Here is a 288358-nt window from a genome sequence, read left to right as displayed (position 1 = left end):
ATTTATGTGGAAATACAAGGAACTCATGATAGCCAAAACAACACTGGAAAATGGAAGCCTCAGAAACCCGACTTCAAACTTAGTATAAAGCTATGATAATCAAAACAATTTAGTACTGGCATAAGGATAAATAAATTGACCAATAGAAAGAACAGAGAATTCAGAAATAGACTCACATATAATGTTGATGGATTTTTAAATGCAGGCACCCAATAAATTCAATGGAGTCATAGCACATCATTTTCAACCAATTTATTTGAAACAGCTGAGTAAATGTATAGAAAATATAAACCCTAGTTCCATATAGTTATATAGGGTTAATTATATGTCGGATATTAACCTAAATATGAAGGCTAAAATTGTAGAATATTTAAAAGAAAACATAAGAAAATATCTTCCCAATTTTGGGAGTAGGCAAAGGTATCTTAGCAAGGATACAAAAAGCACTACATATAAAAGAAAATGAATGATATATTAGACTCCATCAAGACAAAAAAAACTCTTGCTTATTAAAATGCACCGTTAAGAAAATAAAATGGCAAACTTCAGACTAGAAAATAGATGCAATACATCTATCTGACAAAGGAAATGTATACAGAATACATAAAGAACTCATATCCAGCAATAATAAAAGGACAAATAACTCAATGATTTTAACAGATTCTAACCCAAAGAAGACATGCAAATGACCAAGTATATGAAAAGATGTTCAACATTTGTTATTTGAGAAATACAAATTAAAAGCCTAGTGAGATACTATCCCAAACTCAAATGTTGCAAGTGATGTGTAGCTCTCATGCATTGCTGGGAGGAGAGTAGAATGGTATAACCACTTTGAAAAACTGTTGGGCAGTTTCCTATAAACTTAGATACCCTCTTACTTTGTGACACAGCAATTCCATTCTGAGGTTTTATACCCCAGAGAAATGAAAATACATATTCACAAACTGATTTGTCCAAGAATGTGAACAGCAACCTAAAAAAGAATAGTCTCAAACTTGAAAAAACACAAATATTCATAAAGAGGAGAAAGAATTAAAAATTTGTGGTATATTCATACAGTGGAATTACTATTCAGCAATTGAAAAGATGAGCTATGAGATGGACATCAACATGGCTAACTCTCACAAACACTGTGTTAAATGAAAGAAGACAGAAAAGAATAAAGAGTATTTTATTAAAAAGAACTATCAGAAACAGGCAAAAACCAAAGGGTAATAAAATTGAGAATTATGATTGCTCCTGGGATATGAAGATTGACTGGAAGGGAACATGAAGCGCCCTTCTAGGGAAAAAAAAAAAAGTTCTATATCTTTACTGTTGGAATGGCTACACGTCCTAGACATTTCTCAAAATTCACTAAAGTTTTGTGCATTTTACCACACATAAATTTTACCCCTAAAATCCATTGTAATCAAACAAGAAAGTAAACAAAAATAAATAAATAATGTAAAAATTAAAGAAGTAACAAAGGTATATATTCTCATTGTAAAGATAGAATAAAAGTAAAATCCTAGGGTTATTTTCCTTTCCTAACTCTAAATTTAATTTTCCTCTTCTGTGATAAACACAGTTACCAATTTGTTTTTCCTATGTGCTCTTTAAGCTCAGCCAAATAGCTCTAAAGAGGCATACCTGGGTCAAATTGGAAGTGAAGATCTGGGCAGAAAAAAGTTCCTCTGGGTAAGTGTGCGTATATGAAAGAATTCTTTCCATTAACCAGATGTAATTTTGTTTAAATCCTAAGGAGTGTGTTCTAGGAAGGCCTTTTACTACCTACAACCCACAATGTGTGTTGGTTTTCCTTGGTGAACTGGATGTGTGTACACTCTTCTCTAAATGTGCTCAAATGAGTCCTTTCGAGAACGGCTCCTGGACTCAGCAGAAAAAGAGAAGCATGTTTGTCTAGCTTCGGGTGAGCTGGCCAGGAGGTTAAACACAGGGGAGAGTGCCCCAGCTTCAGGTACAGAATCTTTCACCTTTGGTTTATTGTGGTCTGAGTGACTGGTTAAGCTCCTACGGTCATGAAAACTAGAGATTGGTGAAGAAATGTTAAGTTAGTTAACTGGCAAAATATATTGATTACTTTGGGGACATTCCTTAAAACTGTTCTCCCAAATCGTTATTTTTGTTAACGGCTATCTTTTAGGGTATGCAATTGTTTAGGCTTTAAAGAGTATGCGTGTATGTGTGTGTGTTTCAAAGTTACTAGGGAGTTGTGTTCCTTGTTGGGGTAGATGGGCTTTCCCATTTGGAACAGGATAAAAATAAAAACTGAATTTTTGGGTAAGGTAGACAGATACCAGGGAATAAGCTTAGGACAAACATCAGGTGGAAAGATCTGAAGATGGCAATGTCACGATTTGATAAATAAATCTAGAAGGGGAGACTGGGAGCGGGGTCCCATTTCTGAATTTTAGGTAAACATGGGTTGTAGAGAAGCTAGGACAAAACTTTTAGTTCAATCCTTGAGTATAGAATATATTTGTAAGGAAAGTATGTGTGAAATATCCAATTACAGGCCCCAACCTGTAGCAAGTTTCTGGCACTGTTGGGAATTTAAGGGGGATCTAAAATGGTATTCTCAGCTCATTCCCATGTTTTTGAGAATGAAATTAATGAGCAATGGACAATCAAGGATGACTGTATGGCTGTCTTGTGAAACTGGGCATCCTTTTAAGGGCTCTGAACTCCAGGAGTTAATCTATTAAAGAACTCATACTTATATTTTCTGCTGAAAATATTTCTCAAGGCAGTCCCTTTCCAACTGAAATACCTGAATCCAATTGGAAAACCCAAATAGAGGAGGCTCTGGACAGATTACAATTACAATATGACAGGAAAAATCAAAAGACATGTTAAAGGGTAAGTGTGTTCAAGTGGGCAAGGAAGTGGTCAAATATGATGTGAATGAAAGTGAACAGAAAGGTCAACCTCAGCTTGGCCGAGAGAAACCAGGATGAACACTCAGCCCACCAGTCAAAAAGCCAAAGTCAAACCTCTGTGTGGGAGAGTGATTTGCCCATGAAAATGAGTGCATTGTTTGAATGAGTTGTTCGGCTATTTTAGTGCAATCCATTTCCAGCCTAGATTGTGGACAGTGAACAGGTTCCGGTTCTTTTGACATATTTTATTCCTGGAAAATGTGTTAGGGAAGTGAACAGAGGCAGACGGAGAACACAGTACACTACTCAAGTCCAAGAGCATGTTTATCTAAGGACTGCAGCAGGAAGCGCTGCAATGAATAGATGCAAGAAGCTCCCATAAATTAGCATAAACAGGAATTCAGGGCTTGTTTGGACTATGGACTGTGGAGAATTGTCTCAGTGTCTATGGAATGTAGGAAGCCTTCTATTACTACTGGTGGATCTTGATTTACTTTGCTCACTAGGACACTAAGTAAAAATTAGGTCATTCGGATACGAATTTGGAGATAGCCTCACATCAGAATTTCAAGTTAGAGTAGTGTCTCAAATCACCAGAGATAGTAACCCTTGGCAACAAGAGATGACTTATGGTGGAAGGAGAAGATAAAGTTCCCTGAGACCTTCAGTAAACTTTCAAATCAAAGACTCTTTTTCTTTGCCTTTTCTGTGAGACCTTGTGAAAAAAAATGCCAACTTGTTCCTGTCGATTTTTGGAAAATATACATTGAGAGGATCATCTGAAGTCAAATTGTGTCAAGATGGTAGAAGTTAGGTCAATATTCACAGAATTATAATTTAATGTTGCTTTCCCATTACTCGTTATTCACTGGCTATTTGGAATGATTTACATGATGAAACTATTTAACCATCACAACCTTCCTGTGAGGCAGGTTATCTCATTTTACAGGTGAGGAAACTGAGGCATAGATATATCACATAACTTTCTCTTGGTCAAAAAGCTAGTAAGCACTGGTATTGGGATTGGAAACAACGCAGTTTAACTCTCAGATGCAACTTGAAGACACTGGATTGTCTCATGTTGGGCAAACAGATTTTTGGTGAGGCATGTTGAAGGAGACGCAGGTTTTAAATTCTGACATGAAGTTGGGAGGGATGTGGGATCCCCAAGATCCAGAGTGTCATTTGACTGAGCCTCAGGATCTGAAAGTTGGACCATGAGAGTAGCTTTGCACGAGTGTTTTTGGTGAAGGACAAGCAGTTTCAGGAGGCTGTTGGGAATTCCTTAGATGTTAACATTTGTTAATTAGGCCACATATTCTTTCTTTTGCAGCTATTAAAAACAACACATGAAAAGAGAGACAGAGGATGCCTAAGCAACCATTAAAACCACCATCCCTCACCATATTTCAAATTCCAGATTGGTGGTGTTGACATCTGGGTCCTCAAAAGCACAGGTCAGTGAGTGCTGGGATCCATTCACTTCCAACTGGCTATAGCATGAGAATGAGTAGTCATCCAGTTCTGCATCTTCCAAGTCTCCTGGGGAGGAACAAACATGCAGCTGTTAATGAAACAAATAAATGCATCCTTTTGAAATATGGCATGACCTTAATAAAATAGCAGACTCCGTGGCAGACATGCAGTAGTAATGGATTATGTATTATCTAAGGAAGGAAAGCCCAAGGGTGAAGACAAGAAAAATGCTTCAAAACCAACCAACCAACAAAAAACAAAAAACAAAAATGCTCAATGCTAACAGAGTTTCCCAATAGAAAAAAAATCCATCATAATGAGTAAATAACCTCCAAATATTTCTGAGTTAAAGAACCAGAGGCACTGAACACATTTTTTTTCTGTATTTAAACTGGAGTTTCTTCTACTACATTTGTTACATTGATTGTCCCTATATTTCAAAGAAGAGACACTTTATTTCCATTATCCCCATGCTACCTAATCTCACTTTTGACTTTATTACAAATCATAATTTATTCCCTCCCTAGTATCTTTTTTTCTTAAATGAAGGACAATGATAGCTATCTTGCAGTCAGAATTTTGCTTTTTTAAGAGATCACTTTCCCTTGCCTAAAAAGGCATCCCAACTAAAAGTGGCACTGATTATCTCCATTGTCTTAAGCTACTGACTGAGACAAATATGGTTAGGAAAAAAATTAGATCTGGCAGGACTCAGATTTGGTGAAACTTCCTGTGAATATTGTACATACTGCTTCTCCTCTTATAGATTCTTCTATAGACACAGTATCTTATAGATTCTAGCAGGATTCTGGAAGAAAGTGGGGAACCAAAAATTTTCTTTTTTTTTTGCTATTACTTTTGGAAAGTGTAATCTGTCACACATAGTATTTGGTTTCTTAAGCTGAGTTGTAGACCCTATAATGAAATCTGCGTTTTGTATGTATGTTTTACATGATAGCAAAGTGAGGCTGGAATAAATATGTCAGAAAGTGTACAACCACTGGGACCTGAGAAAATCCAGAGCAAGCAAAGCCATTCTCAGAGTGCTCAAGTGTGAGCCTAGGACTGCGTCCATGTATTTTTGGTTCACTGGTACTAGAAATTAGATGCTTCCAAGGCTTTACACTGGAAACAGAATATACTAAAATCGAATCCCAGTTGAGTGTCCCAGAGACCAAGGGCTGTTGGAACAGCACTTTCTTTACTTAAATAACTCAGTAGGGAAAATGGGAAAGTTAGTAAAGCTGATTGTGAATGGACCAACCAGTTGAATGACAGATTGGCTCAGTCAAAGCAACAAATCTCAAACAGTCCTAGCTAGACCATAGGTGTGGGCGCTGCTCACAGCCACAGGCATTTATCTTTCTGGCCATTCCCAGAATCCATCCAGCTCACAGCTCTGCCACCAACGAAACTCTTTATGTAATTTCAGCAGGGTATGGCCCTCCTTCTGATGACAGCATGAAATAATGAGAGGCAGCCCGCTAATTTTGTAGACTTAGATTTCTTCCCTGTGCAGTGATAGCTTTCTAAACGCAGTGGTTCTGACTTTACATGGCACTCCTCACACTGTCCTGACATTTTCTCTTCCACCAATCCTATACACAGAACATAGATTATTATTTGGATTCAGACATCCTGTGGGCCATCTTTGTCTTCACGATTGTTCAATAGAGATGGCACGCTCTAGCAGATGCCGGCACCCACATCACAAAACAAAGGACTCCCACTTCCACTCAGTCTGGCAAAGCATACAATATACAAAGAGCCATTTATACCCTGTTTCCTGCACCTAAAATGGCTGTGTTTTAGGAAGCAGCTCACTGACTTTTCAGTAGATATTACTGGGCAGAGTTCCTTTGTAACCCAGAAAAATTCCCTTCAATGACTTATAAAATGTGATGGCATTTTACAAAGAGAATATTCTGCATGACATGAGCTGAAAAATTCTTGGCTAAGAGTAGTTAATGTACACAGTGGTTAAGACCTGTGGTGTCAGAGCTGGACAGATGTGCATTTAAATTCAGTCTGTGTAGTCTACCTGTGGTCCTCTGTCAGGTAGGCAACTTCTCTAAAACATGTGTTCTAATATATAAACTCATGCTATGAGCAATCACTGAATGGATATATACAAAAAGGCAGCTTAGAACACAGTAAGGATTTAATAGAGATTAGCTATGAGTATAATATTTTCTGAGAAATAAGTAATGAAAAGGTAAAATAAGAATTCTAATTCTGAAAATGTACATGAAACATTTGAGCTTCTCTTTAAAAAGTTTATGTCAATTGAAGGTGTTATAATCACTATGGTTTTGAAATTACATGGAGCTTTTGAATAATGAGTTAATCTATTATTCTTTAAATGCTCAATAATTAATATTATTCATATTTAAATAGGTATCTAGACATATTTATCCATAAAAATTTAAATTTTGTGGAATATGTATCATAGGCAAGCCAGTGTCATTTAGAAGTCTTCTTCCTACTGAAATGGAGTTAGTTGATTAATAGTGTAAATGATTTGGATTTTTAAAAAGTGTACCTTTCTTCTCTTGATCATCCTTGTGATGATCAGAAAATTGACAGCTTTCGACAAGCAGCAACTGAATGTGAATTCCTTATACCCCAAACTGGGAAGTATTTTGATGTAATCATGTGAATAGGGTAATTATACATCTTCTAAAAAATCTGAAACTTAAAAAGTTGAAGTGAAACTCAGCTTTCAACTAGAATTCTTATATATTTTAAAAATAGTATGATCACCATGGTGAAATAGTGAGTATAGATGACACCAAAGAGAGTAAGATTTATGTTTCCTGCCACACATCAGTCTTTGTGGAAATCCAAGGCAATGTTTAGCATAGAATAATGATCATCCCCCATAAAGTGAGTCATACACTGTAAAAAATGTCAAATTCTTTGACAATTCCCTTAATGAGAAAATTCTAGGGATTTCCATCCTTCGTAATAACATGACTCAAAATATATAAGCTGAGTCATTAGGCTGATGTGTTTGATATTGTCTACAGGCAAATACTCTTTAACTCTTGAAGTGAAAGGGCTTAATTTGCAGGAGCAAGTTGATTGTCTAAATTCCCACATGTCTCCTGCTGCTGTTAGACACTTCTGTCTAGTTTTGTTATAATTACAATGTGTTTATATATGGGCAGGGTTGGCTTCTCGGTACTAAGTTTTTTAGATCCCAAAGAGAATCATTACATATGGCCAATTTGTTGGTGTAGAGGCAATTCAGTGTATTGCAATGAGTAAACTTATGTAGATCTTTCTCTAGTCAGTTATTTACTTAAAATCTCACATAAATCTCTCAAAACTAAAGTACTTTGAAAACACTTTCAAAAGTTATTGGATGTCTACTATATTCTAGCCACTGATTTAGGTGTTGAGGATATAGCACTGGTCAATGCAGACAAAGCTATTGATTGCTTCTGGACATTATCTCATCCTGAAAGTTATGCTTTCAGGATTTCTTAAAAAGTCAAACAAAATGAATCCAATTTGATCTCCTGACAAAGTAAAATGACTTTGGACATTTTCCTATAAGCACAGTCATAGCATCTACATGAGTGTTCCTTTTGTAAGAGCAGAGGAATCATTCAACATTTAAGATCTACACTTGGGAGTGAAATGCATTCCTTCTTGAGAATTCTGAGGTCTTATAAACCACCCATAGTATTGACCCCCTGCCCCCTGTCATGGTGGTTAGAACATCTAAAAAAATGACTGAATATGTAGTCAATTCTCAAACTCCACTCCAACCCAGTGCCTGACTCAGGTCTGTTACGGAACTGAGTAGCCTGAAACCATGCTACAGATAATCCAAAATCCATAAGAAAAGTAAGAAATGACTCACCATTTTGCGCATAGCCACTTTCTCCAGAAACGACTTGAAGTAAAGAAAAAACCATGCCAAAAGTTGTACCTAGAATTGTCATTCTGAGAGAGAAAGAGAGAGAGAGATGTGTGAGCCAGTGTGTATGAAATGAATGAGAGGAAGAGGAAGGGAGGGAGGGAGGAAGACAGAGAAGCTTAGATCTAGGGCTTTATACTTATCTAACCACAGACAAGGGAAGTATAAACACAGCAAAAAAGAAGGCAAGTTCCAGAAACAGGAAGTCTGAGTAAAAATATTGCTGCTGTAAGCAGAGGTAAAGGACATGAAGAGAGAGAGCCTCTGAAATTATTGTTCCTCCTGGATATTCCCTGCAGCCTCCACACTTACTGCGCTTACTTTAAAGTAAGGCAGTAGATTCACACCTAGGCTCAAGCTATCTTAGGCTAGAGGCTACTTTATTTATTTTTTTAATTTTTATTTTTTTGAGACAGAGTCTTGCTCTGTTGCCCAGGCTGGGGTACAACTGCATGATCTTGGCTCACCGCAATCTCCACCTCCCAGGTTCAAGCAATTCTCCTGCCTCAGCCTCCTGAGTAGCTGGGACTACAGGCAAATGCCACCATGCTGGGCTAATTTTTGGATTTTCAATGGAGATCGGGTTTCGCCATGTTGGCCGGCTTGTCTCGAACTCCTGACCTCAAGTGATCTACCTGTCCCAGTCTCCCAAAGTGCTAGGATTACAGGCGTGAGCCACCGTGCCTAAGGGCCCACTTTAAAAGAATCTGAAGACAAAAACTCAAACTTACAAAGTGAATCAATTGGTTGTTTGGAGTGAGTTTTGCTTTAAAGAAACAGTCTGCACTATATGAAGTACTTTATCGTAGGTCTATTTTAAATAGCTTACCTCCAACTTCCAAGTTTCACAAGAATAGCAGTTTTTCTCTTTTGTTCTCTGTGTATCCCTGGTATTTACTCATATCTTATGCATCATAGTAGACATTCAAGAATTATTTGTTTAATGTAATGCAGAAGTTGGCAAACTATGACCTAGGGACCAATTTTTTAAAAATTATTTATTTATTTTTTTCTTTTTCAAAAGATCATTTTTCCCCAAGTAAGCCTTGGGACCAAATTTAGTCTACCACCTGTTTTTGCAAATAATGTTTCATTGGAATATAGCCTCACCCATCTGTGTATCATCTACAGCTGCTTTTATGCTACAATGGCAGAGCTGAGTAGATGGGTTAGAGATTGTATGGTACAAAAGGTATAAAATCTTTACTATCCCTTTGTAGAAAAAGTCTGCTGACCTCTTGTTTAAAGAATAAAGTAGGTCCTTTCTTAGTGTATGTAAAACAGGATTCTATTTGTGAAAATTTGATTGCCACACAACTTTTCAGGTACATATAGTACACATGAACTATATTACTGCCTAGGTATACAGGGCAGAAGTCTGAGACCATGGCACAGACAACTCAGACTCCCCCGAACCTGTATGCCAGTCAAAAACCTTCTTAATATGGCCTCATGGTTAAAGTGGTGGTATTTGTAAAGCCTGACTGCTTCTTGGTAACTGTTGGATTTTTGTTTTTTCTTTTTCTTGAAAAAAAATAATCTAACCTGGATTCAGGCCATAAACCTCTATGTTTGATTCACAGTGGCTCTCTTTTGGAAAGACACCATAAGACTGCAATCATAAGGTGAGGAGTGCAGAGAAACTAAGCGATCAGAGTTATGAACTTCTGTTGGATTCACTGTCATTAGGTAGAATTGCACCTATGGGCTTGTGAAATGGCTAAAATTAGCGGAGAAAAGCAACATCCCCCCAGGTGCAAAACAAATCGGAGAGACTTTAAAAGACGCGTAACTGGCCAGGCGCGGTGGCTCACGCCTGTAATCCTAGCACTGTGGGAGGCCGAGGCAGGCGGATCACAAGGTCAGGAGATCGAGGCCATCCTGGCGAACACGGTGAAACCCAGTCTCTACTGAAAATACAAAAAATTAGCCGGGCGTGGTGGCAGGCACCTGTAGTCCCAGCTACTCAGGAGGCTGAGGCAGGAGAATGGCGTGAACCTGGGAGGCGGAGCTTGCAGTGAGCCAAGATTGCGCCACTGCACTCCAACCTGGGCAACAGAGCGAGACTCAGTCTCAAAAAAAAAAAAAAAAGACACGTGATTTAGCTTGTCCCATCATTACAATTATCTGACAATAATGAAGTAAGAAAAAAAGGCGGTGGGACATTTGTACCAGTCTCTGGATTCTCCTTTTCAGTGTTAAGACACTCGGTCTGCACCAGTTATAATGCCACACTTTGGACTATAGGCTCAAGGAATACTTCGGAGCAAGAATCCAACTGAAGGGGACATATCCCATCTTCTCCATTTTTCAGGGCCTTCTCTGGGCATTTGAAAGCAGTTTCCAAGTCAAATAAAGAGTGAAAATTTTGTGCATTGATAATAATTTGTGTCCTCATTTCTAATCTTGTTTTGAAAGCTTGGTTAGAAAATTGTAAGCCTGATTCACAAAAATTGGTATGTTTTGTGCACTGAGCTCAATACCCGTTCAAGAAAGCTATAATTATAAATTCCCATGAATTAAGCAAGTGTTCAAGGAAAAATCCCAAATTATATCTATCTACCAACACAGATCTCCTAAACGGCTAACAGATTGTCACTTCATGGGTGAGTAACTGGGTCATGTCTCTTTAAATTCTCTTGTTTATCATTTAAGTGGACTATCATTTTGATTGTATCTCTTTCCTTTAGTTGTGAAGATGTAAAAGAACAAAGCCAAGACACAATATTTTGGTACAGCATGTGCTGGTTTGTTCTGGGGATTTCCACAGGGGTGCTTACTTTCTGGGTGGGGCAGGAGATGCTGAAAAGACCTCAGAGAGAAGCCTAAAGTGTGGGGAGCTCAAAGAAAAATGACATGCATCACCAGTCCTTCTAGAGATTGTTGGGGAACAACAGTGCCTTCTCTCTTTCCTCACTCAGGTCTTGCTAGTCCTTTGGAGACTTAGAAAAGCTGAGGAAGAACCACCTAGCTCACCCTATCCCCCAGGTAACACACATTTACTGTATTACTTTGTCATTACTTTCGTGAGACAAGCACAGAAAGAAGAGGATGAGAAAGACTATTTGGGGGCGCTCAAGCCTCCAAATGTGAAATCAGGATGCAAGCATTGGGCTGTGGTAAAGCAAGCAGTTTGGCGTGGCAACTGGCTTGGACGTATTTCTTTTCCTCCTCTTCATCCATCACTTCCTTTCATGGCTACATTTTCTCATCTCTGTTTTGTACATTGTCTTCCTTTCGTTTAATGAGTTTGTATGATGTAGTGAATCATTAAAAAGGAAAGCCAGCTGGGTTCAGTGGCTCATGCCTGTAATCCCAACACCTTGGGAAGCTGAGGTGGGCAGATCACTTGAGCTCAGGAGTTCAAGACCAGCCCTGGTAAACACAGTGAGACTCTGACTCTACAGAAAATAGAAAACTTAGCCAGGCATGGTGGGGCCCACCTGTAGTCCCAGCTACTTAGGGCTGCAGTAAGTAAACCGAGATTGCGCAGTGAACTGAGATTGCGCTACTGCACTCTATCCTGGGTGACAGAGCAGCACTCTGTCTCAAAAAAAAAAAGAAAAAAAAAAGCCATTTGATTCTTTCTCATGCACAAGCAGAATACATTAACCTTGTTAAGACTCCCGATACCAATTGGCCAAGTTTCCCTTTCTTCCTTTTTCGTGATTGTTCAGGCCATTTGCCCAACAGGCAAAACACAAAAAGACTTTCTTTTATCTTCAGATTGCAATAAGTTCTGTGGTATTCCTATACAACCGGTAGAGTCCTAGCAAGTTCAAAGAACCGATCTTTCAGTGAGATTGAGATCCTAAATTGTTAGAGGGGTGTATGCATTATTTGGTTGTTTGTTGTTTGTTAACTGGATAAAATTCTAGCCCAGGTCTTCCTTTTTTTTTTTTCTAATTAGTAAGGACAAAGATTTTCCTGGGAAAATTATTCAGGCTGAGCATCTTGTCTTATTGCTAATGTTTAGTATCTGGATCCATCTATAAGGAACAGAAATTTTGACTCTATTTATGGACAGATACCAGTGTATCATGAGAACCCCGGGAAACAAACTGTTTCAAGGACAGAAGCATTCCTCTGACTCAGTTTTTAGATGAAGCTTATAAAACAGTCCTTAAGCATTTAGTAAATTGTCCTAAATAAGGATGATTTAAAAGTCACTCACCTTGGGACTGTATATTGAAGGACAATAAAGTGAAAGAGCAATAATAACAGGCAGTAAATGTTGCAACAGGAATATCCTGGGCAAAATCTGATATTTGAAAAGTATTGAAAACACATTCTATGACACATTCTATAAAATCTGTATGAACTGCCCCCATCTACTGTCAACTTACCTTTCTTAACAGGTTTTATCCTTAAGGTGGAAAACAATCCTGGGGACCAGTTTTCTTATTTAAAAAAAATCCAGTCCTGCACAAGAGAGAGGCTGGGGACCCCAAGAGCTGTGGACAAAAAAAATAAAAATAAAAATAAAAACATCCAAGGGTGTCAAGAAGGTACAGATGGCTGTAGGGAAAGCTAATGCCACTCTAGTCCTAAAAGAATAGTCTCTAGCATTTGATCAACATATGCTGAGTCAGTCCCTAGGGTTCAGAGGGGGAGTCCCAGTATCTTGAAGTTTCATTTCCAGGAGCATGACATTTTCCTTGTTGTGGCTCTTCTTTCATTTCCCTTTCCTCCTTCCCCCACGTCTTCAGCCTCATGTCTTGCTGCCATTTGTGTTCTTTCTGGGCAGAGTTTAAAATGTCACACTTTTTTCACCTTTATGAGATTTTAGCCTCTGTCTCTGGGTGCAATAAAAATGGAAACTTTGAGCACCAACCTTTCACTCTTTGCTGATGACATTTCTGCCAGAAAGGGAGTGGTATTTCAAATTCAGGACATGTCCACATTTTGATAAAACCATGAACAAGAGGGCTGACCCTGGGAAGAGCAGGGAGAGTGGTATGCCTTCGGGCAAAGACTGAGTCAAGGCGCCCCTTTGGGCAGGGGAGCCAGTGTGGTGTCCCTGCAGCTCAGTGTCTCTCTCTCAGGCCTTCCCAGCAGACAGACAGTTCACGCAGCTCATGCTGCCCACTTCAGTGTCAGACACAGTGCCCCACTGTGTTTCTGAGAAAAGTCTGGATCAAGCAGATCCAGACTTTGCCCCTGCACACAGTACTTGCCTCAGGGTAAGCTCCTATCCTGCAGAGTGGTTCCTGAGGGACCACAGTTGGTGGCCACACCCTGCAGGTCATTTCCAAACCCAGACCACTGGGAAAGCTGGCAAGAGCCCTGAATTCTACTCTGAAGCTTCCTCTGCTCTATTAGAATGCAGTCCTCTGTGCAAATTGAGTCCCCAAGAACAACTCTGCTAGCCTATCATTTCCCAAACTTAATGTGCAAAGTCCAAGCCTGGGCAATATGGTGAAACCCTTTCTCTACCAAAAATACAAAAAATTAATCAAGTGTGGTGGCATGCACCTGTAAGCTACTCAGGAGGCTGAGGTGGGAGGATCACCTGAGTCTGGGAGGTTGAGGCTGCAGTGAGCCAAGATAGCACCACTGCACTCCAGCCTGTGTGACAGAGTGAGACCCTGTCTCAAGAAAAAAGAAAGTACAGTCAACCTTAAAAGTGACCCTGAGTGATACTGCTCATGGAATTGTCACAGAGAATTAGCAGGTGTTCCTAAAAAAGCAGGAACAAGGGCTCTGTCTTTGGTCACACTGCATACCCCTGGGCTAAGTGATTAAGATACAATCATTCTTTCCAGATACTTTCCAAGAAAATGGTAATGTACTGCCAACTTTTGCTTTCACTTTATCGTAGGTCTTAGGAAACTCTGGAATTCAATAAAGGATTTTTTTTTTTTTTTGTTATATGTGTTAGTTGAGCTATGCTGCCAAAACAGGGAGACCCAGAAACACAGTGGTTCTAGCAAGGCTGAAAATTTATTGCTCTCTCAATTAGTGGATTATCCACAGTAGGCAGGCAGCTCTGTGAACTCATACAATTAAGTACCCGGTCTATCTTTCATTTCCTAGGTGGCTGCCCATGTCTACCTATTGTATTTGATGTTAGCTTACCAGCACTATGATCCCATTTCATCTCTGGGAGAGTAGATAAAAAGGAGAAAGTGACGGGGTTCCTTTTTAAGGACATGATCTGAAAGTTACTTCTGCTGATAAAATTTTGGCCAGAAAGTAGTCACCGTGGGCACTTTAGCTGCAATGGACAAAAGGTAATGAGTCTGAAGAGGGGGTTGCTATATGCCCAACTAAAATTGGAGGTACTATTAGTTAAAGAAAGAAGGAGAGAATGGATGGTGAGAGAAGCAGCAGCCCCTGAAAGGGTTGTATATTTAGTGGTTATGCAGACGCATGCATCTCAAAGACCATGGGCAGGAATTTAAAGTCTGTATTCCAGTATGACAATTTTTGCTTGGAGCAATAGGTAACTGGTGGGAGAGGGTCAAAGGGTGAATTTAATGGGAGAAGGAGAAACATGGTTTAATATTTTCTAATATCACTTGCCATATTTGCTATCTTCTTGATTAAAGCAGACAGTGAAGAAAACTCACATGCACCCAATACCTGTGTGACAGGCACTGAACCATGTTCATTGGTCACAGAGTAACTCTCTGAAGTAAATGTTATTCTCCCATTTTGCAGATTAGGACAGTGTAGGTGAGACGCATTTGCAGGAATAGAATTGGAACCCAAGTACAATTCTAAGTTCATGCCCTATTTATTAGAATTCAGAGTTTTTTAAGCAGTAGAACTCATTTTCTTTCCAAACAAAATTCCATGCAGAGAACCACAACATAAAACAGATTTAAGCAGAGGGAGGTTGCCATTCCCCTCACTGAACACTCTCATGTTGATTCCCTCAGCCCCTCAGGTACAAATTTGTGGTGAGGATAAGAGAAAAGATTTTCTTCTTCTTTTTTTTTTTTTTTTTTTTTTTTTTTTTTTTTATTTCCAGCCCCATATGAATGGTCAAAGGCATATATTTCTTCTTCAGGACTTAGCAATTACCTGAAGCTCTGTTGCTGTAGAAGCCAGACCAGATCAGAGCGTTGTTCTTACTGGCATGTCCATCTGTGCTCTAACTTGGGTCCTAAACACAGATTGGGGCAGGAGGGGCAGGAAACCCCTCACAGTGGTGTGCAAAACTTGCTGTCCATTTTTCTAGAGAGATCTGTAGCTTTTCCTAATTCTCATGTGTCTGTGACCTCCAAGATGTTAAGAACAACTGCCTGGCTGTGTAGCTGATCCATCCCCTTCCATTGCCTTCTCACCAGCTGTACCCTCATTTGAGGCCTGGCGGGTGGCAGCCTTTGGCTTTCTTACTGAAAAATCTTATTGCTGGAGACCTGAAGCATACCAGCAGTCCCAAGGTTCTCCTAATGATTTCTCTAGAAAGAATCACATCATGTACAAATTACATAGAGCTGGGTTGGGTGCAGTGGCTCACGCCTATAATCCCAGCAGTTTGGGAGGCCAAGGCAGGTGGATCACTTGAGGTCAGGAGATAAAGACCAGCCTGGCCAACATGGTGAAACCCCATCTCTACTAAAAATACAAAAATTAGCCAGGCATAGTGGTGGGCGCCTGTAGTCCTAGCTACTCATGAGGCTGAGTCAGAAGAATCTCTTCAACCTGGGCGGTGGAGGTTGCAGTGAACGGAGATCATGCCACTGCACTCCAGCATGGGCTACAGAGTGATACTTCACCTCAAAAAAAAATTATATAGGAACTTAATTATTTTGGATATGTACATCCAGTTGATGGAAAAGCTACTTATTGAAGTTCTTTCTCCTTTCAGCTGTCTTGCCACTCTTGTCTGAAATCAATTAACCATATTATACAGATTTTTTTTTTTTTAGATTCGCAATTCTATTCCATTCATCTATATATCTATTCTTTTTGTGGCATTACGCTGTCCTCATTACTATAACTTTGTAGTAAGTTCTGAAATTGGGAAATTAAGATCTCCAATTTTATTTTTCCTTTTTTTCAAGGTTATTTTACATATTTTAGGTCTATTGCATTTTCATATAAATTTTAGGATTAATTTACTAATTTCCAAAAAAAGGCTGCTGGAATTTGACAGAACTCCATTAAATCTGAAGGTTAATTTAGAGAGCATTGCCATTATAATATCAAACCTCCTAATTCATTAGCACAGGATATTTTTCCATTCTTAAAGTTTTAAAACATTTCTTTCAATAGTGTTTCATAGTTCTCACTTCTTTTGTTAAATGTAATCCTAAGTATTTATTTTTCTTTTGAATGCTATTGCAAATGGATTTGTTTTCTGAATTTCCTTTTCATACTGTCAGTTGCTTGTTATAAAAATACAGTTGCTTTTAGTATATTTATCTTATATCCTACAATTTTTCTGAACAAATTTATTTGTTCTAATAGTGTTTTTTCTTGTAGATTTCTTTTCTTTTTTTTTTCCTTGTGGATTCTTGTGAATGTAGACAATTTTCTATATCTAGAATCGTGTTTATGTATATGGTGATAGTTTTACTTCTTTCTTCCAGTCTGGAGGCTTTTTACTTCTTTCACTTGGCTAATTGTCCTGGTTAGACTCTCAAGGACAATGTAGAATATAATTTGTCAGAGTCTTTTTCCTGATTTCAGTGACAAAGTATTTATTTATTTTTTTTGCCATTAAACATACCCTTAGCTATGGGGTTTTCTTAGACGTCCTTTATCAGGTTAAAGAATTTCCTTCCTATCCTTTTGTCGCATGCTTTAATTGAAACAGATCCAATAGTGCCATAGACCGGGGTCCCCATGCCCTGGGACACAGACTGGTACTGCTCTGTGACCTGTTAGGAGCCAGGACACACAGTAGGACGTGAGCAGTGGGCAAGTGATCTGACTCCTGTCAGATCAGCGGCAGCCTTAGATTCTTATAGGAGTGTGAACCCTATTGTGAACTGCACATGCGAGGGATCTAGGTTACGTGCTCCCTGTGAGAATCTAACTAATGTCTGATGATCTGAAGTGGAACAGTTTCATCCCAATATCATCCCCTGCTCCCACTTTGTGGAAAAATTGTAGTCCACGAAACTAGTCCCTGGTGCCAAAAAGTCTGGGACATCTGCCATAGTCAGTTATTATTTCTTTTTATAAACATAGAAATTGATGCTTTTCTTCTGAAGCAGAGCCAGACAGTGAGTTTAGGCCTCTCAAAAGGTATCAAAGACCTGAAACCCACCAGATAACGGTCCCTCATACATCATGATTGCTTCCTTAGCCCTCCTGGGCTCCTGTTTTCCCATACATAGTTACATTTCTTCCCTGCTGCATAGCCCCCTAATTTTAGTCAGTCAGGGAGATGGACTTGAGACTGATTTTCCATCTCCTCATTTGGCGCACCCGATTAAAGCCTTCTTCCTTGGCAATAATTGTTGTCTCAGTAATTGGCTTTCTGTGTAATGAGAACAGTACCTTAAGTGAACCCCTGGTGCTTTGGTAACAGATTTTAATTCCCTGACCATGACCGTGTTGCTCATGACTGGGCTGCTGTGTGTCAGCAGTCTCAGAAGGCTTTTTAAGCAGCTGTCTGCTCAATTTTGGCTGGTGATAACTTCCCATTTTTCTCTGGCTTCACTATTGCTGGCCCCAACCATGTTCCTGATTGCCTAGGAAAGACCACCCTCGAAATATGACATCTGCATCTGGATAGATGAATGTCCTCTGTGGACCCAGACAGCAGGATCTGCTCCACTCAATTAGGGACATTTTTAAAGGAATTTCCATTTGTAGGCTGAACTAATCCAACTGACTAAGAGAGGGATGCACCCTGACTGTTTCAGTATAAAAACTCTTGGGGACTTGTTTGTAACTGCATGTTGTGTGTGTGTCCAGGCAAGTGAGTGTCTTTTGTGGGTCCCAGACAGTGGGACTGGCTCCTTTCAATTTGGGAAATTCCTAAGAAATTTTTGTTTGCAGGTTGATCAAGCCCAACTGATGGAGAAAGGAAGCACCTGGACTGTCTCAGTTTGGACACTTATATTCTTTGGCTGTGTCCCCACCCAAATCTCACCTTGAATGGTAGTTCCCATAATCCCCAAATGTCATGGGAGGGACCCAGTGAGAGGTAATTTAATCACAGGGATGCTGACCTCCATGCTGTTCGCTTGATAATGAGTTCTCACAAGATCTGATGGTTTTATAAGGGACTTTTCCCCTTTTGCTCAGCAATTCTCCTTGCTGCTGCCATATGAAGGACATGTTTGCTTCCCATTCCACCATGACTGTAAGTTTCCTCAGGCATCCCAGCCATGCTGAACTGTGAGTCTATTAAACCTATTTTCTTTATAAATCGCCCAGTTTTGGGTATTTCTGCATAGCAGTGTGAGAATGGACTAATACAGTAAATTGGTACTGCAGAGATTGGAATGCTGCTATAAGGATACCCCAAAATGTGGAAGCAACTTTAGAACTGGATAACAGGCAGAGATTGGAACAGTTTGGAGGGCTCAGAAGAAGACAGAAAAATGTGAGAAAATTTGGAACTTCCTGGAGACTTGGAGGGCTCAGAAGACAGGAAGATGTGGGAAAGTTTGGAACTTCCTAGAGACTTGTTGAATGGCTTTTACCAAAATGCTGATAGAGATATGAACAATAAAGTCCCGGTTGAGGTTGTCTCAGATGGAGATGAGGAATTTGTTGGAACCAGAACAAAGGTGATTCTTGCTATGCTTTAATAATAAGACTGGTGGCATTTTGCCCCTGCCCTAGAGATCTGTGGAACTACTTTGAAGTTGAGAGAGATTATTTAGGATATCTGGTGAAACAAATTTCTTTTTTTCCTTTTTTTTTTTTTTTTTGAGACAGAGTCTCACTCTATTGCCCAGGCTGGAGTGCAATCGCATGATCTTGGCTCACTGCAACCTCCACCTCTCGGGTTCAAGCGATTCTCCTGCCTTAGCCTCCCAAGTAGCTGAGATTACAGGTATATGCCACCATTTTGTATTTTTAGTAGAGATAGGATTTCACCATGTCGGTCAGGCTGGTATCAAACTCCTGACCTCACGTGATCCACCTACCTTGGCTTTCCAAAGTGTTGGGATTACAGGCATGAGCCACTGTGCCCAGCCTGGTGGAAGAAATTTCTAAGCAGCAAAGGGTTCAAGCAGAAGCAGAGCATAAATGTTTGGAAAATTTGTGGCATGATGATGCAGTAGAAAAGAAAAACCCCCTTCCTGAGGAGAAATTCAAGCCTATTCCAGAAATTTGCATAAGTAATGAGGAGCCAAATGTTAATTAGCAGAACAATGGGGAAAATGTCTTTAGGGCCCCTCTGCTATGTGCAGCCTTGGCATCTGGTGCCCTGTGTCCCAGCTGTTCCAACTATGACTAAATGGGGTAAAGGTACAGCTTAGGCTGTGGTTTCAGAGGGTGCAAGCCCCAAGCCTTGGCAGCTTCCATGTGGTGTTGAGCCTGCAGGTGCATAGAAATCAATAATTGAGGTTTGGGAACCTCTGTTTAGATTTCACAGGATGTATAGAAATGCCTGGATGTCCAGGCAGAAGTTTGCTGCAGGGGAGGAGCCCTCATTGAGAACCTCTGCTCGGGCAGTGCAGAAGGGAAATTTGGGGTTGGAGCCCCCACACAAAGTCCCCACTGGGGCACTGTCTAGTAGAATTGTGAGAAGAGGGCCACCGTCCTTCAGACCCAGAATGGTAGATCCACTGACAGCTTGCAACACATGAGTGGAAAAGCCACAAACACTCAGTGCCAGCCATGAAAGCAGCTGGGAGGGGGCTGTACCCTGCAAAGCCACAGGGGTGGAGCCACCCAAGGTTATGGGAGCTTACCTCTTGGATCAGCGTGACATGGATGTCAGACATAGAGTCAAATGAGATCATTTGGGAACTTTAAGGTTTAATCTCTGTCCTATTGGATTTTGGACTTGCATGGGGCCTGTAGCACCTTTGTTTTGGCCAATTTCTCCCATTTGGAATGGGTGTATTTATCTAATGCCTGTACCTCCATTGTATCTAGGAAGTAACTAACTTGCTTTTGATTTTGCAGGCTCATAGGCAAAAGGGACTTGTCTTGTCTCAGATGAGACTTTGGATTTGGACTTTTGGGTTAATGCTGGAATGAGCTAAGACTTTGGGGGACTGTTGGAAAAGCATGATTGTATTCTAAAATGTGAATACATGAGATTTGGGAGGGGCCAGGGATAGGGTAATATGGTTTGGCTGTGTCTCCATCCAAACCTAATCTTAAATTGTAGTTCCCATAATCCCCATATGTCATGGTAGGGACCCAGTGGGAAGAGATTGAATCATGGGGGCAGTTACCTCCATGCTGTTCTCATGATAGCGAGTTCTCATGAGATATGATGATTTGATAAGGAGTTTTCACCCTTTCCTAAGCACTTCTTCCTGCCACCATGTGAAGAAGGATATATTTGCTTCCCCTTCTGCCATGATTGTGAGTTTCCTGAGGCATCCCAGCCATGCTGAACTGTAAGTGAATTAAACCTATTTTCTATATAAATTACCCAGTCTCAGATATTTCTTCATAGCAGTGTGAGAATGGACTAATAGAGACACTCTTGGTGCTTGTTTGTTGCTGCAGCAGTTGAATTGTGTTTTGATGATTGTGTGTGTTTGATACAGTCATGGAAAATTAGAATTTGGTAAACGGACTTTCTTTTCATAATACTGTTTGGCTCATGTTTTCTTTGGAATCTGAAGTTTGTTGTTGAATGGGAAAATGCGATGGAGTTCCCATAAAAGAACAGGCTTTTATGTTGCTGTTCTAAACAGGGTTGGATCTCGTTAGTAGGTTTCAGGTGGTATTCTTCTGTGGTGCTATTTGGCCCCAGTGCTCTTTAGAGTTGGAGAGATTTGACCTTTAAAAATCAAACTACTATGGAAATTGCTTTACCCAAAATTTTAGTTTGCAGCCTTCACTGGATTACTTATCAGAACTAACAAAGTTCAGCCATGCGAACATGTTTATAGACTGGTGAGTTTGTATTGCTATCTCATGGGTAGAGTTCCAAGGTAAAAGTTACTGGCTCATTTGTTCATGTGCATGTATAGATGTCTAGATGTGTTTATGTGTATGTATATTTAGTTATATATTGTGTCTACCAAATTGGCTTATAAATAAAATAGTGCTCATAAATTAAGTAAATAAAGCAGTTTTCAAATTTATGTGTGTTACTAAACAAGCTGTCTTTAAAATTATTGGTAAATTAAAATAGAAATATCTTCAGAATTGTCAGCATACATCTTTGTCTGGGTTTTATGTTTGTCTTTGCTAGATATTTTGAGATATCAAGGTTTGCCACAGATGGTTATAAAACTGTAAACCCAGCCAAAGCAAAGTGATCTTTATGTGAATCTTTTGATAAGTTAGGCTAATTAATGTTGTTGGTTTAATGAAAACAGCTGAGTCTTCTAAGTTATTGGTGAAAATGCCCATGTAGCTAACTTTAAGGTTCTTATTTAGGTGAATACCTGATATTCACAGGTTATCAAATGGTTAACACAAATAAATGATGCATAAATAATCTAGAGAAACTGCTAAAATTGTAAATGAGTGAATGCTATAGGTGAACTTTTTGTGTAATTTTAAATCTTAAAATTATTTTTGATGCTCATTAGACACCTGAGTCTTTTCCAATTAAGAGAGGATTATGATATGGGGAAATGTGTTTCTAAAAATTGTCAAATTGCTCTTATCCATAAAATGCAAATATCTGATAGTTCAGGATTTCTTGCTTCCTAAGGATTCCCTGAAATTTAAGTTAGTAAGGATAAAAATTCTAGTTAATATACAATTCTGTATATAAAATGTGCCAAAGAAAATGTGTTCTCAGTGAGAAAAAGAATACTTTTGACTAACTCAGAAGTTATTGTAAGGTGAATTCAAATTATAGACTTGAAAAGGTTATTTAAAAAACAAGGTAGAAAGAAATCAGTAAGTAGAGGAGAGAGATGTGAAGAAAGTTATGGATATAAAGTTGTATTTTTAGTAAGAAAGGTTATAAAGAAAATAGAATAATTTTGTATGAAAAAGGATTTTGTATGGTGAATTTTTGTCTTAAAGTAAAATGACTGATTATTTAAAACAGAAAAGAAAATTTAGGACAAAATAGAAAGTCCAAGCATACCTTAGATGGTCTGTATAAGTCATACATAGTTTTCCCCATTTCTCTGTGTGTCTATCTTCATGCACATACAGAGAAAATAGAAAGTTGAAAAAATTTAGGTAGTAAAATATTCTTTAAAACCTGATAGAAAATTGGAGAAATTTGGCTAATTAACATTGCTCACAGTTAAAACTTTTAGTCTTGATGAAGGTAAGTTAAGCAATATTGTAAAGAAATATATTGGCAGTCAATTTTTTGTTAATTAAGGTAAAGCATGAAGCCAGATTTAACATGGAGCCAAATTTCACACACATGCTTGCATTACTTTATTTCACACTGTATTTACTCTTCTGCATAGATAGTGTTAGCACTGAGGTACTTACTGGTCATGTGCCTAAAGTGAATTTCTTAATTGCCCAAAATGTATAGTGGTATTGGTGGACTTAAAGACAGTAATTTGTGTATCAGGAGTGAAATATCTATCATGTCCTTTTTTTAGGCTCTGGGTTGCACTTGAGCTTCCAAGGTTAACTGAGTAGGAGAAAACTTTGGGGTGGTTTCCCATTTATTTGTTTTGCTTTTAATTTTCATTTATTTGCTGTTTGTTCTACTTTAGGTTTTACATATATATACATATACATATATACATACCCATATACATACAAATATATAAATATATATTTATATAATGTAAAACCCATATGTGTGTGTATATACATAGGTGTGTGTATATATGTGTCTATATAGGTGTATATATGTGTATATATGTACATATAGATGTGTATATATAGGTATATATACATATAATACACCTATATATACACACACATATGGGTTTTGCATATGTATAAATATATACATATATTTTACATATATTATATATGTAAAACTGAATTTTGCATATATATTACATATATAATTCTAGATATATAAATCTAGAATTTTAGATAGATATATCTATATATTCTAGCTATTCTCTATATATTTACATCTATATATACATATATTCTAGATATATATATCTAGAATTCCTAAGTTACCTTTGTCAAGCATGCAAAAACTGATGGAGCACACCAGTCACTTAAAATTTGGTTGGTTTTGCTTACCCTGATAATCTAGAGAACTACAAGAGCTTTAAGGTTCATGACAAAAAAATAAGACTTATTTTTGCAAGTTCTGAGCAGAGATGGTGCATTCTTTATTTTGTTATTTGAAAAAGTGAGAAGAAATTATGTTTAAATGGTGTTTATTTCCAAGGTAATTTAATTCAATCAATAATTTGAGCTTGTTTCGGACCTTTTCCTTTAGGTAATGAAGAAAAATTGTGATGTGTGTTCAAAGTTTTAATGTTCAGGAAAAATTGGCCTTGTTCTTAAGGAAATTATATTGATTGAGATTTTTCTCAAACTAATTTAGTTATGTTTGCCATTATTAAAATTAAGTGGCATTCACTTAATTGGTTGAACCCAGGAGGCAGAGGTTGCAGTGAGCCGAGATGGAGCCACTGCATTCCAGCATGGGTGACAGAGACACTCCATCTCAAAAAAAAAAAAAATGCTTGGTGATCTTTGATCCCAAGCTGTTTATCACAGATGGACATTCATGTGTGTATTTAAAGACAAAATATGTACAAGTGTTGCACTTGTTTGAAGATTTTAGTAATGAAAGTTATCTAATCAGTTGTCAGTATTATATCTAGAAACTAGTCTTATAAATATGTGATGATGGCTGAAATAGCTGAAAAGAAATTACTATGTGCTTGTTCTTATTTTGCCCTCTTTTTGTTGTGTGAAAGGAAAATAAATCTTGAGGCCCCCAAATCACTAAGCTAAAGGGAAAAGTCAAGCTGGGAAATGCTTAGGGCAAACCTGCTTCCCATTCTAATCAAAGTCATTCCTCTGCTCACTGAGATAGATGCATATCTGATTGCCTCCTTTGGAAAGGCTGATCAGTGATTCAAAAGAATGCAACCCTTTGTCTCTCACCTACCTGTGACCTGAAACCCCCTCCCTGCTTTGAGTTGTCCTGACTTTCTGGACAGAAATGTACATCTTACATATATTGATTGATGTCTCATGTCTTCCTAAAATGTATAAAACGAAGCTGTGCCCCAATCCCCTTGGGAACATGTCAGGACCTCCTGAAGTTGTGTCACAAGCCATGTCCTCAACCTTGGCAAAATAAGCTTTCTAAGTTAACTGAGACTTGTCTCAGATATTTGGGGTTCACAGTTGTATGATATTTAAATGAAAGGAGATTATTTATCCTTATATTGAATTTCTGAAACCCATATTTGCATTTACCATTTTTGAAATGATGGAGATAAAAGTTAGTTGCCTTACTTTGATAAGTTTGGCATAGAACTTATCACATTTTTGATGCTTTTAGTCACAGTTCTGCCACTAGAATGCTAGCAATTAGACATATGTAGAGAGTAACCTAACTACTTTAATACTGTGGTTTGAAGTGCTTCAGGCAGTAACTCTTAGACACAAAATCACAGTGTTTTAATATGTGACATGTTAGAATGATAGGACTTTCTGCAGTATAAATATTGTATTAATTAATCCAGTTAAAGGGCTTTGATTCCTGGGTCTGAAAAAGGCACTGAACCCTGCTAAATCTTGAGCATTGACACCAGTTGAAACCTCATCTTCACACCAGGGAGAGGATGACAATCAAAATGAACTGCTTTCATGAGACACAGGGCCAGAAATTAAAACCATGTAATCCCTCTAATTTCAGGGGCATCGAGGAAGAGATGGGCAGATGAGATTGTAAGGGCTGATTTTGAGGGATATGATTAGTTCAGAGTTTGTCTATAAATTAAACATTAATATGAAAAGCATGCTGGTGCAAGGCCAGCATTGGGGTCTGTGTGTCAGAGTAACAGGGTTTTCTTGGAGCCTTGATCTGCTTTTTAGGAGAAAATGGTAAAAGGTCATAAAAAGTTTATGGAAAATATTCCATCCTCTTTTATCTTTTGGAAGAATTTGTGAAGTATTGGCATTAATTCTTTAAATATTTGAGAGAATTCTTCAGTGAAGCAATCCAGGCCTGGGCTTTTCTTTGTGGGCATTTTTAAAATTACTATTTTGACCACTTTACTTGTGCAGGGTTATTTGAATTTTCAATTTCTTTCTTGAGTCAGTTTTGGTAGTTTGTATCTTTCTAGAAATTTGTCCATTATTTAGGTTATCTAATTTGTTGGCCTATAGTGGATTGTAGTATTCGCTTTTATTATTCTTAAATTATTTAATAATTCCTTTTATTACTGTAAAACCAGTAGTGATGTCTCCTCTTTCAGTCTTGATTTTAGTAATTTGAATCTTCTCTCTTTTTACATGGTGGTCTAGTTAATGGTTGCTGTCAATTTTGTTGATCGTTTCAATGGCATGTCTTTCTAACCTACTATATGTATGTGTGTGTCTCTCTCTATATATATTATATATTATCTATCTATCTATCTATCTATCTATCTATCTATCTATCTATCTATCTATAATCTCATGGAGAGGAGAGAATAGAGGAGGGCAATATCTTGTTGAGAGCATCTGTTCAAGTCAAGTCCCATTCTGATATCTGATTGGAGAAAGCATTACTAATAAAAAAAATCATACTTTAGTATTCTAGTATGAATAAGTAGAATCACAGAATAGACACAAGAAGAGTGTCAATCATAGAGCAGATGATGTGATTTGAAGAATTATATGTTGTTCATGGGACTTCAGTGAGACTGATTGAAAATCTCTTACTTCACACTGAAATACTCATAGATGTGCCCATGCAATAGAGATCTCACTTCTTTGAAACTGGACTCTATTTCATAGAAGCTACAAGTGTGGTGGAGAGCATATTTGACCTACCAGACACTGCATCATTCTCTTTGGGTGCAAGGTGTTCAACAAGATCATTGTGTGGTTGGATGAATGGGGGCTGGCTCTTCAAGGGTGTGGTTATAGGCAATGGGTCGACTTGTGGCTGAAAAACAAGTTTTAGTATTGATAGACAATTGGTGTGTTTTGTTTTATTTAAGAAAAGAAATGGCTGATGTGCACTTGTAAGGAAAATATGGGGATAGATGCCAAGAGCTTGAGTGACCGGAAAAAAAAAGATAGTGAGGGACTAAGGAGAGCCGGATGCAGCACAAGTTGGCAGTGCCATATGCCATAGATCTTTGTGCGAACTGAGAGTCCTGGGCTGTCTTACTGTGTGTATTGTACTACATAACAGCCTTGCTCCAAATTCTCAAAAAAATCTTCAGTAAAATCTATATTAGTACTACATGTTAAGAGAGAGAAGAGACAATAATAACAACCTTGTATAATAGAAACTATCTTAAATGCTCATCATCACTGGCCATCAGAGAAATGCAAATCAAAACCACAATGAAATACCATCTCACACCAGTTAGAATGGCAATCACTAAAAAGTCAGGAAACAACAGGTGCTGGAGAGGATGTGGAGAAATAGGAACACTTTTACACTGTTGGTGGGATTGTAAACTGGTTCAACCATTATGGAAAACAGTATGGCGATTCCTCAAGAATCTAGAACTAGAAGTACCATATGACCCAGCCATCCCATTACTGGGTATATACCCTAACGATTATAAATCATGCTGCTCTAAAGACACATGCACATGTATGTTTATTGTGGCACTATTCACAATAGCAAAGACTGGGAACCAACCCAAATGTCCATCAGTGACAGACTGGGTTAAGAAAATGTGGCACATATACACCATGGAATACAATGCAGCCATAAAAAAGGATGAGTTTGTGTCCTTTGTAGGGACATGGATGCAGCTGGAAACCATCATTCTCAGCAAACTATCGCAAGAACAGAAAACTAAACACCGCATGTTCTCACTCATCGGTGGGAATTGAACAATGAGATCACTTGGACTCGGGAAGGGGAACATCACACACCGGGGCCTATCATGGGGAGGGGGAGAGGGGAGGGATTGCATTGGGAGTTATACCTGATGTAAATGACGAGTTGATGGGTGCTGACAAGTTGATGGGTGCAGCACACCAACATGGCACAAGTATACATATGTAACAAACCTGCACGTTATGCACATGTACCCTAGAACTTGAAGTATAATAATAATAAAGAAACTATCTTATCTGACCTTCCCATAACTGACTCCTCAGGCCTGCTGACCACCAAGCCACATTGCTCTGACCAGTGGAGCTGTTTATTTACGAAAGACAAATTGTATGTGTCTGCAAACTTGTTTACACCAAATGTAATTGTTATTATAATTATACAGGTTAGTTAAGTACTAGATCAACTGGTGAACTATCAATATAAAATAAAAATTATCATTTCTATAAGACATGTTTGAATTATTTGAAAAGTAAAGTTGAGGCCGGGCATGATGGCTCACACCTTTCATCCCAGCACTTTGGGAGGCCAAGGAGGGTGGATCACCTGAGGTCAGGAGTTCGAGACCAGCCTGGTCAACATGGTGAAACCTCTTCTCTACTTAAAATACAAAAACTAGCTGGGCATGGTGGTGGGCACCTGAAATCCCAGATACTCTGGAGGCTGAGACAGAAGAATAGTTTGAACCTGGGAAGCAAAGGTTTTAGTGAGCCAAGAATCGTGCCACTGTACTCCAGCCTGAGAGACTCCATCTCAAAAAAGGGAAAGAAAAAAATTGCAGCAGATTAAGTGTGAGAGAATTTTTAATGATTAGTATAAAAACATAAACATGTAAATGGCTGTTCACTCAACTTCACAGCAGAATATTACTCCACTTAAGAGAAAGATAAACTAAAAATTATTAGATGAGGCCTTATGAAATATAGGGAAAACAATATTAATCTCCAGTAAAAGAAACTATACTAAAAGAAAAACTGTTTAGTCTTATACCAACATTTTAGAAATGAATGCATATTAAGTGAAAAATGTTCACGTTATGATGTTTAATGATTTTACTCTTTATACTGTTATCTTCAGTATACTGATCAATTTCCACTTTAATAGAAGCATTTCTGCAGCAGTAGTTTTTGTCATTGCTTACTTTGTGCAGGTATTTATTGTTTTATTTATGCATCACTACAACTCTTGTAAATTGTAGCACTATTCTCATTTTACAGGTGAAGTATCTAAAACTTAGGAAGTTTAAATAACCAGCTTAGGCATAGAGTTAGAATATACATAGCAAGAAATAAACAAATAAAAAGACTTTTAGAAATCTCTATTCTAGACAAAATTCTTAAACTGTAGTATTCAATTTTAAAAAAATACTGTAAAACAGGGACTAGATTTCAAGAATATACAAACATTTTAAAGATCTATCTGCTCTTGACACGAGAGGATGAAGCAATTAAAACAGATAACCACAATACAACATGGAAAAGGCTGATTAGCATTAGAGAGCTATCAATCACATCAGAGATCATTTACAGAGCGGTGGAAAGAACAGGGCTGTGCAAGCCACTCCACTCAGTGCAAGCCACTCCACTCAGTCTCAGTTTTCTCGTTTCAAAAATGCAGATAATAATGCCTTTGTAAAGGGCAGTTATGAGCCTTAAACCATTTAGCAGGAAGCTGGCATGTAACAGGTACTCAGCAAATGGTGGCTATTATTGCTGGTTGGTCCATGATATCTGCTTTCTTTGTTGTCCTCAGCATCAAAGGTTGATTTTTCTACTTTGCTCCCTTCATTTGCTTTCATGCAAACCTGGGCTTTTCTAGTCAATCACCAAAGTCAGTCACTTCAAAATACCAACTGTCAAACCAGTCTTTCTCTGGAGGTCAGACGCACAATGCACTGAACTTTTCCCTGGTCAACCACCCGTTCTGGTGTTATGTGGATAGAGCACCTGCACTGTGTCCCAAATTAACATGGTCCTAGGAGGCTGAAGGAGAGGGCGGCCAGGGTAGAGGAGCAAGGCTACTCACTCTCCAGACTCATTTCAAAAACACATCTTATTGACAGATGGAGTATGTAAAACAATCAGTCTTCACTGTGGTCTGACTTACATTGATCTTTCCTTTTTATATTTTGTGAGTTTTTAATTGCCTGTCATTTGGTCAAAAAAAAATAGATGTTTTTCATTGTCAGTTTCCCCGTACTTTGCTGTAGTGTTTTTCCCCCTCTTTGTGTTCACACCGATCTTGATTCACTGTTGCTCAGAACTTTTTCTCCTTTTTGGTAATCAAGATGATAACTCATTGCTATGTTTTGCACTCACAGACGAACTAGGATATGAGATCTAAGTGCATATTTTATGATATTTAAAGTTAAAATTATTCGGAAATTTTAAATTTCATCACTTGGCATTTTTAAATTTTAAAAATTTAGTCAAGATAATAAAAGAGAACGTCGGAAGTGTCTGCTTAACACTAACCACAGATTCCAGACAAAGACTTCAACAACTTGAATAGTCTCATTTCTTCAAAAGTTTAGTCATAAAACATCACTTTCAGTCTTTCTCTGATTAACACTGAAAAAAGAAACCGGTGCCACCACTCCTTTCCCTCAACTTTCTAGGTAGGTGTTTTGCAGTTACAAGAAATGTTTGTTTATGAGGCATTTGAAGGAACAACTATGATGCCAAGTAAGAATTTTAATTATGAGTGCCAGCAAATAATTTGGAATTGCTATGACTGGAATTGAGGAAGAATTGTGAGAATGTTTATCAAAAGAAAAATCTGAAAGTTCTAAATGGTAATGGAAAGGACCCCAGGCAGGAGAGAGAAGTAACAGCTCATGGCCGAAAAGCTATCAGTGAAAAAATAATTGCCAACGGGCTATGTTACAGTGAGAGAAAGGCGACTCTTAATAGGCTTAAAATTGGCAAAAACCCCTTAAAGAACTGAATGAATAAATGCATGGACACGGGGCTCACTATCACTGGCATCCTCGATCATTGTCATCATCATCATCATCATTGCTAACACATGCTGGGATCTTCATTCTATTTCATTTAATTATTATGACAACTTTATTTCCTAGGAAAGAAAACTGAGGCTTTGAGATTTAAGTAATATTCCTGGAGTCACACTGCCATTTTAAGAAAGATGTAAGTTCATATGATTTCAAACCCATGCTCTTCGTGACTACATGAATATGCCTCTGAGAATACAACTTCGAAATCATATATGTAGGAACGAGCCAAACCCTAAAAATTAGTCTGGGCCTTGAAAAGACTCTTCCAAAATCATCTCAGTAAAAGAAAACTCCCCAATCCTGTGTCCAAGGAAGAGACTCCATCGGCTCTCTGGCATTCTACTCTGATGCCACGCAGTCCCCTGTGGTGCACATTCTAGTTGCCCCTTTGCTGCTTCCCATAGCCTCTTGGGGACTCACTACAATGGGGATGGGTGGGCAATGACCTGTTCTAGTCTGTGTCCTTCAGTAAGTAGGGAGTTCACTGAAGAGAGGCTTGATGTCCAAAACTGCCTGGAGCTTCATTGAGGTCTTCTAGTTCAATCTCATAAAAGTTTACTGAATAAAGAAAGCTTGGGCCGGGTGCAGTGGCTCATGCCTGTAATTCCAGCACTTTGGGAGGCTGAGGTGGGTGGATCACTTGAAGTCAGGAGTTTGAGACCAGCCTGGCCAACACAGTGAAACCCCTTCTCTACTAAAAATACAAAAATTAGCCGGGAGTGGTGGTGCACAGCTGTAGTCCCAACTACTCAGGAGGCTGAGGGAGGGGAATCACTTGAACCCAGGAAGCGGAGGTTGCAGTGAGCCAAGATCGCACCACTGCACTCCAGCCTGGGTGACAGAGCGAGACTCCAACTCCAAAAAAAAAAAAAAAAAAGAAAAAAAGCAAGCAAGCTTGGAAGTGAAGCTAATTCCTTTATGCAGTAGTTTAAGTTCATTTTCTTTTGTTGAAGTCAGTAAAACATCAAAAAAAATGTTATTCATGGCTTTTCAGAGGCATCTTCACATACATGAAAAACATTACTAAATTACACACACACCTTTCTTTCAGGAAGAATAATCTCAAATCAAATCCTCTATTTTTTCATTACTGTGTCATCTCTCAGCCCTCTAGCTATCTGAATGGTTCTCCTCTAACATTTCTCCAAGTTGTTCTGCCCTGGCTTAGTTTAAGATCACGGATTTGGGATGCCAGCAAATGTCTTTCAGCACGACTCTCTTGAGAGCCCTACCATGTTTTCTATAATCTGAAAAAGATTCCTGTACCTTCTAGGACAGCAAATGCACATGTTGATGCTACTTCAGTGGAACAAATCAGAAAAGAGTAATCTTTCAGGTTTTCAGAAACAAGGTAGTTTCTGATTTAAAATTTTCAAATAATGAAAATGGGTTAACTTCAAGTTTTAAAAGATTCGCTTAATTAATAATCCTGGTTCAATTTACCCTCACATTATTATTTCAGTTCTCAATGTAAGGAATTCATAATCTTGAACATGTTTTTGCCCATCTTTCTTCTTCCTTGGTCCCTTCCCCCTTTTTGTTGCAGATAACACACAATTGGCTAAGTTCTGGTTGGCTACATCTATTCCTTTCTTGGTTATCTTGTGGTAAGTTACGTTGTCAAAGAATCAGTATTTTAACCATTGCAGGCAGCATCTTGATGTTTCCTGATAATATATCAACGTGCTTGTTTGAACAACAACAACAAAAATGTGTTCAGGTAGGAAACTTTAGAGAAATTAGGTTTTCCTGTTTACATAGTTTAGACAACAGTTCTGTCTTGACACATCAGCTTTTATTTTTGTGATGCACCAGAAGTTAACTTTGTTTTAGCCACTTTGAGGTAGTGGTGCTCTGTGAAACTGAATTTTCAGATAAGTTGAAATTAATCTTGTTTTCCAGGCAATAAAAACACAACAAAAGTCTTGAGCCAATTTTGCTTTGAAATAAAAATGATTTTCTAAACCCCTTTTCTGCTTGGTTTCTGAAGTCCAGTTCACCCTCAGCCTTTTATTTCTGTAGACCCACTACCTTCTGAGCTGTGAGTCCACATATGTTCTAAGTCAGCACTTCGGACCAGAATCATGCTGATAGCAACTTTTGCTTACGGATACAGTTGGTCTTGAACAAATAACGGGAACAAAGAGCTTAGTTTAATCTGACACTCTACTTGTGGTTTATAGGTGTTAAAAACATTTTTCCCAATAAGGGAACACCCAAAATACATGTAATCAACACATTGGCAATTATACAATAGAAATGAATGGATATATGGTTTATCTGGATAATTTCAGATACTGTAAATGATTAGATCCTTCAAAAGCTTAATCAAGTGTCATTTTGAGTTGCATTTCCATATGTCCTAAATAAAGATAATTTTATGTGCAGCAGTGTTCAGTATCAAAAACATAATATCCAGACAATGTTGCAACAATACTTCATAAAAACCCCAGATAATTTGATCCAATCCTACAAACAGCTTTTTAATTCAGAGATTTGTTTAAAAGTTCATTTAGGTATGAGTCATCATTGTAGTAAAAAGGATTCAATTGGTTATTTGAGAGGAGATGAGTTAACTAAAGTAACAACTTGATTCTTGATGATAATGAATCAACACTCAAGGAAGAAGAAAAGAGGATCATGGAAAAAGATGACACTATCTGAAAAACAGAGGATAGGATTTTGTAGTAGCATTTTCTGTCATTTTGCTCTTGTTTGATTGAAGAGGCAATTCCATAATGATTTAAATTCATGTTCTCTCTTGCTAAGTGTTTCAGAGAAACCTTATATGATTGAAAATAGGTCAGTCAGTGTTGGTGATTTGCAATTGTTCAACACATTCCCATCGAAGTAGGTCAGACTGGTATCCTGCTAGGCACAAGCATATTTGTTTAAAAAGGTGTTCAGCTCTAACAATAAAAATCTATGTAACATTTGAAAGAAAACAAGGAGAAAAAAGTTAGAACTACATAGTCCTCCCTTTATATTGATTAAATATAAGTTACAGCCCATTCAAATGGAATCAGGTACAATGAGAAGACCAGACAGCTGGGCTTCAAGCCAGGATAGAAACAGATAAGATGATTACAGTAACATTAGAAATTGCCTTTAAAGCAAAATATCATTACTGTGGCATCAAATAATTCAGAATTTTAGTAAATCAGTTAACTTGGAAATTTAATTAAGTACTAACAATAAAGAAAATGTTTCCAAGGTTAAACATAGTTAAACCAACCAATAAACAAAAAACCTGACAGAGCATGATTAACACACAGCTTGAAGCTCAGCTGTCTGGTCTTCTCATTGTACCCGATTCCATTTGAATGCACTGTAACTTATATTTGATCAATATAAAGGGAGGACTATGTAGTTCTAACTTTTTTCTCCTTGTTTTCATTCAAATGTAAGAAAAATTACTGCAGGTAACAAGAAAAATGAGACAAGGAAGACTGTCTTTGTGCTAATCCATGATTAGAACCTTCTTTTAGGAAGGAATATTCTTAGAAGAGAAGGAAGCACATAGTAGATGTTTGGGATATCTAGGTATCTTACTACTTTTCAATTTCTCATAAAAATAAACATTTTGGGTGACAGCACCTGATGTATCAGATCACGTATTTGTTTAGGTCGAATAGCTTTATCATTGAAGTGAACTAAGATCTGTTCTAGAGCTTCCAAGGAGAAAGAGTTGGAAACCTATACTCTTTTTCATTTCTGAAATGGTTAAAGCATTGCCCTGAACTGTAAAACTGGGACTGCGGCTTGGAAACAATCTTTGATATTATCTGAAAATCTTCAAAACAAAATGCAAGTATGGCCGTATATTTTTTCTAGCTGATCTGCCATATGTGTATTTTGGCTGTCTGTCTGATTGTGCTCAGATGTGGGTAGTGGTAGGGAGGAAAAAATAATGTTTCTTAACTCTGAGGATAAAAAGACTTCAAATTGTGTGCCTCTCACATCCTTTGGTAATCTGCCCCACATTCTGCACCGTGATGTGGGATATAGATACTGCTAATTTGGTGTTTATTTCTTCGGAGTGGGGGTTGGGGAGTAAAGTGGGGAGAACAAGCATTAAAGAGGAAGGTGTTGCAGATAGGTGTCAGTTTCTGAGCTCAATGAAGAGGAATCAGGCTCTAACTCTCAAAGAAGAACTCAAGGAGCTTTAATCACTATTATTACTTAAGTAATAATAGGGACTATAGGTGCCTGCTATTAAGAGTAACTGATATGGGGTGATCCCAGATCATCACCTTCCTTGTCATTATTAAAATATCAGTCTTCACTGTCATTTATTTTTTCTACTCAGAGCAATCAAACTGAGAGGTACCATGTAGGCAGCAATGATCTAAGCAGAAATTTTCAAACCTTCATCTCAAAGTCATTTGAAGTAAGTTAAGAAAGGAGGACATGTTCTGAGGACACTGAAGTCTTGTGTTTTACCTTAAAATGTATTTATATATGTATATTGCACTTGATGGCATATATAGGTTTTTAAAAATAAAGAAAATAAGGTGACTGGGCACAGTGGCTCACTCCTATAATCCCTGCACTTTGGAAGGCCAAGGCGGGTGGATCACCTGAGGTTAGGAGTTTGAGACCAGCCTGACCAATACGGTGAAACCCCATCTCTACTAAAAATACAAAAATTAGCCCGGCGAGGTGGCATGCGCCTGTAGTCCCAGCTACTTGGGAGGCTGAGACAGGAGAATTGCTTAAACCCAGGAGGTGGAGGTTACAGTGAGCTGAGGTCCCGCCACTGCACTCCAACCTGAGTGACAGAGCGAGACTCCATCTCATAAAAAGAAAACAAAAACAAAACAAAAAACCAAGGTTTTCCAATTAATTTCTCTTTTTTTTTTTTGAGATGGAGTCTCATTCTGTTGCCCAGGCCGGGGTACAGTGGCACGATCTCAGCTCACGATAGCCTCTGCCTCCCAGGCTCAAGAGGTTCTCTTGTCTCAGCCTCCTGAGTAGCAGGGATTACAGGTGTGAGCCACCACACCTAGCTAATTTAGGAGAGACAGGGTTTCACCATGTTGGATAGACTGGTCTTGAACTCCTGACTTCAAGTGATTGGTCCACCTTGGCCTCCCAAGGTGCTGGGATTACAGACGTGAACCACTGCACTGGGCCTCCAATTTCTTTATGTATAAAAATACACATACACCCATAATTTTGCATGAATATGATATTAAACATGCTATTCGAATGCAGTTTTCCTCTTATTTTTTTGTTTGCCCTTTCATGCACAATAATCTTTTATCCTCTAAATTCAGGCTAATAACTTAGAGTATATCTTACATATTTTTCTATATGTTCACAGAATCATATATAGCATATGCACATCTACGAGTATAGATGCTACACACATTCATATATGGAAACACAAACAAATGCATTTAATTTTTGTCTTTTATTTTGAAAAAAGAGAATTATATAATATATACTTGCCTGAGTCTAGCTTTGCACACACAACAATACATTGTGGAAATCTCTGAACAAACCAGTTATCTCTGAAATCTTACTCTCTTTAAATGATAGCACAGTGTCCCATGTTATAGTTATATTACAATTAATTGTTTCCTTGAAGTAGGGCTTTGTTTTCTACTTATTGGGAAACAAAACATTGATATATATACTATCTATCTATCTATCTATCTATCTATCTATCTATCTATCTATCTATCTATCTATCATCTATCTATTATTTTCCTATGGATTAGATCCTCAATAATGAGATTTTTGAGTTTAAGACTTCAAATATTTTTAATTTTAATGGGGTTTTCTAAACTTGCTTCCAAAAAGCCTGTATTAATTCACATTTCTACCAGCATGGATTAGAGTAAACATAATGTTTAAAGTACTTGTTATTCGAACTAGCGTTCACGGACCAGAAACAACGGCCTCAGCTGGGAGCTTGTTGGAGATGCAGGCCATTCCAGACCTACTGAATCAGAATCTGCATTTTAATAAGATCTTTGGGTGATCCATAGGCACTTTACCATTTAAAAATTACTGTTTTAAAATCTCTTGCAATCTGTTAAGTTGGGAATATATTTATTAACTGTCTTCTCTGGAAGGATAATTAAGAAATTACTAACAGTGGCTAACTTTTGGATGGAGGACGGGAACTGACAGACAGACTGGGATGGAAATTGTTTTTCACTAAATATTTGTATAATGTTGAACTTTTTCATGTGCATGTATTCCTATTTAGAAAAATATGGTTCACATGTACTCATCACACACTAATGCCCACATGGTCAGTTAGTGTGTTCCAGTTTAAGAAATGCGGTGGTAAAGGAAAATTCTTCAAGCAGCATGGCTTGCTTTTTGAGGATATGAAAATGTAATGATGTCAATGAGGGTTTTTCTGACAGGGAACATTTGACAAAACAGACAGTGAGTCAGTGTCACAGAATACTTTCAAACCTTCCTCTGCAACATTCCCATAGTTTGAGTTGTGACCACCATCCGACTGTTAAATTTTTAATAATCTAAGACTTCCCCAAATCAGAAAGTTGCACTAAAAACTCTGACTGATTTATCTTCTCGGGATATGGGGATTCTCAGGTTTGCTGTGAATCAAGGAACTGGCAAACAAGTATGGAACATCTCGGTTGCAGGGTCCACAATTAGATTTGTTGACACCAAAGTAGGGGTGAGGTTCAAAGGAGTAGGGTAAGTAGTCCTGCCTTTTTAAGTTAGCAATGGAGCGTCCTCATCACACGGTTGGTTCCTGTAAATCTACCTAGGACAAGAATTCCCCTTCTACCTCAATAATGCATTGTACATACACCTTATTCTTAGGAAATATTTTATACAGGCTAAATTGAAAATATATGCAACTTCTAAAAAGTCTCTGAAGGTTAAAATATATCAGTCTTTGAAATCTAATTTCTCCAGGAGCCACAACCTTTTGGGTCTCCATGGCTTTCCATTAAGAGCAACGATTCAAATTTGTTTGGCTCATGTACCCAAACCCACCCAGTCTCTCAGGACCACCAGCCTGGAAAATGTTGCCCAACTATTTGGGGGGCTTTTTTATGGGGGCGGAGTTGTACTCATTAATGCTCACAAACATCTGGTTGGCCACCAAATAATCTGCCATTTCTTACTTTTCACTGGCTTTGTCCCCTGCTTTCAGGTACCAACACTCCTGCCAGGGATTTTTTTTTCTTCTACAGAGCAGCTTCTTTCTCCCAGTGGGCATCTGTCTCCAGCTACAGCTGGGACACTGGAGTCCTAGCATGTGTGTAGGGTGGAGGGGACAAAGCTCGCATGACATTCTTCTGGATGAAAAGAAATAACTTAGTCTGTCTTCTTTAGGGGTATGAAGGTGCCAGGTCCAAGGATGTTAGTGAAACACCACTTTTGGCATTTACTTAACAGGTTCCTCTCTCCTGAGGCCATGAGTATCAGGGCTTTCCTAGAAGACAAATCCAAGTATCAGAAAACACACTGTGGCCATGGCCTTGTCATAAAATCTAGCTGCTGGGCTCTTGTTTCTTTGATGTTCAAGGTATATTTTGTCTCAGGATTATACCACCTGCATATGGGCGTCTGAGTCCCAAATTAAATTTACGCTGGGGTTCCTGCTACATTCACAGCAAAAAATCTACACTCAAAAGAAATAATCATTTATTGCTTGGACTTCTCTGAGCTCTAGTACCTGATTCAGAGGATTTCATGGCAAAGCAGATATGATCCACAAAACTCTTAAGGAGCTTCCAGGGGCAAGAGTCCAGCCAGCTGTTCAGTCACTGGCTCCACAGCAAGGTCAGTCCTATCTAAACCTTAGTCACCTCTTCTTGCCCTCTCTAGAGTGGAAATGGAAATCAGTTCCATTCTGCATGGGAGAGAGCAGCACCCAGCCCCTCACAGGATGAGGGAGTGAGGAGGAGGTTGCTGTCTGTTCTCAGTTCTGCGATGCTGCATGCTGCCTTGTGTAGCTCAGCTCTGGGGAATGTCTGGTGTGGGTGGTTGGGTCCTGGGACAGAAGGAAGGGAACAGAGGATGGGAGGAGAACAAAGGGGATGCTTTCCCTCAATGCTCCACTAGAATCAGTAATGTGGTTCTCAGAAGACACATTTCATTTTCAATAAAAATCTTACTTTATTCCCCAAAGAATAAAAAAAGATGTGTTGGTGGCCATGAAAGGAAACTGTGTGATGGGGTGGGTGTGGGGAATACATTTTCTTCCCATGCTCTCTTGTTCCTGAAAATTTCTGTGAAAGGAGAGGAGTGCCTTGTGAAGCGAGCCTGCAGCCAATTTGGAAATAGATCCCCCATCTGTGATTTCCAGTTCAACAGTGTGATTACAATTGATATGTGGGTAGATGGTAATCACCATCTCAGTGACCGTAGCCTGAAAATAGTGGTATTGGAGGGGTGGTTACAGGAAACTGTGCTGGCTTTTCCATTTCAGTTTAGTTTTGCAGATTAAATTGAAAGTTTCAGAAAGGTGCATTGCTAAACACTTTCTTTCTTTCTTTTTTCTATTTTCTTTTTTTTTTTTTTTTGAGACGGAGTCTCGCTCTGTTGCCAAGATGGAGTGCAGTGGCGCAATCTCGGCTTACTGCAACCTCTGCTTCCCAGGTTCAAGCGATTCTCCTGCCTCAGCCTCCCGAGTAGCAGGGATTATAGGCACACACCACCATGCCCAGCTAATTTTTGTACTTTTAGTAGAAACGGGGTTTCACCATGTTGGCCAGGATGGTCTTGATCTCTTGACCTTGTGATCCACCCTCCTTGGCCTCCCAAAGTGCTGGGTTTACAGGCATGAGCCACCGCGCCTGGCCTAAACATCCTCTTAATGCAGAGGAATGTGTGGGCAAATGGATCGACAGGTTGTGCAATGTGTTTGCAGGCTTGTTCTTGGGGCCTGTCCTACTCTACCACTTACAGGTTTCTTCAAGACTCAGCATCATCCCATGCATCTGTATAGTATCTCACTTCTAACCCTGTGTGTCTAACGTGGGCCAGAGATACAGGTGATGTGAAATCGGGCTGTCAAGAGGCTTGTAGCTCTGATTTTGAGCCAATTGTGCATCTCTAGACTCCCAGGAATCAAATGACTGGAAGCCTCAGAATTGAAGAGCAATAACTGGAGAACTTGGCTGCTGATCGTCTTCCTTCCTCAGATTTTTAAATTTTTTCACCCATATAGTTTGAGTGTCCAGGTTTGCTGGTTGGGGCCACCTAAAGCAGCCGCCTGTGGTTGGGTGGCTTATGCTCTGTAATAATGTAACCAGTTGAGAGGAGAATGGAGGCTAACCTCTGTTAGCCAGTCTTCGTTCCCTGCCATGTGCTACATCAGCCTGAAGGAAGGGATGTGTTTTTATCATTTATCCTCCCAGAGAGTGCCTTGTGAGGAGACCCAAGGGCCCTGAATGAGCTAGTGGTGGCCCTGGGCAGATAGTTTTAAACTGTGAAGCCTTGACTTGAAGCCTGTCCCCTCACTGCCAAGCCCAGACCTTCTCTGACTTGCTTGAATCTGACCTTGAAAAATTGATAACCACAGGCCATATATACAAGCTCCACGAACGTATTTATTTAGTTTACACAAAGCTAGACCACATAGTGTTGTGGAATATTTGAATTGGATGTCAATACTTAAAATTTAAGAGATTTTACATAAATATCTGAGTTTCTAGCTTCCCACAGCACTGCCAGGTAACATTTGGTAGCAACCAGTTAGTGTGTGACAGCCCTTGCCATGCCCTGTGGCCTCTCTAGCACTGAAGATGAAGGTCAATTGCTGTTTTTTGTTTGTTTGTTTGTTTGTTTGTTTGAGATGGAGTTTTGCTCTCATTCCCCAGGCTGGAGTACAATGGCACAATCTCAGCTCACTGCAACCTCCACTTCCCGGGTTCAAACAATTCTCCTGCCTCAGTCTCTCGAATAGCTAGGATTACAGGCATGCACCACTGTGCCTGCCTAATTTTGTATTTTTAGTAGAGACGGGGTTTCTCCATGTTGGTCAGGTTGGTCTCGAACTTCTGACCTCAGGTGATCTGCCCGCCTCGGCCTCCCAAGGTGCTGGGATGACAGATGTGAGCCACCACGCCCGGCAATTGCTATTTATCATAGTGCTTGTGCTCTGTTTTCTTCTAGAAGAGTTAAAAGGAAAGCAAAATCTATCTTGTGCTCACTTTTTAAAGTGGGAAGGTTTAAAAATAGATTGAGAAACCATTTGTGGAAAAGTCTGGCCTGCTACACATTTTCTAATTGCCTGCTAAGTCTTTATAATCTGTGTTTGCAGCCTATGTCCCCGTGTCTCATAATCATGCAGTTGAAGAAATTCATTTCTAGCACATGCTCCTCTATTGGGCGGAGGAACCTGAATTTATCATGACCCCTCTGCAGCAGAGGGGCTGATTTGGAGGAGCGTATTCTGTGGGCTCACCTGTTCCACTGTCACCAGTCTGTAGTGTTTATCATGACAAAGAGTTTAGACTCTTCTTGCTGAGCTGTGAGGCTAGTCAGTGAGTAGATGACCCAGGGCAAGGTCAGATGGTCAAGGAAAAGAATACTGTGACGAGAATCAGGGGGTGAGGATAGGGGCATTAGGAACCTAGATGACGCAAGCCAAGCAGCTGCAAAAGAGGTACATAACTCAAGGAAATCAGGTTTCATAAGCTAAGGCCCTGATGGCAAAGTTTTTTTTTTTTTTTTTTTTTTTTTTTTTTGAGACAGTGTCTCATTCTGTCACCCAGACTGGAGTGCAGTGGCTCGATCCTGGCTTACCACAACCTCTGTCTCCTGGGTTCAAGCGGTTCTCCTGCCTCAGCCTCCCAAGTAGCTGGGGTGTGCGCCACCACTGCCTGGGTATTTTTGAATTTTAAATAGAGACAGGGTTTCACCATGTTGGTCAGGCTGGTCTTGAGCTCCTGACCTCAGATGATCCACCTGTCTCAGCCTCCCAAAGTGCTGGGATTACAGGTGTGAGCCAGTGTGCCTGGCCATGCAAAATTTTGCAGTAGGGAGCAGATGCTCAAAATGCAGAGGGTTGGGAGGCTCAGTCCTTAGCTCAGAGAAGCTCTTGGGGACTTTACATGCTTGGTCATCCCTCAAGATGCCTCTACATGGCCCATAGGTGACAGAGAGGCAGTCTAGTCAGACGGTTAAGGGCAAAGGCTCTGGAGACAGATCCCTTCCTAGGTGAAAATCCTAGCCTCTTGCTGGCTATGAATCAGGTGAGTTCCTTAACCCCTTCATGCATTAGCTCCCTTTTCTGTATAATGAAGATAGTGATATACTCACCTTATAAGGTTGCCTATACATGAGGATTAAATGATCTAATTATTACAAAGTGCTTAGAATAGTAGCTGGCACATGCAAAACCTTCAAAAAGTGTTTATTATCACCTGCTTGCTAGTTTTCCCAGATTCCTTAGGAAAATGCAATCTTTAGAAACATGTTTATCAGCTTGGAGGAAATTGCCCTCTGGAAGAAATAACAGCAATATATGCATCTTAGTATTTTAAAGGAACTTGCCAAACATGCACCTGGCACAATGTGCAAACTTTATAAAGGGTAGTTAAATTCCGAAATAAATTGTAAAGGGCTCCTGTAGCATCAGAAAGCTAAGTGATATTTTCCAATCGAGGATGCTATTCTCTTGGACACTTTTGGAGGCAGCATGGTGCAAAGCTCTCTTTAATTTGAAAGGATGTTACCATGAAATGGGCTCACAGTGAAATCTGTTGGGAGAAGAGTGAGCCTCACTCTCTGGAGTGCATGGTGGAGTCTGCCATACACAAGAAGGATGTTGTGGTTTCAGCCAGGTTTGTGGGGGCACAGCAAGGTGAGGCTGTCGCTATTTTCTCCGTGTGGTTAGTGTGAAGTGAGCAAAGACACAACAGCGTGTGTTTGGAACTCGAGTGCTCAAGGCGCTGCTTTGAGCCCAGTGCGGCCCTTTGGGGCTTTGAACTTCAGCCACAAGACTTTGGTGGCATCTCTTTCCAGATTTGTTTTGAAAGAAGCTTGAAAACAAGATTTCACCCAGTCCTTATGCTAAGACCTGCGAGTGAATGTGCTTGTGCATTTGCTTGTCCCTGGCTCAATAGAATGTTCAGCGATGTATCTAGTAACTAACAGAGGATGCCCTGCTAAGTCTTATGTCTTTGCCAGAGAACTTGGCAGAAAAGCTACTGGAAACAGTAGGAGCCATGTCAATAGGTAATATGAATTTGTTATATGTCAAATTCAGTAAAGTATGAAAGGAGATAAATAAGTTGCAAAGGGTGTTGAGGCAGAGTTAGAACACCCTTTGTTTAGGTAAGAAATGGGTAGAGAGTGGGGGAGGGGTTAGATGCAGTCTGGATGTCAAGCTGCAGGGCTGACCTGTTTAGGATTAGACCAGGCTCCAGGTCCTAAAAGCAGCTGATTATAATAGACTTTGTGGTTCTCATTAGCTTTCATGTAGTAGACTAGAGCTTTTCAGCCTCTAGTAGATGCACCCTCATGGTGCCTAGTCTCATCTATCCTGAGCTACAAGGGGTCAGCTGGGGAGAAGAAAAGTGACATTCTTTCTACCTCCACACACTCATTTGCACACACACACACAATCCTGTAAACATTAATTCAATTCTCTCTATAGATCTAGCATAAGGTACATATAAGATTATAGAAACATCTCCACTCTAAAGAGTTCATCTCCACTTCTGTTAGTAGGTGACTTCCATCTTCATTAATTAATTCATTCCAAATTTATTAAGTATACAACAAGTGCCAGAAGCTATGCTGAGTGAAGCTGGGTTGGGTGTTGAGTGTGAGAAAAAGATGAGTAAGCACTGAAACATATATTAGAGTCAGGTTCTGAATAACATTCTACGAAATCTAAAATGCATTTAGTAGGGAGGGGTCAGAGGGAAGGGTTTTTTGTGTTTTTCCTGAGACAAGGTTTCACTCTGTTGCCCAGGTTGGAGTGGAGTGGTGCAATTATGGCTCACTATAGTCTCACCCCCCATACTCAAGCAATCCTCCCGCCTCAACCTCCTGAGTAGCTAGGACTACAGGCATGCACCACCACATCTAGCTAACTAAAAAATATATATATTTTTTTGTAGAGACAGGGTCTTGCTCTGTCACCAAAGCTGGAGTGCAGTGGTGTGATCATAACTCACTGCAGCCTTGATTTCCTGGGCTCAAGTGATCCTCCCACCTTAGCCTCCTTAGTAGCTGAGATTACAGGTGCATGCCACCACACTCAGCTAGCTTTTAATTTTTTTGTAGAGATGGCATCTCACTATGTTGAGCAGGATGGTCTCGAACACCTGGCCTCAGGCAATCCTCCCACCTTGGCTTCCCAAAGTGCTGGGATTACAGGTGTGAGCCACCATACTTGGCCTCAGAAGGAAGGTTTTTTAAGCAAAAATGTGACATGCTTAATCAGAGTTTTAGGAATATTATGTTAAGAGTAGAGTAGAGACTGTGCTGGGAAAGAAATATAGAGGATTGGGGAGAAGATACAGAGGGGGTCAATTGAAGAGTATTTCAAGTCTAGAAAAAATATTTTGAGAGCTTTTGAAATAGAGTAGTGACCGTAGGAACCCAAAGGAGAGGAAAATTGTGAGAAAAATTTACAAGGAGTAACCAGTAAGACTTGGGTATGATGGGAGAGAGAGAATGAGGAAGCAAGGACAGCACTGAAGTTTTGAGTATGGGAGACCAGAAGAACCACAGATGTTGCCATTAATATAGAATGGGAAGTTAGGAGGAGGAACTCTTCCTGTAGAGCCTCAGAAATGGAAGGGGCTACAAGGTCATCCAGTCAAAGGCTACATCTGATGTCGGTATCCCCTCGTCTCCCACTTTAATAATCTGTTAGGGAACCATAGACTGGCCCAGATGGGACAGCAACTAAGTGGCTGGGTATGGTATTGGGTTCTGAGGCCTGGAGTCCCATTGCAAGGAAATCTGGGATGCTCACAGTGCAATAAGCCTAGTCAGAGTGTTCTAGAGAATTGAGAGAACCACACATGATAAAGGATAAGCTGAAAGGGCCCTTTGGGGAGATAGAAGTTTGGGTAGTAGAGCTGAGCAACTGATTCAGTAGAGATGAAATTGCAGGAGGAGCAGGACAAAGAGGTAAAGGACTGGGCTCCTGCCATGGCTGTCAACTTCCCTGCTACAGTGAACCTGGCCTTTGTCAGAAAACTTCTGTGCTTTTGGTGAGAGGGAGCTCATAGCTTTCAATGGTCAGCTGAAATCTCTCATGCTTTATCATTCACCACTAGTGTTAGTTCATCGCTGGAGGCCTGGAAAGGATGCTTCATCTAAACAGCTTTTCAGATGGTTGGTGATAGCTCCCCTAAATCTGAAGTTTCTCTTCCTTGTCCCCCAAATCTGAAGCTTCTCTTCTCAAGGATGAAGTCTCCTCACTTCAGTCACACGTGTATGTGTATAGAACTGACATATATCCCAGTTCATCTGCATAGATAGAGTGCACATATATTAAATTGTGAGGCCATTAACTTTATCCAGAACTGCAGTTGAGGTCTGACCACCACAAATCAGAGGAAAGTCAGCACCTCCTCGAGCTATTTTATTACCACTAATTCTCTGAAGATAATGGGTTCTCCTGGGGCCACATAACACAGCCAATTAGATTCACTTGACATTGAACAAAGCCTTTTGTTTTTATTTTTAAACACTGCTAAGCCATGCTTCATCCTGTGTTTGTGTGGTGGGTTATTTGTACCTGAGCATAGACAACTGGGTAAGAGGATGGCTTTTGGGGTTAGTATTGGGTTCCTAGTCTGTGTCTGTTTTTTACCAGCTGTATGACTTTGGGCAAGTTACGTAACTTCTCTAAACCTCATTTCTTCATATGTAAATGGCAATCTTAAGGGTACCTACTTCACAGAATTGTCAGAACTAAACGAGATAAGGAGCATTTAGCACAGTTCCTAGCTCACAGTAAACCCTCAATAATACTAGCTATTATTATCTATTGTTACCTAATATTAATATCTCAATCTTGTTAGGTGGGACTCATCCTTCAGGAAATTATTGGGTCCTCTTTCTCTTAGTAAACATAATTTAATTCCAATCTCTTTCAACTTTGTGTCAACCACAATTCTAATTAACATGAATTCTATACCTCTCTTTGAATATCTTTGTTGATGGACTGTATCACAGAGGTGAATAAGATCGACATGGTCAATATCCCCTATAGTCATCAGTCCAGTGAGGAAGACAGTTAATGAATAACCCATGTATGAATCTTCTGTGTTTGCTAAAGTTATTTCACCAGTTGCAAATTCACTTGTCTTTGCATCTAGCCATATTTGTTTACCTTGTTCCCAAGGATATCATGGAGATATGAATAACTGTAAAATGCCCTATTGATGTCCAAATGCCCTGTATCTGGAAAGAGATGAGTAATGATGAAGACTCAAATTTGGAGATTATATCTAAGAAGCCTAGCAGGTTTTCAGGCTAGTAGGTAGATGTGTGTGAGCTTCTGGAGGTCACAGAAGTCAGAGATGAAGAAAAATATTTAAGTCCTTTACATACCGATGAGAATGGAAGATAAGTAGATGGTTGGAATAATCAAGAGAGAATGGAATGAGACATAGGAAGAGAAAATAAACTGCATAAGGAGAAGTAATTATAGAGATAAAAAGACAGTTAGCAGAGTTTGTAGTCTCTCTTGTAATCCAAGGGAGAATAAAATTTTGAAAATGAGGCAGTGATTAATAGGATACAAATATGGAGATAAATTGCTACTGCATTTGTTTATTGAAAGGCCATTTAGGACCTTTCTGAGGGGTAAGTTTCAGTGGATCAGCAAAGAGAAAGCAAGATATTTTACAGGTTAAAAAAAACTGGCTGCAAAGCAGAAAAATAATAGATAAAAATTTAATAAAATTTAAAAAGCTGGTTATTTGAAAAGATGAATAAAATTGATTAATCTCTAGACAGAGTGACCAAGAAAAAAGACAAAAAACATAGGAATAAAAAGAGGTCATCACTACAGAACCTACCAATGTTAAAATAATAATAAGGGAATATTACAAATTTTTGTCAATAAATTTAGGAACTTAGATGTAAAGGACAAATTCCTTGAAAGACACCATATCTCACCCAAGAAGAAATAGATAATCTTAATACTCCTATACCTATTAAATAAATTGAATTAGTAATTAAAATTCTTCCAACAAAGAAAACTCTGGGTCAGGAGGCTTTATTGGAAATACTTAAGGAAGAAAAACTAATTCTACATAAACTCTTCTATAAAATAGAAGGAATGCATACTAACTCATTTATGATGCCAGAATTAACCTGCTATGAAAACCAAGTGTATTACAAGAAAATAAAACTATAGACCAATCTCTCTCCCAAACCTAGATCAAAAAATTCTCAAGAAAATATTAGTAACTCAAATCCATTTTTATACAAAAAGTGTAATACATTCCTGGAATGCAAGGCTGGTTCATCACTCAAAATTAAACTAAGTAATTTCCCATATCAATATACTAAAAAAGAGAAAACATGATAAATTTTTAGATGCAGAAAATAATTATCTGACAAAATTGAATATCTGTTCATAAAAATAACTGACAGGTGGTAAAGTAGGAGGAATGAGGGCAAATTATTATTTTAAGAAGTCTGACAGTAAAAGAAAACAGAGACAGAAAAAGAGAAAAGTAACTCTAGGCGTAAGTAGAGTAGTGTTATAGGAAGGAGCTTTCCCCCATATCTTTTAAGTCTTGAACAGGTTTATATCCTGAGGGGAAGTGGCCAGAGGAGACAGACCAAAAACAGACAATATTGGAAATAATGATAGACTAGGGTTTTAGAGGTTGGGGAGGGATTATGACCCATAGCATGATAGGAACAAATAGACTTTAAGAGGTTTGCTACTCTGGGACTGAAGGGAAGGATGAGAGAATAAGTATGGATGCAGAGGTTACATGAAGCAGCAAAGTTTGGCACTGTTAGATGGAAGAGGAAAAGTGAAAAGGCTCACACTGGACATTCTTACAGCTCTCAGAGATTCCCGTCTCAAAGGGAGGCAATGTGTTGTGGAGAAAAGAGCATGGGCTTTGGCACTGGTTTCTATTGGGGTTGAATCACAGTTCTGCCTGAGCCTAGTTGGGCAATCCTGTGCAAGTCACCTAACCTCTCTGATACTCAGTGTCCTCACCTGTAAAGGGGAAAGTAATAGCAAACCCAGAGCATTATTACAAGGACAAAAATAAGAAAATTATGCAGGCAACATAGCATAACCCATAGCCTCATAACCCATAGCAAGTGCTCAATACATGCTATTCTCATTTCTTTTGCCTTTATAAAGAAAATAGAGGTGGGACCAACATTGTGGGAAATAAAAAAGACATCTGGATCAGAGCTTGTGGGAAATGCAATGAGATGTTTACTAAAGACGTGTGAAAATAAGTGAGTAGTAGCAATGTCAGATAAGATTGCGGTTATGTGTTAAATAGATCATGCTATGATAAGCAAATAGGGGTAGGAGATAAATGTGCAAACAGTGGAAGAAGTGAGAGAGACTCTGGCTCATGCCTAGTCACCAGACCTGCTTCATTCTGATGATGATTAAGAGACTCTGATCTGGCAAAGACCAGGAGACACTTTGTGTGCTGGTTGCCATCCTACTGCTTAGAGGAGTTAATGAGCCTCAAAAGAAAGATTCCATAATTTTTCTATTTAACCACACTGTGCCAAAAATTATTATAAGAATGCTGCTTGCTATGCTTTAGTGTTTTTCTATTGCAATGTATTGTTGCCTTGTCTCGTTCAATTCTTAATGAAATGTGGATTCGCTTACTGCCTATGTCCTTATGATATTTTATTGATTTGAACTCTGTTTTCAGATATTCTTCTCCCTTCTCTAGAATTACTAGAACTACCCTTTTGGCCCACATGTGAATCAGCTAAATTGAAATTTTGTAATCTCAGGTAGGGTTTCTTCTCCATCTCCCAAGCACACATCTGGATCAGTATCCTCCATTAGCTTGAAGATAAGTGCTCTTGGAATAGAGCTTCAAGTGAACTTTAGCCCACAAGAAGCAAAATTAGGAAATGTGTCTCTTTGTAGAATTAGAATTCCCACTAATAATAAGAATTGTCTTGGGCTGCTCATTGACTTAGTGATCAATTTAAATGTGATTTTCCCACATATTTTGCACAAATGTATCAACATAACATAAAACTGGTATGGTTTTGAGTCTTAGGTTCTGGGGCACAGCAACAAAGAAAATACACAAAACTCTGACCTCACAGAATTTACAACTGACTGGAGTAATAGATGAGAGAGTAAAATATACTGTAGTTTGTTAGATGTTGATAAGTGTGATGGGAAAAAAAAATAAGCATGGGGGTAAGATGTGGTGAGTTGCTTCTATTTTGTATGAGGTAATGAGAGAAGGCTTTATTGATAAAGTGACATTTGAGCAGAGACCCGCAGGAATTTGTGGGACAAATAATGTAGAGATGTGGGAGGAAAATCATTCTAAGCAGAGAGAATAGCAAGCACAAAGGCCCTGTGGCAGGAGTATACCCGGTGGGTTCCAAGATGGGCAAGGTAGTTTTGTCACTTAAGCAGTGAGAAAGAGGAGAACAGGAGATGGGGTCAAAGAGGCGGCGAGGGTAAGATCAAGATGAGGACTTGGGCTGGATTCTGGGTGACACAGGACATAGAGGGTTGGAGCAGAAGTGTGACATGGCCTGACTTGAATTATAAAAGGTTCCCTCTGGCTGCGGTGCTTAAAAACAGTCTGTAGGGGGAGCAAGAACAGAAACAGGATCACTGGTTACCCGGATACTGCAGTAATCCAAACAAGAGATGGTGATGGCTTGGACCAGACTTCCTGCGACAAAGAAGTAAAGAAGATCACCTTCTAGATGCATTTTCAGGGTCTATCCTACCTGATTTGCTGATAGACTGGAGGTAGGATATGAGAGAAAGAGGTAACTCAAGGATGACTTCAAGTTCTCTGGTTTGAATAGCAGGAGGACACAGTTGCCTAAAATGAAAGAGGACTTAGAGGAGCAGGTTTGAGGGAGAGGAAAATCAGAAATTCACCCTGGACACGCTGAGTTTGAGATGACTATTAGTCATCCATGTGGAAAATGGGGGGCCATTAAGACAGACAAGTTTGGATTTTGGACGAAGGTAGGAATAGAAATTTCAGTGTTGGGAGCCTCTATAATATCCATGAAGTCATGGAAATCAGTGGATCATCCAGGGATTGACTGTAGATGGAGAAGACCCTCCTACACTCAGAGGTTGAGCAGAAGAGGAGGATCTAGCCAATGAGAAGACCCACAGGGGTTATCATAGAAGCAGCCCAGCCACCGAGAATACATCACCATTCTTGAAAGTTTCTTGATAAGTGTCATTGAATTTGAGTCACCAACTTATCAAGCAAAAAGATGAAATTGTACATCTATCTATGAAGTGTTAGGCAGGAATCTAGACCCAACATGGCAGTGTTACCCAGCATAGCAGGCCTTTTGTTAAAGACTCCCTTCACCCTTGTACACACCCACAGACTTACATGCGTCAGAGTTCTGGCTGGGCAGCCACACTGCCCCATGACCTGCAGCTCACCTGCATTCCATAAGTTTGTAAACAGCAATTTTGGTTGACAGTTTCGAAGACCCCTTCCTCATGACCCTTACTCAACTCCTGCCCTAGTAGTTTCAAGACCCCCCAGGCCCTGTTTGCACAACCAGCTTCCCTACCTCTCGGGCTGTAAAAAGCCCCTACCCTCCTCCCTCAGCACAACTTCCTCGGCCCATGCCTTTGGACTGAGGAACCTTGCCCGCAAGCCCTAATAAAAGGCTATTCTCACTGCCATTTGCCTTGTGTCTTCATTCCCGGATTGGCTCCAGCCTCAGTTTACCTTTACATTTGGTGCTGAAACCTGGGAGGAGACCCCCCTCCCCGGACCCCTGCCAGGTCGGGCGGGCTCTCCTCTCCCCAAGCCGGGATCCCCTCCTCAAGCCTGGAGCCATCTCACCAAATTTGACTCAATTCGATCACTGTTGGGTAAGTTTCCCCCCGTCCTGAAGGCTCCCTCCGGGAGTCCCTGTCTGAAATGTGCGGCCGCATCAGGGGCTCTCTCCGGTCAACTGTGACCTTGGCATGGGAGACTAGGAGTCATCCAACCTCCCCGGAAGCCACCGTACCCCGCACTCCACGTGGCAGTGAGAGGACACTCCCATCGCCTCCAGACTGCCCGCCTTGAGACCATGGGAACTACCCAGTCCAAACCAAACCGAAAATCCCCTCTGAGGTGCCTCTTGGCTGATTTCCAGACTTTAGGCTTCAGCCAAGACCTAAAACAAAAGCGGCTTATTTTCTTCTGCACAGTAGCATGACCGCAGTATAAATTGGATAATCAGTCTCAGTAGCCTGCAGAAGGCACTCTGGACTTTAACATTCTCACAGATCTGACCAACTTCTGTGAGAGACTAGGCAAATGGTACGAGATACCCTATGTTCAAGCCTTTTGGGACTTGCATTCTCACTCAGATCTCTGCGCTCAATGCTCATTAGCTCAGGTCCTACTCGCAACGTCTCTTCCCTCAACCAAGGAGAGGGATGATTCCTCCTCTTTTTCTGAGCCTCCTAACACCCTATCCCGGCCACCCCTCCGGTCTCCCGCCCAACCTCCTCCTTACCCTGTCCCACCATTATCCCCGTCCTCGTCAGCGCCTCCCCTCCCTTCCACCCCTCCTGTGCCCTCGCCAAACCCGACAGATTCTGTCTCCCCTACCTCCACCTCCTCCCCTTCCTCACCTGTCTCAGCCCATACTCAGTCCAGGACCAACCTCTCGTGTCCCTTGCAAGAGGTGGCAGGTGCCAAAGGAGTAGTCCAGGTCCATGTGCTGTTTTCATGCACATGGCAGACTTGTCTAAGGTTGAAGAGTGTGTAGGCTCCTTTTCGGCCAACCCCACTCAGTATTTCAAAAAGTTCAGTATCTGTGCCAGGCATATGACCTCACCTGGCATGATCCCCATGTCGTCATGACCTCAACCCTGTCCCCTGAGGAATGGGAGTGTATCCTAGTGGCAGCCAGGCAGCACGCTGACCAGGTTCATTTAACTGACCATGCCATGCCAGTCGGCACTGAGGCGGTGCCCTCAGCCAAGCCCAACTAGGACTAGTAGGTTGGTCAGGTAGGCCGCCGCCACTGAGATATGATGGTCCAGTGCCTTCTTGCTGGCATGCAGGCAGCCTCCAATAAGTTAATCAATTTTAATAAGTTAAAGGAGGTAGTCCAAGGCTTAGATGAAAATCTGGCTGTTTTTCTTAACCGACTGACAGAGTCACTTATTCAGTACACCCGCCTTGACCCTGCCTCCCCTGCAGGAGGAGCCATCTTAGCTTCATACCTTATTTTTCAGTCGGCCCCCGATATCCAAAAAAAGTTAAAAAAGGTGGAGGATGGCCCTCAAACTCCCATCCAGGACTTAGTCAAACTGGCCTTCGAGGACTACAACTCCAGGGAGGAAGCAGCTGAGACCCAACGACAGGCCAGGCTAAAACAGAAGGTACAACTCCAAACCCAGGCCTTGGTAAGCAGCCCTGAGGCTGGCCAGCTCCAGGAGCTCCCAGAAAGGAGGTACTCCCCAAGCACCATCTGGTGCCTGCTTCAAGTGAGGCAATGATGGCCACTGGGCCAGGCAGTGCCCTAATCCAAAGGAGCCAACTTGCCCCTGTCCGAACTGTCGGCAGATAGGCCACTGGAAGTCAGACTGCCCCAACCTGAGGATGGTCACTGCACCTCCACGTGATGACCCTCCTCCAGGTATTGGAGGCGCCTTCCAGCTCCTCGACACTGGTGAAGATTGAAGAGGCCCAGACTCAGGGACCCCCTCACTCTCGCTGAGCCCAGGGTCATGCTCCAGGTAGCGGGTAAGTCCATATCCTTCCTTATGGACACGAGGGCTACCTACTCTGTTTTGCCTTCCTTCAGTGGCCCCAGCCACCCCTCCACTGTCACAGTCATGGGAATTGACAGCACTCCCTCCACCTACCGCCAGACTCCTCCTCTGTCTTGCCACCTGGATGACTCCCTCTTCTCACACTCATTTCTTATCATTCCTTCGTGCCCAGTCCCCTTGTTAGGACGAGATCTCCCCTCCAAGCTAGGGGCCTCAGTCCACTTCCGACCCAACCCCTCCCCACACCTCGTGTTCCTCTTCCCCCTTCTCTCACCTGACAAACCCAGCCAGGCTGACCCCCTACTCCTGTTTCCAGTCCCCATTAACCCTAAGGTGTGAGACACCTCCACCCCGATCATTGCCCAGCACCACACTCCAGTCCGCATCCGGCTAAAAGACCCTTCCAAGTTCCCCTCTAGACCCCAGTTCCCTATCTCCCTTAAACATCGACAGGGATTAAAACCTATCATTACATGCCTGCTCCAACAGCACATTCTGGTTCCCACCAACTCACCATGCAATACTCCTATCCTGCCTGTATGGAAAAGCTCTGGGGCTTATCATCTCATGCAGGACCTACGTCTCATCAATGAGGCAGTAGTCCCTACCTTTCCAGTTGTTCCTAATCCAGGTACACTCCTCTCGCGCATTCCACCCATTTCACTGTCCTTGGCCTGAAGGATGCCTTCTTTACCATCCCTCTACACCCAGACTGCCACTTTCTGTTTGCTTTTACATTGGAAGATCCAGACACTCATATTTCTTCCCAGCTGACTTGGACTGTTTTGCCTCAAAGGTTACATGATAGCCCCCATTTTTTCAGGACAGGCACTGGCACAGGATGTTGTCCTCTGTCCCCTGACCCACAGCACACTATTGCAGTATGTCAATGACTTATTACTACCTAGTCCTTCCTAGGAGCGCTCCCTTGCAGACACTGCTACACTTTTAAATTTTCTAGGTGACCGAGGTTATCAGGTTACCCCGGCTAAGGCTCAACTTTGCAGCCCTTCTGTCACCTACCTAGGCATACTCCTCACGCCCACTACAAAAAGCCTCACAGCAGATAGAATAAGCCTCATTGAAACTCTCCAGCCTCCTCAGGATGCGGACGAGATCTTGTCCTTCCTAGGACTGGTGGGCACAGTGAGTCTTATCCCGTGGCCCAACTCAGATCTTTAAGGCCTACATCAAGGTCATAAGCAGCCTCTCAGCCTGGCCTCTGACATCAGACAACAGGAGGAAGCCATCTCAGCTCTAGCCCAGGCAGCAAGCCCCACGACAGCAGCAACCCTTTTTCCTGGCTAACCTTAGTCAGGGAAGGGGCTCAAGTGCTACACATGGCCAAGGTACACAACATCTCTTGTTGTTTCTTGTGTGCAGCCTTGAATAAGCCCCCACTGGTTGCAGTACCCTTACCCAGCCCTTTTAACTCCTCTAACCTAACCCCTCCTTTCCCCTTCCCATCCGAACACCACATCAATGAGTCAGGACTAGTAGAAACCAGTCTCCTCACTCTAGAAAAGATTCAGGAAAGACTCCACCAGAAAAACCTCGGATCAAGGCCCTCACTTAGGAGGTGGCAGTCATCTGTGGCCAGTTAAGTCCTACCCTTTCTAAGCCCCTTACTAATCATTGGCTTCTTGCTACTCATAGCTCCCTGTGTCCTCCGCTTAATCCAGGACTGCATGAAAGAAGTGTCCCAAGTCACTTTCAATCAGATGCTGCTCCACCCCTATACCCGAGTTCCGACCTCCGAAGAACCCCACGACAACCCATACCAACAGGAAGCAGCCAGATGAACACGTTGCCCCATTTTCTTATTAGAAAGAGGTCGGAATGTTAGGCAGGAATCTAGACCCAACATGGTGGTGTTACCCAGCATAGCAGGCCTTTTGTTAAAGACTCCCTTCACCCTTGTACATACCCGCAGACTTACATGCGTCAGAGTTCCGGCTGGGCAACCACATTCCCCCATGACCTGCAGCTCACCTGCATTCCACAAGTTCGTAAACAGCAGTTTCGGTTGACAGTTTCGAAAGACCCCTTCCTCATGACCCTTACTCAACTCCTGCCCTAGTAGTTTCAAGACTCCCCAGGCCCTGTTTGCACAACCAGCTTCCCTACCTCTCGGGCTATAAAAAGCCCCTACCCTCTTCCCTCAGCGCGACTTCCTCGGCCCACGCCTTTGGACCAAGGAACCTTGCCCGCAAGCCCTAATAAAAGGCTATTCTCACTGCCATTTGTGTTGTGTCTTCATTCCTGGTTTGGCTCCAGCCTCAGTTTACCTTTACATGAAGGAAATATATTCTATTAAGAAATAATTATGAATAGATGATGGAAACAAAGCTTTACTAGCAGTTCAATTATGCAGCCTTCTTCTTGGCTACTGAAATAAACCTGGAAATTTTACTGCATATGGAGCAAGAACTATAAGATGTACCTAGAAGCACTGTGCTGATGTGGAGTTTTGGGGAAATTTTCACTATATCTGCCTAATGTAGATAGCTCTCATAGGGAGTTTTCATGACTTCTTTATTTTTGAACATATTGTTTTGGGGCCTTCCATTTTCAGAATCACTTCAAAATGCATGCTGCTTATTTTGGATTTTTACTTTGGTTTTTTTTTTCTCTCTTTATTATGAAATATTCTCCAAGATAAGGAAGGTTCTCTTTTCAATGCTGATAATAAACTGGTAGGGTTCATTTCTATACTTAAAATCATAACATATTTGACAAACACCATGGTCACATTTAATTTTTGCAAGATTTATTGCTGAATTACAAAAACCACACTCTTTTGTCCTCATTTCTTTTCCTCTGTATGTCTTAAAGGTGATCTCTCTCCATCACTTCCTTGTACATGTTCACTCCTTTGAAGAATTATTTTAATATCCTAAGACAAATGATTCAAAGATAAGTTACAAATACTAATAAGGGATGATCAATACTATGCTACACAAATACTAATAAATGATCACATAGTACATGGCAATCATTAAACAGCTTTTATTTTTTTTTCCACTGAGTAAACTTCTCCATTTAGTTTTAATCCCACCCTGAGACTTACTACTTGTACCTTTGGAAAGCTATCTAAGATCTTGGAACCTCAGTTTCCATGCCTAATAATGCAGTTGTCATATTAGGTTAATTAACATTTGTAAAAGCAGTTACACAGAACCTGGCATATAATGAATCTGCAAGTTAAAAGATTATTTCCTTATGAATGAATACAAAAACCAGTATTCACCTTCTATGAAAGAAAATGCCAATGATAAATTAATCATGTCTATAGATTTGTAGAATTTTAAAACAAAAGATTACTTTCCTGAAACTGTCTCATTCTTTGATTTAAAAAACATCAGGGAAAGAATGATCTGTTTTTCATTTGCTATACAGCTATCTTACATCTTAAATCACAGATATTTTTCAAAATATATTTAAACTATTATCACAATGTAGAAGGAGTACCAACACATGAAAAATACAGAATTGCATTTAGGTAGCTTTTAGTTTTTTTTTTTTTTTTTTTTATTTCACAAATTTAGAGAAGTGTTTTAACAATATAAGTTCCTTTTCCTCAGAGCTGAGTTTCAAAGGCTTCAATTTGACTGTGATCATTTTAGTTGAGAAGACATGAGTTTGTTCACCATTTGTGTTGACTCTTGCTTCTATGCATTGCTTCTATCAGTCACTGCGAGGAATCATAATGAAACATTTTCTTTAGAGATCTTGTTCCTTATCTCCTAAAGCCACAGGTCAATGCTAAGTGAATCAAGTGGAAAAGAAAATCTGCTCCCCATTGACTTTTCTAGTCTTACCCAGTACACTGCTTTCATTTAATATTTATTTTTTTAGAAATGGAGTTTCGCTCTGTCACCCAGGCTGGAGTGCTGTGGCAAGACCATAGCTCACTGCAGCCTCAATCTCCAAGGCTCAAGAAATCCTCCCACCTCAGTTTTCTAAGTAGCTGGGACTACAGGCACATGTTATCATGTCCAGCTAATTTTAAAGTTTTTTGTAGAGAGGAGTCTTGCTCTGTTGACCAGGTTTGTCTCAAACACCTGGCCTCAAGAAATCATCCCACCTCAGCCTCCCAAGGTGCTGGAATTACAGATGGGAACCGCTGTGCCCAGCCCACTACAATTCTTAATAACATGTCTTCTTTATATAGTATGTTTATAATAACCAATGTCATTTTAATATTATCAGAAGTTAATTTGAGGATTAAGGAATAAGCTAACTTGTGATTATCTGACACTCCATAGCATGGGGAAAGTGATAAGCTCCAGATATATTTAAACCAGTTTTAGCTAAATTTATAGCTGAAATCAGGGACCATAATTTTCAGTAGCAGTGAATGGAGAAGAGCCTGTGAAAGTCAGAAAATGTTTGACACTGGTGCTTTGAAAACACAAAGCACTGAAGCAGCGATCATATTTTGTTATAGAGATAAAGGAGAAGCTTAGAGAGTATTTTAAAGTCAGGTGCCTTGAAAACAAAGAGGGATGAAAGTCTCCTTCAGTTCACACTTATAATTATAGGTATGTTATCCTAATGTAATTGGGTCCTGATTCATTTGTTCATAAGATATTTTCTGGTGATATTCTGATTTTAACATTAAAAGATTTCTTGCTATCTCCCATTGAATATAAACCTCAATGATAAGGTAATATGCTTGATTTACAGATTTGTTATAAAAGATGTATAATAATTGAGCCTGCGTTCATCACAAGAGACTAAAGTTATCAAGTTTTTAGAGAAAATTGTTTATTCATTTACATTTATAAATATATATTTATCACAGGAAATTGACTTTGTTCACCAACAACGCAGTTCCAATATCCTCACTGATCTTGTTATATTTACACAAATCATTTTTTTAATACTTTAGGAGAATTATTTGAAAATAACTTTTTTATACAAGGCCTATGAAAGTGGAAATTAAATAAGTGACTTTAGCTGAATGCCTATAATGTCCAACACAAAATCTGGAACTTCCACATAGGTATGGACCAGAGGCTTCCTGGGATGTGTTTGGACCCTTTATCATCATGGTCCTGCACCAGTGAAAGTCCTTCTTTCTTTCCAAAGATAAGACATGTGCATTCAAGAGATTTGATGCCAGCTCACTAGTCCATCCACATATAATTGCACATGATTCAGAATTATTTACTGTGCACGGTAACTACTACAGACCAGCAGTAGTAGAAGTAGGTTGGTGCAAAAGTAATTGTGGTTCTTTGCCATTGAAAGTAATGGCAAAAACTACAACTACTTTTGCACCAACCTAATAGTAGTAGTAGTAGTAGTAGTAGTAGTAGTAGTAGTAGTAGTAGTATCTCACATTTATCGAGTGCTTTCTATCTTCCAGGAACTGAGCTAAGTACTTTATATGTATTATCTCATTTAATCTGTACAACCCCCCCACCATGAGGTGACTATGATAATTGGCCCTGTTTTACAGATGCAGACACCAAGGCACTTTGAGGTCACTTGCCTAAGGCCACACACTTCATAGGTATGAACCCAGTCAGTGAAGCTCCAGAGCCCACTCTCATAACCACAAAACCAGTCCACCTTAATACATTATTACAATTATGCATACTTAGTGTTTTCAAATATGTATCTTAAAATGTTGTCACTTCCAAACAAGAACCTTGTAAACATAAAGCTGTTAGGCAACAACCTTCACTTGCCACTGTTTATAATAGCAAACAACATTTTAACCTGAAAAACCACACTCTAGCTTTTGCTCTTCTTATCTTGAAAGATCTTCAAATGACATCACTGTGGTTGAAGTGTATTATAAAAATGTGATCTATTTACTTGTACATGGATATCTGAAGCAAAAAATGACAGGACAAGTGCAGTGGTTCTTCAAAGATTCTTTTCTCTCCATCCCTTCATTCCTTTTGTTGTTGTTGTTGTTGTTACCAAAAATGAGAATAGAACACCTTACTGGAAAGGGACCCTTTTTCACTGTAAATATCAGAATTTAGAGTTTTCAGGACACAGGCACAGCTCTTCTTGATGGACCATCATACGAATGACTCTCACTGGTAGTAGTTTACTGGCCTCTAATTAGATTCCTTGGTGGAGTGACCAGGACGAGGTGTGGAGGATGTGAGGAGGAAGAGTTAAAGCAGATGACTCGGGTATATCTTAGAGAAACATTCTGGCAATGAACTAACTCACTAACTCACTCTCTGCTATGAGAATGCCAAGTGCTACTGGTATTGTGAAACTGGTTAACAGAAGACAGACACCCTGCCACTGGGCGGCTTTCAGCCAGAGGGCTACTGTGCACCAAGGAAGGTTTGCAAATGTGCAGGCAGAGGTAGTTTCGGAGGTCAGTATGTCAGAATGCTCCTGGAATACAGGGGGTAGGGCCTGAACTGTTAGGTATTCTGCCACACTTGGGACAGTTATCCTCAAAGAGGAACTGTGCTGCTCCAAATGCCAATAGTACTTCAGTTAACATTGCTAGTTGCTGACACTCCTTCAGAAATGAGGGGAATGTGTAACTTAAAAGGAGTCCTCCAGAACTTTGGGAGGCCGAGGCAGGTGGATCACCTGAGGTCAGGAGTTCGAGACCAGCCTGGCCAACATAGTGAAGCCCCATCTGTATAAAAATACAAAAAATTAGCTGGTTGTGGTGGCAGGCACCTGTCATTCCAGCTACTCAGGAGGCTGAGGCAGGAGAATTGCGTGAACCTGGGAGGTGGAGGTTGCAGTGAGCCCAGATCATGCCACTGCACTCCAGCCTGGGCAACAAGAACAAAACTGTCTCAGAAAAAAAAAAAAAAAAGCAGGGCAGGGAGTCCTATGGATGACAGCTTTCCTGGGAAGTCAGAGCACCTATTCGGAAAGGCTAACTCTTGAAGGCAGCCATCCGTTGGCTATTTTCTTTTCTGAAGCAAAATGTCAAATAGAATCTTCTCTGCAAGTTTATTGTATTTAATCACTCTGCTCAGAGTGAAGATATTTTCAAACCATCCTGACTTTGTGGGAATCTTCCTCCCAGTATGAGAGGAAATAATTGTGGCATCATTTTTATGCTCCTACTTGTAATGAGCAATATAAAATAAGTCCTATTTTACATAATCCCAAGAATTTTGCAAATTATTTTGCTGGTTCAACGTAAGAGAGCTGTTCCCTGATAAGTGGAGCAGGGCATGTAAGCTAAAATGCAGTCTAGAGAGATGGGCCTATGGAACCCACGTTGTGCAGGATGATATTATGGCACAGTATCCCCAAGGAATGCTTGGGGATGAAGAAATATCATATCACGCCCTGCTCAGCAGCCTGTTCATTCTCTCTTGCTTTTCAAATGGAATCCACATTTTCCTGTGTGATATCTGGGTTCTTCGCAATCTGGCCTGATCTTACCAATTTAATGGGATCATTTTATACCTTTCCCAGGCTCTTCATGGGGTGAGGCTCCTGCAGTCCTTCTTCCATGCCTTCCCCAGACCTTGCCTTCACCCAGGACCCTGCTGCCTCCCTACCCCAGCAGCAAAATCCATGCAGACTTCCCTTTCCCTCTCTCTACCTTCCCAAACCCTGGCCATCGTTCAAGACCCAGTTTATTCCTTCTTGGGTAGACTCCCTCCATGCTTCCAGCACAAAAATATCATGTATTGAATTCCTATAATTTTGCACTTGGTTGGTTTAACTTACATCATTTTCTTGCGATTCCCGCATGTAAAAATTATCTTGCAAAAAGGAGTTAATTTTTTTTAGAGCAGTGACCAAATTATGTACTCAATTTTCTTTCTCCAATGGAAGCTTATGACATGGGTCTCAGTAGTAGGTGATCAATATTGAATAGTACCCCTAACAGCCATCATTTCTGTAGCCCTTCCCCTGTGTCAGATACCATGCCAAGTGCTTTACATGCACGACCTCACTTAATCCTCACCATCACCCTTTCAATATGAATGTCTCATCCCCATTTAACAGATGAGAAAGCCAGGATTAAGAGAAAGTTAAGGTCAGGGAGCTACTGAGGGGTAGACCTGAGATTCAGTCCCATGACCTGAGTCCAGAGCCTGTGTTCTTAAATGCTATAATCATATTTCATTACTGCATAGGCTTTGTGTCTAAACAGCTGCTAGCTTGTTAGAAATCAACTTCAGTTATACTAATGCAGGCAATAAAATTAATTTTAATATTAATAATTTAATATTTTAAAGAATCAGCAATTTAGAACAAAAACATTTAGGCACACAGAAAGATATTTAAGTCTGAAGAGTTTCATTTGTGGGTATAGGAAGAAAACAGCAAAATGTAACTTGTTATCATTGAGAAGTCAAGATACACAATCTATACTTTACAAAAGTGAAAGTGCTTTTATTTTCAACTCAGCAAACCCTTTGTAGTTCAATATAGAACTCACAGGAGCCAAACAGGGAGACTTCATGTTAAACTGGTATCTGAGAGGAATGTAGTCCCACGGTATGAAAGGGAGTTGGTGTCAGTCTCTGCCCTCCTTAGCCCCTGCTGTTAAAGGCCCGGGACTCGCCTTAGTGGATGCACATTTAGCACGTGTGGTCCAGACCTGCTTGGTGGTTATGTGATTTCTGAGTTGCAGTTCTTCCTTTCTTCTGCTGGGTTTGTCCAGTTTCTCTGGGGTTTGTCCTTAGTTTCTCCATCTTGCACACTGTTTTCCTGATGGAAGTGGTGCCCAACCTTTTGCACACACTATCATTTCCACGACAGAGATGATGTGTACCATGAGTGATTAGAGTACAATGAATATGTCAGCACTTGGCTGGAGATCATGGTCTTGGTTAGCTCTTTTTGGCAGGAGGAATCTTATTCTCCAAACTCTTCAATCACAGGCTAGGGTCACTACACAGCTACAGTGACAATCCTAACACTGTCACCCACCCAGCTTTAACTACCACCTATCAACTGTGTCTAAGCTTGCTGCCCTGTGGATATTTCAGGCTGACTTTTCTGGCCTGGTATGATTACCAGCTTAGCTTCTCCAGATTCTGGCCTGGCCTGGCCTAGCAGAGTCCAGTTTCTTTCTCTTCCATGCCAGCTCACATTTAGAAACATCGTAGCATGTCCTGAACTGGAGCCCAACCACATTAGAGCACTTTGGGGTAATACTCACAGGAAACTTATAGTCTGAATAATTTGAAATCAGGTCTTGAATAAAAGGATGCTTCAAGAGAACAGCAACTTCAATTGGCTCCAGGTTCTTGGCACCTAGGTCTTGAAATGTTTTTATGAAGCCCTTTAAAGAAGAAGAAAATGAAGTCAATCAACCTTACAATCCAGCAGCTGTTAAAAAATACTTGTATTTACTAAAGAGATTCTGTATAATTTCTATACAATGATATATTTTGAGAGCAGTTCCATAAAAATATGCTCAGAATTGAGGCCAACTTTTTACAAAATAATCTAACCAACCTCTGCATAAATGTTCTCTATCTTTAGGTGGCTGGCAAATCTGTTAGAGTCCTGTGCTTCACTTCCCCCTTTGAACACTTTGAGTAATGTTTCCATGGATATCTTTTCATTGTTTGCATTTTCAGGGATTTCTTCATCCTTCTGTTCCCTTTCCTCCCTGTTGTCTTTTAACTTCCTTTCTTCTTTTGCAGCATTTTCCTCAGGTTCAGGAAATTCCTCAGCTGGACTTGCATCAGTTGAGGAGGTCTGCAAGTTAAATGAAGAGAACATGAAGTCAACCTGAAGTTTTTTCCACCAATAGAGACTTTTAGAATTTACCAATTTCATAATCACACACTTTTCATGAATGACAGAGCCTACCACAAACTAGCTAGCCAGTCTAGAAGACAATACGCTAGCTGTCTTGAAAATCACAATGTCAAAATTCAAGACCAGTTTTACTTGTAGTGTATAGAAGCTTGTATAGTGTGGGGTGTGTCCTACACATCTTCATACATTCTTGGGCTGACTACACTGCCAGGTACTTCTACACCTGTAATAGATACAGATATACACATGTATATAGATGTTAAATGAGATTTGCTTTTGAAATTGATTGCAATTGAGAGGCTAAGGCAAGTCAATTGCTCTAGCTTGACAGATTCTAAGAGCTTCAGAAACATTTCTTTGGACACTGGAGGATATCCCAACTAAACACTCGGAAGGCAAAAATAGAAAACAAATCCAGTATACAAAATCAGGTTGAGATTTTTACTGCTGCTCTTTGAAATCTGGCCAAAAGTTATGAACTCAGGCACTCATGAGTATGGTGAGGAGTAAATTGTTTTGATTTCTTATGTATCAAAAGCCTGAATGTATATATTCTTCTTATGTATCCTACCATTGACCCAGTAGTTACAGGACTAGGAATTGATCCTGAAGAAATATTCATTTGCACAAATACTTTTGTATATGGCTGTTCATTCAGTGTTACAGCAAACATAGAAAACCTAAGATTCCTAAAAATGGGGGAATGGTAATATGAACTCTATTTCTGCAACAGAATATTACACTGCCATGAAAAATGATGGTTTAGCAGAATTCTTAATAACACAAGAAAACACTCAGGATAGGATAAGTGCAAAAAGAAAGCAGAAAACAAAGTAATACATGCAGTAGGATACTTTGCTTATATATCTATACTATTGATGAAAATGGAAAGCAAACACATTAAAGAGTTAACAGTGGTGACTTCTGGATAGCAGAATAGACAATTTCCTTTGCTTTGTGCTTCTTACATTCTCTATAGTAAATTTGTGTGTATATGTGTGTGTATACATGTGTGTATGTATGTATGCTTCAATATTTGATAATTTGCCAAGAGAAAAAGCAGCATTTTGGCATTTTGGCTAGCCAGATATCACAGAATATCTGAGACCTGATCTCCTTTATTCCAAAGAAGAAAAAAATGCGAATTTAGGAGGGTGCCAATGCTGTAAATATTTAATTCAGTAGAATTATTAAGTCTATATATAGATTGTGTAAGCTCTTTCTAAATAGTCATGTAAATGTCATGTATGGAAGAATTATGATGCAGCATAAAATTAAGCCTCTGGTAGTCACATGTCCCTATAAAAAATTTGGAGGGACAGTGGGCAGTGTAATGAAGGCAGATTTGCTATAGCTCTGTGTGGTCACTTTGCCTTAGTTGGGTCTCTATATCCATTGTTAAGTTTGGAATTTAAGCTTGAAAAAAGCTTGAAAAAAAAAAAGAGAAAAAAAGACAGAGAGGGAAAATTTCGGAATCAAAATTTTGGAATAAAAATCATACATATTTATATAATTTTCCTCCAGGCTTTTGTCCATGTTAAACAATTGGAAATGCTACATGGCAGAAAAGTGAAATCAGCTTTAGCATTTCTACCCAGGAATCTTGGGGATTATTGCATTGGCTACCCATCAATAATTTTCCAGGGCAACGAAACAGTATAGTGAAATGAACATAGTTGTGATGTAAAACATCTTTCTGAGTGAGTCCAGGATGAATAAATTTCTATTCAGAGTGTAGCATAGGTTCTGTGTACCCAAGATAGAACATACCCAACATAGCTGTGGGCAAGCAAACGACTAGCTGCTTAGACGAGCAGATGATATCAAACTTAAGCAAAGAAGGAACCTGGCCTCTCTGTAACTCTTTCCATAATTAGGGAGAAGCTTACTTTCCAAAGGCCTGATGTAAGCATAATGGAATAAATGATTCCAAAGTCCTGATGTAAGCCTAATGGAATAAATGATTTTTAAAAAAATTTAAGAGGTAGCAATGTAAACCTCTGAAATGTCAGAGTGAGTAATCCTTAACTTATTAGTGTCAGAGGATGCTTTTCACATGTTTGCTATTTTTGCTCTCTAGGGGGTTGGTACAGAACAGGCTTAGTGGCTCAGTGGGAGGGGAAGGAAGGGAGAGAGACTGAGATCAAACTGAAGACATTGGCATGGTCCTGCAGGGAGGGAAATGTGTGCAAGAGGCGGTGGTTATCTCCAATAGAGTCTCTGAAAGCTGGTGATGTTGAATGTGGGTGCAGGAACAAAACCAGAGAGGCCAATTTGGAGAAAAGCCAGTACTTTTGAATGAGCAATTATCAGTGGTATCAAAGATCTACAGAAGTCACATTATTATCTAAGCAGGGGAACAGATTGTGGTGCTGTCAAGCACTATGTCACACTTGGCTAACCCTCAGGACTCCCAACAAATATGTCCCCAGAGTGCTACCTGTGTGTCTTCCTGACCATGCATTTCCATCATTCAATCAGCTCAGTCCCACATCTCGGATGGCAGCACAGAAGTCTGTTCTTGGACTAATGTGGGCAAAGCCTCAAAGAGCAGAAGGGCATAGAAATGTATGTGTTTTCTACCCCAGGGCCTCAAACATTCCTTGCTAAGATGTTTTTACTAGACTTTTGCAATGTGAGAGATTCAAGCTCACAATTTACTAACCCCCATGCCACACAGGTGGCAGAAGGAACCATTTTCCCAAATGTCATTTATTTAAAGATCCACCTAGACTAGTGCATGACTGATGAATGCCTTGCTCTTAAATTTCTTTTAAATTACCCAAGAAGCTGTGGCTTTAAACAGAAGGCCTGAGCTGCACTGAATAAAATCAGCATGAATAGCAGAAATAGAGTAAAGAAAACTGAAACGCTGGGGAGATTTCCAGTTGTTTGTGTGGAAAGCAAAAGCAGAGATCTGATTGAATGGCTTGGGAGTGAATATGAATCTGCTGGAGGTGTTATTTCTGAGCATTATGGCTTCCTGGGTCAGGGTTGCCCAGGAAACTGGAACACAGTGGAAATGGCACAGAAATGCAGTGCCACAGCTGGAGACAGCAGGATGAGGAGTGAGTGAGAATGAGGGAGGTGGGTGGCTCCTGTGTTCCAAATGCCCCTAGGGTTCACTCCAAGTCAGGAACAGGCCTGTGTGTGAGAGAGAGCCCTGTGCTCCATCCTGGCTCCACCTCCCACCCACTAGCTTAATCTCTGCAGTGCAGTGTTCTTGATTCAGTTCCTCCACGGCGTCTTTGGATTTAAAAGGAGCTTTGAGAACAGCACTCAAGGGGAGCTGCTTCCTGGGTGGGAACACTAGCATACGGTGAATGCAGCACTCAGGGATGGAAGGCATTAAGCGCCTTCCTGTGCTAGCTAGCCTGGCTGCCAGCCTCAGAGACAGCTGTCTGTTGCTATGGCAACAGCTCTAGCACAGGCTTCCTTTTTCCTGGCCTTTCATGCTCATCGCGGCCTCCTGGAGTCTGCTGTTGCCTCTGCCTGCCTGGAATGTCTGCTTTCCTCCTCTCTACCATGGAGACTAGACTAAACTCCATTCATTTCACTGTCCCTCTCTTCCTTCTTCCCTTCTTTCCTGGCCATGTTCACAAATACTAATCAAGCACTGGCTATGTGGCAGCTACTTCAGAGGACATGAAGATGGGTAACAAGGTGTCCCAAACTCAAGGCAGGAACCATTTAGCGGTAGAAATAAATAGATAAGTGGTCCCCTGCCTGAAAGCCTAGGTCTCTTTATTTCCCTCCTTTGCCCGCTATAGTCTCTCCTCAACACAGAGAGATACTGACTTAGTGAAGCCAGGTGACTGCACTCTTCCAATGACTTCTCATCCTGCACAGAGTTAAAACTAACGTCCCTGCAGTGGCCCTCAGGGTCCTCTCCCTCTCACTTCCCTTCCTTATTACTCTCCTCCAGCCTGGTCCTCTCCAGTTCTGCTGGCTAGCCCTAGTTCTTGGAACACACCAGTCATGACCGCACTGAGGGGCTTTTGCACTCACTGTTGTCCTCACTTCAAGTGCTCGTGCCCCAGAGACCTGCAAGGCTCTCTCCCTCACCTTCTCCATGCCTCTGTTTATATGTCTCTTCACAGAGAGGCCTTCTCTGGCCACCCTAATGAACATTGCCACCCCTATTCCAATGCCTGTATTTTCCCCCACATTCTTTTTTTTTTTCCATAGAATTTATCACCGTTCGATGTAGTCTCTATTTTGCTTATTTGTTTATTGCCTGTCTTCCTCCTGCCTGGAATAATTTTTGTTCACTGCCATACCCCCGAATCAGGAGTGGTCCCCAGCACAGGCAGGTGCTCAATAAATGTTTGTGGAAGCAGTGAATGTGTGTGTGTGAGGGTGCTCCGCCCTGCCAGGGAAGTTCTGGTTATAACCTGGGTCTCGCTGCGAGAGTGCTCAGTGTTGTCAGGGTGAAACATGTGGTACTGCCGTAGGCCTTGGATGATGGGGAGGCCTCAGATCCTTTGAGATGAGATGAAGGGTGGAGAGCGTAACAAGAGTAAAGAAGAGAGGCAGGAAAGGAGAGGACATCCACACCTCTTCTGGCTGGCAAGGCCTCATGTTAATCTGTCTTTTATTCCATGCTCCCTCCCTGTTTGGGGCATCATTCATTCTTTTCTGTATGAATGAGGCCAATTAGAGTCCCTTCAGGAGAGCAAGTTCGGCTTCTTTTGTGTTCCTCACGGGGCCATGTAAAAAGCATAGTTTACAAAGTGAATGAACTAATTAATTGATCAATGAATTAATGCAATGTTTACTGAGCTCTGTACCAGGCCTTGCCTCAAGTTTAGGGATGCAGAACAAAACAGATGCCTCCTGTCCACCAAACTCCCTGTCCACAGGATGCTTAGAGTCTAGAGAGAAGCAGATCTCAAGGAAGTCATTGCCAGGTGAGGAGTATCTCATAGGGGAAGCAGGGTGCACCATGGGAACATATAGGTGCGGGTCTGACATCATTTGAGGTGAGGGAAGACAGACATTAATGAGATCTCACAGCATGCTGTGATCTGGGCTTAGATCACGGATTCAGAGTTAGGTTAGGGAACTCCCATCTACAGGGAGATACAGAAACATCTCTGGGAAAGTGGCAAATTCAGTGCCCGTGAATGCACATCATACCTAACTCCTCACTTATTTGGGAAACTTATTTATTTATTTTTTTTGAGATGGAGCCTTGCTCTGTCACCCAGGCTGGAGAGCAGTGGCACAATCTTCGCTCACTGCAACCTCTGCCTCCCAGGTTCAAATAATTCTCCAGTCTCAGTCTCTCGAGTAGCTGGGACTACAGGCACACACCACCACACCCAAGTAATGTTGTATTTTTAGTAGAGACGGGGTTTCACCATATTGGTCAGGTTGGTCTCGAACTCCTGACCTCAGGTGATCCACCTGCCTTGGCCTCCCAAAGTGCTGAGATTACAGGTGGGAGCCACTACACCCAGCCCCTTATTTGGGAGACTTTTAAACTGAGGTTCTACTGTCAAAGAAGGCAGCATTCTTTAATGGAAATACATACTCCTGGCTGAACTTTCTGCCACTGTGTGTTGAGACACTATTTACAGCACACTGGTTTGAAGAGTTGTTAGCTCACTAGATATGTATCTGGCCTCACTCTGGCTCTGGTGGAATGGGAAGGAAATCTTTCTGTCCACATGTTCAGGGCCAAACTTTAAGGTGGCATTTAAGAGTTTCTCTCTTCCCTCCCATGAATGCAGTTACAGGAACCTCCCATTCCTTTCAGACTACTTCTACTTCATATTTTCACAAGTATGTGTGAAAAAGACAGAAGTTTGTGTCTAGAACATCTGAGGAGTCTGGACTGGGTGGCAATCTTTTCCCCTCTGTTTCTACAAAGGAAAAATAGAAACAAGCATCCCATCAGATGGAGCCACTGCTCTGGCTCCCAAAGAACAGAACCAAAAGCCATGTCAAGAACAAATGGGCATCTAGCAAGCACATTACCTAGCACCCTGCTGGAGACTATCCCATCCCAAAAGCCAGGGAATGCCAATGCCTTAGAGATCTCAAGGGGAAGGTGAGGTGGCATCTTAATCGGATATTATTAAGCTTCTTTGTCCTTGGACACAGGTGATATGAAATGCAGGTTTCCAGTGGCCGGGCTTTGGCCTGAAACACTACCAAGCCACATATATGTGGCGTGCATATAGACCTGAACTTGTTTCATCTATCGTTTCTACACAGAATCCCAAATGGATAGGGTTGATACCCATTTCTGTTTGATTTATCAGGATCAGCACTCACGCCAAATAAAGGCCATCCTTTACAGAGTAAAGCTTGACTCCACCAAGACACTTTGAACAAATTTTGATTTTACTACAGACATGGTCGATGGCAATCGGGTCCCCAGGTCTTAATCCAATTGAGTAAGGCTTTGTTGAAGACCTAGTATGTGTAAAGCATCATAATACACACCTAGGAAAATATGGAGATGAAAAGAACAGAGTCCTTGTTGCCAGTTTAGGGTCTTCAGGCATCCCCTCCAGACTCTATAGTTAGTCTATTTCTGGAATGCAATTACCTTTTCTGCATTTGGAGTGGAAGCTTCGACTTGTTGGAAGACATGAGTCCCAACAGCCACACTGAGGGCCCTGTAGACTCCTTCCACGGTGTCTGGGTGGCAAGCAAAGTAAAGCAGCATCTGTGTGTAGTCAAGTTGGGGTGGATCCTTCTCATAGTCAGCAAATAGCCTAAAGAAAAACTGCACACAAAAAGAATTCCAAAGATAAAATGGGTGCACTCTCGTAGTCAATAGTTAGCCATGGCAATGAAGAATCCCCCCAGGAGCTTTGGAATAAGGTTACCTTCTGAGGGTTGAATTACTAAAGCTAACATAAAATGAAATGTATGAACTGAATAATGTTAAGAAGAAAAGCAGTAAAAGTAAGGCCCTGAAATATTGTAAAAGAAATGTTGTGCTAATTAATGCTACTAACATATTTAGGAAATGATGTACTGATTAAGGGTAGTTGGGGGCTGCACATTAAATAGGAAAAGAGAGCCACAAGCCCAAGGACCCATTTATCTGTCCTCAGCATTCTCCGGACAAACTAGGCCTTGGCCCTAAATATGAGGCTTCTGGTCCATCGGTCTCTGTGGGAGGTGAAAGGAGGGAAAGAAAATGATGCCTAAAGCCCCTGGGATTCTAGCTATTAAAAAGTCTTCAAACTGGTTCACCTCTTCTGGATTTCATACTCAAGCTACTGACCCTAGTTGGCTTCACATCCAGGCAGAGAGTGTACTAAACACCAAATATCAAATCAGCAGTTTTCTCACTCTGAATACCCGAGCTGACATTGACACAGTGTCTTGTGCATTTGGCAGCATGAGGAGTTAGCGCTTGGGAGTCAAATATCCTCTGGGGCCCTCCAAAGCAGAGGCCCAAACCAGGGAACACATAGGCCACACCTAGGCACATAAGCAGCGCTGTCTGGGGAGACTGCTACCTTCCAGCTCTTCACAAATGTATATTTATGACCTGGAGAACGTTTTCAAAATGTGAATTCTGATTAAGTATGTGGTGCTGGGCCATCTAAGGTTCTGCACGTCTAGCAAGGTTCCAGGTACTTCTAATGTTGCTGGTTCTGGCCCATACTTTGAGAAGCAAGTTCCGAGAGTCAGAGGGTATTTCCACCAGGTTATTTGTTACCAAAAACCCTTACAACTATGAATAGTTTTACCTAGGCATAAATGAAGTTAACAGGTGGAAAAATAATTTCTGATATTTGGAAAATCCAACAAAAATTTAAATAATGTCTCAAAGAAATGAGAGAGTCCAGGCGTGGTGGCTCACGTCTGTAATCCCAGCACTTTGGGAGACCAAGGCAGGCAGATCACTTGAAGCCAGGAGTTGGAGACCACTCTGGCCAACATAGCAAAACCCCATCTCTACAAAAAGTACAAAAATTAGCCGGGTGTGGTGGTGGGCGCCTGTAATCCCAGCTACTCGGGAGGCTGAGGCAGGAGAATTGCTTCAACCTGGGAGGCGGAGGTTGCAGTGAGCTGAGATCTTGCCACTGCACTCCAGCCTGAAAAAAAAAGAAGAAGATAAAAGAATAAATAAAATAAGTAAACTATGTGGTGATTATGAACACACAGAAAAAAGAGCAGGCCAAGGAAAGGGGAATTGAGAGTGAAGAGTGGGGAGGGGCTAGATAGCAAGATTGAGGTGAAGTTTGACCAATGACATGGAGGAGGGCAGGGAGTTAGCTGGGGAAGACATCCAGGGGAAGAGCATGACAGAAAAAGGGGCTGCTGAGGCCGAACTCCCAAGGTCGGGGCAGGCCTTGCATGTTTGATCAACAATGAGCAGGTTCAGTGTGGCTGAGCCAGAATGGGCAAAGGGATCATGGCAGGAGGTGAAATGAAAGAGGCAACAAGATCAGAACACACAAGGCCTGGTGGGACACAGAAGGATTTGGGCCTTTCCTCTGAGTAAAACACAGAGTTACGGAAGTTTTGAGCCAGGGCTGCTGTGATTTGATCTGCAAACTGGGTGAAGACAAAGCATAATCAGGGAGACCTATCATGAGGCCGTTGCAGCCATCTAGGTGAAGTTGATTGTGGCTTGTTCCAGGTGATAGCAATAGGGCTGGGAAGAAGTGGTCTCATTCGGGATTTACACGTTTTGAAGGTAGAACTATCAGGATTTCCTAAGGTATTGGATGTGGAGTTTGAGAGAAGAGAGGAACTGGGATGACTCCTGGGTTTTTGACCTGAGCAACTGGAAGGATAGGTTGCCATTGACTGAAATGGCACTCACTGTTCTAAGAGTGCCACACACATGAACTCCCTCTGCACAACAGCCCCACCAGAGAGGGATAAAAAAGCAAGGCGCAGAGAGGTTGGGTCATGCCGTGGATACCTCACAGCTTGTAAACAGTGAAATCTGTGCTTCTATCCCAGCGTAAGAACACTGAGATTTGTGTAACTTCTGAGCATTGAGTATCACAGACACCCACGGGGAGCATAGAAAACACCACTCCTTTCACCTTTTCTGTCATACGGACATCACACACATCCCTGTCAGCTATCTTTTGTTCCATAACAACACTTTTTGCTCAGCCTCCACAGTCCTGCCTCTGCTGCTGACTTTGTTCCTTTCCTCCCTGTAATCTTCCAGCAGCAGGTGGGAGCCACCGGCTCCAAAAGTACTAAAAGGTCCTTTTCTGTTTCGCTGCCAGGTGAGCAGCTCAAAGATTCTGCCTTTGATTGACATTTCTAAAAACTTCTGGCTGACAATGAAAGTACTTTGCACTTGGTATAATATTCAAACTGCCAGTTGCTTCCAACTAATAAAGAACCTGTTTATGTTGATGGTAGATTTGTTCACAAAAGCATATAGAGACCATTCCAAAACTCTCCAGGATAATTGGTTTTCAGTCCTCCAGTTTCACATTAAAAATAACAACACACAAAATACTGCCCCTGCAACTGCCAACCTTATATCTTGGGCTTTTTTGGTAAATCTCTGACCCTTTATCTTACCTGCTCTCCTGCTAGCATCTAGCAGAGGTGTTCAAAAAATATGCATCCAATTGAAGGAAATTGCTCCATTTATGGCTACAACTGGAGTGCTGCTCAATTTTGTACTGCAATTTGGAACTAATGGCTAGAAATTGAACAATCCATATATTATACAGAGTTCACTGTGATGTCTAAATCTACCATTCAGTTTTTTTCATGTCTTACTGAGGATAGAGTGGCATTGAGATTTTTAAGGTCTGGCTTTTCATTGTGGCCTCAGAAATAGAGGCTCATAAAATGCTATTATTGAGGATAATAATAATATTGAGAGCAGCAAGCTCTGATGGGCCATGGGCAACGCTATAGGCAAACCCTTGCTGTATTAGTCAAAATCAAAGAGAAATGGACATAGGTAAAATGACAAATTTTATCCTAAGCTTTTAGAATTGGAAGGAAACTCAGAGAAAAATGTGTTAACTTAGCTTATTTGACAGATGAGGAAGGTGAATTCTGAGAGGCCATGGAATTGTCCAGGTTCACAGAGAATTAACAGTAAGGCTGTGATATTCTGGCCGCTGCCTCCTCCCCCGAGCTTCTCTACACTGACTCCTCAGTGAGTACTAAGGTCTGCACTTTGGAAAGACAGCAGAGGAACTGAGGGGCAGGCGCGCAGTCCAAAGCAAGTTACACAAGTGGAAGAAAACACAAAGAAAATGGTTAGTGCTTTAATGCCACATTTTTTTGAAGATCTCAGTAATTACCTCTATAAGACGCTCCTGCCTATTAAATGGCAGAGGTTCAAGAGGATTTTCTGGAATTTTTATATCTTCATCTCCTGTAAACCACAGACCAGCCTACATAAAAACAAAACAAAACAAAAACAAAAAAACAACGAAAATTATTAAAGTATGTGTTATGCTGAGATGTTCCTCTAAAAGCCTCAGAGACTGAGCCAATCTTGTCTCTAGAGCAGTTATCTCCCAGGTAGGATGCAGAAACCACAGGGGTGTAGGAGAAAATACTAGAACTTCGATTTACATTTCTTTTTATCTCATTCTTATGTAATTTTTATTTTTACATCTTTGATAATGTTCATAATGTATTATGTGCTGTTGTATATGTATATACTTTATAAATAAGTACCCATAGACTAGGAGTGCTGGCTACTTTTTTTTTTTGAGAGGGAGTCTCATTCTGTCGCCCAGGCTGGAGTGCAGTGGTGTGATCTCGGCTCACTGCAAGCTCCGCTTCCCGGGTTCACACCATTCTCCTGCCTCAGCCTCTCTAGTAGCTGGGACTACAGGCACCCACCACCACGCCCGGCTAATTGTTTATACTTTTAGTAGAGACGGGGTTTCACCGTGTTAGCCAGGATGGTCTCGATCTTCTGACCTCGTGATCCACCCGCCTCGGCCTCCCAAAGTGCTGGGATTACAGACGTAAGCCACTGCCCCCCGTCAATGCTGACTATTTTTAATGATTGGATGAGGCTTGGAGGCTGCTACCCTGTATTAATCTTGCATTAGTCATATTTTGGAGGAGTCTGTGCCCCCATTAAAAATAGCTCACATTCCTTATGTACTGTTCATGTCCTATCTGTTTGTGGAGACTTGCATGGTGCTGGTATACATTGCTGGTTTTAGAAAACTCTTTGTTAAGTAACTGAATAACTGACTCAAGATCTCGGTGACCTCTTGTTCATGACGTCCCTCTGTCTCAGTTTATAACTGACACCAATTAGAACTTCATTTCCGCAATGCAAGCATACTATTTTACCATCCTAATGGGGCGTTTTCGACAAATCTTGTAAAATTTTGACCTCAAGTTATTTTGATTTTTCCACTGAAACAACATTGTGGGGGAGGGGTAGTGAGCTGGCAAGTGCTGATAATCTGTGAAAGGCATGCAGGCTGGTCAAGTGGGCCTTTCCAAACGGGGGTTTCAGAGGAGGGGGACCTGAGGGCGGAAGGGGAAAGGTCAGAGCTCAGAAAACAACCATTCCCAAAACACAGGCAGTGTTCAAAGAAGTATTGCTGAGTTTCTCTTAAACGCAGCATCCAGTTTTCTCTAAGAAACTCACACCTTTGGTAAAATAGTTTCCTGATTTTAGCTCAGCACTTTGGTGAAAATTGCCAACACCCTTTGTTCTTCTCATATTTGTGCAAAAGAATATTCAAATTGATATCCTATGCTGATTGCCACATACAATAAATAGCAAAGGTCAATAATTTCATGAGTGCGCACTTGTTAAAATCTTAAGACAGCTATGGAAACAAAGTAAGTTTTGCTCTGCTGCTTTTGTTTTCAAACAAAACCACCTCAACAAATTGTAAATCTACTTGGAAAATAAATGTAGCAGAACTCAAATAACCGAACACCTGTCTTGATCAGCCCTGAAAGAGCCTTGTCATAGTTTGTGTTTTTCCTTCTGGCTCAACTCTATGAGCCTGGAAACCTCAGAGCTCTCACACAAAAAAAAGGAGGCCATGCGTTAAGGAAGAAAAGGGAAGCAGGAATGTATGTGATTGGTGAAATACATGTGAGATGCAGGCACCTGGAGAATATTACTCTGTTTCAAAGTTAGTTCCTTCTGAAAGTTTCCCTCTTTCATGTCTACCAGCAATGTGAAATGGTGAGCAACATAATGACATTAATAAAGATCAAGTAAGTAAATCAGGCCCCTCTCTGTTATGAAATTTTGCTTTTACTCTTTTCTTAGTCAAACTTCTCAAAAATCAGTTGATTTTTCTTGTTTTCACTTTCTATAGACTCATTCATTTCCTCAACCCTCTGCCATCTAACTTCTGTAATTATTATTCCACCACAATTTTTCTAGCACAAGTTACCAGTTACATCCCACCTGCCACGTCCAATGACCAAGTATTACATACCCTACTGGGTTATCCATCACTTTCCTTGAGTGATCTCATACAATCATAAATTCAATAACCATTTATATGGTATTGACTCGTGATCCCTTCTGTATGGGCCATATTAGACTGGACATTTCTCTCTTCATTTCCCACAGATATTTCAAACTCAACTTCTCAGAAATAATCTCAACATTCATCACCCTCTCACCCCAAAGAGAAAAAACTTGCTCCTTTCCGTGTGTGTGTGTGTGTGTGTGTGTGTGTGTGTGTTTAAATCACTGTTCTTTCTACTCTGGGAGCTTAGAGTGTTGGACATTGGGCTTATTAAAAGCTTTGCAGATGATTCTAATGTACAGCCAAGGATAAGAACCACTGGTTAGGAACTCAGGAGAAGAACAAAAAAATTTATGTAACTGCTTTCAGAACCCTTTGTTCTCCTGGAAGTTCTGACTTTTTCAGGTCTTTTCCCTGGGGATGGAAGTCAGGCTTCTGCCTGGGGCTTTGACACTGCCTGTGCTGCCTCTGGGTGCCTAGATAAGGGCAGCTGAGAAGCAACGCACTGGCCTGAGACCTGGCAATGTAACATCAGTGAGTAATTCACTTCTTAGGTCACGAGTGTTCTGGTGTTATCAATGCCATCAGGTGCTGGTAACAACCTGCATATACTGCTCGAAAGTGATGGTGCCCAACTGCGCCTTATCCACAGCCTTGAATTTCTGAAGGGTCTCAAGGAGCTCCTCCTCCAAGGGAATAGGCCAAGGCATTGAGGTTACTAACAGGAACTTCCGCCAGTCCACAAACTCAGAGTTGACTGTTAATAAAGATGTTAATTCCTGTAACTAGAAGAAAGTTATAAAGTTATAAAGGTAGTTATAGATAGAAACTCACTGGTTGAACATCACAGTCTCTATAATATTCCAGTGACAGATCATCACTTATTTTTCAAATATTGAGCATGTGCATACTATATGTTTTAATTGGAAGTTCATTCATTTTTCATTCACTCACGTTTCATTGATTGCATATTAAATGTCAGACCCTATGCAAGTACTCGTTATTTTAGAACTATTGATGCATTGATCAAATAAGAATGCTTAAAGCTTTAAAACTCAAACAACATAGAAGCTTACTTCAGGTTGGGTAAGGTGCATCCAACTACTAGGAAAGTTGTTTGTGCCAAGGTTCAGGGTCACCAAATCAATCAGAATGTCAGTAAATGCTTTATTTCCTATTATGCCTATAATACAATGAAAAATATTTTGTCACTTGGTTTAGGTGATGGTTTTTATATTCTTTTGCTAAAATAGAAGTAATGAGTATTTGAAAAATCTCTTTATTCGTATTATATAAAATGGTAAGTTTTAAAGAAACAGAAGACATTTTGGAAATATAAAAATAATAATTTCCTGATGCTGTCTCATTATTGTTTCTCAACTAAGTCAAAATGTCTTTTTTGGCTTAGTAATAATTAAATCCAGATTGGGTAAAATTATAAAACTGTATACTTTTTAGTTTAGAGTGTTCTTTGACCTTTCACTCAGAATAGGCTGAATTTTTCAAAAAATATATGATTTTAAGGTTTCTTACATGCAGTAGAGCACAAGAGTAAAATATTTTGGCAAATATTAAATAAAAGTGTTCCAAATGCATGCAGATCACCACTACAATCAAGGTAATACATTTATCCTCATCTTGCCTTTTGGATCAGACCATATTTGCTTTTGTAAATGTAGAGAAATTTGAATTGTTAAATTACCGGATTGAAAGTGCTAATTTAGTCACCTAATTGACTCAGTATTCCTAAGTATTTCATGAAAGACCACTAACCTTTTAAATTATTTGCTCTTATGAACTAACCTACTTAACTCAATCTAAAAGAGATATCTACCTTGTTTTTCACTTCAAATTGCATGCACATGCATTAAGAAAGAAGTAAGAAAACAAAATAAATGAATCTACTTAAAACAAAATATCTGGCTAACCAACACAAAGAGGTACCTTCTAGAACAAGGAGAGACTCCTAATGTGTATCCAGGGATCTTTCAGGTCCAGAGTACATAGCTATTCTTTGTTTTGGGAATAAAAAGAATGAAACATAGCCTTTCTATCCCAAGATTTTCTTTTTACATCGAAGTTTTTAGCATTTCTAAAAGTTCACATGAACTTTAGCATTTCCTCTAACCTCCGGGGAAATGCAATAATCCTTCTAAAATCTCAGTGCTTCAAACCAAATACACAATTTTGAGATTTGGAAGGTAATTTTCTCGGTAGCAGGAATGAAACCTTTTTTCTTTGATATAATTGGCCATTCAGCAGGCTGTTCAGAAATACATTCTGTATCCTTTTTCATTAAACTTAAGCATCCAGTTTTATAGACACGAGAACATTTTCCCAGATAGCAGAATTTTCAGTGATTTGTGGTTTATATGATCCTATGTTGGTTTTTAGATAAGTCAGACATAAATCAGTCATGTTCTTCAAGCTACAGCCATAAATAAAATCTACTGAAACCATGAAGAGGCTCAGAGTATTTTAAAAATCTTGTAAGCTGCAATTCATTTCTGCAATCTCGAATGGATATGGTGTAAAACAAAGTGTAATAAGACAGTACCTTCGGTTTACATAAGAATTGTTTACCTGAGGATTTAGCATGAAACGTGAAAACTGTTTTAATATTTGCCTTTGTTACTTACATGGCCAAAGCATGTAGTGATATAGTTGCAATAAAATAATTACATAAACTTACAAATTTTGTTCACAGATGAAAAGAGAAGCTCTCTTTCAGTTTGGCTCTAAGTTAATTACCTAATGCAACTATCACTTAGAATTATCGAGGAAAAATAATGAATTGTATGCCAGGCCTAAGGGAACTCAGACCGTAATCATATTCTGGTCACCCTTAGGGATAACTCTCAAAAAAAACGACATCAAAATAACACCATTGTGTGGAAGCATACAGCTCCACCAAAATAGTGTGAAAGAACACATGAATACATAAGGGAAGTTAGAAAGCTATAGAAGAAACAATCTTGGGCTTTTTACTCTGTATGTTTGGAAGAAGCCAAAAGCCTTTTGTTTGATGTGAAGACAAGTTACTGTTTTACTTTTAAATTTCAGGTTTCTGGAAAATATTTATTTTATTTTATTTTTTTACTATGCAAAAGAGCTACATTCATATGCAACAACGTCAACATTTGCATACTGCTAATCACTTTCATAATGGCTTTCTGAGTTTGATGAGCAATCTGAATTAGGTCTTGTGTCACCAGTTGAAGACAGTGTTCTTGTATTCCATAAATGGATAGCTTTCCTAGGGTCAAAATTATTAATGTCTGGAGAATTCAACTGAATAATTAGGACATCCGTCATAATTTCAGCCTTGATTTTTGCATGCATGTGTGACTTGGTCCATTTCACCTGACTAAAGCCACGTTCTGCTTCAGCTGAACTTGCAGGAAGGGTCAACACTAGATCGACCAGTGTCAGGATATTTGGATACTTGTGTAAGTAAATGGAATTCACAAAATCCCAGGTCAATTTTCGAATGTTCGGAAATCTAGGAGGGAGGAGAAGAAATGGAAAAAAGTTAAGACTCCCAAGTTTTACCCAAACATTTATAAATATCAGCCACTTTCCTCAGCTTGCTTTCTTGCTTACCTGGCATAAATCTCTAATTTCAACATGCTCCATTCAGCATCCATTTCACTAAGTTTCACATTGGCAGCTTCTAATACTGGTTCATAATGTGCAGTCAGGATGGATACCTCTTTTTCTCCAAATTCTATAATCAAGATACCAAAAATGGTCACATATAAAAAAGAAACTCACACAGACCATCAGAGAATAATAGGTTCAAAGTCAGCACATATAGATTACCTTGATTTATCTTTGTGGGCCATAATTTAAAACTTCCAATCATGGTAGCCCTCACCACATTTTGGCTGGCATCTCTGAAACAGCCTTGAAGCCTCTTGATAAGATGTGTTAAAACAATGTTTCTCACAGCAGAAATGTTTTCTTTCCCTCTGAGGCAGTTACCATGAAAGTGTGTGGCTGAATCCATCATGCGTTCTTTTGGCCCTAGTCTGGGGAGAAAAAAATCACCCAAATAACAACTAACAAATTAAATGAAGAAACATATGGCAGATAATTTCACAAGTCAAACTGTCTAGTTTGACAGACCTCAGATCATCCCAACCTCTCACCTTGTTTGATACATTTGGAGCATTTCCAGCATTGACTCTAAAGTGGCAAATATGTCAGCAATTGAGGAATTTCTATTCTTACTGACACCAGACAGAATGCTAAGGACATTAATGACATCCAACAAGAAGTGGGCAAATTTAACAATGTCAGCTTGGAGAAGGGACTCCAGAAGTTCTTTGGATTTCTTTTGATTGGTGTCACTTTTGCCTTCGCCTGCCTGTAACACAGATTGGGAACAACATGGTGGTTATCTTTCCCAAAATTATTATTCCAAGGATCTCAAGAAAAGCATTTTCTGTGATTCTGAAAAAGTAAAATAATGTGGCATTTCAAAATTACTTACTGAGTACAGTTGCCGAACAATTGCAGGATATTCCTTGAGAAAGTTCTGGAGGGCTGCCTGTAATCCTTGAAGCCACTTCCTGTCTCCTATTTGAGAAGGCATCACAGGTCGAAGGTGAAGGCCTTTGAAAGCAATTCTCAGAGCACTCTTATGAAGAGGAGAATTGTGATAAAAGTGATAAATGCTGTGAAGGAGATCTTTGACATCATTGTACAGAGGAATGTTCTGGAACACCACTTTGTAAGATAGTTCAAGGTGATGTGCAAAGCAATATACAGTCTGTACACATGGTTGTATTTCTCTTAATAGCAGGGCCACCTCATTGTTCTCTCCCTCTATGCCATGAGTACCATCACTTCCAAAACCAACCAGCTTCTTTGCCCAGTCTTGGCTCGACAGTCTAAGTTGAAGATTTATCTCTAGAGTTTTCTCAGTGGCATTTTTTATTGCCAGAGGATCATTTCTTTCTACTGTCTGTACCCCAACAAATTGACAGTGCACTTTTCCTGCATGTGCAAACTGCACATAAACAAGTTCGACTTCTTTGATTAAACTGTCTGTGATTCCATCACTGATGACAGAAAAAAATTTACTTTTTTCTAGTTTCTCTCTTAGATTTTTTCGTTCTACTTCAGCAATAAAGTATGTAAACATTCTTGCTGATTTTTTAGTTCTGAATACTGGGCCAATATCAACACCTTTCATATCATCCAATTTGCACATCCAAATAAAATCTTTGAGGGTACGTCCGGTCTTGGCAATAGCATGGCATGATCTGAATAAGTTCTCTACTCTCCCGAGGGTTACTTTGCTCATGGTCCTCATCATTAGTTTGGTGGTGGCTCTGTTCACTGGAGAGCTACTTGTTGCTTCCATTAATGAAGCCTTGGCATGAGCCTCGCTGAGTTGATGTGCATTGAGAAATTCAGTCCTAAAGTTGTCAGTACCATAAAAGAAATTCACTTGACTTCCCCCTGACTTCACTCCATGCTTACGACACAGGGCGCAGAATATAAGATTTAATAGCTCATCATATATAAGCCATGAATATTTTTTAAGCCAAATTTTCAAAAATTGATGGCTTCTCTTTGGAAGGTAATGGTCAAGCTTCCGTGGCCTTTTCTGCTTTTCGGTGACTTTATTCACATCATCCGAAGGATTCCTGCCTTTAAAATAACTCCACGTTGTTATTTTAAGTAATCACAATTTCTACCCTCAGTTTTGCTTAATCTCTGACCCCCACATTTGCTCACTATTTTTGGAAAAATTTTATTGAGTGCTTATTACTTACCAGGCATTCCGGTAAGTGCTTTAACTAGTTTATATCACAGAATCCTTACAATCCATTACCCCTATTATTTAGTTCAGAAAATGTACTATTATTATCACCGTTTTATAGATAAGAAAACTGGGGCACAGGGAGGTTTATTAAACTGTCCAATGTTGCAGTGCTTGTAAGTGGTGGAGCTGAGATTCACCAGTAGCCCGACACTCCACAGCCTGTTTGTACACGTCCCTCTTCCACGTGTCTTGTATGAAGAAAGGACTGCTATGTTCTTCTTCGCTTTAGAATCCATTTCTCCAGGCATAAGAGTGACATGACTTTTAGCTAAAATTTTCTTCCCTTGGTGAGAAAAAGGAATAATAGAGCTTGCATGGTAGTGTGTCTGCAAGATCTGCCTTGGACATCCCTTCCCTCCTGCCTAAGTCCTACCTTCTGTTGCAATGCCATAGCAAACTTGTTAATTTACAAAAAAAGGATGTGAAGCTTTGAAATCCTTGCCAGGTGGTTTTGTAAAGGAGCTGTGCCTCATGCCTCATCTTTTTCTTTCCCCCGAAGGTCTAATTTTTGACACATATTTGATTATTTGTCAGACAAGCGGACATATATTTATCTGAACAGAAGGATAAAAAACTAAAAACTACACAAAACAAAGTCCTCAAGTACCAGTTTCTCCCTGAAGGCAGAGATCCTAGACCACGTATATGTGTCCCTTCTTCACATTCTTTGATGCTACTAATCATTAGATTATATTGTCCATTTTATCATATAATAAAAAATTGAATGTGTTTACTAAAATATTTCATGTTGACATATATTCAGGGTTTTTTTTGTCAATACTTTATGGTTCTAGGGTTTGACCCCTCTGACTAGAACTAAATAATGTGCTTTGTAAGTCTGGCTGACTGCTAAGCACTTGGTAGATGCTTAGGAAAATTTATCTTCTTTCCTAATTGGTTTTCATGATTTCCTATCTCAACCTCTTTTAATTGAAAACCTTGACATTAGTTGATCTGTCTCTGCCTTTCATACCTTATTTGGGTCTATCTTCTCCTTTACGTTCTTTTTTTTTTTGAGATGGAGTCTCGTGATGTTGCACAGGTTGGAGTCCAGTGGCACGATCTCGGCTCACTACAACCTCCACCTCCTGGGTTCAAGCAATTCTCCTGTCTCAGCCTCCTGAGTAGCTGGGAATACAGGCACCTGCCACCACACCCAGCTAATTTTTGTATTTTTAGTAGAGACAGGGTTTCACCATATTGGTCAGGCTGGTCTCAAACTCCTGACCTCAGGTGATCCACCCACCTCAGCCTCTCAAAGTGCTGGGATTACAGGCATGAGCCACCACGCCCAGCCTCTCGTTTGCTTTTTAGTCAGTCTTTTGAGGCTGTAATTAAAATAGACCCCTGGTTTTGCAAATTCTAAATGTTACTGTATTTCATTTAAAATTAGTCTCCTTGTAGTTGACAGCTACTGCCTTCATTTTCTTACTCAAACATTGGGCTACTTGTCAGTCTTCCATATTAGGCCTGTTGCACTATGCCTGGGGGCTGCTCACATGATGCTGGTGAATAAATGAATAAAGAAATGAAAAAATAAAGTATATTTTTGTTAACATCTCTTTTTGTCTCTGTCTCAGAGACAGAGGGTACACATTCAGAACTCTAGGCTGTCGTGGTTAAGCTAGATCATTTAGCAGCATGGTTTTTACAGGAGTTCAAAGGCAGAAGTAGCTATTGCTGCCTATGTGAGTCAGCATGAGGGTTAGCCCAGAGGCTTTTGAAACTGAACTTTCCAGGAAGAAAAGGAGGGGAAGGGTATTCCAGGCAAAGGGGAAAATGGAGCAGCTGTGGAGATTCTGAGATTGCATGACATATTGAGGGAGCATGGTAGCTCATGGCTGTACTCCCAGCACTTTGGGAGGCTGAGGTGGGAGGAGCACAAGCCCAGGGGTTCAAGACAGCATAGGCAACACAGTGAAACCTCATTTCTACAAAAGAAAAGAAAAGAGAAGAAAATTAAAAAAACAAATTAGCTGAGCATGGTGGCAGGCACCTGTAGACCCAGTTACTTGGAAGGCTGAGGTGGAGGGGGTGTGTTGAGGCTGCAGTGAGCCATGATTGTGCCACTGCACTCTACCCTGAGCTACAGAGTGAAACCTTGTCTAAATATATAAATATATATATATATGTGTGTGTGTGTGTATGTGTATATATATATAAATTTAAATTTAAAAGTAAATTTAAAATTAAAATTTACATTTAAAAAATAAAATTTAATTTCCAATACTGATTGTGCTAGTTTCAAAACAGAATTTTAGTTCTATGGACAGATTTTCCAAAAGATATTACCTTGAATTCTGAGTATATACTTTCATTTGTCTAACGTAAGTTGTCTGGCTTCAGAATACCTGTGTGTTTCATTCTGAAGACACATTTGAAACTCTACCCATAAACAGTTTTAACAGGTCTAAAGCCTTCTAGATTCACTACTGCATTTCTGCGATATGAATCTGACCTAATGGAAAGAGTTCGCCCATTGAAAGAAGCAAAGGCAGATGGGGGCCATAGTCCTCTTTGCTGTAATCCCCATATTTTGCCACTTGCTGTGATAATTCTGTCAATAACACCTATTCTTCTATAGTATTCCCTTCTCTAAGAAATCTTTCGGTATTTCTTGATTTGGGTTAATGTCAGACTAACTTAGACAATTTTCAGATCAAAATACTTACCTGCAAATACATAATATTGTATTTTAATAATTTTCTCACAGGCACTAAGACTGGTAAAATCCATAGAACTTTCTAGTTACTCCTTTCAGGCAACCAACCACTCCGGTGCCCTTATTCCTGCCTCTGGGTTCTTTGAGGCTTTGCAGAGAGACTGACAGTGCCTGCCACTCTCTCACACATAGCCTCTTCCCTGCTCCAATCCATTCTCCACGACACTTGGCTCTAAATGCCTTTGAAAATCCTTTCCTACATGTCATTTGCAAGCCACTTGAGACTTCACAACCTGACCACAAGCTCTCTGTGGTCCCATCTCCTGCCTCTTGTTTCTTCACAGTTCCCTCAATACGTCATGCAATCTCAAAATCTCCACAGCTGCTCCATTTTCCCCTTTGCCTGGAATACCCTTCCCCTGCTTCTCTTCCTGGAAAGTCCAGTTTCAAAAGCCTCTGAGCTAACCCTCCTGCTGATTCACATAGGCAGTAATAGCTACTTCTGCTTTTGACCTCCTGTGAAAACCATGCTGCTGAATGATCTAGCTTAACCACGACAGCCTAGAGTTCTGAATGTGCACCCTCTGTCTCTGAGACCAGTCATTAAATCCATGGGTCTCGGCCGGGCACGGTGGCTCACGCCTGTAATCCCAGTACTTTGGGAGGGCGAGGCGGGCAGATCACGAGGTCAGGAGATCGAGACCATTCTGGCTAACATGGTGAAACCTCGTCTCTACTAAAAAGACAAAAAAAATCAGCCGGGCGTGGTGGCACGTGCCTGTAATCCCAGCTACTCGGGAGGCTGAGGCAGGAGAATGGCGTGAACCCGGGAGGCGGAGCTTGCAGTGAGCCGAGATCGCGCCACTCCAGCCTGGGCGACAGAGCCAGACTCCATCTCAACAACAACAAAAAAATCTGTCTGTCTCCAAAAGGGATTCAAAAAAGGGGTCCTTGCCAGCTTCTTAGAGCAATGTTACAGGCCTTAAACAAATGCTGCCTCTTTTGAAGAAAAAGAGAGGGTGTAGAATTTGCTAAACTATGTTCTCTTCAGGTAGCTTCTCAGTAGAAGCAAAAATAGCTATGAACCAAATCTCTGCAGGCATTTCATAGAGTACCGATGGGCTTACAAGGAAAAAGGGTTCTATGGCTTAAGTGTGGACAGAGGAACATTGCTAAAGTATTCTAGTTTCAACAGAATCCAAATTGCTTCCATCAGAAAAAGGCTGTCTTCCTTATGTACTTGGCATTTGATGTTTGGAGACAAGATGTACCTACCCAGAACTTACTGGAGTACACAAAATTAATGTTTTTGTTTGGAATGCTTGTACTCCCTAGGAAGCCACATTACTTTATGATTTAATTCTACCAGGTGATGTACATTTTTTTTTGGAAGTACTCAGCGGTAATATTGCAAATGCCTACTAGGGTATTTCCATCTTCAAGACACCAAGCTAACATTTTGGATAATAGACTACTTTGTATCAATATTGTATAATATTATATATTATATACTAATATGACATTACTATAATTATATAATCAAGTCACAATGGCTTATATGATTACACTTAAATTGCACATTCTATGTGCTATGCTCTTTCTAAGCACTTTACATATATTAATTACTTTAATCCTCATAACAACCTGATTTCAATACATGGAATATGTATCATTATTATTCTTATTTTACAGATGCAGTAACTGACACAGAGAGAAATTTAGTAACTTGTCCAAGATCATATGACAGTCATTTGACAAGAGGTGAACTTGAGAAAGAACCGTTTGGCTCTAGACATCCCATCATAGACTGAGGTGGATAATAAGTGAATTAACATATGAAAATGTTAGCAAAGGATCTGACACATAGTGACCAGGTCAAATTGGCTATTGTTATAATTCAGAAAATATTCAGTAGATCTAACTCTGCCGGGAGTATGCTCATAGGAATGATTCCTAGGATACGCGATGGAAAGAATGGTTTGCTAATTCATTAGCTTTCTTTTACTCATGCTGTTCTCATGCTTCTAAAGTATGGATCTTTGCTAAGTGGCAGGAAAAATGCAAGTGTAATCAACTGTTTCATTGCATTTTGCATGATCTCATTTGATTATCATGTATAAGGTCATTATTTTTCTGGTATATTTGTGTCAATCATATCAATAAATACTATTTTAGGTCTCATCATTACCTTTACCAAAAGAGAGGTAGAATCATCATTAAGTGGCAGAATTTGACCAGAAAAGGAGTGTTGAATATGTTACAATACATGATGCTTTTCAATTTTATGTTTTCTTTAGTGAGGGCTATTTTAATGAAGACTTTTGTTTTTGAAGGAATTAAACAATATGTAGCAGAAAACCCCTGAAGCTTTAGTTCTTTCCATTTACATCCTGATACCATCTTGTCACAAGAATTTAACCCATTCAGTCATTGTTTTAATAAAAGATTAAATAATAATCCAATAATTGTATTTGTGTGGCATGATTAAAACTTGCAAAGTGTAATTTAGTAACATCAGTGCTCCTTATAAATCTGCTAAAAAATCTTACCATGGGCATAGTAACATAATGGCTATTATATGCAAATATGTATGCTTCCCCCACAAAAAAAATCCATCTGTGTTAACATATTTTAGTGAACTTGAAAGTTGCATCTTAGATATTATATGTTACATGGGCATATATGAAATCATATAGGAAAATGTTTATATTTCTTGGCATAGAAATAATAGCAAGTTTGAGCAGGAAGTTCTGCAGGATCACACATTTGAAACACACCATGTTCAGTCAGCTCCTCCATACTCTCAAACCTGTTATCACTCAGTAAGATTGTCTTTTGAAATTGTAGAGTTCTAGGGTAAATACAATGGAAGGTATCATAAAGGATTGTTTTCCATTTCTTGGAAGAAATACAACAAAAGCCTTCATTTAAAAGACGGATGGGTGTGTATCATGTTTCTTAAGTGAACAATTGCCAAATGGGGTAGAAAAACAAAAAAGTCAGAGTATACTTTGTGGGGCCAGAAGAGACGGGGAAAAGGGGTGAGCAGCAGTTAATGGGTTTTCTGAGGCATGGCCATTGTCAATGTTTGGAGCCTGATTTCAAGGGTATCAGTAGAGAACCTCCAATTCTGTGACTCTGGGAAGCAGAAAATGGAATAGTACTTTTCTCTGCCCTCTATAAGAATAGTAAGAATGATAACAATGAACATTACTCCTGTCAATCAAATTCCCAACACTTATTAATTATTTTAGATACACCTAAAAAGCAATATATGCAATACATAGTTTTTCAAATGGTATAATTGAGTTAATAGAGAAAAGAGTCTAAACTGTTTGCCCATAGACCATGCATAACTCACTTTGAATGATCACAATCCCCAATTCCTACAGTATTGTATAGCCTTGTAAATTCTGTGTTAATTACAACTGTTATTCTTGCATATGGGTTAATTCTCCAGCTTGGCTGGGTGGAGGTGGTTCCTCAGACAGAGAAAGTCTCCTCTTCCATTCGCCTGAAGCTCATGCAGTTGGAGAAAGAAAAGCAGAGCAGTCTCCTAACCGTTTCCCAAACATCATGCTCCTATCCTCACGCTTCTTGTCTGCAGGGTTTCCAGCAGCTGTTTCCCTAGCTGTAAACATTTTCTCTAGCCTTGCCACAAAATCTCTTTACCCTCTTCAATTTCCCCTCCTAAGTTTTGCTCCACAAACTTTTCTCTGACCAATTTCAGGGCACACTGATGCTTTGCATTCTTGAGCACTTGAATAACATTCATATTGTGTCCCAGAAAGAACTCTAATAGTTGTTCATATTTCCTTCTTCTTTGCTTGCCTTTTCAAATTAAACTCTCAGCTCCTAGAGCAAGTGGTTTCCTTTTACTCTGCTTTTTAAAAAATAAAAATTAAAAAAAAAAAACTCTTTCTGTTTCTCCCTCCCTCCCTCCCTTCCTATATTTCCTCTCCCTCCCTTCTTATTTCTCCCATAGTCTGAAAACATTTATCTGTCGACATCTTTGTTTCCCAAGGGTTTCTAGGGTTAATCTTCTGAGACACATGTCAAGTTATAGCTGCTATTTTTTAAAATTTATTTATTTATTTATTTATTTATTTATTTATTTATTTATTTTTTTGAGACGGAGTCTCGCTCTGTCACCCCGGCTGGAGTGCCGTGGCCGGATCTCAGCTCACTGCAAGCTCCGCCTCCCGGGTTCCCGCCATTCTCCTGCCTCAGCCTCCCGAGTAGCTGGGACTACAGGCGCCCGCCACCTCGCCCGGCTAGTTTTTTGTATTTTTTAGTAGAGACGGGGTTTCACCGTATTAGCCAGGATGGTCTCGATCTCCTGACCTCCTGATCCAGCCGTCTCGGCCTCCCAAAGTGCTGGGATTACAGGCTTGAGCCACCGCGCCCGGCCTAAAATTTATTTTTAAAATTTTAGTTGAAATATGAGCTATGGATTTGAGGTTGGAACCAAGAGAGTATTATGATTAGCATCATGGATACTAGAGTCCCTTCTGAAAGATATTATAAGTGGATCATAATTTTCAAAATCCACTTCTACCTATGCAAGTGTCCCCAGATGCCTTTAGTTTTTACCTATTAATTGAGTGATTTCCTCCCAGTCACCAGAATGTAGGATTAAAGCAAACCACATGTCATGATTAGAATCCATTTACACATATCTTTTTATTTTATGTGTAAAATAATGGCCTGGATAAAATGAAGAGAAAAAGCAACTCTGAAGAGGGAAGTACATAATAACAGGGCATTGTGAAACTTGCACCATGGAGAAGAGTGGACTCTGCCTGACCAAAGGACTGAAGGGATTTCATGGGCTGATTTGTAAAGTCGAGATTTTTTGTACCTGCTGATGGCCATGTTTCCTTCATGCCCAAATGCTGCCAAACAGCACCTCTGTCCCTCCACAGCTGAAGTATTAGCTTTTATACCTTGGAGCTGTAAAGCCTGCTCTAGCTGATTTGATGAGCTGACATATCAAAGCACAAGGCTCACCCAGGCACACACATCTACACCAATTTCACCCACTGGGCTTGGCAAGGAAGCTTTCAGACTTAGAGTAATGCTCTTTTTACTAATGATATATGATGTGAATTTCTAGAAATACTGAACCTTTTTTTAAAAGTAACATTGTATTAATACTAAAGTCAGCTGATTATGCTACAGGCAAAAGTAATAATTTCCCAATAAGTAGTATATGTTGAAAGATAAAAGAAATCTGCTTATGAGAGGCAACTTAGTTCAGTGAGAAGGGGCAAGAACTTTGGATCTGCAGAGTTCTGAATGACATATGATCATAGGCAAAAAATCTGCTAAACTCCTCTGCAAGTCAGTGTCTAGACCTTTAAAGTGGAGATGATAATCCTATGTGATCTGTCTGAATTACTTGAGCTATCACTTGACAGAACTCATTGAAGAATATCTGGAAGTAGGAAAAGCCTGAATAAAAAAAGCCTGTGCAGATGCTGTAGGTCCATGCTGATAAAATGTGAAAGAGCTAAAATTGTTGTGTGCAGAAAACATTTACACATACACATGAACAAACTAATTAATTAAGCCAACATTTTCTGACAGCTTATTTGATTCTGCTTATGGTCTACAAGCACTGAGGGAAAAGGCCAACATAAAAGGGAGATCTTCTATTCCCTGGTCTCCCCTCAGAGAGACACAAACTCATAATCTCAATACAATATCTAAACTAGAAGTATGCATAAAGTCTTTCTGTAAGCTGCCAAGTGGAGTAATACTCAAATATACAAACCTGTCAGCAAGGGGCGGGGAGGACAGGAGAGGGAATTACCAGGAATGAAGATCACCACACTGCTCAAGCATTATTCACAGTGGGTTCTGCTTGTTTAATTAGGGTCTGTGCTGTATGAAACAAATATTTAATAAACTAGAACAAAGCAAGGACATGTTTTAGTGCTACACGATCCCATAGAGCTGATTTTACTTGCTGGCAAGTGATTGCTGTCCTGGTTAATCTTAACCTTTTTTTGTGCTCTTTTCACAATAATTATTTTTCTTACCTTTAGGTGCCATATCTAAGAACTGATCCCGAAGATTGTCAAGATGTTCGATGGTCAGGGTGCCATCTTCTTCCTTTTCTACAGGTGGAGGACGTATCGGTGGGGGAGGATCTGGAAAGACTTTTACATTGCCATTAATGAAGAAGTCTTCTTGGTTTAAATAAAGTTCATTCTGAATTTTTGTAGATGTTTCAATGTGATAGCGAGCTACGTCAGTTAATTTTTCTACACTGAAAGTGGTAAAATGGATAGCATTAACCCCATGAAAGATACTATTAGATTAATAAAGTTTGCTTATAAGACATACACACAAAAGTAAACACATTATATAGCTCTTAGACAACTCCATCTGCATGCTTATAAATTTCAATTTGTCTCCAAATCTATTTTGTAAAAAGGCAGGGTATAAATAAATGCAGATTAAATAGAAAATGCATGCTTATTAAATAGCTAATAGTTACACATTTTACACAAAACTGAACTTAAAGAGAATCTATTAAATATAGTTTTTATTAGTATTAGAATATATTTTACTACGTAAGCAAGATTATATCAAGGGTTATATTTCATTCTAAGTATGAACCAGAATAAGGTTATATGGCACAATACTCTGTAAAACATGACTATTAGAATAATACATTTATTTGGAATAAGGATGAATTATGAAGTGAATCAAGTTCGATAATGTATTTCTAGAAGGGTGGCTTTTCTCTATTTCTGTCAAGAAGTTTGATGTTATCTAAAACAAATGATATCAGAATAGCCTCTTTTGCATATAATCCATTGAAATTGCTTTGCTGTCTTCATGAAGAATAACAATTCCTAGCTAGATCACATGGTAAAGGAGCAACAGTTGGGAACCACTATGATGTGGTAGAAAGAGTACTGGAATCTGAGTTCTCATCCTAGGACACTCTCTAGCTACAGATCCTGGGGCAAGTAACCTAAGCTCTCTAAATTTCCTTGTTTTTGCAATGGAATCAATCACACAACACTCCCTATCTTATAGCTATTAATGTGAACTCACATACGGCAAGGATTTAAACTGTACTACGGGTATAGTTAATGACATTTTAAAAGTCGTTTTAAAGGCTAGAGAGGTTTCATACATGAATAAGTGCATTATCGCTGTACCGAAGACAAGATCTTGTTTATATATTACAATGAAAGTGAGCATCACAGAAAAATGCATATTTAATCTGATTTTATATAATTCATAAGCACCAAATATACCATATACTGAACATATAACTGAAAATTTAAAAAGTAGTATTAGTTGCTGTCTTTCAAAAGATACTCGAATTCAACTCCAGAACGTTGTCTTTGTGAGTGTCCATGTAATACGGATTAGTCAATTAGTTTATGCTTTAGGGTGGTTGCGTGCTCGGGGACAGAGGAGAAGGTCACTGGATAGCTGCTGAGTTTACGTGAGTGAGGAGGGACTCCAAATGTGGATGGAGACCCAACCATAACCCTGTAGGATACTCTGTAAAAACAAGACTAATAGAATAACAGTACCTTTATTGGGAATCAGGATACTAAAACAGATGCGCGCCACCTAGTGGAAGGTTACTAGGAGTAATCTTAACAATGGAAGGAAAAAAGTGCCCGGAAAATGAAAACAGGATTTGAAGGTCAAAGGGATCTGCCAACTATTTTTTTATTTATTTGTATCACATTTCTAGGTTTTAACTTCTTGGGCTACGGTTCATGACAGCATATGTATATTCACAGAGCAAAGACATATACAATATAAATCTGAGCAATACGAGTACATTTGCTAAAACTAATATGCATTTACACTGGATGGCCACATGGATGGGAGTCATGGATCCCAAAAATGAAGACGATACACTTTCATTTGAAAATAGTAGGCAGAGAACAGAACTGAATATTACTGCTGTGTGATGCTGATGAGTAACTGACTTGGTTATCCAGTAGCAAAATGATTTTAAGTATTACTGCAGTAAACTTACTTACTTATGCTTGTGTTTGCATTTTTTATTCTGTTTAATGCTTGTTTGTTTGTTTTACTATGGAGCAGCAGTTCTAAACAACTAGGCTGAAGACTTTACAGAAGAACTTCACTATGAGACAAGGACCAGAGAAAACAAACCGTAACAGCTGCTTTTTACATGACAATTGTTGCTTCTAAGAATACTTGCCTTTTGAATACTCTTTGTGTAGCAACTTACAAGTTTTCAGTAAATGTTTATTGTAAACTGTAGTGCACCTTGGAATCTAGATCTAGTGTAAACTTCTGAAATAGCTGGCTGGAGTATTTGCTTGTATAGATGAAGCCAATGAGGCCCAGAGCCGTCAACCATGCTTCTAATTTGTGGACAAGATGGAGCTCCTGGTCTGGACAATCATGACTCATTCTGCTGAGCTACCTTTTTGTACCTTTTAGGGGTGAACTAACAGGATGGGAGTCATTGCCCCTCAGTAGCAATGGAAGTCTGGGAAGTCTTCGGAACTCAACAGAAAAGTAAAACTTGGGGTTGGTCTTAAAAGAGAATAAGTCTAGTTGGTAAAACATTCCAGTGAATGACTTTTTAATCTCCCCTTAATTGGCTCTGACTAATAATAAATCTACCATTAGAAAAGTATGGAGCATTATTTTACTTCTGAAAACTATTTTTAAATTAACTATAATCTTACCTTGTAAAATAAGGTTCGTATTGATCAGTATGACAGCTAAACTTATAAATACTGTGCAAAGTTAAATATAGCAATAGAACCCTCTGATGCATGATTTACTGTTAGAAAAGAGTTAATACAAACATAATAGTAAAGCTCATGTTGTCTGTTTATACACGTGATTTCCTAAAATGTCAAAATTTATATTTGTAATTGTAATTTAAATTTGTAAATACCTTAAAAATCTTCATCAATTTTGGTACTTAGAATACACAAAACATATTTTCAGAAAGTCATGTGGTACTTTACCTGGCCATTTCATTCAAATATCTCTCACCAAGCCATTTTTCCATGAGTTTATATACATCAACCACCTTTGTTACTAAATCTTCAAGAAGAGCCAATGCTTTTGTCTTTATCAGTTCAAGTCGAAACTGTGTGGCTGTTTCTATTTGCAAAGAGAAATAAGAATGTTTTAACATATTGCAGTGCACTCATTTAGTAATGAACAGATTCACTTTGAAACCACTCATGCTTCAATTTTTGAAGCTTTAGGTGCACATTTAACATACCAGAATAGGTAAGATAATATCCATCTCACTGAGAAGTAAAATGTAGTATGTGGTAGAGTCATTTGAGAAATTATCTGAACCAAAACTATAATTGAGCTTTTTATCTATTGCACTTTATAGCAGTCTACTCGTTGACAAACGAAATGTGAGAACACACATAGGTAATTTCTGAATTTTGAAAAGGGAGTGGGGGACAAAGTCTCTTGCTTATCTCCCTACTTTAGAACCTGGAGTGGCATTGCCATTGTATTTCTCAGTGCCACTAAAAGCAGGGCAAACTCCATGTGCTCCCGGGCCCATTACTGATCCTAGCACATAATTTGTTTGGTGGATTTTATCTCCAAAATTTTTCCAGTTTCTCTTTTTGGCTTTTTCCATTGTCACTGCCTAGTTTGGGTGCTGATTATCTCTCACTTAAACTGTTGCAATAGCCTCAATCCTACTTTTCCTAACTTTCTTCCCCCCCACCTCAAATCCAAATCCACCTCCACACTATCCAGAGTAATTTGTCTCACCTGCAGATGTGATCATAATCACTTTTCTGCTCACAATTTTTCACTAGCTCCCAGCTACCACCAGGGAAGAATCGAACATTCTTGGCAGGGCCTAAATAACCCTCCATGGTCTAGCCTCTCCATCTCCCAAGTCGCTCCTTTCCAGAACATGACTCATGCTCCTAAGCTACTCACAGGCTAATATCCCTCTTAGCCCTCTCTCTGCCATGGCATGCAATACTTCTCTTCATCCTCAAGCCAGTTTTTCCCCTGGAAAAACTTCTCCATAGTCTTCCACTTCAGCTCAAGAATTAGTTCCTCGGGTAAGTCAGGAACTCCCCTCATGTCCCCTTTGCCCCATATGCCCACCACCAATATCACATTTTTTTTTTTTTTTTTGAGACAGGATCTCACTATGTTGCCCAGGCTGGATTCAAACACAATCGATCCTTCACCTCAATCTCTTCAGTAGCTGTGACTACAGGCCCAGCTGTCAACAGGTCAACATGCAACAGTGATTGCATTTCTCTTCCTTGAGACTGAGTTTTATTTTTTGTTTATGTTCGTACATACAAGTATGTGTCTCCAGCAACTGTCACAGGACTTGGTACAGACTGGAAAGTCACTAATCATTTGTTATATGAATAAATGAATTTTGCTACACTAAGGATCATGTATGGAATGAACTGAAAGATGAAGTATACTGAAAACCACTGAAATCAGATGCAGGGCAGGCAATAGGGGAGATGCATCTGTCCTGGACTTGCCTGATGCCACAATCTCCCTGTGTTCAACTGACTTCAGATTTTATTGTTGGAGTTATAGAAGTTGGTGGTAGTAAGATGGGGAAGACAGGGGAGAGAAAACAAGAGAAACAAGGGATGAAAAGCATCCTTAGTAGTTAATAGTCACTGAGTAGTTATAGGTCTCTTGGCATGCCACATTTTTGTGGTTTTGTCATCTTGTATATTGACCATGTTTTTTCCCCTTAGGATAGGTTTGCTCAGTTTCCTGATCTTTTCAGATTTCATTTAGAATTGCATTACAAGACAATTAGGAGAGCCATAAGGAAAATGTTTTGTGGAGTCATTGCTCTTATAGAGAAGAACACCCCTGAACATAACAGATATATGACTGGCTCTTCTATGGCCTTTGTTCCCAAGAACTCACTTTCAGGGCCTGTTAGCCTTTAGTTAGAATTTATTTTCCTAATGAGGGACCTAAATTATTCTTACTGTAATATAAAACCACTTACTTTAGGTAGTCCCTACCTAAACCTATAAAATCATACCAACTTTCAACATTTTCTTTTGTTTCTGTTTTATGAGATCTTAATTACTGCTATTGCTTTTTCCAACCCATTCCCAAATTCTTTTTGATCCTTTTTGAGATACTGCCATCAGTTAAGACTGATTAGGTGATGTCAAAACATCTGACTTATGCAACACTCAAATCTAGTCCTTGTGTGGTCAAACAAAATCAGTCAACTGAATATTGTACTTTTCAACCTCTTTGCTGTATGTTCTTATAGACATAGTCTGAGGCAGTTGATGAGTCAGTTGTGGGCTGTTTGGCTACTGGTCTCCTTTCTACTGAACAGCATCATCTTAGTCGTTTCAATTGCTACCTTCAAATTGCAAGGCAGCAAGGTGTTCTTCTTTTATTTTGAGCCTCAGCTCATTTTTCCTTTCGATTTCAGCAATTTCCTCTGTTGTTACTATGACAGGAGTTGCTTCTGCAATAGGTGGTGATTTACCTGAAAGGGCAATGAAACATGCTGAGTAAACTAACGAAATACAAAGGTATGCACATAGTATTTGCACAGAATGAGCACAAAGCAAAATTTGTTAAGCTATAAACCTCTAGTGATTTGGAAACAATGAAACCTTGGTCCTCCCAGTGTGTGTGATGAAATACTGAATTTTTCCTTGAGAATTCTCTGTATGGTTCCTGGGCTGGACTCATATAAAAACACCCCATTTGTGTAGTATAATTAAAAAATAAGGTATGTAGCAAGTGCAGAGATGGTTACAGTTTCCAAATATAGTGAAATCCAGAGTTTGGGGACAGAAATTAGCAAATCCCAACATAGTGCTGACCCCATTAGACACCTGCAGAATTACCACTCCATAAAGGATAACTTCCGTTAGCAAAATATTTCCTAGATCTTCACCAAAAAAAGAAGATACGAGAATAACCTCAAGAAGATGTGAGTGAAATGTGGGTGATGGTCAAGAATCTAGAATCTATTTAAATATCATTATTATCTTTTGAAACAGTCTTGCTCTGTCACCCAGGCTGGAGTGCAGTGGCATGCTCATGGTTCACTGCAGCCTCGACCTCCTAAGCTCAGGCAATCTTTCCACCTCAGCCTCCCTAGTAGCTGGGACTACAGAAGTGTGCCACCACACCCAACTATTTTATTGTATTTTTTTGTAAAGACAGAGTTTTGTCATGTTGCTCAGGCTGATCTCAAACTCCTGGGCTCAAGCAATCCACCTGCCTTGGCCTCCCAAAGTGCAGGATTACAGGTGTGAGGCACTGCTCCTGGCTAATTTAATTATATTTTAATTACAACTTAACTATAAGTACATCAGTGATTATATAAGATAATTAGAAAATGTAAATTTGTCAGTACTTAACAAAGGATTTACCCATGGGCTATGGCAATATGATTCTAGTTGCAGGGTTTATTTACATAGCTCTATTTTCAGTTCAACTAATCTTTCTTTTAGGGTCTGACCTCGAAGGGTTCAAGTCTTGTAAAGAAGACATACTGTAAACAAAGAAATTGTAATATGTTGCAATAATAGATGTATATGTAAGTTACAGATGAAGGAGAGATTAATCTCTCTAGATTTCTGTTTTATCATCTGTAAAATTAAGGGATCAGACCCCAACAGTTATTCCATTAAAGTTAACAGAAGCACTTCCCTTATTCCTGCCACTTGAGATGGACTTAAGCGGTGTGTTCTTTATCAAGGTAATACCCTTCCCTTTCCTTCAAGTGCCACTGACCCACTCCTTCCTCCATCCTCAGTGCTTTTATTTAACTCCCATTCCTGGCTGCTTGAATGTTCTCCATCTAAGAAGCGTCTTATACATCCTAAGACGGAGTGGGGAGACCTTGTTCTCAAGGTACTTGTACCTCCCCTATCAAAGAACAATAGTCACATGTCTTTACTGCAAGACTACAGCTGGGTTAGGGCAGGGACTGTGGTTGTGATTTTTGGTTTTATTTTTAATTTACTATTGTGTTCTTGGCATCCATCTAGAGCATTTCACATAGCAGGTGTATAATAAACATATCATGGGCAATCTATGAGTGGAGTGAGTTCTGTTCATTTGCTTCCTAGGATTCCACTTCAGAGTGGGAGGATAATGTTGATGCCAAAGCTATTCATTCCTAAGGTTAATTAGGGATCTCTTTCAAGATGTCTTTTCTCAACTCTGTTTTTCCTCATGCTACTGAGGCAGAGATTTAGGCAGGAGGCCTCCCGGAGAAAAGGACTTGCCCCTGAAACACACACACAGCTTTTAAAAACATAGCTTTTAAACTTCTCTTTGTTACTGCAGTGTTAGCCCTTCTGCACAGACTTTTCAGATGACATAGTACCATCCTGGAAGTTCTTTTAACATTTCGAAACTGTCTTTGAGGTTTATTTTACCCTTGGTACATCTGACTATTTGGTTAAACAAGTTAGGTGGGCTTGGTATGCAATATGATTTGCCACTAACATCACAAATCATAGAAGCCTGGGTCTCTAGTTTAAACCTAATGAGTAGCATTTTAGTGGCTTAGAAGCTAATAACGTGTCTAGTTAAATGCTTGTTTTCTACCAAGGAGAGGTTTAGGCATCCAGAGTTCTGAGTGCTAAAAGCATAAATACCTTTGGGTTTTTTGTCTTCCTGTTTTTTCTTGGGTGGCTCCTTTTTGACTTTTTTATTTGCACCCATCTGAGGAGATTTTTCTTTGGGGTCTGCTGGCTGGTTTTCTTTTTCTTCTTCCATGAGCCTCTGATGAATTTCAGCAGCCACCTGGTTGCATAACAGCAACATTTCAGTTAATGTAGCATTTATAAAATATGGTAACCATTTGGATGTAGGCACAAATTCTGCTGAAACCTTAATCCACTGTAAACAATTGAGCCCATGTACTCGAACTTTACAAAATACACCCCACCATGTTTTACTGAAGTGGGAACCTGGCCCTGTCCCAAGATGCGGCTTCCCTGCCACCATCTGTGTGGAGGCTGCTCACTTTCTCAAGCCCCACCTGCAAATCATCCTTATGTTTCCTCACTGCCACCTCCAGAGTGTCACAACTCCATGGTTATGCAAAAAGTCCTTTCTTTTAAATCTCAAACACACATTTGTACTTGTCAGTTCCTTTAATCTCTCGACTTCCAATTCGGGGTATTTCCCTGTATCATTGTTTCTTAACCTTTTTTGATAACTGATCCCCTACAGAGTTTGTTTTTTTTTTACATTTTTTTCTTTTATTTGCATTCATAAAATTTTAATACTGCAGAAGCCTATTTGCTTATGTTCTGGGTGTATATTTGTGGTATCAACCTACATATATTCATCACCCTCGGCAACAACCAATTTTTGGGACTGCATGCCCTGTGTTAATTGGGTCATGGATAGTTGAATCCTGGGCTTCTATTTTACTTAAGCACTAAATATCACCCCCAAAAGACTCAGTATTTGTGAGGTTGACCCATTCCACAGGCTAACCCCAAGGTTCTTAGCTTCCTCCGCTGGGCTGACTTTCAGCTTCTCTCCATTCCACCAAGCGCCTCCTTTCATTCTCACAAGTGTCCTGGCTTGAGATTAGTTGTTCTGTCACCTCATTCTAAGTATTGAATGGAGAAGCTCTGTCCTTGCCCACCCATGGGGTCAGGAACCGCAGGTATCCCTCCACCCCTCCTCTGTGGCTGGCTCTGCACTTCAGGCAGAAGAAAAACCTTGTCTCATGACAACACAGATGAACCTGGAGGACATTATGCTAAGCAAAATAAGCCAGGCACAGAAAGGCAAATACTGCGTGATCTCACTTATTTGTAGAGTCTTAAAAAGTCAAAGCATAGAAGTAGAAAGTAGAAGAGTGGTTACCAGGGACTGGGATGGGTGAGTCGGTGGAACAGGGAAAGCGGAGATGTTGGTCAAAGGTACTAAGTTTCAGTTAGATAAAAGGAATAAGCTCTGGTTATGTATTGCCCAGCACGGTGACTATAGTTAATAATAATGTATTGTATTTTTCAAAATTGCTAAAAGAGTAAAATTTCAATGTTCTAACCACAAAAATAATAAGTGAGGTAATAGATATGGTAATTAGCTTGATTCAAGCATCCCACAATGTATACAGACATCAAAACTTCACACTGTACTTTACAAATATATGCAATTGTTATTTGTAAATTAAGATTATATATATGTACACTCTTGTCTTGAGGCTTGTGTCACTGGGGTTGTAATTGTAGTTAGAAATACTGGACATTTGGCAATAAGTTCAACTGCCCCGGGAGGTGAAGGTTGTTTATGAGTGTTGCCCCAAGAAATGAGAACCCAGGAAAGAATCCCAAAGGTAGAAACAACACACACGCGCACACACACACACACGTACACACACACACGCGCACACACACACATTGTGGAGGCCGTAGCAACATAGGGTTTAAAACTCTAAAATCTCAATTAAAAAAGCAATTGGTGAAAAAATGGGGGCTATTGAGGGCTTATTTAATTATTTATAATTCCTGGGGAGAATGGGGTGAGGGGATGAGAGGACAAAGAGAAAGATTAATGGAGGTGAATAGAAAAATAAATAAGGCATAATCTCTACCCTCAAAGACTGTTGCAGTTTTGTGGGTGAGATAGACTAGCCAGTTTCTGCCTTCTCCAAAATTCTGCCACACTTCATACCCCATGGCAGCATGTAACTGTTCCCAAGTGTTCTATGAGTGTTAAATCTTGCCCCACCCTCCAAAGGCGCCTCATGCTTCCCAGAACTAAGCCAGTCCTACTTCTTTGTATTCTTCATAGCTTTGAGTATATGTGCTGTGCTCAAAGGGGATGCCCAGTAGATCCTTAATAATCAATGGACTTTCTTTCAAAAGAATCATATTCCACAGAATGCACCCTCAACTTCTTCAATATCAACAGAATCTTGGAGGAATACAGAAAGGTTTCAGAGAGCAAGCAGATTTCTTTGTGTGTGTGTGTGTGTTTCTGTTTTGGTCTTTTTCTTTCTTTCTGCCTTTGCTTTTTCCTTTTTTTTTTTTTTAAAAACCAGATGCCCTTTTGACAAAAATGAGTACCAGATACTGTACTTGCAAGTTCTTAGTAAAGCGGAAAGCAGACTTGCTAAAATTCCTCCCCTAAATTGCACGCAATTAAATTTTTAATCGGTTCCTGCAAAGCACTGTAAGTTAGCAATTTTCTTCAAAATTGGATTTTTCTCCTTTGTAAACAACTTTGTGATGATGATAATTATCATAATTACCTGCATAATTATGCATCATAATTGTCTGAATTTTTCTGGTCCACTTTCCTCAAAGACCTCTGGGTTGCTATCAAAAATTAACATAAGTCACAGTTCATTCAGCAATCTAGCTTATAACACTGGAGAGAACTTTAGACATAATGCCTTGACATTGTGGGCGTTAAAAACATGATTTGTTTCTTTGAAATCACTGCATATCTGCTAATTAGAAGAAAGTTTTGCCAAAAATTAACACAGTCTACTAAATGGATAGCTCCTGGTAAAACTGCTGTGTAGAAAAAAGCCTATGTTAAAGTGCTCTCATTTTTAGTCGCACTAATCTCAGCTGGTGCTGTTTGCCCCACAACAGTTTAGTGAGTCACACCTGTTTCATTTGAAATTCCAAGTTCCCTTAAGATTGTGTGACATCAAAGTCAAGCAGGATTCAAATATAATTGTTAGTAATATTAATCACTAAGCAGTCCATTTTCCTATGCTTTCTATAAGATTTTTAAAAGTCCACAAGGAAAAGGGTACAATTTTGAATACATTTCTTAACATAATAATAAGTTAAAATGTACAGTTTCTAAAACACTTTACATACAGTATTTCGTTGGATTTTTTTCAGCCATTCAATAAAGGAAAGATAGACTATCTCCAATATTACAGACACACCACTAAAGAATTAGAGAAGTTAAGTGATTTCCCTAAAATTGTATCAGCTTAATCAAGAGGCATAGCCAATGTTTTTTGTGCTATATGACCCTCCCTTTCTAAGAATATACTATTTTTAAATGTCATTTTCCCAGGTAATTTTAATGAGATTCATAAGACTTGTAGATTATGTCTATGCTGCTCATTTAACAATAAGAATAACTCATTTTTTTCTAGAGCTTCTACGTCTGGTTTCCCACTTTCTGGTGCTTGGTACTTGTTGTGGTCTCTGCTATGATCATTATTGTCACTAACGTCATCGCTAATATTGACATCAGCATCATCAGCATAGCAGCAGCAGCACCTCAAGACTATATTGAGGGCTTATTATTATATTATGTTTGATGTGGGCATTATACTAAGTCCAAGGTATACAAAAAGTTTTAGAATCTAGTTAAGTATTCAGACTAAAACTAACAAGATACAAATTACAAAACAACAACAAAAACCTAGATACTAAGAGCCAAATGAATGGGAAAGACAATAACTGCTACGAGAATAGAAAGCACACAATCACAGATGCCTAGGACTTCTGGAAAGAGACAATTAACTGGTCAGGAATCAAGGTAGAAACTAACGCTGAAGACCAAAAGAAGGTCAAGGGTGTGAGATTCTATGATGGCAAGTGGAGATCATCACACTAACCCATTCTTAGGTCAATAATGAAAAACCATTTTAGTATCCTTATACGCATCATATCCCATTTTTTAAAAATCTAATACTTATTTTCTTTCATCTAGTTCATTTTGCCCATTTAAATTTAATGTAGTCATAGATATATTTGGGCTATAAATCTACCATCTTCTCTGTACTTTCTATTTGTATTGCTTGTCCTGAATATTTTTTCTGCCCTCTTTTCTTTGCTTCTTTTGGATTAAATATTTTAAATTTCATCTTTCCCCCACGTTAGCTTGGAAACAGCACACACTAAATCACTTAGTGGCTACCCTAGGAATAACACCATGAATTATTGACTAAATAATACACTTTGTGAAGCCACTAATTCATGGTGTAATTCCTACGGTAACTGCTAAGAGACTAGTAACAGAATACATGATGACCAAACTTACAGAGGGGAATAAAAGCAGAAAAGACACAGAGAAGATGAAAATGAAAGGATGAAAAGATATGACATATAAACAATATCTAAAAGTATAATTTACAAAACAAAGGCACTATATATACAGAAGATTACCTCATAATAACAAAAGGTTCAATTCACCAGAAAGATTTAACAATTTAACATCTATATTTTCCCAATTTCATTCTCAAATATACATAAAGCAAATTGACCAAATTACAGATGATCTTATTAAAACTCTCTTGATAATTCAAAGGAGAAAACAAATGAGAAAAGTAAGATTTGAACAATGATATATAATCTATATGTAAAAATACATAATAAAATAATATATCAAAATATTTATATATAAACAATAAGTTACAATATGTATACCAAACACTTAAATGAATATATTTCAAGTACACACATAACGTTTCAAAAAATGACCATAAGGCAACTTCAAAAATTTTTATAAGAATATGTTCCACAAATAAAATGTAATCAAGCCAGAAAACAACATATTATTTTGAAAATTAAAAATATATTTCTAAAATGCTTTGAATTCGATGATAAAAGTAACATATTAGAAGCTTTGAGATGAAGCTAAAGTGGTCATAGAGGAAACTTTAGAGTAGCAAATGTGTATATTAGAAAAAAAGACTGGATACTAATAAACTGTGATCTATCTCAAATCCCTAGGGAAAGAATGGAAAAGTAAACCCAAAGAAAATAGCAAGAGAAAAAAATGATGTTAAGAAAAGAAAAAACACACACAGTAAAATAAATGAATGAAGTTAAAAGTCAGTTATTGGAAAGCCTGGTATAATTGATAAACATCTGGCTAGGCTGATTAAAAAAAAGAAGAAAAGCACAAATAATAAACATCAGAAGTGACAAAGTGAACATCATATAGACACTGCAAATATTAACACAAACGTAGGCCACTTTAAATAACTTCATACACATAAATTTAAACATTTAGAAATAGAAAAATTCTTAGCAAAATAATATTTACCAAAATCAACTCAAGTTTTTTCTAAGAAGAAACAAAACCAGAAAGCATTGCATAATCTATTAAAGATAATGAATTCCTGGGTGGGAGGAGGGCAACAAAAACTCCTGCTACAAACTCCTATGAAACTTTAGTTCTAGATGGCCTCTTAGTGAATGTTACCAAGCATTTCAAGAAGAAATAATCCTAACTTCGATAAAATTTTCCAAAGTATAAGAGGAAACATATCCAGGCTTGATTTATGAAGCTAGTATTATCTGGATGCTCCAAGCCATCAAAGATAGCATGAGAAAGGAAAATTACAGAACTCTCTCACTTTCACTGTCTTACTCAAAGACTAAAATTCTAAACAAAGTATTAACAAAACAAATCCACCCATATGTAAGAAACATGATGTCTCATTAAAATGTTGGACTTATTCTAGGAATGTGATATAAGTTTAACATTAGAAAATTGGTCAGTGTGATTTTTCACATTAACAGAAAATGTAGAAAAAAGTATATAATAGAGGCAGAAAAAGCATTTGAAAATACAATTCATGAAAAAACCTCTCAGAGTAAACAGGGTATGAAAAGGAATGCTCATAATCTGATAAATACTGCCCTAAAAATCAGCAGCCAACATTTTTGTGAATCTTGATGAGCTGATTTGAAAATTAATATGGAAAGGCAAAAAGTTATGAAAATCCAAAATGTTCTTGGCAGATGACAAGATGGGAAGATTTGCTCATCCAGGTAACAAATAAATGGTATGATATCAGTGTGGTGTTGGCATAAGGATAGACAATTGGAGCAATGCAACAGACTTACACATAAGTGGTCATCTAATGTATAACAAAGATGATAGTTCAGTGAAACGGTGAAAGGGTTTAGCACTACCTATGAAAACTGAGGTATTATGTATAGTATTGTCTACTAACTTTGAAGATAGCACATATTGCTAGATGTATATCCAACAGTTATCTATGCCCATGGGTACCAGTAGACATGGTCAAACATTCATAGTATCCATACCAACACCAAATTGAAAACTCAAAGGTATATCAAAAGCACACTGGTTAAATAAATTGTGATACATTAATGTAATGAAACACAATACAGCAACAAAAAATGAACAATATAAGATGAATCTCACAAAGAAACTTGAGCAAAAAAAGACACAGAAAAGACAAAAGATATGAGTCCATTTATCTAAAGCTCAAAAGCAAGGAAAGCTACACATCAGTGTTTAGAGCTATAGACTTTGGTAATAAAACTTTCAAGAACATCAAGGAAATGATTCCTAAAAAGGCAATACGGTGGTCCCCTTTAGAGAATATGAAGTGCGTTAGGAATGGGAAGAAGCAAAGTATGACTAGGTAGCTGCACCCTTTATTCTATTTCTCCCCAGGTAGTGGTGCCATGAGTATTTACTTTAGCTGGGTTCATTAAGTCATGCAAAACAATGAGAGGAGTTATCATTGCTTCTGAGAGGGAAAAAAGAACAAAAGAAAGAGAGGGAGGAAGAAAGGAAACACTGAGTCTGCTTGCATGAGAAGGTCAGAGAAAAAGAAGCCTGAAGGCAGAGAGGCCAAGAAGGGACTTGGAAAGTGCCCAGTAGGAAATTTTGTTTGCTGTGAGATCTGCGATGCAAGGCCCTCTTCTGCCTCTTTCACAAAGTCTTTTGGAAAGTTGATGCTGCTTTCTGTTTGAATGAGATATTTCATGGAAACTCAAAGAAGGCTTGGCATGTTGTGAAAAGAGAAGACATCTTGGTATACCCAGGACCCGGTAGATGAGGGAATAGCAATTGATCATCTGAGTTAAACTCCGTGTGTATCTTCTTCATGGTGTGGACCTTCTGCTTGGATTAAAGTTACGTGTATGCCTCCCCTTTCCCTTTTGATTTGGGTAGAAATGATATAAGCTTTGAAGTCATATAGACCTAGGTTCAAATTTCATTTTGATATTTACCTGCTAGGAGAATTTGGACAAGTTTCTTAGCCTTTCTGAACCTTAATTCCCCACCGTAAATTGGATAATAACAATACTTACCCCACAGGTGACTTAGGAAAAATGCCTAGCAGAGGGGTTGCCAGCTAGAGCCCTATAGGCCAGATGTGTGATTTGCTTGGCTCTGCAGAATATTTTTAAAAAATTTTTCTTTCATTTCTTACATGTTAAAATTAGTAGTTTTACATAAAAATCTGAATGCTTGGTTTTTCTTGGAAAATTGGAAAATCTGACCATGCCAGACCTCATTTTTAAATGGCAATTGCATGTGCCCCTGCAAGCAGGGGTGTGACTTCCGCTTGGTCCCAGACCCATTCCGTCTTGATTTTCTTACACTTGATCCGCCTCATTAACATTTCCTGAATGCCTTTAGGCCCTGCACTTGGAACCGGAGTCCAGCACAGAAAATAACCTAAGTGTTTGTTCATTTGTTTCATGATCTCAAAAATTTATTGACCAAATCACATTTCTCTATTTCTTTCAGAAAAAAAAAAATGTTTTGAAGGTACAACTTTCTACAGTGCTTGAGAACATTGTGTAAATTTTCTACTTATAGCATATTACCAACCTTGGTATTCAAAGAATGTGTATTACTAACAGGAAATACAATGAACATTGCTTACCATGTGAGATACTGCTAAAGAAGCCTGTTGCCAGGTGTCCATGACCAACTTTTCATCAGCCTCAAAGTTGGACTCAACGTTTTCTAGGGAGTTATCCATCTTGCCCTTCAGTATTGATTTTGTTTTTGGTTTGGGCGTAACTGTTTCCAGAGAAATGGATATTCGAGGAAATAGAGGAATTCTTTGAGAAACAAACAAGCAAAAGGGATATAAAAATTTTGCTTAACAGAATTCTGTTTTTGTGACCATGTTACTTTGTAAATTTTACTCTCTTGGTTTAATTTCAATTTTCAAAGTTTTCCTGGAAGAATTATTTTAATGGAGAAAAGATTACAAAAGACTGCATTCAAGTTTTTGTGGTCTAGAACGTCTTGTTAATAACAAGAGACTCAAAGCAAACAACAACAAAAAACATAACTTTGAGACTTAATTCTCAGTAATTATAAAGCAGAGGATTAGACAATGGCCATTATAAAAAAAATGTGACTTTGTAATTTGTTCCAGAGCATACACTTCCCATGAAGGATAAATTAAAAAGTCAGTCATGAAAAAGCAAACCAAACAAAACTGGGCATCACTTTTCCAAGGTGACAAGTATCATTTGGCATCCCGGAGGGCACAACTGAAGGTAGGACATGACTGTCCATGGCCATATCACATTGAACACACCTGATCTCCTCTGACAGTAGCACATGACTAATAGTCATGTGAGGTCTGAAAGGGGCTACTGCACAGAGGCAGCTAAGTTTTGATGGTAGGTGGGGTAGCCTGCAGCACCATCCCCACAAAGGTTTTTTCTTTGTTTTATAAAGTGCTGTGGGGACACAAAGTTAAGCTCTCCCTCCCTCTTCCCTTATTGCTGCTCCTGTGAAGAAATTTTTGAGCTGCCTCTGGGAATATCTTATCCCAGAAGGATCCCAGGATCTCAAAGGTTAACAGAAGCAGGGAAAGATCTACAAGGTAGAATGCTTATTGTGACTGAGATCTCCCTTTAGTAATAGAAAGAGCAAAGGGCTATCAGCTTGGGGAAGAAATGAGAAGAGAACAGCTCCAAGGATGCCTTTGTTGAAACTAGAGGAAGAGAGTCAGAATCAGTAATCTAGGAACAAGCATTTGGTTTTGTAGACTCAAGTTGCTGGAGAACAGAGCAGTGATTCAGAAAAATGAATCACTGGTACAGCATCACAGTCACAGTCTACCATGCCTAAAAAGGCAGTGTATTGAGGATCTGCTACTCATCTACCCCCAAATTAAATTACATTTTAAAAATCAAATAAGGCTAAATCACTGTTACTCCAGTTTGACTGTGATTCATGTGCTCAAAAAGTTAGGGTAAGGCTTATGTGATCATCTCGAGATGTTTAATACAGTACAACATGTATTTTTCAACATCTTGCTTTGGACGACAGAACTGGTGGTATATAACTTAGAATAAGAATTTGCATTTAGAATTTATTTACTGGAAAATACTCTGATTGAGGTAGCTCTCTCACTATTAGTAGGTATAAACTTGAGCATGTCATTTGACTTTATCAAGTTCAGTTCCTCTTGGAATAATACAAATATGATAATTATTACAAGTATTCATTATCAACTAAGAGTTATTACTATCATTGTGAATAATCTTATGATACTACTACTAATATTATTACTGTATGGTTGTTGGGAGGAATAAAGCATACAAAATATATGAAAATTTTTAACATTGTTCTTGTTTTCCTTTATATATGACAGGTTGATAGGTTAATTGGTTGATATATTGATTGACTGATAGTTCCAGTAGGTACCCAAAGCTGTGATTTGAGGCTGAGATTGGTGCAGAGTTATTCACAGGAAATAAGAACTGGCTGTTCTTTTGCCAGTTTCATTCTACTACCCAACATCAACAGCTTACCCATTATGCCTAACTTGCTATCGTGTGCTGAGAACAGAATGCACTGCCACTCTAGACATAGACATTTGGCCTCTTTTGATGGTTCTCCTCTAGTGGTTTATATTGCTTTTGGATTTTTTAAAATTGTTTTTAATCTCAAAGTTCTCTTTCAGCATCTTGCTGAATATTTTCCTTCTATTTGTGTCAAAAAGAGGGGGCACGTTTTTACTCTTAGATATTCTTGTGTACACATGGGCCTGACAGGGATGTGAGGGGAGTAGATGGAAAAAGCCAGGAGAGAACAGAAATGGGCTTTGGATCACTGCATAAAATATTGTGTTCAGGCTATCTCAAATTCTTTTTGGAACAAGGGAGGGTAAAAGAAACAAATCAGGAAGATACAATAGGTAATAATCAATATTTATTGAGAGTTATTGGGACTCAGTCTCATCTTCTGATACCACGAGATGGTACTAAATGCTTTGTAGATTTTATGTTCCGTAATCTTCACAACATCCCTTCTTTACTGATAAGGAAACTGAGGGTTAAGAGAGATGGAGTGACTTGACAACAAATAAATTGTCTTAATTTATTTACATACAATGATTAACAGAACTAGGATTCAAACCAGATCTGTCTTACTTCAAAATATATTCATTATTCTGCGTTTAGTTTGTGCAACTCCTGACACCTGCATTGACTGAGCAAACTTGTAAAAATATGGTACACTGCCTTCAACATAAAATATATAGCTCACCCCCTTGGAGATTTACTTTTAACTTTCAGTGACTTTATATTATTTTTTTAAATCTGACTTTCTTTTTCCCCTCCTCATATGTGATATAATGTTTTTTGTTTATCACCTGCCTACTGATCATTTAAAAGGATTGTTTTAATTCTTCACTATATTTTATTGATTTAGTTCAAATTAAAATTCATTTAATTTTTAAGGATTTTGATTTCTATTTTTTAATTGCTTTAATTTTAAAAGCTCTCTTAATTTTTTATAGCTGGAAACCATGCCACAGGAATCACCACCACTCCTACCTCCCATTTCTAGAAGACATTTTTCTATTTGTTCAGAACTTCTCAGAGTTGGGGATCTTGCCTTTCCCTTGCCCCTACCCATTGGATGTACAAAAACAATGACTTACAGACTTTTACATTGCACAGGATTTTCTTGGCAGAAAATAAAATTTTTCTTCTATCCTACCACCAAGTTTATTTTTTTGCTGGCAGAAATCTGATGTTAGACTATTAATAGGTCTTTCAGTCACTCTCATAAGGTCATTATCACATACTACTGAGACTTTACTGTTTCTCAAGGTCTTTACCTGTAAAAGACTCAAAACACCTTTCATTTTCATTTATATAATACAATATGTACACACACACACACACACACACACACACACACACCTGCTTTGGTCCTTTCATAAAAGTGTTAGATGTTCATAATTTCTTTCTCTCTCTCTTTTTCTTTTCTTTTCTTTTTTTTTTTTTTTTTTGAGATTGGAGTCTCGCTCTGTCGCCCAGGCTGGAGTGCAGTGCCGCGATCTCGGCTCACTGCAACCTCCGCCTCCCGGGTTCACACCATTCTCAGCCTCCTGAATAGCTGGGACTACAGGTGCCTGCCACCACGCCCAGCTAATGTTTTTTGTATTTTTAGTAGAGACGGGGTTTCACCGTGTTAGCCAGGATGGTCTTGATTTCCTGACCTCGTGATCCCCTGCCTTGGCCTCCCAAAGTGCTGGGATTACAGGCGTGAGCCACCGCGCCTGGCCGAGGTTCATAATTTCTTACCAGAAACCGTTGGGGCCAAAAGTGTTTCAGAATTCAGAATTTGTGTGTTCCATATATTCCTGAATACCACCTGCAGAGTCTGTGGGATGACTCCATCATAAAACGCATTTTATCTCTGCAGCAAAATGAGTAAATATTCCCTATAAATTGGATCATGTATATTAGTAGTCTTAAGTCAATGACACAAAAACGATTAAAAAAAAGTTTGGTTATTAGAGCTTTTTTGGACCTTGGATTTGCAGATAAAGGAGTGTGATTTTTTATTAGTGGTAATTAATTTTAAATCACAAAACTTTATGTTTAAAACAATTACAGTGTGATATAATAGCCTGCCTTACCCAAGTTGGCTTTCGGAATTGTCTTTATTATCCAGCTGGACCAAAGGGATTCGAGTAAATCTCTTATTGTCCTCTATTGGGATTTTACTTTCCATTCCCCGGTAATAATCTTGAAGGAGTCTCTTCGTATCTTGGAAACGGTTCAGTTCTGCCTTTAATAGGAAATGTGAATGTTAATATCCAAGAAAGAACAAGCTGATCTGTACATATTTCCGATATAAGCCTCTGAAAGCGCTAGTTTGAAAACATTTACATTGAAAATAATTTTCTGGAAATTAAGAAGGAGCATTGGTTATAAGTCTATATCTAAGATTTTCATTAAAATTAAAGATAACTAGTGACTGCATTTTCTATATTTATGAAACATGATTCTACTTAACAAAATGACTTTTCTATGCCTCTTGACATTGTGACAGTTACAGGATATATGATGTTTCAAGTAATGCATGCTATTCACTATTTTAACATTAGCAATTCCTGTGTCCTAGATTCAATCAGCCAATAAATATAGTAGCAAACTTCTTTGCCATAGGTAGCATATGAGTTGATTTGGGAGATGCCAAAAAACACTATACACACAAATACAAAATACAAATACAAAAAGACACTAGGTTCTGGTTCACTAGAGCAACTTAACTTAGCTGTGGAGAAACGACAAAGGGCAACATAAAGTTTTTTTTTTGTTGTTGTTTCCTTTTTGAGACAGAGTCTTGCTCTATCACACAGGCTGGAATGCAGTGGTATGATCCCAGCTCATTGCAACCTCCACCTTCTGGGTTCAAGCGATTTTCCTGCCTCAGCCTCCTGAGTAGCTGGGTTTACAGGGCCCTGCCCCCACGCCCTCCTAATTTTTGTATATTTAGTCAAGACAGGGTTTTGCAATGTTGGCCAGGCTGGTTTCGAACTCCTGACCTCAGGTGATCTGTATACCTCAGCCTCCCAAAGTGCTGGGATTACATGCATGAGCCACTGCGCCCGGCAACATAGAGTCTAAAGAATAGTTCTCTTTCCACAATTTCCTCTGTTGTTCAATATGCGGAGAAGAGAGATAATTCAGTTCCTCCAGTGCTCACAGCTAAACCCTTCTGCTTGCTTTGCAAGTAAGTACCTTGTGAAAAATGGAGCAACCCAGAGGAGCTGGTGGCAAGGTGAGCATCGGTCATTCCCTTGTTGTGTCTCCCTGTCAGCAAAGGTCATTTCCTTTTGTGGTATGCATACGCTGAAGTGTGTGCATAGTGAGATTCTGCACAGTGCCAACAACACAAATGTAGAATGTGGTATTTTTCAACCTGGTCTCCCATTGGGTTTAGAACAATATGGTGTATATCTGTGCTTCTCTTTGTTAGTGCAAACATGACCTCCAGACTTTAGTCACCTGGGCTACTTAAATCAGTACCTGAGGGCCTAAATATTGACGCTCTTTACATAGATGAATTCCATGATATCTAGCTAATTACAGAAAGCATCATTTTAAAAAGAAAAACAAAATTGACCTAATGTTCAAAGCCTTATCTAAACCAAACTCAAAGATATTTATGAAGAGATCCCTACATTTATCAAACAATTATGTCACTACTTATTTTGTAAAATATCAAGAAATATACTCTTATTGCCATATTCACAGTACAGAATAAAAAAAGTCTGGTTTTTTACTGTAGTCTACAACAAAAGACAAGAACAGTTTCAATAAGTCTGTGTTTGATATAGAAAAGGTTAAGCCAAATTGCTCCTGGAAAAAGCTGTTTTCTGTACTATTCAACTTTTCTAATCAAATGACTGAAACAGGAAAAAATTAATTTGGTGAACGTGCATCTAAGTTAAAAAATAAAAGTACCATTTATGTATTGTTTCACATTACAGAACATTTTCAATAGTCTCCTTGGATTTTAAACATAAATATATATTTAAGTAGTTTTTTAAACTAGCATTTTGAAATGACAAGAAAAACTAAACCTTTTTCTCTTTCCTTGCAAAACAACAAAATTAAGTTTTAAAATATTAATGTATGAACAAATCCTACAGTTTGACAATAAGTGTTTGCACCTGTCATGCTTAGGTTTGGTAAAACAGAGGAGAATAATGAGTCTTGTAAATTATGAGAACTTGCAGAATGCCACATTTATGGTGAATTGGATCATATAGAAACCCAATTTGTACAAACTGAATATTGACAACTTTGGGGAATTAAAATAAGTGTGTTGAGGTTATAAAAATTATTAGTCATTAAATCATAGCATTGTATTATTTAGTAAATAAATTTAGAAATCAGAAAATTATTTCCTCCTTAACTTATAGAACTAAACTATTTAATAAAGATTAGGTTTAGTAGAGCTTCTTTTATACAATTGGTATTTGGGACAGTGCTGTTCTCTGTGCCTTAGGCTTACCTTACTGTAGTGATTATCTTATGCAAAATATTAATTTATTTTTAGAAGGCATAATTTAATTAACTAAATCTGAATAAGATGCCATACTATATCCAAGATTTTCATAAAGGCAGAATTAATCAAAATTCCTGTTAGATTTATGATAACTAGTAAACAATATTTTCTCTTAAGATTTTTAATTGTGACAGAATCTTAGATTTAAAAGGAATTTTAGAAATCATCTAGCATAGCATTTTCTAAAATACATTTTGTAGAAAACTTGTCCTATAGGCAGTTAATGAGTACCTTGTTGGGGAAGAAACAAAAACTTCTCAAGATCAAATAGTGTAGAAAATAGAAATAGAAAAAGGATTTCCTTCCTGTAGGGCATTTCGATATCTAAACACATCGATACACTCGTCAATCTCCCAGGGAGAGGTAGGAAGGCTAGAGTAGATAGCACTTCCCAAAGTCATTTGATCACAGAGTCCTTGTTTTGTGAAACACCTTGTAGGACTAATGTCTATGGAACCTGCTTTGGGATACATTTATCTAGCTGTCTGTTATCCAATACCACAGATTCTTGAAGGCTTTCTCTAGTGTACTTTCCACTGTTCCTCCAAAACCACGTGCAAACTTCTGCTTTTGAGCATCCTGGACAAAAAGCTCATTGCCTCCAAAGTCTGTTACTTGATGGCCTGTTCATTAGGCTCTTTCTTTAAATATTGAATTGAAACCTTCTCTTTTGTAATTTCCACCCTTGGTTTTTATAGGATCTTATTGATCAGTGCAAAATAAAGCTCTCTACAGTTCTATGCGGCAAACTTTCAACTATTTGAAAAATAAAGCAGTGGTTAGGAATACAGTAGACACTCCCTTATCCATGGGGGATAAGTTTCAAGACCCCCAATGGATGTGTGAAACCTCAGATAGTTCCAAACATTATATACACTATGATTTTTCATCTGATAACTAAATTGGCTACTAAGTGACTAACAGATGGGCAGGTAGCATCTACAGGGTGGATACTATGGACAGGGGGATGATTCACATTCTGAGCAAGACAGAATGAAACAGTGTGAAACTTCATCACACTACTCAAAATGGAGCACAATTTAAAACTTATGAATTATTTATTTTTGGAAATTTCCATGTAATATTTTCAGACTGTGGGTAACAAACTATGGAAAATAAACCCGAGGAGAAGGGGGAGCTACTGTACTGGCTTTGAAGTCAGATGGGCAAATTGTTTCACCTGTGTTTGCCTCAATTTCTTCATTTGTGAAATGAAGATAATGGAACTTGCAGTAGGCTGGGTGTGGTGGCTCACTCCTGCAATCCCAGCACTGTGGGAGGCCGAGGCGGATGGATCACCTGAGGTCAGGAGTTCGAGACCAGCCTGGCCAACACGGTGAAACCGTGTCTCTACTAAAAATACCAAAATTAGCCAGGCGTGGTAGTGGGCACCTGTAATCCCAGCTACTTGGGAGGCTGAGGCAGGAGAATCGCTTGAACCCGGGAGGCGGAGGTTGCAGTGAGGTGAGATTGTACCATTGCACTCCAACTTGGGTGCAAGAGTGAAAACTTGTTGGGAAGTTTTAATGTATTCTACATAAAAATCTTTAGAATGGTGCCTGGCATATATATAGTAAGAATTTAGTAAATGTTAGCTTTTATTTACTGCTTTTTCCTCTTTATTCCTTGTTGGTCTTAGATATTAGTTCAGTTTCTCAAGATAACAGTCCTATACCTAGGGATTATTGAAATATTGAGTCATATAACATTTCCAAAGGTGGTATGTATTGCTGTTAATCAAGAATGATTCATAAAAAGTATCTGCCTTCATTATTGGCTTTCATCTATTTCTGCCATAAGCTTTTGATACAACTGTTTATAATACTTGATTTTTGCTTGCCCAAACCAATGTCATGGGGATGCTATACAGACTGGTCTAGGCTGCTTAGGCACCTCACTTTAATCTTTGCATACAACTCATGCCATGTGGATCTGTCCTCCTGGTTGTGACCCAGTTTTGTCCTCTGCTTTGGATGACATCTTTCTAACTCCATCTTCTCTTTCCAATCCAGATTCCTAACATGGCTGCATGGGGTCTTCACTGTCCTGGTATCCTGATTTCTTGAAACCTCCTACCTGAGGGGCTGCTCCTGCCTCTCAGATTTCTGCTGATATTTCAGACCTTCTGTGGTCTGGCCTATGCCTGAGCCATGAATTGTCCCTTTGAGGACTGGAAGTATCAGCATGTATTGGTCCTTTGATGAAAAGACATTTACTGAACACCTATTATGCACTAGCTGTAGGGATTGCCAGATAAGTACTCTCATTTCCTGTAGTATCTCTTTATCTAAGTAAATCAACTAAAGACCAGAAATGTACCCTTTTCCATTCTCTATCTTCACTCCTGTTGTTTTAGGAAAAAAATACTCACGTACACACAACTTGAACGAAGACAGCCTTCATATTCTCTTCAGCTTGACCCAACTTTAGACAGGCTGCTTCCTGACTCTAGACCCCACCTCCCTTTTGTTAGAGCATTTGCTTTAAGAAAACTTGACGTTGTGAATCCTTTCACTGTTCCTTTGAGATGTAAATCTTTTCAAAAGCCTCCTACCATTTGTACAACCCAGAAAAGAATGTCTTTCTCAAGGACCTAAAAACCATCTCTTTGTAATGTAGTTAATCATCAAGGAATACAGTGCCTCTGTCTCCCGGTTCCTGTGTGAGAGTAGGAGCCTAACTTCACTGGGTGCATTGCTTCAAGTCCTAAAACTACCTCCTGTGATGAAGATTGTAGAAAGTTGACTTTTCCTTCTGATAACGTCAATTGGCAAACACAGTTGGCCTATGACCCATACCTTCTAACCTACTCAGGCTCTTAAAAACTCTCTAGCCCTTTGTCTTGGCAGAATTGGGTTTGTGCTTTCTCCCTGATTGCTGGCAATGGTGTCAGAATAAAATCAGCACCTGTCTTCTAATCTTGTCCTGTGCAATTTTTTTTTTTAACTTAATAGGCTGCAAACATAAGTTAATCAGGTTGCATTGATTATGGTCTGTTTTTCTAGTCCAGTATTGGAAAACTTTTTATTTTCAGGAATCAAATGTCTGCCTGACCTGATCTTGCCTATATTTATTGTGGTCAGGCTGCTTTCCTGGGCTTTCTTTGTCCACTTAAGGGGTCTGCTTTGAGAGTCTGGTGAGATAACTCAGTTGTAGACACTATTTCTACTGTGGCTTTCTACATATCTAGGCCACCTGGAGCAACGCTGGTGGGTAGTTGCTTGAGATGCTTTCAATTTGGGTGCATATTGGGCTGGACCAAAATGTATTATTTCAGCTAGCTTTCTTGGTGAGTTGGAGCTCATACCAGGCATAGTGCTATACCAAAATGAGCCCTGAACAGATCTCTCATATTCCCAAGAAAGTGTCATATGAGGGACTGAGGGATGAGGCTGTGAAGGGAAGTGCCTGGGTCATTGTGACCACTGCTCTTACCTGCATCAGGGAAAAGAAATGGTTCATTGTCATTCCAAGAGAGTCCTGTAACCAGTTCTCATTAATGATGTCAAGCCGCTCCTGCTCTGCCTCTTCCTTCCGTGCGTCACAAATGTCCCACAGGCGGTCTCGCAGATCCTAGACAGAAAACAGGCATCGGCATTGTCACTATGCTTTAGACTGCTGCTCAAACCACCTAGGTGCAATAAAACTAAAATCCTTTGCCTCTCTTAAAAATGTCTCTAAAGAAATTTTACACCAATTGCACTCGTGCATTGTATGTGCTCATTCAACCAATATTCATTTTGAGTCTACTCTGTCAGTCCCTCACATTTGAAGAGGACCTCACCACATCATATGTCTATGCCTACCACAAACCCACTATGTTTTACTTTATTCATGAATGGCTATGTTTTATGTGCTTTAATCCTTCCTAAAAAAAATGTGTTTGATTGAAAAAGTCATTTCAGTGAATTTTTTTGGGGGAAATGGCAATTGTTGGTGGAAAAAATATGCAGCTGTATTAAATTAGGGGCATAAATTTGTTAATTAATACCACAGGTATAACATATTGTTCACCAAAAATATATATATCACAGTTTCTTTATCCACTCATTGATTGACGGTTATTTGGGTTGGTTCCACGATTTTGCAATTGTGAATTGTGCTGCTATAAACAGCGTGGGCAAGTATCTTTTTCAAATAATGACTTCCTTTCAACTGGGTAGATACCCAATAATAGGATTGCTGGATCAAATGATAGTTCTACTTTTAGTTCTTAAAGGAATCTCCACACTGTTTTCCATAGTGTCTGTACTAGTTTACATTACCACCAGCAGCGTAGAAGTGTTCCCTGATCACCGCATCCTCGCCAACATCTACTGGTTTTTGTTTTTTTCATTATGGCCATTCTTGCAGGAGTAAGGTGGTATCACATTGTGGTTTTGATTTGCATTTCCCTGATCATTAGTGATGCTGAGCATCTTTTCATATGTTTATTGCCCATTTGTATATCTTCTTTTGAGAATTGTCTATTTATATCAGTAGCCCACTTCTTGATGGGATTGTTTTTTTCTTACTGATTTGAGTTCGTTGTAGATTCTGGATATTAGTCTTTTGTCAGATGTATAGATTGTGAAAATTTTCTCCCATTCTGTGGGTTGTCTGTTTACTCTGCTGACTGTCCATTTACTGTGCAAAAGCTGTTTGGCTTAATTAAGTCCCAGCTATTTATCTTTGCTTTTATTGCATTTGCTTTTGGGTTTTTCGTCATGAAATCCTTGCCTAAGCCAATGTCTAGAAGGGTTCTTCCAATGTTATCTTGTAGAATGTTTAGTTTCAGGTCTTAGGTTTAAGACCTGAATTCATCTTGAGTTGATTTTTGTATAAGGTGCAAGATGAGGATCCAGTTTCATTTCCCTATGTGTGGCTAGCCAATTATCCCAGCACCATTTGTTGAATAGGGTGTCCTTTCCCCAATTTATGCTATTGTTTGCTTTGTCAAAGATCAGTTGACTGTAGGTATTTGGGTTTATTTCTGGGTTCTCTATTCTGTTCCATTGGTCTATGTGCCTATTTTTATACCAGTATCATGATGTTTTGGTTACTATGGTCTTATGGTATAGTTTGAAATCAGGTAGTGTGATGCTTCTAGATTTGTTCATTTTGCTTAGTCTTGCTTTGGCAATGTAGGCTCTTTGTGGTTCCATATGAATTTTAGAATTGTTTTTTCTAACTCTCTGAAGAATGTTTGTGGTATCTTGATGGGGATTGCATTTAATTTGTAGATTGCTTTGGGCAGTATGATCATTTTCACAATATTGATTCTACCCATCCATGAGCATGGGATGTGTTTCCATTTGTTTGCGTCATTGTGTCATTTATGATTTTTTTCAGCAGTGTTTTGTAGTTTTCCTTGTAGAGGTCTTTTGACTCCTTGGTTAGGCATATTCCTAAGTATTTCATTTTTTTTGCGGCTATTGTAAAAGGGGTTGAGTTCTTGATTTGATCCTCTGCTTGGCTGCTGTTGGTGTATAGAAGAACTACTGATTTGTGTACATTAATCTTGTATCCAGAAACTTTGCTGAATTCTTTTATTAGTTCTAGGAGCTTTCTGGAGGAGTCTTTAGGGTTTTCAAGGTAAATGATCATATCGTCGGCAAAGTAAACTTCCGACGGTAAATGATCATATCGTCGGCAAGTAAACTTCCTCTTTACTGACTTCAATGCCTTTTATTTTTTTCTCTAGTCTGATTGCTCTGGCTAGGACCTCCAGTATTATGTTGAAGAGGAGTGGTGAGAGTGGGCATATTTGTCTTGTTTCAGTTTTCAGAGGGAATGCTTTCAACTTTTCCCCATTGAGTATTATGTTGGCTGTGGGTTTGTCATAGATGGCTTTTATTACATTGAGGTATGTCCCTTGTATGCCAATTTTTGCTGAGAGTTTTAATCATAAAGGCATCCTGGATTTTGTCAAATGCTTTTTCTGCATCTGTTGAGATGATCACATGATTTTTGTCTTTAATTCTGTTTATGTGGTGTATCACATTTATTGACTTGTGTATGTTAAAGCATCGCTGGTATAAAAACCACTTGATCATGGTGGATTATCTTTTTGACATGTTGTTGGATTTGGTTAGCTAGTGTTTTGTTAAGGATTTTTAGCATCTATGTTTATCAAGGATATCAGTCTGTAATTTTCTTTTTTGGTTGTCCTTTGCTGGTTTTGATATTAGGGTAATGCTGGCTTCATAGAATGAATTAGAGAGGGTTCCTTCTTTCTCTGTACTGTGAAGTAGTATCAAAAGGATTGGTATCAATTCTTCTTTGAATGTCTGGTAGAATTTTACTGTGAATCCATCTGGTCCTGGACTTTTTTATGTTGGTAATTTTTAAATTACCATTTCATTCTTGCTGCTTGTTATTGGTCAGTTCAGGGTATCTAATTCTTCTTGATTTAAGTTAGGAAGGTTGTATTTTTCCAGGAATATATCCATCCCTTCTAGGTTTTCAGGTTTATGTGTGTAAAGGTGTTCACAGTAGCCTTGAATGATCTTTTGTATTTCACTGAGGTCAGTTGTAATATCTCCTGTTTTGTTTCTTAGTGAGGTTATTTGCATTTTCTCTCTTCTTTTCTTGGTTGATCTTGAGAATGGCCTATCAATTTTATTTTCAAAGAACCAGCTTTTTGATTCAATTGTCTTTCATATTTTTGTTGTTGTTGTTGTTGTTCCAATTTCATTTAGTTCTGCTCTGATGTTTTTTTCCTTTCTTCTACTGGGTTTGAGTTTGGTTTGTTCTTGTTTTCTAGTTCCTTGAGGTGTGACCTTAGAATGTCAATTTGTGCTCTTTCGATCTTTTTGATGTAGGCATTTAGGGCTATGAACTTTCCTCTTAGCACCACCTTTGCTGTATCCGAGGTTTTGGTAGGTTGTGTCATTGTCATTCAGTTTGAAGAATTTTTAAATTTCCATCTTGATTTCGTTTTTGATCCAATGCTCATTCAGAAGCAGGTTATTTAATTTCCATGTGTTTGCATAGTTTTGAAGATTCCTTTTGGAGTTGATTTCCAGTTTTATTCCACTGTAGTCTAAGAGAGTGCTTGATATAATTTCAATTTTCTTAAATTTATTGAGGCTCATTTCATGGCCTATCATACGGTCTATCTTGGAGAAAGTTCTATGCTCTGTTGAATAGAATGTGTATTTTGCGGTTGTTGGGTGGAATGTTCGTATATATCTGTTAAGTCCATTTGTTCCAAGGAATAGTTTAAATCCATTGTTTCTTTGTTGATTTTCTATCTTGATTACCTGTCTAGTGCTGTCAGTGGAATATTATTGTCCCCCATTATTATTGCGTTGCTGTGTGTCTCATTTCTTAGGTCTATTAGTGATTGTTTTATAAATTTGGAGCTCCAATGTTAGGTACATATATGTTTAGGATTGTGATATTTTCCTGTTGCACAAGGCCTTTTACCATTATATAATGTCCCTCTTTGTCTCTTTTAACTGCTGTTGCTTTACAGTTTGTTTTGTCTGATATAAGAATACCTATCCCTGCTCACTTTTTGTGTCCATTTGCATGAAATGCCTTTTTCCACCCCTTTACTTTAAGTTTATGTGAGTCCTTATGCGTTAGGTGAGTCCACTGATGGCAGTAGATGGTTGGTGAGCTGTTATCCATTCTGCAGTTCTGTATCTTTTAAGTGGAGCCTTTAGGCCATTTACATTCAATGTTAGTATTGAAAGTGAGGTACCATTGCATTCGTCATGCTCTTTGTGGCCTGTGTACTTTTGGCTTTTTTGTTTGTTTGTTTTGACTTTTTAACTTGTATTTTTGTTTTATAGGTCCTGTGTGATTTATGCATTAAAGAGGTTCTGTTTTGATGTGTTTCCAGGATTTGTTTCAAGATTTAGAGCTCCTTTTAGCAGTTCTTGTAGTGGTGACTTGGTAATGGCAAATTCTCTGAGCATTTGTCGTTTGAAAAAGACTATGTCTTTCCTTCATATATGATGCTTAGTTTTGCTTGATACAAAACTGTTGGCTGATAATTGTTTTGTTTGAGGAGGCTGAAGATAGGGCCCCAATCCCTTCTAGCTTGTAGGGTTTCTGCTGAGAAATCTGCTGTTAATTTGATAGGTTTTCCTTTATAAGTTACCTGGTGCTTCTGTCTCACAGCTCTGAAGATTCCTTCCTTTGTCTTAACTTTGGATAACCTGATAACAATGTGCCTAGGCGATGATTTTTTTGTGATAAATTTCCCAGGTGTTCTTTGTACTTCTTGTGTTTGAATGTCTAGGACTCTAGCAAAGCTGGGGAAGTTTTCCTCAATTATTCCTCTAAATATGTTTTCCAAGTTTTTATGATTCTCTTCTTCCTCAGGAACACCAATTATTGTTAGGTTTGGTCATTTAGCATAATCCCAGACTTCTTGGAGGCTTTGCTCATATTTTCTTTCTCTTTTTTCATTGTCTTTGTTGGACTGGGTTAATTTGAGGACCTTGTCTTTGAGTTCTGAATTTCTTTCTTCTACCTGTTCAATTCTATTGCTGAGACTTTCCAGAGCATTTCAGGTTTCTAAAAGTGTGTACAAAGTTTCCTGAATTTTTATTTGTTTTTTCTTTCAGCTACCTATTTCCTTGAATATCTCTCCCTTCACTCCTTGTATTGTTTTTTGGATTTCCTTGCATTTGGCTTTGCCTTTCTCTGGTGCCTCCCTGATTAGCTTAATAACTAACCTCCTGCATTCTTTTTCAGATAAATCAGGGATTTCTTGGTTTGGATCCATTGCTGGTGAACTAGTGTGATTTTTTTCGGGGTGTTAGCCTTGTTTTGTCGTATTACCAGGGCTGATTTTTTGGTTTCTTCTCATTTGGGTAGGCTCTGCAGAGGAAAGGTCTAGGACTGAAGGCTCTTGTTCAGATTCTTTTGTCCCATAAGGTGTTCCCTTGATGTAATACTCTCCCGCTTTTCCTATGGATGTCGTTTTCCTTGAGCCAAACTGCAGTGACTGTTGTCTCTCTTGTGGGTGTAGCCACCCAGTAAGTCTACCCTGCTGCAGGTTGGAACTGGGGGTTGTCTGACAGAGTCCTGTGATGTGAATTGTCTGTGGGTCTCCCAGCCATGGATACCAGTGCCTGTTCTGGTGGAGGTGGTGGGGGAGTGCAATGGACTCCATGAGGGTTCTTAACCTTGGTGGTTTAATGATCTATTTTTGTGCTGGTTGGCATCCTGCCAGGAGGTGGTGCTTTCCAGAGAACATCAGCTATAGTAGTGTGGAGAGGGACCAGCAGTGGGCGGGGCCCTAGAACTCCCAAGATTATATGTCCTTTGTCTTCTGCTACCAGGGTGGCTAGGGAAGGACTATCAGGTGGGGGCAGGGCTAAGCATGTCTGAGCTCAGACTCTCCTTGGGTGGGTTTTGCTGTAGCTGCTGTTGGGAATGGGGGTGAGATTCCCAGGTCATTGGAGTTATGTACCTAGGAGGATTATGGCTGCCTCTGCTGAGTCATGTAGGTTGTCAGGGAAGTGGAGGGAAAGCCGGCAGTCACAGCCTCATGCAGCTTCCATGCAAACCGAAGGGCCGGTCTCACTCCCGCCAGGCCTCTGCCAACAGCCCCGAGTCTGTTTCCAGGCAGTGGGTGAGATGGGCTTGAGAACTTGTTCAGGGATACCCACCTCCCAGCTGTGAAACAAAAGGGCTTGGGTCTTCCCCCACCTGGGAGTCTGCACACCGGATGTGCACCCTCCCCGAGCTCTGGCCAGGAGGCTTCTTGCCCAGTTCAAATTGTTACAAGGTTCAGCTACAGATGTCCTTCTCCCTGTGGAGTTTTACCCCCTGCTCCTTTGGCCACCCTCCCGATGGAACCCTGTGGTGCCAGGCGGGAATGGGCGGCTTGGGCACCCAGTGAGCTCCCAGTGCCTTTCTGCTACTTCCTCCACCCCTGTATTTCACTCAGCTCTCAAAATTGACTCAGCTCCAGGTAAGGTCAGAAACTTCTTCTGCAAACAGACTTTCAGTTTCTCCAGTGAGGGTGTGTTCAGGAGAGGAGGGTCTCCCTTCCCACTTACGCAGTTGGGGCACTCATAGTATCTGGCGTGTCTCCCAGGTCCCGCAGGAGCAGTCTGCCTCCTTCAGAGGGTCTGTGAGTCCTCTCGGGATTGCTGGTTTGTTCTGGCAGTTGATCTGGAGCTAAAATTCACAGTGCAAGCCTCCACACACTGCTCTGTCCAGAGTTGTAATCTAGTCCTGCCTTGTATCTGCCATGATGATCCAGTTTTGTTTGTTTGTTTGTTTTTGTTTTTTTAAGGCAGAGTCTCACTCTGTCGCCCAGGCTAGAATGTGCCCTGAGCATGATCTTGGCTCACTGAAGCCTCCACCTCCCGGGTTCATGCAATTCTCCTCTTTATATATTTTTTAAAGAAAAGAGAGGACACAGCAGAGGAAAAAGCACAAAAGCAGGGTGACCTTGATTCTAGTTCTTTTTCTCCCACGGACTCAGTGTGAAACCTTTGCAAGTAACATCATGTCTGTGGCTCAGTTTTGTAATGGACAAAATGAGAACAATGCAACACCAGAACCTCTCTATTAATTTAATAGGATTGGAATGGAATAATTGAAGAACAAGGAATATTACCAGGGGTAAAAAGGGATTAAAGCAATGAGTTTTTGTTATGAACTTGCCCAGAGGCATTGCTGGTTTTCACATTTTATTTAGCAAGAATTAGGGAATTACTAAATATATAAATCAGAGATGTATTTAAGAGAGATTCATAACTATTAATTGAGAAGATCATGCAGACTAAATCATTAAAAACTTCTATTCTTAAAAAAGTTGTAAAGACTTTCCACTGGGTAAAAACCCACATTCAACTTATGTGATGCTTACTAGAGATACATAAAACAAAATGACACAAAATGGTCAGTGTGGAAACTTATATGACCACATACAAATTAAAAATAAAGCAAGGTTTATGGTATTTATATAAGATAGCAGTCAAATTTAAGACAAAAACACTTTGGACACAAAGATTTTATACCATAATGAGGAACAGGGCAACTTGAGCACAGAATCCCAATACTACTGCTTACTATGTTGGCTTCTTTACCATATTTGTTCATCTATAAAATGGGAGTATTACTAGTACCTGCCTCAGAGGGTGGTTGTGGGGATGAAAAAGACAGTGCCAGAACATAGTGCATGCTCAGCAATTAGTTATTACTGTTGCTGCCTTAAAATTGATGAAAATCAAAAGCCATAGCAAGGAAAATGGATAGAAATGTAATAGTCACAGGAGTTTTTCACTTACTTTCACCAGTTTTTACAAGATCATGTAACTATAAAAATGTCAAAAAAAAAAAAAAAAAAGGAATAGCATGTTTATTTCAATCAGAATTACCTGTACCCTTTTAAAAATAAATGTGATACAAGGATTTATAGTAAATCTAATTAGTTTGGTCATAAGGAATGAAACAAAGGCAGGTTTATTTATTTTTTTAACTTGACTTCAGAAGTTTTTCTACTGTATACTGTTGCTGAAGATCCACTGCTAAAAATGTTATAATGTCTTTGATTAGGTTGATTTGGCCAAAATTTACCGAACCTCCCAAGTAGAAATTATGTATGTTGTTCTCCAGTATCCATGGATAATTTCTAATATCCAAATTTCTACTCAAAGTTTATTTTTCTTCCCTTGACCATTCTTTCTAGAGGTTTATCTGCCTTTATCACCTGGATTGAATTTTAAGTTTAATATGTTTTATTTGCCACATTTTAAATGTAAATTTAATTCCAAGTTTTTAAGAATTATCCTCATTAATTCCTTTCTCCTTTCCTCAGCTTTATTTTCTAGCTTCTTTTTGAAGTTATATTTATTTCTATTCTTCCATGCCTAATAAGTGAAGAAAAATAAAAGTGACTGTGTCCACCATATCTAACCATGTAGCTAAATATCCACATATTATATATATATATACATTTTTATATATATATAAAATGTAAGTCTATGTTAATATATTTTAGAGTCTTCTCACATCATTGGATTAACTTTCTGAAAAAAAAAATGAGATTCCTATCGAAGTAACATAATATTTTAAATATTTAAAAGTAAAATAAAGAACTATAAAAGTATTAAAAATTGCTATATAATCTTGGGGTGAAGTATTTTTTAATTGATCACAAAAATGCTATAAAGGAAATTTCCTTATTTATCTATATAAACTTAGAAAACCTTCTGCATATTAAAAAACTTCAAACATCAAACTGGGAATATATATGTATTATATGATCAACAGATGGCTTGTTTCCTTAATACATAAAAAGATCTTAGAAGTCAGTAAGAAACAGAGCATGCTCTATCAAAAAAGGGGCAGAAATCACAAACAGATTTCAGCAGGAGGAAAATAAATGGCCATTAAACTCAGGAGAAAATGGTCAACTTCAATTGTAAATTGAAGAAAAAATGTAAATTACAGGAATATATTCATATTTTTACCCATTAAATTGGAAAAGATTAACAAAAAAGAATCTAATATTTGATATAAATCTAAAAATTTAGATTTAAAATATTTTTATAATTTAAAATATACAAATCAGATATTTGCATAATCTGTTGGCATAAAATTTACAAGTTATTACTGTGTAAATTTTCAAATTGTAAATTTTTAATATATTTTAAAAACCTTAAAAATAAGCATAATCTTAAACAATTTTCACTTAAAAATGTTTGCCCATGGAAATAATTAAAGATGTGGTCAATAGTTAGCTGGATGAAAATTTTACTGTAAAATTCCCTGTAATAAAATGTTGGTACTCAAGAAATTGTTAATAAGATGGTGACTAAACATAGAAATCTGTAAAATAAATGATATAGTCCACTAGTCATATCTTTTAGTCATAAAAATGATGTTGTAGATGAATGTTTATTGAAAAAGAAAACATGTTCTATTGATTTAAAAAGAATGTTACAAAACAATACATATTTTGCTATCAAATTTTTGAAAAAACTATCTGGAAAGACATGCAGATGTGCACCAAGGTAGCAACCACCATTGACTATTAGGGATTTGTCATTTTAAATTTTGCTTCTTATTATCTAATTTACCTACAATAAAAATATGTTGCATTTGGAATTAGGAAAAAGGAAATCCCAAATAAGATATTTTAAATTTCCAAATCTTCTCATTCTCTGCCAACAATCACCTGAATAATATGGGGAAGAAGTATGCAGGAAGGCTGGCTTTATGAATAGGTAGGAAAAAAGAAAACAGAAAAAAAAAATTGTAGGGTTTATATAGATATTAATTACTCTTTGAGGAGTGTCAATGAATAGGCAAAATACTTTGATTTTACCAGGATATTTGAATAACTGTTGGGATAAACCCTTCAGCACCCACCCTATCACCCAAGCCACAATGACGCCTTGCTTCCATTGCAGAAGCTTCCCATCTGGTCTTCCAACGTGTCTTCCTGCTGTTTGTACTCTACTGTAGACTCTTCTAAAACCAGAGAGCAATGCTTCCCGTTCTCACTCAGATCAATAGCAATATTCTTGTAATAACCTCCAAGGCCTTAGGTAATCTGGTTACCTAACAATCTCTCTGACCCTATCATCAGTCAACTGTTGCCTAGCTCACTCTGCTCCAGACATACCAGCCTCCTTGCTGTTCTTCAAACACATCAAGTGTCCTCCCCCTTCAGTGTCATTGCTCTTGCTTTCGTCTGTGCGTCATACACCCTTTCTCCAAATATTTACATGGCTTACCCAATTACTTCTGTCCTCAGTCTGTTCAAATGCCACCTTCTCAGTGAGATTTTCCACAGCCACTGTTTACAAAATGGCACATCCAACTTTCTTTTCCCCTTGCCCTGCTTTCTTGTTCTCTACATAGCTCTTATGACTAAGGACACATTCACTATATGCTTATATGTTTATTGCTTATTCTGTGTCTCCTGGACACAAGGATATAAACACCGTGTGGTCACAGATTTATTTTGTCCACTGCTGAATCCCTAGCCTCTTTAATAGTGCTAGGACCATAATAGGTGCTCAATAAGTATTTATTGAGCAAATGAATGGGGTATGGGTTTGAGATTGGCAATGTTTTAATTACATAAATCAATATTTAGGTCACAATCAGTTTTGACTATTAGTAATCTATACTTAAGGTAGTAGCAAAGTACCCCTCTGATGGGATAAGGGGGACTGTCAATTTAAAGGAAAGATGAAGGGTAAGAGAATGAAATTAGGTTTTTTGTACATCAGAGGCCCCTTTCTAAAGCATCAGGGTAATATAATTCATTCATGAGTTTATGAAAATCTGCTTGTCATTGTGCTTGCTGGAGCATTACCAGGAATTGTGCTTGCTAAAAATACAAAGACGTGTAGTATTTAGTACCAGCCCTTAAGAGATCTATTCAACAGAGGCAATTCTAGGTTTTCCATGTCATTCCCTTATTCCCCTTCTCCTTGCTATCAACCAAATGTGTAACTGTGCTCAAGGCAGGAATGTGATTAACACCAGGCGTAAACACAGTTACATAGACTCACAAAGGGACTAAGGGACTAGAAATCTACAAGACAGATGCCAAGAATGCGCTTGCACTGCGGACTTTGGCCCTTCTTTCCAGAAGTGTTGCTATGGTATTCTAATTCTAAACTCAAAGTACAGGAAAGCCGCTACTCTTGAAAGTTAGCTGGTTAATAGTTCAAACCATTTTCTTTCTCATCCTCATACCTCACAAAAGTAAGGAGCAAATGAGTTGGGGTTTTGCAGGACAAGATATGAAAGCCAGCTAACCCTGTCCCAACAGGTCACTATTTCCTTACATTCACTCGTTGGTGTAGTTCAGCCTTTGTTTCCTCATCATCCCACAGGTCATCAGGAAGGGAGTTGAAATCAGCCTGCCATTGAGCTACAAAATCTTGCTTGTGATCTGGACGCTTTAGAAACTCCTGGAAACTTGTTCTGTAGACATGAAAAGAATGAGATAAATTTTATATGTCATGCCTCTAAACTGTAAAATTCTAACTTTGGAAACTTTACTTACCTAATCTCATATAAGTAAGCAAGCACAGTATGCTGGTCTTCCCTCAGATGCCTGAGTACTGTTTTGATGGTGTTTATATAGGAATTTTCTATTAGTTCCCAGTAAGGTACTAAAAACGAAGGCATTTCCTGTTAAATTATAAAGTATAGAAATTTTTACTTCAAAATGAAAGTTCTTCTGAATAATAGAGTCAAAGGAATAGTCCCAAGTAAAAAGGTCAAGATGCAACTGCAACTACCTAAAGCATTCCTTGTGAGACTTTTTGCTCCTCTTCTCTCCCACGTCCCTACTACAGCAAATTCATATTCCAAATAATCCTCCATGTCTCAGCCCAGATATTATTTATTCCAGAAATTGGGGGACCGGGCACGGTGGCTCATGCCTGCAATCCCAGCACTTTGGGAGGCCAAGGTGGGCAGATCACGTAAGGTCAGGAGTTCTAGACCAGCCTAGCCAACATCATGAAAGCCTGTCTTTACTAAAAATACAAAAAAATAGCCAGGTGTGGTGCCATGTGCCAGTAATCCCAGCTACTCAGGAGGCAGAGGCAGGAGAATTGCTTCAACCTGAGAGGCAGAGCTTGCGGTGAGCTAAGATTGTGCCATTACACTCCAGCCTGGGCAACAAGAGTGAAATTCCATCTCAAAAAAAATTATTTATTCCAGAAATCCTTCCCAGATACAACAAGTCTGCAAGGTCACACACTGAGGTTCTGAGGGTCTCCCTTAGCATCCTGTACTTTTCCCATCATAACACTGATGCTGTTAATTGTAACATCATCATTTACTTGTCTGTACTCACCTCTAGAATGGCAGTTCCATAAAGCCAGAAACTGATTGTCTTGTTTACCATTATAAGAAGACTCTTCAAAAAGTTTATGAAAAATGCACATTATGAAAAAACTATGCATGAATTTTGAAATTCAATATTTGAACACATCTGAATAGGATGTAGTTTCAGACACTGAGAAAGATGAGATATCAGCTTGAAAAAAGCCCCTATCTGAGCAACATGAATTCGGCAAAAACTGAAACAAGAACAAACATCAAATTGCTGGTGAAGCTTGGGAGGAAGAATGGTGAAATCATCGATGCTTTACAAAAAGTTTATGGGCACAATGTTCCAAAGAAATTAGCAGTTTACTAACTGATCTTAAGAAGGTGAGATAATGTTGAAGATGAAGACTGTAGCAGTAGACCAATTCATATCAATTTTCAAAGAAAAATTAACTTTTTGTGCCCTCACTGAAGAGGACCAATGATTAACAGCAGAACAATAGCCAACCCCACAGACATCTCAATTGGTTCAGCTTACACAACTCTGACTAAAAATAAAAGTGGAGCAAACTGTCCACTAGATGGATGTCAAAACCATTGTGCCCAGAATAGTGGTAGACCAGAGCAAAGCTTTCAATAGAAATTGTTAACAAGTGAGATCAAGATTCTAAAGCATTTCTTCAAAGAATTTGTAATGGGAGATGACATGTAGCTTTATCAGTATGATTCTGAAGACAAAGCACAATCAAAGCAATGGCTACCAAGAGATAGAAGTGGTCCAGCCAAAGTAAAAGCAGACTGTATCAAGAGGAAAGGTCATGTAAAGAGTTTTTTTTTTTTTTTTGGATGCTCCAGGCATTTTGTTTGTTAAATTTCTGAGGGGCCAAAGAAAAATAACATCTGCTTATTATGAGAGTATTTGAGAAAGTTTGCTAAAGCTTTAGCAGAAAAACAACTGAGAAGCTTCACCAGAGAGTTGTTCTCCACCACCACAATTCTCCTGCTCATTCCCCTCATCAAACAAGAGCAATTTTGTAAAACACTTGATGGGAAATCATTAGGCATCCATGATATTGTTTGGCTCTGTGTCTCCACCCAAATCTCATCTCAAATTGTAATCCCCATAATCTCCATGTGTCAAGGGGAGGACCTGGTAGGAGGTGATTGGATCATGAGGTGGGTTTTCCCCATGCTGTTCTCATGATAGTGAGTTAGTTCTCATGCGACACGATGATTTTATGTGTTTGACAATTCCTCCTTCACACACACACATACACACTTGCACTTGCCTCCATGTAGTATGTGCCTGCTTTCCTCTCTGCCATGATCGTAAGTTTCCCAAGGCCTCCCCAGCCATGTGGAACTGTGTGAGTCAATTAAACCTCTTTCTTTTATAAATGACCCAGTCTTGGTATTTCTTTATAGCATTGTGAAAACAAACTAATACAATCCACCTTGTATTTCTGATTTGGCTCCATCTACCTTCTTTTTGTTTCCTAATCTTGAAATAGCTGTAAAGGGTACCCATTTTTTTTTTAAACAAATAACGTAAAAAAGACTGCATTGACATGGTTCAACTCTCGGGACCCTCATTTCCTTAAGGATGGACCACATTGTTGGCATTATCTCCTACAAAAGTGTCTTAAACTTGAAGCTTATGTTGATAAATAAGGCTTATTTTTAAGTTTTTATCTTTTAATTCAATTTTTCCACAAGCTTTTTGAAGTCCTCTCATGCCATCTTTTCTTTAATTACCATAGTGTTTGGGACATAGTTGGCCCTCAAGGAATACTTATTGAATGAAGAAACTGAATCATCACAGGTGACATATTTTGTCTCAGTTAGGAAACTGCCTAGCATGAAGAACACCTAGTGTTCATGTCAGGGTGATGATGAGTTATTTCTCTGATTACATTTAGAAGGTTCTTTCATTCCTGTGTGCTTCATGAAAATCAGAAATTTTCTTTTATATTTTCTTTAATAATGCAAATAAACAATCAAAACCAAGAAATAATCTAAATTAATAAAGCTGAGGATCCATATTATATTTATTATATTTTTATTGGCTGTGCATTTATTTACTCAGGGAGTTACACATGGAGACATTAAAGGTCATCTGGGCTAATTTCCTCTCCAATCAAGAAACGCCAAACGCTAGAGATATATTATCTAATCTCCCTGTGGACCTCATGTATGCATCAAGCACAGAATTTCAAGGCAGCCTCCTTCAATGTTCACAACTCATGTTACTGGAAAACTTTTTCTTCTGTTGAGCAGACATTTGTCTTTCTGTAATTTCCACTGAGTCCTAGCTATCCTCTTTGGAGAAGGACAGACTACATTCTCACTATTTTTCTTATGGCAGAGACTGGCTTCAAGGAAGGCAATGACATAGGGAAAGAGGGAGGAAGGGACAGAATCCGGGAACGGATTGTACTATGTGTACTATGTTTTTTCCTATGCATACATTCCTATGATATAATTTAATTCATAATCAGGCACAGTAAAATATTAACAACTAATAATAAAACAGAACAATTATGACAATATACTGTAAAAAAAGTTACGTGATTGAGGGCTCTTCCTCTCTTTCTCTTACTCCCTGATCCACATATCCAGCCTTGCTCTCAAGGCTAGAGCAGGAATGGGTCTGCTCAACAGGAGTTATTCTTGCTGTGCAGGCTCCACATGATCATCTTTATATTTTATTAGTGCTCAAAAGTAATGTGTTTAATAATTTGCTCTTAAATTACAACAATAATTAATGTATACATTATTGGTCTGTATGTTACTAAGTCCCACTGCCCTTTCTTAAGTATTTAAGCATTTGCCTGCATCTAGTTTTCTGGAATCCCCTGTACCCTCTGTGACTTCTGTGAGTCGTGGATAATGTAATATCTGTAGGTTCTTCCAGCCCCTGAGATGTAATTTTTCTGGGGTCTGGGAACTTGAATTTTCATGATGTAATGAGGTGCTCAGAGCTGTACTTTCCAATTAAATAGTTTTCCCTTTGTTAGAGAACACAAAATCATAGTAGGAATTCAGTAACCAAGGCAATATTCACTGAAGTTTCAGAGACCCTCACTTTATACAGGCATTGTCCAAGTTCCTGAGAGGAGCGTAGTAATTTGCTCACACAAGCAACAGATTCATCTTCAGGTACCACTGGTCAGGTCTTCTGCCTTTTTCCAATTTGACTTCCTCTCTGTCACATTTCCTTCCATAATGAGTTATGAAGCTAAAAGAAAATGTTCTAACTATCAACACTAAAAAATCCAATGAACCTTGCTAGAGGGAAGCCTAAATTATCTTTCTGTTCTCTCTGTAGGAAAATGAGTTTACAAAATCATTGTCACATGTAAAGACCTGCAAAAATAAAGAAAAACAGAGGGGTACTGGGCACGTAAAAAGTGTTTGTGGTGCTTGTCTGTTTCTTCCAGTTATAAAAATATTTCTTAACTGAATACAAATCAGTTCTAAATAAATATTCACTTCATGACTGATTCTGTATCTGCAATTTTGTGCTTCTTTTCTTAAAGAGGGTCCACCAAGTCTTTGGGACTCACAAAACCTTATTACTACCGTTAATTAATTTGACTTCATTTCATTTCTCATTTAAGATGATTTCAGATTACCCAAGCTGGATTTCCATTTTCAGTCTTCTATTATCTTCTTAGACAATGTAACTACAAAATCTTTTTATTTTTGGCATTTTGGCAGAGACATCTACACATACCCTTGACTGTATTATTTCAACATTTGAGTGCCTATGATGGGCTAGACACTCACTAAATTCCTATCCTTTTATAATTTTCTCAAATTTTTTGAGTACCTCCCCACTATCGCCCATTTCCCCTGTAAAATGCCCTGGGATCACATTAGTTTCTTTGGTACATAATTGGGATTTTAAGGGCAAATTTTCTTGTTATTTGAGCCCATCCACTTCTCTTAGAGTCTTATTCCCCTTTAGAGGCTGATTATGATTTCACTATAGGTTTGAAATATGCTTTCCTGATAACTAGGGCACATATTTCTTATGTTCTGCCAGATCCTTCCTTTACTATTACACCTCCTTTATTAGTACTTTCTCCTAAATTGTTGATCATTTCCATTTATCTAACTGTCCATATTTGTTGGTCAGTACTAAATTCAAAGCATAGACCCCTCTGTATTTTGAATGTTGAAATTGTCAGCAAGGCCAGTAGAGAATTGATCAAAAGCTTTGCTTTAATCTGAGTTACACGTCTGGCAGTAGAGTCCTATGTCTGTCAGCCTCCTGAAGGAGGACAGGTTTTCAAACCCAGCACACATGGCCCTGTGGCCCCTGGGCCCAGTTTCAGGGAGGAGTGTTGCTACAGGTTGGTTGAACGTGAGTGAGGGCACTAAGTGGGCCACATGGCCAGAGGCATGGCTACCTCTTTCATGGAGTCCTAGCCTTGGGAGTCTGTTCTTGTGACTCCACAGGATGGAAGCAAAGACCTCTCACTCTATCTGCCTTCTGTGTTCTCTCTGCACCTTCCTTTGTGGCTGGCAAAGGGTAGAGATCCCAGGTTCTCCTTACATTTGGCTGCTACCTGAATGCTGTATGGAAGCAGCCTCTGTTTTCAATCTCTCTCCCTCCATTTGTCTGCTGAAGTAAGGTTGACCTGGGGCCCTCAGAAGGTCTGGAAACAGGGTTACCAGATAAAGTACAGGATTCTCAGTTAAATTTGTTGTTTAACTGAAATCCAAGTTGAACTGGGCATCTGTCTTCCTCTTCCTTGGCAGGTGTATTAGTCCGTTTTCATGCAGCTGATAAAGACATACTTGAGACTGGGAAGAAAAAGAGGTTTAATTGGATTTCCAGTTCCACATGCTGGGGAGGCCTCAGAGTCATGGTGTGAGGTGAAAGACACTTCTTACATGGCAGTGGCAAGAGAAAATGAGGAAGAAGCAAACGCGGAAACCCCTGTTAAACCCATCAGATCTCGTGAGACTTGTTCACTATCACGAGAACAGCATGGTAAAGAGTGGCCCCTATGATTCAGTGATCTCCCCTGAGTCTCTCCCACAACATGTGGGAATTCTGGGAGATACAATTCAAGTTGAGATTTGGGTAGGGACAAAACCAAACCATATCAGCAGGTAAACTCGGCAGTTCACATGTGGGGAGTCCAGAGTGGAAAAGAACTAGACTGGGCCTGTTTTGCTGTAGCAAAAGGTGTTTGCTACCTGACCTTACTTAGGAAATGAGAGGTGAGTGCTACACACATCTTCTATGTCCCTCCACATCACTTTCCTTCACTTTGCTTAGTGGCTGGGGAGGCTAATGTATGTAAGCTACTTCAGGAAACTCCCTGGCCGTCCATCTTCTTGGCCAGAGTATTTTTCTGCTCTTGTTTGTGGGGTCACACTGCTTCCCTCTGGGGGAAAGCCACAGCTCCTGTCAGATGGCCCTCTAAGTGCAGAAGTTCTCTTGAGGCCCAAGGATCTACTCCCTTTCTGCACCTCCTCAGCCTAGGGGCCTTAGTGACCCCTAGCTGCCACTTGTTGGAGGGGAGGGAATAATCTAATCCTTGTAGGCTGCCATACTTATTGCCTATACATTTGTAAATAGTCTTTTATTCTACTCTTCTCAAATTATCATGTTTTCCATCAAATCCTGAGTGCTAGAAGATCTACTTGGAGCTGGTGCCATATTTCAATGTTAATTTTGTTTTAAAAAAATTCCTGTTTTTTATTTCTCTCTTGTCCTCTATAGATTTATTTCTTTCAAGGGCTTCAAGTTTTGGAGTTAAGGAATGAATTTAGGTGTTTTTGCCCCACACTCCCCATCACTTACCATATTGTATCATTTTAATTTTATCTCATTGCTAACACCCACTTCTATATCTTGCTTCTATGGTAAGTTTTTTGAACCTACATATATATGTTAATATTAATATATATTAAAGTAGCTTCTGTTTGGCTGAGTGAGGTCAATTACATACCTTCATAATTACATAATTTAGTATTCTCAATTTTAAATATTTTCTGTTCTAATTTCACTCTCAATGCTAATTAATCAATTAGAAATGTATCAAGTTACATACTCTGTACTGTGTTTGTGTTGAATACAGTGAATTATTCCATGTTCCTACCCTCGCCAAAGAGTTTATAATTTAATTGGGAGAGAAGACATACCCCTAGGAAAGCTCAATAATAACAGCAACACCACAATTGCTGCATTTCATAATTGGGTCTCAAATGCCTGGCACAGATGGTCGCTGCTGAGTTCATCAGAGTAAGAGATCATTGGGGACTGGAATGAGGGAGAAGGAGACCTTGTCTTTTAAAAAACTCTTTGCTGTTTAAAAAGTTTTAAAGGAAGGACTATTCTGTGGATTTTCTGAGAATTCATCTGTTAAAGCAACCAAAAATGGTAGATGGCAACCAGGCCTTGCGAGTTGAGCTGGGCGGAGCTTCCAGCGCTACCCTGGGACATCTCCTTGCCTTACACCAGCACACCCATTAACATTCCCAGGTCAGATAGCTGTCTGTTCTTTTATGGGTTTAGTTCGCTTCAAAAATATTCTTCTACTTCTAAAAAGTCAAAGATTAAACTTCTTTTAAAAGCATTATGATGGGGGTATTAAAACATGAATAGAAGGCTAGAAATTTGCTGGATATGTGTTCTGGGGAAGTCATTCTTCCAGGAATCTGCATCTCTGTGTGTTCCTGAGAAGAAAATTGTTCCTCACAGAACCCATTTGTTCCCCTGATTTTAGCACTCAATAGCAGTTCAAAGCATGACTCAGAAACTCAAGTAGGAGAAAGGATGAGATATGGGTCATTGAGTAGTCTCTAAAAAAAATCTCAGCTTTTTGATGGGTAAATATATATTACCTGCTGTAAAAGACCTTCAGGATGTTGCAAATGACAGCATGAATCTTACTACATGCAGGAGAAAGAATGAATTCTACCAGCTTGATTCTAAATGGCCATACCTCAGGAACTGGTTCATTCACATAGACCCATTCTTCTGATCCTGGCTTAGGTGGCTGCGGCACTATTGCAACAGGTGATGTGTCTGTAGAGTCAGCAGGTGATTTCTTTACTGGTACTTTTCCTCCTGATGATTTTCCTTTAGGAGAACCTTAAACATGCGTATCAAATTATTCCAATACAAGTAAATGAATGGGACAGAATTCTGGTGGAGGAATACATCTATAATTGCCATGGACTTCAGGTGATTCATTAACTACTTTTTAAGGTTTTCTGAGGAGTCTTACAAAAAATTCTTATTCTCCACAGCCCCCAAATTAACCAATAATATTAATAATAGTAAATGTCTTAAAGCAATCCAACCTATCTAAGTGGCTAATATATTTGATATTTTATTTTCATCTCTGTTCTTGCTTTCATAATGAACATGTGACTTTTATAAAGTTTAGACTCTAGAACAAAGTGTATTTCACTTACTATTTCAAAAACTGGCAAATTAAACTCTCCACGCTGAATGAGAAAGAAGGTAGCTAGAACATGAGTGGTGCTCTTGTTATCCCTTGGAGACCAGGTAAGAGGGCAGAGAGAAAGGAGGATATTAAAAGAGTCAGCTGGAGTAGGTGAGGGATGCAGGGGAGGAGAAGAGGAGCTATTGTAGCCCCTGAACATTCTCTGCACATGACACAGGGTTTCTGTGGGGAAACTATATTTCTTGCTACAGTTATGGAGTAAAGATGAAGGTAGTTGCTATGCCATAAGCCTGGCAGAATCAAGGCATGAGAGAAAGAGAAAGGAAAAGAAAGGGAAGGTAAGGAAGGGGAGGCGAGGGGAGGAAAGCGAGGGATGCTTGGGAAGAAAACAAGAAAGAGAAGGTCTAATTTTCAATTCAGAATCTGAAAAGGACATTCACTTCACTTTCCTTGATGACATAAAGAGGGGAATCTAGATCTGTTAAGTGGTACCCTATGGTATGAACAACTTTGGTCCTTAACTCAGAGAGCACTAATATTCCCTGAAAAGATCAAGTTATTACAGTTTGGAAATTCACTCCATTTAAAATTCCACTTACCTTTAGATTAATTATTGAAATTTTTAGATGCAGTTTGCAGACACCTGTACAACTAGGAGCACTTTCTTCCTCCAAAATGTATTTCTTTAATGAGTATTATTTAATGATAATGCCGTTTAGAAAAACAAATACATCTTCCACTTTTATGTTAGTTAAAAATAAGTGGATTGTAAGTAGAGGAGAAATTGTTAATTATATCTTGTGGGCAGTTTAGGTGATCTCCACTTATATATTTAAAAACAGTATCTATTATCTGTAGATCTGAAGTTATATCTAAATTATATAAAATTTAGAAAAATTTAAGAAAGTCTTTGTTTAGGCAGTAACTGACAATTTTCACAATTTGCTATATTTTTCTATATAATGATTTTCCCTTGACCTGAATCTCTGGTGAAGTACAAATGATAACTCTATGACCAATTTAAAATGAATTTCTCTAAATAAAATTCCTAAGAAGAAGAATTTTGTAATGATAAATTAGAGACTGGAATGAGTTTCTTTTTCTTTTCTTAAACATCATGATCATCCATTGAAAACAGAGAGAGTCAGGGAATATTTCTGGACTACTGTGCTTTGATTCTATACAACTTTTGTGTAACTTTTAACAATGAAAATGCTGAAGGGCAAAATATTTGAACAAATAAAAATGTATCTATGCGTTAGTGAATATTCACTTTTGAACAACATCTTTATCAGCATCTTAAATGTAACAAGCAGCATTACTTTTTAAGTATCCTCCATGCAACCATATGAAGGCTTCATTTTCTAATAAGATGTTTGCTTTTACTTGTAGAGCTGGATCATTGAGTCCTCAGTATAACTATTCCTCATGCTCATGGATGAAAGGTTTGGAAAATAATCTATGGATTAGCATATGGTAAAGGTACATATTACCAATTTTTTTGTTGTAAGAACCTGGTAGTATCACACAGAAACCCATGGCACTACAATGAGTATAAATAAAAATAAAATGCAGTAAAAAGAGAAATTCAATTTTAGAACACTGGATTTTAAAAATCAATGTTATAAATAAAGAAACAAAGACAAAGTGACAGATCAGTAGGTTTGAGCAAAGAGATAATAATAGGAACTCAGTGAAGGTCTGAGTAATTAAAAGTCAAGAGCTGGAACCAAAATTTACAACTAAGAAAGTAAATAGTTAATTCTAAGATAAGAGGATCAATTGATGAGAGGGCATTAGGAAAAGCAAACACTTTCAAATTAAATTGGCCTTCCTCAGGGAGGTAAAAGGATTGGGAGGTGAGAATTGTAGGAGGGAGGAAAAGATAGGGAAAGTCCGCTTTATGTGTTTTTTTTTTGTTGTTGTTTTCTTTTAAGAAAGGCATTATTTTTACTTTTCTGTTGCAAAATATGTCCTCTAGGACTTAATTTAATTAACAGCTTCACTAGATAGAAACCAGATCAATTAACAGTGATGGCTTTCTTATTGCCTTTGGGGTCAACCATGTTCAGCAAAAACTATCTTTTTGTTAACAGTGCTAATGGCTGCCTGGGCTGCCAACAATGGCAATCAAAGTGGAGATTTAGAGTGTATTAGATAAGATGAAAATTTTAGCTCAGAAATGGACCAGACTGAAGCAACATGACCAGGAAGAGAAGAGGTCCAGTGTTGAGCAAGGAGCCAGAGACTGAGCATGTGTTCTCAGAACTCACTGCTGAAAAACTATTCTGAAAAAGCTCATGGAGGGAAAGCTTTCTCTGCTTACTGTCCTAAAATTTATGCTGTTACTCTATGTAGAGCTGGAGATACAGAATGTGGACGACTATAAAGTAATGAGACTGGTTATCTGGGGTTGCTTATAAAACCTAATTTTAGCATCTTTATAATCAATGACAAGAGGGAACTCTCCAGGTCAGCTTTGCAAAGGATTCCCCCTTCTGCCCACTGTCTTTAGTAACTTGGTCTGGGGCCAATAATAATAGTCCATATTTATTTACAGTTTATTCTGGGCCAGACCCTGTACTATTTACTTTTTTGCACATTTACTTATTCTTTATAATAGCCACATGAGTAGATACTCCTATTACTCCATTTCACAGATGAGGAAATTGAGGCATATTAAGGTACAGTAACTTGCCAGAGGTAACCCATATATGGTAAATGGCAGAGCTAGAATTTCAGTTTAGGCAGGGTGGCTGTAGACTCGATGCTTTTGATTGTCATACCTCATTGCCTTTTAGTGGCTATTGATGTATTTCATATTGATAAATGTTCTTTTGATTCATACTTAGAAGTCTGCAAACTCACAAAAGTTCTTATACTACTATTTACTTGGCTCGTTGATTTTAAGATGATTTTATTTATTTTGCATACCAATTTTCTTTTTGGTAAATTTCTGGTAAAAATTTTTAAACTACAGTCTGATAAACAGATTCATTAAAAGACTCGTACTTAAGAGCATAAATAGTATTTATTTAATTTATTTAAACAATTGTAACATTATTGAGGCAAAATCCAGGAAAGTTATGAGCAATTTAGTGTGCAAATTAATGTGGGAGGGTAGATAATATTCTCCAAAGAGTGAAGAAGCTCTTTTTTGTTTTCTCCTCATAGGTTAACAGTTCTTAACAAAACACTTCTTTATTCATTTTGACTGTCAATTTCCTCATCTTTGACATGGTAAAATGATCATTTCTACTTCATAGGTGATTGTGAGAACTTAATGAGATTGTATATGTAAATTATCTTGTGTAGTGCCTGGTGCATAAAAGGTACTCTATAAGAGGTAGTTTGTTATTGTGCTTATAAATTGTATTATAAAAGATGACTATGGTTGAATTTTGCTACCAGAACCATGATCAATCATAAATTGCCAGCTTTTGTATGTGTGGCATCAACCTTCCAATGAAACCCAATGTATTTTGCATTTGCTATAAATCTATGATGACCTTGCATATTGTGCCACTTATTGTCCTCTGTTAAAGGTCTCAGGTGATAAAAATCTATTTTAGAAATTAATCCTGTTAAAACTTAAATGCATCATACTTCCTTCATCATCTTGTTTGTCAGGTTGTTCTGATTAATGAGTCATCACAATAAGCATTGTGTCTTTGAGCTGAATGTGCTAATTTCCTCATTTAAGGGCTTTGGATTTTTATTTGTATTTCAACAGCGTTATTATAAACATGTTTTTTATTGTAATCTAACTTCAATATTTGAAGGAAGAGGTATATTATAAATAATATACCAGAAATCATTGAATGTTTCTGATTTTCCGGTGGCTACAATAGAGCAGTAAGCCTTGGGCTCCAGTAAAGTAGTTCTCAAATGTTAATGATCATCAGAATCCTCTAGTGGGCTTGTTAAAACACAAAACTGCTGGGTGCCACTCCTGGAGTTTCAGATTTAGTATCTATGTTTCTAACAATTTTCCAGGTTATGCAGATGCAGATACTGCTGGTCCCAAAACCATACTTTTAATTTAAGAGTCTCTGCTCTCATAGATGATCTAGTTATTTCAATTTCCTTTCACTTTTGTCTTTTTTCCTCTGTTCTTCCAGATCCTTCAAATTAAGTGGCATTAATGAGACAGCCAGGTGGGAGGGGATCCCTGGACCAGTCTGCTTACTGGGGTGGAGACTTGGGAAGTTCATGCCATCTGTGGTGGGGAGGAGCCTGGTCCCTCTGTTTCCTGTGTGGAATCAGGGATTCAAACTGCCAGGCAGGAGGTGCTCTAGCAGAGGGACTCTGGCCCTGCAATAGTCCCTGTTTCCCCCTTTTTCTGTTTTAACCAAGTAAAACCTTGCTTTACTCACCCTTTAAACCATCTGTGAGCCTAAATTTTCATGGCTGTGGGCAGACAAGAACCCCATCTTTAGCTGAACTAAGGAAAAGTCTTGCAACATTTTTGGCACCCAACGTGGGACTTGAAAAGCAGTGAGTGAAATGGGGACTCAAAACCGCTCACTGTTGCTTCTAAGCCTTTTCATCCTTGGACTTCTGAGGGTGGGGGAAACCAAGCCCCCAACCCCTGTGAATCCCAGGTCTTTTCATGGCCTTTTCATTTTTTTTACTAGATAGATGGATAAACATCAGCTCCCCGATGCTCCCTGCCCCATGTCAGGACTGGGACGCATTCCCAGGGTCCTGACCAGCTGGATGGCTGGTTCCCAGCCACAAGCCACCACAGTCTTCCCCTTCCCCAGCCAAAGGGTTTTACTCCATTGGACAGTAATTGAAAGCATCACCCTGGTGGAGGAACAACTTGCATAAGAGTAAGAGGCTCTTTCCTAGACGTTTTTAAACTGTTTTTTTTTTTTTCCTTTCCTCTTCTCCATCCTGTCAGCAGTTAACCTTTAAAGTTTCCCCCCACCTTTACTAGGCCAGGCCCCTCAACTAATACTGTTCATATTTTCTGTAAAGCTTTAATTCTGAAAAAGGATTTGGGGGGCTAGTCTTGGACTGGGGCTAGTCTTAGGCTGTGGCCAATCTGGTGTGCTTTGCATGTCTGTATGGCTTGTGCTGAAAGCCTCCATCTTGCTTTACATCCTGGGGGCATAACCACTTGGCAAGGCTTTGTTTAGTAATACTGCATTAGGGGATGAGCCCTCTCTGGTTCAATGTCTGCATGTTTTACCATCTCTGTCTCTTAAAGGACCCCACCCAGCAAATGGATTTTCTTCTCCCTGTCTATGTATGTACTGTGTGTGATGTCTGTGAAAAGAGCTCTAATTAATTTGACCTAAAGAAAGACAAGCACTTGGATCAAATACATTTTTTAAGGGAAGTTAAAAGCTGTGGTACCTTTCAGTTCACGTGACTTTAATCTTTAAGAAGTAAAAACAGCCTGAAAGACTATTGGTAAAATCCAGGTCAGATGCAAGGTTTGCTAAGTGTTTTAAGGTTACAAACTGCTTTTTGGGTTTTGAGAACTATTTGTTGACATGTGACTTCACAATTGGTAAGGTCTGGGCACATATGGAACTAACCACACCCTTAAGAAGGCAAACCTTGGCTACACTTAGCACACAATTAAAGCAACTCACCAAGCTTTACCTTAAAGTTAAAATTCATAGGAGTTAATTGAAACTATTAGAAATAGATTTATATGCAAGGTGTGTAAGAACAGTAAAATGTGTTTTTTAGTAAAAGGTTATAAGAAGGCATGGAAATGTAAAACTTTGCCTAGGGTTACAGGATTGTATTGAGTTAAATTAGGAAAAAGCTGAAGGTTCAAAGAAGTGGTACAATAATTGTGGAAAGTAATCTTGCAGAAAAGGTTCTCTATGTGAACATATTGACTAAATTCCAAAAAGGGTATTATATGGTTTTCCTGTAAATTGAGCACTGAAATAAAAGCATAACAAGGTTTTCCTAAGGCATTAATCTGTTCTTTGGTAAAATTTGTAAAGGGATATAAAAGGTTTGTGCTTCTTTAAAATTTCTGAGTCATCATTTTGGCAAAATAAATAGTTTATGGTAATATGGAATTCTATTTAATAATATCAAGTGCTTCACACATATTTAAAAGGCTTCCCAAAATCAAACTTCAGTATCAAAATTATCTTCACTGGCACCTGGCTTTTTGAATACTTCAGAGGGCCCCTGAAGTGTCCAGAAAAGAGAAGTAAACAGGATTGTTTGACAGGTTTAGGTATGTCGGATTGCCAAAATGATGCTCAAGTTTCTTTAGGTTATATCTTGGTAAATAATGCTAATATATGTTCCAAAATTGTATAAAATTTCTAAAATTCTGATGTCTAAGTTTATGCTATCAATCATAATTAAGGTTGTTACATTAAGTTATTGAAAACCATGGAGAAAACCAAACTTCTTTGTCAATCATATTTCTAACTGTAACTACCCTGGACATTTTGCTATCCACAGACAATTGTCCTGTTTTAATCCTTTTCAAAGATGGTTTATAATGAGCTATAGAACTTTAACAGATGCTCTCAAACACAGGTTTCTGATAACTTTGGAGACTGTGACACTGGAATAAAAAAATGTACAGAACTCATGAACAGCTGAAATGTTCATAAATATCAAGTGAAGCAAGAACTAAATGGACTGAACTCAGAAAGCTGAAGCAACCTTTTTGACTTTTGCTTGGAATATTGTTGATCCTTATTTTGTTTCTCAGAGTCAAGGAAACTTATTTTGAGCTATTTATGGCCGTTAATAATTAAGGAATAAGCAAAGTATACTCCTGTGATCAAAATTTGGAGCATGTTTGTTTCTCTCTGCCTGGTTCCTCCAGAATTTAGAACCTATCTGTGAGTATTCTTATGGCAATATAGTTGTTTGCATCAGTGCAATAAAAATCCATTTTTCTTTTACAACAGGACACAATTGGAGAAAGAGGTTATTTCACCAAGGCTTTGACTGGAATGGTATGCTTCCCTTTAAGGAGTAAATCTCTACTTGCAGAGCCAATAAAAGCCAGGAGGGGAAACTGGCCTCATACCTTCATCTATGCAGTCCCTGTACAGGGTTCCTGACCTGTGGTCAGTAAAGAATATCACTTTCTGGCCGGGTGTGGTGGCTCACACTTGTAATCCCAGCACTTTGGAAGGCTGAGATGGGTGGACCATAAGGTCAGTAGTTTGAGACCAGCCTGGCCAATACAGTGAAACCCTGTCTCTATTAAAAATACAAAAATTAGCTGGCTGTGGTGGCATGTGCCTGTAATCTCAGCTACTTGGGAGGCTGACGCAGGAGAATTGCTTGAACTCAGGAGGCAGAGCTTGCAGTGAGCCAAGATTGCACTACTGCATCCCAGCCTAGGTGACAGAGCTAGACTCCATCTCAAAAAAAAAAAAAAAAAAAAAAAAAAAGTCACTATTGCCACTTTCTAACAGGTTCAGGAGCTCCAAGTTTATCTTGGGACCATAAGAGAAGACGGCCACCCACCTCACAGGTATTTGAGGATACAAACCCATGGTTGGGCTTGGCTTTAAAAGGTCTCATGTGAGATTCCTTATGGAACAGACTTCCATCAAAACCAATCCAAAAGGCCTATACAGAAATAATTATTATTGCTGCACTTTATGCAAATAATCAGGCCAAGTATAAGACTAAAATCTATTTTGCAAACCATTCAGTCCTGTGATGACTTTTTAACAAAAATGAGGACAGGAGAGAGATAAATCATGTTTCAAAACTTAAACATTTGTCGTTAAATTCAAAAGTCATTGGTTGTTTTTAAGTTTTCACCTACATTTTAGACTAACCCTGCTTACTCCTGTGAACCAACCAGCAATTTCCGGCTCAAGGTCACAAAGAACAAAAGGGATGAGTAATATAAAAATCTGAATGGATATTCTAGTTCTAAGCAATTATCCTGCAAATCCTGCGAGGTGATGGGAATAAATAGGATGCCCATCACTCGAAGGTTTCCTTTTTGGGAAAGTAAGACCAAGGCAGCTAACCAAACCCAAGCCCCATGCACCCAAATCCTAGCAAGCATATAGCTACTTGTTATCTGGGTGTGTCACAAGACATTTTTTCTTCTTCCTTGTTGGAGGAGGACTCAGTTCCACAGTGTCACCTTAGCATTCGGCTTATGATAAGGAGTCCACGCAACTCCCTGAGGCACATTTTTGTACCAAACTCAATTCCAAGCTTTGGGTCAAAGCCCTAGGAAGGAAAACTGGATCTAGGGAATTCAGGGGCAAATGACAACAGAGGTTAAAAGGCACAGCAAAGCTGAGAGTGGCTGATTCCTGCCGATTAAGTCAACCCCAAGCTTCCTGTTTCATGGATAAAGGTCAAGTTAGTATCCATGACATAAATGATATCTAGGAAACTCCAGGGCTACTGGCAGCAGGTGAGATAAGGCATACATGGGTAAGAGCAGATAATTCCTATTCTCTAGGCCCTCCCTGCTTCATGGGTGCAAGGTGCTTTGGCACTCATGGCGGGACCTGCCAAAATCACTCAGATGCAAGTATGGAAGAGGGAAAGTGGACACGCTTCCCTCTCCCTCATGTACCCTGGTTATTTGCTAGGAAGAGACAGAAACTAGGGATGCCTGCTCCCCACTTTCTAGATGGGTGACCATTCATCTTCATTCTGTATCCCTTTCAAATGCATCCTGACCCTCTGGGACTCCTTGAAAAGGTGTTACTTTTTTCTTTCTCCTCCTCTGCCCTCTCTTCACAGGTAATTGTATCTCCGTACTATGGGACACTCCCCTCAGATGCATCCTACAAACTTGAAAGAGTTTATTTCCCAAGCCTTAAACTAGTTGGCTTAGGATTGGGCTCAGGGGAAGGGAACCCAGAAGCCTGACATGCCAGCAAAAGAGTAGAGTTTTTTTAACCAGCTGGGGTTTGGCCTCCCTCTCCCTGTGCAAACTGGTAAAAGGCCTCAGAATTTTTGAGCTGTCCTTATCCCTCCCCTTGTTTCGTTTTGATACATGTTTTCTAATAACTCCATTTGTCTGCTCTTGCTTTCAGGCCATCAAACTGTAAATAGTCATGCAAGTGGAGCATCTGACGATGGCCCCTTCTGCTGGGAACCTTTAAATAGGCCTCTGAGGGAGCTCTGATTGCCATTTCCCCAAAACAGCGACCCCTGTCAGCAGGAAGCAGTTAAGATGGGTCTTTGTCCTTATCCTTAATCTAACAACAAATAGTTAGATAGATGTACTTCTTTAGAGAGGGGAATGAGACAGCCAGGTAGCAGGGGGTCCCTGGAGAAACTCCAACCAGCCTGCCCACTAAGGTAGAGACTTGGGAAGTTCACACCATTTGTGGTGGGGAGGAGCCTGGCCCCTCCTTTTCCTGTGTGGAAACAGGGATTCAAACTGCCAGGCAGGAAGGGCTCCAGTGGAGGGACTCTGACCTTGCGAGAGTCCCTGTTTCCCTCTTTTTTTTCCCTTTTCACCCAATAAAACCCTGTTTTACTCACCCTTCAAACCGTTTGTGAGCCTAAATTTTCATGGCCATGGGATGGACAAGAACCCCGTCTTTAGGTGAACTAAGGAAAAGTCCTATGACATTAATGCTTATAACATTGATACTAAATTTATTATTTTAAGTGGCTTGGTAGCACCTACAATAATTGACCCTGTAAGACAAATCAGAAGGCAAACACTGGAACAATACTAACACTAATACATGTGGCAAAGCATCGGAACTAAAGATGGCATTATTTCCAAGTGTTTGTTCCAGAGAACTCTGATCCCAACAGATATTCCTCCAAGGGAGAAGAATTCTGCAGCCAGAATGCCCTGGGATCTTACATATGGTGTCTCCTGCTCCCTTTGAAATGCACATTGTTATAGAAAAAAAAATCCTGTAATTAAAAACATTTTAACTTGATGTAACTTGGCATTTTCTGAATTTAGTTGATTATTGAGAACTTTCTTCATTTGGCTCCTAATTGACATCTCTCCTGGGTAAGGCTATATGTTTGAAAAGCCATTGTTTAATGCAGAAACATAATGGAACAGTGGCAAATGGGCTCAAAAGGAGGTGAAATATTTTTTAAGAACACTCTAAATACCATTGTTAATGGCATCTCAGTGTCAAGATTTGGGAGGGAGAAGGGTAGAGATTGATCTACTATGCAGAGAAGGATATAAATGAATCAAAGACATCGACAGCAGGAAATAATAAGTTTGAAGAAAGGAAAAAAATAGATGGTTCCTCAACTAGGAGGCACTTTAAATATAATTGGTATCAAATGGCCTGTGAAATAAACAGATGAACAATTAATGGTGTTCACCTGCAATGGTGTTAATTTGAAATATTAAGAAATAAAATTATTTCTTCCACAGGAAGGACATCCAAAACCACATTATTTATATGTAACATAAAAATGTCTAAATCTTGAGAGTTCACCTATTTCAAATATTATTTAATGCAATAGAATAGTAAAATAAAAGCAAAAAATATTTGGAAGTCTTTGTAGTTAATTTGAGCTAGCTACATGCCTCCAATGTATGTATTTTGCTGTTGAACTTGTGTTTGCTTATGAATTGTTTGGAGTCTGTATGCTTTTATTAAGGACGCTCTTAGAGCATGTGTTAATTATGTCTAATTTGATGCTTTGGTACCTAATATACACAAGTCTTTAATTTCTATTTTCGATGATTCTATAATGATGTTTCATTTGCTTTTTTGATCCTGATGAGAAAAAAGGGATGAGTAATGTAAAATATGAAAATTATTCTATTAGTAAACAAGTGAGAGCTGAGCATAAATTATAGTCCTTAAAATTTTAACTAAAACTTTTATCTCAGTGTTAACTCACCAGTTAGCTCTAGTTATATAAACCCATCATATTATATAATTAGAGAAAGGTGAGATTCTCTGTGAGAATCATGGTTATATATATTTAAATGTCCAAACGTCTATTTTAGCATGTTGTATTTTGAACATTACACACTCTTGGATTGCAACAGCACTGGCAATTTGTGATGAACAATTTTAAAAAGACACATACTTCATGACAATGCCACTTGAATGAACCTGGAAGAAGTAAATTGCATGCATCCATAACTGCGTTTCAATCTTTAGTTAATTGGTTGCTACAGCAGCTTCAGTATGAATCCAACTGATAAGTATTTTAGAGCCTGGGATTTTCTTTCACCAACTATCAATTACTTTAGAAATTATATCCCCCTATTTCACAGAAATAAAGTAAAATAGAAAAAAGAACATAAAGGAAACTAGGGTCAGGAAAAATATAACTTAAAGTAGAAGTTCAAAATCAGGAGAGGAATCAGAAGGCACACATGGAGATCTAGGTCTTTGCATAGATACTAAACCTGAGCCATGAGTTTTTTTCTGAACTTCCACTCAGCCAAAACACAAAGGAAAATGCTCTCATTTAGAGGTGCCCATTATCTAGTCACCCAGAGGAAGAGGCATTTTCCTGTCCCTTGATTCTGAACAAAATTTATCACCTAGGATTTCATACAGGGGCCAGTGAATGACGTAGTGGGCATAATATTCCTTCAGAAAATATAATACCAGGTTATTATTGGTATAATAAAAGTTTCACCCCCACTGCTATGTTAAGTTGTGGAGGACTTTTTTTTTTTTTTTTTTTACTGGAAGTTTTATTTCATTTCAATGGACATTAAAGTTGGCCTACTAAATTAGAAAACTAAGGAAAGTCATGCATGAGTTTTGAGTGAAAACATGGTCTTCAGAAAAACTGTTCTTAACAAAATTCTTTACAATAAATAACTCTATAAAAACTTAAAATTGGTCTGGTGTGATGGCTCAGGCCTGTAATCCCAGCACTTTGGAAGGCTGAGGCAGGGAGACTGCTTGAGCCCAGGAGTTTGAGACCAGCTTGGGCAACATGCTGACATCCCATCTCTACAAAAAAATTATAAAAATTAGCCAGGCTTGGTGGCATATGCCTGTTGTCCCAGCTACTCAGGAGGCTGGGATGGGAGGATTGCTTGATCCTAGGAGGTGAAGGCTGCAATGAGCCATGATCACACCACTGCACTCCAGCCTGGGCAACAGAATGAGACCCTGTTTCAAAACAAGAAACAACAACTTAAAATCAAATATTATTGTTTCATAATCAAACATTATGCAGAAGAAGAACTTTGCAAGCCTGATATTTTAGAGACAGTGTCGCATGGATAAAGCCATAGGCATTTACAATTAACTGAAAAAGGCAAGCAATGCAATGCCACCAGATTAAGTGTAAGATACCTGGGCAGTAGGGAAGCAGTCAAGGACAATAAATAAATAAATAAATAAATAAATAAATAAATAAATACATAAAAATAAACCCAAAGGACAAACCAACCTAACCTAAAAACAAGCTGAACTTAATAGCTTGCATTTCAGAACTGAGGCCATGGAACTGTAATACTGAGAAAAGAAATACAAAGTAAATACCAAATACGAATGTCAGGTCAGAATAATTTTCAATAAAACAACATCAACAAAAATAACTTGTTAACGCTCAGATAGATAACTTAAAAGTACCTGACTGTTAAAAAAATTGTTACAGAGTACACATCCAAATACCCTAAAAAGGTCACCAGCTCTCATAAATAGGCTTTTAAAAGTTTACTTATTGAGGGTATATGCATGACATACATTTTCCAGGGAATTTATGATTCTTTAAAAAAGCAGGGAGTGGGGTTGAGGGTGGGGAAAATAACTCAAAGTTCTCTAAAATATTTGCAAGGTTCTCTTTACTCTTTGATGGTTGAAGAATTTTCTGAAGAAACTCAAACAAGTAATAAGAATTAAAATCCATTGCATGAAATACGAATTAGAACAAAGTAAAATCATTAAAATCCTTTGCCAGTATGTAGTTACACCAAGAAGTTACATCAAGCTGTAAACATTTGTTAATTCAAATTCATGTATATAATATATATATTTATATATGTAAATATATATATATATATATATATATATATATATATATACACACTCTTTTTTTTTTGAGATGGAGTCTCTCTCTGTCACCCAGGCTGGAGTGCAGTGGTGCAGTCTTGACTCACTGCAACCTCTGTGTCTCCCAGATTCAAGGGATTCTCCTGCCTCAGCCTCCCGAGTAGCTGGGACTACAGGTGCGCGCCACCACGCCCAGCTAATTTTTGTATTTTTTTAGTACAGATGGGGTTTCACCATGTTGGCCAGGATGGTCTCGATCTCCTGACCTCAGGATCTGCCCACCTCAGCCTCCCAAAGTGATGGGATTACAGGCATAAGCCACTGCGCCCAGCCCTAATTCACATTTTTAATTGTTTATAAATTACTGGTTTAAATGATTAACAACAACAACAAAAAATGTAGACAGGTCTCAAAAACTTCAAGAGTTCCACTAAAAATAGATGATAAAGATTAAATGTTCTACTTTACTTAACAGTATTGTACCAAGGTTATTTTCTTAGTTTTGTGAATGTTCTAAGGTAACGTAAGATTTTTATTTTATTTTTTACCAAAGTGCTTATCAGTGAAGGAAATTCAATAAGGGGTCCAAGAAAACTTGTTTCAGTATGTAGCTTTCTGATGGCACAGCTTAGCCCAAGGATAACAGTCAAAATATCTCTGATGAATGGATATTCTGCATATTAGATATTGTCTAAATTATCCTGGCAAGCATCACTTTTCTTAGCAGGGCCTCTGGTAAGTGCCAGGATGCAGAAAGTTTGAGACTATATTCCGCAAGGGCTTATGATTTACAAATGCCTGAGAGAAGTGGTCAATGTATACTACTATACAAATCTAGCTATTTGCACTGAGATAGTTATAAAATGCAGAATTACATGTAATTATATCTATTTTTATCTGCTGTACCTTTTCTTTTGAGTGCGGTTTCACCTTTCTTCCCTTTTCCTTCCTGAAGAGATTCTTGCTTACCATGCGGGGCTTCTAAACAAAATTCAACACACAAAAATCATTGATGATTTACTTCAATAACTTGGGCTATATGATTGTAAGCAAGCTAATGCTATTTCCCATAGGTAAACAGTTACATTTGTGAACTGCATAAAATGGCTCTGGTCTTAACTTTGAGTTAAAATTATCCTGAAGACAGACTATGGGTTGAAACTTCTGGAATGATAGCTCTAATAGCAGCATTATTCTGTCACATTGAGATGTTTAGTCCTAACTTTAATATGAACATTTGGTAGTGGATTTGATCATAAACTCTTTAATGGAACTAGCTGTGGTGTTTTTAAAAGATAATCACAAATCCACTTGAAGCACCTGGCTGTATTTGGATTTATTTCAATTGAATGTGCCTACACAATAAGACAACTGTATCTGTCATAAAAATGATGTCAAAGCCGGGTACAGTGGCATGCACCTGTAGTCCCAGCTATTGATGAGGTTGAGGCTAGAGGATGGCTTGAGCCCAGGAGTTTGAGTATGGCCTGGGCAACATAGTGAGACCCTGTCTCTAAAAATTAAATAAATAAATAAATGAAATAATAAAATAAAATAAAAATGATGGCCAAACACTTTGAAGAAGAGGTAAATAACCACATTGTTTTGATATGCTGCGCCCCGAACTTCTCTTGGTCACACGCTTTGTTGCCTTGTGACTTCTACATTTTTTCATTGACTGTAATTGTGATGCGAAGAATGATGTGAGTATATTTATCTTAAATTCCCTAGGATATAGTTCAGAAACATATTGGAAGGGAGAAATTGGAAAACTGATGATCTGGAGATGTCCCAATTAACGAGTTTGTTCCTTGAAAAATAATTCACTACATTCTGCATTATTTACCAAACAAATTTAATTATTTTCCTCCCTTGGTCCTGGGCTATATTTTTTTCTTCATTTTAAAGGATGAACCAGTATGGCAATTCAAATGCCTGTGAGGGACACAGACTCCCTCTATCCTATTTTTTTTTTTTTTTTGTATTTAGAAGTGATAGTTATAAGAATGTATAAATGCCTAGCAGATCTCACTTACATTTAAATATCATGGACATGACAACCAAGATTCCATAGAAATAAGACAAGTGACTTTGTTAATCTCTCTAAATGAATGTTTAAAAATCCAAATAGTTGACCACTAAATTTGGAAGAAAGAGAGGGGACGACACGGAGGGAGGGAGGGAGGAAGGGAGGGAAGGAAGGAAAAAAGGAAGGAAGGGAGGGAGGGAGGGAGGGAGGGAGGAAAAGAAGGAAAAACCTAAATAGAAGTATAGGTAGTATTATTCTATTATGCCATACTAAGAAGTAATTCTCAATTAAATAGTGACAATTGATACTGCATTTGACAATAGATCCTTCAATGGAACATTAACTATGGAGTTTTTCAAATTTAATCCCACGTATAATGGAAGCAAATATAAAATATGGAACTGAATAAAATATAGAACAATTTTTTTAACAAAATAACTGTTAGGATTCAATGTACTACACCTTCTCTAGCCCTTTAAAATTTTTTTTTTTTTATTTTAGTGAATAATTCCTCTTTTCATCTCAACTTCTGCTGAAGATTGTAATTAGATGTTTGAGTAGGGCATGTTCAGAAGCCTCAGGTTTTCAGTTCTAAAAATGTTCCATTTTGGAAAATTTGTAAATTATTTACACAAAAAATTTTAAAAACCTGTGATAAATGTTCCTCTCTTAAATTGCCTAACCAAGCTTCCCTGAGCTGCAGGGGCAGTACTGTCTGCTCTCCTGCCCCATCAATGTCCATCACAGTGAGGTTGGCTGGCAGCAATTAGGACTCTGGAGATTAACCTTTCTAAACATGCTTAAATAGCAGGCACTAGCCCTGACCTTGGTGGGAAAAAAAAGACAAGTACAACCACTCTTTAAAGCAACAATAGATTTATTATTTCTTCAATGCACACTATTCAAGAATACAATTATAAAATAGCAAACGAACTTCAGAAACTTAAAGACTGAGCTAGTCCTGATCAGAAGCACTAGAGACTGGTTTCAGGAAATGGCTCAAATATATAGATACTCTTGACTAGAGCAAACTGAGGAGGAGCAAGAGTTGTAGAGCCATAGCTATAGGTTAAAGGACTATATTAGATAATTCCAGGCTCACCTGACCCACTGTGAAAACTGTCTCCCCAGTTCTTTTTCTTTCTTTCTTTCTTTTTTTTTTTTTTTTTTTCTGGAGGCAGAGTTTCACTCTATCCCCCAGGCTGGAGTGCAGTGGCGCCATCTCGGCTCACTGCAACCTCCGCCTCCCAGGTTCAAGCAATTCTCCTGCCTCAGCCTCCCAAGCAGCTGGGATTACAGGCGCCTGCCACCACGCCCAGCTAATGTTTGTATTTTTGGTAGAGATGGGGTTTTGCCATGTTGGCCAGGCAGGTTTTCAACTCCTGATCTCTGGTGATCCAAAGTGCTGGGATTACAGGGATGAGCCACCACGCTCGGCCTGTCTTCCCCAGTTCTAAAAAGCATTTTACATATTTCCATTTTCCTCCAGACCTCTGAATTGTTTTTTTAATTTCCTAATGAGATAGTGGGAAAAGGGTGTATATTTAATTCATGTCTTTGTGTTTTATTGTTGACATGATAAAAGCATTTTTTAGGGTTTGTGTATTTTGCCTGTAGTTAAGTTCTAATTTCCTGGAGTGAAATGGTCTTTAATATACCATAATATCTTACTAAAGTCTTCAAATTTTTTTTGTTTAATATGAATAAGTTTAATTTTAAAAATTCAGACCTATCTCAAATCTCCATAAGACTATAGAGTTTAGAAGTGTGGTCATGACACAGTATCAAAGATACTTAGGTAGACATGGTGTAACTGCACAGTCAGCCATTTATGAAGCTGAAACTAGAAACCAAAGCCTCATTTGTTTTATACACACACACAAATAGATACTGACACTCTACCAATATCATGCATTAAACAATTAAGCACTTCAATTTTGTCATTATATTTATTGTCTACCACTGAATGCTAGACTTATGGTCCTTAGGAGTTAAGGATCTAGAAAAAACTTAAACTAAAAATGTTCTCTATCTAGGCTCTTTATCTCTATGTCCATAAATATATGTTTACTGAGATGGCAGGAGCGTGTTTCTGTACTTTTATAATCACATAGTCCTGAAGATTTACAATTACATATAAATTCTAGTTCTATTGGTTGCTGTTAATTTGTTCCCTTATTCTGGTGGAAAACCAGCTATAGTCATTCTTATTTTATTAAGATGCTCTTACTCATTACATAAATCTAACTCCGTAGTTCAGCAAACAGACGTGTATCCTCTTGATCTGCCTGAAGTTACCTGTTGCTCTGTGCCTTTTTCTCTTCTCCTCTGTGATCTTACTCTAATCAGTAGACCTAGGTGTGATGACTCCATGTCTCCTCCTACACAGCGAAGAAGCTGGGCTTTGTAACAACTACGCGTTTAGCTACTCCAAGAGCTTTTCCACCTCCATCTGAGTGTAAAGCCTTGTTTCATGTGATTGAAGTTGCCCAAAGTCTGAATGTAGATAGACTACAATTTATAATTCTTTACTGAGTAAAATTAAGAAACTGAAAAACAGGATTATAAATCATTCTGTCAATCACCTGATTGAGGTTTTCCTTTTGCAGTAGGAGTTTTTGAAGGCACATGATGAAGATGAATTTCCTTCTCTTTTTCTGGTTCAGGAGGAGGAGCGGGAGGAGGTGTAGGAAGTGGAAGCTCAGCCAGGGAAGCTGCTGCTTTTTTCTCAGCTTCCTTTTCTTCTAATTTCTTCTCAACTTCAAAAGGATGATAAGAATTGACCTTCATTAGCGACTCTAGATATCTACTATTTCACTTGAACTAAGAGAAATCTAAATTAATACAAAACACTCTTATGTATTTAAAGTTAATTCATGGTTTTGGGCTTTCTCTTAAATCTTCTAGTCCTTAAAGCTAAGATTTCAAGTCTTCTCTTCCTTGTCAGAAATATGGTTGCCCTTGCCTCTTGATGGCAGTGGTGGTAATGTTGATGGGTAGTGGTGGTGATGATGGTGTAGTTGTGATGGTGGTTGTGGTATTAATAACAGTGGTGTTGACTGTGGTGGAGGTAGAAGTGGTGATGGCTGTGGGGAGGATGGTGGTAGTGACGGTGGTGGTGGTAGTGATGGTGGTGGTGGTGATGGGGGTGGTGGTGGTGATGATGGTGATGATGGTGGTGATGGTGGCAGAGGTAGAGGTAGTGGTGGTGGTAATGGTGCTGGTGATAGTGGTGGTGGAGGAAGAGCTGGTAATGGTGGTGGAGGTGGTGATGACTGTGGTGGGGATGGTGGTAGTGGTAGTGGAGATAGAGGTGATGATGGTGGTGATGGTGGTGGAGGTAGAGGTGGTAATGGTGCTGGTGGTAGTGGTGGTGGAGGTAGAGGTGGTGATGGTAGTGGAGGTGGTGATGGCTATGGTGGGGATGGTGGTAGTGATGGTGGTAGTGGAAATAGAGGTGATGATGGTGGTGATGGTGGTGGAGGTAGAGCTGGTAGTGGTGGTGATGGTGGTGGAGGTGGTGATGGCTGTGGTAGGGATGGTGGTAGTGATGGTGGTGGTGGTAGTGGTAGTGGAGACAGAGGTGATGATGGTGGTGATGGTGATGGAGGTAGAGGTGGTGATGGGTCTGGTGGTAGTGGTGGTGGAGGTGCTGGTAGAAGTGATCGTGGTGGAGGTAGAGGTGGTGATGGCTGTGATGAGGATGGTGGTAGTGATGGTGGTGGTGATAGTGATGGTGATGGTGGTGGTGTGGTAGTGGTGATGGTAGGAGTGGTGATGGTGGTGGTTGGCATGGGGGTGATGAGTAATATATGTGTATTTGTGTGTACGGAGCTGATATAAAGGGTTAGCAAGTGGGTACCAAATGTAAAAGTGATAATCTGGAAGTAGCTAATAAAGATGAAGAGAAAAATAAAAGATTGTTTGAAAATGTCCAGTGGGAAAGCAAAATGAATAAGTATAAAAAGACTGTAAAGGGCAGTGTAATACAAGAGGTGGGGTGAGGAGGAAATGGAAGGGGAAAGAAATGTGTATCACTAACTTTAATAAGTGAATACAAAGCACTTAGAATACTGCACAGTACATACATCCTCGATTAAGCCTCAGCAATTCATTCATTCCTGCAACAACCATTTATTGAACCTGAATTATGCCTTAAAGAAAAGGAAGGATTACAACAATAAAGTAAAACTACTATTTCTAATGATAATAATTATAATAATATTGCAAACAATAGTTCTGATTGCTGGAGATACAACAGTAAAACAAAACAGAAAAATCAATGGCCTTATGAAGCTTACATTCTAGTGGTAGGAAACAAACCATAAATATGATGAATAAGTTAATTTATACAAGAGTTAAGATGGTGATAAGTGCTACGGAAAAAAAATAGAACAGAGTAAGGGAGACCAAAGTGTTGTGGGCAGCTTCTTACGTTTTAGACAGAGTGCCAGGGTGAGTATGCCCAACCATAGGGTGACGTCTGAGCAAAGACATGAAGCAAGCCAGGGAGTGAGCCTCGTGGATTTCTGCTGAAAGCGTGTCCCAGTCAGAGGAGATGGTTAGCCCAGATGCCTGGAGGGATGGAGCATGGCCAACTGGAGTCTTTCTAGGCTCCCATCATTGTGATGACCCTTTGCCTTTCGTGATGCAGTTTCACCTTTCCTGGCACACCTTCCCTGACTGCCCAGTCTTTCCATCCCTTCACACTGCGGAGGCCCACAGCTCTACTGAATGTACCGCTGGCGATGAATGCCTATGTTCTTGCATGGCTATTTCTCTTTACATGTGCTCACTCTACCCTTGGATTACTCTTTTCATTTCAGCAAGCCAGGAGGTTTCATTCTATTAGACATTCTTTCGAAGTGGAAATTCGGGGTTTTAGTTCTGATTTTTGAAGTAATTCATCATTATTGTTTTAAACATCCAAGAATTAAGACAAGTAGAAAGGGGAATTGCCTGTTAAGTCTCTTTAAGTCCCATCTCCTTCCCCACCATCAAGTATTATATATGCTGCCCGACTCTTCTGTGCATATGTATTTTAATACATAAATATGTACACTTTCCTTAAAAGAGACTATTTTATATGTAACCTGCTTTTTCCTACTTAACAGTATATTGTGGTCAGAATATAGAAGTACCACATTCTTTTAGTTTTTTAACTTAATTGGGATGTTTAATATAGAGCACCGGGCTAGGTTAATGTTTATTGTTTTAATGATTAAACATCTGTTAATTACCTGTTTGAAATATAAATCTTAAATAAGTGATAACTGAGTCCATTAATGTAGTCAGTGATTATTAGAATGCAAACTCTTTAGGAAAATGTTGAAGTTGAGTCTAATATTTGGCAAAAACAAACTGATTCTAACCCATAACTTCAAGCCTTTATGGGTTAGAATTGGTTTGTTTCTGCTTCCCAACCAAGACTCTGTAAGATTGCTATTCTGTCAAATGACATGTTAAGCCTCTTAAAATACTATATGATTGTTTTTCTCTTTGAAAGGTTCATGCTGGTAGTTTTTGGAGTAGGCATTTAGATGTAGGAGCTTGTCTTTCTAAGTGTGAGCTCCTGGATATCCATGGTGATTGTGGTTTATGTCTATGGGCTATTTTAATGTTAATTAACTGGTACATTATGGTAGTTAGGTCACAAATTTAGTGACAGGAGACAGTACGCTATCAAGGCAACTTTAGAATCCTTTTCACGCCATTAACTTTGACCATTTTTTACTATACCAAGAAACTGTAGTTGCCAATATAATTTGGGAAACATTTATTTTTCAAATCATGTCTCCAAGGTAAAATCCCAGAGGAAATATGACATTGGACTGAAGTTAAAATCTCTTTCAATAAAAAGCTTCAATAATAATATAAAAAGTTAGTGGGCAATTATCATTGGTTGAATGAAGGAGGAAGGAGATCTGTGTAGTTTTATTTGTGTAAGATAAAACATGAAAGCAAGTTAATATATAATTAATAATCAATTTAATAATAAACTTATAACAAAATAGGTGGATTTGAGAAAAAATGGCCTAGTGTGTCCATCCTAAAAGAGGAATTCACATGGTTTCTTTATAATGCTAAAGCTAACAAAGTAAAACCTTTACCTTTATCTACAATATCCCTAATTTTCATTAATTTTACTTAAAAATATCTAATTAACAAATAAAGATTGCATATATCCCGAGAATAAAATGTGAATTAATATCCTTAAATTTAACTCTGCTGGGTTTTGTTGTTGTTGTTGTTGTTGTTGTTTTGACATGAAAACAATGTTTTCAGAGTGATGGTCTCTTTTTGATTAAAATAAGAGAGAAAAATCTTTTATTCAGAAACACATACAACAGAAAGCTAAAGACAGAGGCAGAACACACTTGTAGATAGAATAAATCCAAAGATAAGAAAGAACTTTTGAATCACATCTTCCTTTCGCCCCAAACTCATTAAAACCACACATTTTAGTTGCCTAAACTCAAGACTATAAACAAATGTAAATACCTTTATTCTTTTTTTTTACCATTTCAGTCGTAAGAATTTCTTTTAGTTTTTCGCATAAAGATTCCTTATCTATTTCAGCATTGATTTTTATCAAAATATTTTCTGGCTCTGAAAACCATTGCTTCAATAAAGGCCAGTTGTCCAAGAAGCCTATAATTCTGCAAAATCAAAATATGATATGAATATCTCATACTGATCAAAAGATTAGAATGATATTAAGCATAAATTATCCGACATGCATAATGAAAAGATAGGCTGCCAATATAATTGCATCTGAAAAAGAAACAATGTTATTTATTTTAGATTAAAGAAGAAATTACTTAATGTCATCAAGACATATTTTTTGAGATGTATGAGAGTAAAAGAGGAAAATGTCATTGGTTCAGGAAAACTTTTAGTGTAAGTTCAGGTCTCCAAGTGAAAATCTAAGAAAACATCATCTATGCTCCTAGTAGAATAACTCTGAACTCTCTTTGGATGGTAGCTACAGCCTGATTCACCTAGGCCATCTATTTTTCTCTCAGAGATAGAAATTGAAGAGATCTTTGAGTAAGTATAGTTGGTTTAGACTTATATACTTTACTCAAAAGTGTTCTTGGAATAATTCTTGAAACTTTTTTTTTTCTTCCTGGAGAGCAGACAGCCTTAATGTAGCTCAAATTACTCTTCCCTGGTTCATTTCATATTGTTAAACTTATCAGGGTTTCATAAAATTGTCTAATTTTGTCTAAATTTCCCTTTCCAATGGCAAATTGCACACAACCAAAAGAATAATTTTATTTTAGCAAAATAGAAGTAGTTTACAGTCCGGTGCCTACCTTTTTGAAGTTTACAGTCCGATGCCTACCTTTTTGAAGTTCCATCACTGTCACCGGCATTTCCTTAAAGAGTGCTGAATCAGGATTCCATATAATTAACTTATAAGTTCATGTAACCATAAAGGGAAGTATTGCCTGATTTAATTCTTCTTTTTTCAGACTATAATGACTTGCGCTCTAAATATGACAGCTAGCACATAAATATTTCACTAATTATCAAAACTACTTAGTTTTCTTTAACCTGTTAAAGACTGAATGCTAAGAAATAGATATTCTTCTAGGTCTGATGATTCCAAAGTGGTTGTCAATCTATTCTAAAAGCATGAAACAAGAAGCAGAGCATTTAGTTAAAAACTAACCTATGTTGTATCTGGTCTCTTAAATTTTGGTCTCCACCCTTATCTTGATTTTCAGCAGCTACACGTTGACTGATGTCTTCGTGAGCAGTTTTGTAGGACAATTCTTCAGCTACGGTATAAAATTTATTTAATTAGATAATTTTCAAAACCAAAGTTGCTACTTACTGCTAAAATATACTGATGAAAGATGCCAAACAAGATAGAGTCCTGTATTTGGTACAGTGTTACTTAAAAATATTTTAAAAGATGTTGGGTCCAGTGTTACTTAAAAATATTTTAAAAGATGTTGAAAGAGTATAGTTTTGAGATAAGAATTCGATTGTTTTCTTGGAAATTGGGGAAAATAAGTAAAACATTAAGATAAGCTGTAGTTTCAGTGTAAGGATCTCAGGATTGTCTATGATAGACGAGAATGAAAAATGATGGGTCATCATGAATAACTAACTTGAAAAGAATTGGAAAAATTAACACGGTGATGTAAAAATTAAGACGAAAGAACAAGGTGGCTGGAACGTCAACATAAAAATTATTTCTTGATATTATATTGCAATATAATAAAATTATTCTGTTTCTTTCTAGACTTTATGATCTCCCTGCAGAATAGACATAAAGGAATAGACCCAAAGAGATCAAAAACAAACAAACAAAAAAACCAATCTCAACAGCTCTGATTGAGTCCTATTCTGGATTAATGATACAAAGTCCAGAATACTCACCAATTTAGAATAAATAAAAAATCATAAAGAGGAAAGAAAGCCTTGAACTAGATTAAAAGAAATTAGAATTACTCAATATAAGAAAACATTGAATAGTGAATTAATACAGTTCAAGCAAATGAAGAACCCTCACAGGATATAGTAATCAGTTGTTCTTCATCTCCATTCATAACAGAACAAGGTGAAATGAATTTAGAATGCAGAACGATGCTTTGAAATGATTAATAAAACCCAAGGATCACATTGGAACAGGTAACTGAAGAAAACTGTGGAAGTGCCCTTCTTGGGAGATGCCCATGCATCATCTCATGGTTGCTACCTCGCGGCTGTCAGGACTTCAATGCACAGATTAGCATTCCTCTCTGTCCAACCTCCCAACCTCCCAGCCCCAGGCAGTGCTGCTTCCCCTTCCCTTCACTCGTGGTACTCTGTACCATGGCCACTGAATTTTGTGATCATCCTGAATGGCTCCATCTTTGCAATCTTAAAGACCTATACTCCTACCACAAACTTTCCAGCTCTGGTATTGTTGATGAATTTCTTCACTAGCATCCAGTCCCTACATTCCTACCTCCTTTTTCCCCAAATTTATCAGCATTATCCTGACTTCACTTTATGCTTTCTAGCAAACCTAAACTGCATGAATGAACACTTCAAGTTCTCCCTGCCTCTTAACAACTCCAATTTCTGTGTCCTTCTGCTGTACCAGCCTTAAATGATATCTTTTTTATTTTTTAAGGCTTATGCTTATAGGCATTTTTGAATAAAAATACACAACCTTTATTCTCACTAATTCCCTAGCTAAAAAAATCAGTTGAGCTCTTTCATATATATATATATATATGGACCCTTTTCTAAAATAAATAAAGAGATAAATAAAAAAACTAAAAAAGTAACAAATATCCTGTGGCCATGGCTCTTTTTTCTTCTTTCAGAGATAAACTTCTTGGGAGTTATCTCCACTCACTCTCCATCTCTGTACCTCCCACTCACACCTCAACACACCGCAATCGTTCCTTCTCTCTCCTACCCTCCATGAAATGGCTCACATACCAGTCACCAAAAATGCCAAAGGACACATTTCAGTCCTTATTTTGGCTTGTTTTATAATACTTATAGGTAAAATTTAGTGTATAATTCTTAAAAGCTGTTACATATATTATGTCATTTAATACTCAACAAAAACTTGTAAGTGGGATTGAGATTCTATAATTGGCTCCAAATTGCACCGTTCATAAATAGTAGAGAAGGGATTTGATTCCAGGCAATACGACTCCAGGTTCTGGACTTCTTTTTAATTTTTATAGTCTTTGTTGCATTATACTTGCCAAAAAATGCATACACTAATATTCATCTCCATGAATTAATGAACCAAAGACAGTCAGCACCCAGATATACAAACACTATCAGTCCCAGAAGCCCTTTCCTGTTCTTTTTCAGTCACCATTAGCCACAAAGGGTCAGTATTTGATGCCCTGAACTCAAAATCTGTTTCTGCTCTCACCAGAGGGTGAACATTACTGTTCTGTCTCAGGTTGACCAATGGCTAAACAGCGGAGGCAGCCACCTCTTCTTCCATTCCCATGTAGACTTTTACTCTCACAATGGCCATTCCCCATCCTTATGTCCGCCAGTCTCCTGCCCATTGGCTTTGAGTCTGGATCATTTACCACAGCCCAGCCCTGGCAGGACTTTGTAGCCCACATTGCTTTGGATGTAGCATGTTTCTCTGTGATGATGTTCTTCAGGTTTCTCCATAGACCCCGAACCCCATGCTGCACCTGACCCTAGTGGCTAGGCTCCCACTCAGCCTAGGCTCCTGCTGGTCTGGAAGGGGGATTACATGACACATTTGCCTTGAAGATTTGTCCTTCTTTGGCTTATGAGACACTACTGTCCCAGGCTTTCTTCTTCACCATTAGCTGCTGCTTCTAAACACTTATTCCTTTGCTCTCCCCCAGTAAATTCTGGTTATTATGTATAGAGCAATATGATTTTTTTGGAGACGGGGTCTCACTCTGTTACCCAGGTTGAAGTGCAGTGGTGTGATCATACCTCATTGCAGCGTTGAATTCCTGGGCTCAAGTGATCCTCCCACCTCAGCCTCCCATGTAGCTAGGATCAGAGACATGTGTCACCATGTTGGGCTAATATTTTTATTTTTTGCAGAGACAGGGCCTTGCCATGTTGCCTAGGCTGATCTCAAACTCTTGGGCTCAAGTATTTCAAATCATCTTTTTTACAGTGTGGAAATTGTCTCAGCTGGACAAAATTTACTTTCATTTCTAAGAACAGGAATCATTTGCATTACTATCAATTTCCTACTATTTATAGCGTTATAGAAGAGTTGAGTCAAAACCAATGAAAAACACAGACCCTTATAGAATCAGGCATCCCCAAGGGCCCAAGAGGCAATAGTCAGCCTTGTAGTAAAATGATGTGCAGGTAATCATTTGTCGATTTCAAAGTCTTCCATCATTTTTCCCTGATGTATTTACCACATGCTTATTATCATGTGCCAGATTCTGTTCTAAACATGTAACTCTGATCTCATTTAATACCCACAACAAAAAAAGAGCCATTTTATCATATAGGTTGTGACACCAAGGCTTAGAATAATAAAGTAACTTTCTCAAGGTCAGATACGTCATATGTAAGAAAGCCAAGGTTCAAGAAGTGCTTTTACCCATAAGTATATAATTTGTGGAATAAAGGATTTTTTTCAAGGTTGAAAAATAGTTAAACTATGAATTTTTGCAAGAAGATTTAACCCCATCATGTGAAGTCTTCAGCTGACTGATACCTGCTCTTCAGAGTTAATACTCAGTCCAAGAAAAGGATGTTATCAGATCCTTTCTTACAGCACAGATGTGGTTTATGACCCTCAAGAGGGTGACCCACCAAAACATGCTAGACAGCCACAAAGCACTCCTCCATATGCGCACGTCTCAAAAAAACACCCCTATGACAGGGGAACTCCCAAGTTGATGGGAAGGTTCAGTGAGATGCTACAGTTGGACTGCAATTCACTAGTTCCAGTCTTTGTCCACAGTGCTGAATGCTAACAGTCAGAGCAAGAGGCAACTGTGCTCAGCTAGATAATTCTTTGATAGGCTGAAGTAGATTATTTTGTACTCACTTATAATTGTAAATGGGAGTACTCACTGATTCAAAGAACAAATAAAGTTTTCATTGTAAAAGAGCATCAAAAAAGGTGTCCAGCTTACCTATTATATCCTTCATGCGACTCATTGAGGAAGTATCTGAAACGTCTAATAATATGACAAAATCAAATGCAGGAGAGGGAAGAGGTACTTCTTTGGAAGTCGCAGGATCAATAGCCAATGTGGATTTTTGTGCTTTTTTTCTCTCCAGTTCTGTGAGGTTTCTATTGTAGCCTGTAAGAGCTTCTTCCAGAAGCTGTGCTTGGTTTAAAGTCATTGGAAAACCATCTAGGATCCAGTGCTGATTCACAGGTATCTCGCTAAATTGAAACAGGACAACTCATGAATATTTTGTTAGACACAAATACTTTGGAAATTATATGATAAATCTTCCCTTTTTCTTTCAGTTCCACAATAACTTCCTACTGCATGAATTTCATTACTTCATAGCTAAAAGATTAGGCTCACTAATGTGCCACAATCACTCCTTTGCTTAAAATACTTTTGTGAATACTTGCTGCCCTCCAAATCTATTCCAGAAGCTTTAACACATTAAAATTAACTGGCCACACCTGTATTAGTCCCTTTTCATGCTGCTGATAAAGACGTACCCAAGACTGGGCAATTTACAAAGAAAGAGGTTTAATTGGACTCACAGTTCCACAAGGCTGGGGAGGCCTCACAATCATGGCAGGAGGCAAAGAGGAGCAAGTCACATGGATGGCAGCAGGCAAATCGAGAGCTTGTGCCGAGAAACTCCCGTTTTTAAAACCATCAGATCTTGTGAGACCCATTCACTATCACGAGAACAGCATGGGAAAGACCCGCCCCCATGATTCAGTCATCTCCCATCAGGTCCCTCCCACAACACGTGGGAATTACGGGAGCTACAATTCAAGATGAGATTTGGATGCGGATATAGTCAAACCATATCAACACCTTATTTCTCTATACCTTGTTGTCTCTTACAATTTTGCACCATTTACTTCAAACAAACTCATCTCCTCAATGTAATGTGAGTATGAGTTGCATTTTCTATATTGTTCATAGACTGTTCCTCCTTTGCACCTCAGTTTCCTAATTTATACAATGGGGTAACATAACATACTTCATAAGGCAGTTGTGAGGATGAACTGAAATGATGCATTTTAAAAACTCGGCACAGAGCTTAGCACATACTGGATACTTGTACTGCCAACCTGGAGAGCTCTTCCTATCCCACCCAAGCCTGTGTAGAGTCATAGTATCCTGATCTCAGTTTCTCTGACTTTCACTTTGCCATGCAAATGGTTATATTTCTCTGCTTAACACAAATTCAAGTGAGTCTTTTAAAATCTCAGTTAGATTATAGGATGCTGAAGTGCAATTGGGGTTTTGCACTCAGCACAGTGTCCTCTTTAGAGAATGGGTGTTGAATAATTATTGTTTTAATTTGCAGCTGGAAAACAAGGTGAGAAAGGCATAAACTTAGACTGTGTTCTTCTAAGCCCTTAAATTATGCAAAATTGTGTTTTTGGCCTTTGGATTCAAACATATAATTTCATTTATTTCTGTCGAAAATCATATTAAACAATGGAATCCCCTTTCCAGAGGTTTCTGAGTCTACTTTGGGGCCTGCATATGATCCTACCAATAATGTAGCAAGGAAGGAGGGGGAAAACAGAAGTTAAAGGAAATTTCATTACTTGTGCAAAGTCATGAAACTAAAAATCACCCAAATCCAATGATCTTTCCATAGTATCAAGCTATCTTCATGTCACTGTCTATTTCTCTCATTAGGTTATTAAGAGCAGGAAAAGACTTCAATTTGGTTTTATAACTTGTTTAGAGCTTGGTGAAGCATTCTGCATAGAACAAATTTGTTGATTTGGGCCTAAGATGGGAAAGAGAATTTCCTTGAGTTCCTTCCTCCACCCACAGTCACAGGAGCCACTTCAGAGGAAGTGGGAGGTGAGGGCCACCCTTGTTCAGCCGTAGTGTGAGGACATGAGATGATGGGGAGTCAGGAGACCTGGACTTTGGCTGGGGCTACACCACTAGCCAGACATATAACTGGAGTACCTCACTGAACTGTCATGTGCCTCCCTTTCCTTATAGAAAAAATGACGGATTTAGACTGGATCAAAGATTTCACACTGATGACTGTCATCTGGAGGAGCCTTAGGGGCAATGAGGATAGTGGTAGTGGAAGGAGGGTAATGGAGTTCTGACGATGGGGTGTGGAGGTTTCAGTTCCACTGAAACTAAAGGGAAGAACTGCTTTATATCTGATACTTTTCATATACATTATTCTTTGGAGCAGGAGCAAAGAATCCCATGGCTGAAACATGCTTTACATCACTTCTGAGAAATGTTACAACTGTTAGAGTGAGGTCCCTCCTAGCTCTGGGCGGCCCTGTGATCTGATTTCTAGACACATCATCATTGAGAAGCAGCTTAAATCTTTAATGTCATCTTTTAAGAAAACACTAAGGGAAGTCCATTCCAGATGCAGAGTAGAACTCTCAGTCCTCCTTCCTCATCTCTCTTGGTCTCACTGGTTCCACATTCCACATCTCACTACTCAGTTCTGCTTCCTCACCTACTTCAAGTTGTCCGCAGCTCTTTCTCAGGGGGCTTTTTGACAGTTTTATCCAGCCTACTTGGCCTTCTCTCTTTATTACATTCATTAGCCAAGTCTCTATGGCTTCTTTTTTCCCCGTGGTCTGTGACCACACAATTGAGTGTTTCCCTTGGCTTTTCCAATTACTCAATTTCTCCTTGAATTCCCCCCAGGCAATAGAACCTGACTTTATTCATATCTGGGTAAAAGAAGTCAAGCTTGGTATGGGAGAAGAAGTGGAATATAGGCATGTAAATCACAAAATATATCTATCTTTTCATTGCTATATATTTTCTTATACAGATGAGTGAAACTTATGAGATATTAAAACAAAAAAATTTCCATATTATTCTGGATACATCTTTGTGTGATAAAGAATATATTAAATAGATAAGAAGAAGAAAAATGCAGTACATACTTAATAGCATTTACCATGATGTCAACAAGCAGCACATCAGGAATGCTCTTTCCTTTCTTCAGCAACTGTTCTGATTTTGCACCAAGTTGAGCACGCGTAGTGAGCTGGGAAAATAAACAAGAAATGACAGAAGATGGCTAATTTAAAAGTCAAATTCCAAATGTTTGGAGGAAAAGTCAATTAAATGACCATGCTCTCTGATGATGACACTGATCATGTGGCACAGTTGGGGAGTCAGGGAAGCATTTCAGGAAAATATGTGCACAGAATGTGAGGCTCTTCCTTCGAGGCTCCCTCCCTTCCCAGATTGTACTCTTCAATTGCAGCTGCTCTTGCATCCCCAGACTTAATTCTCTAATACCTTAAATCAGAAAGATTGAGCTCTCTGCTTGGGCTGTAGCCACTCATGCCATGCAGACAGGGGCATGCCCTCTGGGGAAAACTCATATAAACATGGCCCTTGCCCAGTGAAGTTCTCATCTTTCCATGGTCAAATTCCACAGATTTTCTGCCTGTTGTTTGCTGCTTGCTTGTTTGCTGTCTTCTTTTAGCCCTCAAATAATTATCTTTTCTATTTTGCCTAGTGTTTATACTTGTTATTTGTAGGTTAGTCCAATACAAGCTACTCAATATCACTGAAACAGGAACTTACTTAGAGTCTATTCTTAGCTCAGCTGCCAGAGTGAGAATGTTATGTCAAATGGTATGGCTCTATTCCAAGCCCTGTTAAAATTCTCCCTTTTACTCCAAATGTCCCAATAATTGCCTGAGGGCCTGACTGACCTGATTCTTTTCCTTTCTCACCCATGTCTCTAACCTCATCCCTTACTAAATACTCTCTGGCCCAGCTGGCCAGGCACTTTCCTGCCTCACTATCCTCACAGCCTGGAACACTTCCCCCGATCCAGTGGGCTGGTTCTGTCACCTCTTTCAATCTGCTTAAGTCTCCCTTTCCCAAGGAGGCCTGCCCGATGTCATAAGGTGACCAGCTGTGCCTCTTTCACTGCCCTTGGCCTGTGCTCCTGCTCCCCTTGCTCCACTCTATGTTTCCTTTTCTTATGACACTCATCATCATCTTCAATTTCATACTTATCTCTATGTTCATAGTTTATTATGTCTCTCTCCATTAGAGAGACATAAACACCACAAGGGCAGGGAATCCTGTCGTTTGTATTCACTGATATATCCAAGGTATTAAAACACTGTACAAAACAACATATGCTCTTTGAATTGAATTGAATATGGAATTTGTGAGATTTTAAAGTCAATAAAGGTAAATATAAAACATACGTATCCTTTCTGCTAATTCATATTTCAAATTCACAGAGTAAATAAGTCTCCTTTTCCTGCTTTTTCTGAACCCATTTCTCTCCCATTGCTCATCTTGTTTACAGTTTGGTGTATATCCTTCCAAAACTTTTTCTATCTTTAAGCACTTTTGAAACCTAAAATATTATAAAACTGTTTTTCATGATAAGATGCATAATAAAAAAATCAAATGTAATACAAACAATAAAATTTCACTTGGTTTAATCTGGTCATTTTATTTGATGACCAATTAGTTTCCATTAGCAGAAATAGTGAGTGAACTGTTGTAAACATTTTTTCAGGCATTAATAAAAAAAATTCTGTAGAGTCACTAACAAGAGTAAAGATAAATTCTGGAAAAAATGTTTAAAGGTAAAGAGGGTATGAGTGAAATAAAAGTCATAAATTAAATGGTAAAGATTAAATGAATTTGGCCTCAGTCTAAAATTTTTAAAAGCACATATTTATTACCCTGGCAAAATTGAAGAGTAATTTCCACTGCTTTCAATATGAATATTGAGAATACAAAGAATGCTAAGTAAAGTCAGATGACCTAATATTATACCATCAAATTTACTTTGAAACCAAAGAAGAACACATTGCCATTTCATTGCGTTTGAAGACACTCCAAAACGCCATTAATCATGACATGTTTTATTATGCTAGTAGCTAAAATTAGATCATAATACTTACTTTTAAGAAACTATCACTGGATTTGATTTCTTCAGCTTTTGGTGTTTTATCAGCATTAGCACCTAGCAATAGGAAAAGCGGTAAAAACAAATTTCTGGTATTTACACCTAACAACCACAGCAGTATTTGAGCATCTATGGTTTTGGACATAAGGGTTATCAGATCCAGCTATGCCTGAGATACTCAGAGGAAAGAAGTAATAGAATCACCACAGCATAGCTTTTACCTTCACTCACACCATTAAGATCCTGGCCACTATGTGTCTTGGTGGTTCCCATCCCTCCCTATCTCCCTCCCTTCCTCCCTCCCTTTCTGCATGATCTGAGCTCATAAAAATATCGTTAGGAATACTTTAACACAGTCAGGGGTCGCTTTTCAGAAGACAGTCAAGTTTTTCAAAAAAATGTTAAAATGTTATTTTTTTACACTTTTATTTTCCTGGATTACCAAGTTATAGATAAACGTCTTAAAAGCAGATGACTCTAGAAGTCAGAGGTGTTTTAACTGAAATTCTATGAAAAAAAGAGAAGTTTTAACAGTGTGTTTATAATTACTTAGACTAATGTATAATAAAATATGTAATAAAATACTTATAATAGTTTTAAAAAATCAACTAAAATTATCTCTTAAGAAACAGATAACAGGAATAAGGGACAGATAGCATCCTCTTAAGAAAGGAAAGTCCAACCTCTCTGGAGTGTTGTATGCTCATAGTAAACCTGGACATTGTTCAATGGTAATGGCAATAATAATGATAGCACAGGAGGAGCTCGCTTCATGCTAGAATATGAGGAAGCTATTTAATATGGCAAAGCCTTCACTAGCACATACAGGAAAAAATATTTAATACTTAAAATTGTTTTCCTTCAATGGTTCTACAAAGGAGTTGAAGGACTGCAGCCCAGATCCCAAGGGAGATAACTTTTTGTTATGTTTGGGAAACTTAATTGCATTGGCAGTGCCCAAGGCTGAGAATAAACTTAGGAACCACTGTGCATATAGGTTAAAAAGACCAGCCCCTACAGCCTTCTGCAATACAATAAACAAAGCAGGAGTACGTTTGTAGAAAGCCCCAATTGTACTCATACACACAGTCTTACACACAGGTGAGAACAAGAAAAGACTGTCTGTCCCCTTGCACAGACAGGAAGAATGAGGATGATTTATTCTGGCTTCTTTCATAGTAGCAGCAAAACTAATTAACCATTTGAAGGAGACTCAAAAGGTTTTCTTGTAATTTTCATCTCATCCCCAGTTGTAGGAAAGAGTGATCTTGCTCCCTCTGTCAAATGGCCATATGTAGACAACTATATAAAACTCCCTTTGGTTCTTGTTTATTTCCCTGAAAGCATGTTCGTGCTCACATATATGTGTTCTCATTGTTTCTCTCTCTAATGTAAATAATAGATGATTTGTTTTGAGATCTTACCAAGTATCGTTTCACCTTCTGTTTCTGGTAATACTTCATTTGAAACTGGACCAGCTGAAAATACATTTTGTGGATCCTTTGGAGAGAAAACAAACACAGGGAGGGACTTTACCATTGCTATATTTTAATAATACTCCTAATTTTATATCTATAAGTAAATGTTTGAGAACAAATACTTTTTATCTATAACATTAATGATTTTAAAGGAGATTAAAGTTTCAGTCCTAAATTCTTATTTCCAGAAACAAACAAGATTGGATAATTGCACTTATAGAAATACACAGTAACCTGTGATGTAATCTGTCTTTTGAATGATCTTCAATTACTATGTAAAATATGCCCATTACTATTTTGAAAAGATAATGGAACCTAAGGAAAGGGTAGAGTTTACGGAAAACCATCTTGAACAATCCTAGAGATGTCAGTCATAGCCATAGGGTAATTTTTTAAAAATGTACATTGTCTATTACTTTATTGATTAAAATATAAAGATATTACAACATGGAAGAAGAGAGAGCCCACCATGAAGAAAACTTCTCCCAGTTATTTTCAAAATTAATTGTTAAATGACATTTATTTTTGCAGGCTATGCAAATGATCTGGATCAGATTATCAGCTAATTCATTCAGTTGCAGAGGCAGCATAAGGTAGAGAGAAGAAAGAGTAGTGGACTTACAATCTGGAACCTTAATCACAGAGAAGCCATTGACAAGCCTTCTGACTCCAAGCAAACCAATTCATGCTTAGGGTCTTTACTACATGCTCTGTAGAATGAGGGAGCTGGACTACATCAAGGATTCTGAAGGTGGGGCTACATTTTCCTATTCACCCCTCCACTCCAGGAATTATTATGCAATAATGAAATGAGATACAATATTGATGGGAATATGATACAGGTAAACCTTTCAGAGAGCCATCCCCCAATTGAGATCTACTAATGTAGATCAGGTGTCAGCATACTACAGCTCATAGACCACAAAGGCCTACCAACAGTTTTCATACAGTTTCTGAACACCACTTCAGCAGTTGACCACTGTGAGACTGGAGACAGAGACTGGAGTCCTCCTCTACCTCTGTACCTGCTGGGATTCTACATCTGCCTCAACCACTGTCCAGGGCCAGCACTGGTCTCTGACTATACACTGGGGACTCTGATGTTGGCAACTGCCAGAAGCTGGGTGGGAGGATCTCCGTGCAGGAGTTGGTGACTTCTTGAGTTCCCGCAAAAGAATTATATACCACCCTCCCAACCTCCACAATTCAATCACTTCACCCACCCCCACTTACCAGCTAGTGGCTCTTTCATCGGGAGAATGGCTCCAGCTGACGGCTACTAGACCCAGAGGGGGCCCATCACACAAGACGGTCTACCCAGACAAACTGGTGGGAAGCAGGAGTTTTCTCTCTTGTTATACAAGTACCCACATAATATCCTTGATTTTACCTCTTGGCCTCAAATTTATCCTAAATATTTAACTTAAATATTTATTCTCTAGACTTTTGCAGAACCTAAAATTTTACTCTCTGGGTTTGTACAGAAGAAACTTCTGGTCTAGAAGACGTTTTAAATTCCATCCAGCTCCAAATCTCTAATGTGCTAGGCGCAGAAGAGAAAACTAGAATCACACTTGCCTGGCTTTCTTTAATCTCCTCCTGCAGAACTGGTAGAGCATTTTCTTCATCTTTTTTCTGAATTGGTAGGACCTCACTGACTTTTTCATTGTCATGAAATGCTTGGATAGCTTCTTGGACAAGAGTGTCAATAGAAAGTATCCGCATAGGAAAGTCTAAAGTACAAAATATAATCTTATAAATAGCTTTTCATTTGGGAACTGGAAATTGTCTTTATGTGCTGGTTTTGCCCTATAACAGTCTTTCAGGCCCACTAGAACTGTCTTTTGGATCAAGCTTATTTTTGTTTGTTTTGTTTTGTTTTGTTTGAGACAGAGTCTCACTCTGTGGCCCAGGCTGGAGTGCAGTGGCGTTATCTCGGCTCACTGCAATCTCCGTCTCCCAGGTTCAAGTAATTCTACTGCCTCAGCCTCCCGAGTAGCTGGGATTACAGGTGCATGCCACCACACCCGGCTAAATTTTGTATTTTTAGTAGAGATGGGGTTTCACCATGTTGGACAGGTTGGTCTCAAACTCTTGACCTCAGATGATCCACTCATCTCGGCCTCCCAAAGTGCAGGGATTACAAGCATGGGCCACCGCACCCAGGTGGATCAAGCTTCTTTTTAAAAAATGTGATAAGGCCTGGCGCGGTGGCTCATGCTTGTAATCCCAGCATTTTAGGGGGCCAAGGTGGGTGGATCATGAGATGAGGAGATTGAGACCATCCTGGCCAACATGGTGAAACCCTGTCTCTACTAAAAATACAAAAATTAGCCGGTGTGGTGGCACGAAAAAATAAATCCGTCTCAAAATAAATAAATAAATAAATAAATAAAAATAAAATAGATAAAAAGTGTGATAAAATTCAAATAACCTAAAGTTAAGTACTTCCACCATTTAAAGGATACATTTCAGTAGCACTTAGATATTCACAATGTGTGCAACCATCACCATTATTTTGTTCCTGAAATTTTTAATCACCCTGAAAGGAAATCCCAAATCAATTGAGCTGTCACTTTCATTCCCCTACCCCTGCCTCTCATGTCCAATAATTTGCTTCTTTCTCTATGGATTTGCCTATTTTGGATATTTCATACAAGTGGGCTCATACATTATGTGACCTTTTGTGTCTGGCTTTTTTCACTTAGCATAACGTGGTCAAGGATCATCCATGTTGTAGCATGTATCAATATTTCACTCGTTTTTATGGCTGAATAATCATAGCCTGGAAAATTATAAAATTTTTGATGATAGAGATTTCCCAACATATCAGCAATGCTTCTTGTATGGTTTTTTTTTTTTTTTTTTTTTTTATAGACATAGACATTTGCAGCTACAGTCAGTGTAAATAGGACCTAATGGCAGGCAGAGCAGGAGAAAAAATTCTACCTTTTTGTAGAGACCTTAAAATGGTAGTTTTTCCACTTAATGTTTTCCCCAGTAAGCATCCTTTAACAGCAAATGAAGGTAATTCAGGTGTTGTTGATTCTGCTCGAGGAGGAAGAGATTTTTCAACTAGCCTATGAAGAATATGGCCCAGTATGCAATTGTTGGAGGGTGGTAAATTGTCAACCATTTCTTCTGGTAAGGCCCACTCTCCAACCATGTTCTGTAAAAATAACAATCAAATAAACAGAAATATTCTGAAAAGTGGAATTTAGGTATATGAAATATTTAAAAGTCAAAAGTAAATCCAAATCATAGCCAACAAAAGCCAATCAATACTTTAATTATATTATAAAAATGAGTAATAACATTAATAATAGTTTCATAGTAGAGGGCAGAAAAATGCTTCCTACATAAAAGCAAAAAATAAAAATAAAAAATCTTAGCTTATGAAAGTGAGCATATAAATTGAGACATTTTGTAATCTAGGTTGAATATTAAGACATTTAAATTGATGTTATCACCAGTAAGCAGATAAAAGACAGTAATCATTTCTCTGTTATCTTATGCAAGTATTAACTTTATTTTATAATATTTTAAAGTAATAAAGATAAAAGAGAATTTTCATGTTCAATATCTCTAAGTCTAGCGTGTTTAACTCCCACTTCATTCAGGTTTCTTGATGAAATGATCAAATGATTAGATGGAGAGAAAAAACACAGTACAGATCACATTCTCTGACTTGCATGTAATATAACTAGAAGTTGATTTCAGAAACATAGAAAAAAATAAGTATTTAAAATGAAAAGCATTCTTTAAAAATGATTCTTGTATGAAAGAGGAAATTGAGACTATAAAGTCTAAAAGGAACATTAAAACAACAGATTTATTAAAAATATGGGGTGGGATCAAAGTGTACACATAGGAAAATACCCCTTAGCCTAAAATGCCTTGATCGAGGTGCAGCGTTCAGTAAATCAGTAGACTAGAGTAAATAATATTCTATTGAATATTTCAAAATAGCCAGTAGAGAACCATTCAAAAGTTCCTAGCATAAAGAAAAGATAAATGTTTAATATGACAGATATCCCAATTACCCTGATTTGATTATTACATATTTTATAAATGCATCAATACATGTGTTTATTATGTATCAATAAAAAAATTAAAAAGAAGGAAAATAAAGTAGACATTAAAATGGGGAATAAAAGTAATTTTAAAATAATCAAACTGGGAAGAAGAAACTTGTAAAAATAAAAATGGAAATTAATAAATTACAGAGGAAAACTATCCAGATACACTTTATTGATAAAATTCTAAAACTTATCCTTATTAATAATGATAATGAAATTTCTACTACTTTGACACAAAAGTGAAGAATAGCAAGTATCAATGTTGTAACATAATAGGAAAAATAGCAGACACATGTACTCTCTGTTCATCATAGCACTATTCACAATAGCAAAAACATTGAATCAACCGAAGTACCCATGAAGAGTGGAAAAATGTGGTATATGTACACCATGGAATAGCACAGTCATAAAAAAGAATGATGTCGTGTCCTTTGCAGCAATATGGGTGCAGCTGGAGGCCATTATCTTAAGCAAACTAATGCAGAAGCAGAAAATCAATACTGCATGTTCTCACTTATAAGTGGGAACTAAACACTGGGTACACACGGACATAACGATGAGAACAGTGAACACTGGGGACTACTAGAGGGAGGAGATGCAGAGAGTGGCAAGGGCTAAAAAACTACCTATTGGGAACTATGCTCATTAGCTGGGTGACAGGTTCAGTCACACCCCAAACCTAGCATCATGCAATATACTTCTGTAACAATCTGTAACAAATGTTTGCATGGTATAATTTTAATAAAAGTAGGAAGCGGGAAGAAAAAGAAGACGTTAGGCACAACTATACTATAGTAAATTTGGATTTATAACTGCATGGTAATAAATGATATTCTAAGAAAGTGCAAATGATTAAAATTAAGTAAAATCTTTGAAAAAATAAAAGCCATGAAATACACGAAAAAGATGTCATAGAACTATACTTATGAAAATTGAAGACATTAATGGTTTACAGAAAAATTTTGTTTCCTTAACTGAACAGAAATTTAAATGTTTAAAAGTCTTCTGGAGTATAGAAGAAGATAGAAAGCTTTCCTGTTTATTTGGCAAGACTAATATAACCCTTATACAGAAAATGTATCAAAGATAATTGACAAAAACAACATCCCAAAAGAAAACTACAAGCCAATCTCCCTTGGAAATATTTGGCACAAATCATGCATCAACATTAAAGTCAACGTAATATTAACAGACAATAAAGATACTAATTGACATTGACTCCATACTACGTAGCATATACTGTTGTTTTCATGCATTATGTCAAACGATTCTCACACAACTCTTACACACATAGTATTATTATTATCTTCCCGATTTACGGAAGAAAAATCTGAGTATTGCAAAGACTAAGTTATTTTTCCATGGTCACAATAAAGAGTAATGGCAAAACCTAGATTGGAACCCAGGCAGTCAGATCCCAGAACATGTACTCATATCCAGTATATGATGTTGACTTTATCCCACCATGACTGAATAAGAATTATTTCATGAATCCAAGGAAGGTTAAATACTAGAAAGCCTATGTACTATATTCATTAATAGGTTAAAATAAAAAAATAAAAGCATAAGATCATTCTGACAAAGAAACAACTGATACAACTCAAAATTCATTTCTGATTTTAAAAATACAAGAAAAACAAACAAAATAAAACCATATCTTAGTAAGTCATGAATTGAAGAAACCTTTCCTAACACTCTCTAGACCAATGGTAAACCAAAATAAACTACACATTTTTCCATTAAAGGCAAGAACAAGAAAAAGTTGCTCATCATGAGTACTATTAGTCACATTATTTGGGAAGTTCTAGCTAGTGCAACAAAATAAGAAAAAGAAAGAAGCAGCACTGTCTCTAGGAGTAATGGTGGCTGCTGAAGAGCAGAGTTCCTTGTGCAGAGGTGGCAGCTATAACCTGAACTGCTGCTAGTGCTCTGGGGTGGTGGTGGCAGTGACAGTTTTCTTGTCAGACTTTGCTATGATTGTTCCAGTGATTTTCTTTGGAAGTTTAACCTTGAGTCTACTTTTGCACCCACCTACGGATTCTTTGAGCCACCCACCATATTTTGAGTATTTTCTTTTCTTGCTTATTCAACAAGGACGCTTTTGTTTTTGCCTGCAAATATTTTGCTTGCAAAATTTTTTTGCTTGCAATTTTTTTTTGCTTGCAAAAGCTGACAACATCAATGGAATTAACAAAAAATTTATAGAGTCTATATATAGAAAGCTTCAAAATTTGACTATTAAGAAAAATGACTTGAACAGAGGGTGAGATAAAAAGGTTCAAAATTATAAACCATTTAATTCTCCCCCAAATTAATCTAATTTAATGTTTAATGACAACAAAAGTGCTAGTGTCATTTCCCCCAGTCATCGCTCAAAGATTGATATGACAAATGATTTGAAAGTTAAAGTGGGCCAGGTGCAGTGGCTTACACCTGTAATCCCAGCACTTTGGGAGGCTGAGGTGGGCAGATCACGAGGTCAGGAGTTTGAAACCAGCCTGAACAACATGGTGAAACCCTGTCTCTACTAAAAATACAAAAATTTGTGCCACTGCACTCCAGCCTGGGCGACAGAGCTAGACTCCATCTCAAAACAAAAGTTAAAGTGCAAGAAGATATATAATGGGCAAAAAAACAATCCATTAAAAATACTTAAAAAGGAAAGTAATGGTAGTGTTGCCTTATAAGTTATGAAAGTGCTTTTAAAAAATATGGTAATGAAAAGAATGAGTTACAGGGACAGAATATTCAGTGTACAAAAATATAGATTCCAGAAACACATCTAATTATATGTAAAAGTTTAGTATGTAATAAGGTTTATACTTCACATTAGCAGAGAAAGATTATTTTACAACTGGTATTTGAATAACTATTTATATATTTGGAAAAAAATAATGTTAGATATCCTTATACTTTCATAAAAATAAATTGACACCAGAAGAATGAACGACGTAAACAAGAACTCTAACAGCATGAAAATTTGGGCAAACACTGATATGCTCCACGATTGTTTCTCCAAGCACAACACCAAAGCTGAAAATCACAAAGGAAAAAGTTGGTAGTTTGATCACACTCTACAAAAACAAAATCTTCGGCACATTCTCAAGCACACACACACAAACACACGTAACTCACACACTTCAAAAACAAAGAACAAAAGCAAAATATCTGCAATATATGTATGTGTATATTCATATATATTTGACAATAGGTTAAGAATTTTAGTACATAAAATAGATATTCAGAAAAAGAAAAATAAAAGAAAAATGTTGGAAAGGATATAAATGGGCAATTTTGACAGTAGAACAAAATGGCCAATGAGTTTATAAAGAAATGTTCAAATTCATAGTAATAAAAGATATCCAGATAAAGCTATTATGTATCATATTTTGCCTAAAACCAAAAGATTGAGTCATACTTCTCATTCACCACTGTTAAGAGGGTAAATTAGTATATTGATTTATCGTATTTTCAAAAGTATCAAAAATTGCTGCAATAGTTCTGTCATAACAATAAAAATAATTAAGACATACAAGTCAGAGAAGAATTAAGATTTTTTATTTACATATACATATAGGTAAAATGGTATTTTTCTGTAGTCACTTGAGGATCTTTAAAAATTATCTTCAGTGCACATAAAATATATTTAGTAACATGATATGTGATAATTTCATTATCTAGATATTATTCTATTTGCACTCTATCAAAGAGAGAATAGAAATACATGTAATTTATATTTTAAAATTATTTGGAATTAGTACTTATAACCTATTTATTAAACTATTCAAACTTCAAAAAACCCCATATATTGTTTCAGCAGTGCAGAGATGTCAAATCATAGTGCAATATTGAAAATTAGAAATTCCAAGATATAGGCCGGGCGCGGTGGCTCAAGCCTGTAATCCCAGCACTTTGGGAGGCCGAGACGGGCGGATCACGAGGTCAGGAGATCGAGACCATCCTGGCTAACATGGTGAAACCCCGTCTCTAATAAAAAATAAAAAATAAAAAAACTAGCCGGGCGAGGTGGCGGGTGCCTGTAGTCCCAGCTACTCGGGAGGCTGAGGCAGGAGAATGGCGTGAACCCGGGAGGCGGAGCTTGCAGTGAGCTGAGATCTGGCCATTGCACTCCAGCCTGGGTGACACAGCAAGACTCCGTCTCAAAAAAAAAAAAAAAAAAAAAAAAAAAAAAAAAAAAAAAAGAAATTCCAAGATATATTAGTATTTTTTTAATCATGTAAGTCTCCTCAAAATTGTATCTCAGATGATCAGTTCTATTAGCACTTCTATTATATCACTGCCCTTAATCATCTTAATGTAAGTCTTTTCAGTCCAAAGATCAGGGATAGAGAAGCATAAGCAATGTCCATTTGGGGAGATAAAGGAGCTGCCTCATCAACATAGGTGCTTGTGAAATCCAAAGAGGGAACCAAAACAAAAGACAGGATACGTTATATTTCATTGTATTTCTTTAAAAACAGTAGCCAACTACTGCTAGTCTGGATTGTCTTAAGTCAGTTTTTTTTTTTTTTTTTAAGGAAGGTATGTGTCTTTGTCTTGTGTGTGATTTAGCTCAAGTTTCCTAATCATTTTCTGGAGGGGACCTCTCTGAAAAGCTCTAGTTTAAAAATGATTGGCCAAATTTAACCACTAATTTGAATGACTTTTTTTCATATTAGTCAAATAGATGATGTATGGTTTATAAATATTACTACACTATCATTAAGTAATGAGCAAGTCACATTTCTGGCTTATAAATAAATGCCCATATTATATTTTTAATCCTTAACTCTTAATTAATATGACAAAGTGGCCCTCAGTAACAGATTAAGTCTACAAGTGGAGTTATTTATTTAAATAACTTGAAGTAAGAAAAGTTTGTTTAGGCCACTTTTGACAATATTTCTATAATTATGCTATGTCATATAGAAATAAGCATATCCCTATGTTCTTGCTTTTCTTTCATCAGTATTCTTTTCATACCCATTATCTGACAAAGCACGCTTACTTAGAATATAAGTTGTCAAATTTGGTAAATGTTATGAATGGCTTGTCTGATTTGGCACCAGAATTTCTGATATGAGAACATTGCAGATAAGAAAACACTTTTTGAAACAAATTTTTAAAACCCTAAAGTGCTCGTAGTAAGTTTTTCTTTAAAATTGGTGTAATGTAGTTATACACAAATTTTAGTACATTTAGTATATAAATATAATCCTATTTGGCTGCCAATTCTATACATACTATTCTGTATTTAAAAAAATTATTTTGTTTTAGTTTACTGCCTTTGGTCTTTCTAGGAGCTCTGCACATAATAATAATCTGCATTGTTCAAAATTAGCCAGATACTAATAGGATCTGCAAAATTATTGATTGCACTATAATTGATTTCTTGCTTCTGCTTTCATTTGTTGGAATTATTTATTCTTCAAATTAGACAAATGGTAATTATTTTATGTAATGTGGCCAATTAGAAACTAACCAAATAAGAAAACAGAAGCTATAGAAATTATGTAATTTTACAATAAAAAAGGTGATATTTCCAAGGCCAAGTTGAAGTGGAAAGTTGCCAATATTGTAATGATTTTGAGCTGTTCAGTCACTTAACCCTTTGAAAGGAAGCAGTCTTAGGCTTAACTCAGATGACTTGAGTTTCTATTGTATAATGCTTCTGCTACTTGCTTGCTTTGCACTCTCACTAATTCTCTCATCTTTGCAGCATAGTAACAATATGTGTATCACCAGACTGTTGTAAAGATTAAATGAAATAATGCTTGTGTGAGAAGCCTATGTGCCCTCTGACTATAAACAGTTTAGGAGTTCTCAGGCAGCTGCTGAAGGCATGTAAGAGCGCCACATCCAGCCACACTCCAATCTGAAAGGCCTGCTGCCTCACAAAGAATCCGAATAGCCCTCTTCCATCACTAAGCTAGCTGTAGAATGTGGCCAAACACAATGGAATAGGATGTCACTGTGATGAGAACAGAATGCTTAGGCTGACCTGTGGAGATTAGCATATAAAGGATTTGGTGGAACACATTGAGCAGAATCACTGTCAAAGGAAAGCCTATGAAGTTCCTAGCAAAGACCAAAAATAAAGGCTGAGTCAAGATAAGCATCTCAAAGGGGAGGAAATTGGAACATCATGAGTGAAAAGAGATCAGAAGAACTGGAGAAAGAAGAAATTCAGATTAAAAAGATGGTTATTAGTTTAACGACAATGAGCTAAAGAGATTTACTAGTTCATTAGTGATGAGGAATCAAAAATTTTTATCAGATCTCTATTTTACATATTTGTTATCTATGTAGATATGATTAAATTATTTATATAATAAAACATAAATTATTTACTCTTTCAGATATTGTTGTAAATAGACACCTGACTATGAGGCCCACACTTTGACGCCCAGAGTGGGTAAAACCAGGTAAGTATCACATGGTATAAACAATTGCTTTAACGAGATACTCTTTCTGTGTAGATGTACTAGTCCCTGATTTATGTAAACTGTCATGAACATGTAGGAAACAATTATTAAGATGTCTTTATTTTAATAAAAATATTTTAATTGCACCTGCATAAATACTATCAGTATGCATTTTTGAGAAGGTGTAAGTATAAGATTCAGGATCCATCAACACCTAGGAGGTCTGACTCTCCCTGTGAAGTTTAGTCTACCTAAACAGAGATCATAAAATTACAACAGAGAGTAAATAGACTCTGCCTATGGTAAAAAGTCACAACCTGTTCACCAGCACTGGTTTTTGTTTATTTGTTTTGAGACGGAGTCTCACTCTGTCACCCAGGCCAGTGTGCAATAGTGCGATCTTGGCTCACTGCAGCCTCCATCTCCCAAGTTCAAGCAATTATCCTGCTTCAGCCTCCCAAATAGCAGGGATTGCAGGCATGCGCCACCACATAGCTAATTTTTGTATTTTTAGTAGAGACGAGGTTTCACCATGTTGGCCAGGTTGGTCTTGAACTCCTGAACTCAAATGATCCACCCACCTCAGCCTCCCAAAGTGCTGGGATTACAGGTGTGAGTCACAGTGTCTGGTCCACTAGCACTGTTTTTATTAATTGACCTACACTGACCTTTCCAGAACCTGAATTCTGAATTCCTCAACCCATAGTATCTACCATTTTTACAGATCCCATCTTTACAGATCACATGGGCCTACCACTCTGCTATCTAGTCTGGATCCAAAGCACTCACATGCCTCCCTATACCCTAATGTAGGAGCCTAATGGTGACCTGGGGTTCTGATTCTGGTTACTTCCAGTCTCTCGTATCTTTTTATTTTTTTGTGGCCTAATGTGTCAGTATCCTTGGTCTCCTTGTTATGAATCATGGCTAATAGAATCATGAGCATTTACAAACAGAGTCTACTTGGAAACAAACATGCTTGAATGTTGGCTGAGTTGCACACTTCAAGGGCAAGCTTGGGCTCCCACGTGTCCACTGGGTTCCCTTCTTGATTGTATCGTTGCCCAAGTGATTGAATGATGCTGCTGATTACCCCTGTAAAAACCACATGTATCTCATTCTCATTCTTGCCACTTCTAAACATCCAAGTTGGGAATGGAGCTTCCTCATTCACCCTTTCAAAAAGTGGGGAGAGCTGACTTACTTAGATCCATTTGAATAAACAGAATCTGGGCCTTTGGACATATTCGTTAATGCATAAAATCTCAGAGCACCTAGCACAAAATTCAACAAACAAATAATAGAGTTACAAGAATAATACTTTAGTAGAGACATTCAAAGGTGGCTTTTGTAGAGGAGTAGTACTAGTCTGAAGGTACATATAATCCAGTGTTTGTCTTCATGGATCACTAGAACTTCCCAACATCTGCATGGCCTGATATGTCCCAGATGTTCCCAATTTAGTGTGTTCTAAATACTTCAGAATTAAATTACTGATACATTTAGAAAGACAAGGTAAGTGCCTTTTCCTCTAAGAGACAGAAAGGACCTTCTAGGAGGATACAACACTTACACTGTTTTTGATACCTCCTAGTTTCCTTGGTTTCCTGAAATGCAATCTTTTTTTAACCTATATTTGATAAGACCCAACAACAGATTATCTTGCTGCAGTGGCCCAAGGACTTAGGGCAGAAGCTTCTAACAGACTGACTTCAAGACATTCTGTATGCAGTGACTCCACAAAATGAGGCTATGCCCCTTTTAGAGGGCAGCCAATGTACTGTAACTCTACCATGGCAAGACATTCAAGCTGCCTTGATCTACGGCTAGCTTTCCCTTGGCCTACCACTCTGCAGGTGTGGCTTGGCTGGCTCTTCCCTTGGCACACCACTTTCCCTTGGCACAACACTCTATAATACTTAAAATATAGTTAAGACTTGTACTAGCAGCCTCAGAAGTAGTTGTAGCCATTACCAATCCTCAAATTTCAGAGAAATTTGAATTTATGTTCATCATGATGGACATTTCTTCAGCTATTCAAGACGTCCAGGAAGTCTTTTTCACCAGACATGTCCATTTTTATTGGTCTGAATCCCTGTAAAGCACTCCTATAACTCCCTGGCTTCTCTTGGAGCACAATTACCACTTGGACTACATCTTCTAAGACAGTGGCTTTCAAACATTTTTGACTAGGTCTCCCTGTAAAAAAAAAAAAAAAAAAAAAAATGCATTCTACATTGTGACCCAGCATTTCTGTACAAGTAGATATAAAATGCACAAAAAAATTTATGAAATGCTTATCATCACTACTTGTGATATGCTTTATTTCCTGTTGTATTGCATTGCATTTTATTATATTTACTTTGTCCTTTTTAAAAATAAATACTGGTTGTGACCTAAATTAATTTCACAATCTGGTTTCAATCTCTTTTTGGACAACAAATAGTAAAGGATATTTCACTGGACAAGATACCAGGAACCCTCAGTTCTAATCTCATGTCTATAATTACCATCTTGGGTTTATTTTTCTAGATATCTTCAAATAGGGAGAGTAATTCTTTTTTTTTTTTTTTTTTTTTTTTTTTGATACAGAGTCTCGCTCTGTCACCCAGGCTGGAGTACAGTGGCACGATCTCGATTCACTGCAAGCTCCGTCTCCCAGGTTCATGCCATTCTCTTGCCTCAACCTTCTGAGTAGCTGGGACTACAGGTGCCCACCACCACAGCCAGCTATTTTTGTTGTTGTTGTTGTTGTATTTTTAGTAGAGATGGGGTTTCACCGTGTTAGTCAGGATGGTCTCAATCTCCTGACGTTGTGATCCGCCTGCCTGAGCCTCCCAAAATGCTGGGATTACAGACTTGAGCCACCGTGCCCGGCCGTAATTCTTAATTTTATACTAACAGTGACTCAACTCAGAGAGTTAGAGAGTCAAAGTATATTTTTAAAGTAATATAGTTCTCAGTATAATTTCTCATAATTGGTTATAATTAATTTAAAGACCAGCTCACTCATATGCTAGATTTTATTTGTATTATTAGATTTTAGTTATTGGTTACCTGTTTTCTAGTACTTTGGAAAACTGTATTTTGTACAATTGCTGTTCTTAAATTTTTTTATAATGTGAATCTCTAAAAACTCTTATCAACAGGTACATTATTATTATTCAAAATGCAATAAAACTTTAGGCTTATTGGAAAATAGACAAATTAATAGTTAAATTGTATCCAAAAAAAAAAAAAAGTATTAGTGAGTGAGAGGTTAGGTAATTTATTAACTCAAGCCCAAACCCTTGGGCAGAAAATGATGTCTTAACCAGGGACAAGCCGATTGCCCATTTATAGTATTTTGAGTTGTTGCACAGTCTACATGTTTCCGTTGGAAGATTGTTAGAAATAACCAAGATTGGTATCTTCAGAGATTATTGAAAAAGTCTGGATGCTGGAAGTGACTCTTAGTTAAGGACACCCAAACACACTTCATAAGCTTAGTTTGGGCTACAGGCTTGAAATTTAATGAAGCCATGGAAAAAATACAAAGATAGAAGAATCTAAGCTCACAGCTCATAGGGTTAGGTCCGTTTTGCGCTAATACCTTTAAATCAACTGACGCCTACTCATACTTCACAAATCAACCGAATTTCATCCCTTCCAATGTGTCCCATAAACTCCTACTCTTATCTACACAGCATCATTCTCTGGAATGGTTTTTCTCTCATCCCTACTAAACTATGAACACTGGGAGGGAAGGATCTCTGTCTTATTTAACTTTATATCTTCAAGACCTAGAACAGTGCTGGTAGAAGTAGGCACTCAATAGATATCTATTTATTGAATGAATGAATCAATCAGTATTATAGGCTCAATATATGTGAACAGAATAAGTGACTGACTAAATTGAAATTCAATTTTAGTGATTTAAACTAAGTACAAAGATGACTTAGGCCTCCAAATAAGATAGGCATAACCCAAAACTAGGGACAAGATCAGAAAGTATAATCCTCATAGACAGAAGCTAGCAAAAATCCACATACCACAGATGACATTAGCTAATACAGTAAGCATCTCCCAAAGTAACAACCTGTAGTATGATTTAAAGTGTGCTGTTAAATTAAGGCATCTCTTTTTTTGTCAGCAAAAAGCATTTCATTTAAGATGTAATATATGAAAAACAATTTATTAATTTGGGTCTTTCCAACAAACTATGCCAGAGACTTAACAGGGAGGAGAGAGGTGTTGTAATGCCATTTTTAGGTACAAAAACAAATTAAAGTATTTCAATTTTCTGATGTTTTATCTCAGAGAAAAGATGGAGGACAAGTCTTAATTTTTTTAATAGAAATATCCCCAAATCACCTAAAGCAAATGGGTAACATCATTTAGGGAAAAATAAATCCCTTGAGAACATTGACTATATTCACATTACCACAAATCCTATGGTTGCAAATAGTTTTTCAAAGTGAATCCATATTTGGGAAGAGATCTGTCACACTTGAACGTAGGTAGCAATAGATTAGAACTGGTCAGAAATTCAAATAAGCAGCCTGCAAGATGCCAGAAAACTAGACAGGAAAGAAGTCAGGTTTAAAACAGTCAGGAGCTGGCAGGTCCTAAAAATCCAAGCACCTGGGCTGAGTCCAGGGTCCTGGAGTGGGAAAGAGCAGCCCATGTCAATGGGTAGGTACAATCTGCTCTATGACAGAAGCTGTCTGTGACCTGGTTAATTTCATATTCCTAACTAGGTATTTGCTTTGGGTCTCCTAGACTAGTATGAGCCAGCTGTATTCCACATGACTGGCAGATGAGAAAAACAAGCTGCAGATGTTCTAGCTCTATTTGTGGCAATTGCCTAGAGCCTCCTCACTTTGCTTCCAAGCCTTTAATGTGTGTCCTGTTCTGTTCCAGTTCTGCCTAGCTTGCAACCTGCCAGCTTTGTTTTCATTTTCTAGTCTGGTTCTTACCCAATCTCAGTTTCCATCACTGGCATGCTCAAAGGACTTGGCTTGATCCCACCTCTGTCTCTTCCTGTTTCTGGCCACATCAGGGAAATTATCTTGACTGTCTTGGTTCCAGTTCTAAGAATTAAACCTCTGGCACTGTATCTCCTGGCTGACCTTCCGACTGGGTCTGTCCTGGTCTCTTACCATAGGGAATAAAATACTATAGAAGTATACCTATTGCTAGGGTAGAATGAAAAGTCTAGTGGCTAGATTTCAGTTACTGTGCCTGGGGAATATGGCACTCTGAATGAAGCCATACTCCATGGGAAAGTAATAAGGTAACACTTTCAGTTTTAGAGCCTCTGTTGTCATCTCTTCCAGGGCTTTCTGTCCTCCAAGTACCCCCAAACCCTGAGGAAATCTGGAAGAACTGCCTGAATTTTATTCAGACTTAAACATTTATAATAACTTCCCAGGTTTCTTAGAAGAGGCAGAAAGTGTGGTTATTTATCTTCCCTAAGGGGAGTTCAGCTGTGTAATCTGGCATCCCCACAGGGTTTCTTGAACACTGTATGGGACCTGTTTGATAGCCACGTGACAGTGGAAAAGATTGATGCTGCCACATACTGCCTTAGATAAAAAGGCAGAGAGAAGAGAGGATGATTAGCTGAAGTGCAGCTGAATTCTGTCTTTTTATCCAGGAGCTGTCAGGAAACGGGCTCTGTGTTGGGGCCCAGTTTCAAGAAGGACTTAGAACAACTTTGGAAGATGAATTGACCCTGTTGTGTGAGCCTGGAAGCCTTGTTAGGTCACTTGACCTCCAGTCAGGTCAGCATATGGTTAGCTACCTGGACACATCTTTCTACCAGACACTCTGGCCTTCAGATTCCAGAGGAGCCAGTGGGCAGGGGTGTCTATCTTTCACTGACATTGACAGGGTGGGTGCACCTCTAGAGAGAAGGTCATATCTATTGCCAGGAAATGCAGAGTCTGCACTATCAAGGGAAAGGCAGAGGTTAGCTCAACTTCATCTGCCATGTGGAGCCCCACGCTGAGCTGAACAGTGTTCTGGCTAGAAGCAGACTGTGGGTGGCCAATGCCTTGCCTATGGATCCATATCATGGTTAATTCTGGATCATTAGGAAATCTAATGAATTTGACCTGATTCAATAATGCCTTTCACTCAGTAATCTGATCACTTCTGTTCCAGGAATAGCCTTCCACAGTCTGCCCTAATCTAATGGTACGAAAACAGGCATGTTTAATTTTAGCCTATTGCAAAAGAAGACCCAGGGCAGTAGACTGCATCTACCTTATGCTTGGTTTTGGAGGGAAATTTACATTGGCCACAGTCAGTTACTCAGTGTGTGACAGTGGTCACTGTCAAGGCCTGTAGGCCCACACTGGAGAGAGCCTGGCACCTCACGATGCAATCCAATCACTCCAGCTTGTCACATATTCAGAAGCTCAGAAAGCTCAGCAGTGACAGGTTTATTTTTCAGAAATGCTGAGCTACAAATTAATAATATATCAAGCAGCCAGAATCACTGGGCTGACTGCAGGTCTGATTACCATAGGTAACTGACACTATGCCATTATGGGAGATCCTCTCTCTCAAAAACTTACATTTCAGCGCTGCTGAAATTCAGTGACCAGATGTAAACAATGGGTAGGGGCTTCTGCTTAGCACTCTGATTTCCAGCTGTGCTCGAAGTGACTCACTCAGGAGATCAGTGGAAAAGTAGTTCAGTCACCCCAAAATGATAGGTTCCTACTCCTTGTTCCATTCTCTATCCCTGGAAAGCCACCATGGCCCTTCCAAGGCACTGAATGTGGCACACTGAGAATTACAGCAGCCCAGTGCTTTTCAAAGCACAATCGCCTGGGTCAAACAAACAAACAAACAAGAAATAAGACTCTAAGGTCACTCACTGCATTGCTCCCCAAGTGCCCTTGAGACTGAATCACCCTGGACTTCATATCAGATTTCTCCCTGTTCTGGGGCCACCAAACAATTCCTTACCAAAAAGTAAATGTCATTCCCCAATTGCTTAAACTATGCTCTATTCATCAGGGAGTGGTATCCTACCTCAGGATCACTTTTATAGTAATTTCCATGGTCTTACTATTTAAAGGAACTCTTCCAGAAGCATCTACATCTGAACTCACCTGTCTACTGCTATTACCTAGCCAGGGATAGTAAGAAAGAGATTTGGTTGGAATTTCTCTGGTGTCACAAAATACATAAGCATTATGACTTGTTCTGCCTATCTGGTAACTGCAAAATTCACACAGTATTTTTTCACATGGAATAACCTCTTCTATAATGACTATTACCACCCTCTTTATTTCACTGCTAAGATTGATACCTCAAAGAGGTATAAGCCACCCCCAAAAAGCTTAGAGGTGACACTGACCAATGTGTCAAAGACTACTATAGGCCCGCTGTACCAAATATGGCTGACAATTCCTGACAATGGACAGGAGTGGTGGCATTGGGGGTCTCTTAGGTGGGAGAGTTTATGATTCTCAGTCCTACACATCTGAGCCAAATTAAAAATTAAACACTTTCTTGGATCCATTCAAGTTTTCAAGATTACAAATCCCATTGTGTCTTTCCTATCTGTTAAGACATTGCTTTAAAATATTTTTTTTTTCTTTTGAGACAGAGTCTTGCTCTGTCACCCAGGCGGGAGTATAGTGGCACAATCTTGGCTCACTGCAACCTCCGACTCCCGGGTTCAAGGGATTCTTGTGCCTTAGCCTCCCAAATAGCTGGAATTACAGGTGCCCGCCAAAATGCCCAGCTAATTTTTGTATTTTTAGGAGACACATGGTTTCACCATGTTGGCCAGCCTGGTCTTGAACTCCTGATCTCAAGTGATCTGCCTGCCTTGGCCTCCCAAAGTGCTGGGATTACAGGTGTGAGCTCCCGCATCCAGCCTATAGTTTTAAAACTTAAAATTTTACAGCCAACTCTAAAATCCGAGCTGGTAATTCCAAGGAATTGATTGAAGAGAAAGTGGGCTTGATGCATAGAAGCTGGCTCTTGTAGTTGCCAAAGTAGGTAGAGAACAAACCCAAAACTCTGAAGAAAGCCCAGAAAAGCCCTGACCACCTTCTGTTTCCCTGGTCCCACAGAGGAGGGAGCTTGGAAGAGGGTTGGCTTCTCTCTATGTGATCAAGAACAAATAAAAATGAGTGGTGGACAATCACTCTGATCTTATTCACGTCAGTCATCCAGGACTCCTCTCTTTGGCTTTGTCCTTCTCACATCCCATTCCACTTCTATCTGGCTGCCAACTTTTTGGAAACCATTTCTCAATTCTGGTCTAATGTCTTGAACTTGATACCTTAATTCAACTATTTCTACCATGGTCTTCAAATGAACTTACCTTGTCTCCAGTGTTAATAATAAATGAAGCCAAATACCCTTCACATGACCCAAGTTCATCTTCTATTTCTCCTATTCCATAGACACAAGTCCCAGACCTCTATCAAGCCCTGTGAAATCCTTGGCCTACAACCATTAGAAAATAGCCTTGTTTCTTGGCAACCATAGACCTAGGGCAACTAGAGCCCTCTTTGAAAACCAATACATTGATGCTCTGCTCTGTAAGTTAGAATCAGTGTGTTTGATTACTACAAAGAAGAAGCCTGGCTAACATGGTGAAACCCCATCTCTACTAAAAATACAAAAAATTAGCTGGGCGTGGTGGCGGGTGCCTGTAGTCCAAGCTACTGGGAAGGCTGAGGCAGGATGGCATGAACCCGGGAGGCAGAGCTTGCAGTGAGCGGAGATTGTGCCACTGCACTTCAGCCTGGGTGACAGAGTGAGACTCCGTCTCAAAAAAAAAAAAAAAAAAAAAAAAAAAGTATCCTACTCAACCAAGATACAATGAGGCTTAGTCTAAAAAAGCCATTTAGATAGCCTTACCATTAGTGAAGGAATCTGGGGAGTTAGAGGTAAAACTGTAAACAAATGGAGAAAAGCAACTGTAGGTATGAAATGGCACATTCTTAAAAACTAAACTAGAATGATATGAGAATATTCCTTTCAACACCAAATTTCCTTCCCAGCTCCTTTCTATTTTGGAGGCTGATCATGATTCTTATTGCCTATCTTGAGAAATGTTTGTATTTTAAGAAGTGCTGGTGTCTTAATTCAAAGGAATGATATTATGAGGCATTGAGTGCAATGACAGGCAGAATTTTTACAATAGAATAGCCTTAGAGAATATCTCAGCCTCCATCATATGAGCAAGTGCTTACTCTGTCCACTTAGAGGTCAGCTGTATTCCTCCATATCTGAAAATAAAAGATGAAACCATCATATTTTTCAGGGCCCTCCAGTACTACACAATGCAATTATATATATTTATATTAAAATGACTAATTAAAATAGAATTAATGCTCAGGTTTATCAATAGAAGCATCATCATAGTCAAAAGACAAGAAAATTTAAGACTTCTTGGCAAGAAACAGAAGAGGCCATAAAACAAGCAAGTTCATGTGAAATTAGAAGTTCCTATACTTTATTAGTAAGTTTCCATATTGTGACACTTTGTAAGTATCCTGAATAATGCATGTATTATGGGCTGAATGTTTGTGTCTCCCCCAAATCCATATGTTGAAGCCCTAACCTCCAATGTGATGGTACTTGGAGGCTAGGCCTGTGGAATGCAATTAGGTTTAGAAGAGGTCATGAGGGAGGGGCTCCCATGATGAGATTAGTTTCCTTATAAGAAGAAAAGAGACAAGAGCTCACTCCCTCTCTCGCTGCCCTGTGAGAACACAGCAGGAAGGCAGTCTTCTGTGAGCCAGGAAGAAAGATCTCACTGGGGAGCCAAACTGGCTAACACCTTAATCTTGGGCTTCTCAGTCTCCAGAACTATGAAAAATCAGTTCCTGTTGTTTAAACCACCCAATCTATGGTGTATTATTATAGCAGCCTAGCTGATCAATGCAATGTATATGTTTTAAATGTAAAAAAGTGTTCGATTCACATGCCCTTAACATTCATCTACTAAAATCTCTCTGTTCTTGGGTCAATGATCCAGGGATGTCTTTGGGCCAAACAATTCAGATGAGACAGGAAAACAGAGAATTCCACGGCCCATTTAGTCCGATATTTCTATTCTTTGGTGGAAAAAGACCTGGTGGCAATAAATGTCATTGTAAAAAATTTTGGGGATAGGTATCCATACATGTGCTGTAGTGACAGGCATACACATGTTAAAACATAACATATACAACCACATCTTAAAGTCTAGTTGATGGAAAATCATAGGCCAAAAATAATGTTAATAAAAATGTACATTATAACACACTGTAGGGTTAACCCCATAACCACAACAAGCTCACCTGATCATGAACTTAAACAGTAATTTGCCATTAAAGGCAAAAAATAGCAGCAATTAAAAATCATGAACAACTTAAGACAACATGGATGATGTCCTGGAAATGAAATATCCTTCCTCTAAATTATAGAAATTCCAACTATCACTTGGTTGTGGGCACGCACAGTAGAGCTCTGAAAATGGTTAAGTGCTTTGTGGCAGGGACTTCTTAGAAAAATCTAAATCTTCAGGAAACCATAGCCATGAGCTAATTTTAGTTTTTGAACACTAAATTTTAGTAACTCTTAAACTCATTCAACTAGTAATTGCTAGTAAGCAGCTTATATAAAAGTGAAATGCTGTGAATTGCAACTCATTTGCTAGTAAGACCTATCGAAAGAATTTGCATTAGGGGGAATTTGAGGTTCACCGGCAGGCGTCCACTGCATGATTGAGAACCACTGGCTGCTGTGTGGGGCTGTGCTGCTAGCTGCACTAGAGGAACCAGGCTTCCTGGCTTAGCCTGCTACCCATGGTCCATTCGGCTTTAAGGGCCGTGCCTCACTCTCTACTAAATAACTCAATGTTGTTATGCTGCGGTAGTTGCCTAGGAACCCCAGAGAGGTCTGGCTGCTCCATGATGCTGTTCTTGCCTCTTTCGTGGGAGAGAGAAATGTTATTTCTAGCCACTGGGCTAGAGCTCCCTCATATTCAGTCATTCTCACATAAACAGAGTGTGATGATTTAGGAAATAACGTTAAGAAACAAGAGTCAAATTTTTGGCAGCTACATATGACATGTACATAAGCAAACACCTGTTTTAATTGCAATTTCTAGGTACAATATTTAAAAAGTTTAAGCACAATAGCTTATTCTAACAGAACATGGGCTTTTAAAAGCACAGACTCAAAACTGGGAACTGTCAGTTCTTTAAAGGTAGAGGGTATGGACATCAATTAAGCATGCTAAGAATATAAACTTTTTGAAGATTAATTTCTGAATAATACATTTGCTTGAACAATAATGTTCATTATAATGTTATTGAACATGATATATAATGAACATTATATATAATAACATCAATAATGATATTCAATAATGTTTGATAACATTATAATGAACATTATTATGTGCAAGCAAATGTATTAATTTCTGAGTAATATATTTGCATTAAAACTCCTAAACAAATTTAATAATGACAAATGTGTACCACTGGTTCTTTTAGATAAGCCAGGATGCATTGCCCCTCTGCATCTTGTGATAGACTATTTAAGCCAGATAATATATTTTACAAGTTGAAACATTTATTTTTTTACTTGTATGTAGGAACATTTAGGACAAGTTCTTGAAGAGACCAAAGGTCTAAAAATAAAGAATGATAGTATAATAGTTTACAGTACATCCTAAAACCTGTATATGGCATATTTTCCATTATGGTGTCAAAGAGAGCTTGTGAAAACATATTATAAATCCTAAGGTAATTTTCATTTCCAGAAAAACAGCAAAGTCAATACACAAAATAAAGTGCATTGCTAGATGATCACAAACTCCTAACAAAAGTTTACAATTTCCTGCAAAAGAAATGCATCATCTGCTTCAGGATGTGGGCAAGACAAGCATGTTCCTGTGGTAACCATTTCTCATACAAGGAAAATAGCTAGAGAGACAAAAATCTTTGCTAAGCTGCAGCCTACTAGGTCTCCTGATTTGTAAGAGCAACAAGAATAGAGATTGAGCTGTTTAAGAAGTAATTTAGAAATCAACATTCGATGAATGAGTAAAGTCTGTCAAATAAAATGACTTCTAATTTACAATGGAAAGAAATATCTTAACACAGTTTGATACTGTCAAAGCATTTTATTATATGGCATTATACTTTAGGTGGATGTAATAGGTCTAGTATATTTTACAACCATACAAAACAAACATCCACATTTATCTTTTAAGGTTCTAGTCAATCCTTAATAATTATTCTCTTAGTGCTACAAATATAGATTCATTTAATTAAAATATAGTGTACATTTAATTTCTCATAATTTCATATTATTTCCTTATCTTTTAACCACAAGGTAATCTTCTTGTAATATTTACTTATTAGTGTTATTTTGCACTTTTCTTTGCTCATTGTACTTTATTCATTTTATTCACTCTTTGTTCCATAAACCTTTGTTGAGTATTTACTATTAGTGAATAATTAGGTCAAATCATCTTTCCATAGATTTTTTTCATGTTGCACTTACTGAACTTCTGGGACTCATTTTGTAATTTTTCTAATAAAAAGCCTCACTCCTCATTCCATTGATGTTGATCCACTCAAAACTTCTATCCAAAAGCTATGATTGTTACACCTTTACTTCTAAGGGTGAGATGGAGTGGGATGGGGAGAGTAGGATGGTGAGGAAAGAAATGGATATGTATTATATGCATCCAACATGAAGTGCACTCAGCTGTGTTTAACTCATGTTATTTTAAATGAAGTAGGTATAGTAGTATTCCCTTTCCATAAATTGAAAAATGGAAATCTATTAGCCCTTAAGGAACTGGTCACCTAAGATTGCACAGTTAGTAGCTGGCAATTTCAATAATGTAGCTCTAGTCTGTCTAATCTCAAAGGCTTTACAACAGTTCTTCTAAAAATCACAGTTGGCACCTGATACTTTTTATTTCAATCTTTGAAGAAAAGATTGTTTGAATCTATGCTATTCATAAAACCCAGACCTCCTCCTCTTTCATTTTGCCCGTAAAAAAATCTATTATTTAGATCGATTACAAAAGAAATACATTTTAACAATGGTTTTTGAAGCCAAAGCAGACAGCTCATAGAAAGAAAAATGCTAATAAATAAACTAAAGCATTTTAAAAATTCTGAAATCTGTCTACTTAGACAATTACTATGCTTGATGTTTTTTCAGACCACTCCCCTAAGATTACTAGAAACAATAGATAATAGCTTATGTATAGTTTAAGCAGCTAAAAAGTAGCACAAATATACAAATTAAAAGAAGGGAAAATGCAAACAAAACATGCCTATTTTTATTAGTAGAAATGAAATAAGGAATATCACAAAATTAATGTTAAAGAAAAAGGATTTATTATGTAGCATTCTAATTATTTCATAACAGTAGGTACCTTATATTCTTCATAATCATTGGTATCTAGCAAGTCCCTTTTCTCCAGTTCTATAAGTTGTTGTCTTGAGGGGTTAGCAGGTAGTGTCTTAACAGAGGCTTGTTCATATATGGGTTTTGCATTAAAAAATAGTTCCTTCCAATCATGCATCAACTTATATGGAATCAGGCTATTGCACAAAGAAAAGGTAGAGATGAATCAATGGTTAGTCAAATATAGATTTTAAACATTGGTATTTGTATTATATTTATGTAAATTAGCTCACTTTCATCAGACAAACAGAAATAATTACTGAAAAATGATCTTAAAGGTTACCATGTGTGCAATGACAGTAAGACTAATATATATTAGATTTTTCTGTTACAAATTATTTACAAAATGTAAACCTAATGTTCTCTTAAAGGGGCCTTGAAAAGCACTCAGTTTGTTCATTTTGCACAGGAGGACACTGATACCAGAGTATTTAAATAATTTCCTAAGGTTGCATAGTAAGCTGACATCAGAGCTGAGAATTAAGGAACCTAAGTGTTCTGACTGTGCTCACTATTTTTAGATATATTGTTCTGCTATGAAACAGTCAATAAAAAAGTTTAAAGAACCAGTGGCATAAAGTAACAATCATTCTTCAAACCCACTAAGTTCCAAACATTTTACTAGCCACTAGAAATATAATAGCAAGTGGAATACCTGGCTTTAAATAGCAGGTATTGCCTGCTATCCCAGGTATTGCCTGGGAAAGAAGGGCAAAAAATAGTTGCATAAATACATGAAAGTTCTGAATAAGAATTATACAATGGGAAAGTATAACAGTATGACTCAACTTAACTTGTTGGTTCCAGGAAGGTCTCTTTAAAGAAATCACTGCCAAGCTGAGGCCTAAAGAATGCTTAGGAGGCAGCAAGGACAGAGTGATGGGAAAATTGTTTCAAGACAAGATGTGCGAAATGTCCTGATGTGATCATAAACAGTTGGACTAGAACTTGAAATTACAACTTAAAAAGTAGTATTTCATTCTGATTCATGCTACAACATGAATGGACCTTGAAGACATTATGCTACGCGAAATAAACCAGACACAAAAAGGATGAATATTATATTATTCCACTTATATAAGGTACCTAGAAGAAACAAATTCAGAGACATCAAGTTGGATAGAGATTATCAGCGGCTGGGGATTGGAGGGGATGAGGAGCTATTATTTAATGCGTACAGACCTAACAACTTTTCCTGTTTAAAAGGCTGTGTGTTCAGGGCTCTTGAACTCCTGACAAACCTCATATTCAGGTACTTCCTCCGTTTTGCTTTCTCCACCACTTGTTAGGGCTTTAAAAAGCCCCCAAATTACCTATTTCCTCCTAAAAACCTTTTAACATTCTCTTTCAGTATGACTTACTATGACATCTGTAGACATTCTATGGCTTCATGATTGCAACCCACTAAAGTAGTCCATGTATTTTGAAAAAAAAAAACTGTAGAAGGAAAAAACCTTAGCTATCTGACCTTTACCGTAAAATTCTTTTCACATTTAAGGATATGAGGATAGAAACAGATAAAATGGCAAAAGTAGGAACATTTTTAAAATAGCTTCTCTAGTCATACAGAATATTGGTGTCCATGTTCTTGCCAAACTTCTCCTTTTCCTCAAGATTCTGACCTTGCCATTCCCCACCTGATCCACTGAGGCTCCCGAATAAGAAAATCATCTGCTATGGCTTCTGGGGCCCTGAATACCTTCCTTGTTAGCTGACATTATTAAGATTCCATGCATACTTTTGGGCTAGCAATTCAGTTTTCTTAGAGGATTCAAATTCCGTCAGCTCACTTCAGATCAACCTGTTCTGGTGAAGCAATTATTAATTCAAAATAAAACAGTGAGGAAAAAAATGCTATTATATATATTTAAAAAAATAAAAAATAAAGGGCTGCTTTAGAAGCAGTATTATACTTTCCATTTCAGAATGAGATCTGTTGACTTTATATAAGTTAGTCTGGAAATTCCAGCTATGTGGTCTGCTTTTTTTTTTTTTTTGAAACGGAGTCTCACTCTGTCACCCAGCCTGGAGTGCAGTGGCGTGATCTCTGCTCACCGCAACCTCCTTCCCCCGTGTTCAAGCGATTCTCCTGCCTCAGCCCCTCGAGTGGCTGGGATTACAGGCACCTGCCACCGCACCTGGCTAATTTTTGTATTTTTAGTAGAGATGGGGTTTCACTATCTTGACCAGGCTGGTCTTGAACACCTGACTTCGTGATCCACCCGCCTCAGCCTCCCAAAGTGCTGGGATTACCAGCGTGAGTCTGCTTTAGCTTATGTGAAAGGAAAATATCTTGGGCCCTTTCGAGCTGGGAACCACTCGGGCAAATCTGCCTCCCATTCTATTTAAGTCATCCCTTTGCTCACAGAGACAGATGCAAATTCTGATTGCCTTCTTTGGAAAGACCTACCAGAAACTCAAAAGAATGCAGTCTTCAGTCTCTCACCTATATGTGACCTGGAAGCCCCCAGTGGGTGGGCCTTGCTTTGAGCTGTCTCCATCTTTCTAGATGGAACTAATGTACTTACTTCTTGCGTATTGATTGATGTCTCATGTCTCCCTAAAATGTATAAAACCAAGCTGTGGCCTGACCACCTTGAGCACATGTCGTCAGGACTTCCTGAAGCTGTGTCACAGGTACGTCCTCAACCTTGGTAAAATAAACTTTCTAAGTAACTGAGACCTGTCTCAAGTTTTCAGGGTTCACACCTAGTAGTCTCTATGAATCATTTATCCCACTTTCATGTTATTCTGTTGCTATTTAGATATACTTTGATTTTTAAAATTAATCTTTCTATTTTGAGGTAATTATACATTCACATTAGGTGTAAGAAATAATATGGAGATCCATATACCCTTTACCCAGTGTCTCCTGATTGTAATATTTTGCAAAACCACAGTACAGTATCACAACCAGGATATTAACATTGATACAGTCAAGATACAGAACGTTCTATCACCACAGAACCCATCATGTTGCCCTTTCAGAGCTACACTCACTTCCCTCTCACCTCCAACCCAGTCTTAGCCCCTGGCAATCACTAATCTGTTCTGTTTCTATAACTTTGGTTATTTCAAGAATGTTTTGTAAATGAAATCATAGCGCAAGTAACATTTTGAGATTAGCTTTTTTCCACTCAGCATAAGTATCTGGAGGTTCATCCAGATTGTGGCATGCATTAATAGTGTATTATTTTATATTTCTCAGCAATATTCCATGATATGGATGTATCACACTTTATTACCTATTGAGAGACATCTGAATTGTTATCAGTTTTAAGTTACTACAAATAAAGGTGATATAAACATTTCTATACAGATTTTAGTGTGAATTTAAGTCTTAATTTCTCTAGGATAAATGCCCAGAAGTGTAATCGCTAGGTTGTATGGGAGTTGCATATTCAGCTTTTTAAGAAATTGCCAAATTGTTTTCCAGAGGGGCTGTACCATTTCATATTCTCAGCAGCAATGAATTGGTGGTTTTCTCCAGAGCCTTGTCAGTATTTGGTGTTCTCATTTTTTTTTTTTAATTTTAGCCATTGTTATAGGAATGTAATGACAAATCATTGTGATTTCAATTTGAATTTCTCTAATGACTAACGAGGATGAAGTTTTTTACGTGTGTATTTGTCATCTGAATATCCTCTTCAGTGAAATGTCTTTTCATATCTTTTGCCTATTTTTGAACTGGCTTATTTTTTATTGTTGAGTTTTGAGAATACTTTATATATTCTAGATACTAGTCTTTTGTTGGATAGGCAGTTTGAAATATCTTCTCCTATTCTATACATCCTTTCAGCTTTTTCAAAGCAAAAAGTTTTAATTTTGAAGAAGTTCAACTTATAAAGTTTTGTCTTTTGCAGAGCAAAACGTTTTAATTTTAATGAAGTCCAATTTGTCAAGTTTTCCTCTTATGGATCATGCTTTTGGTGTCAAGTCTAAGAACTTGTTGCCTAGTCATAGAGCCCAAAGATTTTCTCCCATTTTTTCCTCAAAGTTTTATAGTGCTATATTTTACATTTAAGTACATGATCCACTTTGAGTTAATTTTCATAAAAGGTATGGTAAAAGGCATGTAGGCATCTTAAATGAAAGTAGTCAGTGAGTAAGTCAAGCCAGTAATCAAGGTCTCCTGGATCCCACCTTTTAGTCTTTCCATGAATCATTTGTATCTCTCTTTACTTATCAGCTTAGTATCTACTTTACAATCTTATCCTTCCTCATTCTCTATCGTGTCTTTACTATGTTATTTAAAAAACAATACTTACTTATTTGTCAACGTTCGATAGTCTGCCACTTTAGTGGACAAATCAACTATTTGGTCCAAAATTTCTGCACATATTGAATAATGCTTTTTATAACGAGCTTGAGCTCTTTCCACAGCAATCTGATCATGAAATCTCTTTTCTTTAAGGAACTGTTCTTCAAAATCAATCTTGGCTTGTTTTGCCAAAGCCTAAAAAGGCAAAAACATATTTTTAAGTCACTATAACTGAATCAAATAAAAATAATGTCATCATTTCAATAGCCAAAACGTTTTTCAGTAGAATGAAACCTCTTCTCACACCAGGAAAAAAATTAATTATGAATGAACACTTTTTGCTTAATACATTAGTACTGAGTATGATGGCAAAGACAATATTGGAAATATCCCACTCTCAGCTTATCTTATCAACAAAGCATAATACAGTGAGAAGTGATCTAACTGGGGAAAGCCTAATTTGGATTAATGAGGAATTGGATCTTAAGCCTTCAAAAAGAAGTCCTGAGTTCACCGGTTGCAAATAGGGATCAGAGAGAAACAGGCAAGTCCGTGCCAGATCCTAAGCATAGCTGACCCCTCACTCCTACCTCCAGAGTGTCAGTTTGGACACATCTGCTATAGTCATTGCCCTTTGTCTTTCAATGGGAGAGTTCTATAATACTGATTTATACTTAGAAAATATTTTAGAAAGTCCCTGATTATACTGGCTTGAGAATATAAAGTATTTGCCAACATGTGTTAAATGTGTTAATTACAAAACCTCTATGGTTACAGCCTTAATAAGCTGATGGCATTCATTTGTAGGAACATCTATGTATGTAGAAAGCAATGAAACACTTAGCTTGTTATCACCCTCTCCTTAGTGCACTATTATTTTGTTCAGGGAATCTTTTCTTCACACAAGGTACAAAGGTTGAACTCAGTCCAGCCAAGCTGAGGATAACATAATACTTAATTAGTGGGATTCAGATGACCCAATATTGCTTTTCAGATAGCTATGCCAGCTTCTTGAGAAATTTAGTTACATGCTAGCCTGCTGTAGGAAAAAGACTTGCCTCCTGTAACAACCCAGTGAGTATCAGACAGAAGTAAACTTGGGCTTTGGAGGAGCTATGGTCGAGTTCAAGCCCTAGATTTTATATAGAATTCAAGCACTAGCTGTGAGATCTTGGGCAAGTCATTAGTCTCCTTATGTCTCCATTTCCTCAAAGTCAGGATATTAAGAGTACTTAGCATACCCAGAAAAATTACCAAACCATCTCATCAAAACAAGTATTTCCTATTATAATACTATTCATAAATGACTAGATGTGTGACAATGGATTGCTGTGTAAGGTCCACCATTTGTTTTGCTATTGCTATTTTATTTTGTGTGCTTATTTCATTTTTGTTGGGAAAGGGGTTAAGCTGGATGATCACTAAGGTCAATTCTGTACATTTGACAGATTCAGGAATTACACCAGAGTTTGTTATTCTTGTATTATTCTGTATACCCTGTTTTCATGGAGAAAGAGTACAATTTAAGTACAAAGCTTTATGACATGATTCATGAAGTGAAGAATTCAGAGGAAAAATGAATCTAAGAGAGCAGAAATATCCGATGAGAATTTATGGAGAGAGTGACACAAAAATGGATTATGAGGTTGGTTTACTACAGAGTTCTCTGAAACACATGGAAATATTTAGGATGTGAGGAATAAAAACCTTTAAGGGAATGGTAGAATGTTCCTACCAGTAATAGTGTAGCTTTCAACCCTGGTTGCTGCCATTGCCTGTCTCCCCATATCCCTCTCTTCCTCCCTTCCCCGCTCCCTCCCTCCCTTCCTCTATTCCTCTCCCTCCCTTCATCCAGCTTAGTCTTCCTTCTCCTTTTCTATATCTACCATCAATCCTCTGCCAAAGCCACCACAACTTCCTGTCTCATTACAGCTAAGTGGGTTGCAGCCATAAAAAAAGGAGGAAAAGGAAAAAGGAAGTCTGTGGGAGGTAGTAAATCTCAGTGGTTATGAGCTTGGACTCTAAAATCTGATCAAGCTGGCCTTGCTCCCTGCTACACCGCTGAGAAGCTGTGTGACTTTAAGCCTTCTAGTCTTCAATTTCCTGATGTGTAAAATGTAAATAAGGATGGTATCCATTTATGGTCATTGCAAGAATTATTTTATACATGCTTGTAACAAACATAGTACAATGCTTGACTCAAAGTAAAGCTCAAAAAAATTAAGTATTATTGTAATTATTAATAATAATAATAGCACAGAAATTTGAAATCAGGAACTGTCTTAATACAGAATACTTTTGCAGTTGCCTCAAAGGAAGAGATTAGCAGATTTAATCTAAAAACAAAACAAAAACCCTCAAAAAATTGAGAGTGAAAGAAAAACACAAAGTTCTTCTCCCTCGTTTTCTTTCTCTCTCTCCTCCTTCCTTCCTCTTTCTCTCTCTCTCTTTCTCTCTTTCTTTCTCTCTCTCTCCCTCTCTCTCTTTCTTTCCTATCTTTTCCCCCAAGATGGAGTCTTGCTCTGTCATCCAGACCTAGAGTGCAACGGGGCGATCTCAGCTCACTGCAACCTCCGCCTCCTATGTTCAAGTAATTCTCCTGCCTCAGCCTCCCAAGTAGCTGGGATTACAGGTGTACGCCACCATCCCTGGCTAATTTTTGCATTTTTAGTAGAGATGGGGTTTCAACATGTTGGCCAGGCTGGTCTCGAAGTCTTGACCTCGTGATCCACCTGCCTCGGCCTCCCAAAGTCGTGGGATTACAGATGTGAGCCATCATGCACAGCCCTTCCTTCCTTCTTTCCTTCCTTCCTTTCTTCCTTCCTTCCTTCCTTCCTTCCTTCCTTCCTTCCTTCCTTCCTTCCTTCCTTCCTTCCTTCCTTCCTTCCTTCCTTCCTTCTTTCCTCTCTGTTCCTTCCTTTCTCCCTTTCTTTCTTTCTTTTCCTTTCTTTCTTTCTTTTTCTTCCTTAACCTTCCTCCCTCCCTCCCTCCCTCCCTTCCTTCCTTCCTTCCCTCTCTCCCTCCCTCCCTCTTTCTTTCTTTCTTTCTTTCTTTCTTTCTTTCTTTCTTTCTTTCTTTCTTTCTTTCTTTCTTTCTTTCTTTCTTTCTTTCTTTCTTTCTTTCTTTCTTTCCTTTCCTTTCCTTTCCTTTATTTTCCTTCCTTCCTTCCTTCTTTTTTTTTCTTTCTTTATTTCATGAGCAAGAGCAAATGTGGTCCTGCCCTCATGGACCTTACATGCCAGTGGGATAGGCAAACAGTCAAAGAGTCACACAAATACATGTATAAGTACACACTATGACAAGTGTCATTAGGGCAAGACCACGGAGTATGAGGCTGTATAACAGGGGCCTGACCTAGACAAGAAGGGGCATATGCATGGAGCTTTGAAAACAAGTATTAATTGGGTGAAGGCACTTGGAAAGAGGGGCAAAGTAGAGGAAATGACTTGTTCAAGGATCTCAGAGCAAACCAATGCTGCCAGAGCCCAGGCAATGAAGGGGGGCAATGAAGCCTCAGAGGGGATTATATGGGAGACCAACAAAGGCTGGAGCAGCTTCCCCAAAGTTTCCTGTGCCACTGAGGGGACATGTGGGCTGCAGTAGCTGAGGTCTCAATAGGACTGGGCTTGCATCTGATGACCGTAGTGTTTCCAAGATGGCTTGGCCCTTATAACTTGGGGAATTGTACATTGTCTGTGTGCAGAGTTGGGGTGAAAGAGTATAACTTAGGGTTGACTTAAGGAACATATATAATGTTATATTCTTACACTCTCCAGTTTTTGGTCACCAATTCATAACCACTAAAAATGGATGAAGGAAACCACTGCAGTAGTAGTACTGCAGTAGAAACCAGGGATGGTAGTGTAGACATAGAGGAAAATGGCCACAATGAAGAGAAATTTAATGCATGAAAATGATAGCACTTAGTGGATGTTTTGGGTATGGAAGAATAAGGGTGAAGCAATTTTAACGTGGACCGTGAGGTTTCAGGATTGTACAATTAGATAAATAATGATGCCATTTGTTGAGCTATGGAACACTGAAATAGACTAGTTGCATAGGAAAGGTTATACATTTGGCTTGGAACATGTTAAATTTGAAGTGTCTCTGAGACATACGACCACAGATGTCAAGGAATACTAAAACTACGGCCCTTCATCTCAGAGAACAGAGGCATAACTGTATGGGTCATCTGTCTGTTGCAGTAAATACACCACCATGGTTGTGGATGCAGCTGTCTGAGAAGTAACATAGAAAAGAAAATAAGGCAGCCTCAGATGAAGCTTTGAGGAATCTGTCAATAAATGTTTTGATACAAAAGAACAATGAGCCTGTAAAGACAATGACCCTGCTCCTGAGAAGGAGCAGCCAAAGAAGTAGAAACAAAATCAGTATTTTCCACAGCAATACTTAATAGAAAGTAGCCATGGAATAGCAAATCAATACTATTAAAATAAGTAACACAAATATTATTAATAGTCTGTGAGCATAGTTAAGAAACCTTAAAGACCTTAATAGATTTAAAAATAATTTTAGAATGTTCCACCTCCTCCCACTCTCAAATAATAATAAAAATGACAAGAACAATAAAATCTAAGGACAAAGCTGGAAGCATCACGCTACCTGATTTCAAACTACACTACACTATACAGGGTTACAGTAATCAAAACACAAAAACAGACACATAGACCAATGGAACAGAATAGAGAACCCAGAAATAAGACTACACACCTCCAGTTATCAGATCTTCAACAAACCTTACAAATACAAGCAATGGTGAAAGGATTTCCCATTTGATAGATGGTGCTGGGAAAACTGGTTAGCCCTATGCAGAAGATAGAAACTGGACCCCTTCCTTACACCATATACGATAATTAACTCAAGATGGATTAAAGACTTAAATGTAAAACCCAAAGCCATAAAAACCTGGAAGACAACCTAAGTAATACCATTCAGGACATAAGCACGGGCAAATATTTCATGATGAATATGTCAAAAGCAATTGCAACAAAAGCAAAAATTGACCTAATTAAGCTAAAGAGCTTCTACACAGCAAAAGAAACTGTTAACAGAGTATACTGACAACCTACAGAATGGGAGAAAACTTTTACAAACTATGCATCTGACAAAGGTCTAATATCCAATATCTATAAGGAACTTAGACAAATTTACAAGAGAAAAACAAACAACCCCATTAAAAACTGGGCAAATGACATGAACGGACACTTTGCAAAAGAAGACATACAAGCAGCTAACAAACACATGAAAAAAAAGCTTAACATCACTGACCATTAGATACATGCAAATCAAAACCATAATGAGTTACCATCTCATACCAGTCAGAATGACTATTATCAAAAAGTCAAAAAACAACAGACGCTGGTGAGGTTGTAGAGAAAAAGGAACAAGTTTACACTGTAAGTGGAAGAGTAAAATAGTTCAACCATTGTGAAGGACAGTGTGGCAATTCCTCAAAGATCTAGAGGCAGAAATATCATTCAACCCAGCACTCCCATTACTGGGTATATACCCAAAGGAATACAAATCATTCTATTTTAAAGACACATGAATGTCTACATTCATTGCAACACTATTCACAATAGTAAAGACATGGAATCAACCTAAATGCCCATCAATGATAGACTGGATAAAGAAAATGTGGTATATATACACCATGGAATACTATGCAGCCATAAAAAGGAATGAGATCATGTCTTTTGCAGGGACATGGATTGAGCTGGAGGCTATTAACCTCAGCAAACTAATGCAGGAATAGAAAAGCAAATACTGCATGTTCTCACTTATAAGTGGAAGCTAAATGATGAGAACACATGGATACACAGAGGGGAACAACAACACTGGGACCTTTCAGAGGGTGGTGGGTGGGAGGAAAGAGAGTATCAGGCAAAATAACTAATGGACACTAGTCTTAATATCTGGGTGATGAAATAATCTGTACAACAAATCCCCATGACTCACATTTACCTATGTAACAAACCTGCACTTATACCCCTGAACTTAAACGTTAAGCAAGTATATATATATGTATATATACGTATATATACGTATATACACGTGTGTGTGTGTGTGTATATATATATAAAACCCTCCTTTATTCACATAAAAAAAGTAGTAGAATGATAATGTTGTAGGGAATAAAATGGATTTTGTTTAGTTAGTGAATGATACTGGAAAGATGAGGTGACTGTTAATTTGGCAAACTGAATTAAACATATATTGATTTATTTATTCAGCTCCTACTTATGCACCAGCCACTGTTGGTGGAGAGTTGATAAACTCAACATGTATGGATGAAAGTCATAAAATCCAACCATCTCTAAGGGAGAGATGCCAAGGAACTAGATAGCTTCGCTGTTGGAAAAAAAATCATGTGAGAGGAAGAAATATAATTTTTTCAGGTACTTCAGAAACTCACAATTTAGGTCTCTGAGGCTTTAGCAGGCCCAACTGCTCCAGTCCTCTGAAGTTAGTTCAACCCCAGTTTAAGAAAGAATAGATGATTCTTATCACCATGAGACCAGTCCAGCTAAACATACTTTGCTATTTAGCTGAGCTTGTGAAATAAACATATTTTTCAAATAGGCACTTAGAAAGATAAACACATCATTTCTAATGTAAGTAAATGCCACTCAATCTAGTCAAGTCTATTTTCGTCAAAGAAGAGAGATGAAACAATCATCCAGATAACTTAGCTCTTGAAGACAAAGAAGACATTGAGGTCAGCATTCATTCAGCTCAAATTCATGGGGTATGGCTCCCTCTCCCTATTCCATACCCACCATTTAGGCTATGCCTGTTCCACAAAGGCAAAAGCAACACTCTCCTCTCTGCAAAATATGCTACTTTCCAACTGATATTTCTAAAAATTGCACAATTTTGGCAAAAGTTACATTGCACTTACATGGGGTATCACAGTGGAAGCTATGAAGCTAGTAAATAAAACACTGCCCTCCCGTTTTCTTTAAGGTTTCTCTTTTGCCCAGTCTGGTTTTGTGAATATTTTATGACAGTAAAGACAGGCTATCTAAAACGCCACTCACATGAGTTCTCTTCAATCAAATGTGGACTAAAGGATTAAATAAATCTGAAACATCCCCAATAGGAAGTAGACAAGAAGTAATCCGTATACTCCATTAATAAAATCAATCTATTTTTGTTACTAGAACCTACATATACATAAAGTTTGGGACAAAAATAATCTATTAAATAATTAAAAGATAGGATATTTTGATTTTCAGAGTTGTAAAAAGGCCAAGACACAATGATACCACAGTAGCAAAAAGCACAGCTAGCAGCCCAGATCTGAGTTTCTGTATACAATTCTCAACTACAGTGCACCAGAGTACCCTAGATAAAGCACTTATGCTCATTCTGAGGAAGGAATAGCACAATATGGGCCTGAGGAATCTCTTTTTTCTTTTCCAGAAGGCAAGGAATTTTTGAATAAAGACTAATGATGTCCAGTTGAAAGGAAGCAGTTTAAAAGTTCTCTCACTGCCCGAGGATATTCACCTAGAATAACCAATACCAATGCCTACTCTAGTAAACTTAGGGAATTTTTAAAGAAAAAAAATAAAGTATCTAAAAAAAAAAAAGTAATGACTCAAGGAATTGAAAGTTAGATTATCACCATTCTTTTTGGCAGCATACTTTATACTTGAAAAAAATAGACTGACATATTTAAGATATTCAAGGAAACAAAGTGTGAACTAACCATTTTATATACAGTCAACTTACAGTCAAGTTACCAATATATAAGAACTCAGGGAATATGGTTTCCATGAGCCCTTCCTGAGAAATCCTGAGAAAGAGTTTCAAACAATCAAAATGACTAGAGAGACACGGACATTAGGGTTGGTGGTGAGCATTAAGTACTTAGCTACTTGTAGAATCAAGGCTAAAAGAAGACAGTATAGTTCTACGTAGTGGCTATATGCCCTATTGATGGAGTTACATAAAAATAAAAATTGGCAGATAATAGGCTAATCATATAAAAAAAATCAACTCTTATTAGATGATTGGCAACAAAATACAGCTTTGTTTACCACGACTTGGTAGAAAGGATCAAAAGTAACCTTAGAAAGATTTCTAAGGGAGATAGTATTTACCGCTTCTCGATCAAGAGCATCCTGGAAATCTTTAAGTCGTCTTTCCTCATGTTGTTTTTCTCTGAAAATTCTGTTTTGCCATAAAACTTCCTTTTCATGCCGAACATGCATGAGCTGCACGGCAATCCTGCGCTCCTGCTGGGACTGCCGCATCAGCCGGTTAATCAGCTGTTCCTCCCGATAAGCCTCCTGAAAACACCAGGGGAGTTATTTGTTAAAGTGATGTCCAAATTTCCCACTGAGCTAGGAAGCCTATAATAAATAATATACAAAAGTATAATGTTCATCTAAATAATTTCTGTCATTTGATTTAATTTGAACATGGCCAAAAAAAATCAAGTTATGAAATGAGGATTTCCAACAAAAGTTGGTGTTTAGAAACATTATGGTTTTGCAACTCACAATTACTTTAAACAAATTGTGATTCAAAACATTATTCATTATTCATTCAAAACATTATTAAAAATAAATTAGGTGATTTTTTTTCAAAGTTTTAAAAACAAGCAAATAGCTAATGGATACTAGGCTTAATATCTGGGTGACAAAATAATCTGTACAACAAATCCCTATAACACGAGTTTACCTGTATAACAAACCTGCACATGTACCCCTGAATTTAAAATAAAAGTTAAAACAAAAGTGCTATGACTCTAAATTTCAAAGCATGTTTTCAGAAGGTTGGGATTATGTTATACGCATTTTAACATAACTACTAGTTGTAAAACAAATGCAGGCATTGTCAGCTGAAGACTGCAGATTGGATTAGTTCCCACTGAGGACATTGCAATACCATCGGGAGGAAAAGCTATTAATACAAACTGACAGAATGGGAAGCCTGGAGAAGAGGCTGGGGAAAATGACCTACTGCTGATCTTAGAAAATCTGAGTGGTCATCATCTGAAAGAAAAGCTAGATGTATTCTTGGCAGTTTGAGGAGAATAGAAGGGTGACCAGTAAATGAACAGTGGAAAAAAAAACATTAAACTGGCCTGGTCATCATAATAGGCTGGGTGGCCTTGGGCAATTAACTCAGTTTCTTGGTTTATTTCTCGTCAGGTAAAATGATGGGTTTAGATAGAAGATGATATCCAAGGCCTCATCAAGTTCTCTCACTCTTTCGAAACAGAGACATCATGTGGAAAGGGGAGGTATCTATAGTACTCAATGGGGAAGACAGAAAGATATCTAGAGACTGGAGTAACTTACTCTAGTCTACAACCACTACCTAATATTCCAAAGATGCCCGAGCAGCTCTATAGAGGAATAGGGCACTGCAGGAAAGACCTGACAGCTAAGTATTCAAGGGTCTTCTAGTTAAGAAGTGAGGGAAGGGCCTGGCGTTCAAACGTCAGTTCCAAAGAAATGGCATAGAAAAGATTCTTAGAAGGCAGAGGTAACTGACTTGGGGCAAAACTTAATTGGCCAAGATACTAGCCAAATGACCACGGAACCAGGTGGGAGTCAAACTGTGTTCCCAGTTTGAATACACTTAAATGCCTATGAAGTACTTTAACTCAACAAGTCCAAAACTCAACTCACTAACTCAACTTCAGACCTGGTCCTCTCCCCATATTTCCCTATCTCGGTTGATGATCCTACAATAATCCACTCTGTGATCTAAGACATTAGGGTCATCCTAAGTTCATTCCACTCTCATCACTCCTAATACTCAATTGTTCAAAAAGTAGTCTAGCATACCTCCTAGGCATGTTTTTAAACCACCACCCCCTATTCCATTCCATATCCACTGACACCAGCGCTATCTTGAACAACATCAGCCCCCTCCCTACCAATCCTTTTCTTACCATCCCCACTCTCAAAATCTATCCCCTAAAAAGTCAAATTGATTTTTATAACTTTAAATCTCATCATTTAATTCACATAATTCCACGTATTTATGAATCAGTAGGCAAAATATCAACTTGAGCACAGGTCTCTGGTTCTCTCTTCACCAGCCAAACTGAAACAGGAATACCTAAATTCCAGGGAGAAACTGGAACAACTCGAAAGCTAGGGAAGATATTTTGAGGCATTTCTGATAGATTAAGTACAAATGGCACCAGAAGAAAACATTCAGGGCTGACGTGGGATTTATGTTATACTTGTGAAAAGCAGCAGGTAACTGAAGGAAGTAGAAGAATTCCTAGCCCTGACATACACCATTTTTCCTTTGGAGGAGAGGATAATGGATGGAAAAACCAGCCATTGTACACATAAGAATTTCCCATTCCACCACTGTGGGCCAGCATCTCTTGTGTCAGTTGCACAGGAGCCTGGGCTCACTACATTCCATAGGAAGGAGGTGGTAGGAATGGAGGGAATGCAGCATATGCATCAGGCCTGGTTCTAGGAATAGCAGCTTCCCCACACGCAGAAAAGAGGCAGCACAAGATGAGGTTCCTGTGATGGAAATATATAGAGCCCTGACTCTTTTTTAGGTCCCTTAGGTTGCTGGATTTCCAAACCGATAAATATACCTCCAAGTCTAGTTTTGAAAATTCAGCGTTAATAGCATCCTAGTGGAAAGTGAGGAAATCCAGAAAGAATTCATCTACTCCATTTTCCAGGCAAACACCAGGCCTAGATTACAAGCAGGAAAATAGTAAGAAAAAACCTTGCAGCCAACACACAAGTGCTTTGGAACATACATCAAAGTGTGTCCAAAATGTCATTGCTACATGATGACACTTGAAATGGGTAGTCATTTTTCATTTTATTTTATTTTTTCTGAGACGGAGTCTCGCTCTGTCACCCAGGCTGGACTGCAGTGGCCGGATCTCGGCTCACTGCAAGCTCCGCCTCCCAGGTTTATGCCATTCTCCTGCCTCAGCCTCCCGAGTAGCTGGGACTACAAGCACCCGCCACCTCGCCCAGCTAGTTTTTTGTATTTTTTTTTTTTTTTAGTGGAGACGGGGTTTCACCGTGTTAGCCAGGATGGTCTCGATCTCCTGACTTCGTGATCCGCCCGTCTTGGCCTTGGTAGTTATTTTAAAATAAACTTTTCGATTATCTAGTTTTCATAATTTGAAATTCTTCCAATGAAAAGGAGATAATCAAACTGATTGAATAAAGATATAATTTGAAGAAATCTGAATATGAAGAAATAACTTTCTAGCACAAAGAGATGTCCAGAGCTATTTTTTTGAACTTTCACTAAGAAAGAGTGGAATCCATGAATAAATTTCACTTCTTCATTTGTGTGAAGCCTTTATTTCCTTTCAGTGAACAAGCAGACCAGACGTGGGCAGGTGAATAAAAGCATCTTCAAATGGTCTTTGTAGACATGCAGATTTGTCCTATTTACATTCACAACTGAAATCGCCGTCCACCCCAAGTTTGTTCCTCTCACCATCTTCCATATCTCAGCAAATTACACGTCCAGCCATCCAGGTGCACAACTAGAAATCCAGCTTTTCATCCCACTTCTTCACTTTCCCATGTCTAATGAATCATTAAGTCCTATTGATTTTACCTCCAAAATAGCTCTTAAAGCTACTTCTCTCAATCCCTATTGCCACTACACTACATTTAAACTGGGATAATCTCTTGCCTGAATTACAGCAACAACGGACTTGGATTGCCCTTCTGTAATCTATTCTCCAAACTAAAGCCAGAGTGATCTTTCGAAAGGCAAGTTGGACCTGGTCACTCTTATTCCACTTTGCATTCAAACAAGAAATCACAAAATCTCCTATTTCATTCTGTGTATCTTACAAGGCTCATCATAATTTGGCCTCTAGTGACTCCTGCCAGATGATATGACTTTCCGTTAGCTAAAAGCACTGAGCTTTCCATGTGGTATTCTCTTGTCTGGAAACACTCACCTTCCACCATTTCAGCCTCTCTTGGAAACTGCCTCTCACCCCAACCCCACCACGACCACCCCACCTTCAGTTAGCTAACTCCTGACTCTTTATCCATGCTTCTGCTATTGTCCTCCAGACACTGTATCCTGAAGCAAGCCAGGTGGACTTCTCTAAGTATCACTCCCCCAATCCCCCTTTCACCTTCACAGCACTTTCATACTCCAATGTTCTTGCTGTTTTCAGAAAGCTCTGGGAGACAAGTATCTTGTTATTCTTGCTCTCTGTTATATCTGTGGGCCTATCACAAGTACTCAAAGCATAGAAGTTCAATAAATATGTGTTCAATGTAAGAAATGATCAGTGATTCTCAAGCTGTAGTGGAGTCAGGATCACGTAGAGAGCTTGTTAAAACAGATCACTGGGCCCTACCTCCAGAGTTTCAGGTCTGATCTGGGGTGGGGCCCAATAATCTCTATTCCTAAAAGTCCCAAGCAATACTGCTGCTGCTGGTCCAGGAGCCATGCTTTAAGAACCACTGGAATAGAATTGTGAACAAAAGGAGAGGACGAACAACTTTTCCATATTGTTTTCATTAAACCCTTCCCTTTTTCCTCTAAAAGTAACAATAGAGTACACATGGCAGACATAGATTTTGGGTTCCTTTTAATGTATTCTTTATTATGGTAAAATATACGTAACATAAAATTTACCATTTTAAAGTATACATTTGTCTTAATTACATTCATAATGTTGTACAACTATCACCAGATTTTAGATTCATCAGTAAATAGCTGTTTTTTTCTAGTATATTTCCTATTATGATATGATATTTGATGCAGAGTAGCAGATAATACATATATAAACTACATATTATGTGTATAGAAGACTATATTTTGTAGAATTCCCAGCACTATTATTTAACCTTCATCTAAATATCTTACCTCTTGTGCTTCGTGGGCTATTAACTGGTCCATTAACAATTTCCGCCGTCTTTTCTCCCTTTGCTCTCGTGCAAAAGCATCTTCTTCGAGGCGCTTCTGGATTTTTTTAATGTACTCATCATCCGAGTAAGTATTTAACAAATCGGTGGTTGTCTGGCCCGCTGTATCTAAAGAAGTCTTGGATGCACTAAGAATAATAGTTTTTATTTTAGATTTTTTAAAAATAATGTGATCCCATGCCACTATCTGTGACTATGGAGAAAGACCTCAGGAGAAGGATCCCTTGAGTTCACTGTTAATTTATTAATACAAGCATTGAAGAAAATATTCAAAATCAGTGAGTTCACTGTTAATTTATTAATACAAGCATTGAAGAAAATATTCAAAATCAGTGTGATACCAGTAGCTTAGCAACAGATCCCATTTGCTTCACCCCATTTCTAAATTCTCTTTGAGGTCCTTAGCATAGCCTTCTTTCAAGACCCATCAGCTTTTTGTTCTTTCACCTTTTTTTTTTTTTTTTTTTTGAGATAAAGTTTGGCTCTTGTTGCCCAGGCTAGAGTACAATGGCACATCTTGGCCCACTGCAACCTCTGCCTCCAGGGTTCAAGCGATTCTCCTGCCTCAGCCTCCTGAGTAGCTGGGATTACAGGCGTGCGCCATCATGCTGGGGTAATTTTGTATTTTTAGTAGAGACAGGGTTTCACCATGTTGGGGAGGCTGGTCTCAAACTCTTGACCTCATGTGATCAGCCCTCCTTGGCCTCCCAAAGTGCTGGCATTACAGGCGTGAGTCATCGTGCCCAGCCTTACTTTTTATGATTTTCATTCTACCCAGAGATTCTGGATTTCTTTTCCTTTTGTTCCTGCTGGCTCTGGGTCTCTGACCTCCCCTGTTTTGAATCAACAAGAGGCAGACTATTGATAACCCAAGTGTCAGGGAAGGCACAGCTCGCAACAGCAGACCAGGCACACTAAAGCCAGGTCACTAGAGAGTACTTCTATGTACAAATGTTTCCATCTACTACACTCTTCCATATGAAAATGCAAATTACTCTATCCACTCCCAGATGAACTTCTGACTGCTTAGAACAGTGGCTGAACTCTTATCAAAAACATAGCAGTTGAAAGTTTGCATGCTTACCATGCCACACATGTAAGCACAGGTCTGACTGGCTTCTTGCCCATGTCCTAGAGACTCAAGTAAGAAGACTCAACTCAGAGCTCTTGTCCTATCTCATGTCCAAAACGTAAAGGATCAGGAAGAACCCAGTGGTCTTCGCAACAGAAAGTTAAGCACATTCAATTTAGTGAGTCAAATGGTGGCTTAGTACAGAATTCATAGATTCATTCCAAATTTATCATTAAAAGATACGTTTTTATGTATATAAAGATCAAATAATCATCGATTCTCATCTGCATCTCTTCAAAAAGTAAACAGAATAATACAATAGTACAAGGTATACCATAATGTTACTTGCCTAGAAATAATGAATTTTTATATTATGTATAATAATTGTTTTTGTTATAAGTAATTAATATATTTGGTTTATAATATTACTTATAATCTTATTCAAAAAATAAGGACACATTATTAAAGTGTGTAGAGATTTGTCATCAATTCTTATATAGACACAAGTGCTCTGGTAAAACAAAGTTAACTCATGTTTGATGTTTAATGATGTAATACCTGCATATTTATAATATAGACCACATTGTAATATAGGTCATAATTTGGAGGTTTGCTGCTCCCAGCTGATCTCCTAGTGAATAAGAGAAGTATCCTATTTTTCTTCTGTCTGCACTTGTGCCTAGCATGCCTGGCAAGAAGTTGAAGTCTGCTAAATTTCAAATAATGTGCTAAAAAGCACCATTCATGCATAAAAATCAAACTAAAGTTCCGATCATTTTATCAGCAGGGGCTCATCCTTTGATTTTATTCTGTCACTGAGAAGAGCTGAGTACACATTATGTAGGTAGCAAGCACTCAGTAAGGCCAAAGACAGAGTTTAAGTCTATCTATTTATTAAGATTTAGTATTTAATTGTGTAGCGTAACACTTTTAGATCTTTCATCAAAAATCTATTATATTTGTACTTAAGTGTGTTGTGCAAAAGCTCCTGCCCTGGATTGAGCATGGGTTAACAGCTCTCTCAACACAATATTTATGCTGTCAATAACATATTTAACAAATTGCTTCTCCTTTATCAATTAGTCAATTCATCCATCTGTTGTCTTACTCCAATAAAGGTGAAAAAAGCTACGCATTATGTACTTGAATATTCATTTTACTAGATGTAAGTTTCTTGAGGGCAGTGATTATATTTTCTTTTTATCTGTTTGCTTGCCAGACCTTCATCTAATGTAATAATTGTATGTGTATAACCTATTAGTAGCAGAAACCTTGGTCAAATTTGTATTTCTTAAAAAGTAGTTGCTGGGAAAAGCCTCTGATAAATTTATTAATCCAAATACCAAATTACAGCAGCTAATAACCCCAGCTAAAGAAACAAATAGCAGACAGTATTTATTATTCATATAAAAAATGAAAAAATGGAGGAACATTGTTACATGGGGAAAAAACAGTTATGAGGGCTCTTGCATTGCTGACATGAGACATCATTTCATTCTTCCACAAAAGAAAAACAGTGGACTTTGAGGTGGCATCCTGAGAAACTGTTCAGGAGCAGGCTATGAAAGAGGCAGCTGCAGAAAGTGCTCCTGCGGTTCAAGCTGGGAGATTTTATTGCCTTCTGGAGTCAAGTTAGTGTGAAGCTTCTCAATGTGCCCAGAACACACTTGATTCTAAGCTAAGATTCAGCATGAACTATAAACGTATTGAATAATGAAATGGCTTAAGAAGGGTCCTATATCATAACCATAGCCTCTGTTTTCTTGAAACGTTTGCTCTAGGCCAATGCTTCCCAGCATATTTCTTTTTAAGTCCAAAAGAGAAAAGGAACTTTGTGCAACACACTGGAAAGGATTTAGATTCTCAGATGAAGCTGTTCACAGCCAGAGGTAACTGGCCCAGGGATTTCAGCTGCCCCAGGCCTTCTCCTCCTACTGTAAGTAAGGTGTCAATATCTCAGATGCCCTCTGCTGGAAATCTCTGGCAGGACCAAGTGGAGGCTTCTGTGAAGAAGGGACCTGACACTACTATTCCCCTCCCTTTTCTCTCAAAATAGAGCCCCAACTTTATGCAGGGAAACAGTGTGTCCAGTTAAAGACTACATTTCCCAGCTTCCCACTCTGCCAGGTGTGACCATGTGACTGAATGCTTTCCAATAAGATATAAGCAGAAATGTTATATGGGACTTCTGGGAAGGTTTTTGAAAGAAGCTATTTCAGATAGGAGATAACTACTTTTTTTGTCTGTCTTCCTTCCTGATATCTGGAACATGGGCCAAGTGGCCGGAGTCCCAGCAACCAACTTGTATCATGAATGTAACCTTGAGGATGAAAACCACACAACAGGACAGTGAGGCAAAAGTGAAGAGAGGAGGAGCCTCAGTCCTTGATAACCTTGGAGCTACAGCATACGCTATGGGCTGCTTACCTTCTGATTTCTATTACATGAGAGACAAGCAGATTTCCCTCTAATTTCATTCACTGTTATTTTGGGGTTTCTGAAACTAACTGATAGAGACCTAGGGTCTGGTTGGGTTGGCAAAGGCAATAGGGAGCAGGTAAATGTTTGCAGCTGTAATGCACAGGGATGATCTTTAAGACATTTAATAACTGACATGGCAAGGACACTAACCAATAGATATAGATACTGGTACAGGGCCTGGGAGACAGTGCTGTGTTTCATCTTAACTCTGGTTGCTAAACTGTGTGGAAACTGATGGGTCCCAGGAAAGGGGCAGGCCAGGGAGCTACAGAAGGTAGCATTCATCAAGTAGCAAAGTATTCAGTAGTTTAAGATGGTCTTTTTGGTGGACACCATCTGTTTATCACCACAGAGCCTGTGGCTAGAGAGGTGGGTGAAATAATTAGAAGAAATTGGTGTTTTCATGGGCCAAGGTCAGGGTAGGTGTGTACTAGGGTTCAAGTGGTGGCTGCATGGATAAGGAGACGTGGCTTATGTTGCTTTTATGGGTCAGGAGCAACACTGATAAATGGGAGTGGGAATCAGAATAGGGCATCAGGAGTTTCCGCAGAGAGTAGGAGGAAAGGTGATGTACGTAAGTATTCTCCATTTTGCTTGATTTTCTTTCTTACATCTGACTTCATCATTTCTTCCTTATGGCGCTGATTGTCCTTGTTCCTCCTCATTTGACTGTCTCTCCCTTCCTTCAGAAAATTTTAATATAAAACTGAAGTATGTAATTTTTTTCTGCTTTTCTTTAGAATTAGTACCTTCTTTAACAGAGATTTATCTCATATTTCATAAGATGTAAATGCATAGAGTTTGGATTGTTTCCATTTAAAAATGTAAAAAAAACCCAAGCTGTTCCTACATATGTCATCTCTAATGAATTACTTACTGTGAATCAATGACCTCCCATAGAAAACAAAGTGTGAAGGAGCTTTATCTTTAGGTAAATGAAGCCAATTAATGAGGAACTTTGTTCAATGAACCCACCAAAGTGACGGTCTTAGTGACATTTGTTCAATGAACTCATTCACTCAACTTCCTACTGCTGGTGTCTATGCTAACTGCTGAGAGTCTAATAAAGGATTTACTGTGACAAACTTAAATTAGTGGTACCTTGAAACAATTTTAGTTAATGTTTAAAAAATATGTGTGAACTTAGAATAATAAACATAGCACAGAAAAATATATCAACTTTACATTTCATAATAGTCACTTTCTCTAGATGTTTATAAAAGTTGCTAACAAACAATCTGAACTTTAGCTCATTTATCTTCCCTAATATACTCTCTGAATCAACATTCTTCAGAGTGAAAAGATCCTGGAATAGCTCTTCCAGATAAACTATTTCTAAATATTCAAAAGCTAAGTGTAGAACATAATGCAGTTTTGTGATTATTAAAATAGCTCACATCTCACCTTTCTTTTGCTTGGAGATCCTTCTTTATTAATGCTTCGAACTTCTTAATTTCATTAGCTACATCCTTTAAAGAAAATTCATCATCAGTTCTCTGCATCTAAAAACCATTGAAACATCTTCATTTACCATATTCATTCAAGTTTATAAAATGACATGTACTACTAATTCAAGGTAATTAGGATATGAAAAGCTGCATTCTAAAATTTTTTTTATAATTTTGATGTGTTGCTTTTAGACTGGGCTAACTATACCTAAAAGAATGTGAAAATTGCCTCCCCTGAATCATTCACTTCATGATTTTGACAGGGCACCAAAGGGCATTTCATTAGAATACAGATTATCAAAGAGTCAGGACATACATTTTTGGATACAAATACTTCTTTTTCTTTCTTTCTTTCTTTTTTTTTTTTTTTTTTTTTTGAGACTCACAGAGTGAGTCTCACTCTGTCGCCCAGGCTAGAATGCAGTGGCGCGATCTTGGCTCAAGGCAACCTCCACCTCCCAGGTTCAAGTGATTCTTCTGCCTCAGCCTTCCAAGTAGCTGGGATCACAGGCATGCGCCACCACACCCGGCCAACTTTTGTATTTTTAACATAGACGGGGTTTCACCATGTTGACAAGGGTGGTCTCAAACTCCTGACCTCATGCGATCCTCCCGCGGCCTCCCAAAGTCAAATATTTCTTTAAAAATTGTTGTCTCGGGTGTTTTAAACAATATTAAACAATATTAAATATATTGTAACATTTAAATATTTACACTATTAATTTGTTATCTGAAGTTTAACTTTAGCTCACCTTTGTGTTTTACAAACATTTTTTTAAAAACTTTAATCAGGCCAGGTGCAGTGGCTCACACCTGTAATCCCAATACTCTGGGAGGCCGAGGCCAGCGGTTTGCTTGAGCCCGGGAGTTCAAGACCAGCCTTGCGTACCTGTGGTCCCAGGTACTCAGGAGGCTGAGGCGGGAGGATCACTTGAGCCTGGGAGGTTGAGGCTGCAATGATCCATGATTTTACCACTGCACTCCAGCCTGGGCAACAGAGTAAGACCGTGTCAAAAAAGGAAAACAAAAACAAACAAAAAAAATTTAATCAACTCAGGGACATACGAGAGATAGATACGGAAATGGAATCAGATGAAAGCCTCTGTAGGTGGTAATTTTACAATCCAAGTACAGAATATTTTGTTAATATTTAAAAAACAAAAAAATGTGAATTAATATAAAACTCAATGGATATAGGAATCAGAGAGATCTGTCAGTCTCTGCTTTACTACCACTGGGTAAAACATGTCAACTACCTGGGTCTCAGTTTCCTCATCTACAAAACCAGAAAAATAATACCCTACTTAGAGAGTTATTTACAAATTAAAGATAATGTGAAGTGTCCAATCCACAGCTTGATATACAGCGCATGTTCAATAAATGGTAGCTATTAATCATCTTTATAGGTCACATGAGAGAATATGGATCATCATTGTAGCAGTATGCAGTGTGAATTGCAGGAATTTGTATCAAACTGAACTGTAACATTGTTCTCCTGGGAAATATAATCAGATTGCACCTTACTGAAATGATTGACAGTTGGTGTGGTCTAGTAAAATGTCACTGGTATAGGTATCTTAAATTTAAATATACTGATAGCAATAAGTCACTTGCCATTCCTGGGATTTATAGAAAAATAGTGTGGTATGATGAGGAATTGAGTAAAAGTATATAGTAGGAATGGCATATGTATGCTATGTGTACCTTGACTGGCCCCTGCTGTACCCATGGCAGTTATGACCTGCTATGGTTTGTATGATTGTCCCTGAAACCACATGTGAAATCTGATCCCAGTGTTGAAGGTGGAACCTAATGGGAGGTGTCTGGGTCATAGTGGTGGATCCCTCATGAATAGACTGATGCCCTCCCTGTGGGTAAGTGAGTTCTTACTCTGTTAGTTCTCATGAGAGCTATTTGTTAAAAAGAGCCTGGCACCTCCTCTCTCACTCTCTTTTTCCCTCATGAATAGATCGATTCCCTCCCTAGGGGTGGGTTCTCACTCTGTTAGTTCCCATGAAAGCTGGTTGTTAAAAAGAACCTGGCACTTTCTCTCTCCCTCTCTCCCTCCCTACCCGCTCTCTCTCACTTTCTCTCTCTCCATGTAATGTCTGCACATGCTGGCTCCACTTCCCCTCCCCGTTCTCCTTACTAAGGCCCTCACCAGATGCCCAGTCTTGAATCTTCCAAATAAGTGACATAAACCTCTTTTTCTTTATAAATTACCCAGCCTCAGGTATTCTTTTATAGCAACACAGATGGATAAGACATGACCCATTACAACAGCACCCATTCTGACCTACTTTGTTATTGACCACAGAATCTTTTTCAACATAGGAGTCCAGACTGCCATTTAATAGGAGTTTGCCATTGCTGGCCTAAAGCTATATTCTTCGTTCTGAACAAATAAGAATATAAAATGAGTTGAATATGCATATAGTAGAGGAATTCTGAATGAGAAAGGACAAAGTCAGAGATAATTTGGAAAGCAAGTGTGAAGTTTTGGAAGGTCTCTTTATATGTTTCAAGGGGAGATTACTCTTTAGTTAAGACAAACACAGCACACTATTAAAGGATTATCACTTACCTCTGCCTCTTTTTTCTTTTTCATCATTTTTTGGGCCTCGAGTGCTTTCAAAGTACGATTTGATGCAGGTTTAGGAATCTGTATAATAGCTGCTTGGATTTTGGCCATTATTTCATTTTGTCGTCTTCTGTTTAAGTATTGCTGAATATCCCATATACATTAGTTTAGTGATTCAGAATAACAGAATAAGCAATATAATACACTCATAGGTACAAATATATAAAATTTATCTATTGAAATTTTCAGAACCCAGCAATTAGCCAAGGGACTAGGTGTCACAATTGTGTAATGTTAAGAAGCACGTGTCAATATGACTTACTCTGAAAAGTATGATGTTAAAACACAATTCTGGAATCTGAAAATTGTATCTATCAAATGTCTGTATTTTCATTCTGTGTGCTGATACTAAAAGGACAATAAAGATGTCCCAAATCTAAATAAGAGTATAATTCTTTCCCAATCCTACTGTCATGACCTTACCAAGCATGGGAAGAAAAAAATTCTATCTCTGAAGATGGTCCAATTAGAAAATTCTATCTAGGAGACAGTTTCTAGGTGGGCTCCTGGGAAACCCAATAAAAATGACAAACTTCCCCAAAACCCAGTCACACTTTAACAATGAGTTCAGGGGCAACCTCAAACATTGAATTAACACTAAATTATGTGATATAATTATTGGATATTCTCTTCTGTATGTAGGCAGTAGTTATTTTAAGAAGAATATAAGCAGGAGAATGTAACTGAAAAGAAAAAGTGACTGAAAATCAGATAAAGTATTTTAAATGATTTAAGAGGTAATATGTGAAACTAATCATGACTTTACTACTAATACATTATATTAGAACTAATATGATCATTAGTTCCCATGTCCAACGATAAAAAATTTCAATTTACCATTAAAAAGGCCTAAATAATAGACAATTTTCATTTCATTTTCTAAAATATGAATATTTATTTAATTGCAATATGTGTATCTTTTTTTCTTAAAACCAGGAAGACACAGGGTCTCCCTTTTGCCTTATTTGTTCCCTATGATCATTTTGAACATAATTTATTTCAGAATATTTAATGGTATTATATTTCCTTTTTCTCAACTTTCTTGGAGACCGTCTGCATTAGGCTTGGCACTAATGGACAGGCTGATTCCACATAAATTAGAGTCACTGCAATTGGCCTCAACTTAAACACTACTTTAAGAGTGCATTCTCTCTTTATCATGTGACACTAAAGGGAAATATAATCCTTTATTTACCCTCTGGCAAGTCATAGAATTACATGACTGCTTTACATTGTATTATATATAAACTCTACTCCAGTTAGTCCACTCTTCTTCTTGAAGCTATGAAAACATCCAATTCTGAACTCTGAGGCAGGTAGAAATAAGCATCCCTGTTTTTACAGTTGGAGAAATTGAAGCTGAGAGTTGTTTAGAGGCTGGCTCAATGTTAACCAGCTTGCAAGTGATCTTCCAGTTTGTTTGTCATCTTTTCATTCTTCCCTACAAAGAGCTGACTATGTTCAGAATAGAATTGCTTATCATTCCAAATAAATCCATGAATTTAAAAAGTGATTTTACAGGGCAATGGGAAGAACTACATAATTCTTTTGCCTGTAGTTTACACATTCCATATACCCAGTCACCTGAAATACTCTTAAAAATCTTTAATGATTCCATGTACCATTATTCTCTCATCCACAAAGGCACAGAAGATCATTAAAGAGTTTTAAAGAAATTTGAGAAGGAGCAGAGAGTTAGTCAAAGCAAGAAGCAAGGGCCAGAAATAAGTTAAGAGTTGTTCAAGGTGATTGAAAAGGTAAGCAAGCAAAGGATTACCTCACATTTCCAAGAACAGAGAAATGGGGCAGGACTAAAGGTTGCAAAAGAGGAGAAAGCGAGGGGACAATGTCTGATCTATCTCCCTCAGTGGTGACAATGGCAAGTGCCTTTGACCAATGGGGTAGCTAGTAGCAACCCTCCATCCCTAAAGCAGCTGAAACAATGATTTCTACCAGTGAAGGTAATGCAGTTATCTTGCCACTCCACAGGATGGCAGTTCTTGTTCTCAGTCACAAGTAGAGGGGACAATCAGCAAGAGTCAGGATGGAGAAAAGGAGCAGGGGAGAGATAGAAAGGGTGAGAGTAGGGCAGGACAAAGTCATGCATCAGGAAAGTGCAACTTGTGCTCCACTACTGCTTATGCAATGTGTACTATAGGCATAAATCACAAACTGTATACTATGCACTAATGAATTTCTGAAAAAATAGTTCTATAGAACCTTTTTTATATCAAAACATCTTTGCTCTTCTTTGAGTTTTTGAAATCTTTCAAGTTTCTCAAAATGCAAATGGGCAAGATCTTCTTTCACGTGTTTATATTTTTCTTGAAACCTGTATGTAATCCGCATCAGATTGAAATCAGTTTGACGTGGGATCATGTGTCTAAGTCTCTAAATGAAAAAAGCATTTCAAAAGATTCTGTTATTAGAGAATAAAAAGCACATGTTCATTATAAGCACAAATAAAATTTGTCTTCAAAATGAAATTCTTTAAATTACTATTGTTGATAGTTAAGCTAAATTCAAGCCCGTTCCAATTACTCATATTTTTAATTGATGTAAGTGCAATTACAAAAACATTATCCTTTGTGTTCCTTCTTACAAAATAGCCTCGTATATACTTTTATAGTTAAACTTTTTACACTGAGTTTAATTTTCAATAAGTGGTATTTATATTCTTGGAAATATATTTTTGCAAAAATAATTTCATTAAACCAATTTTAACATATACGAGAAAATATAAGAAGCTCGATTCTTCCCATTGCTTAGCCACTGCTTAGTAAAAAGTGAAGAAACATTAAAACTTCCTAGGTTTGTGTTTCAGCTTTCCCACTTACTAGCTGCATAAAATTGGGCAAGTTACCTAATCCACCTATGTCTTAGTTTCATCCTCTGTAAAATGGGATTAATGAAAGTACCTATCTTTTATGGCTGTTGTGAAGATCAAGTAAAATAATATTCACAAAGCACCTGAAACAGGGCTTGGCACATCACTAGGCATGCCATTCAATAAATTTCAACCTTATTGATATTACCTGCATCTCTTCTCATCTAGTATCAAAGAAGACGGTATCTCTACTTCTTTCCTACGATAGATATCATCTCTTCCACATGAACCATTGATTGTATATTCCTCTTTCCATCCCCAGAGGGCCTCTTACCATCTGGTCCTCATACCATTTTCATCTCTCCTGCCACTGACTCTTTTTCTCAACTGATAAGTGGCCCCAGTCTCTAGGTCCATAAAACAAGCAATCTCATACTTCACTTGAGCTTTTCTTTCCTACTGTTCTCTTCTTTACCTCCACATTTCTTGAAAGAATAATCTATGCTACCCTCTTCCTCATTTCCAAAGTCCTTCTCAACTCACTGCAATCCATATCACTCTAATGAAACATTTTTCTCTCCCTAATACGTAAGCTCTAAGAGGGTTGGGGCTTTTCCAGTGTGTTTGTTGTGCAAGTGCTTGACAAAAAGTAGGAGCCCAATAAATATCTGTTCAGTGAATGAATTATTGACTCTGGAAGTTCACCCATGACCAACATCAAATGAGCTAATAGGCTCTTGTTTGTCTTCATCTACACAGCTCTTATAGCACTTGCCACTGTTGACCGCTTTACATTTTATTATATATAAACTCCACTCCAGTTAGTCCACTCTTCTTCTTGAAGCTACAAAAATGTCCAATTCTGAACTCTGAGGCAGGTAGAAATAAGCATCCTGTTTTTATAGTTGGGAAAATTGAAGCTGAGAGTTGTTTAGAGGCTCACTCAATGTTAACCAGCTTGCAAGTGAAGGAGGCTGAATGCAATATTAAATTATTCATATTAAGCCTAATCTAATTTCTAGCTCTCAAGGAGTGCTGAGTCCATTCTGCTACTAGACTTATAATGATATCCATGAAGAATGGACAAATATAAACATGGAGATGGCCCTCATATCTATTATGTCATTGCTGCTTCAAAAATTAAATTTAAAAATATAATTCTATCCACTGATATTTACTATTTTGCATGAGTGCAGCACTCATGATTGTTCCAGAGGCCTGTAAAAGTTAACACACTTCATTTGCCATAGGAAATGCATAAGAACGGGAGAGAATTGTCAACTAAAAAGTCATATCAATTAGTCAATAACACATTTAATGAGTATTTACAACGTTTGAAGCATTGTACTAGACATACTCATCAAGTCTGATGTACTAAAAATCTGGTACGGTCATATGACAAATAAATAATGAATACTTAGCCAACAATATCAGTATCAGGAGGGTAAAACCAAGAGAGTGAGAATTACTTACACTCTAGAGTTCCAAAGGAAGAAACCATGTGTACTGGGCTGCACAGTTCATGAGGAACAGTTTGGGGAAGAGGAGAGATGAGAAGGGTGAGCTTGGGTGTGAGGGAAGGAAAAGCAGGAATAGACAGTCATATTTAAGGACAGACTGTCAATTAACATAGAAGAAAGAAATACCATGCTGAGGACTAGAAAGAAGTCAAAATAGGTTTCTGAGCAGAAGAATCCAATAAAAGTAAAATTTAGGGAGGATTCACTTAGCAGTTGATTGACTTATCCGGGAGATTGAGAGACATTTTAGCAGGTTGTTGCAGTAGCTGATAAGATCTGGGCAGATATGATGGGGTAGAAACAGCAGGGGAGGAGCAGGCACAAAAAGTATTAGGCCTGTAGTCCTAGCTACTCGGGAGGCTCAGGCAGGAGGACTGCTTGAGCTCAGGAGTTCAAGACCAGCATGGGCAAAAAAGCAAGGCCCTGTCTCTCTAAAACAACAACAACAATAAAAAGTACTGGAAATTAGGAAAAGAGTTTGATAAGCTATTGCCAATATGGATAGGATAGAGAGAGACATCAAAAATGGCTAAATAAATTCAAAATATTAATATAAAATAAAACCCAAGTATGGCCAGTAACATATGTAAGGGATATATTTGCCTAATGAGGTTTCTTTGAGAATTCAATATCATTGTCATTTCTCTTTATCAAATTTTACATTGTGACATGCTTATTACGCTTTTTTATGTACCTACCTCTCGAAAAGTTTCACTTTTCATGTGTTGAAGTCTTAAATTTGTCAGAGGTTGCATGGTTTGCATCTCCACTCCAGTCAGTCCACTTTTCTTCTTTTTCTGAAGAGCAATGTACAATTGATATAACAGCTTTGTTGCCACCCCAGGCTTTTCTGTGATGATGCCATGGGCCACATTCTGATCAAACTGCACACCCAGAAGGTGAAGTGTTGGCTCCAAGCGAGAAAAATTATTAAGTTTGGCACTTGAAACCCTGGACAGTAAAATATTTTACATAATTAGACATTGGCATTAAAGACAACAAACATCAGAAATATTATTATCTAATATTTTGAATTATTTCATGTTCTTTTAGCCGTATCATTCCTCTGTAAAACCACTCTAATGTAAATACATTGAGATTTTTTATTGACCATGCCTACCTGAACTCCATGCATTCATTTCTCTTAAATGACTACACTAAAATTTTCTGCCCTAAATTGACAGTAGAATTTCTTCAGAAGTGAATACAGAATTCACAACACCTAAACTTGATATACTGTTGCTAGTATACAATTTCTCAAGAGATTGCATTCAGGTAGTGGTTCTAAATCTTTTGTTTTTGAATCACAGATACCTTTGAAAATCTGACAGCTATGGAACCTTTTTTACAGAAAAGAAAACATACATTTACATATATAGACAAAGCATGTATAACATCTTACAGCATGTTTTTTTTTTTTTTTTTTTTGAGACGGAGTCTCGCTCTGTCGCCCAGGCTGGAGTGCAGTGGCCGGATCTCAGCTCACTGCAAGCTCCGCCTCCCGGGTTCACGCCATTCTCCTGCCTCAGCCTCCCGAGTAGCTGGGACTACAGGCGCCTGCCACCTCGCCCGGCTAATTTTTTTGTATTTTTTTTTAGTAGAGACGGGGTTTCACCGTGTTAGCCAGGATGGTCTCGATCTCCTGACCTTGTGATCTGCCATCTCAGCCTCCCAAAGTGCTGGGATTACAGGCTTGAGCCACCGTGCCCGGCCTTAGCATGTTTTTGAGCCTCTTACAATCTAACCTAAAAGCACCCATCCTCTAAAAGGATGTGGAGCTGAGGAAATATAAGAGTGATTTCTAAATATGAATGAGGAGCCAGCACCACGAGATGGCCAATGTCAAAAAAAATAGTGATGCAATATCTTGAATTCATGTTCTGGTCACGTGGTGTAACTTACTGTCCTGTTTCCTCTGTGTATTAATAACTCTTTTAACAGAAATATTTAGCAACGTATATTTAGTATATTATGCTGCATCAATCAAACTTCAAATAAAATATTTTAAATTAATAAAAGAGAAACAGGCCTCAGAGGAGACAAGAAGAGATATTGCATGCTACAAGAAAACCTTCTCAGCATGAGACTAAATATACTTTTTTAAAGGTCTTCTCAGGTCCAGTTTTACAATCCGTTTCTCCACAAATCACCATACAGTTGGAGATACAACATTTGTCTATAATGACTCAGGTAAAGCAGACCATGTTTTGAGGAATATGATTGTCAAAGAAGATAGTCAAATCAATGACATGTGCTTCCATTCTCTAGAAAGGCATCTATCACCCCTTTTGATCTTCCATCATAGTTGTCCTTTCACACCCTTCCCATCCTAGGAGTCTTGTGTGCTTCGCTCACTACACATAATTGGAAAGATGTGAACTGAGAGCGATCGGTCAGAGCTTTGGTCTGGGTTATATATAACCTTGGGCTACAGATTTTAGGGGCATGCTAATTCAGGAGGGAGAGTCCAAAAGCAAACATTACCCATTTCCAAATTTTGTCAAAGCTTAGCCCTGCACTCAAGAAAAAGAAGAGGTTTCTCTTTCTCTCACTTGTTATCATGTGGCTCCCAGAATGCAGTTAACAAGCCTGTTAATGTTATAGTTCAGTTACCTACTAGGGTTTAAATGTATTTTACGAACTGGCCAAAGTGCACAGGTCTAATAATACTTCTCTCTGGAAACGTATTTCTAATCAATCAAATTTGGGGAACAGAACTTGTGTGTAAATTGGTGGAAGCCTACTCTTGTTAAAGCATGGGTAGAATAAGAATGGCAGGATAATCAACAGTTGTTTTTTGAACACGGAAAAACCACTGGGACATCTTTGCTCTAGAGACAGAGCATATGAGGTAAACGATGACCTCTGAGGGAATTAAGAAATGTGTGTTAGGAAAAACTTTTCCCTCTCTAATAGCAATCCTTACTTGCTAAGAGACTACCTGTCTCCTTCCCTTCTTGCCATCTGGTGAGGGAATACATCCTCTTACAAGGCAAGTGGTAGCTGCCCTCCCAGAAATTGTCTTGACTATTTACTTTAAAAAAAACAAATCTTCTCAAGTTTCACTATTTGTGAAGGAATAAAAATATTCAAAGTCAGGGAATTCTTTCAGAGTTAGATGAGTATTCTTAGAATTAAATTATTTCCAAGATGAATAACGTTACTTACAAAATATATTTCCAGTTTACATTTTAAACTAAATAAACTAAGTGTTAGATAATATCCCCAAATCATAAGCCCTGGTACCAGTTGCCTCAAAATTAGGCTATGACAAAAAAGGGATAGTTTTCTCGACCAAATATACCATTACAAAGGTCATACTCATAAGATGTACTGATCCTTGTCTTATTGAAAAGATCATCTGCCCTGGGGAGAAAAATGGGTTGTTCCAAGAATTGAAGATGGATATTTGGTTCTTAATACAAGTAGGACCCTCTTCCCACATTAAGGAATGCAGTGACTCTTGGTGAGAGAGAAAGTTAGTCCTTTGTAGTATATGACAAGCAGGGCTGTTACAAAGGACACACACCTGTCCAAAGGTGGAACAAGAGTATGAAATCTACCCTCTGTTCAGATTGCTAAGCCTTGTTCCTGGCATGAGACTGCTTCATCAAAAATGTGGCTCCTTTTTCCTTGTAAAAAGGGCTTTCTGTTCACCAAGGCCTGCATTTTTACAGTCATTTCCAGCCAGATGGGGACCCTTTTTCCATTTCACAAAAGGCCCTCTGTGGTCCTGCCTACAACAGCCACTTTGGTACACCTGAAACACTGCATCTGCGATCTGGTCAGGATGGTCTTTTAACTTTTCCATGGTTAAGCAGATATCCTCTCTGATATCTCTCATTTATTCATTGGAAACAATATTATAAGCCTGCTATGGACCAGGACAATGCTTGGAGCACAAAGAATAAACACACTCTGCAACTTTCAGGATCTTTGCAATCTAGTTGAGGGGTAAACATTCATTTATCATTCATCAAACATTGTTTGGTCTCCTTCACGTGGCAGGCACTCTGATAAGAACTGATATATAAATAAATAATTATAACTTGATAACGATAATGTAATAAGGAAAGGGATGTCCAAAGTTTTGTTAGAACAAAGAGAAAAGGGGGACTAAATCTAAGAAAGTAAAAGAAGAGTTTAGAGAAGGAATAGATTTTTAGCTGGCACTTCAGAATAAACACAAGTTTCTCATGGTAGAACTGAAAAAATAACATTAATCTGCAAAGGTGCAAGGCATAACAAAAACATATGATGTGTGTGTGGACCAGAGAAGCTTAGGTTAGGATTCTAGGTTAATGGGAAATGTGGCTGGAAAGGTGAATGAGGGTCACACTGAGAAGCACCTTATAAAGCCATGACCTTGAGAGCGACAGAGACCGGAACACTGAAATTTCTTAAGCTGATGGGGATATCACACCTAGAGATATAAGTGTAGAGTTTTAGCTTCATGGTGGGAAGTCTAAACAAGGTCTCTATCTGGAGAATTTACTAGGAAATGTAGGCATTCATTAATTTAAAAAAACATTGACTGAAAGTTAAATACGTACCAGGCCTCTGTTAAGCCCTAAAGATATAAAGAAAAATAACCTAACACCCCTAACTTCATGGTGTTTTGTGCAATGTGAAAGAAACACAGATGAAGAAACTGACAACAAAGTGATCAGTGTTATAAAAATTAAATGTGTAGGTTGAGTTTCTAACTTTCATAAAAGGATAGACAGCAACAACAACAAAAGGATTGGACATCTGGTTATGTGCAAGTCATAACACATCAATCTATACGTATAAGAACTCCTGAGAAATCACAAAAAAGAAAAGGAGGGCATAGACACTGACCTACCTACCCTGGCATTCTTATACCTTGGAGGCTAATCCAGCTTCTATTGGCAGCAGCAAAGCTAGGAACAGAGGGAGCGAAGGGCTGAGAGGTGAGGCAGAGTGGGGAGCCGGGGCTAACAAAGAATTTATATGTCATGCCCTTGAGGAAGAGATGTGTAAAATGAGATGTAGGTATGGGTTAGGATGTTACCCTGTACACCAGAAGGTCAAGAAATTGGATGGGATTAGCAAAACAGGGTTTATTTGGTATGATAGTATAGTTCTAATCTATGGCTTCTTTTGTGTCATACAGTTACTATATATACAACTAGGATAATCTAGATTATGAAAGAATAATTCCTCTAGCATGAAAATATCAGAGATTCTTTTGCTCAGAAGTCTTATAACACAGGTGCAGCTTCATAAAGGCCTATCATTTCAGACAAACAAAAATAAGAAGTACTTGAGCAGGAAGTATCAGGTTAAAATATTATGGATTTGAAGTAGATCTTCATAAATGGCAGAGCGAGAACCTCCAAAAATCTAGTCCTCCTTAAAGACAACAATAAAACTGACAAAAAATTGTAAAAATCAACTTTTTCATAACTCTGGAAATTAGCTAAAAGCTTGCAACAACTCAAGGAGCATTTATTTAAGAAAAGTTGCTTAATAGTGGTAAGGACAGAGAGCTTTTTGTCATTTTAGCTTGCTCCATGTCCATAACCCTCTCCCTAGCTCCATGGCGGCTGTGAAAACCACCAGCAGACTTACAACCATGGCAGCTATAAAAACCAGCAGTTTAGCAGTCATCAAAGCAGCAGACAGATTTGAAGTGCCTCTGAAGTCCTGTCTTCAGAGTGTTGCTTTTTTTTTTTGAGACAGAGTCTTACTCTGTCACCCAGGCTGGAGTGCAACGGCATAATCTTAGCTCGTTGCAACCTCCAACTCCCAGGTTCAAGAGATTCTCCTGCCTCAGCCTCCCGAGTAGCTGGGATTAAAGGTGCCCACCACCACGCCCAGCTAATTTTTTGGTATTTTTAGCAGAGACAGGGTTTCACCATGTTGGCCAAGCTGGTCTCAAACTCCTGACCTCAGGTGATCCACCTGCCTTGGCCTCCCAAAGTGTTAGGATTACAGGCATGAGCCACCACACCTGGTCCAGAGTGTTGCTATTTAACTATTTAACGCAGTAGTGTTGTGAAAATCCCCATTTTCACACCTTGTCATTATTTGACCTAATAGAGCTTACTCACTGAAAAAAGTCCTATCCCAAGGGTGTTAGGAAAAAACAATCATAGCAATTGTTTATAATCACAGTTACCTGAGACAGTAAAACGAATTGGAACAAAGAGGAGCCTGGCCAAAAACTTAAAAGGAAAACCTATGAATGAGATGTCTGTTAGGGACTCTGAGGCCATATGCATGTGTAGGAATGTATGGATGCCTAGGAAAGACATGAGGAGGTCCAAATCTCTCACCTTTGGCTGACTTTGAGATGTTGCATAAGCAGGAAGTAAAGGCTAAGGGAAAGTTGTAAACTGCCAGAGCATTGAAAACATGCCATAAGCCACTCATAGAGTTTCTTAGCAAAGGAAAATGTATTGGTCCAAGGTGTTAAAAGATATCTCTGTTCAATTGCTGACCACTAAGCAAATCAACTAAAGACTTCAGGCGCAGTATACAAGAGAGAATATAGACTTCACAGAATTAGTCCAGGAGAGTTACTAAACAAACAAACAAACAAACAAACAAAAAGCAGAAGCAGCAGCAACAACAACAAACTCTGGGAATACGTAATAGTCTGAATTGACACATTATATTGTTTTAAATGTCCAATTTTCAAAAATTATGAGACGCACAAAGAAACAAGAAAGTATGACCTATAAACAAGGAAAAAAAAGGTGAATAGAAACTCTGTGGGGAAGTCTTGGACAAAGACCTGCAATGACCTATTATAAATATGTTAAAGAAAGGAAAATAAACTATGTTTATAAACCCTCTTCCTGTTTAGAAAAAAAAAAGTGCAGCTCACTGCCAGTGCTCATTTAATTTTACATAAACACATTCTATGAGGCTGAAGCAAATCTGACTAATTTTCAATGTGAAAATAAAATATAAAGACTGTTCTTGGAATGATTTCTAAATAGAACAAACACCAGAATAATCAGAATCATGTATTTTGGAAAAACTGGATTCACCAAATAAATATTTGGCCAACAACTGTTGGAGAACGATGTTAACGTTATACATAGGAATGCTATGTTTTCTGGGATTTGATATTTTTGGTGATCGATAAATACTACATTTTGTAAATGGAAATACTACTGCTAAAAATAGAATCCTGTAAATAGAATGATGCCTTTTGTTTCCAAAGTCAAAACACTAGAGCAATGCAAAAACAATAATAAAAGCAAGATATTTCATGGTAAAGTTATCTCAAGGTAAATGCTTCACCTGCAAGCACTGCCAGCTAGTGCTCTCAGGGTAAATGGGAAAATGGTTAAAGTTCAAATAAAGTATGAGAACACTGTTTCAACAAAAAGAGAGTATCAATAAAGAAACAGAAATTATAAAATTAGGAACACAGTGAAATTTTGAAGTTGAGAAGTACAACTGAAATAAAAACATTCACAATAATAGTTCAACAGCAAACTAGAGTTGGCAGAGGAAAGAATCCGAGATCTGAGAACCCAAAGATAGGTCAACTAAAACTATTCAGGAAAGGAAAAAAAAAAGCATGAAGAAAAATGACCAGAACCTCAAAACACATACATCCAGTCTAATCATGAGAAAAACATTAGAGAAATTCCACCTGAGGGAAAATCACTTCACTAGTATGCTTCAAAACTGTCAAGATCATTGAAAATAAGAAAAGTCTGTCTGAGAAAGTATCACATTCAAGAAGAGCCTAAGCAGATATGATATGATATGCTGGATGGGATCCTGGAACAAGACAGACATTAGGTAAAAAATTACAAAAAAAATCTAAATGGCATATAGATTTTATTTGATAATAATATACAAATATTGGCTCATTAATTGTAACAAATGTACCACACCAATGTAAGATGCTAGCAATATGTACAAATAGATATGTACAGTATAGGAAATTTCTGTATTATGTCAATAATTTTTCTGTAAATCTAAAACTGTTCTGTAACAAAAAGTTCATTTAATAATGAACAAAGTCTCAGAGACCTACAGGACATCACCAAGTATACCAATATACACATAATTGGTGAAATATATGGGAGAGAGAAAGAAAGGGGACAAAAATAATCTTTGGAGAAATAGTGGCCAAAATTTCACAAATGTGATGAAAGATACGGATCCACACATCCAAGAAGCTTAATGAACTGCAGTAGGTTAGTCACAAAGATGTCTACACCTAGACATATTATAGTCAAACTGTTGAAAGACAAAGACAGAGAGAATCTTAAAAGCATCAAGAGAAAAATAAGTCATCAAATACAAGAGTTTCTCTATAAAATAAACAGCTGACTTATCAGAAATTAGGGAGGCCAGAAGGCAGCTGGATGACATGGTCACAGTGCTGAAAAAGAAAAACTGCAAATCAAGAATTCTATGACTGGTAAAAATATATATCAAAACTGAAGGATAAACAAAAACTAAGATAACTCATTGTTAACATACCTGCCCTATAAGAAATACTAAAGGGAATCTTTAAGTCCTAAATGAAAGGACAATATTCAGTAACTCAAATCACATGAATAAATTTTAAAGCACGTCAGTAGAAGTAACTACATAGAGTAACATAAAAAATAGTTTAAATATATTTTTGTTTGTAACTATTTTCTTCTCCTTATCTGATTTAAAAGTTAAGTGCATACAGCAATAATTATAAAACTGACTTGATGGGTTTAAGATGTAATTTGTAGGACAACAATAGCATAAAAAAAGGAGGAGACAATTGAGCTACACTGGAGCAAATTTTTTTCTATACTAATGAAATTAAAGTAGTATTAATCTGAATAGTTTGATTTAAATTAAAATATTAATTGTAATCTTCATGAAAACCACTAAGAAAATGACTCAAAAAATACAGTAAAGGAAACAATAAGGGAATTAAAATGGTATTAGAAAATATCTAACACAAAAGAAGGCAGTAGTAGAGCAGTAAAAAAGACATAAAACATATACACAACAAATATCAAAATTGCACACTCAAATCTTCCTTCATAATTATATTTTAAATAAATGGATTAAATAACTACAATTACAAAGAGGGAATTGGCAGAACAGATATACAATCCAATCGTATGCTTTCTACAAGAAAATACACTTTAGATTCAAATACACAAATGTATTGAAAGTAAAAGGATGGAAAAACGTGTATCAAGCAAATAATAACCAAAACAGGACTAGAGTGACTATAGTATCAGGCAAAATTGACTTTAAGAAAAAAAAAAGTACTAGTTGATACTAAGAATATTTTATATTGTTAAAAAGATCAACCTCTCAAGAAGACATAACAATTATAAACATATATGCATCTAACAATGGAGTCACAAAATACATGGAGCAAAAACTGAAAGAATTAGAGGGAGAAATAGACGATTCAATAAGAACAATTTGAGACTTTGGCTCCAACTTTCAATAATGGATACAGCAACCAGGCAGAAGAGCAGTAAGGAAATGTAAGACCTGGATAACACTATAAACCAACTGGACCTCACAGATATCTGTAAACACTCTATTGAACAATAATAGAATATACATTCTCTTCAAGTACATATGAAACATTTTCAAAAGGAGAATATATGTTAGACCATTTTTAAAAACAGCTTCAGTAAGTGTTGCAGCTCTTTTAGAATTTGTCTAGCTGGTTTTACAGGTTTTACCAGAAACCTCTCACCAAAAAAAAATTTCATTAAGTTTAAAGAGATTGAAATAACTGTGTTGTCCAATGACATTGTAATTAAATTAGAAATAAGTAACACAGCAAATCTGGAAAATTCAAAAGTATGTGGAAATTAAATAACATCCTCCTAAATAATAAAGAATCAGAAGAAATCACAAGGGAAATTAGAATATTATTTGAGATAAATAAAGACGCAAAATGACATACCCAAACTTACCTGATACAGCTAAATCAGTGCTTACAGGGAAATTTATAGCCATCAATGCAAATGTTAAAAAAGAAAATCTAAAATAAAAAAGTTAACCATCCATAACAAGAAACTACAAAAAGAAAACTAAACCCAAAACAAGCAGAAGTCCAGAAATGACAATAAGAACAGAAATAATAAAGCAGCTGATATGGTTAAGCTTTGTGTCCCCACCCAAATCTCATCTTGAACTGTAATCCCCATAATTCTTACATGTCTAAGGAGATGTACCTGGTGGGAGGTATAGGATTGGATCATGGAGGCAGCCTCCCCCATGCTGGTCCTGTGATAGTGAGTTAGTTCTCATGAGATCTGATAGTTTTATGAGGGGCCCTTCCCACTTTGCTACTCACTCTTCTCTCTCCTGCTGCCTTGTGAAGAAGGATGTGTTTGCTTCCTCGTCTGCCATGACTGTAAGTTTCCTGAGGCCTCCCCAGCAATGTGGAAGTATAAGTCAATTAAACCTTTTTCCTTTATAAATTACCCAGTCTCGGGTATATATTTATAGCAGTGTGAAAATGGACTAATACAGTAACTTGGTACCGCAGAGAGTGGGATACTACTATAAAGATAATGGAAAATGTGGAAGCAACTTTGTACCTGGGTAACAGGCAAAGGTTGGAACAGTTTGGAGGGCTCAGAAGAAAACAGGAAAATGTTGAAAAGTTTGGAACTTCTTAGAGACTTGTTGAATGGCTTTGACCAAAATGCTGACAGTGATATGGACAATGAAGTCCAGGTTGAGGTGGTTTCACATAAGATAGTATAGTATTTGTATATAATCTATATACATCCTTTTGTATATTTTCAATCATCTCTAGATTGCTTATAATATCTAATACAATGCCTGCATATTACTTCATTCTTGTAGATTCAATGTAGTACTCAGTTTGTGACAAATACAAGTTTTTCTCTTTGGAACTCTGTGACTTTTTTTTCCCAAATATTTTTGAATTGCAAGTGGTTGAATTCATGGATGTGGAAATCATGGATACAGAGGGCCAACTATATTTGAGTTGTTTCTACTTTTTGGCTATTAGGAATAATCTGCTATGAACATTGTGTTATCACGTGGATAGGTTTTCATTTCTCTTTGGTGTATACCTACAAGTGGAATTGTTGGGTATGACAGTCTATGTTTACCTTTTGAGGCACACCTAAACAGTTTTTTTAAGTGCCTGAATTAAATTCGCACTAACATTATGTGAGGGTTTTGATTTCTCTATGTCCTTATCATCACTTGTTATTGTCTATCTTTCTGCCTATAGCCATTCTAGTGGGTGTGAAGTGGTATCTCGTGATCTCAATTTGCATTTTCCTAAACACAAATTGATATGGTTTGGCTCTGTGTTCCGACCCAAATCTCAACTTGTAGCTCCCATAATTCTCACATGTTGTGGGAGGAACCCAGTGGGAGACGACTGAATCATAGGGGTGGGTCTTTCCCATGCTGTTCTCATGATAGTGAATGTGTCTCACAAGGTCTGATGGTTTTAAAAACAAGAGCTTCTCTGCACAACCTCTCTCTTTGCCTGCTGCCATCGATGTAAGATGTGGCTTGCCCCTCCTTGCCTTCCACCATGATTGTGAGGCCTCCCCATCCATGTGGAACTACAAGTCCAATAAACAACTCTCTTTTGTAAATTGCCCAGTCTTGGGTGTGTCTTTATCAGCAGTGTGAAAATGGAATAATACACTAATGATGTTGAGCATCTATTCGTCTCCTTATTAGTTGTGTGTTAGCTTCTTTGGTGAAATGTCTATTCAGATCCTTTGCCTATTGTTAAATTGGATTGTCTTTTTATTATTGAGTTATAAGTGTTACTTATATATTCTAATAGCCACATGGAGATGAGGAACTTATTGGGAACTGAAATAAAGGTGATTTTGCTATACTTTAGCAAAGAGACTGGTGGCATTTTACTCCTGCCTTAGAGATCTGTGGAACTTTGAACCTGAGAGAGATGATTTAGGATTTCTGGTGGAAGAAATTTCTAAGCAGCAAAGCATTCAAGAAGTTTGCTGCAGGCATGGAGCCCTCATGGAGAACTTCTGCTAGGGCAGTGTAGATGGGAAATGTGGGGTCAGAGCCCCCAAACACAGTCTCTAGTGGGGCACCACCTAGTGGAGCTATGAGAAGAGGGCAACTGTCCTCCAGAAACCAGAATGGTAGATCCACCGACAGCTTGCACCATGCACCTGGAAAATCCACATACACTCAACACCAGCCTGTGAATGCAGCCAGGAGAGGGGCTGTACCCTGAAAGTCACAGGGGCAGAGATTTCCAATGCCATAGGAGCTCACTTCTTGCATCAATGTGCCCTGGATGTGAGATATGGAGTCAAAGAAGATGATTTTGGAACTTTAAACTTTAATGGCTGCCCTATTGGGTTTTGATATCTGTAGAGGGTCCAGGAACCAATACCCCAAGAATACCAAAGGAGGATTGTATCCATCAATTGATAAATAGATAAACAAAATATGGTATGGTGTATCCATATAATAGAAATTATTCAGAAAATAAATATAAATGAAGAAATACTGATACTTGCTAACATGGGTGAACCTTGAAAACATTATCCTAAGTGAAGAAGCCAGTCACAAAATGTCACAAATTGTGTGATTCCATTGATATAAAATGTGTAGAATAGGCAAATCCATAGAGACAGAAAAGTAGATTAGTAGGTGCCAGAGGCTGGATGTTTAGATGGTGGTGATGGTTGTGAAGATACTAAATATGTGAATATATTAGGTGAATTGTGGTACATAAATTATATTTCAATATAGCCACTAAAAACAAAAACCATTGTAAATTTTTTATTAGTAGTTAAGTTCTATTTTATAGTTTTAAACCACAAATAATAATACTAATTGTCTACCCAAAGCACTATATGTTGTTTCACTTCTTCTCTTAAAAGAAGGAACAATCAATTAACAAAACAGGAAGAAATCTGGTGTAAAATAAGTCCCCTTTAGAGATGAGGTCTTGCTGCAACCACATAACAGTCTCTCCTTTGTACTCTTGAGAAAATAAAAAATGTATGTGCCAGGAAGGAACAATTTCCATATTAATGGTTCTGCTTGGGTGTTTGAGGTTTGGAAGGGATCTTATGATTAATGATTCTTTGAAGTTAACTTTGGATTTTCCAAATGCCAAAGAAATTAACTTTTCTTGAAACTAAAGAGTAGGCCAGGAGTGGAGGTGCACGCATGTAATCCCAACACTTTGGAAGGTTGAAGCAGGAGGATCACTTGAGCCCAGGGGTTCAAGACCAGCCTGGGCAACATGGCAAAACCCCGTCTATACCAAAAATACAAAAATTAGCCAGGCGTGGTGGCATGCACTTGTAGTCCCACCTATTTGGGAAGCCGAGGCAAGAGGATTGCTTGATCCCAGGAGTTCAAGGTTGCAGTGAGCTATGATCACGCTACTGCACTCCAGTCTCGGTAACAGAACAAGACCTTGTCTCAGAACAAATCAATAACAACAACAACAAAGAATAATCTCACTAACCTGCTGTCCAAAAATTCTGAAAAATCATCCTGAAGTTCAAACTTGTATAGAACTTCTCCAAGTAGAAAGCCACTGGAAAATGCCTTTGCAAATGACTTGGGACCTGAATTTCAAAACATTGAGATAAAAACCATGAATACAATGTTGCTCATAGAGCTAATGATCCCTTTAAATATACATACACTAAAAACTACACAATTTAACTGGAACTCAAAATGCTATGAATATATTTCTAGAAACGTCTTTTAATAACCAAAGGAAAAGGTTGACATTTAACATAGATATTTTACAAAGATCCCCAAATAAATATAAATCAATAATTGATGAAATACAAATTTTTGAAGGAAGAGAAAGACAATGGATAAAATTTTTTTTTAAAAATGCTACCAAAAAAATTTGTAAATAACATTAGATTAAAAACCAGCCTTAAATATATTTTATAAAATTATACTCTAATACTTTAGTTGGATAACCCATGCAATCTAGTGGCCAAGTGAGATGCAAGCTAACTTCTTTTAAACAAAGACTTCATTTTAACCTGTAAAACAATGGAAAGTTTACTAAAGCCATTTGCACGTTCTTAAATAAAACCTCCTGAGCATAATCAAACTTCTCCTTCATGGTTCAGAGGGGACACTATGGCCCAGTTATTGTCCCATGCAATTATGGAGAGATAGCCCAGGGAAAACTGACTTTGGAGCCAGAGACATCTGTCTTGGAATCTTGGCTCTGCCTCTTACTAGCTGTGTGACATTGGGCAAGCTGCTTCATCTTCCTGAGTTTCAGCCTCATGTCTAGAATAGAGATAATCATATCTATATCTGATCTCAGAGAGCTGTTTAATATTAATAGCTCTCTTATGCAGTAATGTTTGAGAATTGCTGGATACCATGCCTGCCACATAGTAGGCACATAATGATAAGTGCAGAATTTTTTTCTTTGTTTTTTTTTGATGGAGTCTCACTGTTGCCCAGGCTGGAGTGCAGTGGCATGATCTACAACCTCTGCCTCCCAGGTTCAAGTGATTCTCCTGACTCAGCCTCCCGAGGAGCTGGGACTACAGGCGTGTGCCACCACACCCGGCTAATTTGTGTATTTTTAGTAGAGAGGGGGGTTTCACCATGTTGCCCAGGTTGGTGTCGATCTTTTGACTTCAAGATCTACCCGACTCAGCCTCCCAAAGTGCTGGGATTACAGGCATGAGCCACCACGCCCAGCCGAGAAAAAAATTTTTTTTTAAGTGTTCAATAGAATTTGCTTTTTTTAAAAAAAAAAATGTTCTTAGTTTTGAGTTACTTGTATTTTTCTTATAAAGTAAAATATATAGAGTTACATGGTATTTAAGGATTACATATAAAATAAATTATATTATCATAGGCCAAAGCCATCATCTCTCAAATCACTTCAAAATCCTCCAAAAACATTCAACATGCTTCCATCAGGGTCCTTTAGTTAGCATCGGTTGAAATATTATATGTCATTCAGTATCACAAATTCATTTTTACCAGATTCTTCTATTTTACCTGTCTGACTAATAATGAGGTGGCTAGTTGACCGTGAAGAAATAACATTCCGTCATGATTTGTAGACGTGACGCTTGGTTGTGTAGTTGCAGGAAGGTGAGCTAAATTGCTCCGTAACAGCCACTGCACAGTCCACACTCCAAAGATTACACCATATTATGATACTTTTTTGCATATCTGATGCCAGACCACAGTTTTCCCTAAGACTTTCTTAAGATCTGTTCTCAAAACCCTTTAGACTCAGAGGAATACCCCAATCCTTAAGTTGAGTCAAGACAATAATAAAAGTAGTTTAAAAAGATGTCAATGATTCCCATTGATTCTATTTATTCAGGGTGAGTTCTTGAACTGTCTAGAATTAGAATCTATTAATTATGGTTACATAATTTTTATTTGCAATAGAAAAAATAAAAGGTAAAAAACATTAAGGGGAAACAGTGCTTTTGTCTATGGATCACTTTAGCAATAGGTAAAAAGAAATGAAACTTTTATAAGCTCTAGGAAAATGAAAGCTTCCAATCACATAAATTTGTGTTCAGCTATATAGTTCATGTGAGAACAGACACATTCCATCTATTCTTAAAGTCCACAGTCTGGCACCTATTAGTGGAGTTTAGCAAGCTTTTCCACAAACAGACCAGTTTTATCATCATTTTAAAACTATTTAGGGCAGAATGATCTCACTCTAAACCCATGATACATTCTTTCAGAGTTGATGGTTTGATGCCCTTCCTATCAGTCATATCTGTCCTTCCAAAGCTATGTCTTAATGTGAAACACTGAAGCAATTCTTGAGAAAATATAGTTAGAGAACCGTATGTCCCAAAGCTTCCAGCAGGAGAATTTGAAATCCATGGCATACCTGAGCTTTATAACTCAGCTAGATCTACTGTACCGCCTGGAACACCTTACAGCACAAGTTAAGCTTGAGCTTCATAACCTAGGCAATGATGTTTTCTGACTTTAATGCGACACCACTTGAATATCATAATGCCTTGTGATGCTAGTAAAATGAGGATTGGCTTGATCTTATACCAAATGTCATCTGTTATTCAGCAAGTGTCTTCCGGCTTCATACCTCAGTAGTCTTTAAAGCAACTGAAATCCAAAGGGTTCCTTCTGCTCCAATGGGCCAAAGTGTGCCACCTCCTCCTGTGTCACTGCAGCTTTCTCCTTCCCTCACAGACTCCAAAGCTCTCGTTGCCACCACGATCCTCAATGTGCCACCCAGGGTGCTCTAGCTGTGTCTTTCACCTCTTCTCTCTGTTGCTTCCTTCTTTCTGCCTCTTCCCTTCTCTCCTCCCTAACCTATCCCTATACTTCCCTTAGTTTTCTAAAGAGCCACTGGACCTAAAACCATTATTCATCTATGGATGTACGTGTGTCTTTCTCTTCCTATGCTATCAGGCTCGTGTCCCAGTTTTTGGCTTATTGCTTTCTGTTCAAGAGCTGTTGCTATGTTACCTTCAGGTAATCTCTTTTCCTTCCTGCCTCCCTCTGGGGTTTGCACTGTGCCTGTTGTTCACGTTGACTGAATGCTGAAAGTCTAGCCCAGGAATAACTGGGGAATACTAAATCCCTTTCCTTCATCTTCAATTTGGCTGACAAACGGTCTGTAGCAAACCATTTTCTACAAAAAGGTAGCCAGAAAAATAAAATCATTACCCATTTCCTTTGAAATGGCATGACATATTAATAAGGCAATTATGATATGGATGAAATAGAAGTATTTACAGTATAAAGGTTAAAGAAGGATAGTAAACACTTATGTACTTCATTATCAGAGTAGTTTACAACAAATAAGCAAGTACCAAAATATCTGTCTGAAGTTTTTTATGCATAAGACACTTCAGATTTCCCATGTGCCACATTAGCAGAAACTAGAACAATGAATGAAGAATATAGCAAATGAGAAAAGCAACAAAGGGGAAACTTGGAGAAAAAAATTAAAGAAAAAGAAAAAAGAACACGTATAAGAAATTAGACAAGGAAAGAAAAGGCTGAAGAAAAAGTGTATACACTAGGACTAATAGATTAAAACATATAAGAAGACAGGGCCGGACCCGGTGGCTCATGCCTGTAATCCCAGCACTTTAGGCTGAGGCGGGCGGATCACGAGGTCAGAAGTTCGACACCAGCCTGGCCAATATGGTAAAACCCTGTCTCTACTAAAAATACAAAAAGTAGCTGGGCATGGTGGCATGTGCCTGTAGCCCCAGCTACTCAGGAGGCTGAGGCAGGGGAATTGCTTGAACCCGGGAGGCGGAGATTCCAGTAGGCCGAGATTGCGCCACTGCACTCCAGCCTGGTGACAGAGCAAGACTCCATGTCAAAAAATAAAAGAAGACAGATAAGAAGCCACAGAGAGACAGAGTAAGAGACAAAGGTGATAGGGAGAGAGAGAAACAGTGAGGAAAAAAGAAAAGGAAAGAAAACGCTTATTTTTTTTTTCTGTTTGGTTTGTCATGTTCTTCTTCCCACAAATGTCACTGAATACTATGACTAATTTCAGGATGCCCACCTCTATAAAGTAATTTGCACTAACAATTGAAATTTTGTATGGGGAAAAAGAGGTAGGCTGATTCCAGAACAAGCAACAATGAAAGAATATGATAAGTAAATAAACCGTGGGAGCCCAGTGACAATCTTCATCCTAAACCCAAAATTACTTACATCTGGGATTAAAATTATTTAGCAGCAACTGAACCCCGCCTCTAATCTTCCAAGCCACATGCCTGGTCCCCATCACTAAAGTTTCCTTTTCTAATAAATCTTTGATGCAGGCCTCGGTGATGGGTCTATGTTAGGCTGGGACAGCAGGTGAAATGATCTATGTGCCTTTCCATCAAAATGGCCCTTAGCCAGCTGGAGGAAGCACAGAAAGCCATCCACATTCCACATGGTGATAAGGAGAACACAGGTTCTGGAGAAAGATTCTCTGTTAGACTGGTGGCTCATTTACAAGCTGCTTCACCTTGGACAACTATGTAGCCACAGTTTCTCATCTGTAAAAATGAGAAAGTGATGGGCTCTACCTTATAAGAGTAGTTTTGAGAATTAAATCTTGTATGTAAAATGCTTAGCACACTGTCTGGTCCACAGTGAAAGTTCAGTGATTATTTTTATTGTTATTATTACTGTCTTCTAATTTAAGAAAACAGGTCATATTAATTACACAAACTGTGAATAACAGATCCTTAAATGATTACAGTATAAACATGCTTGTTTAAAACACAATTCAGTACTCAGAAAGCAAATATTTGGCAATTCCTGGCATTCATATACAGGTCCACTCTTTAGGCCAGATAGGCTACAACTCCCCCACTGGTCTGGGGAAGCACCTGTACTTAAACACAGTCTATTGATACAGCAAAATATTTAAATAGTCACATCCAGTGAAATAAATAAGGACTAAACAGCCTCATGGCATTTCTGGTCAGGTTTTGCTGCCAAATGAGTAATGGTACAAAGTTGCAGTTTTCAGAGATTTTTGGATTTTAGAATTTTTGAGGTAAGGGACTGCAGACCCATACCATTTTACGCTCTGTGGCCTTTACTCCTCCTTTACTAGAGTAGGAAAGATCTAGCCTGCACTATCAACTACATTTAAAAAGCCAAGCAAATTTACTCTCATTTGAGATCAAACAAACAAACAAACAAACAAAAAACCCTGCTGAAGGCTTGGAACTGGCTTGGTCCTACCAGGCTGTGATGTTCCTAGAAACTGGCTGGGTGCCCACAGCTAGGCCTTGGCATTCTCCCGCTGAACATAACCAATTTCACAGCACACCAACATCAGACTCTGTGACACTGATGGAGCAAAACAAAAACAAAATCCCTCTGTAATCACGTCTGAGCTCAGACCAAAACAAGAATATTGTCCAAAACACAAAAATAACCAAGTATGTCCCTATTCCGGCCAATAAGAATGATTGCTGCTTCTCTACTAATTATAGCTTTGCTTTGATCATTTTTATCACCTTCTAGATAAGATTTATTAAGATACCTAAATCATAAAATTTCCTATGCTTCTGGACAGGATTTCATTCACAGCAAGGCACCACTTCCTGGAACCCTCCTCAAAAATACCTAACACAAGCCCAAGTCATTTCTAGCACCTTCTTACCGAGATGCCCCGCAGTCCTCATGGTACATGTTCTCTCTTGTTACAACAAATCTATAAATCTAATTTTGTGCAAATACAGATGTGTCCTGAGATCTTCGGCAGGGGATACTGATGTTTTCTTTCCTTTAGTCAGAATAGGATGCTCAGTCTTCACAGTTTTATCCTTTGAAGGCTTTGTCATAATTCCTGAGATTTACTATCTGAAACTAAATCTCAATTGCTATATTATAACCCTTTTTAATTGTGAAAATACTGAGCATCAGTCTTTTCTTGGAACTCTATTTCTTAAAATTTTTGCTTTGATTTACACAATAGCCTTCTGCTAGTAGACTTGCTGTATTAATTTTTAGTCAATGATAGCCAAGTTTTAATCAAGAAAAACGCTGCAAGGCTAGCCAGGAAGTATCGAAATCTGTTGCTTTACATCAGAAGCAGTATATTTTCTAATGATTCTGAGAGTTTAAGTATGAGAAAATGTGTAAGGTTTAGACTCCAGGTTTAAAGAAGACAAGAACTAAAAGGTAGCAGGCTCAGAATCTCCTGCTAACTTGCTACTACCTAGGTGCATAATCCTAAACAACGCTCTTAACACATCTGATTAGATTTCCTCATCTGCTAAAGAATTAAATGATGTTCAAGATTATTTTTCAGATCCAAAGTTATATGATTCCGTAATGTGGTAAGGTTACCACAATACATTATGAACTTTATTTTATTTTATTTTTATTTTGTTGCACAAAAATGAATATTCAATGGGATTTTTTGATATCTCTATCTTTTCTTAAAATAAAATATGATCCTTCTGAAAATGTTAGGACAAAAGAACGAATCAAGAAAGTATCATTAATGCAGGAGAGGATGCCCCTAAAATTTAGGACAAAGAGTAGAAAATATCACTCTCCAAAACAAATGCTACTAAGGTTTAATATAAAAGGACAAGATTAATCATCTATGGAAACCCATTTGAAAAAAAAACCCAAACCCAATTAACAAGGAGCATAGATTGTCTCTCAAAACTCACAAAAATGTATCTATTTAATTTTTTGATATATCATGTAAGCAATGATTAATATATCCCAATATATTAATTAACCTTATTTAAAATAGGAATATGCCCTAGCAGTAGAATAATTCACAACTATTGTAATTTCAGAAGCTTTTGGTAGTAGAAGTAACATTGGAAAATACTATTGAACAATGTGGCTTCCCTAAGTACTGTAAGTCAGAGGGGCAGGAATTATGACTTTAATCTAATCTAATTTCACCTATCACTGCTATCTAGATGAAATATCTCTAGATCAGAAAAAGTAAAACACAGCACACATTAGCTTTGACTGCCTCTCCAACAACGGAACCATTATTTAGCCTCACAAGGCAGCAAATGCACAGGCTCGGCATTCTCTCCTGTTTCTTTGTCCCAACAAGCAACGATGAACTGGGCCACTTCTGAACAAACACTAATTCATCCACCTTTGCCACTTAACCATCTAGGAATTAGGTTATGCCCTATGATATTATAACATGCCTAGATGGCTGAATTTTTGTATTTCTTGTGACTTCAAATGAAAAATAATCCTTATAAAAAGAGCTCAAATGAATATATTTGAGAGAGTTACTTAAACATATATATTTATACCTAAGTTTAAAACTTTAATGTCCAATATAGGACCTAAAAGCTTAAGTTCAAACTCTAGCTCTACGGCCTACTGGCTATAAGACCTTGAACAAATTACTAAGCCCTCTCCTCCTCCTGACTCACCTGAACATCCAGGGCAATACCTCTTAGGGTTGTTTTTAAGATTAAATAAGAAAATATATGTAAAGAGCTTAGAACAGGGTCTGGTATACCTACATAAATGTTCAATAAGGGATAACTTTCATTATTTATTCTTCTTTCATTCGTAGACTTCATTTGAACTCCATATAACTGTTCCACAAGCTCCCACAATACTTTATTATAATATGCTTATGACATTTCAACTAAAGTATTAAACCTCTTTTTCTCCTATTTTGTCATGTGACGTTTGGCTTCTTTTGATTTTTTATCTTTAATGCTCTATTGAATTTTCCCTTCAAATTACAAAGGCAATATAAGCAACAAGCCAGATAACAGAGATGTATAAAGAAAAGCTAGCAATCTCCCACTTCCCCAGGGTAATCCCTATAACACACTTGCTTATATCTTTCCACACTTTCCTTTATTCTTACACCAACCATAATATGAAGACTCATGTGTATGTCAATAGTCCAGTATATGTCTTTCCATACTTTTCTTCATGTCCATATAAATGGCCATATTCATAAGTGTATGTTTCCTAATTGGTACAAATATATAATTATACTAGTCACAGTAAGCTCTAACTTTTGGTTTTTACTTGACAAAAATACATAAATATCCTTTAGGCCAAAAGTTATAGCAGTTAACTCACTCTTTGTAATAACTGCATAACAATTCATAGTGTGAATAAAGCACCATTTATCCAAGCATTACACTTCTGAAGGATACTCAGATTGTTTTCAATTTTTATTTTTGCCCCTGTAATTCATGTAGCAATAAACATCCTTGTTCAAATATCCTTATACGTTGGTGTTTTTATTTTTATTTGATAGATGTGGAGAAATAAGATTTAGAATTTATATCCAAAGTGCTATTTTAAATGCTTTACATTTAATATCCCATTTAATCTGGATACAACCAGATGAGGTATCATTATTATTGTTGTTTTTAAGTATGATGAAATTTAGGTAAATAACTTGTCCAAAAGATTTCCAAGCAGTCTAACCTCCAAGTTCTTGCTCTTTACATTTCCCTTACCCAGAAATTGCCTGATTACTTCCCCCAGAGGTTGTACCTACTCACAGTCCTTCCATGATAGATTCTACTAATCATCCAAAGCCTTCCGTTGTGCACCACAGAACAGTTTATCTGGTGATGGGACAGCAGCAGTAGGAAATGTGCTTCCTTGGGTGCACAAATCCTAGCTTGTTGGCTTACAAACACAGTTAAGTGTGTTCCCTATAGTCCAAAGGCCTTTTACAATGTGGAATCTGGTTACCTCCTCGAGGACTCTTTAGGTCTATCTCTCTTATAGTAGTTGCGATTAAAAAAAATTAATACGTTTGCTAGTGAATGGAAAGCAGGACACTCCATTAGAACGGGGTGTCTCTGCTAGCTTCCAGATCTACAACTCAGGAAAGCAGATGCCAGGAAGTTTCCATTCATAGGCTAAATGTTGTTAAAAATCTTACTCAGTCTTCAGCCTTTTCATGTTTACAGAATGAAGTCATTCTTTCTCCACCTCTCAAAACCAAAATTTCCAAAACTAATTAAAATTATAATGGCATCTACTGCTTTTATTTTATGTGTCTTTATTAATTTCATTTATTTCTCCTAAAAGTATTTCAAAATGTTGCAATAGAGTCCTGGGGACTTCAGCAAAGGGTGGTTTTTGTTTTGTTTTGTTTTTTGTTTGTTTGTTTTTTGAGACAGAGTCTCGCCCTGTCACCCAGGCTGGAGTGCAGTGGCGCAATCTCGGCTCTCTGCAACCTCCGCCTCCCGGGTTCAAGCGATTCTCCTGCCTCAGCCTCCCAAGTAGCTGGGACTACAGGCACCCGCCACCATGCCCGGCTAATTGTTGTATTTTTAGCAGAGACAGGATTTCACTATGTTAGCCAGGCTGGTCTCAAACTCCTGACCTCATGATCCGCCTGCCTCAACCTCCCAAAGGGCTAGGATTACAGGCATGAGCCACAGTGCCCAGCCCGGGTGTGGTTTTTACTAATAAAATAAATGAACTTAATTAAACTAAACAATATGTATCTGCTTTTCCTTTAGAAGAGTACAACTTAAGGGCATGATATTTTATTTTGGCACCTATGGTGAGACAGGAATAAGAAACAATAAATGCTAAATATTGTACCCAGTCCATCATATTTTAGCAAATAAACAGTTGGAGACACAATGGGATAATTATAGAATACCAGGAAAGAATTTATTGCAGTTCATAGGGAGTGTGTACATGGTCATTTGACAAAGAAAGAGTCTGACGTTTCTGCCTCAAGAAATGCAACAGGAGATGCTCTGTGTTAAAGATCCTCATGCTGAGAGTATTAATAACTACTTTGCACCCACAGAAACACTACCATCTAGCAACTTCTGTGGATAACCTAAAGTTGAACTGGCACCACTGCCTCTCTGGTAGCAAGATGGTGTTAAGCAAGTTCTTCTGGGAAAATGAACTGAAATGACTTCCTGAAAACCTCTTGCCTTAAGGAAAAAAAAAAAAAAAAAAAAACCAACTGAAAAATGAACTCCTACTGAAGAATTACCAGGCAGTCAAGGAAGCTGCCAGCATGTAAAATTGCCTCTGCGGTTGTCAGACTTGGAAACTTTGGGTGGCAACTGCATGGTTAGGATAAAATTAGGTTGGTGAATAAGGTCAGCTCTGGGCAAGAGCCAATAGTGACCAGAAATAGCTAAAGTTTGTGATTTGGGGCTTAAAATTTACTAAAATTTGTAAATGTTAACGTATTCTACATTAACTTATTTTACACCCACCCTCCCCTGCCGGTCAATTAAGTATGGAAAGCATTATTAGGTCCATTTTATAGAGAAGGAAACACATTCAGAGAAGGTATTGTAACTTGTCCAGGGGCTTCATATTTCATCGACTAGCCAGCGAGCACACCATGCTTCTGCTTCTGGTGATGTGAAGGAGGCATCATTAGGGTCACACTACAGAGTTCAGCAAAGTTTCCTCTCCATAGAAGCAAAAGAGACCTTCCTAAACCCGCTGATTGCCTAGAACCACATCACAAGTCAAAATGCCTGCGGGTTGGGCCCACCGTGGCAAGAGTGGGGACGTGAGAGCGGCAGAGTAGGGACGTGACAAGGCCTTGCCCTGGCTGGGGTGAGCTGTAGGGAGGTGGCGGGACGGACCTGGGGCACTACCGAGCAGAGTTGCTCACTGTGGGGTGCTGCCGGCTCCGCAGGTGCCCCACCTGCGCAGCTCGCGCCCCGCCCGCCACCTTCCCTGAGTGCTCTGAGCTGCAGGTTCTGCGCTCCGCTAGCCCCTCAGCCGCTCGCCCCTGGCTATGGTCACTCACTCACTGTCCGGGACACCTTCAACTCCTTGTTGAGCCACTGGCACAGGATCTCCGACATGGTTCAGCCGGTGCCTCAGACCGCAGGCGGGTGCTAAGAAACTCGCCAGGAACCAAGCCCGCCCTCCCGCGTCCTCCTGTTGCCAAGGGCAACCCTTTGCTAAGGAAGCGTATCCTGGCTGGAACTAGACGAAAGGCATAGAGAAGAGGGGACGCCAGGGCTCAGCCGCAGACGACAGAAAATCGTGTTCCGCCACCTGCTGGCGGGTAAGACCTGAGCGTGCGCCAGCGCAGGAGGAGCCAGTGGGGGCCTGTGAGAGAAGTTAGGGAGCTGTGGGTGTGGGCAGGGGCGAGGCGGGAACACTTAGGGACACAGCAGGGGCTTCTTAGGTGAGCAGAAAGAAAAACGAGAGTCTCCGCAGGGCTCCGTGGCTCACGCCAATAATCCTACCACTTTGTAGAGTTTGTGGCGCTCGCTTGACCCTGGGGGTTCAAGACCAGCCTGGGCAAGGTAGCAGAAACCTTTTTTTTTTCTATAAGAAATTAAGCGGGCGTGGTGGCCTGCGCCTGTGGTCCAGCTGTTCAAGATGCTGATGTGGAAGGATCAACCCAGGAGGCAGAGTTTACAGTGAACCGAGATCGAGCCACCGCACTCCAGCCTGGGCAACAGAAGAAGACTCTGTCTCGAAAAAAGAAAAAAGAAGAACAAGAAGGAGAAGGAGAGGGAGAGGAAGAAGAGGAGGAGGAGGGGGAAGAGGAGGAACAGGAAGAAGAGAAGAAAGGAGAAGGAGAACAAGAAAGAGGAGAACCAGGAGAGATCAAAGAAGAGGAAGAAAAATTAAAAAGAAGAGGAAGAAGAAAAAGGGTATTTGGGGTATCCATCACCTTGAGTATTTATCATTTATATACGTTGGTAACATTTCAAATCTTCTCTTCTAGCTATTTTGAAATATACAATGTATCATTGCTAACTATAGTCACCCCAGTTGCTAGCTAACATTAGACCCTATTTCTTCCATCTAACTATAAGTTTGTACCCATTCACCAACCACTCTTCATTTCCCCTTCCCACCCTCACGTCCTTTCCAGCCTGTGGTACTGATAATTTTGTTCTCTATCTCCAGGAGATCAACTTTTTTAGCTACCACATATGAGTAAGAACATGCAGTATTTGTCTTTCTGTTGCCTGGCCTATTTCACTGAACATAATGGCCTCCAGTTCCATCTATGTTGCTGCAAATGACCTGTTTTCATTTTTTTCTGTAGACAAATGGTATTCCATTATGTATATATACATTTAAGTCTTTAATCCATCTTGAGTTGATATTTGCATGTGGTGAGAAATACTTTTCAGCTTTTCTCTTCTGCATATAGATAGCCAATTTATCCAGCACCATTTATGGAAGAGGGTGTTCTTTCAACATAGTTCTTGGTACTTCTGTTGAAAATCAGTTGTCTGTAAGTACGTGGATTTATTTCTGGGTTCTCTATTCTGTTAGGTTGTTCTTTGTGTCTATTTTTATACCACTACCAAGCTGTTTTGATTACCATAGCCTTGTAATGTAATTTGAAGTCAAATATTGTGCTGTTTCCAGCTTATGCTGTATTAATTACTATAGCCTTGTAATATAATTTAAAGTCAGATACTGTGCTGTTTCCAGCTTTGTTCTTTATGCTTAGGATTGCTTTGGCTATATGGGTTCTTTATTGGTTCCATATGAATTTTAGGATTGTTTTTTCTATTTCTGTGAAAATGATATTGGTATTTTTATAGGAATTGAATCAAATCTATAGATTGTCTTAGGTAACATGATCATTTTAATGATATTAATTCTTCCAATTCATGAACATGGGGTGTCTTTCCGTTTGTTTGTGTCCTCTTCAATTTCTGTCATCAATGTTTTGCAATTGTTCTTGTAGGGTCTTTCATTGCCTTGGTTAAATTTATTCCTAGGTATATATTTGTACTGTACTAATTGTAAATGAAATTGCTTTATTTATTTATTTATTTATTCATTCATTCATTGGTGGAGATGAGTTCTTTCTATGTTTCAAGACAAGCTAGTCTTGAACTCCTGGGCTCAAGCAATCCTCTGCCTTGGCCTCCTAAAGACTTGGGACTACAGGTTTGAGCCACTGCACCTGGCCTTGATTTATTTTTCAGCTATTTCAGTATTAGTGTACAGAAATGCTACTAATTTTTGTATGTTCATTTTGTATCCTGTTACTTTATTGAATTTGCTTATCAGCTATAAAAGCTATTTGGTGGTTTTTAAATTTTTCAAAATATAAGATTATGTCATTTACAAAAAGGGACTATCTTCCAATTTAAATACGTTTTCTTTCTTCTCTTGCCTAATTTATTTGGCTAGGACTTTCAGTTCTCTCTTGAATAAGAGTAGTGAAAGTGGGTATCCTTGTCTTGTTCCAGTTTTTAGAGAAAAGGCTTTCAACTTTCCTCCATTCAATATGTTAGCTGTGGGCTTGTCATATATGGTCTATTATTTTGAGGTATGTTCTTTCTATGCCTAGTTTGTTGAGAGTTTTTATCATGATGGAATGATGAATTTTATTAGTGCTTTTTCTGCATCTATTGAGATCATCACATGGTTTTTGTCCTTCATTCTGTTGGTGTGATGTATAACATTTATTGGTGTGTGTATGTCAAACCATCCTTGCATCCCTGGTATAAATCCCCTTTGATCATTGTGTATTATCTTTTTGATGTGCTATTGAATTCAGTTTGCTTGTATTTTGTTAAGGATTCTTGCATCTATATTCATCAATATATTAACCTGTAGTTTCCTATTTGGGTTGCATTCTTATCTATTTTTGACATCAGGATAATACAAAGAATGCATCAGGGAGAATTCACTCCTCCTCAGTTTTTTAAAGAGTAGTTTGAGGAAGATTGGTATTAATTCTTTATACATTTGGTAGTATTCAGCAGTGAATCCATCTGGTCCTGTGCTTTTGTTTGTTAGGATAATTTTTATTACTGATTCATTCTCTCTAGTTGTGATTGGTCTGTTCAGGTGTTGTATTTCTTCCTGATTCAATCTTGCTAAGTTGAGTTGTTCCAGAAATGTATCCATTTCCCCTGAATTTTCCAGTATGTTAGCATATAGTTGTATATAATAGTCTCTGATAATAGTTTATATTTCTGTGATATCAATTGTAATATCTCCATTATCATTTGCTGATATTATTTGGGTTTTCTCTCTCCTTTTATTGATTACTCTAGTTAGTAGTTTATCAATTTTGTTTATCTTTTCAAAGAACCAACTTATCATTTTGTTGACCCTTTGTGTTTCTTTTTTATTAAAGTCCCTATTTTGTTTAGTTCTGTGCTGTTTGTTATTTCTTGCTTTCTGCTAATTTTGGATTTGGTTTGTTCTTGCTTTTCTTGTTTCTTGAGGTGTGTTGTTAAACTGTTTATTTGAAATTTTTCTACTTATTTGATGTGGGCATTTGATGCTATAAACTTTCGTATTAGTTCTACTTTTGCTGTATCCCACAGGTCTTGGTATGTCGTGTTTCCATTTTCATTTGTTTCAAGAAATTTTTTAACCTCCATCTGAATTTTTTCATTAACCTATGGAAGTTCAGGAGCATGTTATTTAATTTCTGTGTATTTATATGATTTATGTGGTTTCCAAAGATTCTCTATATATTGATGTCCATTTTTATTCCACTGTGGTCTGAGAAGATACTTAATATGATTGTAATTTTAAAAAAATTTTTGAGACATGTTTTGTGGCCTAACATACAGTCTATCCTAGAAAGTGTTCCATGTTCCAAGTGCTATTGGGAAAAAAAAAATGTATTTTGTGGTAGTTGAATACAAAGAGAGTCTTGATTGAAAATTTTTGTTTGTCTTTTCAAGAAGCCATATTGAGGCTCTTGTTCTAATGGCAGCGATTTTGTCATTGATTTACAAATAGTTTTAGTTGCTATATTATATGGGCTACCCTTGCATTAATAGAATGTATCTTATTCCTTTTATTCTCAGACCTAGTATAGGACCTGACATGCAGCTAGCATTCAATAATTTTTATTGGCAATGGTGGCAGAACTAACAATTAGGATTATTGACATCTCTATATTGTTTTGAGAGGTGAGATTTTATTAAACTACTTTTCTAGTCAGTTTTACCCTTCAAGTAATTATTTAAAATTGTATTTTGACAAAAACTCATCCGTGGCATGCTAATTCAGTTTTAGCAAAAATGCGGCTGGGTTCATTCAGTGAAAATCCCCAACCTTGGATATCTGATCAAATTCTAATCTTCCACCATTCCCAGGACTTATCACTATGGCCTGTCTTCAGCAAGAAGAATCCTGTCAAGTCAGTCTAGCTAGAATCCCCCTGACCCTGACGTTTCCTTTTAGTAATTTTTTATCCACTGATCACCACCATGCTCTTTGGCTATAAATCCCCACTTTTCTTTGTATTTGGAGTTGAACTTGATTTTTCTCCCCTATTGTAAAACCCCATTGCAGTGGTCCTTTGAATAAAGTCTTTCTTACCCTCTTTAACAAGTATCAGAAAAATTTTTGTTTAACAATTTCTAAAGGTTTAGATGGAATGATAGAAAAAAAAGTATATATATAAAATCTATGCATTATCTTATATGTACAATAATATAGAAGTAATTGTTTGTTGTAAATACAAGAAACTTCCTGCAATGAGACCTAGATACACCAAATTATGATTCTTTTCAATCGTTGGCACAGTAACAGTAATGTCCAATTAGACCAATCTCTCTTGAGATTGATCTGAAGTTAATCTGGGTGTCCTGTTGAATAAAAACTTAGTACCATTACTAAGTACTTAGTACCATTTCATTCTTGGCTTTACTTCTAAACATCCCGTCACATGAGTTTTCTTGGTATCTCTAATGTGTGCACATTGTCATTTTGGTTTGATGGTTCTGTTTCAAATATGTTCTTATAGTAAACTCAAATTTCTTCTCCAGAGAACTGACTTCCTATGTCCATTTTATAGAACTAACTAATTGTATTTAGTAACAATATCTCAGGAAGTGGGAAGTCCAAGCAGGATATCATCTTATTCAGAGTAATTATCTTAACAACTTATGGAAAAATGTGGATTATTTTGGTTGAGGTAAAACGGCCTAATCAACCCAATACAGCAGGCAAGGCTACAGTTGGAATTCTGAGAGAGCTTTATTTCCCCAAAATTGGAGCCTGATATATTCAATGTGTTTCACTCTAGAGTTATTCAAATTAGGAAGACTGCAAGATTGTACAAAGCCCCTATAGCTTGGGGAATATATGTCCTAAAACTGTGTCTGCTGGAAGCACTGAATCCCTGAGCATGCTTCTAGGCGGTGGATACATACCATGCGGTGGCCTCTGAGGCAGTTCTGCTTGTGGTCCTCCTAGTAGTATGTTTAAATTGATGACCAGAGTTAAGTTAGTAAAAGGTTCCAAGCTTTACTATTAGTCAGTAGGACCTGGGGGATTGAAGTTCATGATATGCAGGTTCTGAAAAGATTGCTCTTTGGGAAGGGCATAGATGATAGAGCACCAAACTTCACAGCAGCATTGATAGAGAATGACTGAGCTCATAAACACTGGTAGATATGTGTGGGCTGTTATTCTCACATCAAAGTGAAATACTTCTGTGCCTATCTATAGGAATTGTTTGGTTGTTGTTTGTATCAAAAGCTATTTGTGCTATTCATTTTTGGTATCCAGCTTGGAACAACATAGTCTGCCCATACGGTGTTTTGGAAAAAGAGTGTCTATACAGGATTTGGATAAATGAAGATGCAGACACGTTACAAAAAGATAAAAGACAAAGTCATTCATTTTACAAAAAAGAGCATGATACTCATTTCAGTTCACAAAACATCCAACTTGAAAATGATCTGACATTAAAATACCAATAAAAATGTGCTGTCACTGAAATACGTGCATTTTACTATGTAAATGCATAGTAACTTGAAATTGCTATTTTATTTATTTACTTACTTACTTACTTATTTTTGAGACAGAGTCTTGCTCTGTCACCAGGCTGGAGTGCAATGGTGTGATCTCGGCTCCCTGCAACCTCTGCCTTCCAGGTTCAAGCGATTCTCCTGCCTTAGTCTCCTGAGTAGCTAGGGCTACAGGCACGTACCACGCCCAGCTAATTTTTGTATTTTTAGTAGAAATGGGGTTTCACCATGTTGGCCAGGATGGTTTTGATCTCTTGACCTCATGATTTGCCCTCTTGGGCCTCCCAAAGTGCTGGGGTTACAGGCGTGGGCCACCGCGCCCAGTCAAGTTTAAGATTAAACCTATTGTGCGCCCATTAAACTCCCTGCTTTGGACAAGGTTTCTAGCACAGCCCATATTAGTATTTAGAATTATTAAATGATATATTCGTTCTCCCATGAAGAATCAGCTGGAAGAGATTAAATAATTTGACAGTTCTCTTTCTCTTCCTGAGATGGCTTTCTTGTTGTTTTTAATAAAACATTTTAGAATATTTGGTCCCCTCACCTGATTGTAACTACCACAGCAATCCTAAAACTAAAAGCTTTCTTTTTTAAAGCATCACCTGTCATTTTAATTATAAATCTTTATTTGTTTTTTTGTAAATACTCAAGGAGAAATTATAGTTACTTTGAGACCACAAGTTGGTTTGGAAATGTATGCTTTGTAATAAAATGCAATTCATTAAAAGTATACCTAATTCTTTTAATAATTAATTAATTAATATTATTCATTATTATAACATTTTTTACACCAATGCAACAATGAACACAAGATTTCCATGACCAAATATTTGGGGGGTTTTCTCCACATACCAAACAGTGGACAGCAACTGGGTGTCCTCTAATTCAATTCAATTCTGGTGCTGTCTTCCTGGAGATAGCCTTAGATCTCGCAGATTGAGGGCTCATTCCCACAAGAATGCCTCCCCTTCAGATACCAGTACTGAGTCTAAGCCTCTGGAACTTCTGACTGATCAGCTTCAAGCTGGGCTTCTCATGGCCTCCCTCTTTGGGCTTGATTAATTTGCTAGAGTGGCTCAGAGAACGTTTACTTAGGTTTGTTGGTTTATTATAAAGGGTATTATATTACAAAGGATCCAGGTGAAGAGTTGCATAGGGCAAGGCATAGGAGAAGGGGTGCAGAGCTTCCATGCCATCCACAGGTGCGCCATCATCCCGGAAACTCTACATGTTTAGCTATATGGGAACTCTCCTAACCCTGTCCTCTTGGGCCTTTTATGGAGACTCCATTTGATAGGCATGATTGGCAACCCTATAGAAATGTGACTGAACAAAAAGAGTATGATTTAAACCCAGAGGGGCCTGTCTGTTCAGATTCTTCTTGACCTCTCTGTACAGCATTCCTTCCTCCATGGTATGAGAGTCTTATGACATATAGTCAGATTAGAGTCTGCCTTGGGCAGCTGAAAGGAGAGAAGGAGAAGGTAAGAGAGGGAGAGATTCTATTTACTCTAACAAGAGCTGTGGAGTTACAAGCCAGGAACTGTGAATGAAAACCAATATATGTAAATTATAATATCACACTTTCCCCTCTATTATGTCCTGTGCAATGGTTCCAGTTTATATTCCTAAAGCCCTGCGCTAGTCCAGATACTTCTATGAACTTCACTGGAGCAGTGTTTACCTACTGTGGGGCTTACCCTCGTAAGAGATGATGTAATTCCTTCAGTGAGTCATGCCAGAATCCTTCATAAATGAAGCAATGTAGAATGAATTTAAGTAAAAAATATCAAAGGGCATTTCAGATAGTAAGGGTAAATGCGTATGTGGAGGTTTTTGGAAAAATGTTTGCCTTAGTTATGTTTGTACGTGTGTGTGTGTGTGTGTGTGTGTGTGTGATTAAAGATGGATGTGTGTATGTGGTTTGCATGTAGGGAAAAGTATTTTTTTTCCTGTGAGTCATTGTCAATAAAATTTGCAAGCCACTGTTGGAGGATAAAGACCCCATTGAAAGCAATCCATGATCTAGCCTCAATTCAACCTTAACTATAAGCCACAAACTCATTTATACATCGTGTTCACATTCCTTTCTCAGGTCCCAACTTTCCCATCTCAACATCTGTCTTTCCTCCTCCCTCTGCAAAAAAGACATCTGAATACTTTTCATTTTCACATACCCAGAGCCTAGAACAGTGACTGTCCAAATGCTTACTCAGTAAATGATATAGCATGAATCCATGCATACCAACAGGACTGTTAACACACACCACTCACTTTAACATCTATGTATTATGTTGCACAATTTCTCGTTTGTGTGTGTGTGTTATTGGATGGTTCCAGTCCTTTTTACTTAGAACAATGAGGATCACAAAAGGACATGTGAATGTGGAAACTGCTTTTTTTTCTTTTTCTCTTTCTTTTCTTTTTTTTTTTTTTTTTGAGATGGAATCTTGCTTTGTCACCCAGGCTGGAGTGCAGTGGCACGATCTCCAGTCACTGGAACCTCTGCCTCCTGGGTTCAAGCCATTCTCCTGCCTCAGCCTCCCGAGTAGTTGGGATTACAGGTGCTTGTCAGCATGCCCGGCTAATTTTTGTATTTTTAGTAAAGACAGGGTTTCACCATGTTGTCCAGACTGGTCTCAAACTCCTGACCTCAGATGATCCACCAGCCTTGGCCTCCCAAAGTGCTGGGATTACAGGTGTAAGTCACCGTGCCCAGCCAGAACCTGCTTTTTTTATGTTCTACTTTTAGTTATGCCACGATGAAATAAACTATATTAGACTTCCCATCCTACCATGATTAACTATAAAACAGAAAAAGTATGTAAAGCAACTTTTTAGGCAAGGTACAGATAGTGTACAAAAATGTCAGTTTTCTTCCTGGGGAAGTTTCTTGACTGTGCCTTAAAGAAGCAGACACCAAGCAGAGAGCAAAGATCTTTCTGGGTGGAGGAAACAAAGATTGGAATGTAAGGCTTCTGGAATTCCGAGGGTAATGTAATGGAGATAAGGAATGTAGAATCTGGGGGGTAAGACAATGCAGAAGAGGAAGTTATAGTGAGAAAGGAGCTCTAGAAATTAGCTTGGTGTCTCCTTGAGTCTTTAACCAAATACAAGGCTGCCCATGCACAGGAGAATAGGAAGCTTATTGAAGATACTGTATGCTGTATAATGCTAGGAATCACTGGAATTTCAATCAGACTAAGTGAAGAAACTTCATTGGAACACTCAGAGAATTCAGGTAAAGACCCAGAGAGAAAAAGATTTTTTTTTTCTTTTCATTATAAAGGTACTTTAATCATAGTGTAAGGGCTAACAAATCCTAAAATAAAATTTTAAAAACTCTAGTGAGATAAAGCTGATTATCCAATGAATTAATTTACTTCCAGAAGAAAAATCAAAATTTAAAACCAAAAATTTTAGACTCTTAACAATGTAGCACCCATAATGTCAGACATAAAATCAAGAAGAAAGAACATATGAATCATAACCAGGGGGAAACAATCGTCAAAAGAAATAGACTCAGAGGTGACACTGGTGTTAAAATGGGCAGACAAAGACAATAAGCACTATAAAAATATTATAAATATTTTTAATATGAAAATTAAGATATAGATGTAATGTATGAACAGTTGTGAAATGTAATAGTGCAATGGAAGCTATTTTTTTAAATATGGAAGGTCTACAGCTGACAAATCTTTCATCTGAAATGTAAAATTCATTGAATGGACCTTAACAGCGGATTCAAGATTCAGAAGAAAAGATAAACTTGTAGCAAGACAACAGTAACTATCCAAACTAAAACACAAAGAGTAGGCAGTCTAAAAATAATAATTAGAATTTCAGTGACCTGTGGAAGAATAACAAATGGTCGAATTTGTAATTAAAGGCCCAAAAGAAGAAAAAGAGTTTGAAGCAGAAAAAAAATTTAAACACGTAATAGCCAAGTATTTTCTAAATATAATGGAGAATATATATTTTAAAAACCAAACACTTGACAAAATCCAACAGGAAAAGCACACCATAAAACTATAAATAGGCACATTGTCAAATGTCAAGTTGTTCAAATGCATAAAAATAAAGACCAGTTGAAAGAGTAAGATTGCAGAAAAATGAAGAGAAAGCCTTAAAAGTACACAGAAGAAAAAAGACATTGGGAGAGCAATAAGAAGAATGACAACTGATATGATAAGGAACAATGCAGGCCAGGAGATAGTAGCTTTAAAATATTGAAGAAGAATAAATTAATCCTATAATTTCATAACCAGCAAAAATGATCCCTCAACAATGAAGACAAAATAAAGACATTTTCAGATAACAAAGGCTGAGAAAATTTGATACATACATTGTAAAGATGGTAAAGTAAACTCTTCAAGCTGAAGGAAAGTGATACCAAATAGAAACTCACATCAACATAAAAGAAAGAACACTACGAATAGGTAGTATATAGGCTAATATGAGAGAGGCATGTCTTACATGGCAGCAGACAAGAGAGAATGAGAGCCAAGCGAAAGGGGTTTCCTTGTATAAAACCACCAGATCTCTTGAGACTTATTCACTACCATGAGAATGGTATGGAAGAAACTGACCCCCATGATTCAGTAATTTCCCACTGAGTCCTCCCACAACACATGGGAATTATGGGAGCTACAATTAAAGATGAGATTTGGGTGGGGACATAGCCAAGTCATATCAATGATATAGCTAAAGCTGATGAAGAAAATTATGGGAAACTAAGCAAACACTCAAGCCAACAGAATGCAGGAAAGGAAACAAATGAGACAATTATAAAATAAGTAGCAATATTATAGATTAAACCTAACTAGAGCAATGAATCTATTGTATATAAATTTAGAACTCTAATTAAGATGCATAGATTACCAAATTAAACTTTAAGAAAATCAAGGCCCAACTATATATTTTTAAAAGAAATGCAGTTTAAATATAAAGACTCATATAAATTAAAAGTAAAATTATAGATAATATATATAATGGGAACATTATTTATAGCCAAATATTTATAGCGTCATTCATAGTAAAGTATCATTTATAGCAACATCATTCAAAGCTGAAGTAAAGATATTTCTGACAAAGTAGACTTTCACACAGGAGTTACTAAAGAGAAGCACTTCATAAAATTAAAAAAAGATTGATCAAGAATACATTATAATGCTATTGCCATGTGCCTTGTAACAGAAGCAAAAGCTGGCAAAACTAAAGGGAAATTAAAATTATATAAATTATAGTTAATAATTTTTAATAATTATTCAATAATTTTTAGGGAACAGGTGGTTTTGGTTACATGGGCAAGTTATTTAGTGGTGATTTCTGATATTTTGGTGGATCTGTCACATGAGCAGTGTACACTATACCCAATGTGTAGTCTTTTGTCTGTTACCCCCTTCCACCCTTCTCCCTGTGTCCCCAAGGTCCATTATATCATTCTTATGCCTTTGCATCCTCATAGTTTAGCTCCCATTTATAAGTGAGAACGTACAATATTTGGTTTTTCATTCCTGAGTTACTTCACTTAGAATAATGGTCTCCAATTCCATCCAGATTGCTGCAAATGACATTATTTTGTTCCTTTTTATGACTGAATAGTACCCCATAGTGTATATATACCACATTTTCTTTATCCACTTGTTGGCTGATGGGCATTTGGGCTTGTTCCGTATTTTTGTAATTGTGAATTGTGCTACTGAAAACATTCATGTTTAAGTGTCTTTTTCATATAATTACTTATTTTCCTCTGGGTAGATACCCAGTAGTGCGATTGCTAGATCAAATGATAGTTCTACTTTTAGTTGTTTAAGGAATCTCCACCCTGTTTTCCGTGGTGTTTGTACTAGTTTACATTCCCACCAGTAGTGTAAGAGTGTTCTTTTTTTTTTTTTTTTTTTTGCCACATCCACACCAACATCTATTAATTTGAGGTTTTTAAAATTATGGCCATTCTTGTAGGAGTAGAATGGTATCTCATTATAGTTTTAATTTGCTTTTCCCTGATAATTAGTGATGTTGAGCATTTTTTCATGTGTTTGTTGGCCATTTGTATATTTTCTTTTGATAATTGTCTATTCATGTCCTTTGCCCACTTTTTGATGGAAATATTATTTTTTTTTCTTGACGATTTGTTCGAGTTTCTTGTAGATTCTGGATATTAGTCCTTTATTGGATGCATAGTTTGCAAATACTTTCTCCCACTCTGTGGGTTGTGTGTTTACTCTGCTGATTTTTTTGCTGTGCAGAAACTTTCTAGTTTAATTAGGTCCCATCTCTTTATTTTTGTTTCATTTGCTTTTGGGTTCTTGGTCATGAACTCTTTGCCTAAGCCAACATCTAGAACAGTTTTTCCAATGTTATCTTCTAGAATTTTTCTGGTTTCAGGCCTTAGATTTAAGACTTTGATCCACATTGAGTTGATGTTTATATAAGGTGAGAGATGAAGACCTAGTTTTATTCTGCTACACGTGGCTTGCCAATTATCCCAGCACCTTTTGTTGAATAGGGTGTTCTTTCCCTACTTTATGTTCTTGTTTGCTTTATCAAAGATCAGTTGGCTATAAATATTTGTCTTTATTTCTGGGTTCCCTCAGTCTATGTGGTCTGTTCCATTGGTCTATGTGCCTGTTTTTATACCAGTACCATGCTGATCTGGTAACTAGATCCTTATAGTATAGTTTGAAGTCAGATAATGTGAAGCCTCCAGATTTGTTCTTTTTGCTTAGTCTTGCTTTGGCTAGCTATGTAGGCTCTTTTTCGGTTTCATATGAATTTTAGGATTTTTTCTTTGAGTTCTGTGAAGAATGATGATGGTACTTTGATAGGAATTGCATTAAATCTGTATGTTGCTTTTGGCAGTATGGTCATTTTCACTATATTGATTCTACCCATCTGAGTGCGGGATGTGTTTCCATTTGTTTGTATCCTCTATGATTTCTTACAGCAGTGTTTTGTAGTTTTCCTTGTAGAGATCTTCCACCTCCTTGGTTAGGTATATTTCTAAGTGGTTTTTGTTGTTTGTTTTTTTGTTTTGCAGCTGTTGTAAAAGAGATTGAGTTCTTGATTTGATTCTCAGCTTGGTCGTTATTGGTGTATAGCAGTACTACTGATTTGTGTACATTGATTTTGTATCCTGAAACTTGACTGAATTAATTTATCAGATCTAGGAACTGTTTGGATGAGTCCTTAGGTTTTCTAGGTATAAAAATTATATCCTTGGTGAACAGTGAGAGTTCGACTTCCTCTTTACCAATCTGGGTGCCGTTTATTTATTTCTCTTGTCTGATTGCCCTAGCTAGGATTTCCAGTACTATGTTGAATGGAAGCAGTGCAAGTGGGCATCCTTGTCTTGTTCTAGTTCTCAGGAGGAATGTTTTCAACTTTTCCTCATTCAATATGATGTCAGCTGTGTGTTTGTCATAGGTAGTTTTTATTACCTAGAGGTATGTTTCTTCTATGCCAAGTTTACTAAGGGTTTTAATCATAAAGGATGCTGGATATTATCAAATGCTTTTTCTGCATCTACTGAGATAATCATATGATTTTTGTTTTTAATTCTGTTTATGTGATGTATCACATTTATTGACTTGTGTATGTTAGACCGTCCCTGCATCCCTTGTATAAAATCCACTTGTTCATGGTGTATTATCTTTTTGATATGCTGTTGGATTTGGTTAGCTAGTATTTTGATGAGGATTTTTGCATTATGTTCATTGGGAATATTGGTCTGTAGTTTACTTTTTTTCTTATATCCTTTCCTGGTTTTGGTATTAGGGTGATATTAGCTTCATAGAATGCTTTAGGGAGAATTTCCTCTTTATCTTTTGGAATAGTTTCAGTAAGATTGGTACCAAGTTTTCTTTGAATGTCTGATAGAATTTAGCTCTGAATCCATCTGGTCCTGGACTTGTTTTTGTTAACAGTTTTTATTACTATTTTAATCTTACTACTTGATATTGAACTGTTTAGAGTTTCTATTTCTTCCTGATTTAATCTGGGAGTGTTGTATATTTCCGGGAATTTATTCATCTCCTCTAGATTTTCTGGTTTGTGTGCATAAAGGTGTTCATAGTAGCCTTGAATTATCTTTTGTATTTCTGTGGCGGTGGTTGTAATATCTCCCATTTCATTTCTAATTGAGCTTGTTTGGATCTTCTCTCTTCTTTTCTTGGTTAGTCTTGCTAATGGTCTTTCAGTTTAGTTCATCTTTTCAAAGAACCAGCTTTTTGTTTCATTTGTCTTTTGTGTCATTTTTGTTTGTTTGTTTCAATGTCATTTAGTTCTGCTCAGATCTTTGTTATTTCTTTTCTTCTGCTGGGTTTGGGTTTGGTTTATTCTTATTTTGATAGTTCCTTAAAGTATGACCTTAGATTGTCTATTTGTGCTTTTTCAGGCTTTTTGATATAGGGATTTAATACTATGAACTTTTCTCTTACCACTGCTTTTACTGTTTCCTAGAGGCTTTGCTGAGTTTTGTTTCACTGTTATCATTCAGTTCAAATAATTATTTAATTTTCTTCTTGATTTCATTGTTGACCCATGGATCATTCAAAATCAGGTTCTTTCCTTTTTCTTTTTTTCCTGAGACTGGGTTTTGCTCTTGTTGCCTAGGCTGGGGTGCAATTTTGCGATCTCGACTCACTGCAACCTCTGCCTCCTGGGTTCAAGTGATTCTCCTGCCTCAGCCTCCCGAGTAACTGGGATTACAGGCATGTGCCACCATGCCCAGCTGTTTTTTGTATTCTTAGTAGAGACAGAGTTTTGCCATGTTGGCCCGGCTGATCTCAAACTCCTGGCCTCAGGTGATCCACCTGCCTCAGCCTCCCAAAGTGCGGGGATTACAGGCATGAGCCACCACTCCCAGCCAATTTTCATGTATTTGTATAGTTTTGAGGGTTCTTTTTGGAATTAATTTTCTGTATTATTCCACTAGAGTCTGAGAGGATACTTGGTATGATTTCAATTTTCTTAAATTTATTGAAACTTATTTTGTGACCTATCATATGTGACCTATCATATGTGACCTATCATATGACCTATCATATTATCTTTGAGTATGTTCCCATTTTCAATGGGAATATTTGAGAATGTTCCCATTCTCAATGAAAATGTTCTCAAAGATAGACCATATGACCATATAATAGGTCACAAAAGAAGTGACCTATGTGTGTGCCAATGAAAGAAGTGTGCCAATGAAAACAATGTACATTCTGCAGCTGTTGGGTAGAATGTCCTGTTAAAATCTGTTAAGTCCATTTTGTTCTAGGGTATAGTTTAAGTCTATTGTTTTTTTGTTTTTTTGTGTTTTTTTTTTTTGAGACAGAGTCCCACTCTGTCACCCAGGCTGGAGTGCGGTGGCGAGATCTCCGCTCACTGCAAGCTCCGCATCCCGGGTTCACACCATTCTCCTGCCTCAACCTCCCGGGTAGCTGGGACTACAGGCGCCTGCCACCACGCCCGGCTAATTTTTTTTATTTTTAGGAGAGATGGGGTTTCACTGTGTTAGCCAGGATGGTCTCGATCTCCTGACCTTGTGATCTACCCACCTCAGCCTCCCAAAGTGCTGGGATTACAAGCGTGAGCCACCGTGCCCGGCCTAAGTCTATTGTTTCTTTGTTGACTTTCTGCCTTAATTACCTGTCTAGTGCAGTCAGTGGAGTATTGAAATTCCCCAGTATTACTGTGTTGTCATCTATCTTATTTCTGAGGTCTAGTACCAATTGTTTTATAAAATTGGGAGCTCCAGTGTTAGGTGCATGTATATTTAGGATTATAATATTTTCCTGCTGTACTAATCCTTTTATTGTTATATAATGTACCTCTTTGTCCTTTTTTTTTTTTTTTTTTTTTAACTTCTGTTGCTTTAAAGTCTGTTTTGTCTGATATAAGGATAGCTGCTCCTGCTCACTTTTGGTTTCCATTTGCATGGAATATCTTTTCCACCTCTTTACCTTAAGTTTATGTGAGTCCTTATGTGTTAGGTGAGTCTTTTGAAGATAGCAGATACTTGGTTGGTGGATTTTTATCCATTCTGCCATTCTGTACTTTTTAAGCAGAGCATTTAGGCCATTTACATTCAATGTTAGTATTGAGATGTGAGGTACTGTTCTATACATTGTGTTAGTTGTTGCCTTAATACCTTGTTTTTTCCCATTGTTTCATTGTTTCATAGGCCCTATGAAATTTAAGTTTTAAGGAGGTTCTATTTTGGTGTATTTCAAGGTTTTATTTCAATATTTAGAACTCCTTTTAGCATTTCTTGTAGTGCTGGCTTGGTAGTGGCAAATTTTCTCGGCATTTGTTTGTCTGAAAAATACTTTATCTGTTCTTCATTTATGAAGCCTTGTTTCACTGGATACAAAATTCTTGGGTGATAATTGTTTTGTTTAAGGAGGCTATGGATAGGACCCCAATCCCTTCTTACTTGGGGGGTTTTTGCTGAGACATCTTCTGTTAATCTGATAGGTTTTCCTATATAGGTTACCTGATGCTTTTTCATCACAACTCTTAAGTTTCTTTCCTTTGTCTTGACTTTAGATAAGCTGATGACTAAGTGCCTAGGTGATGATCTTTTCATGATAAACTTTCCAGGTGTTCTTTGAGCTTCTTGCATTTGGATGTCTAGATCTCTAGCATGGCCAGGGAAGTTTTCCTTGGTTATTCCCTCAAATAAGTTTTCCAGACTTTTAGATTTCTCTTCTTCCTCGGGAACACCAATGATTTTTAGTTTTGGTTGTTTAACATAATCCCAAACTTCTTGGAGGCTTTGTTCATTTTTAAAATTCTTTTTCCTTTGTCTTTGTCTGACTGGGTTAATTTGAAAGCGTTATCTTTGAGTTCCCAAGTTCCTCCTACTTGTTCCATTCTACTGTTGAAACTTTCCAGTCTATTTTGCGTTTCTCTAAGTGTATCTTTCATTTCCAGAAGTTGTGATTGTTTTTAATTTTTGATATCAATTTCTCTGGAGAATTTTTCATCCATATCCTGTATTTTTTAAAATTTTTTAGGTTGGTTTTCACCTTTCTCTGGTATCCCCTTGAGTAGCTTAATAATCAACCTTCTGAATCCTTCATCTGTCAATTCAGAGATCTTCTTGGTTTGGATCCATTGCTGGGGAGCTAGTGTGATCCTTTAAGGGTGTTATAGAACCCTGTTTTGTCATGTTACCAGAATTATTTTTCTGGTTCTTTCTCATTTGGACAGACTATTTCAGTGGAAAGGTCTGAGACTCAAGCTCTGTTGTTCAGATTATTTTTTTTTCCGGGTGATCTCTTGATGTAGTGCTCTTCCCTTCCCCTAGGGATGGGGCTTCCTGAGAGCTGAACTGCTGTAATTGTTATTGCTCTTCTGGGTCTAGCCACCAACCTGGATGCCCAGGCTCCCCTTGTTGATGGTGGGGACTGTCTGCAAAGTGTCCTGTGATGTAATCTGTTTTCAGGTCTCACAGCCTGGATACCAGCACCTGCTCTGTTGGAAGTTGCAGGGAAGTGAAGTAGACTCTGAGAGTCTTTGGTTTTTGTATTAGCCATTTTCACACTGTTGATAAAGACATACCCAAGACTGGGCAATTTACAAAGGAAAGAGGTTTAATGGACTTACAGTTCCATGTGGCTGAGGAGGTCTCACAATCATTGTGGAAGGTGAAAGTCATATCTCACATGGTGGCAGACGAGAGAAAACAGTTTGTGCAGGGAAACTACACTTTATAAAACCAATAGATCTTGTGAGACTTATTCACTATCATGAGAACAGTACAGGAAAGACCTGCCCCCATGATTCAATTACCTCCCACCAGGTGTCTCCCACGACAAGCTGGAATTCAAGATGAGATTTGGGTGGGGACATAGCCAAACCATGTCAGTTGTAGATATGTTTTGTGTTCTGGCTTTTTCAAATGCTGGTTATGTCAGGACCCCTAGTTAGCCAAGATGTTGCAAGCAGTAGAATTAGCTGTTGTTTCCTTCTTCCTGGGATCATGACTTTTGTGTAATGAGTTTCTGTAATGTTCTGAGTTGGTTGGCCTCCAGCCAGGAGGTGGCACTTTCAAGAGAGCACACCAGCTGCAGTAGTAGCAGGGGTATCTAAACTTGCCCTAAGTTGGCCAGGGTAAGTATTTTGGTTTCTCAGGCAATAGGTGGGGCTATAAGCTTCCCAAACGTTTCTGTCTTTTGTGCTCAGCTACCAGGGTGGGTAAAGAAATACCATCAGGTGGGGGCAGCATTAGATGCATCTGGCCTCAGATTCTTCTTGGGCAGGGCTTGCTGTGACCACTGAGGGGGATGGGGGAGGTGGTTCTCAGGCTAATGTGGTTATTTTCCAGAGAGAATTATGGCTGCCTCTGCTATGTTATATAGTTCACCAGGGAGGTGGGGGATAGCTGATAGTGAGAGGCCTCACCTACGTCCAACGTAATTGGCAAGGCTCATGTCACTCTTGCAGTTCCCTGCTCAGACTTTGCCCCAGACCCTCAGCTTCCCCACTGAGAAAGCAAGCACAGCTTCCAAACTTCACCCCTCCCCATCTGCCCACACTGTCAGTGGTGGCTCCTGCAATTGTATCTGCAGCAGTTCATATTTGACTCCAGATTCTGCTCAAGAAAATTTGTACCCTGTCAAAATTATTACTAATTTCAGTTGGAAGCTTCTTTCATCCTGTGACTCCTCCCTAATTCTGCTGGCTGTCTTCCTTGAGGTCCCCTGTGAGATACAGTCAGGGATGGCTTCCCTGGGCTCAGGCGGGAGACTGGGAGTGCCTATAAGGCTCTTTCTGCTGCTGCTTCTACTTTTGTATTTTGCACAGCTCTCTAAGTCTGTTTCAGCTCTAAGTAAGGTTAAATCCTTTTCCCGTAATCTGGATTTTCAGATTCGCCAGTGGGGATGTGTGTTCAGTGCCAGGTTTCCCCCTCCCACTTTGGAAACTCACAGTTTTTTGTCTGTCTCACAGAATTTGCAACAGTATGCCACTTCTTTCAAAGGATCTATGAATTATTTTGGTTTTCCTGGTTTGCTCCTGTGGTGGTTCTTGGAGCAAAAGTTCACACTACGAGTCTTCACACACTGTTCTGCCCATCCAAGTGGGAGCTTCACATTAGCCCTCTGTTTTATCTGCCATCTTGTCCTCAATTTCTAATATTAAAATTATATAAAATGATTAGAGATCCTAACACTTAACTCTCAGTACTTGATATGCTAAATAAAACCAAAGCCTTTATTAAGGACATGGAAAACTTAAAAAAAAACCCACTATATCAGCAACATCAACACAATTAATATTTATAAAACACTATACCCAACAATATAGCTTCAAGTACACATGGAACATTCCTAAAGAAAGAGTATATTTTAGGTGACACAATAAATCTCAAAAAATGTAAAACAATTGAAATAATATAGAATGAGTTCTCTGACGAAAATTGAGTTAAATTAAAATGAAATATACCTGGAAAATTCCAAAATACTTGTACATTAAGCCATATACCCTTAAATAACCTATAAGGCAAAAATGAAATCACTAGTAAAATTAGAAAAATTTTTAATTAAATGATAATAAAAATATAGCAAAGCAAAATTTGTCAGAAACCACTTCAGCTATTGATATGGTTAGGCTTTGTGTCCCTACCAAAATATCATCTTGAATTGTAATTTCATAATCCCCATAATCCCCAGGTGTCAAGGAAGAGACCAGGTGGAGGTAATTGAATCATGGAGGTGGTTTCCCTCATGCTCTTCTCAGGATTGTGAGTGAATTCTTATGAGATCCAATGGTTTTATAAGGGACTCTTCTCCCTTTGCTCAGCGCTTCTCCTTCCCGCTGCCTTATAAAGAAAGTCCTTGCTTCCCCTTTGCCTTCTGCCATGATTGTAAGTTTCCTGAGGCCTCCCCAGCCATGCTGAACTGTGAGTCAATTAAACCTCTTTCCTTTAGAAATTACCCAGTCTCAGTTCTTTAAGCATTATGAAAATAGACCAATACAGTCATGTTGAGAAGGAAACTTATTATTTCAAATTGTATATGAAAAAAAGAATAAAGGTATAAAATCAAAGATATCAGCTTTCAATTTAAGCAGCTAAAAATAAAAAGCAAATTAAACACAAAGTAAGTAGAATGAGGAAAACAAAGAAGAGTGTAAATCAAGGAAATTGATAAAAGAAGCCCAATAAAAACAATTTTAAAAATCAAATGTCATTATTTGAAAATATAAAATCCTAACTATACTTACGAAGAAAATAAGACACAAGTTACTAGTGATAGGAATGGAGAGAAGACATCATCACAGCTCCTTCAGACATTAAAAGCAAAAATAAAACCTTTTGAAAACTTTTATATCAATAAATTTAATTATGTAAATAAATTTCTTGAAAGTTACAAACTACCAAGGCTCCTTCAAGATGAAATAGATGAGTGCTCCTCATACTATTTTCTAACCTCCCAGATTTTTCTAATAATTTTTGCCAGTGTATCTTTCTTTAGTTAAGATAACCAGATCTGTAACAGTATTCCAGGCAGATGCACCTATAAAGTCCTCCATAAATATGTATCTGCTGGCCATCTTAGATCCTTTCAAAACAAGACTCACAAAGCTGTACCAGATTCCTCAAGCCACACTCATGTTTCACTCATTGAAGTGTCCATAACAATGCATAGTTTAGTGAACACTTAATTGTAGCTCATCAAACTATTTAATAAACTTTTCAGGCATCTGAAGCAGCCCCTTAGGAAAATCAACAATCTCTCAAGCTCAGAAGTCTTATCTTTACTTCTTTTGTAGCCTTCACAGCCTTGATCACTGTGCACATCACAGCTCTAAAGGTTCCATAGGATCATTGGCCCTGCCCCTTCCCAGCAGCAGCTATTAGAGACTGGCTGTTGAACTACACAATAATACAAGTAGAGCTAGAGAATATATAGAAGTTTAGGCTGATTCTTTGATGGCCATAAAACACTTAAGATAAAAGTTACATTTTATTTTTCTCCCTACTGTAAGTCTATTTTGTTATCATTCAAGTGTTCCTTCTAAGGGAGAAAAAATATCTGATTAATCAAGAGTCCCAGGTGTGTTTTACTCAACTCAAATTTTGCTGAATGCTAAAATTTACAGTAGAAGAATACAGGTATACCTGCTTATGGTGCTTTGCTTTATTGTGCTTTTCAGATATTGCATTTTTCACAAGTTGAAGGTTTGCGGCAAACCTGCACTGAGCAAAGTCTACAGGTACTGTTTTCTTCAACAGCACATGTTTACATTGTGTCTCTGTGTCACATTGTGATAATTCTCACAACATTTCAACTTTATTATTATTATTATTGTGATATTTCTTTTGGTGAACTGTAATCAGGGATTTTTGATGTTACTATTGTAATTATTTTGGGACACCACAAACCACACCCATATAAGATGGCAGACTTAATTGATAAATGTAGTATGTGTTCTCCACAGGTCAGTTTTTTCTCAATTTTTCTCCCTCATCTTAGGCCTCCCTATTCCCTGAGATACAATAATGTTAAAATTAGGCCAATTAATAACCCTCCAATTACCCATAAGTGTTCAAATGAAAAGGAGTCAAATGAAAGGACGAGACACACTCTCATTTTAAGTCAAAAGCTAGAAATGATTAACCTTAGTGAGAAAGACATATCTAAAGGTGAGGTAGGCAGAAATCTAGGCCTCTAGTTTCAGTTAGCCAAGTTGTAAATGTAAAGGAAAAGTTATTGAAGGAAGTTAAAAGTGTTACACCAGTGAATACACAAATTAGAAAGCGAAACAGCCTTCTTGCTGATAGGGAGAACGTTTGAGTGGTCTGGATAAAAGATCAAAGGATCTGCAACATTCCCTTAAGCCAAAGCCTAATTCATAGCAAGGTCCTAATTTTCTTCAATTCTAGGAAGGCTGAGAGAGGTAAAGAAGCTGCAGAAGAAAAATCTGAAGCTAGCAGAGATTGGTTCATATGGAAAGAAACCATCTCCATAACAAAAAAGTACAAGGAGAAGCAGCATGTGTTGATGTAGAAGCTGCAGCAAGTTATCTAGAAGATCTACCTAAGATCACTGATGAAGGTAGCTACATTTATCATCAGATTTTTAATGTAAATAAAACAGCCTTCTAATGGAAGATGATGCCATGTAGGACTTTCATAGCTAGAGAGGAGATGTCAATGCCTGGCCTTAAAGCTTCAAAAGACAGGCTGACTCTCTTATTAGGGGGTAATGCAGCTGGTGACTAAGTTGAAGCCAGTGCTCATTGACCATTCTGAAAATCCTAGGGCTCTTAAGAATTAAGCTAAACTGTGCTTTAGACATGGAACAACAAAGCCTGGATGACAGAACATCTGTTTATAGCATGGTTTACTTAATATGTTTAAGCTCACTGTTGAAACCTACTGTTAAAATATTATTTTCAAATATTACCACTCACTGACAATGCACCTAGTCACTCAAGGACTCTGATGGACATGTACAAGGAGAAAGCTGTTGTTTTCATGCTTGCCAACACAACATCCTTCTCCAGCCCATGGATCAAGGAGTCATTTCAACTTTCAAGCCTTATTATTTAAGAAATACATTTTGTAAGGTGAATGCTTATACACCGATGGTAGAATGTAGACTAGTACAACTTCTATAGAAAGTAATATGGAGATTTGTTAAAGAACTAAAAATAGATATATCATTTGATCCAGCAATCTCACTACTGGCTATCTACCCAAGGAAAATAAGTCATTATATCAAAAAGACACCTGAACACATATTTTTACTGCAACACAGTTCATAATGGCAAAGATATGGTACCAACCTAAATGCCCACTGACTAATGAGTGGGAATGTATATATACACCATGGAATACCTACTCAGCCATAAAAAAGAACAAAATAATGTATTTTGCAGCAACTTTGATGCAGTTGAGGCCATTATTCTAAGTGAAGTAACTCAGAAATAGAAAACCAAATACCATCTGTTCTCACTTATGCTTAAGTGGGGGCTAAGCTATGGTTATGCAGAGGCATACAGAGTTCTATAATGGACTTTAGAGACTCAGAACGGTGAGGGTGGAAGCAGGGTGAGAGTTAAAAACTACATATTGAGTACAGTGTACACTACTCAAGTGATGGGTGCACTAAAATCCCAGATTTCACCACTGTACAAGTCATTCATGTCACCAAAAACCACTTGTACCCCAAAAGCCATTGAAATAAAAAAAGTTTAAAAAGAAGTACATTTTGTAAGGCTAAAGTTATTATAGATAGCGATTCCTGTGATGGATCTGGACAAAGGAAATTGAAAGCCTTCTGGAAAGGATTTACCATTCTAGATGCCTGTCAGAACTTTCATGATTCAGGGGAGGAGGTCAAAATATCAACATTAACTGGAGTTTGGAAACAGTTGATTCCAACTTTCATGGATGATTTTGAGCTGTTCAAGACTTCAGTGGAGGAAGTAACTAAAGATGTGGTGGAAATAGCAAAATATCTAGAATTAGAAGTGGATCCTAAAGATGTGACTGGATTGCTGCAATCTCATGATAAATCTTGAACGAATGAGGAGCTGCTTCTTATGGATGGGCAAAGAAAATGGTTTCTTAAAACGGAATCCACTTCTGGTGAGGATGCTATGAATGTTACTGAAATGACGACAGAGGATTTTGTTGAGAATATTGCATCAACTTACTTGATGAAGCAGTGGCAAGGTTTGAGAGGATTGACTCGAATTTTGAAAGAATTTCTACCGTGGGTAGAATGTCATCAAAGACCATGTGTTATAGAGAAATATTTCATGAAAGGAAGACTCAATTGATGCAGCAAACTTCATTGTCATCTTATTTCAAGAAATTGCCACAGCCGCCTCAACCTTCAGCAAGCAAAATCCTGATCAGTCAGCAACCAACAACATTGAGGCAAGACTTTCCACCAGCAAAAAGATTATGAGTCACTGAAGGCTCAGATGATTGTTAGCATTTTTTAAAAAGATAATTTTTAAATTAAGGAATGGATATATTGCTTTAGACATACTGCTATTGCACACCTAATAATAGACTACAGTATAGGATAAACACTACTTTTATGTGCACCAGGAAACCAAAAAAACATGTAACTCACTTTGCAGCATTCATTTTATTGTGATGGTCTGGAATCGAACTCACAATGTCCCTGAACTATGTCTGTACTAAATGGAGCAACTGGTTTTATAAATATTTTTGAAAGATTTCTCAACTGTGCAATCCACAACTATGTTCATTTTCTGTGTGTATTCTCCAAAATGTGCATTTTTATTTTAACATTTACAGTGACATTTTGAATTATTATCTCTGCAATGTTTCAGAGTTTTCTCTTCTTAATACAAACCTAGATGTTTATTTTTAAGGTTAACATAACCACTAGAGAATGGCAGGTTTTTGCTCCACTGGAGTGCTTACCGGAAATGTAATGACCTTTTCATATGTTAGATTCTATTTAAACTGTCCTTGGTCTTTTGAACTTCATCTGTTCACATTTTTAATTTTTTATTGGTACCTTTTTAAACATGTAATCAAAATATTTACCATTTCATAATCATTTTACTGGATTACTAAAAAGTCTATACCATAAACATAATTCATGTGGTATTTTCATTTCAATGAAAATCACATTACCAATTTTGTGAGAAAGGTGAAATTAGAGGTAAAGAAATCTGATATCTTAGCAGAATTTCAGTCACATATATCCTCCATGAAATAAGCTAAAACTACACTAAAGTTGCAAACTCCGTTGATTAACTTTTTAGCTTCTATGGGGGTGGGGAGAGGCACTTCTCTGAATGGCCAAAGCAAGATTATAAAATCGAATTTCTATGAAGTGGCTTCTAAAACCAGAGTGAAGGGAGTGTGTGTCCCATGTTGAGCAGCCATTTTTCTAGACTCCTGGAATTTACCAGCTAGTAATATTCCAAAAGCAAATTTGGTAGTCAATTAAGGTTGCAAATTTTTTTTGTTTTTGCAAGTAAGAACATACAAACAAACACTACTATCTTCTCTAGCTATTATTTCACATAAGAAAATAAAATTATACCAAAAGAAGTAGGAAGCCTTAATTTTGAGAATGAAGGATGTTTCTTGAAACTGAAGAATAGGCTACATGAAAAACCTACATTTTATCTTGACAGACTTGTACATGTCTTTATAGATTAAACTCATTGTTGCCAAACTCTGTTTTCAAACCTGAAACCTAGGCAGCACTACTTGCATATGGATTCCCAGTCTCCGTGGTATTTACAATATTGCAATGTTGGAGAGCTAGGGGTGTGTGTGTGTGTGTGTGTGTGCGCGCGCGTGCACGCGTGTGCACATTTTGAATACAAAGAATCTGTGATTGCCCATTTTTGGTCTAAAGCAATTTTTGGGGGGTATCATCTCTCTTTCTACGTCCTCTAAGAAGAAATACAGAGTTAGATGTTAGAGGATTTTAAGGCTTCCATGGAGATTACAATTGTTAAGTGAATTTGAAGATATTTTATAGAAAGCATAGAATTGATGCTCACAAACTTTATCTGGGAAATTCCACAGTTTAGGAGAACATTATCCTTACTATGTCAAATCCTCAAGGAGGAAAACATTTACCTTTGAATTATGTACCTCCTGAAGGACTGCTGAATTCATGTAATACTAATGTAGATGCTTAAATCATGCTGTTTTGAATTTATCAGGAAGCCAAATCCAAAGTAAGTCCCTTATTTTCTTCTGGCTACTGGTAGTTTCTATTCTACATTTTTAAGTATCTTATTTGAGCATGTTACTGAATTATCAAAACCCCTGAAAGTCTGAGAAGATTAGGTCAAGCTGTATCAAAAAGAGATGCAGATATTTAAATGAAGCATGAAGTTAACTTCCATTTTCTTACTTAGTTATTATCTACTCTATTTCACCAGGTTGATAACAGGTCTGCACAAGTGTGTATTCTAAACCACCCAGATGTGAGAAAGGCAACCTATGATGAAATTATAATAAAAACACATTTATATTTGTTAAGACATTTGATGTAGTTGTACCTAATCAATTTTGAAAAGTAGAACTCAATGTTCAAGTACTATTAATTTGATATCTCTACCAGATGGATCTCTTTTCAGATTAAATTCCCGCTAAGCTCACCAAATAGTTTCTATTAAAGACACCTGGGGAATCTTCAAAGACCAGGTAAGATTTTAACAGCTCCTAGGAAATTAATGATTATAATGTATGCTAAAATAGTAATGATGTGACGACCAATAATTATGTTAACTTCTGTCACTTTGAAAGTACCTTTACGTCATCAGTCAAGGTAGAATTTTTATTCTGACAGAAGGTTTATGAGGACAAGTCTGCTGGGTATGAATACACATAGTTTGTCCGTCAAAAGGTGGAAATATTCTGTATTAGGAAGTCAAGTCCAAAGAAGAATCTGTATTTGCTTTTCCATACTAGCTACCAGAAATTTCCATACCATATTCTTTGATATGTGAATATAAACTTTTGTGTGAATCTGTGTGTGTATAAAACTGCACACAAAGTGGAAAAGAGGAAATCATTCTGTTTACTTGTAGTGCAGGTGGAAAATACATGAGTATGTAAAAGGACAGTTGCTTATAAACAGAATAGGCCACCATTATGTAAAAAATCTTTGAAAAATAGAAACCCAGTGCTTATCAATTCATTGTAAAAGCTGCTTTTCTTGGAGTCTTCAAAGCTTTTGGAAATGAGGAGCCCCCTATTACCATAGTGATCATCAGAGACTGAAGGGATCACACCTCACACTTCATTTCAATTACACCACTGTTATCCGTTAACATCTTAGGAGAAGTCAGGAATTCTGGTCGGAATTCAGGTAGGGGGTGCAGGAACTTGTAGATCGAAGAGCTAAGCATAATGAAAGAGACAGTGGTTCCAGAAATGGGAAATAAAAGGGGGGCTGATAAGGAATGCGGGGAGGGGACGAACTTTCATTCCTTTCAAAATTTACATGAGGTTAAGTCTGACTTTTAGGGAGAAATCTGGGGCAAGGGTAGAGTAAATCCTCATTTAACATTGTCTTGGAAATTGCAACTTTAATTGAAATAACATATAATGAAATCAGTTTTAGTAGGCTAATTGATATAACTAAGAGTTAGGTTCTTATGGCATATTTCTGGTCACAAATCATCATCAAAATTCTAAATAAAGATCAAAATACTTCCAGTATTGAACACTAAAATACACATGAGCTTCGTATGTTTAAGAAAGATTAATAAAAACAAGTAAAAGCATTATTTACCCACTTACGCTGGTTCAAGGAGACAGGTGGCCAGAGGGTCTCTTAGAAACTCAGAGTGTCAGACAGGAAGCAGCCCTGGACAGGATTGCCATTTCATTACAAGATGCCCTCATACACACCCCCACTCACTCTGGGACCAGGTAGACATGCCAGGTCACCCCACGTGCACAGCTTTGGGATGTAGGGGGAAACTGAAGTACCTAGAGAAAACCCACGCAGGCATGGGGAAACCATGTGCACTGCATACACACAGTGGCCCCAGCCGGGAATCCCTTTTTTTTTCTTGTCAATGTCATAAAGAAACGACGCTGAATAAATTCACGTTATTCAAAGACCTGCTGTACTACAGAAAAGTCAAAGAAGTTCTAAAGAAGATATAATATTAGGACTCCCATAATTGCTATTTGTTTTGAACCCTCATCAATTATTCCATGCAGTGTAGGGTGGGAAGAGATCAAAAAGAACTTCTGAAAAGGAATGGGCAGAAAAACTCCATAATGAGGGATGCAACCTCCCTCTCTAATATAGCTACAAATACAAGAGCAAAAGATGTGGCAAGAGAGGTTACTGTCAGGAGGCAAGTGCAGAAAAAGCTATTGGTTTTTTAAAAATTCACCCAATTAAAATGTGGTATTGACTTTTAGATGTTTTACTTATATTATGGACATTTTCAGTGAGGGAAAAAGCCAAAGACAAAAAAAAATTGATTTGGGCGATTTTCTTTTTGCCAAAACATTGGTCATGTAATTATTAACAACAATAAAGAATGCCAAGTAACTGAATTCCATTACATAATATGAATTCTTGCAACTGCTCACTTTCTTAGTGAATACACCACCTGCTCGTGTTTCCTCCTGCAAATCTCCCAAAGTAAATGCGTTGACAGTTCGTCATCCAGAGATGGCTGAGTTAGTTTCATTTCTGTAGGCTAACCACATTTAGGCTTGGAAGCCTTAAAAAGAAGAGGAGGAGGAGGAAGATGAGGGGGAGCAGGAGAAGAATAGAGAAGAGGAAGAGGAAGGGTGAGAAGGATGAAGTGTGAGAGTGGAAAAACAGAGAGAAAAATAAAGAAGAAAGTAGAATGAATAAAGATTATGTGATCCATAACCTCTGGACTTATGTGAAGTTAAGGCATGGAAGCTAATATGCTAGATTTTGGTGATCCTAGATGTAGGATATTACAGAAAGAAAACCACTTTGCTAACACAAAGAAATAGTAAAGAAAACTTCATGTGATTTTTTCTATTTAGATCTCACACTTAAAATGCAGTTAGAGTAGAAAGGCCATTCTTATAAAATAATGTTTCATTTTGTTCATTTAACTATGGTTTAATATTTTATAGGTATTATACTATATATTGTGTTTTAATTAACTTGAATTTCATGAGAATGCTAAAGAAGTATTTTAATTTGGTACCTAATTTATCAATAGTTTGAAGCACTAACATTGAAAAATGCTTTAGCTTTAAAAGTTTTTAAATTTAAGTTTTAATATATACTTTTGGTTAGGAATTTAATGATTAGGATAAAACCGCAGACATAACAAAACCTCCAGAAATATATAGCCTAATTGCTTGGTTGGCTATTACAAATCCATTGAAATTGTTACTGTGAGTTAAAAAGACAGCTGAGTTACAATTTGGGAGCAACTGTTAGAACCAGGAGATGGAGTTAGATAAGATCTCCTGTGAATATAAGCAGTATACCTTAGAAAAACAAGAACTTCAAGACTAATTATAATGAAAATGGTTTGGGTAATTACATTTCCATCAGCAGCAAACATATATATATATCTACACACACACACACACACACACACATATATTGTTATATATATATATATTTTGTAATATACATTTTGTTATGTATAACTATATACATATAAAACAAAACACCAGGGATGAGGAAGGCTTTTTGTGAAGTTAGGCTGGTAATACCAGAGTTGGTGTTAAGTTTATATTGATGATTTATTTCTATCAAGTGCCTAAACTAGATGGGGAAATAAATTCTCTATTTCATGTGTTAAAGAATAAAAGTTGCCCCTTATTTTATTGTTTCCAAAAATTATGATTTGATGTGACTGGTAAATGCCTAGACTTATGGCTACGGGTCATTTGGTAAAGGGTATTTAAAGATGAGTTTAGGGGGAATTGGAGAACGAGAACAACGTGCTTCACAGATACCTTGGAGTTTTCACCACAGCGCAGACTGAGAGCTGAGGCATTTGAAAACTAGATGAACACAGACTTCCTAGGAATTCAGATCCTAAGAAGAAATAGATTAAATGTGATCATACAGATGGTTGGATCAGTAAATATTTTAAAACCCAGAGAATTCAGTAATTGCATTAAAATAGACCTGATACCTAGCACTAAAATTTATTATATTTGCCCATTTGGGCATTGTCCCTAAGAATGTTATCATCCTTATTATAGTTCATCACACCTCTTTAGACTTCAGTTTCCCCATCTGTATGTTGAATGAGTTGGACTAGATGACTTCTACGCTCCTTTTCAACTCTAAACCTTAATAAGTTTATTAGTTTTTATTGAATTCAAGATCACACTTGGAAATGCCCTGGTGTCATTTGTTATGACGAAGGTATTGGAAATAACAATGTTGGTAGCCATAGTAACAACAGCAACAAAAATGCCCTGTAGAATATGTTAATTAGCTTGATTTAGCCATTCCACAATGTATACATATATCAAAACATCATCTTGTATACCATAAAATATGCAATTTTTGTCAATCAAAAAATAAATTTTTAAAAATGTCCATGACCTCAAAAAGAGGTAAAAAAGATGAAAACTGTCATACTCCTTACTTAGTACACATAAGGAAACTCATGGAAGACAGTCTCACACTTGATAATATAGTAATAAGCAAGCAGTTGAGAACTTGTGTTCTAGCACTTCGTACAGACTTGAGGGCTCTTGGAAGAGAATCTTAAGTCTCTAACACAATCTTGGTGATTTGCATTGTTGCTGAACATTACATCACCTGAGTTAAAGTTAAATGTTTTTGAGGAAAACCACTATATTAAAAATCATTTTAAGTAGACTTAAACTACTACTATTGAGCTGGTCCATGATAACTTATTTGCTAGAACTTTGAAAAAAAGTGTAAGGGGTGGAATAATCACCCCTTAGATTGTTCAATAATGTGCAATAATCCTTCTTTAGATCAGTATTTCCTGTAGTGATGTGTATAAAATACACAATGCAGGGAGGTATAGAAAAGGTATAAGTTCCATTGATGCCTTTTCATCTGATACTTCAAATTTTTCTATATTTTATTTATTTTTAATTATGCATTTTATTTAATGGTAGATTATGTCTAATCTACCATTGTATAAATAACATTGTATAAAGAAAGAGAATAGAGAATCACTGATGTGTTTTTAATTGATGAAGTGCATGCTCAGAAAAAAATTAAATTGCTAATTTAAAGGACTGTCTTTTATTCACTCATTCAACCAACATTTATTGAGCATCTATTCTATTCTAGTCATTATGTTAGTCTCTGGGAATCCACTGAAGAGAAAACATTGACAGGTCATTTTAAGGTTAGAAGCATTTGTTGATGAATAAATGAGGATTCTTCTAAGAATTATAGTGGGCAGTGAAATATATTTGGAAGAAAAACTGTCTTAGTCTATATTTGCCTGTCTTTCCAGATATCAGGGTTCAGTTTGCCCTGTGACCTCATTTTTCTGATGGATACAAGAAAAATAATTGGTTTTCGGTTTGTGCAGTGTTTCCCTTGTTTTAAGACTGGAAGTGACATTGCCGAGATTGTTACATGTCAGAGGTAAAACCTGAAGCCCTAAAGTGAACTTTTAATAAAAGAAATATGATCATATCACCTTCTTGCTTAAGCCTGGGATATTTGTGTTTTTGTTGTTGTCATTTTGTTTTTGTTTTTGTTTTTAACCATAAACAGAATAGAAATCAAAGTTTTTAGCACAGCATTCAAGATCTCACAAGATCTTCCCTGAATCTACTATTTATCTATGCCCGTCACTACAGCTATTGTTCCTCACTTGTTCTGCTTCAATGAGCTATCATATCAAAATCTTGCATATCTTTCAACGTCCAGATCAAATGTCAACTCTGCTATAAACATTTCTCCTGCACTTATCTTTACTCCACTAATAGGTAATCTTATTCTTTTATGTTTTATGGCATTTAATTTATATATCATTTTCAATTAAAAAAATAGAAACAGGATCTCACTCTATTGCCCAGGTGGGAGTGCAGTGGTGCAGTCATAGCTCACTGTAACCTTGAATTTCTAGGTTCAAGCAATCTTCCTGCCTCATCCTTCTTCAATTTTTTACCATAGTATGCCTTTAATTATTGTTATTTGTGCATGTTACTGCTGTTCTTACTAGATTACAAGACCCTTGAGGATAGCAACTATGTCTTATTCAACTTTGTGTTTTCCATGTTGACTGATACAGTGTTTTTATATAAGAATAACCTGGGAAAATTCAGTACATTTAATTGTTGTTTAATTGAAGGGCAAAAATGAAAAAAAAAATTCAAAAGATACTGAAATCACCTTCTAGATTTATCAGATAGTTTTAACAGCAACTAAAAAAAAACCTCCTAGAAATAATTAAACTCTCATATCAAGAAAGAAGTAATATACATTTAAAGGAAAGAAAGTCTGTAAGTATTACAAATCAAGAAAATACAGAATTTGAAGTAAGTAGTATTAAGCAGAAGTGGTACCAACAAAGCACAGTACACTGCATTTGTATAACACCTATACCTCCTAAGTGGTTCAAGTTAAGCAGTTGCCTTAATGTAGTCAACTTTATGGCAGAAGCCACTCAGACTGGAAATGCTTATTATATCTTCAAGTCCATAAATGTTGTCATGACCTTTCTCATACTACTACTGTCTTGGAAAATTTTAGCAAATTACTACTGCAAATTCTGCTTAGATGCCTTTATACACACATACCCACCTTTAATTCATTCCCCTGGTAGAGTGCTGTGAAAAATAAGAAATTGAAGATGTTGTAAAGGTTATTGCATCCAAGCTGAAGATAATTACAGGTTACCATATTGGGACACAAAGTGGTTTGTTGTACCTGAAGCCCGCAAGCAGAAGTATGTAACACTCACATGCACATCACCTTCAACAGAAGTAGGAAAATCCTTGTACATTGTCTCCTGTACTAAAATCACTTCACTCAGTACAGATAAGCACATAATTTCTCAATGAATCATGGAATTATTAGTTAATGCCTACTTGACCTTTCTACCCGTATACCTTTCCAAAAAAAGAAAAAAAAACCTGAGTAATTTGTAGACCTTGAAGATCAGCAACACTCATAAGTAATTTGACAGTAAGAAATAAGTAAGGGACATTCTAAGGTTTCTTGCTTAGTTGCTTAGGAAATCAAGAACCTCATTGCATTAGAGCTGGAGTAAAAGAAGTCCTGAGTTTATAAAACTCTAGCAAGCAGAGAAAAACAAACAAAAATGAGCGAAATTTCTTAGCTCAAAAGTTTAGCAATTTTCTTGTTTTAGAACTAAAAATTCAGTAGTATCAGCTGCCTATAAAATCTATACAGCAATCAGAGTGAGTAGCCATTATCTCATTTGGTGCAATTCAAAATGACAATTCAAAGCCAGTATATTTTCTGTCTATGCTTGCAATAATGATGAAAAATGTCATAGATGGTTGAAATGTAACTGTCACTCAAGAAGAGTATAAAACATACTTTCTGAGTGTTTTTGAAAGATCTCATTTTTTCAAAAAAAATGGAAACTATGTCTTTCAAATATAAGCTGCATTGGACATCAGTAAAATGTCTGGGCAGGTATACAATAACTTGTTGAGAATCTCTAGACTCACCTTTTATGGATTAGTAGGATGTCATAGAAGATTTTGGCATAGATACTCTAACTCAGAAATCACTTAACTATCCAAGACACCTTCATTCCTTTATCCTTCTTGTTCAAGCTATGGCCAAGATCTGTTAACAGCTCCTTAAGACTAGCTTCTTCTAATCTTTTGTATTCATTAATCTCCACTGATTCTTAGTTAAGGTATTCAGTCCTTCTCACATGAACTATTATGAGAGTCTTGAAATTGGCCTTCTGTTACTCCAATATGCCCATCTCGAATCCACTATTTAATACTATAATGAGAGGAACCATCCTAAAATGTAAATCTCACTATGCTGCATTCAGGATGAAAGCTTTAGAATGACTATTGATTGCCTAGAAGATAAAATACAAATCTTTTAGTACAAGACATTGCAAAATCTTCTCTGTGTCTACTTCTCCCACCTCAGTTATCAACACATTTTCCATTTCCTCCTCTCTCCATTCCTACCATAATCGTCCCTCTGGATGTTTCTCAATCCAACATACTTCATTCCTCCATTCCACTATCCATACTGTGATTTTTGTCTAGGATACCCCTTTTCCCCTTATTCCAACATATTTTGCAAAACATGGTTCAATATTCTCTTTCTCTATGAAGTCTATAAAATTAACCTTACTCTAGAACTGTGCAAATACTTCTGTTGTGACACCAATAACAATTTATTTCACTAGCATCTTTAAATGTCCATACTACAGACAGGTTATAAAGGTAATTCCACAAAAGCATGGAACATGCATGATTGTTTTTGTTTCCTCAAAATGTAGCAAAATAAGCACTCTATAAATATTTATTTTAATTCCCTTTATTAAGGGGAACTTAACTTATCCAGAAGCATTAAGAAACTATTAAACAAGCACTGTTTCTTAAACAGAATTTGCTATAGTCATGTGTCACTTAATGATGGGGATACATTGTGAGAAATGCATTGTTAGGTGATTTTCTCCTTGTGTGAACATCATAGAATGTACTACACAAATGTAGATGGTACAGCCTATTGCTCCCAGGCTACAAACCTGTACAGAACATTACTGTACTAAATACTGCAGGCAACCATAATGCAATGGTAAGTGTTCATGTATCTAAACATAGAAAAAATACAGTAAAAATTATAGCATTATAATCTTATGAAACCATTGTCATATATGCGGTCCATGATTGACTAAAACATTGCTATGGGGTGCATGACTCTACTTTCACTGCATTATGGGTAAGGAGTTAGTATGATTCATGGTCAAAATGTAATAAACTATATTGGTGGAATGCTAGCTGCCTAGAGACAGTATAGGTACAGTAGTTAAGTATGTATTTTTGATGCCAGACTGTTTGGTTTTAAATTCTGACTACCATTTACAAGACGTGTAACTTTGGTCAATACCCTTGAGCTCCCTAATCTTTAGTCTCCTCAGCTATAAAACGAAGATAATAATACTCATAAATTTGTTGTAAGAATGAAATAATATAGATCAAGTAGCTTAGATAGGCATTTATATAGAACACAGTAGACATCAGATATTATTTCTAAAGTAGATGCAGTAGGATAAAGGTATACGTGTGTGTAATCTGTGTAAAATCCACTAATTACGTTTCCACAAAGCAATAAATACTTTTAGCTGAGGCTATTAAGATAAGGTCTGTAACAAGAATACCATGTTAAAGTACCTAGACTCTTTGCAACGGGGAGCCCATGGAGTGTTTGTGGTAACTAACTGACATGTTTCATTTTCAGATCACTGTATGTAAAACAACTATTGCAGAGACGAGGAAAGGAGTAATTAGAGGAAGGAAAATAAGTAAATATGGTAATATTCTAGGTTAGAGGTTGATATGGTTTGACTCCATGATCCCACCCAAATCTCATCTTGTACCTCCCATAATTCCCACATGTTGTGGGAGGGACCTTGTGGGAGATGATTCAATTATGAGGGCAGGTCTTTTCCATGCTGTTCTCGTGATAGTGAATGGGTCTTATGAGATCTGATGGTTTTAAAAATGGGAGTCACCCCTGCAGAAGCTCTTTTTGCCTGCTGCCATCCATGTAAGATGCCATCCACATCTTCTCCTTACCTTCTGCCATGATTCTGAGGCCTCCCCGGTCATGTGGAACTGTGAGTCCAATTACACCTCTTTTTCTTCCCAGTCTTGGGTATGTCTTTATCAGCAGTGTAAAATGAACTAATACAGTAAATTGGTACCAGTAGAGTGGGGCACTGCTGAAAAAATACCTGAAAATGTGGAAGTGACTTTGGAACTGGGTAACAGGCAGAGGTTGGAACAGTTTGAAGGGCTCAGAAGAAGACAGGAAAATGTGGGAAAGTGTGGCACTACCTAGAGACTTGTTGAATGGCTTTGTCCAAAATGCTGATAGTGATATGGACAATAAAGTCTCAGATGGAAATGAGGAACTTGTTGAGAACTGGAGCAAAGGTGACTCTTGTTACGTTTTAGCAAAGAGACTGGTGGCATTTTGCCCCTGCCCTAGAGATCTGTGGAACTTGAGAGAGATTATTTATGGTATCTGGTGTAAGAAATTTCTCAGCAGCAAAGCATTCAAGAGCTGACTTGGGTGCTATTAAACACATTCAGTTTTATAAGGGAAGCAGAGCATAAAAGTTTAGAAAATTTGCAGGGACATGGAGTCAAGGGAGATCTTGCATGGGGCCTGTAGTCCCTTTGTTTTGGTCAATTTCTTCCATTTGGAACAGCTGTATTTACCCAATGCCTGTACCACCATTATATCTAGGAAGTAACTAACTTGCTTTTGATTTTACAGGCTCATAGATGGAAGGAACTTGCCTTGTCTTGGATGAGGCTTTGGACTGTGGACTTTTGAGTTAATGCTGAAATGAGCTGAGACTTTGGAGGGCCGTTGGGAAGGGATGATTGCTTTTGAGATGAAAAGATATGAGATTTGGGAGGGGCCGGGGGCAGAATGATATGGTTTGGCTCTATGTCCCCACACAAACCTCATATTGTAGCTCACATAATTCCCACATGCTGTGGGAGGGACCTGGTGGGACATGATTGAATTATGGGAGTGGGTGTTTCCCATGCTGTTCTCATAATAGTGAGTAGGTCTCAGGAGATTTGATGGTTTTAAAAATGGGAGTTGCCCTGCACAAGCTCTTTTTGCCTGCTGCCATCCATGTAAGATATGACTTGCTCCTCCTTGCCTTCCACTATGATTGTGAGGCTTTCCCAGCCACATGAAACTGTTAGTTCTCCATTAAACCTCTTTCCTCTGTAAATTGCCCAGTCTCGGGTATGTTTTTATCAAAATCATGAAAACAGACAAGTAGAGGGGTGATGAAGGTTAAAAACTGAGATAGACAAAGCTTTGTGATTAGGCACACACAGGTGAGAAAATGTTACATATTTCTAGTAAATTGTTTCATTTTTCAAGTCATGACCTTTTTATTTCCAATAATGCTTCTTGTCTGTGAATCTATTTTTCTGATAATACTAAAACACCAATTTTCATTTTATTAAATTTTTTCTGATTTGGGAAATTATTTTTATAATCCTTTGGGGTTTTTTTTTACTTCCTTTTTCTTCATTCTTATTTTCCTCTGGGCTAGTCATATATTCTTTATGTATAAAGAATATGTAACTTTTTATATATAGACAATAAAGTAAAAATACTTTGTTGGTCTGGGAATAACAGAATCTATTTTATGCTTTAGTATAATGCACATTGTTTTTACGTGCACATGAAATATTTACAAAAATTTTACATATTGTTGACCACAAAGCAAGTCTGAGGATACACAAAAGACAGGGCCACCAAATAGTCGACTGCACAGGGGCAATTAGCTGAAGAGGGGAAAGGCTGATGAAGTTGAGCCCACTCCCTATCAGCCAAGATGTTTGCCTTGTCATGGATCATGAAGAAAGGGATATATTTTGCTCCTGAGCACAGGGATGACAAGCTATTTGTCCCTTTGAAAGTTTCTTTAAAGAAATATTTACATTTAATTAAAGTTAATGAAACGGTACTATCAAGACCAGCAACAGCTCTAAACAAAAAAAAATCCTGTCTTCTAATAATGGGATAACATTTAGAATCAAGTAAAGGGTTAACAAAAGAAAACAAAAAAATCGAAATAAAACTACAAAGCAATATCATTCATGAACATAGATACAAAATCCTTAACAAATATTAGCAAATTGTACCCTGGAATGTATAAAAATAATTATACCTTACAACCAAGTGAAATGTATCCCAAACTGCAAGTCTCGTTCAACACTCAAAAATCAATTAATGTAATCCATCACACTAGCAGACTAAAGAAGGAAAATCACGTGATTATCACATGATTATCTCAATAGACACAGAAAAAAGAATTTGACAAAATCTAATGTCCATTCATGATAAAAACTCACAGAAAACCAGGAATAGAGAGAAACTTCCTCAACTTGAAAAATAACATCCACAAAGAACCTGCAGCTACCATCATACTTAATGACAAGAAACTCAAAGCTTTTCTTCATATATTAGGAATAAGGTAAGGATGTGTCTAACCACTCTTTTTCAATACCATCCTTGAAAGTCCTAGCTTATACAATAAGACAAGAGTACAAAATTAAGGATGTGCAGATTGAGAAAGAAAAAATAAAACTGTCTTTATTCAAACTGTAGAAATCTGAAGGAATCAAAGCAACAAACCCCTGGAATTAAGAAGTGATTATAGCAAGATTGTAGAATTCAAGGTTAAGATACAAAAGTCAATTGCTTCCCTGTATATCAGTAGTAAACAAGTAGAATTTGAAATTTAAAATGTAACACCGATTACATTAGCACTCCCAAAGATGAAATACTCAGATATAAATCTAACCAAACAAGTGTAATATCTATGTGAGGAAAACTACAAAACTCTGATGAAAGATAATAAAGAAGAACTAAATAAATGGAGAGATATTTAATGTTTATGGATAGGAAGGCAATATTGTTGAGATGTTCTTTCTTCCCTACTGGGTATAGATTCAATGCACTCCCAAGTTATTTTGTGGATGTTGATAAATTGATTCTAAACTCTACATGGAGAGTCAAAAGACCCAGAATAGTCAACTCAATATTGAGCAAAAAGTTGGAGGAATGCACTATTCAGCTGCAAGATTTTTTTTTAAATTTATTTATTATTATTATACTTTAAGTTGTAGGGTACATGTCCATAACGTGCAGGTTTGTTACATATGTATACTTGTGCCATGTTGGTGTGCTGCACCCATCAACTCGTCATTTACATCAGGTATAACTCCCAATGCAATCCCTCCCCCCTACCCCCTCCCCATGATAGGCCCCGGTGTGTGATGTTCCCCTTCCCGAGTCCAAGTGATCTCATTGTTCAGTTCCCACCTATGAGTGAGAACATGCGGTGTTTGGTTTTCTGTTCTTGTGATAGTTTGCTAAGAATGATGGTTTCCAACTGCATCCATGTCCCTACAAAGGACACAAACTCATCCTTTTTTATGGCTGCATAGTATTCCATGGTGTATATGTGCCACATTTTCTTAATCCAATCTGTCACTGATGGACATTTGGGTTGATTCCAAGTCTTTGCTATTGTGAATAGTGCTGCAATAAACATACGTGTGCATGTGTCTTTATAGCAGCATAATTTATAATCCTTTGGGTATATACCCAGTAATGGGATGGCTGGGTCATATGGTACATCTAGTTCTAGATCCTTGAGGAATCGCCATACTGTTTTCCATAATGGTTGAAAGATTTACTGTAAATCTACAGTAATCAAGATAGAGTAGTATTGGCAAAAGGATAGACAAATAGACCAATGAAACAGAATAGAGAGCCCAGAAATAGATGCATGTAAACATTGTCAACTGATATTTGACAAAGGAGAAAAGAAAATACAATGGGGCAAAGAGTTTTTTCAACAAATGAAGATGAAACAAGTAAACATCCACATGAAGAAAAAATGAATCTAGACACAGAACTTACACCCTTCACAAAAATCAACTCAAAATGGATCATAGACCTAAATGTAAAATGGGATACTATAAAATATCTAGAAGATAACATAGGAGAAAATCTAGGTGACCTTAGGTATGGCAATGAATTTTTAGATACAACATCAAAAGTATGACCCATGAAATAAACAACACTGGGCTTCATTTAAATTAAATACACCGGACTTCATTTAAATTAAAAATTCCTCTGTGAAAGATTATTTCAAGAGAATGAGAAGATAAATCACAGACTTGTAGAAAATATTTGCAGAAGACTTATCTGATAAAAGACAAAATATACAAAGAACTCAAAACTCAACAATAAGAAAATGAACAACTTAACTTAAAAAGTGGGCAAAAGACTTGACCCAATATCTCACCAAAGAAAATATATGGGTACATAAGCATATAAAAATCCAGAACATATATGTCATTAGGGAATTGCTAATTAAAACAACTAGATACCACAAAACCTCTTAGAATGGCCACAATATAAGACACTGACAACACCAAAAGCTGGTGAGAATGTAGAGCAACAGAAGCAATCATTTATTGCTGATAGGAATGATAAATGGGAAAGCCACTTTAGAATATAGTTTGTCAGTTTCCTATAAAACTAAACATACACTTACCATATGTTCCAGCTATTGTGCTCCTTGACATTTACCCAAATGAAGTGATAACAGTCCACACAAAAACCTGTACACATATGTTTATAAATGATTTATTCAAAATTGCCAAAACTTGGAAGCAAACAAGTTGTCCTTCTGTAGGTTAACAGATAAATCAACTGCGGTACATCCAGACAAATATTTTTCAATGCTAAAAAGAAATGATCTATCAAGCCATGAAAAGATATGGAGGAAACGTAAATGTATATTACTAAGTGAAATAAGGCAATAGCCGGGGGGCGGTGACTCACACTTGCAATCCCATCACTTTGGGAGGCTGAGGTGGGCAGTCACTTGAGGCCAGGAGTTTGAGACCAGCCTGGCCAACATGGTGAAACCCTATCTCTACTAAAAGTACAAAAAAAAATTAGCTGGGCATGGTGGTGGGCGCTACTCTGGAGGCTGAGGCAGAAGAATTGTTTGAACCCAGGAGGCAGAGGTTGCAGTGAACAGAAGTCGCGCCATTGCACTCCAGCCTAGGCAACAAGAGTGAAACTCCATCTAAAAAAAAAAAAAAAAAAAAAAGAATAAGAAAAAGAAAGAAGAGAAAGAAAGAAGCCAATCTGGAAAAACCATATACCATGTGATTCCAATGTCATAACACTTTGGAAAAGGCAAAACTACGGAGACTAAAAAAACTCAGTGGTTGCCCCATGGGTTAGTGGGGAGGGAGGGATAAATAGGCATAGCACAGAGGATTTTCTGGGTAGTGAAACTACTCTGTATGATACTATAATAATGAATACATGACATTATACATTTTTCAAAACTCAAAGGATGTACTACTACAAGACTGAATAGTAAATTTGAATGTAAACTATGGACTTTGGATGATAAAAAACACACACATACACAAAACAAACCCCTTTCCCGTACAAACCATGCCCTTGAAATTAACCAGAGGTGCATGGGCACATGTACACACACACACACATACACACACACCCCTATATAATCAATTCATTAGAGACAAAATCACAAAAGAAATCATAAAATATTTGGAACTGAGCAACAATTAAAATATTACATAAAAATACTGCAACTAAAACAGTATCAGAAAAAGTATAGCCTTAAATGCCTGTATTAGAAAATAAAAAAATTGAAAATTAATGAGGTGAGTTCTAACTCAAGAAATTAAAAATAAACAGCAGAGTAAAAAAAGAGGATATATTAACATTGAAATTAATTATTTTAAGAAACAAAGTTGATCAAATTAGAAGAGTATATGGTATATAGTAAGGTATCTTAACTGTTTGCTATTATTGTAAATTTAAGTGTGGAGAGGTACTGATGATACGTTTTCTCTACCTAAGGTCTAAAGATCTGTCCTGTAGTTTTTTTTTCTCTAAGACTAAATGCTATGTCACTTGCAGCAAATCACTTCATTTTCCTAAATCTTTATTACTTAATATATAAAATGAAGTTTTTGGATGGAAAGCCATACCTAGATCTGTCTATCCAGGATTCCACTTTTCAAGACTTGGCTGAGGCAACAATTTGGCTGATATAAAACTCAACTTACACACTTCTGCTATGATATGGACCATTAGTTTTTGTTTTAAATCCTGGAAATGATGAAACATGGTGAGTTACAATTACACGGTACATAAATTTATTAATAATATTATTATATTATTATTACTACTTGTAGTATACTGAAAAAAGTATAGTAAGTTGATTCTCTTGCTAATACTGTTTCCTTTTAGTATCAGAATTCATTCATGACTGAATTCCCAGCATTAAAAACAAAAATATCTTTCCACAATACTCATTTTCAGGAAATGTTATAATCTTCTTCTAAGGAATTTTATAGAAGCCGCAGGATACTGCTAAGTGTTCCTAAGGCAAATTGGCTAACAACCTACTTGTCAAATCAGTATCATGTTCACTTACTCAAGAAGATACTGGTGTGAAATAAAAGTAGGGCAGGCTCTCTAATTTCTCTCATATGTAGAGCAAAAGAGAAAATTCATTTTCCTCTTCATAATTACAGAAAATGATCACAGAGCATTTTTGCTCAAAATATAGAGGTCATTTTTTAGCTTTCTCTTTACTTTTCTTTCACCACGTTGTACAAAGGATGAATGATAACTGGGAACACGACACTAGAGGAACCTCTTTTTCTCCCTTTTCTGCTTTCTACTCTCTTTAAAACAGTGCTTCTTAAAGGGTTGTCAGACACACTTGCAGGAAGTCTGTATAATTGAAACTATTTTCCTAATAATACTAAGACATTGTTTTCCTTTATCACTCCCATTATCCCATGAGTGTGGAGTGGAGTTTCCCAGAATCTACATGAAGTGTAATATCACAACAGATGGAATACAGAAACACATATGAGACTAGCTGTCTTCTGTTAAGCCAAAGGTTAAAGACATTAACAAATATAAAAAACAATGCCACTTTTCTCACAAAATATTTTTAGCTTTGGAAAATGTATTTTTCATAAAGGTGTTTTATGTTAGTATGTCATGGATTTATTATTTTTAAATGAATTAATAAATAGTCTTAAAGTTTCTGATGTGGTAAATGTTGATAGATAACAATCTACACAAACAGAAGCTCTTTATAATGTTTAAGGCTATAAAGAGGTCCTGAAACCAAAAATTTGAGAACCATTACTTTAAGTAGTTCCTCCAGTAGCTAAGAAGAAAAAATTAGGAAAAAGAAGCATGTAAAATCCAGAGAAAAGGACCAGAGGCATCCAAATGCCTAGCTAACCCAAAAGAACAGACTAGAGCACTTGGAAAACCTCTCATCTTCCATAAGAGTTTACACTACCTGTGAGTAACAAACTGTTTAATTCAAAACTGTGGATGAGATTACGCAGAACATAATAAAATGAAGATTAAGGGTAAGTGGGAAAGGAATCAAATTACACTATAGGCCGGGTGCGGCGACTCAGGCCTGTAATCCTAGCACTTTGAGAGGCTGAGGAAGGAGAATTGCTTAAGTCCAGGAGTTTGAGACCAGCCTGGGCAACATTGCAAAACTGCCTCCCTATGAAAAATGCAAAAATTAGCCAGGCATAGTGGTGAGTGCCTGTAGTCCCAGCTACTCAGGAGGCTGAGCGGGAGGATCCTGGAGCCTGGGAGGCAGAGATTGCAGTGAGCCGAGACCACACCTCTGCACTCCAGCCTGGGCAACAGAGCAAGACTCTGTCTCAAAAATATATATATGTATATACTTTAGATTTTTAATACTCCATGAGTATTAAAATATAGTATTTTAATCATTATCTTAAAATAAAGTGTTTTTTAGTGCCCAGTGAATTTATGTGTCTTAAGTGTTTGGGAATGCTGTATACATCGTATCTGTGTAAATGGTGTAAAGTTGACTGGAACATGTCCTGTTATGTAGTCCTATATGACAACGTCAGTATACGCTGTGGAGGTTTAGATCAGAAATTCTACAATCAGGCTGCCTGGATTTGAATCTCAGTATTTCAAGTTACTTGATTTCCCCAGCCCTCAGTCTCCTCATCTATAAAATGGGATTGATAACAAGAGCAACTTCCCCATGGGGTTGCTATGCAGATAAAATTAGCTAATATTTGTTGATATTCAACAAAGGCTTATAGCACAGCACCTGGCCACAGTATGTGCCATATAAATAAATGTTTAGTTATTGCCATGACTTTTAATTAATGACATACATTAAAAGTAATGGCAAAAAACGCAATTAGTTTTGCACCAACCTATAAGTAATGCATACCATTAATTAAAAGTCATGTAAAAAAAACCACAATTACTTTTGCACTAACCTATGATAAGTAAAACCAGAGCCACCAGGTGAGATGCCATGAAAAAGCAAGGACCTGAACTGTGAAGCAAACACACTATTGGGAGCAGATCAGAGTGAGTTATTAGTAGAAGAAACAGACACCAGACTTTGGCATTAGAAGGAGTCCTTAGACAAACCTCACACTAAATCATCAAAGCTCAAGAAGATAAAGAGGCTTTAGATCTGAGAGGGAAATGGTATTGGTCCAAACAAAGTC

General features: G+C 38.0%; 2 protein-coding genes, 1 long non-coding RNA gene and 1 other non-coding gene across 6 annotated transcripts in view; 2 read left to right on the top strand and 2 right to left on the bottom strand.

Annotated features, from left to right (window-relative positions):
* Positions 1-4428, top strand: part of LOC141406981 (uncharacterized) — a 9760-nt gene extending 5332 nt beyond the window's left edge. Inside the window, exons 2-3 of the long non-coding RNA XR_012413611.1 lie at positions 1607-1683; positions 4219-4428. This is a non-coding gene — a long non-coding RNA (uncharacterized lncRNA). The remainder of the gene's footprint in view (positions 1-1606; positions 1684-4218) is intronic.
* The window catches only part of IL7R (interleukin 7 receptor), a 22524-nt gene extending 14126 nt beyond the window's left edge, over positions 1-8398 (bottom strand). For both annotated transcript variants that reach the window (XM_045393613.2, XM_065546154.1), the window contains exons 1-2: positions 8233-8398; positions 4289-4427 (exon numbers count right to left, since the gene is read on the bottom strand). In XM_045393613.2, the coding sequence (XP_045249548.2) occupies positions 4289-4427; positions 8233-8314 (221 nt within the window). In that variant the 5' untranslated portion in view covers positions 8315-8398. The remainder of the gene's footprint in view (positions 1-4288; positions 4428-8232) is intronic.
* A 46610-nt stretch (positions 8399-55008) lies between these two features.
* SPEF2 (sperm flagellar 2) lies at positions 55009-244754 on the bottom strand. Of its 2 annotated transcripts, XM_005556713.5 has the most exons (37): positions 244596-244754; positions 233841-233943; positions 221071-221323; positions 218246-218416; positions 215969-216109; positions 213341-213405; positions 208325-208511; positions 203578-203766; positions 195456-195643; positions 191156-191324; positions 170196-170415; positions 168825-168979; positions 167193-167268; positions 165764-165825; positions 163763-163866; positions 160806-161062; positions 156863-156971; positions 155686-155843; positions 151770-151943; positions 148062-148136; positions 133744-133892; positions 126003-126130; positions 125782-125920; positions 114455-114592; positions 108579-108730; positions 104565-104745; positions 96565-96712; positions 94302-94430; positions 91918-92056; positions 88969-89198; positions 75503-75609; positions 75029-75211; positions 72261-72353; positions 68555-68734; positions 61687-61932; positions 61388-61510; positions 55009-55156 (listed from the first exon to the last, which is right to left on the bottom strand). In XM_005556713.5, the coding sequence occupies exons 1-37, from the start codon at positions 244651-244653 to the stop codon at positions 55067-55069; spliced, it is 5469 nt and encodes a 1822-aa protein (XP_005556770.2). In that variant the 5' UTR covers positions 244654-244754; the 3' UTR covers positions 55009-55066. The 2 variants fall into 2 exon arrangements, with proteins under 2 accessions (XP_005556770.2, XP_073849392.1); XM_073993291.1 differs by lacking the exons at positions 55009-55156; positions 61388-61510; positions 61687-61932; ... (13 more) ...; positions 133744-133892; positions 148062-148136 and having other exon boundaries at positions 150044-151943; positions 167208-167268.
* On the top strand, positions 230009-230069 carry LOC123574251 (U7 small nuclear RNA). The gene has a single exon (XR_006699138.1). It is a non-coding gene; the product is annotated as a U7 small nuclear RNA (small nuclear RNA).
* Positions 244755-288358: the final 43604 nt, after the last annotated feature.

Source organism: Macaca fascicularis, chromosome 6 (genome assembly GCF_037993035.2).
Source record: "Macaca fascicularis isolate 582-1 chromosome 6, T2T-MFA8v1.1".
Lineage (NCBI taxonomy): Eukaryota > Metazoa > Chordata > Mammalia > Primates > Cercopithecidae > Macaca > Macaca fascicularis.
Note: the sequence above shows the minus strand (reverse complement) of the source record. Positions and strands in the feature narration are given on the sequence as shown.

What these genes read in the sequence shown, in the direction of transcription:
- SPEF2 (XM_005556713.5), bottom strand. Translation starts at nt 244,653, where the DNA reads ATGTCGGAGATCCTGTGCCAGTGGCTCAACAAGGAGTTGAAGGTGTCC. An exon ending in TCAGAATTTTTGGACAGCAG is followed by an intron (nt 221,324 to 233,840) that starts GTTAGTGAGATT and finishes TTTACTGTCCAG; the next exon opens with GGTTTCAAGTGCCAAACTTA. An exon ending in AACCGCACTCAAAAGAAAAG is followed by an intron (nt 133,893 to 148,061) that starts GTACAGCAGATA and finishes CGCATGTTTAAG; the next exon opens with GTTCTCCTAAAGGAAAATCA.